This window comes from Anas platyrhynchos, chromosome 1, assembly GCF_047663525.1.
Source record: "Anas platyrhynchos isolate ZD024472 breed Pekin duck chromosome 1, IASCAAS_PekinDuck_T2T, whole genome shotgun sequence".
In the NCBI taxonomy this organism is placed as follows: Eukaryota; Metazoa; Chordata; class Aves; order Anseriformes; family Anatidae; genus Anas; species Anas platyrhynchos.
Window position 1 is genome coordinate 26,774,273 of NC_092587.1, and position 288,358 is coordinate 27,062,630.

The window sequence follows — 288,358 nt, forward strand, 5'->3', positions numbered from 1 at the left end:
CCACTCAGCTGGAAAGCGACTTTGCAGAAAAAGACCTAGGACTCCTGGTTAATGCCAAGTTGAGCATGAGCCAGCAGTGTGCCTTTGCCTCAGAGAAGTCTCATGGTATCTGGGCTGCATTATAAGGTGCATTGCCAGCAGGTTAAGAGAGGTGAGCCTTCCTGTCCTCACCACTGGTGAGGCCACACCTGGAATACTGTGCGTGGTTCTGGGCACGCACAGTATTCCAGTATGAGAAGGACATACTGAAGAGAGTCCAATGAAGGGCCACAACAATGATCAATCAATTTTGAGGAAGGTCTGAGAGAGTTGGGGATCCAGACGGAAGAAGGGAAGGTTCAGGGGGAATTTCATCAATGTTTATAAATGCTTGAAGGGACAGTGTAAGAAGGATGGAGTCAGGTTCTTTTCCATGGTGCCAGTATCAGCACAAGAGACAGTGGGTGCAAACAAACACAGGAGTTTCCATCAGACATTAGGAAACACTTTTTTACTGTGCTGGTGATGAAACACTATCATGAGTTGCCCAAAGAGGTTGTGAAGTTTCCCTACTTGGACATATTCAAAAGTCATCTGGACATGATTCTGGGTAATGTGCTCCAGGTGACCTTTCTTAAGCAAGTGGCCTCCAGAGGCCCCTTCCAGCCTCAACTGTTCTGTGATTCTGTGGTTTGGTTTCTGACAGTGCTTAGAGGTGTTATCTGTCTCATCTAAAGATGAGAAGAAATAGCAGAAAGGAATTATGTTATTATAGTTGATTCTATAGTTTCCTTATTATGATTCCTGATAGATTCTAATATTTCACTTTGATCTGGAACAGCTGTCTAGACACCTGTGTTTTCCGTCTGCAGAGTGATCCAAAATATTGATGTTTGTCTTGAAGTTATGTTGATTCTATCTCCATCAATTCCTTTGACCCTTTACAGTTGTTTAAAATATGTCAAAAATCTCTTTAACATTCAGTAGAAAAACTTGGAAACCAGAATTAGGCAGAATTTTTCTGCCAAACATTTTTTCTCCATAAGAACAGGCCTTTTCTTTTAAATCAAAACTTTCTGCAGGAATAAAACAAATAAAACACTAGGCGTGGAATTTCTGATCATAGTGAGAAAACACAGGAAGAAAATTTCTGTTTTACCTATGACTGAGGTCTTTACATGAGTTACAAAGGACCAATATCTGATCCTGCTCTGTCTGGCTCAGACTAGAAGAATGTAACCATGGTGAATGCTTTGACTGTGGGTGTAGTTAGTTCAGTAAAGGGCAAAGGATGCTTCTGTCATGTTTCTCACTTTTAACATTTTTGGTTTCATTTCAATGCAATGCCAGAAAATTGTTGATCTCCTTCTCTCAAAACAACAACAACAACAAAGGACAGGAAATAATTTCCTGCATAGCTCTACTAACAAAATAATATTATGAGGACTTGTTTGGCTCCTTTCCCTTCACAGAATCACAGAATCTCTAGGTTGGAAGAGACCTCAAGATCATCGAGTCCAACCTCTGACCTAACACTAACAGTCCCCACTAAACCATATCCCTAAGTTCATATCCCTAAGTTCTACATCCTTGCAACAGAACTCCAGCAAATGTTCTGCAGTTCTCAGATTTTCCATTAGTAATAATTTAAATAAAGATTGTATATAATATCTAAAAAGGGATAACATAACTACCAGCTGGATAGAAACATAGTGACTCTTTTAGTATAATGTATATTTAATAATTTCAACAGAGGCTTGCAGAGATGATCTCTAGCACTATTGAAAGCAAGTAGTTATGGTATATGACATCATGCTTTTATGGCTACAAATGCCAAGGAACATTAATAGATAATTGAATTCTTTATGTATCCGTTCATAATTACAGTCTGTTATGATACTTGCCACCCACATCTGAGAGAAGCAAGCCTGTTAAGACTCAGGAAACAGGCACTGTGCATCAGCTTTCCTGCATACCAGGCTCCTTTTATAGACATAGAAAAACCTTCAGGCTTGGCTCTGCAAGCAGAAGTTTTTCTCTTAAGTAGTCGGAGGTTGCCATTAGGGTTGTGTATCGCCAAACTGCCACCTTGATAGATCAGATGTTCTTGCCTTTTCTGACATGGATCAAAATCACTCTTAGATTAACAAAAGAGGTAACCATTTGAGACCTTACCCGTCCAAGATCTTATACAGGAACATACAGCTTGTCAAAGGACTAGTCTCAGTAGAAATGATTTCTTGTTTCTGATGATATGTATGGTGCACAGCAAGAAAAATTAAAGTTAGGACAATAATCTAAAATTACAGGAAGCAGGCTCCCTCCTTTTGGCTTGCTGCTTCTCTCTCTCTTTTTCTCTCTCTTTTCCAGTTCCGGAGAATTGTGTGCAACACTTGAATCCTTTTTCCAACTTGAGTGTTGTCATATGATATGTTCGCTATTGGTCTAGCACTTGCTACCTCTGTTTAAATACAAGCTTAGTCCCCCTAATTGATTTGATGGGAATGCCAGTTAAGATTTATAATTCATCAGTGGAGAGCATTTCCCCATGTAATCCTAGTAACTTCAAATGGTGTATCAGTTTACATGCAGCTAATAGCAGTGTGTTTGGGGGAGAAAAAAAAAATAAATATTTTCATGTGTTTACAAAGAAATTTCAGTAAAGATACATATGTAGCTAAGGAACAATTAGAGAGGAAACTGATCATATCTGACAGCCAATTCTGACTAAAGCAGTAGTTCCATTTCCTACCTCTTCCCCCTCTGCACAGTCTCATGACCTTCCTTGTGCCACCTCTGGTGCTTTGCTGATTCCTTGGGTAGCCAGTTCAAATCACTAAAACAGGATAAATGTATTCAATGGATCAAGCATCTGGTTCTAATGAACAGTGGAGGTACTGCTGTCTCAAAGATATCGGATGGAGCATGATGCTGAAATGCTGAAAAAAGCAGAAGTTGTTGAAATTATATCTCACTTTGTGTTTTCACTTCTTCATTGCCCATATGGTGTATTTCTTCTTTTCTGTATGAAGTGGAGGCATGAAAAATTGCAGCAGAATTTCTGACAGCTGTTTTATATATCAGCTGTATTACTTTACTAGTAAAGAGTAAAGGATTCACAAGACATTAATAAAAAGAAACAGTACAAACAATATGGTTCATCAGATTAGAGCATTTCATATATTTTCATTCTATTTTTTCCATGTCTGTTTTCTCTTACCCTTTGCTGCTATGTGATTAGCTTTGTGTCTTCCTCCCATTCCCTTATATGGAGTGACTGGAGTCTTAGTTTACCTTTCTCATCCATGTTTTGCCTTCCTTTCTCAAAAAAAGGTATTTTAATATTGCTTGATAGCATCTTGTATTTATCTGTTACTAAGGGAATATATACAAAAAGGAACACGGGGGAAGAAAGTCAGCAGTCAGTGTACCCATGTACATGTCTACTTCCCAATGTTTTTCCCTTCCTTTCTTTCTTTGCTCATTTTTCCATGAATGACAAATTATAGTAGCAATAGCCAAGGCTATCCAACACTTTCTGGTGCAGTCTATTTTCAGTTTCTTGTAACTTTGTCAGACATCAACTTTGCCATGTCTGAGATGAAAGCTTCCCTGCCTCACATGTCTTTTACTTGTTTATTGTTGTTTCTTTTTTAATTGATTTGCTTGTGGAGGTGGAACAATAGTAGGGAGAGAGAAGTCGATTTGTTGTTAATGCCAGATAATTCAGGTGTTTCCTAAAACATGAATTGTGGAGAATATTCTGTTGTCTTTTGTTAGTTAAAAACTCTTGTCCCTGCTTCACCGGAAATTTTACTGACAGATAAAGGCCCCTTTTTGGATGCATTTTGAATAAAAGTTAATGACTATATTCAGCAACCAAGTGAAGTGGATGTGCTGATCTCCTCTTGGATAGTCTCATGGTTAGGGCATCCAACTGTGGCAGGATGGGAGATCTTTGTCTAGTATTTTGTCTTTTTATACTGACTCTCCCACAAAACTCCTTAACCTATAAAGTAAGGAATCATTGTCTCACCAAGTATGTACTTAAAATACTCTGAACTGAGCAGAAAAGCTTTGATAAAAAACATGCCTTTATTTAGATATATCCCTTTTTGTGCAAAAATCTCTGCTGTGAAGAACCAGCGCCTGTTTCTGGATAATTATTCATTCCGTTTAAGGTAGGATAGATGCTAGTGTAGCCATATTTAGAGTTCATGGCCTGGGCAATTTCTGTATCCCAGGCGTCTTTATTAAGCAGTTGACAATAATGTTGGGGAAGAAAAACATACACTTCTCTGCTGTTTTTTTTTTTTAATTGTCCCTTCTAAATATGTGTCATATCACCTGTCCACCCTCCCCTTCTTTTCTGGTATTGTATTTAAATTAATAAAACCTATTTTTCAAGTTCAGCCCAACTCCACAAATGCATTCAGGTGAAGTAAAACTGCATTTGTGCTAAGTAAATTATTCTCTCAGAACTGCATCAAACTATGAACTTTATGTTTCTAATCTTTGCCAGAAATATGTGATTTTTTTTCAGAAAGTAAGTCTGGGATGTCTCTTTTCCTATTTTGTAAAGAATAAGTGAAATTGATTATAACTTGGACATATTATAATATAGTAACAAATTGTGTCCACAAAAACTTGTCAGCATTTGGTAGCTCATTTTTTAGCTTTGTCACTACCATTTAACTGAGGAATCACTCACTTTAGGCTCAATAAACTGTAATGGTTTCATGACATTTTGGAGATAAATATTTCAGAGAAAAACAAACAAACAAACAACAAAAAAAAAAAACAACAACAGTTAACATTCCTTAAATCTTACTGATTTTTTATCAAAAACAAAGCAAACAGAAAAAAACCTTGTTGTTTCTGTATGTCACTATTCATGTGTAAAATGAGAAAAATAACTCTTCCTTAAACCCATACAACATTTGGAAAAAAACATCTGAGAATCCAAGAGCTTTGTATGCGGTAAAGTGGTAACTTCATAAGTACCATTTATTTCATATTTTCCCACTTGTTTCATATTTTAATAGATGCATGACTGGAGTAATCAAGTAGATTCAGTTCCAACATTTCACAATTTAATGATGTTAGATAAGTCAAAAAACCTGTATCTATTTATTTCTTCTGAACTAGTTTATCTTTCCTGTTAAGTGGTGCCTTGTTTAAACTAGAGAATTCACTTGAGATTTTGATCCACTCAGATTATTAACAGAAGTATTATTGTTGTCAGCATTCTTTGAATCAGACAGCCAGCTACATCAAATAACAAAAAATTACAGACTTGATTTATCAAGTGCTGCTGTGCTTTTATAGGGCTGCTCAGCACTACAAATAAAGATTCTACCCTTTCTGGCAGAAGAATGCTGCATTTGCCTTTGAATTTAATTTGCAATTCAAATCCTGTCTTCAAAACAGGATTATCAAACATCAAGTCTATGCAGGATTCGTAAAACAGCTTAATGCAAGTTGGCAGTCACTTATCACACATTATTAAACAGTTTTCAAAAATCACAATGTTGTCACTGTAATTAGAAGCCTCTTTATATTGTACTACATAAGTGGCTTGTTAATCTGAAATGAAAGTTATTAATAGCAGGGTCTTAATTACTATAATTATGCTAAAAGTAGTCTTATTGTGAAGTCTGAGAATGCTTTAGTTGCTTTATAGACTTTCACATTTTTGGATTATCATTATAAAATGCCAGAGATTTTGAATGAGCCTTCAGATATAATTATGATGTAAATTGTAAAGCCCATTTTCATATAGTATAGCATGTATCTACTTTCTACTTTGAAATTAAAATATATAAAGCAATGATGAAATTTTACCATGGATGACATCACAAATTTGATATTTTTATTTATTTATTTATTTATTTATTTATTTATTTATTTTTGGGTGGGAGAAATAATCCACGATTTTCTCTTTTGATGGGGAAGTGAATCTGTTGAGAAGCAGATGATCAAACTACAATGAGACCTTAGAATAACACAGATTTTAATCTCATGGTACTTCACAGGTCAGTGAAGGAAAAGTGCTACTTGTCTCAAAAGACTATTTTTTGTAAATATTTTAAATGTTCCTACCAACAAAGAGAAGTCGGAACTGAATTTGAAAAGGCAGATGTGATTTCCAGAGTAGCTCTTGCATGGATGGGAATGGGATCCTCCCCATTCTCCTTTATATCCTCAGTCATTCACAGAGTTACCCATGATGTGTCAATTACATACAACCAGTGGAGGGGAAAAATGTTTCACAGAATTGTTTAGATTGGAAGGGTGGTCATCTACTCCAATCTGCTCAGAGCAAGATCAACACTTAGACTGCGTTGCTGAAGGCTTTGTTCTCTTGCATTGTTAAAACCTGCAAGGATGGAGTTTATGCAGCCACTCTGGGAAGTCTGCTCCAGTGCTCAGTTACAGTGAAGAATGTTCCTTGTATGAAATCAGGACATCCATATTTCAATTTATGGGTGCATTCTCATATTCCCACAGTGCACCTTAGTAAAGGGCCTGGTTCTTTCCTCTTGGTAGTCTCTAAGGTCTGCTGAAACTGACTCTTCTCAACAAGCTGAGCACACTCAACTTCCTCAGCCTCTCTTAACAGGGCAAGTATTCCAGCCCCCAACCAAGCCTGGTAGCTCTTTGCTGAACTCACTCCAGTTGATGAATGCCTTTTCCTGTACTGAGGGGCCTCCAAGTGGATGCAGGACTCCAGAAATGATCTTACGACTGCCAGCTTGAGAGGATTAATCACTTCACTTTATTTAGTAGCTGCAATCCTGTTTTTACAGCCAAATACTCTGCTATCCTGTAGATCCAGACACATTTTAACCCATCTAGCAGTTTACCTACCTATGCCATAACATCCCAGCAAAGATACAAGAGTGTTCTGGGAGATCTTCTCAAAATCTTGCTAAGGCAGGTTAGATAACATCCACTGTCCTCCACACATTCACAGATGTTGTCATTTCATCACAGATGGCATTTGGCACTGGATTTTTTAACCATTGTATACCCTTCACATATCCATGTTGGCTATTCTCAATCACCTTCTTTACCTTCCTGTGCCCAGAAATGGCTTCCAAAGGGAGGCCATTCCATTGCCAAATCCCAGTCTTCCCAGGGACTAAATCGTGGCTGACCAGATTGTTGTTCCTCAAATCACCGAGATTTTGTGATGAATGTGAACTTGTCTTTCTCCAGCTATCAGGACTTCCCCTGATTCTTTTCTTTTGGAGATGGTGTGGAGCAGCCTCACAGTGATGTGGGCAAGCAATCAGATGCATACGATCTGATCTCACAGCTTTGTATGATTCAATATTTCTTGACTCAGTTCCCTTCCACTGCTCATTGTTCCCTTTTTGAATCCTGTCTCTAAGCAGAAAGACCAGAGACCTGGTGGTGAAGACTGAGGCAAAGAAGATACTGACTATCTTGCACTCCTTTCATGGTCTGGACATTGTTTCTGTGTTCTTTTTGTTAGCCTTGTCCTTGCTTCTACCTCCTGTATACTGTATTTTTACACAGGAGCTTAGTTGTGTATTCCCTGTTGAGTCAAACCTAGTCCCTTGATACATCTGTTCATTCTCCTGAATATCAAAATAGACTGGTTTTGCACTTTGGGGAGACTGCCCTTAAGGACCTGCCAGTGTTCTTGAACTCCTTTTCCTTTAAGAACTGCCTTCCACAGGATCTTATCTACAAATTCCTTGAATAAGGCAAAGCTTGCTCTCCTGAAGATGGGGGCTGTATACTTGCCATTCTCCTTCCCCTCAGGATCTTGAATTCCACAGTTTCCTGGTCACAGTTTCCTGACAGCCAAGGCTGCCATTAATTATCTGATTGCCAACAGGTTTTTCTTATCCATGAGTATGGTTGGCACACCTAACATTCATGGTAAGAAGTCCCTGACACTCTCTGGATAGGGTTGTTATCTTGGTTGTTATCTTGCTGTGTTGCCCCTTCAGTGAATGTCATGGAAGATAAAGTCCCCCATAAAAGCTAGAGTCTGTGATCTAGAGACTTCCTCAAGTTGCTTATAAAATGGTTCTTTCCTCGCCCTAATCAGATGGTATGATTGACAAACTTTCAATGTAGTGCAATCTCTCAGAAAAGTCCTCGATCAGGTCCACAGTAAGCTGAAAAACTCCCATGGCAGCAGCTCCATCCCGTACATATGGGAATCTGCAGCCATTATCATCAACCATTTCTTCTTAGTGCTCATTGTGGTGGTTTTACTCAGCTGGGCAGCTGAGCTCCACCACAGCCACTCTCTCATTCCCCCTCATCCAAGGGAAAGGGGGAGAAAATATGATGAAATGGGCTCAAGGGATGAGATAAGGACGGGGAGATCCCTCAACAGTTGTCATCATCAGTTTTTAAAACCCTACCCAAACAAGCTGCCCGACTAACTACCAAACTCTGCTGCATTCACATTTACCAGCTAAATCTGTCTCCACAGTGGATGAACAACAGATTGTTCCCTAATCAGTAGGAAACTAATGAGTAAGGAGGCAGATGATTTTTAATCAAGATACAGCCTAAAAAAGCCTCAATCAGCCAGATGCTATTATCTGCAGATGCCCCTAGAAGCTACAAGAAGCAGCAGTTTGAATTCAGGAAGAATAAGAAAAAAAAAAAAAAAAAAAAAAAAAGAAAAAAAAAAAAAAGAATAAAACCCAAACTGGAATAAACAAATAAAGGATTAAACCCCAGCTACTGAGGAGAAAAGAGCTACTAGCAGAAAACACGTGGTGCAACAGTAGTACCCCCTTTTACCACAGGTCATTGCTCAGTAGAATTCTGTCCAACTGTCATTAGCACTAATGCATAAAAGCAAACTGTAGGATAGCCTGCAACTTCTTGTATTCCCTCTGAAGAGAGATACTATTGTCTCTCATTATTAAGGAAGAGCTTTTCCTCATTGAATTTTAGATGTGTAGGAGTTAAATGTATGAGTCAGAGCTATTCACTCCACGCTCGCATTATAGTCTGTGGAAAGAAATGGATACTACTAGTGGGTGATTCATGTGGCTTACTTAGAATCTTAGGATGACGTGATTCATCGTTTAGAGACAGAAATTTCTTTTTATCTTTAATGTCTAGGTAATCACACCCTTTCTTTTCACATCACCCCTAGCTATGGCGAGCATTTGAAGCCTTGAGGCCAGTGTAGTTCAGCTCACTTTCACAGAATCACAGAATAGCTGATCTTGGAAGACCCTCTGATCAACATGACAGCCAAACAAAGGTGGCAGGAAGACTGCACAGATGAACATTTTAATTGGGAGTAACTATGAAATAAGGTTCCAAGAAATGTTGTTTAGTTTGTCCATCTCAGATATTGTTAGGCATGCAATTTTCTTAATAGCTTTTCATCAAAAGCAAGATTATTTGCAGCAACTCAGAAGAAAGTAACATTAAAAGATCCTCTGAAGGTAGAAACCCAACAAAATAGTTCAAACAAATTACTCATAAGTCCCCAAAATAATCTGAATATGAAGTCAGTAGGATTTTGATTTATCTGGACGTGGGCATAATACAGGTGAGTTCATCCTGCAGGTTTCTTCTTGCACTGATGACTGATTTTTTCACCTCTTGTCCAACTTGGTCTTGCTTAACCCTTTTCCCACAGCAAGTTTTATTCAATGCTTGAGCCAGGTAGTGATGGCAATACTATTATTGTTTTTTGGTTTTGCTTTTGTTTTTAATTTTATTTATTTTTTATTCTTATTTATTTATTTATTTATTTATTTATTTTTCCTTTATATAACACTAAAGGATTGAACTCGCATTTGACTTTTACAAAATAGTGGAGTAATATTAAATTTTATTACTGTTATTTGAAGCAGAAAACCGGACAAATAACATAACGTGCATCAGTTAGTCATTTACAGTTGATCCTTGGTCTCCAAGGCTTCCCAGCTGGTCAGTCGAAGTGTTGAAAGGCAGCAATTTACAGCTCCTCTCACCCCTAGCCTTTTCCTTCCTTTTGAAAGCCACAGACCTGTTTTCAGTGAAGTGCTGCCCTTTGAGCTTCCCCTTCCACTTCAGTCTGGTGTTGGCAGGAGGCTGCCCCATGCCTTCTGGCTCCCACTTGCAGCATTTTACCACCTCTGTCATAAAAGGGAGAGGTATGAGGGAAGTGCTGATAGAAGAAACGGCAGTATGAATGGCCCACGTTTTCCATTGCCCAAGATGGCAATCTTGAGAGCTGTGCTGAGCTCTGAGGGCACCGAATGGCTGTGAAAACTGCAGTCCTTCCAGTGGAGAGGTACACGTACTGAGGGTTACAAGCCAGCTGCACTGACATTAGGGAGCGGTCTGGATTTACAGCTCTCATGCCAGTGCCATATATCTTCTAGACCTAAGCCTGAATAACCCCAGTGGGTTAATTAGGCTGCTTTCAAGGTCTGTTTATCCTAATAACCGTATGACACCAGAGAATTTATTTCTGTCATTTATTCTAATATGTTGTGTAAATGCTGAATGAAGATGTCTTCCCATGCCTTGATTTTATTCACTGTATAAATATTTTTGTATTCACCATGTAAAACATTTCAGAATTAGACCACTGTCTTTTTTATGGTTTCATTAAAACATTCCCCAAATATGCGTGTGTTAGAAAAGGAATGTCTTCCAACTGCCTGAAGAATGTTACACAGAGAAGATATTTTGCTACTTACTTTGCTTTGTCCCAAGAGTTAAAGTTAGTTTAGCTCTTGAACGAAGTCCAAAGAAGAAAGTATGGCGCTAACTAAAGGTCACAATTCTTCCAAGTAAAAGCTCTGCTGATAAATCTCAGCTAAAGCACTCAGTTTGCTGACAAGTTTAGCTCACAGTTGATGTCATATTAATTTAATGAGCAGATGTGAGACTTGTTTTATTCTTTCTCTTTTTCCTTCTCTTGATTTAAAGTAATGTATAGTCATTAATAGTGGTGCATTAATCATAACAAAGTAATATAAGATTTTATGGAATCAGGAGAGCATAAAAACAGATGGCTCACAGTAATACATGAAACAGACAAAATGAATGTTATACTTGAAGGACAGAGGAATATCCTGACACTGGGAATTTATATATCAGCATAGTGCACACTGACCTCTTTTGTCTCAGCTGACAAAATGCAACATTTAGTCATTGTGGAAGCAGAAAGAGGGAAAATAGTGCCTTCTGAACTGTGTAATAACTGAACTAAGAGTGGCCTAGAAATAGGAAACACCTGTGGGAAAGTCAGGAAACAACAAATTCAACCATCCCCACTCCTTCACAGGCAAGGAAAATGTGACATTTGTTAAATAAACGTGTAGCTGTTATTCCTGCAGGGCGTAAGGCAGTGTGATCTAGTTCCAGTGGCTGCCTTCCCATCACAGATCTTCCCAAGTCATTCATTCTCGTAGTTTGATGTTAGGCCCAGGGAAGACTCTGACAGCTCAGAAACGTGCATCTTCCTTCTTGTTATGTTTTACAACCTAAAGAGCTTTTGCTTTGCAAAATTCTGGGCTGAGATTGCCAGTGTAGCAAGCATAAGAATCATCTTTATTTGAATACTGAAGAAACGAGCTGAATCAGCAAGAGCTGCTAAATACAGACTCCAGTAATGTGCTTAGGCTTGTGTATATTATGAACAAAATGAAAATGACTGCAATCTACATTTAACTATGAGTGTTATGTTTGTTTTTGTTATTGTGGTTTATGTACAGTGGGTCCCATAGGCTAGCTTTTCTACACATTCAGCAGCTATGGTATGTCCTGAATTCATAGGATTATTTGTGCAATATAGATACAGTCAATCAAATACTATGCAAAACTATCAGGCTAACTATATGTGTGCCAGAGATTAGGAATACACGTGCAAAGTAGCCTTGTCTGGCATTTCTTCCTGGTCAGTAGGCTAGCCATAACCCTAACTGTGTTTTGCAATCCTTGCAAATGGCACGTATGGTGCCATTTACTCTGCTTGGACATTTTTTGGTGCAGAAAGATTAAATATCAGGGAAAACCTGCGCATGAGGTAACTTGTTTCCAGCATCAAGCAGATTTAAAAAAGAGCACAGGGCTTGTAGATCAGACTGTTACAGATTTATCAGCACCACAGGTAATATATTGCAGTGCTAGAGTTGTAGAAGCAATGAGAATATTTCATACACATTACAGATTTTCCTTTTTTGACTGTGAACCTCTCTAGTCCTCAGGTGGAGAAATTTCTTAGCAATAAACATGACTATGAAAAGTAACTTATTTCTCATGCAGCTTGCAAATATATGCTTTCTAGTGATAGAGTATTAAAATGGTACAGGGCTCAGTAATATCAAAACTTGGAGAAGGAGATTTTATCACATTGAACTGCTGCATAAGCCATGTTGTTAGTTTTGCTTGTCCAATATCCAGAGCAGTGAAATCAGCTGATTTGAAAGAAGTTACCACTCAGTTCACAGCACGACACATTTTCTCCTTTCATTGTGAGAGTTTTAGTTTTTTTTTTTTCTTCTTGAGGATCTAAATGGCATTAGTTTTTTATCAAAGCATCTGATGTTTCTTGTGAAAGCTAATACGTTTTAAATTAGATAAATTCCTGTGGTACTGCTACATAAAAACTTCATGTTAGTTGGATGATGGGGGGAAGGTGCTGAAGCACATGAAAAACATCAAGTTTGTACAATACAGAGGACAGTAAGTTACCAGTTCTCAACGCTTGCTTAAAAAGGAATTTGCTGCCACCTTATGGGTTTATGAAGTATTTTTCTTAACAGAATTTTTCTACGTAACAAGAAACATTACGTGGTATTTGGGACAGCTCTGAGGAAAGATGGACCCAAATGGGGCAAAGATTTTATGTTATACAGAATTTTCTGACCTTAAAAAGTCCTGTGCTGTTGTAAAATAAAACCAGAAACCTTAGAAGTTTTTCAAAGAGATTTTATAATAGTAAATATCTCTCTAGGTAGTATATTCATCTCAAAAGGAAAGGGAAAGTAACCCTGCTTCTATCAGCATGCATAATTGCTTCTGCAAACTGAAACAGCTTCTGAAGAATAGATTGTTTTATCCAAGAGCTTCTTAGACATGTCTCTCAACTGCAATACAAGAAAGCTGGAAAGGAGTGCAGAACTGCTTCTCCTTTATTTCATTTCACACTTTTCCTCTGCCCAGAAATTCCGCGGAAGTTGAAATTGGGAACTTACTGAATTGAAATGCCTTTTTCATTTCTGCAAAAAAAGGATCCTTTAGTGAGACAGCATTTTTGTAAGATTATTTTCACTGGAAAGTTCTCAGATTTACTCGCAAACAGCTTTAAGATACTGACAAACTTTTCTGCAAATCTGAAAGAAAATAGGGAAAAGTGGGTTTCCAATGTTGAACTGCAGATGATCATTAATTTCTAATCTATACGTTTCATTTAAACGTTAATGTTCTACTTTCTCTCTTTCAATGACAATAGCACACATCTCAGAAATTTTATGTTGTTGTTAGTTTTGACAAAAGAATTCTAAAAGGAATATAAGCAGTTAAGTAAAGGCAGACAGTTGATTTTCCTAGGTTAATAATTCCAGCATGTACGTGTTCCCTCTAGTGGCTGAATGTGGGTTAGAGATGGATACTGATGGTGCTTGCTTGGACGAATGCGAACTGCAGCGGTGATGTGTTCTGAAATATCTTCCAGTCCCTAACATGCTGCTGTCTGCAATTTGCTCCCTGCTGACCCCAGAACTCCAAGCTGGATCTTGCTTGCAGTGAGGAGGGAGCTTAGCATTTTTACTATCTTCTTCGTCACGGCAGCTTGTGCCCCTCGAGAACAGCAGTGTTAGGGAGCAGTGGTGGTGGTTGTCACAGGCAAAGTTACCAAATTCTCCCTGAGTCAGGCCTGCATTAAATATATGGAATATACCCTCTGATGTCATGCTAAACAATACTTTGGCCAGTTTGTGACAGCTGTCCTGGGTCTGTCCCATCCCAGCTCTTGTTGCACCCCCAGCCTACCCACTGGCAGCACAGAGTGAGAAGCTGAAAAGTCCTTGGCTTGGTGTAAGCACTGCTCTGCAGCAATTAAAACATCGGCATGTTATCAGCACTCTTCTCATCCTAATCCAAAACATAGCACCCTACCAGCTACTAGGAGGAAAATTAGCTCTATCTTAACTGAAACCAGGACAATTTAGAAATCTGTTATTTCATCTCACACTCTTTCAATGTTTTTCTTACAAGTCTTTACCTGGAAACTCAATTTAATGAATTCAGTGGGTAGATGGTTTATATGCAGCTATACTTCAACTATGTAAATTGCAGGAATCAGTATTTTGGGGGAATTTAAAAATATCTTTATCATACATTAAGCCTGATGAATCCAGTTGCAAGCCAGAATTGGACAACATATATGTCTCTGAATAGCTCTCACTGCAATAGTCTCTCCTTCTTTAAAGGAGTAATTATAGTTCCTGTTCTATCATGAGTTGTAGTTATTTACCACAAAGAAAAAATAACTTTTTGTTTGTGATATAATTTATCCTTTGTCATAAAGGATTTACTGGTTAATACATGACCAAAAATAGAATTGCCTGAGTCAAAATGACTAATTCTTCCCTTATAGTTTGGTTCCTTCTTCTCCTAGGCTTGTATAATTTGTGTATTCAGATAGGAGGCAATCAAGGGAGATCCTGGGGAGTGGTACATAGCCATCCTCTTTGGTAAGAAACACATATGCTACAAAGGTACTTTTACTGGGCCTATACTAATACACTAATGCTAATCTTGGGCCTATACCTATACTAATTTCATTGCTGAAATTACATTCTCATCTTTGAGAGAAAGAATGGGACAACTAGTCTGCATAAGGCAAGCACATAGTGTGGACTGCTAGGTACTACTGGCAATGCCCAGCTCTTGCAGGTTATATCACTGCCTCTCTCTAGCTGGGGAAGCAATAGGATGTGGTGGGTGGGTGCCCCTGCTAGGTTCATCTCTGCACATCTCCTTCCTGAGGACACGGCCTGCGGTAGTACCCAACCTGCAGTAACCGTATTGAGTTTCAGTGTTCTTACTGATATTTTCAGAGATGCAGAGACCGTCAATACCTTGGTCATCTCCTTGCTTTGGTAATTACTTTATTTTATTTTATTTTATTTTATTTTATTTTATTTTATTTTATTTTATTTTATTTTATTTTATTGTATTTTATTGTATTTTTTAATTTTATTATTATTTGGTAATTATTATGCTGTTATTGTCATGCATTTGGTTTAGCTTTGAAAATTAAACTATTCTCTCCCTCTCTAGAGCTCTAATAAAATCAGTGTCAAAAAATATTGCACTGCCTATGATGATTCTCTACATTGAGTACTTGTCAATTGAGACTATATGTATTGAGTTGATTTTTTTTTTTTTTTTTTTTTTTTTAAGAAATGGTATTGTCTAGTGTAAGGACTCTTCGAGGGTGATGCTGACAAGCATACCCACTGAGTGGTGGGCAGGAAGCTCAGGCACTCCATTGGAGAAGGTCTGTGGTAACTTTCCTAAATTCTGTTTTACAGTTGCTATCTGCAAACATGAATCCAAGGCAAAGAACTTTATTATCAGCTTGTGAATTTTCATTTAATTTTGACATAAATCTGTAAACTGAGGAGTCATTTTTGGCATGATCAGATGACACAATGACTCAGCAGTTAAACTCCAACATCTGCCGCAACAGCACCTCCTGGGAGTTTCTAACAAGAACTAGGTTGTTATCAGTTTGTAAATTAGTCATATTGAATAAAGAGGAAGTAACCAGTAAGTAGAGTAGGGAAGCATAGAAATACTTCCTATAACTAAGTAGATAGTAAAATGCCAGTAATATTTCCTTTTTCCTACTTCAGTTTGACTGTTGAGACAAATTGTTCTAGAGTAAGACAAAGTGATCAGAGACTTTGGCTCTTAAAGGATGCTCTACAAACCCCTGTTACAACATGCTATGTAATATTACGGGCCAAAGAGTCGTGTTCATGTCTAAAAATTTAGGAGATTTCGCTTTTGATGCTGAATGAAGGATTGGACACAAAGAACAGTTACTTTCATTACAAAGAGAAGAGATAAAGCACTATTAAAAGTGACATCCTATTCTTCAGCTTCCCATAATATTTTGTGTAGTATGAGGACTTTGGAGTAAGAGGTTCAACTATGGAAAAGAGAGACTTTTTCTGCATGTTTTCCTTTGAGTTCCTTGAGAAGAGACTGCAAGCAGAAGGGCATACCGAGGTGCAGCATTTGTGTGTGTGGGTGGGGAGCCCGGTATCTAGTCCGGGAATTTCAGGTGAGGCAATATAATGAAACCGTGGGAGTACAGAGAAGGGTAGCGTGGGTGGAAATCAACTAAAATGACATCCTGAGGGTTGGTAACTCGCCTTCGATCAGATTTTGTTATGTCTAACGTTAAGATGGGAATGTGGCCTCAGCAGAGGTGGGAGGAACCCAGGTGGTTCACACACACTTGGGGGTACCCAGACTCGTCCTCAACAGCTGGTGACAGGGCTGCAGTTTTGTCCTGACAGCAGTACAGAAACTTTGCAAACTATCAGTGTGCACATTGGCTTGGTGCATGTTACAGGCAAAACTCAGAATTAGCAAACTGGTTATAGGAAAGAATTCAGAAACCAAATGTGAGGAAAGAGTTGTTAATCTTTGTAGTTACGTGCTCGTAGCCCTTGGGTTCACAAGTTGCTAGTAAGGGCATGTCAAAACTTGTTGATCCCTATTTAGGGAAGAGCAGGAGGACCTGAGCAGAGGATTTCATGGGCAGACATGTCATTTCTTGTGAGCATGCAGTAGTGCTCTTCATGACCCAAAAGTCATATTCCTCCTACATTCCTTGAATTCCCTGCAAAAGGCACAAATTAGCCCTGATCAAACTACATATTTGTAGTTGACTGCATCTTAAATAAGTTAAGTGCATCTTAAAATTCTAAACAAAGGCAAAAAAATCCTGAAAATTTTGTCTGGAAAAACATTTCATATGCAAAAGAGATCATGCCCAAGACAGAACCAGATGCATAATAAAGACTGCCTCAAACTCAGAAAAATGTTTTGTAAATCTCTATGAAGTGAACAATACTTTTTCCACTCAGAGATGTGATTTTCACATACAGTAAATGTAATCTTAATGAAGAAATGAGATTTGACATACAGAGTTAATTTCCTTAAAGCTGAATTTGTCAGAATAACACCTAACTCAGTCAATTAATAAAAGAAAATACATTGCAATAGCAAAGTAAATTAAAGTAAAGTTGGATTCAGAGCCATTTTCAGACCAGGGAATATCTTTTGTTTTTGGAGTGTTAACAATGAAAAGCCACATGTTATTGTCTGCATCCAACCATCACAACCCTGATTGAGTATACTCACAATTATACAGAAAAAATCAATAAAATTTTATGGTCTGTAATATATAACAAACTGTGTGCTGATTTACTGGAACACTTAGAATGAATAAGGAGATAAATAATGCACATAAATTAAGATAATATTAAAATGTTTATACATGTTATTTTTTTCCTAAATGTAGTCAGCATTCCAAGGAAATAGTCATCAGTTTTACTTTTTTGTTTGTCTTTTGGTATTGAGTAGTATTGCTATTCATTAGACTAAGTAGGTATTTTATTTTTTACCATATGAAATATTGGACGTTTTGCTATTCTTAAGGGCCTCTTTACTAAAACTGTGTTAGAGGTATAGCAGTTTAGAAACACCTATTGTTTTTATTTATAATTAATATACTGAAATTTCTCTGAGCTGACAGTAGTCAAAATAGTTATGCTTCTACATTAGTCACAGATGAAGATTTCTGTTTAATAAATGGGGAATGAGCTTTCTGTGAAAAAGAGGAAGCGACTTTGGTTTATATAGCATGACCTTGTCTAAAGGGAGACACAGTCACTCATATAGAACTGAAGGAGAACATGCTCTGTGTCTGAAAAGCCAATACAGAAAATATACACAGCAAACCATGTGCCTGCAGCATTACTGAAGGTAACATTTTTTCTGAATATTTCTTCAGGAAATAGAAACAAGAAAGCAGATGCTTTGCTGGTTGTAATGTATTAACCCATTAAAAAAAAAAAAAGAAAAAGAAAAGAAAAAAAAAGAAAAAAAGAAAAGAAAAAAAAGAAAAAAAGAAAAAAAAAAAGAAAAAAAAGGAATAGATAGAAGCCTAACTTCACTGCAGCAAGCTGTAATAACTAAGATATTTTTATTTATGCATTTGTGTTACAGTGATGCCTAGGGATGTTCTGAACAGGTTGGGGATCATTGTTTTGAACAAAGAGGAAAATACGTTTAATTGCCATGAAATACTTTGTATCATAATTTAAAGGTCATTGGGATGAGAAAAGTAGTGTGTTAAGGGGAGAGTAACACTAACAACCAGAGTGTTTGTTTGTTTTATGAAGATGTCATGAAATTTATTATTATGTGTAAAATTTTGCATGCGATAAAACTGCCTTTATTGCGTGGCTATTGCAGTACTTCACAAGATCAGGGTTGAGATGCTTAGACAGAGGTATATATATATATATATATATATATATACATATATATTTGGCTGAATCATATTCTTTGATGTATGCTGCTAAAATTGCTGTTAGAATAGTATGTGCAAGTGCAGCACCCATTCTTTGTTGGTGCTGGCTGATGCCCTGGCATGAGTCAGCTTCTCGTCCATGCTCCAGCTGTGCAGCACTGGAGGTACTGGGAGAGGGCAAAGGGGAGAGTGACAGGGAGGGAGCTGTGGTTTTTCCTGCCCTGCTGTCTGTCCTGCAACTGGATAGCAAGTGGATGATTTGGTTCTGCTCAGGCTCTGGTGCCCTCCGTAGGGCCATGCTTCTCCAGTGAGCTTTTCTGGTGGAAAGATTTTCGGATTTCCAGCCATGTAAAACTCAATGTGTGGCAGTGAAAACAGCTTAATGTTTTTTTTTTTTTTTTTTTTTTTTTTTTTTTTTTTTAATTAAATACAGAGCAGCAAATGTGGTGTGGATTTTTCAGAGATGTAGAATGTGGTATAACCTTAATGATTTCACACTCAAATAGACTCTTGCACACTGACTTTTCACATCTCAGTTGCCAGATGTAGGTATAATGGCATTGAACATAAAGTTACATCACTGCTGCTGACTTTGGTCAGAAGTTTTAGGATGGCACAGTGACAAAACCAGAACTTCAGTTTCTAATTGGAATAGCTGTCCTGGGCACAAGGCAGTATGAAAGCAGTCTGCTCTCTGACAAGCTGTCAGAGGTTTCTCAAGCCAAGACAAAGGGAGCTAGGTGAAAGAGAGAGAAAAAAAAAATGACAGTGTATTCTTTAAAATATCTGACACTGAGGAGGTAACCATGTCCTGATTTTTCCATCCCTTCTTTGGTCAATCTATATTTAAAACTGTAAAAAAAAATAGAAAATAAAGACTGGATGTTTTACTGGCATTCAGATGCTACAGATTTGATGGAGGCAAGGAGCCTATGCATGTCCTACTTCCCCTAAAGTGTCTGTAGAACTGAATGTCATGTAAAAATAGTTGTGTTCTGCAATCTATTACAGAATGCTAAAATTACTCTAATAACTCTAAGATATTTTTTCTTTCCTAATAGCAGTCACTTTCCTAATGTTTTCCAAAGCACTTGAGACATCTTGTTCAATTAATAATCATAATTAATAGAAAAGTCTTAGCTTCTAAATTCATCTGTAGATCATTATCTTTTCGTGACATAACTAACATTTAAAGGAACCATTTTATTATTTTACTTTGCTAAAAATACATCAGTATTTATATTGGTCCATTTATCCTCGAGGGAAAATTTATTCAAAATAAACCCACAAAAATGGAAGGAGGAGTTTATATTTGCTTGCATTATAAAAGAACAATGAAACATTATTTTTTTTTTAAAGTCCAGTATTAGAATATATTTATTCATATTGCATGGTTGCTACCACTGACATAAGAGGACTTACTCAAGAATAAAGCACTATTAAGCATGAGTAAAGTAATCAAAACTGTGCCTCAAATGGATGGAAAATATGCAGTGTCCTGTAAGTGCTCGGTTGCTGGTAATGGCTCTGTGTATATGGAACAATGGGTGTTCAGTTATTTTATCAAAGCTTTTAGCAGCACAGGATGACAATGCTGAAATCTCCCACATCTATATTTGGAATACACTTCCTCCTTTCAAATGTCACTATGTATTTTTAGATATAAAAAAGGGGGATCTATATTCTTTCAACATATTGCACAACATGTGATGCTTAAATGAAGGAGACCACGCATGCCCTTTTTCAGTTGACCTTAAAGTGCGATTATGCTTCTCTGCCAGCTTCTTCTCTGGAAAGGAGTCTGGAACATAGGAGTGAGGACTTTGCCTCTATAAAGGACAAGTCTGTGTTGCGACCCAGGGCTTTTTGGCCTTTCCATGGAGGAGACAGCTCTAAATGTGTGTGCCATGGCTTCAGAGGTGCGATGAGCGCTGAGGAGGTGCCGTGTGTATTTGTTCTTCACGTGTGCACATTGTGTATGATGAGTCCAGTGTCACCCCATCTGCGGCATAGATTGTGTGCCTGGAATTGTGCAAGCAATATATATGTGCACATATACTTATGTATGTAGACACATACATACCCACATATGTATGCAATGCAGGATGCCTAGCTCTCTCTGACTTTGAAAGTAGCCTTGGGTGAGAAGTATCACAAATCCTCATTTTGTCTTCTCTACTTACCCTCAACGATCAGATTTCTCTTCCTGGTCTAAGAAGGAAGGAGGGTTGCATATTTATCTGAAAAAGCTCTCCTCTTGATAGGGGAAGACGTTATAGTAGGACGGGATGCTGGAAAGCTAATTTAAAAATAAAATTTGCCATATCTTTTAGAAGCTCTTGTAATTTAACATATTTAAATTCCTTTTTTTTTTTTTCTCTTCTTTCCTTTACGCTAGACTAATTTCTGATATCTTGGCTGCAAATTTTGTCAGCATCTTTTTCCATAAGATTATCCCTGTGTCATGTCCAAATGACTCACAATAGTGTCAGGATCTTTGTGACCCTTTTTCATCTAACTACCATTGTCTAACACATAAAGTTTCTTGGTTTGCTCTGCTTATCTGATCATATGTAAAAGGATAAGATGTCAGATTCTTAATGACTAAGGCTGTTGGGTGATAAGGTAATAAAAGGACAGGATAGAAAGGTGAAAGACATAATGAGTAGCAATATCTAGAGCAAAAAGTGTTTATTGAATGCAAAGCTGCTGCCTGCCTGCCGTGATATATTAGTAATGCGATAAACTATGTCCATTTACACAAGACAGGTTTATCTGAGGTGAAGCAGACTTTCATGTTGCCATTTTATTTTGGTTTCATTTTATACTCAGTTTGCGTAGATATAGGTATAAATAATTTGCTTATGGAAAGCATTTAACCTGTCTTTTGCATGTCATTCTCTTTTCTGACAGAATACAATTTTATTGTTATTATGTATACTTTTATGTGTTTTGGGATCATTCTCAAAATTCTCAGAGACTATTCACTAGGTCCTGAGCGTTGTGCATCTGCCTCCTCATCACTGGAGATTTTCAAGATACAATCAAACAGGGTGCTAGATAATCTCATCTAGGCTCCCCTTTCCCATGAGAAGGACCTGATGATCTTTTGAGATCCCTTTTAACCTGGGCCCTTCTAAATGATGCTATGATGCGTGATTCAACAAAATGCAGAAATCGGTGGTGATTTTACAGTGCTGTGTATGCTCTAACTCAAATAAAAGAACTATTTACTGGTCAGACACCACTGTCTTTGCCCTTCATAGCAATAGAGAAATCATCCATGACAGTTTTGTTTTAGCACTAGAGTTTAAGAACAATGGCTATATTTGCGCTAACTTGTGGGTTTTTTTCAGTCTATCACTTTCATATCATTCTGCCATCAGTATCTTGTACTTGCCTAAATACTACCATTGGCTTTTTTTTTTTAATCTTGAAAATGCCCTATTATTGTCTCCAGCATCTGAACGTTTTTTTTTTTTTTTTTTCTTCTTGCCATATTTATTTCTGCTGCTACCTTACATATGCAGGTTTTACAATTTTTTTTATTATTTTTTTTACTTTTTTTTTTTTCCTCTGAACAGTCCTATTGAAAATAAGAGAGAACTCAACTACTGACTTTTCAGAAATGACTCATTTTTCTCCCCTCCTAAATACATCTGTTTTACTGCTATGATTCTTTTCTGTCTCTTCAATTTTGTCACCTGTTTTTGACACAGAATCAGAGAGAGATGACAAAGGTGGCTTTTTGTCAGTTTCTCAGTGTCTTGATGCTGGCCTATTCATTGGAATCTATTTGTGTATTTGTAGATACTTACCTGTATCCTTGCCTTTTGGTTTTTGCTTTTCTCATTCCCACTGAGTTATGTGAGGAAAAAGTATAATGACTATAATATCCTAGCTCAAGAGTATGTGAGGAATCCCCCGATGGAAGAAAAATCCCCTGCTGGAATGGCTGAGATAACTTAATGTCTCCTGAAACAAGTCTGAGGATATGATCCCATGTTTGCAAAATTTCATTTTCAGAGTGTTATGTTGACAAAAAGTGAAACCAATGTGAAATCACTGGTCTAAAACATTTGAGCTATAAAGTCTCAGGAGTAAAAAGTTGTGTATATTATTTTTTTTATGCGTGGGCACTTGAACATCATGTGAATGCGAGTGACTCAGATCTGTCTTGAATTTCCTCAATTGAATAAAATGCCATCACATTTACCAGTAAGAGGTGCCATCCCTTTTGGTAAACTTAGCTTATTAATTTCATGTTGTGACATGTGCTATTGAAATTCTTGTTAGACAGCAGGTATAGTTTATACATGAATAGCATTTTTTGGAGGTCTGCAGACCCTGATAATTCAGATAGTTGAAAGAAAAAAAAAAGTCATTGTATTAAAAACACAATATATAGCATTTAAAAACCACTTAACACTTCTAATAGTGAGACATATTTGTCTAAGAAAATTAAATAGCCAGGAGAGTGTTCATGTTATAAAGTTCATAAACACATTTTATAAAAAATATATACAGTATAATACTTATCTCTCTATATATATTTCTGTACAGAAAACAAATATAAATATGCAATAAATATAAACGTGGCCAACAGAAGTGATTTCCGATGTGACAAATAATAATAAACAGGTAACAGTAACATTTGAGTTTATGCTAGGGCTTATACACGCTACCACTGAGAAATGTCAGGTTGTCTGTGAAGGAATCTTACTATATGAACACCTGTCAGGAACAATGGGTGTAGTAGATATGGGGAATGGATGAGGTGATTTCCTGATGACCCTTTCAGTTGTATTTTTCAATGCTTTCCTAGGAGGCTTCAGTGTTTGTGATGTGTGCTCAAGTGTTGGAAAATGGACTGGTCTGAAGAGCTTTAGGAAAAAAAATAAAAATGACTCTGTACATACAAGACAAAGAGCAAAGGTCAGAAGAAAACGTAAGAAAGCAAGATTTAAAGCCTACTTACATGGACTTCAAGAAGATTTTTAAACTGTGAATTTTTCATGTTTATTCCTACTGATCTGTCATCCTACTAGCAGAAAATGTAGCAGTAATCATATGGAAAAAAATTGGCAAAGTAAGAACAGTTGGCACAGAAGGGATGTACTGCATGTGAATTCAACCCCTTCCTGCTGCTTGCTAGGAGGTTTATTCACTCTGATGCTCTGTGTATCATACCCGACTCAGTTCTGCTGCTTTGCTATGAGCATCATTATTCCTGTACATTAGTAACTTATGGGACAAGATGATCACTAAAATGGCTTTAATCCATATGGATTCTGTGGATTTAAATCAGGCGGCACTTATTTTTTGTTTCAATTTGTTTTTCTTTCTTCAGCTTTTTGTGATTCAGGTGTGATGACGTTCCCTAAAATCAGTGGTAACCCATGGCACTAGCAGTTTCCTTTAAGTGGTGTTTGTTGAAGCCATCCATGTCTCAAATTTATTTAGGCAGCTGTGCTTACTCCCAGAAGATTCTTTTTCACAAGCATAGCTTGTTGTAACAGAAGTACTATCTTTCATTCATAAGGACAAATAAGCCTATCTCTTTGCATCAATATTCACACTTTGCATAAACCCCTTAGAAGAAGATTTCCATTTTTAATGGTTTTAATTAGCATTTATGAAAAACTGTGGTTTCACATGATATAAAGTGACAGATTAAATTTGTTAAGTGGATAATAATAAAATGTGAGTTGATTTGTTTCACAGGAGTTTAAAAGGCTTTTGCTCAACGGGGCCTCCATGTTAATTCATTAAGCATGCTTTAGACCTTATGGAGATTTTTTTTTTTTTTTGATTTAATTAACACAGATCAAACTCCCAAGAGATTTCATGTCCTCCACAACTGCGTGTGATAGAGACAGTAATTTAAAATCTATTTATAGGTCTTTGTGTTCATTTACTTGAAAAAGGGATTAGAAAAACTGTGAAATCATTCTAACACAGTGGAGGGTAGAGAAGTTCTTCAGTGTAGGAGCCAAATGCATTTTAAAGATTGAAGGGCTGCGGCTGGGACCAGGCTTCAGAGAGATGTTTTTAACTGGTTGAAACAGTGGCATCTAGTCCCTGCTACCAAAGTCAATTTTACCTTTTGTCCACTGATGTTTTAATCCATGATGTGTAAACGGAAGCTAAGCAAGGTCCCAAGCCCCTGACTTCTAACTCATGGTGGTCGTGGTGGTCAACAGTGGTCAACAGGGTCAAACTTGATCTCTATCCCAGGGACTCCTGGCTGAATTGTGGCCTGGTTTCAAGAGATGGAATGAAAAACTTGTGGTTTGGACAATCTCCTGGGAAGTTGTGGGTTGTAGGTTTCAGCCTCACCAGATTGAGGAGGTCCCCAGGTTTCACAGTTCTTGAAGCACTGTAACCATTTCTTAATATAAGAAATCACTTTTAGATCCTTCTTCAAATTTCTTTCAATGTGACTACAGCCATTTTTTATTGAAGTCAGTGATTCCTAAGCATATTAGATGTAGTCTGAGAATGCTTCACAAACAAGTTCCTTCCTACCTGTTTTTGATAGTGTTGTGACTGGCCTGAGGTATCCAGCTTGAACACATAAGGTCTGTCTCAAGATGCTTCAAATTAGTATCAAAGAGAAAAAAAAATTGCTTACAGCAAATAATGATAAATGGAGAGGTAGAGATATGTGATCACTGAGGTATACAACAGCAAAGAACATGATAAATTCTGCAGAACAATATTCTGTAAACCATATTAGAACTATGGAAAGAGATCTCAAGCAGATGTACAATGTCCTCTTGTCCCGAACCCCATATTTTTCTTTTATCACATTTACTGTTAGACTTCTGCACTAAATAAAACAGGGTCCTGAGATAAAAAATAACAACCTATGATCTCTCAATTAAATAGTATATCCTGTCACATACATGAACGATAGAAGAACTGCAGGCGCATACCCCCTTGGCATACAGAATGTAAGTAGTTCTTCCGAGATGGGGACCAAGCTGAATCTTAGAGGAAATAAGTCTGAGCAGAATGAAACTCTGCCTTTCTCAGAAAGTGCCATAATATCATGCTTTAAAGCCCTCTAGACAAATGGGATGTGAATTGAGATTTGGACACCTACAGAGAGGTGTCCTGTGAGCTAAGTGTCTAAACTCCCTTAAACTCAGTGAAGATCTGGGCAGTACAGTGCCTGGAGAGTAATTCAACTGACTAGCTCCTCCAAAGGGAACTGAATTGTTCTTTGATTGCTGCCTTGATAACCAGTGCCCGTAATGGAAGCCTAAGATACCTAACACAGTGTGGATTTCTACAGGCAGGCACACAAACTGGTATCTCTTAACCTTGAACTGAACCTCAGATAGAAAGAGTCCCCTTGATATAGATGTTTTTTGAACAGTTATTACCTGAAATACTTAAGTAGCAGCAGTGGATTTTCATACACACATTTTGCTGTAAAAGTAGGCGAATATTGCTTTTTTACGTTTTAATTTATGATTGTAATGCTGACCACTTTATACTCTTCAGAGTTCAGTAGATTTTGCATTAGTGAGCAGAATCCTGTGAGTGCTAAAAAGCTAAATGATGAACATTTTACTGTTCCCCTCTCCCAGCAATTATCTGAGAGGTGCTGATGTTATGAGACAGTAGTCAGGCAGATCTGTATTTTGGTACTGAGACATGGGGTTGATGTTATTCAATGTTCATATTCTTTAATAATTAGGCAAGATTGGAGTTCTCACTCCTTTGTTAGTTTAGTCAACAGCCAATAGAAAATGTGTGGGCTTGTGCTGGAGGACTGCTGTTCCCCTAGATAAAAAGTTAGCATCATTCTTCCCCAGTCTGATTTTACACAACTTTCAGGTTAGTTTTCAGTTATTATTCTATTCAATTCTATTGCACTTTACAGGTTTTAGCACTATTCCTATGGGATTTTTTTTTTTTTTTAATGCTGCATTTCTTAAAATGTGCCATTATCATCCCAAAAGATTTGTTTTTACCTGCTCAGTGCTATTCCTTTCAAAAAATATTTATTATTTTCTTTGAGGATTGCTTTTAGGGACTCCCACAGAATTTCTGTCAATTCTTCTTCACTGCTATTAATTCTTGGGAATTTTTTAATCTCTATCAATACAAGAAATGCATAAAATCAGCCTCATTTAAAGATGTGCTCCTAGGATGCAATGATTTGATATGGGTTCTGAGACCTGCCACAGGTATAGTTGAACATCTGAATGGTTGGGCCCCTTTTATGTTAAAAAAGAGAATCCCATTAAGGAAGAACACTTAGCAAGTTAATCAGCAGATTTGTTAAAACTGAACTTTAAAGGCAAGCCTTCATTTTCATTTTATTTTATTTTTTTTAATCTTAAAAACAATTTTAATAATATATTCTATGCAGAAATTAAAATTCAGAATGCTTCAGCTTTCCAAACACTTAAACGTGTACTTAACAGTAGGAATGCAAGTAATACCATAACTTAATCTATTTTGTTCTGGACAACTGATGAAAAATATTCCTGAATCTGGACTTGTTATTACTATGACAGGAACACCGTCTTCTGGAAGAAGTATTACATTTGACATAAGAAAGAGTGTTTTTTCAGAGTCCTCTGCCAGGTTGCATTAACTTTTTTTCCCAAACACTTTACTAAAATACTAGGCACAACAATTTATTTGAATTTCATCTTTCAAGAACATGAGTTACAAAAAATGAAAAGATACGATAAAACTTGAGGATAAAACTTGAGTTCAGAGGGAATATCACCCCATCCCATATGAACTTTGTGTCATAATGCACTTTAATACTTTATAATTTCAGAAAACTATACTATTTCTAACTACAACAACAGTAGTCATTTTAGAACATACTAGACAAATTACTTGTGTAGTTAGCTATACATACGTAAAAGTTAAGAGTATAGTTGAGATTTTCAAAACCTTCTATATAAGTGTTTATACAGAACACAACATGGATTTCTATTACAAAAAAAAAAAGGAACATACAACAAAATATTTATACTCTGCTTTTACATTTTCATATTTTTATGCCAATTATTTATGCTGATAAAGGATGGTAAAATTAAGATCACTAAGGATGGAAGATACAGCAGCCTCTGTAGAAAATAAATAGCCTTCTGGTTGGACAAATTGGGAAGAAAGACCACCTACAACTCTTTCCTGAGGTCTGGATCTAGTAAGATACTCTGAGTCTCCTACAGTAAAGGGCTGGGTTATCTATTATCTACTATAATATCTATATTAAATACTATTATTATTATCAACTAATACCAGTAGCATTCATGCTGATAGTTCCTCACAGAGGATCCTGGAACTATGTATGTATTTATGTGTGTGTTTTACTGTAAACTCTTTACAGTGTTAGATATTTGGCCTGTATATGGAGTCTTTAATTATGATCATTTGGATGTTCTTCTTGAGAGTGCTACTTAGTGTTTTCTTGGTTTTTAAGTCTTAATTTTTGAGCCATGAAATGGGGAGGTAGTGGAGGTTCTTGGGAGTAATATTTTCCCTTTCTCCAAGCATCCCATATTTTGCAGAATCATGCAGCCCTAACCTTTTCCAGGAGAGAGGACTGTACAATGTTTCCAGTACTTTTTTTTTTTTTTCTCAGTGGATCAACTGCTTGGCAAGCTTTATATATCATGATGCATCTCCTTCTTTTTGAGGCTCCTCATGGAGCTTCTGCAATTTCCAAGAATACTAGAGAGTGGAGGAATAGAACAGTTATTTGGGGGAAGCTTTTGATAAGTGGGATTGAAATTGAGCTCATCTAATTTTCATTAAAGAAATGATAACGCTCAGTCTAAAGTTGTTGTTTAGACTTCCCCCAGAGAGAGAGAAAAAGAAGGGAAGAGGTAGAACTCTGAAGGTGAGTAATTTTATCCTCTGAAATTGTAAAACAGAGATGAAATGAATCATTTTCTGTGTCTCCATTAAGGAGCCTAGATGGCGAGCTTAGACCACACATGAACTTTCAGTAAGATGAATATAGTCTGGAAAAAGATGAGAAGGATAAATAAGGCAGAGCTCAACTCTGTGGAAGAGCATAATGAATGAGCTTATGTAGTCCATGAACTTTTCCTGCTTTATGGCATCAGGACACTTGAGGCATGGAGAAAGCACGTTTGTCTAACAGGGACAGTTCAAAGCAGAGAAATCAGGAATACAGAGGAAAATATTTATGAGTGCAACATATGACAAGGAGAAAAGCTGAGGTTTTTACCTTGTCGACCAGAAGAACTCTGTGGGGTATCTAAGGGGAGTTCCACTCCAGAGGAACCTCAGAGGACCTTAGACAGTCTGCAGACAGGAAAGAGTAGAAGAAAACAGATGATCTGATATATTTGGTGATATTTCCCCTGCTTGAAGTCTGCAGAAGGGGAAGCCCCAGAGAGCTTTACTCAGCCCACCACGTGAACTTTGGGGAGGAAATGGTCTCCTTTTACATTGTCAAACACTCCTCATGAGCAAGTTACATTTTGAGCACTCTGAACATTATTTATGCCACAAAAAAGTCAGAGAAATTTTGCTTTGAATCAATTCAGATACTCTATCCTAATTTTGAAAAATTTTGCTCAATCAATCACAGACCTCCACATTTCTGAGTTTTGAAGGTATTAGGATCACTTTTATGAGTTTTAGGGTACTCAGGAGGTAAAATGAACCTCTGCAAGGTGCTCAGAAAACTCTTAGCAGTTTGGTAAATTACCTTACTCTGTGAAAGTGTGTCAGTTATTACACAATATATACAATAAACATGCAGAACACATTAAAAAATGATTAGTTGCTAGAAGCTGACCCCCCTCCACAGAGTTTGGTTGAGTATTATCTCTGCTTTGCAGATGGGGATGCGCAGACAGACAGCTCTTTAGGGACTTGAAGGTGACTCAGGAAGCTAGCAGTAAAACTGTGCTGTCAGCCTGTGTGACTTTTGGCTTAGTGCCCTGCTCACTTATTGCAGTTTGTTTGGCTTAATGTGCTTGAGGCCTAAGTGAAGGAGAACTGAAGCGGTTCAGCTTTACCTGTTTTTGAATCACTTCTCACAAGGTGATGCATCCAGCTGGTTGTATGTACGTTGCATACGGCTCCAGCTGGCTGAGTTGTAAAAGGATTAAACAACAGGAACCAGGGATCTCATCTGATCTTTACTCAACCAGAATGGCTACTTATTTTCAAGATAGTTGTGATACTAACGTTTGAATTATCTAATTAAGCAAGAGATGACTGAGGCTGCATGCTGCTGTCGGTGTGGGAGACTGTCCTCTTTTTGAGACAGGGTGAACAGAGCCAGAAACAACTCTGCTCTCACCATCCTTGCCTGGTTGTGCCACTCTGAGGTCCTCAGCAGCCTCCCTTGGCCACCATTCCAAGTCCCGCTGGGGTGCTGGAGGCTTGCTCACCCCCAGACAGGGGTGCAGAAGAGACCACAGTCCCTAAGTGACCTGACCAGGTCCCCAGCATGGTCACTTCTTTCTGGGCCACCTGCCACCCCTCAGGCAGCTTGTCCCACAGCTGGGCACAGGAAGCAAAGACTGCCCTAGGTTGTACCCCGGGGGAAAGTCTTAGGGAACTTGGGAGTTCGGTCCTTGTAACGCCATTGTCATTGAAGCAGGAGGTAAGGGGGTGGCTCAGCTGGAGCCTCCTCAAGTCCGACACAACTTGGTCACAGAATGGTGGTCCTACATCAGCACCAGGGATGCCATTCTGTGGTCAAGCCCACACAGTGGCCTCCAAACCACTGAAAACATCCCAAAAGGAGGCCTCGGCTCTGCCTGGTGGCCTACATGCAACCCACTGGCAAAGTGGCAGGGCTGTATAAGTGGAAAGCTCTGGAAATGTTTTAAGACTAAGAAAATTCAGGTTGGTTCCTGAGGGAGTAATAACCCACCCCAGGCAAAATCTGCCACAAATGACAGCAATTGAGAACTTCTCATGGGTCAGATGCACAGCTCCTGCTGATGCATATGGGTACAGGAATGCTGCTGCAATGGGGTCAGTGAAGATTTTCCCTGGCACAGGGGAATCCCTTTGTTGCTCAAATGTTAAAGAGAAAGCAAACAACAGAAAGTTTTGAAAGTATTTGACTGTCTTCTCTACAGCTCCACTTTTGATCACCCAGTTTCTGCTTTCCTGAATCCTGTGATGTTGTTTTTTTCACCATTTTTTTTCAGACATCACCGAAGATCTGGCTAGAGGAAAATATTTTTGAGAGGAACAAGCTGAAAATTAGACACTTCATTGTCTTTTAAAAAATAAACCCTGCACAAAACCTCTAAGATATCTCTTAGCTGAAATAGCCTCTCAGCAGCCTTGTTAGCCAGCTCACTTTTAAGACTGGTTTTCCACTGTAAAATTCTTTAGGGCCTTTTACACACACACACGCACACACAAGCAAGTAAGGTCTTTTTCGACTTCTGGAAGCTGAAATACCTAGCCATCTAAGTAGCAAATGTCTGACAACAGGAGCACTAGGCTTTGTTTCACTGTTTCTTACATCTATTCTTTGCTATTATTGGCTGAATTAGGCTTTTTATTGTCACAGTAAGTCCTGGTGGCTCTGCTGATGTGCCGTGAAGTCACTGGAGGTTGTGGACCCCCAATCAGTGTTTACTATTGTTCCAGGGATGTGTGATAGCTATCGAGTAAAAGGTCACTCAGAGTACTTTCTTTTCTCTCTCTCTCTCTCTTTTTTTTTTTTTCTCTGGGATAGCAACTGCTCATCTACACAGCACTAACTTTTTACCTGATGCCCTGCAAGTCAGAAACATGCTGCTCTAGTGTTTCCAGTTGGAGACCTGCTGGCGCCTTTTAGAAATCCTTATTGCATCCCTGAAAGCAACAGACACACAGCCCTCTGCAGTACTGTTCTACTGTGGCAGCACTTACAGCTGAGTACATGAGAAAACCTAAAGCTCCACAAAGCTTACCGCATTTTCAGAAAAAGCTAAAGTATTGCAAGATTAGTTCTAGCTCAGCTTACCTGCTTTAAGAGTCTAATATAAGAACTTTGTTTCCAGCCTCCCATACTTTGTCAAAGAGGCCCTTCTGGGGAGGTGGGTAAGGCTTAATATGATATTTGTGATCATTCCAGATCTTACTCTCATCTTACTTCTAAAGGTCCATTAAAGCTCAAATTAAGCAAGACTCCTGCTGTTAGCCCAGTCAACTGTGAATGGGTCTGTGGAACTGTTACACATCCTTTGAAAGTATAGAATAACAGAGGAAAAAAAAAAAAAAAAAAAAAAAAAGCAACAAAAAACCTGCTAAGGCTTCCCTTTTGATATATAAGGATTTTTACTGCAAGGATTTTTGTTTATTTTAAGGCTTTGATTGCTTAAATATTTTTAGAGAGAAAGCATATATGATTCTTAATTGCTCCCTAAATTGGAAAGCTGCTGTATCTCAAGAAGAGAATTAAATTATTATGCTCTTCTTGAGGACCCGTGTCTTGCTAATCTTCCAAATAAAATGAACTCTGCAGTGAAAGTCATTAATCATGATATCTTAATAACACACACTTCAAACAAAGTATATACCCTTTCATATTAAAGATACTGTGAAAGCAAAGCATAGTGTGACATGCTGAGGACATCTAGTGGAGAAAAAGTAAAATAGTAGTAAAAGTACGCAGCAGGAATGTCGCCTACTCTGCTACAGAAAAATGAAAATCTGAACTCACACGATTTAGCAAGAGTTCTCTCTGTTTTAATCCTAAAGTACGTGTTTCCAGAAAAAAATTAACTATTTTATTTTTTATTTTTTAGACGAGTCAACTATGCCTTTGTACTTGCCTTTAAAAAAATGCATTACAAATTATTTCACTTAATTTTAGATGTGGTATTTTCTTTTTCATTTTTCCATAATTTTGTTATTTGGCAAATAAATTAACTTACATTCATGTCAGAGTCTATGTCTGTAATAAATCAAGGATAATACCTACCAAATAATGCTTGCCAGCTAGTTCAGTAATTTTGAGATCTTTGGGTGGAAAATGTTAAAAGCGGTGTGTATAGGTAGCTTGAATATTCCTTATTTGTCAGAGTTACAGCTGGCATTTGAGATGATTTATATGATTAATATTACCAGTGTTATTACAGTGTTATTATCTTTGATTACATGCAATGTAGGGATGACTTTTATACACGACCTCACAAAGTAACTTGGTTTTGGAGCTGTATAGTCATCCCAGTGAGCAAAATGGTTGCTTTGACTACCCTCACCACATTATCTATCACTAGCTTGAATTCTGAGGCCTTGCAATGAATAATCTGAAATCTCCAGGAAGAGGCATATTAATTTGCAGGAACTCAAATGAGAGTCGTATACTGTCAGGTCAGTCAAGTGAAGGAGCCTGCATGTTTCAGGAACTACCTGGCAGCTGTTACCACAACAAGACTGCCTGAAAAGCTGCTGTATGGTGAGGAAAGAGACAGATCATTTTGTAATAATGCAAAATAACCTCTGTCAACCTAGATAAATGTGGTATTAATAAGTTCAGTATCTGTTCCTCTGTTCCTGGCTTGCTTTGGTGTTGTGTCCACATGCTTGCAGTTGCAGCTTGACCCTGCTGGGCCTGTCACCACTGGCGACAGCTTTGGGCCAAGAAGCTCCCTAGGTCAGGAGTTCACAATATGGAGTGTTTAGGTTCACCCAGAAGGTCACACCAAGAGAGGTGTTTTGACATTAAACACAAAAATTAGGCTGTTTATAAAACACCCATAGAAAATTACATTTGCTTTAAATGTGGCTTCAGTGGGGTCTCTTATTAGGGCTGCTTGATCAATGCTAACAAAGACCTTTATACAGCAAATAGATTATTTAACAGTTACTCAGTTGTCAATACTATATAAAAACAATTACTGATTTGCCGCTTTGATTACAGACAGAACAAAGAATATTTAATACACACAATAACTATTTTCCCCTCTATCTTGCTTCACTTAAATACTCAGTTCACTTTCAAACAAATCCACACAGGTGTGTAATCACATAAAAAAAAAAAAGGAAATAAAAATTAAAAGATACAGGCATGTAAGATTCCAAATCACTGCTAATGGAAGAATATTTAGGGGGTGAGCAGCCTGAGTGTCATACCAGTAGCTAAAGCCACTGAGAACCATATTGTCTTGAGCAAGGCTTCCAAATATAAAGGATGGGAGAGAAGGTATATTAAGATATTATGCGGGACTGTAGCAAAATGAAACAATGCCAAGGGCCTGTGTGGAAATGGGGCACCACTGATACATATGAATTGACAGTTCTACTGGTGAAAGACAGTTAAATTTTTGAGTCAACAGCAGCATAATTTCAGATGGGGACATGGGGCATTGTCTCTGTAAAGAAGCAGAGAAGCACAGCTTGTGTAACAGCCACCTTAAAGAAGAGCTGGGTTACATGGATTTGAAGCCTGAGAAATCCTGTCACCATTGAACATATTCTAGTCAGGATATATTATATTTTTCTCGATGCATCAAGGGATCTTTGGATAAAGGAAATGGTGCCATGGTTTTATTTTAGCACAGAGTGTTTGAGGTAGTTCTTCAGAATTGCAAAGTCTACAATTACTGCTAATGGGAGAAAATCAAAAGAAATATCCATGTGCCCTGAGTCTTCCCCACTGGGAGTTCTTACAAAAGTCAGGAATCGGACAATATAGGAAAGCAGGTAGTTTGGGGAAGAGTTATCCATTTGTAATGGTAGAATTTTCTGTCTTAAAAAGCCCTAAAACATGGGCTTTCCCCTCTCCAGATAAACACCATGATAATCCTCTTTCCCACAAACTGGGTTATACTAGACATGTTCACACCAGTCCTGACTACTGTTCTCCAAAGACTTGTGAAGAAAACATGTTTTCAGGCATGATGGGATTATTGAGTTCTGCTGTAAGATCAGTAAATAAAGAGAGTCAATATATGAATAAAATTTTCAGATATTGGAATCTATGGGACTGTGATAAATTATTTGCTTATGCAATTGTGGTCAGAACCTTTCCCTTTTGCATCTTGAATTTTATAAGGTCTGAGAGGAAAGTAAAAGCCTCTTCTGAGCAAGAATCTGTAGTGAAAGTCTGATAGTTACTTAAGTAAAACTTTTAAGCTTAAAAGAACAGTAAGATTTGCCAAGATTATACAAGGAATTTCCAACACTGCAATTTTGTTTGTCAAACCTGTTCCTAAAAACCTCCAATGAAGTTTTTGAAGCAGCCTGTTCAAACACTTACCTCTCTTCATCCTTAAAAAGTTCTTACTGGTAGCAAACCTTAATCCTTTTACTTTTTGTCAAATCTGCAGAAGGCATCTGCAGAAGAACAGTGGGTGTCATACTACCTATAAAACCCTTTCATGTATTGAAAGAATGTTCCCAAGTTTCCTCTAAATGATTTTTTCTTTCTTTCTTTTTTTCATCCTTTTTTTTTTTTTTTATTAATACAAAATAATTCTTTTAACATTTCCTTGTAGATCGTATTTTCTAAATCTGTTACATTCTTTTTATCACCTGGGCTGTCTTCCAAAGCAGAGGTTATCTTTGTATTATGTTGTAGTGCCCAGAAGTATACACAGCACTCTAGGTGACATCTCTCCTATGCTGAACAACTCTTGTGTCTTGTAGATGATGCTCCTCAAAATACCTCCTGGAATGCCCTTTTGAAATGCTGTCACATTCTTGACTTAAATTAGGTGTCTGATTTGCTGAAAGCCCAGAGACTTTTCTTCAGTATTACTGACTAGTCAGCTATTCTCTTGTTGTATTTATGCATTTGAATTTCCTTTTTTGAGCACTTTACTTAGTATTTATTGAATTCAAACACAGTGATTTCAATCCATGCTTTCATTTATTGACATTATTGAAAAGTTGACTCCTATTAAGCTGAGTGTTTGCAACCTATTGCAGTTTCAATATGACAAGTATACTCTCTTGTCAGTTGTCCAAGGCATTGAAGAACATATTAAATGCAGCCTACAATGAATCTCTGCACTATGTTGATTGACATCTGACAATTGGCCAGATCATTTTTGGTAACTTTCTTGTGAGTGCTTTGTTTTTTTTTTTTTTTTTTTTTTTTTTTTTTTTCCTGGATATTTAAACATTCATCTTATGATGTTTATCTATACCAACTCAGTATTTGTGATTTTGCTAGTGAGAATGGCATTTCAAACAACATTGGTACTAAGTGTATTGTACATCAAGTATCTGATCAAGTCTTACCCTTTGTGAGTGTTGAAACAAAAGTAATACTGCCATTTTAGCCTTTATTGCCTGCTGTTCTCTATTCAACAGACATATTATTTTCCTTGTCATCTTTCCATTTTTAAAATATTTTTCTTGTTGTCCTTTATGTTAGTTGAAACTCACTTTCACTTTTATCTGTTCTGCATCTTATTCCTTTAGAGACAATTACATCTATGCCTGTAGGTACTTGTTCCTGCTCTTGTACTTAAATTTATACTTTTCTGCTTTCTTTTTTCTTTTCCTGGTCCTTAAAGAGCTTTTTGATGGAGCCATATTGGTGTCTTGCTATGCTCTATATGTTTCCTTTGCATCATGACAGTGTGTCATTGTAACTTTAATATAGTCCCTTTCAGTAAGTGTGAACTCTCTTGCAGTCCTTTTTTTCCTTAGAATATCTTCCCAAGAGACTCTACCTTCCAGTTCCCTGAGTTTGATGAAGTCTGCTTTTTTGAACTCTATTGTCCTTATTCTGCTGCTCTCATTCCTCCCTTTCTTTAGATTTGTGAACTCTATGGTTTTGTAATCACTTTCACCAAAATTACCTTCTACCTTTAGCTTCTCAACCAGATCCTCCCCATTAGTCAGAAACAGTTCTAAAACAGCTGTAAGCTACTCAGTAGCTTCTTCTATCTTCTAAAAAGAAGGTTGTTCCCAACATGTTCTGAAAGCTTACTGGACTTTCTACATTCTGACATTATTTCCTAGCATCTATCTGTGTTTAACCCAAGTCTCCTATTATTACAAGTAAGGGAGGCACCCTTTGGATGTGTCTGTTAGTTGCAAAAACAAAACAAAACAAAACAAAAATTAAAACAAACAAACCCCACCACCTCTTCTAAGTTCTTCTGATGAGGTTATTCTAGCAGGTCACTATAACAATATTGCCTTTATTTTTTACTCTGTAATTTCCTTGAGGTGCTCAGTGCATCTTTCACCTCTTCTGGAAGTTCTGACCAAAGACCTACGTTTCTGATGTACAGTGTAGCATCTTCTTCTCTTTCCCCAGGGCCTGTCTTTCATAAACAAAGTTAATTCCTTTATCTCAGTGGTTAGAGGAAACAGTGTGGAAACCTGACCATTGCACAGCAGTCATAGACAGCTGCTTAGTCCAGCTGGGACTGTTTCTGTCTCAAAATCAACTGCTTTAGTTCTAGGGAATTAGAAGACTTCAGAAATGTCATCAATTTTGTCATACCTTTATTTATGATTTTTCATCCAAGTAAAAATTTCAAATAAGAATGAGGCCTAATAAAGTTGGAAAACTAATTTCTTGAGCAAAATGCCTTTCATAATTGGCAACATACACAGTCATGGTGACAATTCCTACCTTAAATCTAGAGCTCATTGTATATAAAATCATGGAATAAAAAGAACTGCAATGTAAACACCATATCTTAGGTTTGGGAGGAAGGGTTATTTTCCAGCAGTTCCAGCAGTTCTATTTCCACACTATTCTTGCTACAGTAGTCTCTTGAGCTGCAAGTAAATTTATATTCAAAGCTACAGAAGTCTTCATAAAGTTGATGTACCTCTCCAAGCTATTTTTTTTGACTTAGATTATGAACAAGGCTTATCAGTCTACTGACATCAGTCTTCCCAACACTAAAATAACTTTTTTTTATGATGGAAAATATGGCCCCTCCATGCTTTGTGTATACTTTAAAACCAAAGAGCAAATAATGCCAGGTACAGGGCTCACCTGGGATTATTCCATAGTTGTGGAAACTAACTCAGAACATATATCATTGTATTAGATGTTGTTCCCATTTTTGTTTCACCTGCACTGAAAAATCACAGAATCACAGAATGGCTGAAGTTCAGAGGGACCACTGGGAGTCATTTAGACCAATCCTCCTGTTCAAAGCAGGGTCAGCAACAGCATGATGCCCACAAACACATGTGGATGGATTTGTATACCTCCAATGATGGAGACTTCACAGCCTCCCCAGGCAACCTGTTCTAGTGTTTGAACAATATTTATTTTCTTGTATGTTTCATTTGGATTAAACATTTGAGTTTGTGCCTAATGACTCTTGGCTTCTCCATTGGCACCACTAAGAAGAGTCTGGCTCCATCTTCTTTATACACCTGTCAGGTATTTATACACATGGAGAAGAGCCTTCTCTTCTCCAGGCTGAACAATTCCATCTCTCTCAGCCTCTCCATGTAGTTCTCTTGATCCAAGAACTTCAGCATCTTCACAGCCGTTTGCTGACTCACTCCAGTACATCCACATCCTCCTCATAGTGCTGAACCCTGGACAGGGCTCAGTCCTCCAGCTGTGGCCTTCTCAGTGCTGAGCAGAGGAGTAGGATAATATCCTTGACCTGCAGGTTATACAATGCTGCTCCTGGTGCAGCCTAGGAGAGGCTGTTGGCCTTCTTTGTTATACAGGTTCATTGTTTACTCATCCACCAAGACCCCCAGGGCATTCTCTGCATGGGTCCTTCCCATCCAGCCATCCCCCAGCCTGCACTAATGCATGTGGTTGTTTCTCTTGAGGGACATTTACCTTTGTTCAACTTCTTGAGATTCTTGTAGGCCCATTTCTATAAGTTGTCAAGGTCCTTCTGAAAGGCAACACAACTACCTGCTGTATTAAACACTCCTCCCAGTTTTGTAAATCCATGCTGACTAATAACAGTCACTTTCCTGAGCTCAACATCTTTGTAAATGGCTTCCAGGACGATTTGCTCCATAGCTTTCTCAGCGATCAAGCTGAGGCTGGTTTGCCTGTATTTCCCTGGATCCTCCTTTTTGACGTTCTTTCCAGGAAAGATAATGAGGAGTGGCCTTGCAATGACATCTCATTAAGTCACAGGCACTTACATATGTTCAGGTTTTTACATGTTCCCTATTCTGATCCTGCTCCACCAAGGGAAAGTCTTGTAGCTCCAGAAAAAATGCCATAACAAGAGTTGCTAGAGTGTGATGAGGTGACCAGTCTAATGGTATGCAGCTCATTTTCCTCTCAGTGGGATAAATGTTCAAAAAACAGCCTCTTTCCTTTTCCTTTTTCTTTTTTTCTTTTTCTTTTTCTCTTTTTCTTTTTCTTTTTCTTTTTCTTTTTCTTTTTCTTTTTCTTTTTCTTTTTCTTTTTCTTTTTCTTTTTCTTTTTCTTTTTCTTTTCCTTTTTCTTTTCCTTTTCCTTTTTCTTTTTCTGTCTTTTTTTTCCTTTTTTCCTTTTTTTTTTTCTTTTTTATTATTATTATTATTCTGTCTAGAGTTCAATTTAATGTAAGCTATATTATTTATTTATTTGTTTCAGCCTTTATTTTAAAAAGTCAAATAGAAAAAACAAACAGACATAAAATCCAAGCCAATGATCTTTCTGTTTCTCATTAAAAATATATGTCGACTCAAAGACAAACACATAAATCATATTCTCTAACAAAGCTTGTTTATTCATGCAAATATAGGAGGAGTCATATTAGAATATGAAATTGTCTCCTGAGAAATATGGTAGAAAAACATTAACTGGACTGGATAATGACTGAATAAATGATTGCTCATCATGTAGAACTACACAACAAGACATATTAGCAAGAGAGGACTTGATGAACATTCACTGATCATACATATACAGAAAATATTTAAAATAATTAGTGACATTTAGGAAGAAGTTCTTTACTCAGAGGGTGGTGAGGCACTGGAACAGGTTGCACAGAGAAGCTGTGGGTGCCCCATCCCTGGAGGTGTTCAAGGCCACTCTGGATGGTGCTTTGGGCAGCCTGGTCTGGTGAGAGGTGTCCCTGCCCATGGCAGGGGGTTTGGAACTGGATGGTCTTTGAGGTTCCTTCCAACCCAAACCATTCTTTCATTCTATGCTTCTATGATACTAAGAATGTTATTCTGCTGGATTATTTGGAGTACAAAATTGTAACTATTATTTACATCTCTGTTACTCTTAGAATGCAAGGTAAAATGTTTTATTATAAATTTAAGATTATCTGTATGTGAAAGATTTAAACCAAAGGCAATACAATATGTGGTTGACAACTGAGAAGTTCTTTGTAGCCCAAGAAATAAGAAGATGCAAAAGGAATCTTCTAGACTGTAAAATCATATGCTAGGTCCAGGAATTTCCTTGCTTTGTAGAATATGCAGTAGCAACCAGGAATGGTTAACTATCCATGGTTTCATTTCCTCCATATAATCATTGAATCACAAAATCAGAATCATCTTGGTTGGAAAAGACCTTCAGGATCATTAAGTCCAACTGTCAATTTACCAAGTCTCATCACTAAACCATGTCCTTTAATGCCATGTGCAGAAGTCTTTTCAATTCCTCCACGGATGTGGACTCCCCTACTTCCCTGGGCAACCTGTTCCAATGTTTGTGTGGAGTAATTCATATCTCTGGAAATTGTTCAGTATAATATTAAAAAAGTGAGTGAAATAATTCCTCACCCTCAGTACTGTTACCTTCTTCTGCAGATTAGTAGGCATCACCGGGGGCTATAGATACAGAGAATGCTGTTTCTGTGGCATTGCAATATTTTTCCTGGAGCTCAAACACCTTGAAGAATTTGGACTCTGGAGTTTTGGAAGCAGAGATAGCCAGGAGGAGATAGGATGATAGGGGTTTTATAGCAGACTTCCCTCAAGAAAGGTGGATGTCTTTTCAGATGCCCATACATAATGCTATAACAGCAGCATGGTCACAGTCGCTACACTGAAGGGGGTTTGCTCAAGTGTAGGGTGGCCCCTGTCAGACATATAAACATAGAAGGCACAAGAGAACAGTGAAGCATTTTGCTAGGTGAGGAATTTCTCATCTTGCTGCTGTCCTTGGGCTCATGAGACAGAACACAGCTTTTCTCCCCTTAAAAGGCAAGATTTAGTACTTCTCTCTGTGAAGTCCCTGTCTGCTCTCTCTTCACTAGACATAACAGAGAGAGGGTAAAAGAATTGCTGAGTTGGTTACTTGGACCAAAATCAGTGGGTGCAGAACCAGGCTCCTTGTGGGTTTAAGTTGGTTAAGATATACAAACGGGTACTTGGTACACAAACAGCAAAACTGATAAAAATGTACTGGTTGAAAGTGAAATACTAGTAATAGCATAATTCGTATTCAGTAGCTGTGTGAAAAAAAACACACTTGGTTGTAATGCAAATAATACCAACCCATATATCCTCCTTTACCAGGCATATGCCTTATGCTTTAAAAGATAATGTCCTTACAGTACCTCCTAACAATTTGCATACACTGAATCCACTATGTAGAGAAAAAAAACAACAACAACAACAACAAAAAAAAACGGACTGCACATACAAAAAAAGAAGGTATGCAAAATAAACACATCAACTAGCTGAATACTAATTACCTATAAGAAAAATCTGATGACACTCAGTATGCAGAACCAATCAGTTATTGCAGTGAACACCTATAACTAATTTCCTCCAGGAAGAAAATTTTCCATTAGCTTTAGTGAATTTATACCCATTATTGAAAGGTTGTAGCTAAATAAATATTATTTTAGTTTAATTGGATTAAAAATTAGAAATGCAAATTTTGATGCACCATGTCTCTAAGTCCTTGTCTCCCTTTTTATGGTAATACCCTTCTAATGGTTTAAGCTTATGAAGAAAAAACACTGAAGATTTTAACTAGCAGCTTTGCAGGGGGGCAGAAAGGAGCAAAGAAGATTTAGTGGTGAAAAGAGCAAATAAATAGGTGCTCCAAGATTAAAAAGAGGGTAGAAGTGCATGCTGAGCTGTTGAAAGACCTCTCTGTGTTTAAAGAAAAATATTGTTTGGTTCTTTCACCAGTGCATGATCAAAATAAGAGGTACAAATTAGTTCATGGCTGCTGAAGCTACAAAACATCATGCAGAGAGCTGTCTTTGGGAACGTTTTAATGAGGAGAAGAGGTCATCAGACTGTGACATTGCTTTTCAGAATTCTTCAAGAACAACACAGACTTCCTGTTCCAAATGTGGTAAAGAATAAAACAACCTTAGTAGTAATCGTACAACTTTTGAACCGTGTTCCTTGGAAATACTGTACCGTGCTCATTTTGTAGCTTTAGTTAGCTATCTCAAAGGAACTCTTCCATATTTTCCATGTGCCCTTATTTCAAAAGTACAGTGAAATGGTAGAGCTTCAACAAGGATTATATTTATAAAATAAAGTTTTATTCAGTCTTCTAAAGAGATTTTAATGTTTTCATTGCTCTAGGTGAAATGGTACACTGTGGCTCTGTTCATTAACATTTAGCATCAGTGCAAAAATCAAGGATTACCACATACAGTTTGAAAGGACATCCAAAATGACTTTGAAATTAAATTCACTACAATCTTAGTTTTGCAGCATTTCAAACGTGATTTTAAAATGTATAAGTTAAGTTAATGGCATTCCAGGTCAAATATCCCCAGCCCAATAACACATAGAATGTCATTATTTAAATTTGTGATATACCATACGTGCTGACTAGGAGTGAAGAAGTCCACTGTAAATATAATAAATAAGCTGTGTAGTACCGTGTAGTTATTTGAAAAAAGCTTCCTTGAGGATATTTAGAGAAGCCGATAGGAAAGAGAAGGCACTGTTAAATCAAATAATTATTCTAAGTTATGGGCATCATTAGCAGAAACCTCACAACTAGAATAGCTTCAGGATTGCTAATAATTATAAAAATGCCAATAACCAGCAGCCGATAGTGGTATTTACTTCTAATAAACAATTGCTCATGTGAAAGAAACAAGGATCAAAATCTTGATTTTTAGACCTCTTATTCAAAGGTTTCCAATGTTAAGAAAGAACACAGATATATGTCAAATAAGGTTCATGAATCAGGTGCTCTAGTTAATAATTTGGCTAAAAAATTGACTTATTTGTCTGTTCATTAAAATAGAAAGACCTGTATTATAAACCATCCTTTCTTCTTTTTTAGAATAGTTGTATTAAAATTTCATTTAGAATAGCTTCAGCAATGATGATACAAAGCTGGTGTAGATGGACTACTGCTTGTACCATAGAAATTCGATTGTAATCACTATGTTAAGAGAAGAAATGGTAATATAAAATATACTGTATGCTACCTGTCTCTTTCTTTTCCACAAATAAAGGGAGAAAATAAGTTTGGTAACTCTCTTGTGTAATCAGAAGGGAAATCTCTGTCAGAGTGGTTTTGCTCAGCTTTTTATTTTTTTTTCAGATGTGAAAAAGTGCTGGCAACTGTCCACCATCTGAAATATGTAATCGTTACCTGAATACTGAAAGTTTACAAAGGAAACATGCATGTATTTATTATTCATTATTCACTTTCATGAGGCATTTTGAAATATTTTAATGTCCCGTTTCACCTCTAAAAATTCCCAAAGCAAATTTTTCCCACAAAGACTAATAAGTTTGTTGGTTTTCAGTTTAAACCTTTAATCCTGTTTGAATGGATTGATGTCTTTTTCCTTGATTTACCAGATTCCTCTGACAGTGATTAGGGCCTAGGAGTTTGGGCTAACCTGAGATTTCTCCTCTTCTTGTATTGTCATTCTAGTGCCCATTATTCTTCTCTCTCTCTCTTTTTTTTTTTTTCCTTTCCAAGAATACCACTGTATTCTATTCAGTGACCATTGCTCACTGAAAGAAGATGTCTTAGATAGCCAATTAGCTGTTATGCATAGAGTTTTTAGCCAGCATGGTAGCAGTATTTGTTACAGGACTGTAAGCAAAGCATTGAAAAGTAAATGTTAAAAAAGAGAGAGGAAGGAAAAGGAGATTCTGAAATTCTGAATTTTGCTTTCAATTATCCCAAACTACATCTACAGCCAGTAATGACAAGTGTAAGTTTTGCGAATCAACATGATAGGAGAAAAGAATCTTTGATTCAGTGTATAAGCTGTGATGTAGAAATCCTGGAGCAGTTTTACTAGTAAGTATGCTTTTATAATTAGAGTATCAATGATTCTCTGTTTAATGCAAAAGTGTTGTAGGCAGAAAACATGGGCAGTTCTTGGAAACTTTTATATAACTGCCATAAAACAAGACACTACACTATGTTCCTGAATTAAATGCCATTAAATTCAATGAATAACTTTACTGACTGCAACAGAATTGTACTCATATAAAGAAAACAAAAACTTGTTCTTTGATAAATAAAAATGTAATTTTTGAAGCAAGCAAACAAACAAACACTATTCTAGACAATCATAAAGTAAACGTATATAAACTAGGAAAAAAAATTATATATTTCTTTGCTGTAATCAGAGTTTAAACTGTCAAAAATAGCTGTCAAAATCTTTTTTTGGATAAAGAAAACAAATAAAACCCATAGCAATATCCAAAAACATTATTGTCATTTTTTTCATCAGGATCAGGTGATGTTCTTCATTCAGTGGCAAAAAGATGTCCTTAAACTAGAATGATACGTAAACTAAAATCTATGTAAGATTATAAATGTCATGGTATGTGCATATAACTAATATTATGTATTATTATTAGTTGAGTATTTGTATCTCTATTAGTAATTTGCTATCAATTTTCATGCAAATATTTTATCTTTTTAATTGAAACTTTCTACAAACTGCAGTCTGTTTTCAGACTTTTTTTTCAAAAATTGATATTCTTTCATTTGGCAAGTGACTTAAGATATGCTTACATAAGCATGTTGCTTAAGATGACTTCTATGAAGATTTTACTCTAAGTGTTTACAGGTACTAAAGAAAATACCTGTTGGTACCAAAGCAACTCTTCCCATGTGTATTAGTATTGCTATTATTAAATCCAGTATACACCACATATTGGATTGCTCCTTAACATTTTAACTTGGTGAAAACAAACCATTCCATTTAAGTACTACTGAGCAGTGCTTGACAAGCAGCCATTTACTTCTATATACACTGCTGTGCATTGTGTAAAATAACATGTTGTGTTATCATGCCATGCATGCTTTAGGACCTTGTCAGGACTAATGAAAGGTATTTTATGAATGTAAGTGAGAGATACAGAAATCTAGGTGCTGTAATCTGGTATGGAAGTGATTTCGCAATGGTAAGTTTGTCATTATGTTAAGAAATTACAGGTGTTACTACAGAGAGCCATGAGACCTTATGTGTTGCTGAGCTATTTTTTTGATGAAACATAAATTTAAGATTGCGTTTCATTGTAATCACCACAGATTGTGTGACAATTTTAGCAGGAGTAGGAATTCTAGGTGCTGTGCCCTAACCAAACTCTAGATGAATTGGTTAGATTTTGCTATTGTAACAAAATATGTGGGGTTTCTCACTTCCTGACCTATTCTACAGTGCTGTGAAATGTTGCTACATATCACAGATTGTCTTGTATTAGCATTGTTAAAAATGACTCCCAAATCCATAAATCATTTGCTTAAGTAATTTATTCATAAAACATACTCTGGCTTTGAGTACACATGTACAAGTCCCTTAGAAGGAATTGCTTTGTTCATAAATGATAGAGACCATTTCTACAACGTATTTCCATAAAGAACCCATTACTGATAGATACCTTGGGGCAGATGAGTGTGGGGAATCTTAAATTACAGCATTCTGTAAAAAAAAAGAGCAGCTGTAAATAACACAGAATAAATCTTAAGACCTCAGTGACTAGAAATTCTTCTGTCGTCACCTTGATGTTTACTTATGGTACAACAGTGTGTGTGTATACAATCACTTAATTAAGTCCAAGGTTTCTCGAGCATCAGGACAGGAGTACTGACCTCCACTTCCCTCAGCAGAGAGCAGCTGGGTGTCATTTGGTCTTTTCTCCAGAGTAATTCTGTTTGTCCTCAGGGTCCCTCCGCACATTGCTTCAATGCAGCCCTGATGGTTCATGCTCAAAGGCTGAAAGGTGAAAGAGGATAAAATCTTTCAGAAATCTGATAGAAGCAACCTAATAGACAGTCAAAGTGCAATGAAGCAAGGGCAGCACAGTGCTTAAAGGGGCCCTGGTATGTGAAGGTAAATGGCCTTCTACTCTGTCATAAGACCAAGTAATTTAGTAGGCCAAACTTCCGTTTTGTGGCAGTTATGGGAAACTAAACTGTATCCCAAAAGGAGAACAAAAGGGAAACTGAGTAGAAAGTATTGGCCTGTTATCCTTGCCAGTCCAGCATGGAAATAATACTATTCAGGGAGAATAAAACGAGAAGAGAGAAACCCAGAGGGAAAGCAAATAATGAAACATGTAAAGAATGTACCGGATCCTCATTACTAACACTATTAGCCTGATGCTACCAATTTCGTACTCAAACTGGTAGATTAAACATAGCAACTATGCATCAGTGGTGGCATTTATTAAAGTCTCATCACTGCAATTTTATGTCCTGGTCTTTGGACTCATTTAAATGGTTTTAGCTGTCTGTAGGCAGCAAGTTTGATCCTCTTCTCTGGAACTTTGAGTCTGTGGCTGATTGTAAGAAAGTTCTGCCTGTTGCCACACATATACCACATCAACATCATCTGATGTGAGGATATAAGTGGCGTTTGTTTGTATACCCTTCCAATCTACTGCAGAAAACTTGTCCAACCTATATTAAAGAAAAAGTTTCAGACATTTTTCTGTTTCTCTTTTTGTCACATTTGCAGACATACATCCAAGTTTTAAAACCAGGATGTGTGCCCTGCATGTAAACCCTTGTTCACCATCTGAGCTCTGAATATGAGTAATGAGTAACTGTGTATAGTAGCCACAATCCCAAAGTCTTTTCAGCTACCTGGGGAGACACTTTTCTCTACATATGCCATGACTCTTCGGAGTTGAGAAGGCAAAAATGAAGCCTGTATAACTAAAGGAAGGTAAAAACATCAGGTTTTTATTCCTCTAAAGTGGTTTGCTGTATTCACAAAATGATATTTATAATTTTGTCTGGGTTAAAGTTTGACACTTTTTGCAGATGTTATAACTTTCTTGTAAGGAAGCAGCAAAATAGCATATATCATTTTTACAACATCATAGATCAGAGTAGAATTATGAGAGATCAAGTATCCTGAGAAGTAAGCTCTGTATGCAGAAGTATATATCAGCATTCACTGCATAATATAACTCAGCACCGAGTTTATCCATGTACCTCCCTATATCAGCACCTACTGTGAGGGAAAAGAGATCTAAGGCCAGCAGAAAGACATCACAAATAAGTAAATTTGTCAGGATAGGGCACACTTAAAGGGTGATGTTATGCTGAGTGCCTAAAGTTGTTAAATTAGAATACAAATTATTGTGAAATATTTAGGTGGAAATATTTGGGCTACACTGAAACTTTTAAAAATATCTATATACTCTGCCAATAAATGTTGTTTAGATTGTCTGAAAATTTTAACTTGTATGATTGTTTCTGAACTAACAACATTTTCTGTCTCATTCCTGAACATGGTAACAAGCTAATTTTTGTATATATGTGAAAATTTCTGTAGAAGTAGCATCATCATTTTTGAGAGCAAGGTTATAGGAAAATATTTAAGTCAGTGTTAAAGCTTTGTATAGCTCTTTACTTGAAAAGTAAGTGTGCTACCATGACGTGGAGGTGGTACTTTACATTTGCCCAGCAGACTATTGGGGATCAGAAAGCTCTTATTATTATTTATTTTAAATTCCAGATTATTAGAATAAATAGTTGTATATTGTGTATAATCTCTTGAGGTTTGTTAAACTGTAATGACAAACCTATTGTATCCCTTTGAACATTGCTCCAGCATATATTTGCAGAGACTAAGGAACAATTTTTGTGCAGCTGATCTTTTGCCTGCTGGAGGTCACAAAAACAAGATCAAAGAGAAGATTCAGCTTCATTTCCAGGGCTCCCCTTGGTACAGAGACAGGGAAATAGAGAAGAACTCAGAAGCAGGAAAGCCAACTATTGAAAAGTTGGAAAATGTCAGGAACTTAAAACTGGCCAGCAGGTATTCACACTGTGTAGTTTAGGCTGACTGCTGGAGGAATTTTTCTGCTCTTCATCTTGTTTAATATGTAGCAACTGTGCTTCTGGTAGCTGGTCTGCTGCACACCTTATTACAGGGTTTTCAGTAAAAAGGTGAGGATGACAGGATTCTGCCTTGCTCTCAGTACCTGTGCTGGGCTGCTGCCAGGCTATCGCATGGTCTAGAGCATGATGACCTGTTATTTTTTCATATACAAAGATCACTTTTAATGTATCAGGGTTCAAGGCCTCTTTAGGGCATAGATATCAGGGCATAGAAATTCATGTAACTGGCAGCCTTTATCAGCCATATTTGCTCTTTTTTTTTTTTTTTGCATTGTTTCCTTGTTTCCTCTTCCCCTTCTCCCCCAACATTTGGCATTGAAAAGTTTAATATTTGGAGTAAAATACGACCATATGTATTCTTTTTATTCTACTAACAAGTGTTGTGACTTGTTGCAAACAATTAAGGTATTTTTTTTTTTTTAATTACATAATACTCTATTCCCTCAAGTTATGTGGATACAGTACAATCTGACTTATTCTCTCTTCCAAAAATATTTAAATATTTTTTTTAATTAAAAAAAAATTAAACTCAAGTCATGCTTTTTTTTTTTTTTTTTTTTTTTTTTTTATGAAATAACATGATTTGTTGTTTTGTAACATTCAAATTGCCGGTGAAATTTGCTTCCTTCAAATAGCCTTGAGGAGCCCTCTCCTGAAGGCAGAACTGCACAGTGGCGTGGGATCATTTTGTCCCCTGGCAGCCATCACACAGGAGAGTTGCCATTGAACTGATAAATACCAGATCTGGTTTTGGCTTCATGAACTTGAAACCTAAACTTCAGCATATAAACAGATCCCTCCCAAGCTGAAAAGAAAATTCAAAATCAAATTCAATGTCAATATGCAGTCTAATCATTTACAACAATTACAAAATGTTTAAAGAGATGCCTATACATCATATTCATATTCCCTAATGTTTTAATTAACAAAAATGACAGTATTAATGATCATTTTCATATACTAATTGGTCATGCACCATCTTCATTTCCACTCTGAGTGGCAATGCTTCTCAGTTATGAGCTGTGTTGCTATTGTATAAGATATCAGGAAGTGATTCATGAAATGATTACAAAAATCCCAAATAGAATTTACAGATACATTTCCATATATGTAGATAGAAAATATAGAAAAGAAAATGTAGGAAGATGTTTCCTATGGGAAGAAATATAAGGAAGAAGAAAATATAGGAAAAGAAAAAGAATGTTGAAAATTTAAAATGAATTTTAGACTAACAGGTAGATGGTCTTTGATTTAAGGGCTCGGTACTGGGGCCGGTCCTCTTTAATATCTTCATTGATGATCTGGACGAGGGCATTGAGTGCACCCTCAGTAAGTTCACAGATGACACCAAGCTATGCGCATGTGTCGATCTGCTCGAGAGTAGGAAGGCTCTGCAGGAGGATCTGGATAGGCTAGACCGATGGACTGAGATCAACTGTATGAAGTTCAACAAGGCCAAGTGCCGGGTCCTGCACCTGGGGCGCAATAACCCCAAGCAGAACTACAGGCTGGGAGATGAGTGGTTGGAGAGCTGCCAGGCAGAGAAGGACCTGGGAGTGATGGTGGACAGTCGGCTGAATATGAGCCAGCAGAGTGCTCAGGTGGCCAAGAAGGCCAACGGCATCCTGGCTTGTATCAGAAACAGCGTGACCAGCAGGTCTAGGGAGGTGATCGTCCCCCTGTACTCGGCTCTGGTGAGGCCGCACCTCGAGTACTGTGTTCAGTTTTGGGCCCCTCGCTACAAGAAGGACATTGAGGTGCTTGAGCGGGTCCAGAGAAGGGCGACGAAGCTGGTGAGGGGCCTAGAGAACAAGTCCTACGAGGAGCGGCTGAGGGAGCTGGGCTTGTTCAGCCTGGAGAAGAGGAGGCTCAGGGGCGACCTTATTGCTCTCTACAGACACCTCAAAGGAGGCTGTAGCGAGGTGGGGGATGGCCTGTTCTCCCAAGTGCCTGGTGACAGGACGAGGGGGAATGGGCTTAAGTTGTGCCAGGGGAGTTTTAGGTTAGATGTTAGGAAGAACTTCTTTACTGAAAGGGTTGTTAGGCACTGGAACAGGCTGCCCAGGGAGGTGGTGAAGTCACCATCCCTGGAAGTCTTTAAAAGACGTTTAGATGTAGAGCTTAGGGATATGGTTTAGTGGGGACTGTTAGTGTTAGGTCACAGGTTGGACTCGATGATCTTGAGGTCTCTTCCAACCTAGAAATTCTGTGATTCTGTGATTTTAAGATAATGGAAAAAAATATATCTGAGTAGTATAGAGAATGGATTAATATGGATTAATATCAAGGACTGAGGGACAAACACTCTGAGGAACTAAAACTCCTGGGAGGTTCTGAACAGCCTCCACCCTGGTAAATACAGTGACAGATGAGGGCATTCAGAGCTGGTGTCCGTTAATTATATTAGTGACAGCTAAAATTTCTGCTGTCCGTTACCCTGATAAAATGTTCCTTCAGATATGTTCTCTGTCCTGTAATCCTGAATCTGCTATTGATTCTGAAGGTAGGAAGAGGCACTGAGGTGGAATTTTCAAAACCTTTTATTGACTGAGGTGCTCATGCCCTACTGAAAAGCAGAGCAGAGTTCTGCTATGGAAACAAGCTATTTGGAATTATACAAGATTATGTCAGCTAATAAATGTAGTTTACATTGTAAACCACTGGTGGCTCTAATGCATTTTAGCTCAGGGGGGAAAGTGTGCAGGTTTTTTCATGAATGTGCATGTACACATTAAAATAACACAACAGAAGTTTAAAAGAACATTGCTATATAAAACCAAAGCAGTGGGGGCTTATTAAGATAATACTTGTGATATGAGAATTTTCTAGTTATACATTGGAAAATAGAAAAAAATAACTCTTGACTTGCAGAAGACTTTGTGACTATCCTTAGAGCGTCTTTCCACGTTCAGCCCAAGCTGCCACATCTTTGTCTCTGCAAAGTTGGGGTTGGCCAGAAAAATGCCCTAGAGGTTACTCTGCAGGTTCACAAATATGCATTAGGAAGAACTAGTACACAACTAGCACACAGCTTTAAGCACTAGCTTAGGGAAAAAAAAAATAAAAATAAAAAAAAGGTTCTGGAAACCTAATATATGCTATAATGTAACAATTTATCTGCTGCTTTGTTGTTTTGTGTTACCTCTTCCTTACATGCTGTTTCCGTGGTGTTATGCTGTTACTGAATACCATTAGCAGTGACATAGAGAACAGGAGAAGATTTCAGTGGAGTTACTAAGTTCTGATGGGGTTGGATCACATTATCCTCAACATAAAAGCCACTCCTACTAAATCTTCCCCCAATATAATTTTGAAAACATTTAAAGACTCCTTCTTGAAATGCAGTCTATTAGTCTTCTGATGTTTGATGATTTCTTTCCAAAAAAGCATTAGTTTTAAGAGGAAATATGAGGCTGAGTCATTTACTACTTTTATAATGACAAAACCAATAATCCTCTGACAAAAAGTACCACAGTTTAGATATCATTGACATGTTTTTCCTTTTGTTCTGATCTTGCCCTGTGATCATTTCACCATGGACATGATGGTTCCATTTTTTAACTAACAAAAAGTACAAAGTGTTTTCTTTTCACCTTGTCTGTGCCATGTAGGTTTTGTACATATCTTTAACATGTCTTCCCTGAGATGTCTTTCCCTCAGGATGGAGGACCTTTCTGTTAACTTGATTCTCATGAAGTCATGGTATATTTTCAACTACCTACATTTATCTTTTTAACACCTTTTCTGTTGCTGCTATGCTGTTTCTACATGGATAGACAAGAATGACAAAATTTGAGGCACACATACACTGTGAATTTAGGCCATGACATTGCCTTGTTTTCTGTGTTGTTTCTAATACTTTGTCTCTTTGATTGCTACTGATCATTGCACTTAGAGTTTTACAGAATTATTTTTTGGCTTCAAAATCCTTTCCTAAATGGTAGCAGATAGTTTTATAAAAGTGTATGCCAATAATGTACCCAATTGGAGATGTGTTCCCCTAAGTACATCACCAAATTTTTGCTGACATCAGATTTCATCTGCCATTTTTAAACTGTTCAGTCAGTGTCACGAGACCCGTCACTTATACCACTTTCAATAACCAGCAAATTGTATTACTTCCCACTCTACAGTTTTGACAGACTGTTTCTGAACATTTGGTGCATCCAGTGATAACCTCTGGGATTTTGCTAATGACATTCATTGAGAAAACTGACCATTTACCACTACTTTTTGCTACCTATTTTTCAATGTGATATTAATACTGCAGCATGACATTAATACACATATCTTTTTGTCCTAATGCTTTAGGCTGGCCACTTCTACACAAGGTCAGCAATTCCACACATTAATGGTAGTGAAGGCAGTAACATTCAGTTTGCCCAGTCACTCATTGTTAGAGTCATAGTCATAGAATCATTTCGGTTGGAAAAGACCATCTAAGATCATCTAGTCCAACCTTTAACCTAACACTAAAGGTTGACACCCAAAGCATTTTAACACCGTGTTGATACAGAGGGGAAGTAGGAAGCCCTAAGTGAAATCTAGGTCTGATGGTCAGACTCTGGGGTCACAACAGACCCAGGCGTTACAGACCTGTATACCAGTAGCTACTATCCTGTTTCATTACCTCCTGCATTCATAACAACAACAAAAAAAGGTTTTTTGATTTCCATCAAGGCACTGAATTTTTCTGAATACCTTCAAATGTTACAGATTTCTTTGGTCTAAGTTATTTCTCAAACATTATTTTCTAACACTGACAATAATTAAGAAAAGATTGGAACTAGCCAGACAGCAGTGAGGCTTTTGGTAGGATCTTTGTTTCTATCTGAAAAACAATCAAGAAAAAAACATGTTTATGCGTGAGATCCTGCTACTGCTGTACATTTGAGACCTGCATTTTCAAGAAGTCAATGGCAGGGGACTGTACATTTCCTTTGGCTGCTACTTCAGCCTGATTCGTCTGCTGTAGTGACCTCTACACTTACTTTGCCTTTCAGTGTCTTAAAATTTAGTTTTCTGTGCAGACATTCATACTGAATGCTGAAAAGAAGATACGTATATATTTATAACAATAAAAGAGAAAGAATTTCTTAACTTATGGGCTTCTGATATTTTATTAGCCAAGCCTACATTCACCCTCACCCTTACAGGTCTCTCTGTGGTAGCTCTGAGCTCTGCGGATCTTGTAGACAAATGAAGGAAGCATCTGACTGCTCTGAAGCATCTTTTAGAATCAAAGAAGTATGAGAGGGAAAAGACCTGCTAGGTCATTTTGTCCATCCCCTGCCAATACAGGTTCATGACCTACTGTACAATAACTTCACTAATATTTTGCCAACTCTCAATTTAAGTGAATCAAATTAGGGGGGTTATACCACTTTCTCTGGGACAGTATATCCTCGATGCTTCATATTGTCTAGAGAGAACTTGTGTGATCTTCTACTTAATATTCTTAATATCACCATACTGACAAGGGTAACTTATTTTTTCTTGTAATAATTTCTCTCCTGGTGTTCGTATTTTTCACATACATGTACATCATGTCAAAGGCCCTATATTTGTCACATAATTCTTTCCAGCTCACTCAGTCCCTTAGTCTCCTACTGAAGTTTGCTGTTCAACTTTATTCTTTTTTTCTGGTATAGGCTGCTCAAAACTATGCATAATACTCATTAGATTATTCTAGGCATGATAGTCAGCTGTTAATATTCTACAGCAAGGCTTTTGCCTGAGTCATAACGTGATGTATCTGGATATGTAATTCCAAATCTCATGGGCATCCCCTTTATAGCTTAATGCAGTTCTTTGGCCAGTTCTCATTTTTGTCTTTTATTGCATCAATATACCTTTTACACACTGCTGAAATTCTGTTTTACTGAATCAACCTTCCAATTCTCAAGTAAGCCTGCTTGTTCATTATCTTCATCATTTCATATTCTAACTCATCCTACTTATTTTCCCATATCCTTTTGTAAAATGTAAAACTTTTTTTTTTCAGGATTTCTGTATCTTATATTTTACCTAAACTAGAAATAATAATAATAATAATAATAATAATAATAATAATAATAATAATAATAATAATAATAATAATAATAATAATAATAATAAATAAACCTGACTTTGAGTTACATAAATGGTATTGAAATTTTTAAAATCAATTTAATCTTTTCTGGAACCACAAAAACTGAACTGCCTTCAACATAAATATACATTTTTTTTCAGTTGTATTGCTACAGATCAGAGTCAAGGTCAAAGTATATACTGACTGGATATTTCAAAACCAATCTATGTTTAGCTTTAATTTAAGCATAATCTTCACACAAAATGCTTATGAGAGGTTTTTACTCTTAAATACACATATTTTTAATTCTAACCCATCAATATATATATGTAAATATATATATATATTGTTTCCATTGGAATTCTATTTGTAAAATATTGTACAAATGATGCAAGTTAAGTTGAATTTTATTTTGAAAGTACTGTTTAACTTGATTTTTACTTTTTTAATTGCAAAAATTGCTGGGATAAATGAAACTTTTATAAAGGGGAATATACTTGAAATGTCTTGATTTCTTTTCTAAATTGGATTTGTGTGTAACTATCCTCCAACCAGCATAATTAAGGGATCATAAGTGTTCATTCCTTTATAAACACAGATTTCTTCACTGTCAAATGTTGCTCTAAGCAAAAATTTGGCAAACAAAGAGTTCAAAAAAGTCAATGATTTGTGAAGAAATATGATCCTCGATGTGTACAAAAATATTATCTATGGTTTTAGATGTCTTTTATGTTTTTATTGCTCAAAAATAGATTTTTTTTTTCTTTTTTTTTATTATTGAACATTTTCAGCCTTCCATTGACTGAAATAGATGACTGCCTTAGGGCATTTTTGAAAGGGATATCTAAAAGAAAAATGGCTAAACTCCTTTGTTCAGAATTGCTGCTCTGCATATCCAGTAAATTTTGTAATACAAAGACATACCAGTCAATGGGGAGTTTTGTTTGTGAAAGGACTATAAGAGTAGGTTCTTTGTATGCAAGTGTGCCAACCAAACAGGCATGATAAGACTGCAGTGGCCAGGAAGGGGTAATCACAGCCATCTTCTCAATTTTCATATTTGAGAACATCTCAGGATTCCACACTTGAGTAGTTTGGATTAAACAGTAGGGAAGGCCAGTGAGGAAAGGAAGAGAAATTGTTCACACTACAGAACAGCTAGGAAGTCCTGCTAGCTAGTCACATGATTTAGGCAGTCTCATGCTCAGACACAAGAATAAGGTGGCCTTCCTCAAACATGGGAAGACTTTGGTTTTTGCCGAGCTTTAATATGAAGCTGACTATTCACTTGCCTACAGAGCAGGTCATTGATGCAGGCACAGTGGATAAAAGGCTCTGAGTCACCCTCACACTACTCTGCTTTTACACAGCGTCCACACTGCCAAGCCACGGCACAGTCTACAAGATGCTGAATGCCCACCTATAAAAGAGCGAGCCATGATAACTGGGCTTTTGTCTGAATTATGGGCTTGGCTTCTAACAGAAACAGAGAAGAATATTGACACAATCTGATGTCCTGCCATCTTTTGCATTGTATAGGGAATGTATTGGAGCAGAATTGATACAGAGTCCTGCTTCTGCTGAAGCTGAAGCTGGAGGGGATTACACCAGGTATAAGTGCAAATGGTACTCCCTAATTCAGTTTTCTTTGACAGAAAAAGAAGAGCACAAGATAAATATGCTCAGGTTGAGAACAACTCTTAATAAAGAGTCCCTCATTATCTTTCCTGCAGGTGTCATTTAAGTACTGGAGCCTTCTCTTCTCGAGGCTAAATACCCTCAATATTCTCAGCCTGTCTTCGTAGGAGAGGTGCTGCAGCCTTTGCTCATCTTCATGGCCCTCCTCTGGACTTCTTCTTAGTACTTCCTTGTCATTCTTGTGCTGGGGGCCCCAGAGCTGCACACAGTGCTCCAGACGGGGTCTCACAGGAGCAGAGCAGAGGGGCAGAATCCCCTGCCTCACCCTGCTGGCCATACTGCTTGTGATGCAGCCCAGGACACGGTTGGCTTTCTGGGCTGCAAGAGCACATTCCTAGCTCATGTTGAACTTTTCATCCACCAGCACCACAAGGGCTGGGCTGTGTACAAAAGACCTAACCATTTACTCTTGGAGGCTAAGAAGTTTCATTAGCAGTTAGGATATATAGGAAGTCTCTGTTCTTTATTCCTGAATCAGCACAGATGACTTAGTTAAACTGTTTATTACCTTTCTTTCTTTGCTTGTATCTACTAGAAGAGACTGCTTTGTGAAGCAGTGATGTAGTCTTTGTGATGTATTTACATCAGTCTCAGCAGATCTGAAAGAATAAAGCCAGATCCTTGTCCTCACATTTATTCTGGACACTCAGACATTGCTCAGTGCAGAATTGCAGAGGTCAACATTGCTGGAATAAATTTTAGAAGTGATGTTTATTAGTGCATATTAGCCAGTAAGAAATGCATTGGCAAAGCCTTGATCAGAAGAAAAGATCTTAAAGACTTTGTTCTTCTCCACTGGTGCTGCAGTTACCACCAAAAACTTTCTATAAATTGCTTTATTTTTTTTGCTGTGTGTTTGGATATGTATTGACATGCTAGATTATAATAGATGCTTAATGGCTATTATGGTTTAACAGGTTTGTTAAATTCACTTAAAAAACAAAACAAAAAACACTAAGCAGGCATTTTCATAATAGGAGAAAAAAAATCTAAGCATCAGAAAGACAATGCAAACAATAATAAAAAAAACCTCTGCTGATATACTCTGAAATATTGGCTAAGTTCGTAAGCTCCATTTTACATTGAATCTGGAGAGGAACATGAACAGCATGAAGAGTTTCTACAGGGAGAAGAACAGGAAAATGCAAAATCATGCTGAACCAACACGATAACCTGATAGTGACATGACAAGCTTGGTGAACAAGAAAACGGTGGATGTTTTTTAGTTTTACATTAATAAGATCTTTGAGCTGCTTCCAGAATATCTGTGTAGACAAACTGAAGTATGGACTATGCATTCAAAACTAACAGAAATGCTGGGCTCAAAAGGCTATGATCAGTGGCACAAAGTCCATCTGGATGCCAGTATCTAATAGTGACCCCTATGAGTCAATACTGGGTCCAGTGTTGCTTAAAATCTCAGTTAATGGCTCAGATGATGGGACAGAATGCAAGCTTGCAGACAACAGAGAACTGGGATGAGTGGTCATTATACCAGGTGGTTGTGCTGACCTTCAGAGTGAGAATCTGGAAAAACAGGTTGACAGATGTATCAAGAAGTTCAACAAAAAGTCAATGGCAACCCTGGGGATGAATAAGTGTATGTGCATTAGTGCAGGCTGGAGGACAACTGGCTGGGAAGGAGCCCTGCAGAAAACGTCCTGGTGGTCCTGGTGGAGGATAGTGGGTGAGCAATGAACCTGTACAGCGCGGCAGGCCAGCAGCCTCTCCTGGGCTGCGCCAGGAACAGCATCGTATCACCTGCAGGTTGAGGGTGTGATCCTACTCCTCTGCTCAGCACTGGGAAGGCCACAGCTGGAGGACTGGGCCCTGTCCAGGGTTCCGCAGTATGAGGAGGATGTGGATGTACTGGAATGAGACAGCAAAGGGCTATGAAAATGCTGAAGGGCTTGGGGCAAGTAAGCTACAGGGAAAAGCTGTGAGCCAGACTCTTCCTGGTGGTGCCTGGGGACAGGCCATGAGTCAATGGGCACAAACTGAAATGGGGGAAATTCTAATCTGACAATTGACCAAGAAAAAGCTATTGTGAGGGTGTCTGAGAAGGCTCTGAGGTCTCAATCCTTAGAAGTCCCTTACAACTTTGTCCATTCTGTGACTCTGCTTTTCAGATAGTTCATTGTAACATATGCTGCAGTCAGTAGAGATTTTTTTTTCCTTCTTTTTCTCCCCTCCGCCCCCCCAAGAAAATCATGTAGCAGTTAATAAACAAAAGGTCAGCTCACATCTTTGTGTACCACTTCCCTCATTTTTCTTTCTGTTTGTCTGAGAGTGCTTTCTCCCAGCATGTGGACCAGGAATGGGAGATCTCCTGTCTCATGTTGTTCATGTTGCATAAATGCTCATACTGCAGTGAATTAGTGATAGTTCTCAAGCCTTATTTTGTTTCCTGAGGGCAAAGGCAGTACACACCAGTTTAAATGTGCTATTATTTTAAATGTTTGGAGGCTGACAAACCCTTTCTAGGATGAGTAATTCCGATATGAAGTTTTCTTTCCCTGAGCTATTCATTTTTTGAAAGGGTTACTCTTTGCAGGAACCAATCATTGTGTTATACGTGAGTGTTTAGAAACTGGACTGTGAAAATATTTCTAAACATAGAATGATAATGGGGATGGTTGTTAGCAATGCAATTCCTCCAGCAAACAGGAATGGTTACTGCATACAGAATCAGTTTTACCTTCATTACTTTTCAAGAGGTTACTTAAATATATTTCGTATCTGCTATAGAACAAGTAGGAAACAGAATGTGGAAGAATGAAGGTTTCTCGTATCAATTGTGGTCTTTTTTTTTTTTTTTTTTTTTTTTTTTTTTTTTTTTTAACTGGCAGTTGTTCCTGTTTTCAAGTGTTTGTTTCTACTTTAATGAGGATACCAACTTTCATCCAGTGAGAAGTGTGGGTCACTTTGTTAGCGCACTTGCACACACCAAGGCAATATACCAGCTGGAAATTTTGACTTTTAGCTGAATTATTTTTCTCCAGCAAATGGCTTTCCTTTTGACATATTTTAATGTACTTGCACACTGAGAGGAAGAGTGGGTGAACAGAAAACAGACTGTTTTATTAACCCAGCAGTCACCTTTGAGATTCATACATGTCCACTTTTTTCTCGCCTTTGTACCTAATCCCAAGAGACTGGTACCTGGCTTCCCTTGGAATAACAAAGTCAGTCACAAACCTCCAAACATGATTGTTAACTGAATGCCAACTGTTTCTTCTCATCTTTTTTTTTTTTTTTTTTTAGTGGTATGCTAGGGATTGTGTCCTTATGTCCTTATGGGTGCCCTATAACCATAACATTAATTTGGTATTATATTTAAGGATTTTTTTTTTTTTCTCTTGCAGTAGTAGAGGTACATTGTGCAAGAAATTAAATTGCTGCTTCTATTTTTTTGTGTGTGTGTTTTATAGTGATTTTTTCAGCTCTGCTAATAGTGGAAAGGGAAGAAATAAAGCAATGCTGCAGGCACTGACTGGACTACAGTTTCAGCTCAGAGGAAAGCTACGGGATCAAGAGTGGACAGACAAATACCCTCAAGAAGAAGTGCATGCACGTTATTCACAGTGCCATATGCCAGTTTCACAGTATCCTGGGTTCAATGGCTTTTTTCCGCTGGGAACACACTTTTCATCAGACAAAGCTCCAGCAATCTCAGAGGTACCTATATTATCAACAGACAGTTACAAAACCTATTTCTGAATGTTGTGTTATCTGCACAAAGCTATACTTACTTGTAACATAATTATCTCATTTTTAAGTGCACCTAAATGAAATCCAGGAGGGAGATGAGGGATAGAACTGTTGGGGTTAACATTTTCTAAAAATTATGTAGGGCAAGCAAATGATGGGGTATTAACTAACTAGGTCTTGTACACTCCTTGAATCATTTAATTTCAGGATCAGCTCTCTAATGATCTAAGGCTGACAACACACTCCATCCTCCCCTTGGATAGTGGAATGGCTCTGGAGGTTTCTTTCAGCATGCCGCAGTGTTTCCAGGCAGCAGCTAGGGAACAGGAATGGGGCTGAGTACTCCCTTGTCCCATGGCAGGGCAGGCAGCTTCTTGTGACATGCAGAGAGAGGGAATGCTGCCTCCTGGTAGAACTATGTCTGGCAGATGTTTTTCGCATCAGCTCTTCAGGAATATACGTTTTCAAGTGCTGCTGTTGACAGCCTGGCACGGTCCAGGGTTGAGGTCTGGAGTTCCACGTCCAAGAAAGACCTGTGGGGAAGTGGCTTGGTACAGTGGTCGTGGTTCTGTACATAGGTGTTAGGGCAGCATCGCATGGGCTGCTCGCTCCTCTGCCTCAGCAGGGCACATGTAGGGTTGCAGAGCAGCAGCTTGTCAACCACACCATCTCTTGCGAGCTGTGCATGTGCACTGCAGAACTGATGTTTAAAAAACATTCCTGAACAGATCAGGTGATGCCACCATACTTCTGTCTGTCAAAATTGGAAGTAACTGTGGTATTTCAGAAACCACATGGTGGCAGCTGTTGATAAAGGCTGGTACTAGTTTGTTTTTAATTTTTCAAACTGAGGAATGCTAAACTGCATCGAGTGGAGCTGCCAAGTAGTCATTTCATAGCTGTTACATCAGGAATGTTCTGATAGCTGGATATCTGATGCATTGACCCTTTCTTTCTCATTTCACACTGGGAAGGAAAATAATAAGTAGAGAGCCAGCTACTATCCAACCTCTGAATCCAACAATGAATATTTTAAGCCTTTGTCTGACTGCTAATAAACTTTCCCTTCAGTTCTTGCCACTCCCTTTCTCTTCTGGGCTCCCTCCACTCTCCTGTTCCTCCAGTATTCCTCAATGTAGCCTGGGGAAAAGAAGTTTAAGAAAAATAATAAAGTTTTTATTTATTCCTTATAGACTTTTTCTGCCCCTGTGGGCATTTGTCTGCCTGTCTGGCTAATGTGCTGTAATGAATCTGCTCTCTGCCATACACACATGTATCGTCCTATCGATCAGTGAGAAGAAATGCTGAGTATGGTGAGTGCTAACAAGCACTCAGAGGGGTCAGTACACCAGTGCACTATACTGGCATGCTACTTTCCCTACAGGCTGCTTTAATTGGGAGAAAATGAATCAGGCAACATGTGTCTGGCACCATGTCTTCTCACTAGCCTGCCCACTTTGGCAAAATGACCCTCCCCTGCTTCAACTTTCAGGGCAGTGCTAACCCTCACCTGGCTCCTGCTGGAAGTCAATTTCCTCCTAGGTCCTTTGGAGTCCTTGCATTGGCTGAGGCAGGTTGTGCTGCTGGAGGAGCCTGCTTGCAGAGGCTAGTGTAGACCAAAGGGTGCTCAAGAACCTGTGGGGATAGCACTTTGCAGGTTGGAAATCACATGGCAAAAAGATGGGAAAAGGTGAAGGAGAAGTAAGGAAGGGATTGTGGGGAAAGGAAAGCAAGGAGGGATGGGAAAGAGAAAATAAGGAGAGGGAAAGGATGAAAGAACCGGGAGAGAGCAACTGGAAGGATTGATGGAATAAACAAATAAGAGGGGAGGGAAAAAGGTGAAGAACTAATAATGAAAAAGATGTGGAAAGTTGTATAGTGCTGGAGAGAAATACCAGAAATAGAAAAAAAAAAAAAAAAAGTAGAAAAAAATAAATATATTCCTGTGCACAAGTCAGGGTAGACAGAAAGCAACAACTCCAAAAGAACTCAAAGAAGATCAGGTCATCAGAGGAATTTTTCAAAGACAGGTTTCAGAATTTAGACAAGGAATTATGCCCTATCCATAATTAAGTAGAAGTATTTAAGTTATATTCCTAAAGACATGCTGACTTCTACACGTGATTTCTTCTCATGCATTTATGGCAAGACAACACGCCATTGTGGAAAGACTGTCATCACTCTGTAGAAGAGTTATGTGTGAGTAAATTTTCTACCAGAGGCTTTACAGCAAAGCCAATCTGTCCTTTGTTGGCTGTCTGGAAGGTGAAACGGGATTTGTTAGGGAGAACAGAAGAATTATAGATCTCTGAGGAGTTATAAAGTCCAAGATAGGAACTCAGGGTTAACAGCATGTAAGAGCAGATCATTATGTCTTTCTGAAAGTCCCCCATTTTCTTTGCATGCACAGAAGTTCTGGTGCTGATAAGTGTAGCATGTTTGCATGGCAATAAAATGATAAAAAATCTTAATGCTGTTTTTCACAGCCCAGAGCCAGCACTAATGAGGAATCCAGATTGGGTGAAGAGTTACCATCAAATACCATTGAGATCATTGACATACATTACTGAGATCAAGGATTCAGAAATATAGTAGGAAAGGGTGACCTCGGTATTTTAGAAAAACAGTGCCAAAGGCCTAAGACAGTTCAGAATTTGATTCATTCTGAGGCCTCTTCTTGTGACACAAAACCAGCATCCTGATTAATTTCTGTTTTGATAAAGGACGGTTACTTATACTATCCAGAAAGGTGAATCAACCTCTAGAAGTGTCAGGGGTAGTTAAAGATGTCAGATTTTCTCCTGCAGTACCTACAAGCCATATAAACAAAGCAACCTTGGCTTTAGCAAACATCTGGTCTAAAGATTGTGTAAGAAAATCCAGAGGAACGTAGGATGGCATTTGTGACTCAAAAAGTGTGATTTCTGCTCTTGAATGAATGACAGATGAGGTGAAGGGCAACATGTGGTGAGAAACGCCATCCTTCAGTCAGTAGGAAAAGGCCAGGTTCCCACTGTTCATGATTACACCCTGCTGCCCTTTTCTGAAGAGTGTTCCAATATCCTAGTCAAAGTTCAGCTTAGATAATGACTAGCAACACCTTTTAAATGAAAAATGATTTTCTTTAGGAATGGCTTTTATCAAATATTAGTTTTGGTGGAAACTTTAGTGTCCTTTCTTCTTGAAGCAATCAGACAAAGCAAGCTAATTTTGTAGTGTCTTCGATCACTTACCTTGCTCCCTCCCACATCCTTTAATGGATACTTTTAAATGGAGATTACATTATATATATATATAATGTATATATGATATATATAATACATATATATTATGTACACAATGCATACATGCATATATGTATTAATGTATATATAACAGTGTATATATACATTATAATGTGTATAGTTTGTGTGTATACATATATATATACATGTATATATATAAACTTTCTCCAGCCTCTTCCTTCTCCATGGCATGCCTCTGTTTAAAGTGATATACTGTGTGGGTGGAGGATTGTGTATGTCCTTTGTAAAGACTACTGGCATCTTTTAGGTAAAGAGAGCAATAATATATATTGTGATTATCATTGTTAAAAACCAGAAGTAATCATTAACATATAAACATTCAATACAGATATTCACTAGTGATAAGATGTTGTGACTGGAAGAACTCTATTGTCATGGTAGTGTTTTATAAGAATTAACAAGTTATTCATCATAAATAGCACAGGAATGGTTGATATGCTTAACAAAGAATGAAAGAAAGGTAAAGTGGCTTATGGAAAATTGATCTCATCAATCTAACTTTTGATCTGGTTTGATCAGATTTCAGGTTTGTTTGATAGAAGTAAGATTGTTAATACAATATAATCAGGGTTTTTCAAGGTGTTTGATTAGTACCTGTGGCAAATAAAATTAGCTTGTCATGAAATAATTGGATTAATAAACTGAATAACTGACAGTTGTGAAAATGGATTTGGAAAGGTGGGATCATTGCTTGTTTGGATATAGTCCTTTGTAATAGCACAAGAATGAGTTGTTGGCCTACTGCTACATAAATACATTATCAACTAAAGAACACAGTTTACATGTGTAAGTGACTTCATTTCTGGAGGACTGGAAAAGAGTGCAGAAAAACGCCACTGCTGTAGAGTAGTATGGGTCTTTACAGACTGCAAGCACAACTAAATAGTGTGTATTTTAATGAGAAGTGAATGGAACTGCACCTCCAGAAAATGTAAATCTCTATTGGTCTATAACAAGGTGGTGAACTTTGTCCTGGGAACCTCTAATTTCATTAAGGACCTCGAAGTCAGGGTCCTTGATCAACTGACAATGAGTTGTTAGCACAGCATTGCAGCCAAAAAAAAATCTTGAGTTATTTAAACTGGTATATAATATATATATATAAATAATTTGAATAGGACCATGGTTACTGTTTTACCTGCTTATTAGATGGTCAGATCATTACTAGATGCTGTGTCAATTCAATTCAGTAGGAAACTGAAAAAGTAGGAAATTCTTTACTGTGAGGGTGATGAGACACTGGCACAGGCTGCCCAGAGAAGCTGTGGATGGCCTATCCCTGGAAGTGTTCGAGACCAGGCTGGGTGAGGCTTTGTGCAACCTGGTCTGGTGGTAGGTGTCCCTGCCCATGGTAGGGGGTTGGAACTGGGTGGTCTTTAAGGTCCTTCCAGCCCACAGCATTCTGTGGTGAGAAAGTAAGATCTAGAAAAAGAATCCAGAAGGTCTTTTACAGCATTATCCTGAAAGGTTTTGGGACCACCATCTGTTTACGTAGTGTAAATTGAAGTTTAAAGTAGACCTGCTGAAAATCTGCCAACACATGCAGAGACACCAAAACATTGAGAACAGACATTCTAGTATACACAGCAAATGTTCATAGTGGTTAGACACAGGGGTTAGAAGCTGAAGCTGGAGTCTCTGGTTAAGAATATTTTCACCTGTTTTCTGACATCTACAAGGTATGTATTGAATAGATATTTTCCTGCAGTTTTCAGTGAGGCCAAACTGATGTTTGCCTGCATATACTGGAAAAAAAATTTGCGTAAGGGTCTGTCTGTTTACCAGTTCAAAGTACCCACCCTATTGTGAACTTCAGTATGGTCTGCTAGAGAGAATAATACTATTTCAGTGACCTGGGAGACTGAGGAGTCTGGGAGGTAAGCTTCTCATGAACAGATCTGTAAATGGGTACATTTCTGTCTGAAATAGTTGTTTTAAAGCTGCTTGGGCTTAATTTTAATACTCTTAGAAATTTTATGTAGGCAAACTTTTGTGTTTAAAAAATCAGGTCTAGTTCAGATACTTCTAGGAGAGAAATCATGGCTTTTTTACAGTATTCTAGGAGTCAAAAATCTCTGTTATACTTAAAAGTCCTGTGCTGCCCATGTTATATAACCTCTGTAGAGAATCTCATTTACCCATTATCTGCTATACTGACAGCTTTCCAGCTCCTCTTCTGAAGTTCTCTGTTGGTTGCAGTGACTCCCCACATTTCACATAAAAATATATACAATTCCTAAAGCTGATTTTTTTTTTTTTTTGGATAGCTACATGGTTTGATAGATTTTTAGTAGATTAGGAGACTGTCTGAAAGGGAGAACAGAATGACGGTATCTTACCACTCCCACACATATAGATAATTTGGAAGCATGAAGATGCTTTGTACATCCAAGAACATCCTTTTCAGATCCAAGTATATATCTCACCTGTCTCTAGGCTTTGTAATATCATGGTAGGTCTTTGCTGTAGGCCACAACTCCCGTTTAAATGAAATATTATCTGCACACAGCAACATAAGGATACTTAAGTTAGTATAGACCACCTGTCCATATACTCCAAAATGCCTTCCTTGGGATCTCTCCTACATCTAATACAAGTGTTGAAATGTGAACTAGATTCCTGAGTAACTTTTTGTGGGCAGTGGGACAAGCAGACCTTTTAAGACCCAATTTATCTACTTTATTTTAGGCATTTACTTTCAAGTAAGATGGATCGCACAATCAAAGTGCTTTTTTGCCCCTGTTGACTGAAAAAAAGTCTAGATAATTAGCTTGGATTTAGGCATCTTCATTTTCTCATACACGTGAAGTCAAATGAATTCCACCTCTATATGTTTTGCTTCAGAGAAAGGATAGAAATCTTGAGCCTTCTTGATTCCACTTTAAAATTAGCTTATGAGCTGATGCTTGAGGGTTAAAATTTAATTTTATGTCAAATTACTGCAAGTAAAGTAATTGAGGTTATTATGCTTTTTAAGTCTTCCTTAACTGTTTGCTGAAACAGTATGTAGCAGCACAGATGCCTCTATTTTCACTAAATGCACATAGATTTTTTCATGGCAGTCATTTGAAAAATATTAGTTTTTAGTTTTATGTACTATAGTTTTATTATTTTTAATTCAATATATTTATTATTGATATTAATAAAACCTTTTGTTTACTATTGATATCATGAGAAAGAGTAAATAGAGATGAGTAAAGGTGGAAATGAGGTGAAGGGGATCAGAAATAAGAGGGAAAATGGAAATGGGAAGGAAAGCAAAACACATTTTGGATGATCTAGTAAGAGGAGTAGAGCAGATAGCAAAAGACACTGGTAAGTGTGAAATAAATATATCTGTGTAGGATCCTCAGGCTCACTCATTATTTTGTAGACTTTTACAGTCTCCCTTCTTTTCTTCTCCTTTTCAAACTTCACAGACTTCATCTTTTTAACCTTACAGTGTGTAAAGTCCACAGTCTCCATTCTTCCTCCCATATACCTCATCATTTTTGTCATTTTTGTAGACCTTTTTATTTTCGCTATGTCTATTCTTGCACACACCTCTTCACATCTGAGCACAGCTGTTGACCTACTTCTGTGTGATAATTCCCATAACATGGAAATCACTGATGTCTCTGCTACTGAGAGAGTAAGTTCAGTGGGTCCATCACCTTCATCAGTCGAAGAAAGCATTAACGCTGGATCACTTTGGCTCAAAATTAGAAACAGAGGTAACAATTCTCTAAGGACTTGAAGCTGTCTACTGTTAGGATGGTTCAGTCTGAAGAGTATTGTGATTCTTTGTATGAAGGAGGACAAGAACTGTGGAAGACAGGTCTAAGAAGCAAAATAGTCATGCTTTAATCACAGGCTCTCTTGATTCCTTCCCATGTATTCTCAGCGCAGAGCCTTGAGCAGCAGTGAGATGTCTGTCCACACTTGTACATTTATGTCCATATGTCCAGGACATTTCAAGGCACTGGTCATCCTCACAGCAACTCTTAGAAGAGTTCTTGGCATAGTTTTGGCCTATGCCAACCTGTGTTTTTCCTCAACAAGGTTTTGAATTTATAAGGTCCTGGGACAGTTCATAATTGACATTTCACAAATAGTTGTGTTTTTGTAGAGGGTAAACTATTTACTGACATACGTACAGGCTCTTCCGTGACTTCTGGGCTCAGTGCCCACAACCATTCCCAGGCATATCAATTTTATGAATAAAGTTATATCTTCCCCAAACAGAGAAAATGAATCAGCTTCACTAGCTTGCAAAGCAAATTAACATCTTATGAAATGCTGGCCCAGGACTAACAGGAATCCCAGCTTGCTGTTTACTTCAGCGGAAAAGTAAGAATCACAACTGGAGTTAGGAGTTCTGTAAGTCTTTTCTTGACAGTTATGCTAGTCCTGAACTGAAAAATGGCAGCCAAGCAAAAAGTAGTCAAACTGAAGGGTTACCAGGAAAAAAAGTGCTTTGAAACAGACATGCTAGTCTCTATGACAAGGGCTATAGTAATTGAATTTTGAAGACCTTACTGTTGAGATAGTAAGTATTATTCACTGCATTAGTAATTATATAATAGATGATATTAATGGTTCTTATGCAAGTGTTTGTTAAACCTGTAATTCAGATTTAATGAATAACCAATGGCTTTTGTTGTAAAGAGACGGAAACCCACACTTCATTTGTGAGATTAATCTTATTTAAAGCAAAAATTCTCTCTGAATAGCTGGTGATACTCAGCCTAAATTAGCATCTGCTGAAGTGAGCAGTTGAGCTTCATCTGACATTTATTAGGACAAATGCATAAAGGCTATGCTGTGGCAATACCATTTAATTGTCAGGGCAATTAGTTGCCACTTTGGATATCAGAATAGCTGCTGAGTTAAAAAGAGGGGGGGAGGGGTGAAGAAACTGTTGGTTGTTATGAAGACCCAGCAGAAATGGTTTCATTTTTAACTGGAAATTGTGTCTGAATTTTATATTGTTCATAAAAGTGAGAATCTGATGGCATAGACTAGACCCAGGCATAACAGAGAAAAAGTAATCACTTTAACAGTGGTTGGTCTTCTTTTTGCGACTTCAAACCAACGCCGACTTTTATAAAAAAAAAAAATGTAAATCACTGAATGCTAGGGGCAGTCCCTCTAGTATTTATGGTTCCCTTAGAAAAATCAGGAGTATTTATTTTCTTTTCTACTGTATTAATATATTAAAAATAAAAAGCCTTGTGTCCTCATGCATTATTCTGTAAGCCTTAGCTCATTTGCTCAGTTTGTGTAGATCTCCTTAAGCAAATCAGATGTGCAAGTTGTCCAACAGTTTGACTCTTATCTCTTACTATACAAGCTTTCTTATTTTGAAAACTACTCTTATGGTTATACTTTTCTAATATACAAATAAACTGACCGTTGCACAAGAGACTCTTCAACTGCCCTCATTTATTGCTCTTTTCCTTCACTAATGGTTTCTGAAGATCTTTGCAATCAAATGTTGTTTATCTGCCATATAGAGTATGGCAGATAGCAGAGCCAGAAAAAATCCTTCATAGAAATGAGAGTCTGTTTAGGTCAAGACTCTGATCACAAGTGCAGTGTCTGGAAGCCTGTACTCTGGCAGCTTGTATAATGGCTGGCCTTTGGATTAATACAGGAATGCAGGACTACAAGTCCTTTAATCTTCATGAAGAGTGACAACTATCTCTAAATGGCTGGAGTCTCTGTGTTGTGTGTTTGTCCCTCTTCTCCCCTCCTCACCAAAGTGGGATTTGTTGGTTCCAAATCTATCCAGATCAACTTCTATAGCCCGACTTTTTCATGTGTTGGTCAATTCTGTATATGGACAAATCTGAGAAGGTGATTAAGTGTTTGTCTGTTTTATAAAGGGGGCATTTAAAATGAAATTCAAGGAAGAAAGTAGTGAGGTTTTATTTTGAATGTGCTGGAGACCTCTGGGCTATGTTGTCATTCAGTTGTGTTGAGGGAGGGGTTTGCTTTCTCAGCTACCATTTACAGTCCCTGGAATGGTGGTAATGCATCTCGCACCTACATTTAAAGCTATTTCTAACTATCCCCAAAAGCTTAGTATGTTTTTACCATGACAGGTGATTCTGTCTACCTAAATGGCCTGTCTACTTTCTGAGCACTGCTAGACAGGGTTAAGTTCATTTAGATCTATATTGTAAGTGAATTAACTTCTGTACATTATATGAATATCTTGACCTTTGGAGGCCAGCACTTCTTGGGAAAAAAATACTGTTTCATAGGTAGGACATTAAAAATATCAGCTATGAAAAAAAAAAAAAGAAAAACATACCAGATCAAATGTATATATTTTTTGCAATTTACAGATCAATTCATTTCAGATTCATTTCCTTTGTTGGAGTGAGGGGAGTGAGGGGCAAAGAGGTTAAGATGAGTGGAATCTCTGGATAGTCTCTACAGGTAGTTGAAAATCAGACTGAAATACAAATGAAATAGCGTCAAATGTCATGGTTTGTCTATGATTACCCCTACCTAGTCCAACAGAACAAGGTACTCTGATGTGCTGCCATGGGTAGCCTATACGAGTTTTCTATCTCTAAGTCCATTACAGTGCTGCAGGTCCTTTTATTTTTATATACTGCCAGCCCTGGTTCTTCTAAACTTTTGCTGGTCTTTGGGATGTTGTGACCTGGATTACACAGTCTTTCCTCTTATTTGGTGTTATTATATCCACCTCCATTTTTTTTTTTTAAATTCAGCAATCTTAATTAAAAACAAGTTATTAATAACCTGGGTAATCAGATTTACTTTTGGAAGTATTATAGCTTTTCTTTTTGGGAGTTCTTATCTGTTATAATATTAGGGCTGGATTTTGGAAATATACAGCCACTTATTTACAAATTTTCTTCCTGGGTCTATACTGTTTCGAAAAGGTGCATTTAGTGATATCCAGGTATTTCCTGAAATGCATTCTTCCAGAAATGAAGAATATCATTGTTGTCTACAAAGACTTATGGCCTGTATTTGGCTTGATATCTCCACTAGCTAGGAGGAAATAAAAATATGTGGGTCACTACAACCTGTCCTGGTTCAGAGCTGGTTCTGGATCTATGTAACTGTACTTCAAAAGTGCTCCTATATAAGTTTCTGATAAGGAAAACAAGATGTAAATGTTTCATAGTTGCCTCTGAGAAAGCATACAGAAAGCAATTTTTGACTTGACAGAAGGAATTTTTAGGACATTTCAATTTTCTCTCAGAAGTCAAATGTACTCCCTATGAACTGAAAATATCTTCAGTTTGGGCAAATGTATCACAAGCTGTAGAGGCCAAAATACAGTGGAAACAAAGTGATTCATTGCCCACAAAAATCAGATACAAAATAAACAACAAACAACATGGCATGGATAATGAATACAAGAATTCTCTAGTGCAAATTCTATCACCTGCTGTTCAAAACTGTAGTCTAGAAACATAGCTTTAGTCTCCATGGCACTTTCCACCTGCAGATAGGTATATCTCCTTTCTCAAGAGACAGATATTCGAATGCAATAATTTGGATCTGTGGGATTTCTGATTTCAAAGAGCTGAGAACCATGAAAAGTCAGTAATGGAGAAAAGTGTAGACAGAAATAGCTTTGGTGCTCTTCAAAGGAGAATACCTGTTGTGAATAGCAGCAACTTTTTCAATTGTCCATAAAACTAAAGGAAGAAAAATTTACTGTTATTCTCCAGCCATGATAGTTTTCAAAGCAATGCAACCAGTAGAGGTTGTCAAGAAAGCAAACAAAACAACAACAACAAACAAAGCAAAACCAAACCAAACCAAACCAAACCAAACCAAACCAAACCAAACCAAACCAAACCAAACCAAACCAAACCAAACCACAATGACCCTCACATCTCTAACATTCCACATCCACTTATTTCACCCAGGACTGCATATTTATTTTGAGATTAATTTGTACATGTAGTGTACATTTGCCAAGCTCTTTTTTTCCTATTTAAATCTTCAGTTCCAAAGCTATGTTTTAATCCTATTACTGCTAATTGAGTGAAGTCTGCAGTCTTTTTGAGTTAGGTGAAGTTCAAGTTGTAATTGGTATCAAAGAAAGGCACAATACAAGAACTGAATATTAATATTTAACTCTTGCCATTTTATTATTTCCACTTGAAAATCACAGCAGTGGTTAAAAGACCTTTTTATGAGTTCATGAGGGTAGTGAATTGGAGAGTATGGGATGAGATTTTCCATTCATGCAGCAAGATTAACAAAAATTGCTTTGTAAGATGTGTAAATGAAATATTTTACTGGTGCCCAGTAGTACTGGTTATGGCTACAGGTCTCTTGGTATTTCCATTATGAAATTTTACGTGTAGGTTAAGTAGCTGCACTGCAAAATTTTGCTCAAGGCTAATACAGCATACAAGATTCTAAGCCAGGAGCTATTTTGTTTTATGTCTTCCATTTAGTCCTTTGCCCCTGGAAAGTGTACCAATTTTGGATAATGTTTTGGACTTGAGTACTTTAAAAATGACTGTAGTTTTAAAGCAGAACATCTGATAAGATATACATGCAATGATGGATTAATTGCTTATGACTGAAAATAAGGACAAAGACCACCCAAGACAAAGACAACCCCTTTGATTTCAGACCCGTAAACAAGTTCATTTGTTTGCTAAAAAGAGTTGCTCAAAGAAATGAATGGTTAATTTATCCAGAGATCATAGAAATTAAAATAAAAATGGCCACTGACTTGGTGGCTTTGGAAATAATTTTTATCCTTAATGAAAAGAATATTTGGAAAACTGGTTAAATAGGAAGCTCTGTAAGTTTTATTTTCTCCATTACTCTGACTTTTTTTAAGAAGTGGGATTCACAGGTTCTTGCTTTTATCATACCCACTATGCATATTTGACATTGTACTCTTTGAATCAATAGCTATGATTTGAAATCAAACTGGATAGACACCACAGCAGAGGATTCATTTCGGCAGCATGGTAGCAGCAACTACAGTTCTTAGAACTATATCTTCCTGAAATGTCACTAATATCAGAAAAAAAAACAGTGATTGAACGAAAGAAAAATGATAAAAAGCAATGCTGGAAGCCAAAGTAAACAAGCAAGAGATCAAAAGAGAAAGGGAGAAAAGAAAAAGAGATGAAAAACTAGGCAGAGAGAAAAAAATTGAAAACAACAGAGGAAAAAGAACACAGCTGGAAATACTACATCTCCATCATCTACTTCACATTAGGTGGGACAAAATGTGATAATTGTTCATTTTTTTCTACTGAAATTGTTGTTCATCATATGAACTCTGCAGACAGTCTAAGCAAATCATTTGGCCAGAATGTGTAACTTGCAATGACAGCAAAGCTGATTGTGGAGTGAGATATTTGATTCTAAACATTCACTCTGTGCCTTGTGATTTTGGATCAATGTACAGATAATTAAAGCTGTTTTATTTTTTATTTTTTTAATTATTATTATTTATATGCTAATTTTTCATTAATATTTTATGTAATTTTCCTGCAGAGTTTGTTGCATTGAAAAACCCTGTGAGGTCAGACCAAAATTCTGGTCCATTCGGATCTGATCAGAACAAATCTCAATGGCTTTCTAAAACAAATTAGAGCTTTTTTGACTTTTGTTTTTTTTCGTCTGAACTCCAAACTTTATTCATTGAATTTTTGCTTTGGTTAACAATGGTATTAGAATAAAAATAATTCAGTTCATACCTTTTGGGATTTGGGCTCACTGTCTCCAGCATCCTTTCCTATCTAGTTAACTTAAGTAATTGTCTGACCCCCACTGACATTCTGACGACATCAGATAAATTTTAAAGTCTCACTCCTCTCTGTCTCACCATAAGGAAGGTGTCACATTTTACAGGTGAAAATTTGAGATAAAGAAACACAGATTCAGTTTCTCAAAGTATAAGGCTTAGCCTCCACTAATACCTGAATGGATCCAGATTTTTAGCATGTAAATATTAGACATCTAATTAAAGTTAGTTGCCCAAATCCCTCTCTGTGATCAATGGCAAGAAATAAATACTTCCAGAGGAAAACCAATAATTTCCTGCCTTTATAAAATGTGTCTCAGGGCGTCAAAAGGTGAATCACACTCTGGAGGTCTTTTCTCTTGCCATTGTCCAAAAGAACTTAGAACTTTACTGAACAAAAGAACTTTTCTGAACTTAGATGATATATCTGTCTCTTAAAGATGAATGTCAGTTACGTTGAATGTTCAAAATTATCCAAGGACCCATGTTTAGGGAGAAAATTGAACAAGACTCTTTGACGTCTTTGTGTAACAGGTAACCATTGAGTTATTCTTGCAACCCAGGTGATCATCCTCCATACAGTCAGTCCTCTTCTCTTATATCCAGGTGAAGCACCAAGTCTCTTCTACCCTTAATGTCAGCAATACTTCATTTTTCACAGTATGCTCAGCACATACTACAACAAATACCACTCCACAAATGACTATGGGATGCTAAAAGTTACACTTTAGGAAAGTAATACAGGCAAATTTGTGATCTGCCTGACAGTAAGCTTATCTTCAGTAAGCTTTCTGCTTCTCTCACTGGTAGAAGTAGGGCACAACTGAAGACAGACATGATTCCTTTCCATATATAATATAAATTATTTCATGTTAGTTGGTTTGTGTTAATTATTTGGAATATTCATGATTTAAAATGTTTTCTACAGTAGTTCAGCAGTAAAACAAATGTAGCTTCCCTGCAGTCTGACTAAGAACTGCCATCCAAAAACTGAAAGACCTAAGACCAGTTCCAAAACCCACTGAAAACAATGTGACTTTGCTGCAGTTTACTTTGGGTCAACAAAAGCAGCATTTTTTTTTTTTTTTGTGTGTGTGTGTGTGTTAAAATAAGAAGAATCATTCTGTGTTCAAAAAGAAAAATAACTCTGAAAATGTTTTGTAAACATCCTATCCAGTGATTCTTCCCAGAGACCTGGTATGATTAACATACTGTGCTGATTTATATTTTGAAAATTATTATTTAAAATAATAAAAAGTGCTATGGAAAATAGTATTTTGGATGATAGATAATAAAGCATCTTTATGAGTATCTTTCTGACTTCTTTAGAATAGAGTATAGAATAGAATAGAATAGAATAGAATAGAATAGAATAGAATAGAATAGAATAGAATAGAATAGAATAGAATAGAATAGAGAATAAAGAATAGAGTATCTTTATGACGTCTTTAAAGCCCCATGTCTCTGTGAATGAAGTGAACACACATAAAAGGAAAAAACTAAACAAATAAAAACGCATACAAAACTTTTCTATGTTTTTATTTGAAATCTTTATACCAAGTCAGGTTTCCATGTGTACAAGGCTATTTTAAGCCTTGTACTTTCTAACAAAAGAGGTGCTGATGACATTTCAGAAGTGATTCCCTCACTGCTGTGCTACGGTTAATTGGCCACTCTTGTGATAACAGCAGTTTTCCTTTAAAAATGTGATGATCCTCCACAGATAGAAACATCTTTCTTTGCATTATGCCTATTGATTAAAAACAAACAAACAAACAAAAACCCACAACAATACTAAAGCACTTCTCCATGGAACATAGACTTGGAAGAAATGAGGTGCAACTAGAATTTATTCTCAAAAATGAAAAAAAGAGAGAAATAAAATAAAATAAAATAAAATAATAAAATAAAATAAAATAGAAACTCTATTAGAAGAGATATCCTAGCCTCTTGCCAGTCATTTTTCTCCTTATTATTCAGTATTACAAAATATATAAAACTACATATCACCCCCTCCACATGAATACATACATTTTTATTTTATTTGTAAATTTGTGGAAATCTACATAGAAGTCAAAAGCTGTGAGGAGTGTCCCATTGCATAAGACATTATAAATGTGCATGTGAGCAGTCAGCTAGGGCATCATCAACATCATCAACAATTTCACTGCAGACATAAAGATTCCCTCACACTTAGTATCTAGCAGTCAGACAAAAGACTAACATGTTTGCTGTTAAGGTGGTTTTGATACAGGATTCACTACATTTGCACTTTCATTTAAGAAAGGGAAAGCTTTTTTTTTTAGAATTGACCTGTTTGTTATTGTTAAAGAAGAGAGACATTCAAAATTATACTCCCAGATCAGGTCCTCGGGCACAGAAACCAAGTTTCTCAGAAGTGTCAGATGACTTAGAAATGCAGTCTCCATGACTTCAGCTAATCAATGAGTCACAAATTATGCAGCAAATTGGTGAATCTCTGTATTTTTTTTTCATTCAGCCATAATACCTAAATCTCTCTGATGTGTCAACAACATTAATGTATTTAACCTGAACTATACTACCAATTATTGTTTTCTGCAGTGATTTCTTTCACAGCTGGAAGATGAAAGTGGATTTTCTTTACAGCTTTATTAAGTTCCTCTGAATATAAGCATATTCTTAGACTGTTACGCAGTGTCCAGTTTCCCTGCTACCATTGCTGTCTGCATGCAACCATTCAGTTCATTGGCTTTTTTTATAGCTCTGAAGTTCATTGTGCATGTTAGTTCTTTCAGAAATACCCATTCACAGAAAAAAAAATTTTCCCAGGTGAAGTTTTAATGGTACTCTTCAAGACTTAAACAAATATAATATACATCTTTCATGAAATATATTTCATTAATGAGGCTCTAAAATTTCTATTGCTTGGTGCTAGTCAGCAATTAGATCACAAAGGACATTTACAGTATGTTTGAACAATTCCTAATACTTCAGAAACTTAATGGTTAATAAGATTTGAACTTGAAAATCTGTTTTAGTTTTAATATCTGATTTTCATTTTTTTTTTCCTCCAGTATTTTTAATATCAGTGTTTTACTGCATCTTCAATAAACACCCCTTGTCTAAAACCTTTTCTAACCTTCCTGACTATTTTCTGCATATTAAAACCACTGAATTTATATTCATAATCATAAGTATTCTTACCTTTCAGTTAATGTTAACATTAGAGAGTCGTTCCACAAGAATTCTGCACATTATGAGAAAAGTCAATGTTTTTTCAGAATGATGAGTTTTGCTTATTACTTCTGTATAGTCTCACCTTCACATCCTTGCAGATATATGCTATTGTAGCTCGTAGCTTTTCCGGGATTCAAAGGACATCATGGTGACTCCTTAACTCTTCTGAAATCAGTTGAGAATTTTGTATTTTTGGTACAGCCCTCAAAATTCTTTAAAATCAAATTAAATAAATATATTTTGTTTTCATTCTTGTAAAGGAGTATACCATGGAACTCCATTTTCTCTGCTGTGATCTCCCAAGGGGAAAAACTCAGTGGAACTTTAGCTTGTGTTGTATTAAATAAATGAGAGCCTATTGAATAAGCTTCATAGTGAAGTAGTGTTCCAGGGGGTTCTGTTTCAATGTGGCATCCATCACTTTTCCAAGGGCAGAAACATCTGATCATCTTTAGTACAGCTTCCTAAAAATCATGTCATTTTATGATGGCAGTTGCCACCTGTTTACTCAACATCAACGTTTCTTTCCTGCCATCTCAATAGCTCTTGAGCCTGCAGGCCAATTTCAACAGAAGTGCCTTCAGGTGTTATGAAAATCCATGAGTGGGTAATGGAAAAAAGCATAAATTGTATCTGGGAGAGGAAAGGCCCTTAATGACTCCACCAGGTATGCAGAGACATGAATGTGGGCAGTCGTCGTGTGTGGGACCATGGGGCTGCCGCTGAGAAGCCCAGGTGTCGCCAGCTCCCTTCCCAGGGAGCAAATGTGCACCTTGGAAAGTGCTATGTGGTGGCTGTGAGAAACAGTCCAAAATGGGGGATCTGGGAAAGAAAGCATTCAAGGGAAGTATAACAGATATCTGCAAGAAGCAGTACTGTATTGTTTTCACTACACATAGAACAGCTTGTTAATATGCAACATTCAAATTATACTGTGTATATATAACTCTGTCATGAGATAAGGGGTGACTGCTATATTTTATTTGTATTTCTTTAGCTCTTGCTTATTTTGAGGCTGATTGTCTGTGTCTATTTCTGTACTGCAGGTTGTTAAGGCAGTGTAACAAATCAATGCTTTTGACTTGTGTGTTGAATTTTGAGCTAGGCTTTGTATTTAGTTGCTATGCTTACAATGTTCCCCACATGAAAATAGACATCCTTTTCCTCTGAAAACTTGAAGTGCCTTATTCAGCTCATCAGAGTGCTGTGCAGTGCAAAAAGTTCATTGAAAGTGTCATTATCTCCTCTAATGCAGAGAAGTAATTAAAAATAATAATAACAATAAATTCCTGTAATTATGGTTCAGGCCAAATTCATAACAAATGGTGATATTTTAAAAGCAGAAGAGTAGGCTTTTGCCACTGTTAAAATCAGATATCCTGGTTATTAGCTAAGAGAATGGATCTGAAAACAAGATGCAATTGCCAGGTAAAAAGCTCAGTTTCTGAATCACTTTACTGAAAAAAGAAAGATGCATCAATGTGACTTGTTTCCGAATCATATAATGTCTTTGCTGTATTCAGCAGACATCTAACTTTGGACTGCAAGATTTCAAATGAATTTATTAAGTTTGTTATAATTCTTACTATATCTCCTTTAATGTATTACTGAATAGATATTTAATTTGTTACCACTTTGGAAAATGAGACAATATTAGCATAATAATGCACAGCTTATACAGGGGTCAGAAACTCAGGCTTAAGTCCAGTAGGGTGCATAATCAATATCTGCAAGAAGTTAGGAATCTAGTTGAACATAACTTGGATTTTTTTTTTTTTTCCAAGCAGTTTTGCTTCTGCTTGTGCTTTGCTTCCATTTCAAAGCAATTGCTCTTGTAGGTATCAACCCTTATTTCTGTTCTTTGCAGTACTGAATATCTAGTGCAAATTCAGCTTATATCATTGCTCTTGGAGGCCCCTTATTAAAGTGTTATGAATTAGGAGTTAAATATTAATCTGTAACCTGCAATAAACCTATTCACATATGAATATCTATTCTTCCATACTGCTTCATTTGTAGAGGAAGGAGTCTAGGAGACTTACAAACTTACCTGCCACACATCGGATGAGATCTCTTAAAGACCTCTGCATTGGTCTGCTCCTATTGAAGTTATCACGAATTGCTATTGACCTCAGCAGCACAGCACTTTCAAAAGCCTCAGCCATGACTGAAAGAAGTTGTTGTCAGAAGTTATTGGCTAATTCTGGTTTCTTCAACCAGATCAGGGCCCCAGCATGCAAAGCAATATACAGATATAAGTGAATCACTTCCTTAAGGGCTGTATAGCTGAAAAGGACTTTACTGACAGAAAGCACATCTTGAACTTTTAAAGACTCAATGTCAAACCCAGAAATACAGAAGAAAAAAAAATATATAACACTGGAGTGGAGAAGATAGCAGTAATTATTCAATACAGATACCTAAGTAGTATGTTTGTTTAATCGTTGTTGGCAATATCTTGCTTCTCAAATTAAGAAAGTAGTTTAATCTACACTCCCTGAAATAAAGAGCTGTTCCCAGCTCTAGGGTTCACTTTAAAGATTATTATCTGCTGTTAGAGTGCAGCTTACTGGGGTTGTATCCAACTCCAAAGGCAGCAGCATGTGAACAAACCTCTCCATTATGCTCACGTGTCAGACTCTTCCATTACTTTTAGGGCTTTTCTGATAAGGCCTACAGCAGGTTGGGCTTAGAAGTGCCTCTTTGCAGGCATACTGGTGGTTCTGGAGAGTCCTGAAATCTCTCTGTAATGATCATGTTTTCCTAGTAAAACCAAACTTAGTGCAAAGTATTTGGGATGGGATCTTTCAGTATAGAAAACTGATATTTAGAGATTCATAAAAACAGATATCAAGAAATCATTTGGTGCAGAGAGCCTGTTTGTTCTCTGCCGTCTTGCCCCAGAAGTAATTTCATCCATGCTTTAAATGCTTTGATGTAGTTCAGAAGTGGAGCATAAACAGGTGTGGTTGGACACCCCTTCAGCTGGGGATTGTGTGATACTGCTTTACTTTAGTAGCAGTGCAGGTACTCATGCCAGCTGCATTCTTCAAGTGAGAGTGGAAAAAACAATGGAAGAAAGCAGCTGCACGCAAATCTGTGGACAGTTTTTTTTTTTAGTGAGCAGCTCTCTGAAGTTAGATCCTAGAAGACCAGAGCTTCTGTTAGCCCCCTCTACGTCATGAAGATGTTCCTCTGCACAGCTGCTGAGGAACAGTATAGGGTGGCTCCCCCTCTTATTTGATATATGCAGCGACATGAAGGGATTAAGAGGCTGTTTTTTTCCAAAATTAGTTTTCTAATTTATGGATTTGACATAAATCTTTATCTCTTTTAAGGAATAATTCTTTGGGAATATTTCAGCCTTTTGAACTTTTATCTCTATAGTATCACAAACCCAAGTCTGCACCACTGTCTCAAAGTGCTTTTCTGATTGAGCATTAGATAACATTCTCTTATTTCTATAATCTGCTTTCATTTTCAGATATTAAAAAATACTGTTCTTTGAAGAAAATACTGTTCTTTGAAGATAAATAATTCAATATCTTGATTGCCTAAATAAGTTATTAATGATGAAGAAACTTTATGTTAGGTCTGTTTCATGAGAAAAAATCTAGTCATGGAGTGTGTAAGATTCATATTTTATGCTTGGACACAAGTATGTAAAACTAAGTTACTTCACAGAACTCTTTGTTATCATTTTAGTTTTGATGCTAATGTAGCTTATGAAACGAAGTTTGAGAGCAAATGCTTAATAAGTATGTATTAGTCCAGTCAACAGGTCAGAGTAAAAAGTGAGGTCAAAGATAGCATTTTGTTTAGAGTAATAAAGATCTTTTGCACAGCTTCCACCTGAAGATGGAGCTTGAGTGGTTCTGAATATACATGCAAAGTATGACTCATTTCACAGAACTGTTATTAATAACTTTCCATTTGGACTTGCTGTATAGGCAAAAAAAAAAAAAAAACACTATCTTAAGCTTATTTAGATTCTTGTGGCAGAAAAATGAAATCTATAAACAAACTTTCTTTAATCTTCTTCAGCTGGCTTATGCTCCTGGGTGTTTTACAGATTCTTATATAAGACTCCTGTAATTATTGAACTGTTCTTTTGACCTGGTTGCTTGAAGGATATTGGATTTCTGTTATCTGCAAATGGAGATTAGCAGTTAGATCACCTGAAGTGCTAAAACACTGCTTATTTTTTTAACCAGATTTATTACAAAATCACTTTTTTTTTTTTTTTTCTAACTTTGACTTTACCATTTCGCATTTAACTCATTGTAATATCTGTTCAGTATAATTCAAGGAAGACATTCCCTGGGTAATATTTTATTAAGCACTCTTATGACTGCAATATGATATTATAAACAATCGAATTTCTCTGAAAAACGATAATTAAATAGCTGGATAATTGCTTAGGTACTTAATACTCTGGTTTAAAATAATCCAAGCATGCTCTCTATTACTGCTGTTTTCTGTTAATCTCATTGAAGACTTTCTTAAAGAACCTCTTGTTCTGTGCATACTGAACCTCAAAGTATGCTCTGAGGACCCAGTTTTGCCACATTTCTTTAGCTTCCTGCTTTTCAGATAGAGTCCTTGATTTTACGGTTTCCAGCCACATGGTAGTCACTGAGGGGCTAAAAATACTGAAATTGCCTGCAGTAGAAATACTTAAAAAGTGGGGTGTACAGAATCACAGAATCATCTAGGTTGCAAGAGACCTCCAAGATCACTGAGTTCAACCTCTGACCTAAACGTCTACATCTAAATGTTTAGATGTAGCGCTTAGTGATATGGTATAGTGGAAGACTTGTAGTGTTAGGTCAGAGGTTGGACTCAGTGATCTTGTTGGTCTCTTCCAACGTAGACAATTCTGTGATTCTGTAAACGTCTTTTAAAGACCTCCAGGGATGGTGACTCAACCACTTCCCTGGGCAGCCCATTCCTATGCCTAACAACCCTTTCAGTAAAGAAGTTTTTCCTAATATCCAGCCTAAACCTCCATGGTGCAACTTTAGCCCATTCCCCCTCATCCTGTCACCAAGCACATGGAAGAACCCCCACCCCAACCCCCAACCCTCACCTCGCTACAGCCTCCTTTAAGGTACCTGTGGAGAGTGACAAGGTTGCCCCTGAGCCTCCTCCAGGCTGAAAAATCCCAGCTCTCTTAGGTGCTCCTCATAAGACTTGTTCTCCAGACCTCTCAGCAGCTTCGTTGCCCTTCTGTGGACTCCCTCAAGCACCTCGATGTCCTTCTTGTAGTGAGGGGCCCAAAACTGAACACAGTACTCGAGGTGCAGCCTCACCAGAGCCGAGTACAGGGGGATGATCAATTCTCTAGTCCTGCTGGCCACAGTAAATGTGCCTAAATGTGAATTGGCTTATGCCTCTTCTGTTTTGTGCCCTCACATTCTTGTCCCAGACTACTACTTTTCTAGGGCTGTAGGAGTAAGAAGTGTGGGTATCTGTGGCAGCAAAATACCAAGTACAGAATTAGTGGCCAAACAAGGAAATGGACATCTTCTTTCCCATTTTGGATGAAAATGAAGAGATTGCTGTTTGTGCATTTTTTGGAATTAGAGGTCCCTGAACTGAGATTGCAGACAGAAGCCTGTGCTTTGACCTCACAGAACAGAAAGTTTTCCATTTTTTGTATTCTCATGATTTCTTTTTTCTTATGAAATTGTGGACATGGAAATATTGCAAGCATTAAAATCAATGAAGGAGTATATTTTTTCTTTTTGTTAACTACAAGACTATTTCTAGAAATTCTCTGTTAAGATATGAAGAGATCTGTACTTCACAGTTTAACAAAGGTCCTTTCTGACAGAGCCAGAATGGGGGTGTGCAGAGAGAAGACGAATGACGTATTCTAAAATAATTCTAATTTCTACATATGCAATAAAAGTCCTAGACACGATGCTTGTAAATAAAGAGACAAGCATGTAGGGAAGGAAAACAGGGTCACTAAGGCCAATGGCCTCCACAGAGAAAGAAGAAGACAATTGTAAAACATTATCTATCCAGTTCTTAAATCTTCTTCAGCCTCTGTTTTGCAAGCCTGAGTGAAAACATTTCAGGCAAAGCTTTAAAAGAACCTGGAAAACTGTACAAAAATGCCAAGAATTGGATTAATTGGCATAATATAAGGTGGCTGGGCACAGTTGGGGAAAGTGTCAGTGTAGGGAGAATCCCCACCAAGTAAGACTGTCTGTGCAATTAGCTATCTGAACTCTAACCCTTCCAGAATAATTAATGAATAACAGAGGGGATCAAGACAAAGACACAAAGTGATTTGGTGGGTGCTAGCAAGTAATACATCAAAGAATGCTGGTAATTGGCCCTGTGGCTTTCATTCTTTGCCCTATTTCTTTCAATTCATTGACTCAAAATAATGGGTTCAGGTTCATTATCAACAGGTTTTAGCTGCAAGAGCACAACACTTCAACAAAGCTATGATTGTAGCAGCACTGGTGGTTAAGTAAAAAGTTGTAGACTGTAGCACACTCCCTTGAAAGGGAAAGAAGCAACATAGTCATAAGCTTTGTCTTACATGAAACAGTTGGCATTCACGAATTTGCTCTGAGTTTTCTAAGACTTGGTTGTCACTGAGGTTACAATGCTGGAGTACAGTTGGTATGGACAGGTATGTATAACTCCACTTTGAACCATATTTATAGCAGCTGCATCTATATTCTGTTCCTTCAGCTGTAAGAAATGAAAGATTTCTTGACATCATGTGTCACATGTACATGACATTATTTGAATACTAATGGAGACAGTTTAGAGGTGTTTTAGAGTGATTTTTTTTTTTTTTTTTCCCCACATGCTATTTTTGGAAGCATTGCAGTAAATGGAAAGTTAATTATTTCTAATCCCTAAAAATATCTTCCCATCTACAAAAAATTGCCGGGGAGGTGGGGGGGGGGGGAGTTGGGGATAGGGGGTGGAGGAAATAGGGGAAGAATGAGGGGAATTGAAGATATTTGGGCCAAAATCAGAAAGAGAATCTCCACTATTATATTTTGTTTCTAATGTAAATGCTGTTGTAAGATGTTGATTTAACTGATGAGGATGTATTTAATTAATTAGAATAAATTTTCATTAAGAATAGAAGAAACTTCAGAATATTTATAGCAGCTTCTTTAGCAGTCATCACCAGTGAATGAATGTTGTGTATTTTTGCTCTGCTGTTTCATTTTGCTGTCATTATTTCTCCCTATTTACAGGCTGTAACATATATTGTTTATTATTTTTGTTACCATCACACTAAATACAATTGCATGTATGCTATGTACATATACCAACGGTTAAAAACTGCCCTTTTAGTTCATTATTTGAGAAACATTAGAAGTGATTTAAGTACTAGAAGCATGATTTTGAGAGCAAATGGATGTAAAAATTATTTTTTCTTTAAGTTAAAAGACACTATTTTGAATGTGGGTTCACAGAAAACATGTAAAATGTCATACATACTTAAATCATCAAATTGTGCCTCATAGTTGTATGGGCACCTATCTAGAATCTTCCCATTACTTCTGATAAGTCAGTTAGAAGGCATCTTCTGGTATAATTATTGCCCGTCCAAGTGTTACAGGTCAGATTTTGATCTCCATCATATCACTGTTTTTTTTGGAAATATCTTGAACAAAATTAATCCAGAATTTCATTTCAGGAGCACCATATGTTGTAGCTGTGAAATCATAAACTAAAATCTTGAATAATAATAAAGTTCCTGATAAAATTTATGGCATTTCATTTTGATTTCAGACATGTTTCTGAGACTAACAATGATATATAAAATATTCAGACCACTGTTTAAAATAATGTCATCACAGATCTGTATGTATTTAATTTTATGCTATTATCTTCTGTCATACAGATCCATTCATTCGAATCTGTAACTATCTATAACTTTGCTCATGCCATGAACAGAAATGTTTTGGTTTTGGAAAATCAAAACTTCATGAACACATCTTCTAAATTGAATAGTTGCTGTTGATGAATTCTAAGTAACATTTCTTCTTTGTAAAGTTTTAATATTTATAGTAAGATACTGCTCAGCACTGATATTACAAGTATAGTGTGAAAAAGAATGCTAGAATGTTTGCTTTTCCCCTTCCCTAATTGCAGCTGATTTTGGTAGAGGTTTCTCGTCTAAACCTCAGCATGGCTTAGCGAGTATAAGAAACACTCCGAGACAATTTTAGGATTCTTGTTTTCTTAAGCTCACATTCTAGCTCTTATGGAGGCTTTTTTTAATGGCAGAGGAAGACTTTTCCATCTGCTCACCTGGGAACATGGGTGCATTAAATATATCTTCACCAAAAAATGTTAAAATGGCCATCAAGCAATTTGTAAACACGTATCTATTTTAGTCTTGCCTCTGTTATATGTTGCTAAAATAAACAATTTTAAAAATATTTCTTTTATGAAGAGTAATACAGTGTCTTCTATCACACATATAATTCAAGATCCTGTGTTGGCAAAATACTGGTTGATCTTGTCCCAGAGGTTCTTACATTTTTTCATAAAGTTTCTCCTTTTGTATAATTTTACCTTCAAGTGAATAACAAGACTTTAGGAGAGAAGGAAAATCGTTATTAAAAATACACACAGACTTGATCAAAATAACTTTGATGGCTAGGATGATGAGAACAGTCATTCTTTTCCTTTGACAGGTATTTTTTGGTCTGAGATTTGAGGGCACTGATATTGATTTAGAAAGCTATGTGGCTCAATTTTAAATGAAATGTAAAACTTTTCCATTTTCTCACCTATCAACCTCCATAAAAGAGCAGCTGCTCTCGCAGGAACAAGCACTATTCTCACTTTGGGTATCATAAAGCACTTATTAGGTGAGGCTTAACTAAACATCACTTATGTGAATAGGAAAGAAGGTCTGTCTGTTTAGTGTAAGAAATCTAATTTTAGCATCTGGATGCAAGTCTGGATCCAAGGCAGGGATTTAGGTTCTGGTCCCATTTGAGGCCATCCTTTCACGTGGGTCCCCACTCTTTTTCTCTTCTCTCATGGAAGTGGCAGAAGGATACTCCTCACTCCTCCTTCCCCCTATCCTGCAAGCAGCTCTACCCTTGGTCCTGACATCTACTCCTCCTCTCCAGAGAAACAGCAGCAAGCTGAATATGCCTGGACAGTTGCTTGGACCCTTGCTATCCCAAAGAAAGTGTTCCAAGAATACACAGGGTGCTCATACTTTCTGCCACTGGTGATCAAAATTGCTCTTACACACTGAAAATGGATTAGGTTTGATGGCAGAACTACCCATATATGGGAAAGGCAGAGGAAGAGGAGCTAGAAAACGATCCTGTCTCTCAAACATGCTTAGTTCCTGTCTTTTAGTGAGAACAAGAACAACTCTAGGCTTTTAAGGACATTTAGAAGATTAGAATTAGAACATAACCCATGTGTTGCTTTCTAAAAAAAAATAAATTCCACAAAGGCTGCAAAAGACTTGGAAGAGAGTCTTGGCTGGTTAAGGCCAGTTCCTGTTTCATATGCTGACCTTCCTGAAAAAGAGGTCTCTATGCCTAGTGTTCCCATAGGAAGGGGCCATGGGCTGGTTCCAGGCTGGCCTGCAGTCAGGGAAGTCCTGAACTTCTGTGAAAGTCCCTATTCCTTGAAAAACAGACATTTCAGCATTCTCTTAGGTGTCTTTGACTAAAAAAGGGATGTCTTCTAGAGTACGGTCTTCATTTGGCTGGTATTTACATGTATGTGCTTGAATATCTCAAAGGTTGTAAAATTAGCAAAATCCAGACACTTCTAGGATGCAATTATATTATCTCTGGTTGATATGGTTTCATTTGGCCCATTTTTCATTGCACAGTGTCTTACCAGGACTGTGAGCAAAACATTGTCTAAATGTTGTTTGCAACAAAACTTTTTTTTTTTTTTTTTTTTTTTTTCCAGAATCTTAGGTACACGTTCTACAATAGATCAGAGAGAGAAAAACATAGAATGGTAGGGAGTGTAATCTATGTTTCTGGGTTTTATCCTAAACTGTGTTATATACCAACGTTATCACCAGATCTCTTAGAGGTGTCCTTCTCCAAGGACAAAGCCTTTTGAGATTGCTAGATGAAAGGTTTTGTGTAGCAGCAAAATATTACAATAATGCCATTTTAAGGAAGGAGATGATCTCTTGTCATTCATCAAAAGAATGAGTCACCTCTGGGCTTCAGCAAAGGTGGTAGCAGGATGCTGGCTGGCACCAAGATGCCAAAGAAGAGTCCTGATTATCCATTTCTTATGGAAATCAGTGAGGTGGAAGCCAAACTCAACACACAATGTGTCAAAGATCATATCAGATATTGTATCCGCTAACAACATGTCAGTGGCCAACCAAGAAGAGACTTATCCATCTCTCCTCTCTCACCTAAGGCCAGACCTTCTATCTCTGTCCCCATTGCCACTGGTTATGTCATCCAGAAATGTATTCTCATGAAAAAAACAAACAACCAAACCAACCAACCAAACAAACCAAAAAACAGTTATGTGAAGGATGTCTGTTTTTAGAGCTTTGAATTCTTCTTAGCTTTTCAAGTGCCCAGAGGGGAGATAGACTGTCCCAGCCCGGATCAGATCTCGAGGGAAGGCAAGAATAGGTCCCATGAATTTTAATCACAGAATCATAGAATCATTAAGGTTGGAAAAGATCTCCAAGATCATCTGGTCCTACCATCCCTCTGCCACCAATGTCAACCACTAAACCATGTCCTCCTCAAACATCACTTGCAACCTTTCCTTAAACACCCCCAGGGATGGTGATGCCACCACCTCTCTGGGCAACCCATCCCAATGTCTGACTGCTCTTTCTGAGAAGAAATGCCTCCTAATTTCCAACCTAAACCTTCCGTAGTGCAACTAGTTGTTTCACTAATTACCTGTGAGAAGAGGCTGACCTCCAGCTCCCTGAAAATTCAGTTCAGGTACCTGTAGAGAGCAATAAGGTCTCTCCTGAGCCTCCTCCTCTTCTCCAGACTAAACAACCCGAGTTCCCTCAGATGTTCCTCACAGGACTTGTGTTCCAGGCCCCTCACCAGCTTCATAGCTCTTCTCTGGACACACTCCAGGGCCTCGATGTACTTCTTGTACTGAGGGGCCCAAAGCTGAACACAGTACTTGAGGTGTGGCCTCACCAGAGCAGAGTACAAGGGGATGATTGCCTCCCTGGTCCTGCTGACTACACTATTCCTGATATGAGCCAGGATGCAGTTGGCCTTCTTGGCCACCTGGGCACACTGCCTCCTCATGTTCAGGCAAGCATCGACCGACACCCTCAGATCCTTTTCCTCTGCACAGTTTTCAAGCCACTCTCCCCCAGGCCTTTAGCAGTGCATGGGGTTGTTGTGACCAAAGTGCAGGATCCGGCACTTAGCCATGTTGAACCTCATCCCATTGGCCTCTGCCCATCAACCCATCCTGTCCAGATCCCTCTGCAGGGCCTTCCTACCCTCTGTCAGATTGACAGTTCCCCTCAACTTGGTGTCATCTGCAAACTTACTGAGGGTGCACTCAATTCCTTCATCCAAATCATCAATAAAGAGGATGGGCCATTAAAGAGCATGGTCCTCAACCCCAACCCCTGGGGAACACCACTGGTGACCAGTTGCCAGCTGGATTTCACCCTGTTCACCACCACTCTCTGGGCCCAGCTATCTAGCCAGTTTTTAACCCAGCAAAGAGTGTACCTGTCCAAGCCATGGGCTGCCAGCTTCTGCAGGATGCTGCGGAAGATCATGGTTTTTGTTTTTATTTTTGAATGGAGGCCTCTTTGTGATGAGATCAGAGGCACTATTAACTTCTTTCAGTATTATTACTATAAATTGTGAGCTGCTGTTTGAACCTGAACTGCATTGCTCGCTTTGTTCAATACACCCTAAACTTGACCATGACTGTAAGAACTTACAGAAAATTTTATCATCTTTCAAGTAAAGATAATTAAAAGAGGAAAATAAGTCACTAGTTGCAGCTTGCTGTCTATCATTTCTTGTGTATCCCAGTTCTCACCTCTCACAAAGGCTTAGTTGAATCCTTTACTTATGTTACATGGGGAGTAATGCAGTGTGAGAAAGAATGGGTGCTTCCCAAAGGTAACTCAGGGATAAGTCCATGTTTGAAAGTATTCCCTCATGGAAATTACAGCAGTTATAAAAACTGTGCTTAAAAAGAGACAAAATTGACTCCCTCAAGGCTTTAGCATATAGGCACAATTAAAAAAATAAAAAAAAAATAAAAAAGGCTCAGGCTATGTGATATGATTTCACATTATTCATAATTTGGAGGAAATTATTGCATTACAAGACCCTATCCTGATTACAGAATTTTTCAATCTCAATCCAAAATAAACATGTCTTCAAAACCACATACACCTGAGTTGCCCTTTTAAATACCCAAAACCTTGATCCATATTCAGGGCTTTTTTTCCTTAAGTCTGCCTGCTGTGATGAAAGAGTCATCTCATCTCATATTAATTTTGTCTTGGTACATGGAATATTATTATGTTATAGCTTTTGGGGCTGGTTTTCAAATATGTTTCTGAGAATTTTAAATCTGTTAAAGTAATAGCTAAACTTTCCAGCTTGCTTCTAAACAAAATGCTTTGTTTGTGAGATGAAGGTGATATTACACAACTTAGCTGTGAGCAATTTCTTTAGCAGTTGTAGAAAGTCAAATATAGAACTGAATTTCTTGTAGTTCCTTAAGAAGCAAAACTTGTCCCCACCCTTCATAGGGAGGGAGGCAGGATCTGTAAAGCCCTGGGTGGTTTCTCCTCTCTGCCTTACTGACCTTCTTCCATCCAGCCACTTCTATCACCCACAGTATGGGTAAGGAACTAGGGTGAGTAAGGAAAGTACCTGGCTTTGGGAATTGTTTTGCTTCTCAGAAGCAGGGAAGACTAGCTGGCAGGGTCTAGCCTGGTTTCAGAAACCACAGGAGCAAGAGCAGGGCATTGCAAAGGTAGTGGCAGCCCTGGGGAGAGTGTGTGCACCCAGCCCCACGTTTGGGCTGAGAGAGCAGCAACTGCACAACAGGGAGTAACTGTATAGACATTAATAATCAATTTTAATGCTCATATTTTAGCTTTCATTGAACTTGTAGGCTTGCATTGTGGTTTATTTATTTATTTATTTATTTATTTATTTTTGACAGGAACTGGTTGGTTAATGTGATATTTTTCAATGCCATCTGTATTTAGACTGCATTACAATCCAACTATTGTACTTCTATAACCGTAGCATTGCACCATAGCTAACTGGGTTTAAGTTGGACCATTGACTTAACATACTGCTTTCTGAAGAGACACTAAGATTCCATTTCCCCATTTTCTAAAATTAAATTTGTTGTAGTGCATGAAACAGTACATGCTCTTTACTGCTTATTTACACAAAGCTTCTGTTGAGTTCATTGGAAGTTTGGCTGACAAGTTTGGAACAAGATCATATTCAAATACAATTTACAGCACACTGCACTTTCCCATTATGTACTACCCACCCCCACTCCTCCTTTTTATGTTTAATTATGAAATAATTGTAGCACCAATTTGATTTTAACAATCATGTATGTACAAATATTACATCCACGTGTATAGATATAAGGACTGCTATATTCATTCTTACTTAAAGTCTATACCGTAAACACTTTCTTCTACATATAGACAATTTGTCCGCAATGGAAAGGAATGTAAAACCCACTGATCTAAGGAAAAATAAATAATAACACTCCTCTCTTCCCAAAACCTATAATTACTACTTGGTATCTAGGATTTTAATTATAGATGGTCTTTTTGACTCCATGATCATGGACAAATGTCTCTAATTCGGGTGTCCAAAATAAAGATGAATTTTCAAAGGCTGAAAGTGATTTAAGAGCATGGTCTATAGTAAGATCAGTGGGGCATTCTTGAATCACTGTTTTGAAGAATATTTCAAATGTATAATTTGTCATCAAAGTAAATATCTGTACTTTTAGAACTATACAGCTATAAATATTCTGGCACTTCTGTGGTAACTGGCAGAATTGAATGCTAACTTAGTTTTCTAATTTTAAATAAAGATAAGTTAAAAAAAAAAAAAGAAAGAAAAAGAAAGAAAAGTTTTATCCCAAGCCATGCCTTAAAAGCTGTTCCTAGTTATCTTATCTGAGCCATTCTAAAAAGTTTGACATTAGGGCTAAGCTTGTGGTGAGTGTGGAGAAAAAAGATCTAAACACAGAACAATCAGCCCATCTGTTTTAGACATAAACTAGGACACAAGTCCAAAGGACATTAAGTCCAAAACTAATATTCTGGAATCTTCATGCATTTTTATAGAAAAATATAGCAAAAAAAATGGTAACAAGGTTGGTCTGAGCCATTCTTTTCTATTCTTATTGACATACTTTGTGCTCCCAAATGTCAAGAATGCTCAGCACCTTTGCTGAGTGGGAGAAGACATCCATGACCATAAGTCTTAGGGAATAACACTTGTGTACTAGAGAAACACTTACGTGCTCTGCTCTCAAGTAACTGCCCATGTTGGGGGAATGCAGACATGATAGTGTGCACAACTGTAAATGCAAATGCATTTAAGAAAATGAGGGTGCTCATTACAAGTGACTAAGCCAGGTCAGTAAAAAGCAAGGCTGTCCTCGAACTGTGTTTTGCCCTTGTGTGTTTTATTATAAATCACCGCTCTAAGTTGCTTCCCCTTTCCAGATTTGCACTGACAAGACACAAGACTGCAAATTTTGCCTCACCATTGTTATCCGTGCACTGAAAAAGAAAGGGAATGTCCATAGGAGAGTTGTGTCACTGGAATGTTGCAGAGCTGCCTTGAAGCAGTATAAGTGGCCAGCAAGTAGGCAGAGGTCCAGGATTATGTTTCATGGTCATTCTGTTAGTTTTGGCAGCTTCTTGTGACTTTATGAATATGTTGCCCATTCACATGGCAAATTATCTGGGTTCAGCAATGTTGTGGTCACATCCACCTGTGACTGGCCTTGATCTGATGGGATAGGTTTTGCTGAGTTGTGACGGCTGGGGAAGCAGCATGTGGCTGCAGGCTGTTTTCAGCAGTAGGCTAGGAACTGAACAATCTCTGTCATACAAGCAATAATTATACCATGTATAAGTAAAGGAGCACTTGCAAAACAAGGCACAGCCATGACAAAAGACCCTTGCTGATCAAGCAGCCAGACACATTGAGATCTATTAGCATTGCATCTTGGCTATGACTATATAGGTCAACCCAACAAGACATGTTGGGTTGCTGTTTCTTCAGGAAATAAAAAAAGTCGTAGGCTAAGGAGCAGCCACCTCTCAAGTCTCAGGTTATACATGCTGTAGGAAGTACTTGTCATTTTCCTAATTTTCACAAGATGTTTCAAAGCCTGACTGCTTCAGAGGGTGTTCAGTCCAGCTGCACCACTGTGCATAAGCGGAATCCCCCTCTTCACTGCCTACATGGCTGCAAAGGCTGCAGGGAATGAGACAAGATGTTGCAGCACAAAATCATTTTCCCCCTTTTGGGTGTTTAATGAATTGTAACTTTGAAATGAATAGCAAATCTGTTCAACTAAAGCAAATTCAAACAAATTCAAATAAAACTTTTCTTAGAGTTCTATTATTTGTTCAAACAGCCTCACTGGCTACTATATTAATGAGACTTCTTCAGCTCTCATGTCCATGTCCAGAAGTCAGAAGTGTTAGCCCGAGTTTCTAATGTCAGGTTGCCTGTATAACAACTGGAGTAGAGGAAAAAACTCAGGAGACCTCTGTGCTATCTCCAGGTAGCTGTCTTTGGCTGGTCAAACAAATCGTCTCCTGGAGATTTCTCTCCAGTAAGATGATCATCTTAGGTGGAAATGCCTAAATTAGAAGTCTCTAAATTTTAGCAAGATGAATCCTATCAGGTTTGCAAGAAACAAGCCTTGCCCTGAAGAATCTACTGTTTATCTAGGAATGACAAACAAAACGCTTGCAGAAGAAGGATGCCACAAAGAGGAGGCAAGAACCACTCCCAGATGACCCAGCAACTCACTCACTGCATGGGAATACACCCTAATCCTGAGACAAAGTTCTTTATCATTTATGTTGAATTCATTTTAATCTAATGACTATTATTCGTTTTGGCATGCTCCTCCAAACTTCCTGGTTCAGCTTATTTTAAGCAATAGCTGAAAGTTTGGGGGTGGGGATGGGGAGAAGGAAGGAGAAGAGATGTCTCACACTTTACAGTATAATCTAAAAAAGGAAGTGCTTGAAGTGTTGCAAGATAATCAGACCCTCAAAAAAAGTACAGCCTGTTTTGCAGCCAGTCTGGCAGCCAGTTTCACGGATGCAGAGAGATAAATGCAGGCACGCTACTAAACAGTTCAGTCACTGCTTTTACTGCAGCTGCTCTCATTTCTACAAATTTGAAAATGGCCACAGGAATACAAGGATATGTATGACAACAAAGATATCTTTATTTTTTCTTCTTATTTAAACTAATGATGACGGAACTGTAAGGGGAAATATACAATCTGTAGCTAATGGGTTGTGGATTGGAATTGTGTAAAGACCTTTCAGATCACTTTGAACTCCTTCTCTTCTCAATTTCTATTGGCTAGATACAATCAGTATGCTTGACAAATATGAAATATTCTTCTACTTTGGTTTGGTTTTCAGAGGTGCACTTTTGAAAAAAAAAATAAAAGGAGAGAAAACAAACAAACTGGAAATAATTCCAAACCCTGGCAACTTACCACCCAACAGAAACATGAATGGCAGACCCAAAACATGATAATTAGGAATGATTTATAGAATGAAATGAAATGAAAAGAAAGATGTTGATAAAATTTAGTAAACATCAGTATTCTGGATCCTCACTTAAACAAAATCTAATCTGTGAATCAAGTAAATTTTGCTTCTCTGTTCTAAAATAATTCTTCTAATTAAAAACTTAATTTTTTCTTATTATTATTATTATTGTGTGCTAACTTTCACCAAAATTCAGTCTCTGGGCTTGGCATCTATTAAAAAATAATCTAAACTTATGATAGCAAAAAATAATGCCTGTGAGCAACAATGGCATGACTGAGACTATTGTTTCTTAGAGTCCAGTATCAACTCAAACAAAGGGTGGCTTCTGTTTGGTTTCACTGGCTAATGTTAGGCTATGTTTCTTGCAGAATTTTAGTAAAGGCAGATGAAATTTTTGTATAAATCATGATGCCATATAATCTTTAATTGAAGGAATCCAGATATTCAGCTACAGTGTCTCAGGACTCAATGAAACAATGAGTTACAGCAAGTCATGATCTCAGCTAATGTGACCAGTGTGCAAAGATGGGTGGTCATTTACCTTGCTTATTTAAGATAATTTCAAGGCCATATAATTGATAGCATCTTTAGCTCATTGGCAGTAATACATTTAATGATGATAAAGCAAGGCCTTTCCACTGCAGTGGGGAAATTTTCAAGCTCTCTCTCTGTAAATGTTGAAGAACCTTTAGGTTCATAATTCCCACTGCCATTCTCCATGTGATTACCCACTCTTGGTATCTGAGTGGGTGGTAGACAGATGTGAAGCCAGTACCATACAAAGAGGAGCTGCTTCCTGGTCCATCAGAGCAACCATGGGCAGCTGGTATTGATTTTGTTAAAAGTGTGCCAAAGCACGTGGGAGAGTTTTCTGATTCTCAAAGTGGATGATGTTGGGCTTCTTCAGAGAACTCATGAGCTGTCTGTCACGTCCAAAGGCTTAAGGTTTGAAGTCACTCTTTCTTAAACGAATCCCTGAGGGACGCCAGAAACTAAATATTGACTATCTCCCCTGAGGAATAAATTGTTCTGGGAGTGCTGGGGTCTCCTAAAGTTAAAGGGACTCTGTGTGTTACCCTAGAGCCTTCAGATGTTTGATTGACTCTGCAGATTCTTGTGCTTTACACGAAAGTACTTGAAAAAAGATGTCCAACCAATTATAAACACCAACAGGAATTTTAGTTTATCTTTATAGTTACTAACATGATAGCAACTTGAAATATTCCTGCTTTCTAACCAAACTGAATTAATCAAATTTATCTTTTACTTTGATGCTCACAACTCATGTTCATTCTGCAAAATGGTCAAAGGGTTAAATTAAAGATGAAATAGCACACAGTTATGTGCAGGAGAGCCTCTGTCTCCTCCAAATCATATTTAAATGATAAAAAGACTTTCTACAGGGTTAGATCCAAACTGTGGAGTTCCTGTTACATTTAATAATGTAACCTCATACATAATGATAAAACTTAATTCTTGTAAATTCAATTTTTAGAATTACCAGAATTATTTATGTCAGAAAATAATTGAAACATTTTATTTTGTTTGTTTGAATATTGTTTAAAAATGACTATTTTTATGCACAAGCATTATTTTTTCCCCTGTGTAGGACTTCAATTTTAAATATCTTTCATGTTAATTCTGTTGGCTTCATTATTTTTCTCCACATTGCTGTTTCTGAATTCATACCATTGCAATTATATTTAATTTTAAATTTTAGCTGAGGAAAATTTGTTACATTTGTATGTTAGAGAACAGTGCTCAGAGCTTGTGACAATGAAGACAATCATGGTTTCATATTTGGAAAACGTCAATAACTTTATTAAATGAAATTAAATAAGATATCTTCAAAGACATACATATTCAGCAGCTACTGAAACTCTGGGAGTACCACTGCTTTTTATCTCCTTTTCATCAAGCAGGTGCAAGGAGAACTGTCAAGAAAATTAAAAATATCATATAAGCTTTGTTATTTAAGATTTGTGAACATAACTATATACACCTATGGAATTCGTCACTGCAGATGGGCAGACTTCGTATGAGTGAGGAATATTCATAAGTGAATGTCATGGAACATTAAAGTAAAACATTTTCAGAGAGCTCCTGTTCAGAGCTTCCTGTTTCACAGTCACTGACTTTCATCTGGGAGTTGCTAGTCACTGACTCTGAGCTCAGTGAATCCCTTCATTTGGATTGGCTGTACAGTTGTTCAAGTGATATATAACTTCCCTTCTTTTTTCTGAATACCTGAAAATGGTCACTGTTTGAGACAAGCATATGCTGGAATACATGTTAGCATATGTTACACGTTAGGCAGCTTAACTGCCTAAATTGAGCCTCATTTCTCAGAAAACCTGTAGGAACTTCAGGTTAATTCAACAAACCAAACTTTGATTAGAGACATATATATTTAATTCATGAGACAGGATTAAGACACAGATCCACAAAGATGCTTAGGGTATATTTAGGAATCTATTTCTACTGGCCAACGTAAAATTTGGGCATCTAAAGATGAGTGATCCAGCCTGGACATGGAATACAGATTTCTTGTTCTGACGATGGGATATGACAAACCATTCTCCAAATTATATAAATGCCTTTAGAAAATACTAATATTATTGACAAAAGTGATACTTCAACTATTCTCACAAAGACCAGGATAACATAATGCTATAAGAACTCCTAACAAACTGCTTAACTATTGCAATCCTCAAACCAAGGGATTGAGAATATGCACAAGACTGTGACAAAGCCAGGTAGATGCTACAGATAGCATCAAAGGAGTTCTAGTCAGTCAGCATCAGTCACACTTCTTTTTAATTATCAACACCTGACTCCTCTTTCTACCAACTCACATTTCGTTTAACTACTTGCATCTGTACAGAACATGATGTTGCAATCAGCAGCCAGGATACAGGAGATCTTAACTTGGGGCACTGATCTTAACTTAGTTTTCCTTTAATAACCTTTGTTTCCCTACTATATACATCAATGTTATATTAAAACAAAACAAAAATGTAAATTTTTAGATTTAAAAATATTAAACAAAGAAAAATAACCTAACGACTTTCATTTAAATGTGTGAAAGTTAGCATGCTAATTAGTATAGTTTTGATTAAGAAATTCCAATCACAAACTCCCCATGTACATGAGTGGATGTCTAGGAAAGCAGAAGCCTGTATTTAATGTTAGCTTCATGTGCTATGTCTACTATGACCTTTAACGTCTGAGCTAAGATTTATTAATTTCCAAACTTCCTCCTCTAAGCTTACATTTAGAAACTAGATAGAAGCGTTCCCAAGAGCTGCCACTTTCTATGGTACTTGGTAGCCTCTGTGCTCATCCATGGTGGTGTCTTTCTGTGCTTACAAGAAGCAGTTCATTTACACTGAAGATCTTAAAGGGAAAAAGGAAGCATACCTCTTTATGGGCATGAGTCTTAATATATTGCTCCACTGCATTTGTGTGAAGTGCACTGATCCACTACTTCAAAAGTGATATCAGGATTGTTATTTCCATGTGTATAACAAATACTGAATACTAACAGTGTGCTTGCTACACAAGAGAGAAGAAAATCTCCTTCCTATTGCGGTCTGTTCAGTCTATTTATTAGGGGTACCAAAATAGCCTATGAAGTTTTTACATTTTATTTTCACTGGGTAAGAATGATGAATTTAAAATGTTCTTCATAGTGCCTGAACCAACTCAAAGTTTCAATTGCACGAGGAGCTGGTGGTTCTGTGCATTCACTTCAGGTATTTGTGTGTGTTTTATTTAGGTATGTCTTATGCTCATTAATGTTGTGTTTTGATGTTCTCTTAGTTGCATTCATGGGCTGATCAGTAGGGCTGGTTCCTCCTGCCCCGCTTTTGTTGTTTACAGAGTTCTTCTGACACAAAAGTGGTAAGAGTGAGCAGGGAACTAAGTTTGTAATTTGACACACACAAAAAAAGCAGACCTTTTTCTTATTTTGAAGGAAAAAAATAGTTTAGAAATGTCAGTAATCATAACAGAACTCACTTTTTAATTTAAGGATGTAAAAATACATGTGGAAACTGATTAATATAAGACTGATTAGTATAATGAGATAAGAAACTCAAGTATACAGAGAGTTTTGAGATAAACTGCCAGCTTTTTTTTTTTTTTTTTCCTGCTCTAAAAGTTATGCATGTGTGTTTGCCCATCTATACAAAGGTATACGTGAGAAAGAAGGCCAATTTCTTACATATGTATTTGTCTATTATATATATATTGCCTATAAGGTACCATCTAAGGTTATCATTTCAGTTACTTAGTCTTTACTCGACAGGAAGATGGGAAGGATATTTTGTCCTTTACAGCTGAGTAAAGGCCTGTCCTATAGCCTCATTATCTCCTGTTAAAGGATGTAAAGGTAGTGCTGGATCTGAAAAGAGGGCCTGTACAGGAATGGTATTTGTGCAAAAAGGTCAGAATAAGAGAAAAAGCCATCAATAATAATAGATACTTTGATTTATACAGAATTATTTATTAGATTTTTGGTATGAAAGATGACTGCATAATTTTGTTGTTGCAGGTTAATTCAGTTTGGTCTGTCATAAGGAGTAATTCTGATCACTGTGTAAGATCCATTGAGAAAATTCTGAATCTCATGAATGCTCTAAATGTCTGTCTGCCCTTGCTTTATGCTCAGGGAAGAGTTCTCATTTGGAAGGCACAAAGGTGTAGCAGATGTCAAGTTAGGCACTGACTCCTCAGCTGCATGATGTCTTAAATTCCTTTATGGACCTGAATTCAGACTTCCCTCATCTGAAAATGAAAAACACCATCATTCATTTTCAGGGCAATTGAGATTGCTAGACAGCCTCCCCCACTCCTTCCTTCCCCCTCCCCCCCCCCCCCCCCAACAGGCAGGAGCTCATGTACTCTGCTTTCTACAGAAGAATAGGAGCCACAGCTTGTTCCTTTCTATGTTTACCATACTTTTTAGAAAATGTATCCCTTTTTATGTATTCATTACAAGAATATGAAACTTTACATGACATTTTGGATCCAAACTAACCTATAAATGGACACAAATATATGTATATTTTTGTCCTAATCTATTTGAATCATAGAATCATTAAGGTTGGAAAAGACCTTTAAGTTCATCTGGTCCAACCATCCCCCTACTACCAATGTCACTCACTAAACCATGACCCTAAGTGCCAGGTCCAACCTTTAAAGAGTGCTATTGTTTCAGAATTCCTACATTGGAAGATGCAGGTCTACAAACCTGCTGTGATTTGGAAAAGCTGTCTGAGTATACTAACTGGTTCTTAGACTCTGCTATTGTGCAAATGCTGCGTAAGGTGGTGTGGACTGTAAAGCCCCACTAATTGAGAAACTGTGATGTTCCAGGTAGAGCCTGAGGTATGATGCAAATGTTGCAGTGTCTGCCTCCCTTCTTCTATCTGTCTCACTTTCATGAGCAGTACAATTCACACACGAATATTTTTTTCTTTTAGAACAGTTGAACAGTTGGTGCCAGCCTACATAATGGCTAGCTATTCTAATGCTTTTTTTTTTTTTTTTTATTAACAAAAGCACTCTGAATATTCATAAAAAGTTGACATTATTTCATTAGCGTTTGCAGGTGTATGTGTAAGCCTACTGAAAAGAGTATCATGCTCTCTGCTGGATATCTGCATGAATGTTTCTAAAACATGACTTCCCACAAGCACAGAGGACCATACAGCAAGGCAATTAATCAGTACTGAATGTGTATTCCCGGTCTCTCGCTTCTGCTCTCTTTCTTGTTAGTTCAGAGCTGTATTTATTATTACTTCTTTCATAAATCTGTGAGATCCTAATCTAGCTCTCCAATAGATAGACAAAAATGGGTGTTTGTCAAATTTCTCAGCCCTTTTGACCTCATTTTTTACAAAGAGGTTTTTATATATTGGATTTTTATCTGTATTACAGAAACAAGACTTTCAGAGTTTATTTCAAAATCAGAGTTGCACTCCAGGAGCTCAAAATTTTCCAGTCATGTTCAAAAAGCAGGAAATCTGACACATTGTATAGCTGGTAATTATAACTATTGGTTGATTGTGCCTCCTGAGCAACTAACGACATGGGGCAGAGACTAAAATTTTGTTCTGAATTTGTGAAATGCATACCATGAGGAATTTGTAGTACATTACAGGCCCCTAGGAGCAACATGGTTACTGAATGTGTGTGCAGTGCAGCTGCATGGATCAAGAGGGTTGCAGGTGCTGGTCTGCCAAGATGGAAGAGAGAAGTGATAGCGATGGGCTGGAACCCAACTTCATTCTTTGCTTGTGCTCTGCCACTGTTGCTATAATGCAATAAATAAATAATAATAAGGTTAATAGACAGCTTTGGCCTGCTGATATTTTGAAGTAGAAGAAATGGACGGAGAGCTTGGAGAGCTTTTTGATGAGAAGGTTAGGATGGACAAAAATCATCTTGTATTGGGCTCACTGAAGAGCTATTAAAAAGAAAGCCATAACTCTATGCTGTAGTGAACATTAATCAGCCTGGGGACCTTATCCAAGCAAATGTCCTGGGTTTCCCATGAGCTCCAAAATTATGCTTTCAAGAATAATAACTATGTGAATTTTGGCCTCCTGCCACAAGATATTCTTCTGCTCTCTGGTGACGTGGGCCAGCTTCTGCCAGCCTCAAACACACCCTTACTCATGTCCCATCCTGACAAGGGGAATGCCCATTTTCAAAAGAAAATAGAAACAATGCAGTGAAGGCAAATTGACAGATTTTCTTCTACATTCAGCACTTTCCAGTAAAACTCTAGCAGCTGAGTTTTGTGATTCTATCTATTATCTTCAGGTCTTATGCTAATTTTTACCCATTGCTTTTCACCTCCAAATGGATTAGCAGCTGCCTATGAACTTTCAGCCTGCAGATCCACATAACATGTTGTAAGAGTTGCAAATCAATGGAAATCATCTGAAATCCATACATCATCTTACACCTCTTACACAGTGACACATCACTGGGAGGTGAAGCAGACCTACAGAGGGAGGAGAGTGATGCTGAACATTTATTTGTTCTCTCTTCCTTGTCCTGACTGCCCAGCGTTTAGTGGCTCCAGCAAATGCAATTGTTGTAATAATGAACCAGAAGGAAAAAATTATAAGAACTAGACCCAGAACATTTTTTTTTTAGCATGTACTCTTCTCATTGACTGTGGTGTTTTTTTCTGTGCTAGGCAGCTAAACACCAAAACCGCTCTCTCACTCCCCCTCCTTAGATGAGGAGGGGAAGAAGTAAAGCAAAGAACAACTCACAGGTTGAGATAAGGATAATTTAATAAAAGGGAAATAATAATAATAATAATTATTATTATTATTAAAGAAAGATTTTTATGAACTAAACAATTTAACTAAAGGGAAAAAAAAGGGAAAGGGGAAAGGGAGGGGAAAAGGAAAAAAAAAGGGAGGAAAACAAACAAAACAAATAAAGACTATGTGGAAGTGTAGAGGAAATAAACTACTCTCTACTTCCCACAAATGAGCAATTCTTGACCACGTCCTTGAAGCAGGGCCTCAATGCATGTAGCCGATGTTCGGGAGGAGGACCGACGTTTTCCTGACGAGAGCCCACCCCTCCCCTCTTCTTCCTGTTTCTACCTTTTATTGCTGAGTGTGACATCACATGGTATGGAATATCCCTTTGGTTGGTTTAGGTCAGCTGCCCTGGTGATGTTTCTCTTCTCACTTTTTGCCCACCCCCTAGGAGAGTTAGAGAGAGGCCCGATGCTGTGCCAGCACTGCTTAGCAGTAGACACAACACCTGGTGTGATACCACTGCGTTCCAGCTACAAGTGCAGAGCACAGCACTGTATGGGCTGCTGCAGGGAAAGTTAACATTCCAGCCAGACCCCGTACATTGACTAAATAGTCAGATCATTTATTATGGAAATTCCATATGCATATTCCCAAGTATTTCTGTATGTTGTCTAGCTGCTACAAGGGGCTGGCTTCCTTCTAAATCTCAGTGTGACAATGTGGCTCAGACTACAATGTGGCTCAGGCTTTTAAAATAGATGTGTGTACAGAACTGGGTTTTAATCCCAACTACACCTGAATTGGCTTTGTATGGACTCTCAGGTACCTTAGCTGTACAACTGGTAAATAGTTGTGACTCCCCAGTGCATGAAGACTTTTTGCATATTAACAACAGTGAGCAGTAGCAAAAAATTAGGAGCAGTTGGTTCTCTAGCAGGGATTAGAAGTCACAGTGTCTAGGTTTGAATTTAGCTGTAACTCGTAGTTGACTACTACTGCAAGAAGTGGGAGAGAGGCTGTCTTCCAGGGGTAATTTCATAATCCATATTTTTTCTTATAGCAGACTGTAAAAGCCATAAATTTAATCAGAACAGGCAGCTGTGTTCCACACAGGGGTTGGGGTTAGGGTTGAGGTGTGACTGGGTATGATTCATTTAGATCTGTAGTTTATCACATGGTGTTGGCTGTGTTACTTCTACAAACAGAGCTTTTAAAATGAAAGCTTTAGGGATAAATATGAAACAACAAATAACAGTTTCCTGATAAGTAAAGCCAAGTTAGAGATTTCTGAAATGTATTTGGGAAGTAGGGTTGACAAAAAGATATTTTGTGGATACACTACACTAGTTCATAATAGACTTGCTCTGAGCTACTAGAGCTAGGGTTATACTTTATTAGTCCAGATTCTGGTGCTCTGTCCCCCAGATCTCAGACAATCATAAAAGTAGAAAGGAATAAAATGACCTGTATATTTTTATTTATATTAAAGATACTGACTTTAAAATTTAGAAAATTCCAACTTAACATCACATGTAAATGGGCTTAGCTGTCTTCGACTCCACAGCGGCTGCATTGATTGACACCTCCTAAAGACCTGTCTATTTTATTTTATTTTATTTTATTTTATTTTATTTTATTTTATTTTATTTTATTTTATTTTATTTTATTTTATTTTATTTTATTTTATTTTATTTTATTTATTTTATTTTATTTTATTTTATTTCATTTTAATTTTATTTTTCTCTTACAGTTTTGAAAGCAAAACCACTGTTGAGTTTTTATTTTAAAACAAAGAATACATGTAAATCATGTCCTCTATGTTCATCAGACATGCTGTTGAGTTTGATAGTCCTATCATTTGTAAGCTATATATATTGTTGCTTTAATGCATTCCCTCACTACTTTGATAAAAGCCTTAAGATGTTGCCACTAGTCCTTTGATGTTTCCTTCTGATGTTACAGTACCTCTTTTTTCTTCTCTTCCAAAAATTCTGTTTTGCATAAACATGAGGAGGCAAGACATTTCTAGTTAAGGATAGAAACATCAAGTTTTATCAATAAAAGGACAAAAAAAAAAAAAAAAAAAAAAAAAAAAAAAGGTAATCCAGACTTTTATATACTCTAGTCAAGTAGTAATAGATGAAAAAAATACCCTGCAAGGGTGTTTACATTACACTTAGAGCAAATATTATTTCACTAGTTCTAAATAAAACAACCAGGCTACTGTGAATTTTCATATGATGCAATCATTTATTTCTTCATAGGTTGTTATGGGAACTCCAGGAAAATGAACCTTATGATTTAAATAAACCTCCTAGTTTACTAGTAAGAAAACACTTTCATGTCAAGTCTTGTCCATAAACTATCATGCTACTAACAGGGATTAACTGATTATCATAGTAGAAAAAAGACTTTTTATTTTTAGCTTCAAAACCATATGTCTTATCTTGAAGCAAAAATGCTTAGTGTTCCCCGCCCCCCCCCCCCACCCCCCGGGAATAGCTAAGGGATTATTATTCCTATTGTTATAGTTATTTATTGTTATTATCTAAAAGTCCATATGAAGAAGAGGTCCCATTATCCCAATGGACTGAAATAATTCCTGTCCCAAAGATTTTCCAAAATAAGAAAAAAATATTAAAATAGTGAAGAATAAATGTTATTATTCCCTTTTTTAACAAGGAAATTCAAGCCAAAGATCAAATGTTCTGCTCAAGGCCATATAGGGAAAATGTAGCAAGGGCAGGGACTGAATACACACAGCTCCTGAGTGCCAGTTCAGTGTAATTTAAATTACTGGCAAATGTTGTGGAAAGTGATTTTCTTATGAATGGCAGGACTGTTTCATTGCATTCAGGAAGAACCCAATGTAGCGGAGCCACAACATGGTCTGGTGATTAAAGAATGTTAACTCAAGCCAAGAAATGCCAGTTTGTAATCTTACTTCTTCCAAGACACATGTCCTTTGGCTAACCAAAATTTTTACTGCTTTCTAGACAAGAAGACAAAATCTCATACTGCATTATAGCTATAACCTGAAAACTGCAAATCTTTTTCAAAGGTTTTTATGATAAATTCTCAATAACATAAATAGGCATAAAATATGGCAGCTTTATCTCACAACTGAAAAGTGGTACATGTCTTAAAGACTTGTTTCACAGCTCACTAATGCACAATGCCCTTGACAATTACTGCTCAAAGCTTCAGTCCTAAGAGCAGTTGTCCATGTGAGTATTTCCCCGAAATCAGTGAAACCACTTGGTAGGAAAAAATGGGAAAAGTGTAGGTAATTGCAGGATCAGAGCCTAGGAAGGTATTAGCAAGGATAAAGACATTCTTTGTAGCAATAAGCAGTGATTTGGCAAAAGCAAATAATCACCCCTCTCTCCATTCCCCCTCCTCAAAACTCTTTCCCTCCCAAGTAAGATGGAAGTGAGTAGAGACAAAGTAATCAGCTACGGTGAAATTTGGGAACTGGAAATAAGAATTAAGCAAAAACTACTTGACCTTGGAATCAAAAACTATGTGACCACAAAAAGTTCTAGAAGAACAGAAAAATTGAAGGAACCAAATGATTGTTGTGAATTAATATCTGCTAAGTGCATTTATTTATTCGCCTTACCTCAAGGTAACTATAGCTTTTGTGTCTACCTTTGGTCTTCCCCGTGTTGTTGCAGCTGCTCAGTTCAGGCACAGTAGGCTGGAGAGATGGACTTCAACTTTTGCTGCTTGCAAGTAGACAAGGGTGACTTTATTTTTATTTTTTTTCTCCCCTAAACTTCAATACTCTATAATTCCTTTTTAATATTTATTGATTTTACTGTCCAGTTGTAAAACAAAATCTGAATTTATGCCATTGACCAGAGAATGATCCCTATAAAGAATGATCTCTATACATGCATAGACTTATATTTCCCATTGCTGTGAAGACCACTTCTTGCTGCAATCATAGAATGGTTTGGGTTAGAAGGGACCTTTAAAAATCATCTAGTCCACCACTCTGCCATGGGAAGCAATGTCTTATACCAGATCAGGTTGCCCAAAGCCCCATATAATCTAACTTTGAACACTTCTAAGGATGGGGCATCCACAATCTCTTTGAGGAACCTGTTCCAGTGCCTAATCACCCTTTTGGTAAAACAAATCACTAAATCTAGTCTATTTAGTGAGATCATTATCCCTTGTCCTGTCACCACAGGTCTTGGTGAAAAGTCTTTCACTGTCTTTTCTATAAGCTCCCTTTCAGTATTGGAAGGTCACAGTAAGGTCTCCTGTAGCTGTCTCTTCTCCAGGCTAAGAAAACCCAACACTCTCAGCCTCTCTTCATAGCAGAGATATCCAGCCCTCAGATAATTTTCCTCTGTTTCAATCTCCTTCTTCCCACCTTTGCTCTCTTGCTTACTCTTCTCACACTTTCTTCAGAATAGGTGTCCATACTTGAAGCCTACAGTAAAAAGACATAAAATTTTACCATACACTGTTACCATGAATCATTTTAAATTGCCTTGCTTCTATGCAAACACTTTATTTTGGTTTCTGTTACAAGATAGTCCCAGAATGATTGATATCAGACCTCCCAGAAGGTGGGCTTTAAAGGTATGTTTATAAAACTACTATCTATGTTCATCGCTCTTATAACATTAGCTTTTTATTGTTGAAGTCTACATCCTAGGACAACTGGACACCAAGTACACTGAAATTGAGATCTGTGTATTTGGCCTGAGGGAAAAGTTGTGTACTACAGAGTTTTATGTGGGTTTTACTGAATCCTCACCCATTAAATATGTCTCTCACTTCCCCGTATTTGAATTGATTAGTCAGTGCTGCTCTTCCATGAAAGATCTTTCCCCTCCCATCCATGGCAGGTTTTGCACACTGACATAAAACTGAAATCAGATAAGTCTCTGCGTATATCCTTGAAACAGTGACGTTGTACTGTTGGCATGGACTTCTTATCTGTGAGGGAGGATGCAACGGAATTTGCTTTAATGAAACAGAGCTTTAAATTATTCATCAACCTATTGACTGTCTGGTCCCAAACTAACCATCTTGAAGGAAATGCTGGCAACAAAACAACCAGACCTAATTTTGATCCATAAGAAAATCAAAAGCTCTGCTGGAAGTTAGTTGTTGTTATGTTTTGTTTTGTTTTGCTTTGTGTTTTTTTTTTTGTTTGTTTTTTTTTTTGTTTGTTTGTTTTGTTTTGTATTGTTTTGCTGGCAATCTTTTGTGTGATCTGCAGCCTATTTTGGCAAAGGACTTTCTAACTGATGCTCTGGCCTATTCATCTACAGGTGAATCAGCGTCAGGACCCTTTTGTTCAGTGCAAACACAGAAAGTGAGCTAACCAGGATTTTCTGCATCCAAGCTTGTTTTTATGTTGAATATTTTGTTTCCTTGTTTTGCTTGAAAGTTAAGCATTGATTATACATAATTACACAGAATATTTTCTTATTGCATACTGGGACATTAGTGCTTTACATTTATTATGGCAGACCTACTTTATGATGCCTGGTACTAGGGCAAGTATTAAACTTGGCACCTAGGTAAGCTGTCCAGTAGAAAAATGGAATAGGGTCCAAATTTCTGTTTCTTATGTTCCAACATTCTCTGTTATTGTTTTGTCTACTTCCTAGTTTGTGTAATTGCAATATCTTGGTTTTCCTTCTATTCTTTTAAGGTTATTTATTATGATGACATAATCATCTTTCTTTTCCATCCCATTTTTATTCTTCCTGTATTCTTGGTGATGGGCTTTATTTTTCAAGTGTTCTGTCTAGGAATACAGGGATATCCAAAATGCCTTCTAAGTAGAAAAATGAACTTTATGTTCCTTCTGTTGTTCAGTATTCTGACAGTTCTTTACCCAGTCCTATTTTTTCATACTTACGTTGTCAGCTTAATTGAGCCAGCTGGTTTAACTTTCCTAATTTTCCTTAGTCATAGTGTTTTCCTCTTTCATAATCATATTAAACCCGGTTCTTGTTTGGCACCTATTGATCCTAAATCAGAATTTCCTGCTCTTGCTACTATGCTGAACACTGCTTCAGAGCTTTCCAGCAAATAGGATAATGCCATCTGCAAACTAAAGGTGACTTGAGTATTCTCCCTCAGTAAAGTTATGTTCTTCTTCTGGGGTTGGTGAGATAGTTCAGCAAGACTTTTTCACTTGCCTTGCCACATGCAAATTTTAACTCAACTGCTCTATAAATGTTTTTGAAGACACAAAATCTACAATAGTGTAAACTGTACCTTTGGAAGGGAAAATTAAACAGCAATCATTGACATGAAAGTATTGCTTCAGAAATCAAAATGTGTCTTAAATTTAGCTGGGCTGGAGATGCACAGATTAATGTGACAACCTAAATTCTTCTGTTGGAGATCCAGCCTTGGAGACCTTGGAGACAGCAGGAAACCTACATCTCAAGTAGTGGGATTTCATAATCTTTAGGGAAGGATAATCTTGCTCATTACAGAGACCACCCTCACTGTTAGCAGTGAGCTGTGCACTAGTACAGCTGTCATCAAAGAAGAGACAAGGCATGTGTACAGCTCAGAGACCAGCACAACTAAAGTCTGAGGCCAAATTTATGTATGCTGTACATTCCATCAGTTTTCAGTGTGAAAGCCTTCCTCACTCTGGCAAGCTTTTATGCATCCTTTGATTTGGTGGGATGGTTCTGAGGGCCAACAACATACCAATAAAATCTGGACTTGACTGAGGGTTTTACCAAAATGCAAGTCTTGCCTGAATGCTTTGCAGAAGAATGCTTTGCATCCAGCAATGTAAAATGTAATGAGCCCAAATAAATCTCAGTAAATTGTACTGTTAAATTACTTTGAAACTGTGCTGAATATACTGAGAGTGTGAACTGGATTGAGAATAATCCTGGTGTTTGAAGTTAAAGCAAAGAAAATTAGCTTATTCTAGATGGTAGTAAGAGATTGTATGAGAGTTCTTCCTCCGTGTTTAGATATTGTGGCTTTTTGAATGCAAGTGGTGATGACAGACTAACAAAATGATCTAAGGAAACTGCTAACATGGCCATACTATTATGTTACTGATTTCTTTCAGCATCTATTCTTCATTTAATACTGCATTTAACACCCACATAGGAAGTTTCTTTCCTTAAAAGTGCTGTATCATTTCTTCTTCCTTAACTGAAATTCCAGACAGAGTTAAGGAAATACCCTCATGAGCCACTTCTCCTTTCTCTCCCTAGAACCAATTGGATACACACAAGCAGTGACATACATTATTCATGGTCAGAATGTACTGGTCTTTTCTTGTTTGCCCTGCTGTGTTTGTGTCCCTGGGCTCTGGGGTGTTGCTATTTTGTAGAGGTGATAGAACTGATAGCAGTCCAGCCTCAGCCGGTAGGTAAAGACACTGGAAAACCAATGCTTCTGCATGTTAACTGTGTGATGAAAATCAGCCTAATTAATTCTTGCTTTATTTTGCATGCATGACAGAAACATAGTTTTAGCTTCCATCTTCCTAAAGCAGGCCAAAAGAAATAAGTTAGCCTTCTTTCCATAATGTAGCCTATTGCTTATGCTGATAACTGCTAATGAACTCACTTGTTAATTAAATAAACTTGCTAATACTAATAAACTCACATATTAATTTTTACTCTTTAACATTCACAGCACACCACTTTTTTTGCAATACAAATAATGTAACATATTTTCCTACTGAAAGTTCTGTGGAAACATGCTGAAGGCTTTAAAATACTGTTATCATTATTAAATAATGAGAAGAAAATAAGAAAATCCATTGGCACTAGCATATGTAAACTTATTTAATATTCTATATTGTTTCTTATTTTAACAATATATAATTTTATAAACATATATATATATAAACTTTTCATGATCTTTTTTTTTTTTCCACCAGTTTCTTTATGAAAAAAAGCAGGATTCTTACTTTTCAACCAAAAAAATATCAATTTTGGTGGCAGAAAGATTTCACATAGATACATAACTACATCAGTCATTTCCTAGGCAACTCTAACTTCACTTATTTTTAACTTGTACATTCCTTCCAGAATTAAGACTATTGTATTTGAATTTCTTGTTCTGTGCTGCTTATAATTAATACTGCTTATAATTAATACTCTTAAAAATGACTTACCAGTAGTAATTTTTAATTCTATATTGACACAGAAATTTCATTTAAACTAAGTAGGAGTTTCTCTTGATTAATCCCAGTAAAATCAATCATCTTTTGTTACTCAACATGTTTTCATTTAGTGAATATAAGCTGTTGAGTAGTTTGAGTTTACCTTAATATCACTCTTTCAGCTCCTACTCTGCAGTGTTAACCATGTATGCATATGTTTGTTGAATCTAAACTGAACTGTAAATGCTATCAAGTATAACCCTAACACTGAAGGACACATACCTGTTTCAAGAGGCCAGGCTTCCTCTTGATTCTATTTATGATGTTTTTACAGTAGTTCTCATTGTAAAGATTTTAAAAGACTAATATCAGAATTCAAGTAATTAGAAAAGGAACTGAATTTTGATCCGTCATACATTAGAAATTGTATTAATTAATTATTTATTATTTTTATTTTTCCTCTGGCTAATTGTGTTACTGCTGAATGGAACATGTGGTGAACTAAGGTTAGGTTAAGCTCATGTCAAAAGGCAAGACTGCTTGCTCAGTTCAGTACTGAAAGCACCAGTTAATGCTATCTTTGTGAGATTTCCAGTCAACTGTAGAATATAGCAAAAACATAAGTATTTGGGAACTTGCACTTTCTAAATGTTCACTGAAGGAATTTTTGGCATCCTTTTTCCTCTTTAGCAACGTTAGGCTGAAAAGTATCTTTTCAGTCTCAAAATGAAAACCTATAGTTCCAAAAAGACTCCCCAAAATGAATTATGCATTTTAAAGTAAAAAGTTAAATCTTATTCTTTATAACATCTGTTTATGCTAGTGTTTTATTTATTTATTTAGTTGTTTATTTATTTGTTTTCCACTAATACCTAGGCTCCTTATTAAACTCTTATTTCCTAAGAATAATGACAAAAATGTGAAATTATTGAAACATTTCAAGGACAACATAATTACTGCACTGTAAACCCAGTTATTGCTCTAAGTAGAAATGTATTGCCAAAAGGATATACTGATTTGTAGGTAGTGTTACAGTAGAATCACAGAATGGTTTGGGTTGGAAGGGACCTTAAATGCCATTTGTTTCTGCCCGACCCTGCCACAGGCAGGGACACCTCCCACCAGACCAGGTTGCTCAAAGCCCCATCCAGCCTGGCCTTGAACACTTTCATTGATGAGGCAACCTGTTCCAGTGCCTCACCATCCTCAGAGTAAATAATTTATTTTTAATATCTGCCCTATTTTAGTTTAAAACTATTATCCTTGTCTTGTCACTAAACCCCCTGACAAAGAGTCCCACCCCAGCTTTCCTGTAGGCCCCCTTAAGGTACCAGAAGGCTGCTCTAAGGTCTCTCCAGAGCCTTCTCTTCTCCAGGTTGAACAACCCCAACTCTCTCAGCCTGTCCTCAAAGGAGAGGTGTTCCAGCTCCTTGACCATATTTGTGATCCTCCTCTAGATTTGTTCTAATACGTCCATGACATTCTTGTGCTCAGGGCCCCAGAGCTGATTGCAGTGCTCCAGGTGGTGTCTCACAAGAACAGAGCAGAGGGGGACAATCACCTCCCTTGCCCTGCTGGCCACACTTCTTGTGATGCAGTCCAGGATATGGTTGGTATTCTGGGCTGCAAGCACATTCTCATCAACCAGCACCCCCAGGTCCTTCTCAGGGCTGCTCTCAATCTATTTTCTGCCAAGCCTGTATTTGTGCCAGAGATTGCCCCAGCCCAGATGCCAGACCTTGCACTTAGCCTTGTTGAACTCCATGAGGTTCACACCTGTCTACCTCTCAAACCTGTCCATGTCCCTCTGGATGTCATCTCTTCCTTCCAGCATGTCGATTGCACCACACAGCTTGATGTCATGAGCAAACTTGCTGAGGGTGCCCTTAATCCCACTGTCCATGTAATTGACATAGATGTTAAACAGACACTGAATTGACAGTAATTTTTGCTATTTCCACGTATAGCAGGACAATAACATGCTAAAGCATGAACATGGTCAGACTCATTGCTGCTTGCAGCCATAAAACATATTTGAATACAAAATGTACCAGCTGATTTTTTATTTTTTTTTAATGTCCATTATGTCCATATCCTTACATACCAGGAAAATACACTTTACAGGTCTAGAATTGTTTTGTTGTCTGTAAATGAACAGGAGGGATGTTACTGCCATCAGTACATCTCAAATGATAGGGCATCTGCTCTCCTTGGAAGACAAAAAAAGTGCAGCAAACACTGAGTAATCTATTACTTCATGTTCTGTCTTCCTATGCATTGAGGTTGACTTCTCTCTGAGTTCTCCAAGTGAGATGCAAATGAGAAGCTCACGGTTGTGGTCACATAAAAATAAGTATAATTTAAAGAAAGAACAAGAGCCTTTTAAAACTAATCAGGAATATACTAAATTAGATGTCACACCAATGATCTTTTTTTCTTTTGTTTCTTGCTATTTGAAGTTCAGACTTTCTCAGATACAGATAAATATAGTATACATATGTGTTGGTTCTCTCCTGTTAGACCTTTCTTTACTTATGGATATCAAAACAGGCTATATATATATATATATATATACCTTAACAGTACAGACATCTTTGGACTTCTCTGTGTTTCTGTCTCAGTTAAAAATGCTGACATTAAAATATAATTTTTATGATTGCAAGCATTATCATTATTCCTGGCATCTGCATCAGCCAGCGTTGTATGAATCCCAACTTTTGGAGCAGATTTGGTTTTGACATATGATATTTTTCAGAAAATTTTGAATATCTGAATTAGATGCCTTGTTCTAGTTATGGATTTCTCACACTACAAGAACTGTGCATTTACAGATCCGTGCTAGCTGTTCCAGTTGACAAATAAAGAACTCTTAATGCTGTTATTTTGTTTCTTCTGTTAGGACTGAACAAACTGCACCGGTGTAAGATCATTAGCACAGGTTTTTCAACTAATAAAAGTTTATACTTTTCATATTGAAAACTGATGTTCCTAGAATATTTGTTTAATACACTCTTCTCCATTTGATAGCATCATATTGACTGACCTAATTAGAATGACTTCTGGAAACAGAGTATTCTGCAAGTAGTTAAGTAAAGGTATCAGGACCCAGCTCTTTAAACATAGCGGCCTTACAAAAAGATTCTTTCCATTCTTCAAATGCAAGAGTCACGTTCACTGTCCTTTAATAAAATCAACAATAAAGAGGAACTGGAACAGTACAGATTTATTATATTCACAGATGTCATGAATCAATGAGAGCATGGACAGGGTCATTGTGCAGAGTCAAAGTAAGGATATTAGCTGGGGTTTTGTAATTTGATTGTGGTCTATTGTTATGCTTGTGTGACCTATTAACTGTAGTGGTTGGTTTTATTCGCAGTTTAGATTTTCAGCTTAAATTCTAACTTAAATCAAAGGGATAGTTTTGTAAAAATACTTCCTGTAGTTTGCTTTGCTTAACTTTATAGGCTGTTTTTATACTGTAATGTTAAAATCTTGAGTCTTTGCCAGTGAAGACCACAAAGTCATCGAGACTCATTGTTATTTTAAAACATGACAAGCTGGCCTTAAGACCTTGGGGGTCCTTTCTTCAGAAGTCAAGCTGGTGATGGATAAGGAGCCATGAGAGCCGTGTGTATCTTAACTGCAGGAGTTCAATTAAGAAGCCAAGAGTGTCTCAGGTATATCAGCGCAAATGGAAGTGCTTGCTTTGATAATGTCTCTGTAGCTGCTCAGTACAGGTAGTTGGCTTCCCCCAACTCATTTCTGATTGCACAAGGAGGTTAGCACAGAGGAATACCTGAAAGGACTGAGCTCCATCAATGCTCAGTGAGTGCTAGAGAATGCCACAATGGTGAAATGCTATCAAAATCACTGCATCTGCACAGGGATTTGTCAGGAAATTGCTAGCTGTATAATCTAGCCCCTAACAGCTACAGCCATCAGAGCTCTGCTGCCTCTCTCGCCATGAGAGACATGTTCTTCTGCTACATGTATTGTACAGAAAGTTTTCTCACTCAACACTGGTTTCTACAAAGTCTCTTTTGCAGCTCTTTTGCCCCCACATTCATCTTGGGTATATTTTTCAACTGTAAATTTGCTGAACTACATAGATTTCCAGCTCTTTTGGCACATATTTGGCCATGTCCCTTCATCTATTTACTCTGGCACACAAGTGGATTTGCTTGAAAATGTAAGGCTGAAGTACATTCAAGAAGGTTCACCACTTTTGCCTATTCCTGTCATTCCTAGCATGCTTCGATGGAAGGCTTTTGATTTTAGGAATCTCTATATTATCCTAATTTCTACCAATGTCTCAGTAGTCTTATCCTGAGAAATCTGTTCCTAGTTTCAGCCAGACTCACTTTTGTTGCTACTTAATGCCATGACACTGACTGTCATGGCATTCACTTCATACTGAAATCTGTTGCTTGGCCACAGTCTTTTAAAGACATGAAGACTTTTATTTGTTTCCTTTCAACCTTCTCTTCTAAAACTAAATACTCCCTCTCCTTTCAATCACTGATCATTTTTGTTGCTTTTCTTTGGACCTACTCATGCACTTCTCATCTTCAAAGTCAGTATTTCCACTGTAAACACTTTGTAAAGAACACATCTTATTTTCAACTTCTGATGTTGTGAGATGCTTGATGTCAGCAAAGCCCTGTGGAAACCTGCTTCATAAAACTTTCTAAAAATCAGCAGAGCCGTGCTTGGAAAGATCATTCACATAGCACATTACAAGAACGCTGTCCAATTTTTGTCTTCTGTTTCCAAATGCCTTGTGTTGTTAAAATATAAAAGACTTACACCCCTTTCTATTTTTCCAACTGGAGTAAAACATTGGACTTTAATATTATTTAGGAAGACAAGTTTATTAAGGCAACTTTTCCAAAGTAGAGAATCTCACTCCGTTTTAAATTAGAATTTTGCCTGGAATTAGAATGCATTTGCTGAAAATACCGTATTTAGAGGGTTGCTTTCTTTATGAAATCCTTTAGAAATAGAACACTGAAAAGCAAGTCTCTAATTCTAGCAAATGTTTTACTGTGTGTTTATATATGACCTTATTCAAGGAAACATTAGGCTTTGTCTTTCAGACTACGCATTAAGTTCCTGTGACTTCAGTGACAGTGAATCACATAATTAATTGTTTTCCTAAATTCACATTTAAATTACAAGGACTCTTTCCTATGCTCCATCTTACAACCAGATACTCTATTTTAGCACTGCATTAGTGCTGATGCTTTCTTTAACTTGAAGTACATATTATGTAGATAGCAATTTTTAAAGTAAAAAAAAAAAAAAAGTAATTTTCTGAAGTATTATAATAATTGAAAATGTACATACAAGTAACTCTGTCTCAGAATAGAACTGTGCAATTAATAAACATTTTTGCAGTTTTTATTCTAGATACAATAGAAAATATATTTGTTTTCATAATGGTTGTCAATGTGATGGGTAATACTCCCGTGCTACCCAACCTTTATAATTATCAGCTGTTTTCGGCCATTGAGATAACAAAATAAAGAAGCAGTAGTCATTGTTGAAGACAAGGCCTTTGTCAAAGAACTTTAAAATGTTTCTTCTTCGGTCTCTTCACCCTTGAAAGAACATTCACAAGTTCCTGATGAATATGATGTCAAAGGTTAAACAAGATGAAAAATAGTGCATTAGAGTCACATGAGATTTTTTTTTTTTTTTTAAACTTGAAAGCTACTGTAAGGCATCAACTAAACACAGCTCTGAATTGCCAGACTGGATGTCTTTTGCTTTGTATTTTCTTCATGCATATTAATGGAGAAGGTCTCATCTAGTCAGATCAAAGTTCCAATAAGAAAAATATATTCACATTTAAAAATTAATTACTGTGTTTAGCTTAAGCAATTAATTGACATAATCACAAATGCTTTTATAAACTAAACATTAAAGTGAATGGCTATGTTATTTGGTGATAGGTTTTAAGATAGAACAGAAGTGTATAATTACTAAGATGAAATTTAATTTTATTATGAAATAATTTCACAAATGTGCTTTTCTCAAAAAGTTTAATAGAAAGAACAGGATAAACAAACAGCTGATGTTCATTTATAATAGAAGTTAGAAAGGAAAAAAGATTATTTCACCACTATTTTTTTTTTCCTAACTCTTAAAATCCAGCTGAAAGTCCTCAGAAATAGAACTGAAACAGTCTGTGTTATGTCTATGTTTCTTATCTTAAAATGGAATTAGATTTTTTGGGTACTTGCAGAGCATTTTAATAATTAAAAAGCTCATAATTAGATGCTTATTTTCTTGCACAGTGACTGAAAAGAACATGAAGCCCCATAACTCAAATAGATTCAGAGAGGTGTTGTGTTCAGGACTAATGATAAATGATGTGATCTCATCAGTGTGAGAAATTTGACTTCAGGAACTTTTAAAAACATTGGAACAGATTAACATCCAGCATAAATGGCAAAGTAATGAAGTCTACTGCTCAGTCCAGCATATTATGACTATATTTATACATATTATATTGTTGCAGCAATTTGAACATTTATTAAATTCAGAGTGAATTTTCACTGAAAAAAAAGTTACTATTATGATAGTGAGTTCTCAGATCCAGAAGTCCATAAAATCTAAACAAAGAAAGGGCTATTAGACCACTCACTCTAATTCCTTTAATATCACTGGCTACTGTACTTTATTCAGTTATTATCCTAGTACTCAGCTTTGAGTCAAGAAAGTGTTTGATAAAAGTTTATCTTGGATTTTGCTAATGCATCTCTTCCAGAAAGTCATCAACCCTCAGTCTGAAGAAAACAGTAGTTAGAGTTCCTGAACTATTCCTTCTGAATATTTCAGTGTCTATTCACAGAATTTCTGATATGAGCTTACCTAGCATCAGCCTATGGGCAGTAGCTCATACTTTCTATGTGTTAGTTTAACACAGACCTTTCACATTTAGCATCCCTCACAAATTTCACAAATTTCAGTTTGACAGCAAGAAAGTAGTGGAGTTTCTTAAAGTGTTCATTGAAACACATTTTTTTTGCACTCTTTATTTGCTTCTGTGGTTCTTTTCTATGTCCTTTCAAATTTTCAACTATGTTTTAAACATGTTTAGAGTCCACTGAGCCATTAATAAGAGCAGAGTAAAGCTAGGTTTTTACCTGCTTCCTTTATACCATTTTCTCTGTCTTACTGTAACATTACCTGGACACCCCTGCCAAATTGCTGGTTTGTTGTTACCCCAGATCATTTATGGACTCTTTGCTTTCAGAGTATTCTTCAATCAGTTTTCTACAGTGTTGCATCCTGTATTTCTTTTCCAGAAGATATGTTATTTGGCTGACTTGGAACACGTTTTGTTTCAAAGGAGTCACTACTTTATAAAAATATTTTCCTTTCGGTAGCTTTTATTTTTCTCTAGTCCCAAATCATTGATAGAAATGTTGAATAGTACAATATTGTGAAGAGCCTTTCTTTCTGATGCCAAACCTTTGCTGATTACTTTCTTATGTATATTCGTTAGCCAACTGTTAATCCAGTTAAAACACACTTTGTTGATATTGTGTAGTGCTATATTTTTAATTAGAATATTGAATGATGCTAAGTCAAAAGGCACACAAAAGTTGAAGTATATTATACCTACATCGTTACCTTTGGCAACCTAACTTAAAATCTCATCAAAGAACAGAAGTGGATTTGTTTGACCAGGCTTATTTTCCACAGAGCTATGTTGACTAGCATTAATTATATTCCTATCTTTTAATAATTTATTAATTGAATCTCTCTTCAGTTTTTCCATTATTTTTCCCAGAACTGATGTTGGGCTAAGCAGCCTGGGAGTTAATGTATCATCTGCTTGCCCATAGTGGAATATCGGTATGATACATGGCAGTGCTACTTACTGGTATATCATTGACATTGATCATGCCTCATTTATGTCGCCTAAATATGCCCTCTTTCTTACTTTTGGTATGCTAGGTATTTTTTACTAGTGGAAAAATCTCATTGGCAAATGTGGAAGTGAAATATTTTGTGTAAATAGATTACTGAAGACCTAGTTATGCCATTGTGCAACATATTAGAAATGAAAGAAAGAATAGTGTGAGTGTGGGAAAAAATGTTACACAACTCTACCACAGTTTTGCAACATGAGGACATGTGCTCAAATTAGAAAGAGCAATTGAAGAAGTTTGACTATGTGTCTGTAATTCTGAAAGGCAGTTATGTTCTTGTTCTCAGAACAGGCCTCTCAGTGAGATATAAAATAGAAGTAGGTACAGTTGGTTACATGTGAATTGAGATTTGCTCTGGATTACAAAATCCATCCCAAAATGTTCGCTTCTGTTCTAGCTTTGTTCGGGTTGAATTATGCAATTTGAGTCTGGGCTAGATTCTTTTGGTCCACACAAGCTTGGTGTTTCTGGTTCTATAGAGTTTTAATTGCACAGGAAAGCCAGATAATAGAAAAAAACAGTGCCTAGGAGGGAGTAGATAATCTCTCCACTGTTAAATTTTATGCTGTCCTTCACTCCTCAAAAAATCTTTCATAATTAGCATTTAAAGTACATGGCCAAGTACATGGCCAGTACATTTAAAGTACATGGCCACTGCAAGAGAATGCCTGGGATTTATCTACCAGCATTTATCTACATAGATTCACTGCCTTGTTACACCTTGCACACAAAATAGTCAAAATAGTCTGTAAAACTTCAGGAGCACTTCGCAGAAACGTTCAGGCCACTGACTTTACTGAGAGCTAAGCAGGTATGTTGGCAGATAGTTCTAAATCTTGGGCTGGGTCTGAGGCTTTTCTCTCCCTGGAGTCTGTATCTGATTCATCGGGTGGTCACTGGGTGACTACTATCGCTAGAGATTCCCAGAAATTAGGCATGTCAAAGAGCAAGGTCATCCATTTCACAAAAATTAGAAAAGCAGAGAGATGTTTAAAAAAAAAATGACCTTCTGAGTGCCAGAAGATAGATTTTTTTCAAATCCCACTGCTCCCACATTTCTGTGCCAGGAATGAGAACCCATGAGAGCCACCACTCCCGTGGATTCTCTAACCTAAAAAATATCCTAGCATCTTTTAGGGTCTTCCTTTAAGGTGTCCAACATTAAACAACCAATTAAATATTCATTGTACTAAGAAAAAAATAATAAAGTAACTCTATATTGAAACTGCTGTGGTTGTAAAGGATGTGTCATCTTCAACAATGCAGGTTCCTGCTCCAAAGAAGTTTCAATGATTTTATATACAGGAGGAATCCTAAACTGGAGAGATTCAGAGATCTTTGCCTTGAAATTTCATATAATCTGTAACAAAATATTATTGCTGACTATGGGAACTCCTTGAATTAAAAGGAATTAGAAAATTAATTTCCCAGTACTGCTGGAGGATATACCTCTGGAATTGTTATATATTTTTTCCCAGTTTTCTGTATCAGGGAAATAATCTGATGGATCTAACGTATTCCCATTATAATTGTCTCAAAGCAGCTTAGTACATGTATGTGTGGGCTGTTTTTCTTGTGGGACTATTTATATGTCGGAGCAATTTTTCTTCTTTTTTTTTTTTTTTTTTTTTTTAATTTATTTAACTGATCCCCTAACCTGAATATTTAAATACCTTTTTTTTTTTTTTTTTTTTTTTTTTTTTTTTTCCCAGACTTAGAAATTATTATCCAGAGTTTCAATATTTAGATTACCATTGCAAATTTCTTTGGCTATTTCTTTATTTATTTTACCTTCTCAGGGGCTCAGGGCCTTCTCCAGCCATGTTTTGAAAATCTCCAAAGATGGAGATTCCACAACCACTCTGGAAAACCTATGCCAGTGCTTAACCACTCTTTAACATCACTAAAATGAAGCTCAAAATCAAAACAAAGTTTATAGTTTATAATTATAGTAATGGTTATTGAAAAGAGCTTATGTTATTACAAAAAAAAAATAATCAGAAAACCTAAGCTAAGCTTAACAGTACTGATATAATAAAAACCACACAGCAAACCAGTAGAGAGTAAACTGATCATACTTGGTAATTGACACTTCACTAACAGACTTCATAAAATTATTAAATTTTGATTTTCCTCTCCTATTTCACACATGTTGCATAGACAGCTTTAACTGTCATTTCTAATTTTCAGAGAGCTTGAGTTTGTATTCTTAGTATTCCTTTAGCATAACATGACTTTTTCTCCCCATTTATTATACACTAGCAATATGATTATAAAATATATTACCAGTTCAGTTCTACTTTATCTTTACGTAGTGGTTTGACTTTCAAAAAGGCTTGACTTCCTATCATTGACATTGACTTCTAAGATTTATTTAGATATATAGGGATAATTAAGTATTGCAACTTCATCTACTTTTGAAAATCAGGGCATAGATCCCTTTTTAACACCAACAGTACTGCTTTACAATGACTGCAATTTGCACAGTAAAGGGAATAGGGAATAGGGAGGTTTGCAAAACCACAGAAACAGATCCCATCAGAGGAGATTTAGTTTTTTACCTCTCTGTGAAAATTGAGGACAGTACAGGCAGGATCTAAGCACTGAAAAAATGTCGTAAAAGAGGAGTGCTCCAATAAGCTTGACTTTTTTACTTGATTTTATTTCCCAGAGCACACAGAAATGGCCTTGTGGCAGTTCACCAGCCAACTGGGCTGGACAGGGATTTCAGTCTACCACCAGCAATCTGAAGGCGAGAGAAAGCAAAAAGCAAGCCACTGACTTTTCAGTGATATTCTTGTGGCAGAACCCACTTCCTGATTAAAATTCTGCCCATATGCAAAATCAAACCAAACCAAACTAACCAATCAACAACAGCAAACTCTTAAACATAGTACACACACGGGACACTGCAAATTTCTTGTTTCCCATTTAATTTGAAGATATTCAACATTCATGTGGATTTTGTGTTTCAGGTAGGCCTGTAGAAGTTCTAAGAAAACACTTCATTACTCATTTAAGAGAATAAAGCAGAATAAAGCAGCTGGGTGAGATGCAGTAATTGGATTTGTAACCCATTGATTTGTAACACTGATCCCACTCCCAGTTGTTCCATCCAAAGAAGCTGTCCATTCAAAGCTGTTGATTGTAGTGTTCTGCACTGCTGGAAAGAGATCTTCATCAATTTAGGCAGTGCAAGATCTAGATACTAGTCACATTCATTGACCCTAGAGTTCAGTACAAACACCAAGTATCTGTGGGTGCTTCTGAAACAGCAACAGAAAACAAGGGTGGACAGCAAATCCCTGCTTTGGCTACATATACAACGGGACATATTTTCTTTCCCTCAGCACATTTCATTTCACCCAACCTGTTACTTTTGTTAAATTGGTATGCAGTAGAATTCATATTTAGATTCTAATTTAGAAAGCTGCATGAGTGTCTAACTTTCAGTATGAGCACAAGCCTTATTGAAGGTGAAGAAGCTATCATCCTTACACAATGATAAATCAGAGCCTAAATTAACATTACATTATACACTTACTAAAACTAACACAAAGTTCTCAGTTAAGATAAATAATATTGTAATTTAAGTAAATCCCAAATACACATTTAGTTCTTAAAATCTTACAAAAGATGCATACCTTCCTAACATAAAACAAGGGAATATCAAAACAATGTACTTAAGATTTGATATCAATATTTTGGTGGAATATTATTTAATAACTTTAAGGCTTACATCAAAATAATTAATATTATATTCATTACTGCATGGCTTAATCTTTTTTATATGACTAGAAAATTAGTTTAAAGAAACATAATTAAAATAATTCTAGACATGCCACTGTAACATGATTAAAAATAAAATAACTACTGCAATGTTGTACAAAAATATAGTTAATTTAAATGCAAACCCCTTTTATGGGCTATTTATCTCTGCTTATGTATGTTAGGGGAATTAAAAAGAAGTTTGTTTAAATGACTGAATTTTTTCAGGGAAAATAAGGGCTGCAGAGCAAGTCTTGCTATTATTTAACAAATATTAATCATGCTTGCACAGAGGCCACTTGAGAAAAATTTATTACGTGAAATTTGTGACCAGTCATGCCATAGCAAAAGGAGAAAGCCACAGGGCTGAAATGACAGTGAGGTTTGTGTATGCAGTGCTCCTCTGGTAGTTAAATTGCAGGAATGTGACATTGATCTGAGATGAGAGCTGTTTGAAGTAGCAATTGTCAATCTTTGTAATCAAAGGATGGCCCAAAGTCTTACTCAATTAGCCATTTTGGCATGACCGCTTGGTTTATAAAGTCCTACTGACTCAAAAAGTGATCTGTCCTCAAGAGGCACTTCACAAAGACTGCATGGTTTGAGGATAGTGAACGGTCATATAGGGCTGTAACTTTGGGTCATTTTTAAAAATTATTTTTATTAGATTTTTATTTTAATTTTTGCAAAAGTGCAACAATGTCTCATTTGACTGACTGTACTTATTACAAGGTGAGCCAAATTTGGGTTTAGATATAAATGAATGTCTGATGCTCTTGAAGTTGGTTGGATTATGTTTTTCTTTATACATTTCTTTGCTGTTTCAAGTACAAAAGTCTAATTACATTGCGATACTAATTTTAATACATATATGCTTATAGATTTGATTATAATTATTAGTGATTCAGTAAAGACCAGTCTTGACTGAGAAAAGAGAAATGTGTAGCACACTTCTGGCCTTTTCTCAGGATCATGTTTATGATCAGGCAGTTGGAATTGATATTTTCAAGTCTCTTTCAACTGAACTATTCTATTCTGTTCTACTCTACTCTACTCTACTCTACTCTACTCTACTCTACTCTACTCTACTCTACTCTACTCTACTCTATTCTTCTTTGATAATTATTCAGAGGGTTTATTCACCTGCGTAGGGGAATATAGTACACAAATAAGAAGTGTGTGTGTAAAATTTTAAAAAGATTTGTGGTTAATAACAATTCTATGCAACAGTATAAAAACTGAATGTATTGTTCTAAAGTTCACTAAGGGAGCATATTGGCAAATGGTGATACGAACAGCTTGAAACTTTAGCAACCATTTCCATTTCTCCCCAGGTACAAACACACTTGGAAAATCAGTCTAGATACCATATCCAGCAAAGCCAGAGGCACCAGGTGAAGCAGTATCTGACCCTTGACACCAAGCTGTCCAGCCAGACCCTCTCCCTGTCCCACTCCCACACAATCCAGCCTGCAGGAGTGACCTCCATTTTAAGAAACGGACACATGCCTCCCGTCAGTGATATTGGCACACCAGAGAGCCCTGTTACCAAGCTGCTGGCCCTTGGAGGAGACCATGAAAATGCGGTAGGGCAGGGCTGGCAAAAAGATTGGGGAATTAGGCATTGCTTACTGCTGTGAAAATGTTGCAAGACGTATCTTGTATACATTGTGGGCAAGAGATGACTTTCTTTACATTCATGGGGCTCATCATGAACGAGCATGGGGCTCATCATGAACGAGCATGTAGCTCGTTCAGCTGCAATGCGTGTGCCCTGAATCCTTTCAGATTATATGAGCATTCCCTTGAATACTGTGTGAACAGTTTATTGCATGATCAGGCTTCTAAATTTCTGCCAGTTTAAATGTACTGTTCTATCTTTTTATCTTTGTGGCATACATTGCTGTACTTTTTTAAAATATGTACTTGGCAATGCAAACTTTTTTTTTCTTTTTTTTTTTTTTTTTCTTTTCTCCAGATAAGAGTTATTTCTGTCTAAAAGTATTATCCTAGCTGCATAACAAACTTATATACTGATTACTTTAAAGAATCACTCATTCATTTTTCCATTAGCTGACATATTTATATATGGATTATATTGGGTAAATTGGCATAGATCTCCTAACTTTCATGCCACCATTGATTTTAATAAAGATACAGCTGTTATACAATGCCAGTGTGAGATGTAGAACATTATGGCCTTTAATACTTCAATAGATTTCAAGAGATAGTGCTTATTGGGTAAAAGGGGAATTCCTACAGAAATAAAAAGTGGAGGTGCCATATCATATCTTGGACACTAACAGAAAAGTCTTACAAATATATTGCAATCTATCTCAGCACACTTGGATGCTACGCAGCTAAGCATGAGGAACTGAAAAAAATAAAACCAAAGCTTGTCTGAGTGCTCATTCGAGGCCCCTCTATTTCTTCTGCATTGACAACTGACATTTTCTGTCAGGTTTATGGATTATTGGAGTCTACTCTGCAAAGATCGTTTAAAATGACCTTTGTGGTGGTCTCTGTGATCACCTCTGTTCTGGCAATTGCAGTGTGCTGGAACCATTCTTAAGTACTTTGCATATCTGACCAAGAACAACCATTTCCTTCACTAGTACAACTTTATCCTCTAGAGCAAGACAGCTGCTCGTAAAACACCTGCTGTGCCTCTTGAAATATGCCTGTTTGTGATTGAGAGGGTGATTGTTGGCACAAGCCCAAATCCCTGTAGGGATCATTCAAGTAATTTGAATAATCCCATCCCAGAGCCACAGGAAGATCTCTGGCACAGTGTGATTTCCTAGTACAGATGCATCCTGTGGTTCAGTGAAAGCTATGGGTATACTGGTAAATAATAGAGTCCCAATGCGCAGGTTGGTGTACTGGGGAGTCATTCATATTGCATAATTGCTGACATTCCCTGGCCTCCTTTGGCCCAAACTACATTTTTCTAGATAAGCCTGTGCATAACTCATGGGACCGCACATGCCTGGCTTTTGGAGGGGGAGAGGAGTGAGCATATCAGCTGTGCTGTGCCATATGGCCTAAAAAATAAATGTACATGTATTTAAAGGTCCCTGGCCTATGAGTTGTGGGTTGTGTTATGTATCGATATTTCCAGTCATCGTGTAACGCTTCCTCTATTTCCTTCAGCTACAGCTCTTGAGACCACTACTGAATGCTGCTTGAAAGCCCTCAGAGCATGAGTGAACTGCTCTGGCACACAGCAAAGTTAACTGTGACAGGTTCATTATGGGCATTCCTACATAGTTACTTTTTAAAGGGAACCAGACCAAAATTATCACTGAAAATTCATACTGTGTCTTGTCCAAATCTGTATATGTCTATATGTCTGCAAAGTATTTATTGTTTTACCTCAAATAGCTAATTAGCTACCTCATCTTCTTAAGCAGTTTTAGATTCAGACTTGAACACATGTGGAACTAGAAAGCTGGCTGGAGAAGTATCCAGCACGCTGCCAATCACAACACAAACCTCTGCCTGCTGAACCCTGAGAGCAGTGTGTGGTACCAAATCTTGAGTGACTCATGCTCTTGCAGAACCACAGGTTCCTTTCAGTCTTCATGCACCAATGGAAAAATACACTGTGGATATGAGACATTTGATGGTGATAGATCGTAGTTATAGCTTAGCAATGTGCTCTGGTCATCTGATCTTGGTGTTGCAATACGGGGTTAAGAAAGTTGAATGGATTGGTGGTTGGGAGGAAAGAAGTAATCGCTAAACCATAAAATTGTTTTCAAGAAGTAAAAATTGTGATGTTGTGTAAAGGTACTTGAATTATTTGAGTTTTAAGATATAAACTTCTGAAATTCAGTTTTATTGAAGCAATAAATATGATTATTTCCTCTGTATTTTCGGAATAATATTGTTTTTACTAATACTAATAATGATTGGTCTTAAAATATTATTTTACTAGATGGAAGAGGTTATTGAAGATATAATCAATATGGAATCGAGTTTTAATGATGAAGGGATAGGTTGCTCTGAAACTCCTCTATTAATGCAAAGAACTGTAAGTATTTTGTGGAATTTGGTCTTGTTATTTATAATAGAGAATTTCACTGAGTGATTATAGATTGCATATTACACTTCATAGACCAAAGCAGTGCTATCAGAGAATTATTCTAATTTCTCTTCAGTTATTTGTCTTTTTATGAAGAAACATTACAGGGAAATGTTCCAGTGTGGTGGGACACAACTGCTTTATATGGTCTGAATAGCTAATTAAATATTTGTGGTTTTTCACCTCCACCAGCTCCAGTGCATAGCCCTTTACTAATACACATGCCGGACTATGGATATGCAGATTCCCTGGACCGTAGAAGGCTTTTAAAGTCCTGCTTTAAGATCCTTCTACTTTGTCTAAAAAAAGTCAAAGCTTGGCTATGTGTTAGTATCTGGAGTAAAGTATTTTCTTTAGCGTCTTGTATTGAACCAAGGTGGGTTCTATTTGTTGGCTTTCATAGAGGCAAGTTGCACTAACGTTGAATAATTTAAGAAAAAAGATGATAAATATCACCTTTCAGATGAAATGCTTTATAGGAATAATCCTAACAAAGTGTTATAATTTTCTTTTTTGTAAAAAAGTGACAGCAGATTGACGATGCCTACTAAAATTTTCATATATGTTACACATTTAAAGAGGAGAGATGGGCCTTTTCTGGACACAAACGCTCATTATTATTGGGGAAGTAACATCTATCAAAAATGTAATGCAATACGCTCTATAGAAGGGATGTCCTTTTCTCTCAATCTAGATTTATCTTGGGAACCTTTTTCCAAGATTTTGTCCTAGAAGGAATACCAGTAAAGACAAACTTCTCCCTGGTGAAAGCAGAAGAATTTTCACAGGCTTTGATAATCTACAAAGTTCATTTCAGAATACCGAGTCAGGTGCTTGCACTTAATCATCCACTGGAGGAACATCTTTTTCTGGCTACAGAGCATCACTGTCTACAGAAAATATGTTAGGAGATGAGATCTCTACATCTTTGTGTTGCCAACTACGCAATCCAATATTAATGGCAATTAATGGTTCCATGAATACCTGGCATTTGTATGGCAGTTACAGAGCTAATACAGGCAGTCAGTCTGATTTATACATATCTCAGTACAGAACATAGCAAAGAAATGCTCCTTGGGGAGTGAATTAATATTTTGGCTGAAATTAACGTGGGACAGGGAAGGATCCTTTCAGGTGTTGTACCATGGGACGATGATGGGAAACATGAATTCTGGGTTTTGTATTGGACTTGCACTCCCTCAACACCTTTTAAAACTGGATATTAATCTATGCTAATTCCAGCCTCATTAGCCTTTATGAAGGACATATGTACATGAAGGACATATCCCCATGAAATATGTTGAATACCCTATTCTTGAAGAACAAGGAAAGATGTAATGACTTTTAGGTCTAAGTAACATTACTTGCAAAGATTTAGACTCTTGCAATGTCTGTGGGTCAGGTAAGGATATTTACATTTCTGTTTGTGCTGAGGAAATCACCAGGCTGCAAGGTAAACTGGAGAATATTGTGTGTTTCCAAATATCTTTCTATAATGATGTGGCAAAATGAAGCCTGCCTTCACCAGTGCATGCAAACTGTGCCAATGTGGGAGGAATCAAGCAATGCATCTGCCTCTTCTGTTTTCTCTTTTGTCAATGTGCACTTTTGCAGTACAACACTATAGTATCTTTAGGATTGCACCTTAGATTTTACCTTCTTTGGCATTGTCTGAGATTAGTGGTGTGAAACAGTCTGTCTAAAATTGTGAAAAAAATCTGACTCCGTTGGTTTTCTGAATACAGTAAGGCTTTTGGCTTTTTTTTTTTTTTCTTTTTCCTTTTCTTTTCAGAAATCTCTTAGCTTGACCCAGAAAAAATCATGAAGCCATTTGTTTTTCTCATTTTTCTCAGTAGACAGTGGTTGAGATGAAACACTTCACAGTGTTACACAGCATGTGTTGCTATGAACTGATGTTTGCTTTAGTTAGATGCACCCATGTACCATTTTAATGGCACATTAAATGAGGACATTGAATTCTATGAGACCACTCATGTGAGTAATTGCTCAGAGACTTGTTGTCTGACCCTGAATTAATGAATTACAGTCATGTATTAGTAGAACCAGAGAAGTGAAAATAAGAACATCCTTCCATCTCTTATTAGAATTATAGCGTCCATAGAGCAGTTTCTTTTGCTTTTATTGTGTTTGGCCCCAAACTCATAATTTCATAAAACTCTCTGTTTTTGCACAGCAACTTAAGAATTTGCTTTTCAAAACAGGGGGTACTCTGGCTGGATTCTCTTTCTCCTAAATTCACCCTACTGCTATAAACTTACCTTTTAAAATTACTTTTAGAAATTGAGTTACAAGACAAGATCAGGTCCTCCCTGTAATGCAAGAGATCTTAATTCTTCCAAAAGTACTTATAAACCCAGTTATATCATTGTCCAGAAAACATAGCTGAAATCAGATTTTAGCTACTCTCATCATCTATTACTTGATAAAAATTGTTCATAATGGGGAGGATAGTTAAAGAGTAATAAAGCTGTATAACATAACAACATTTAGTACAACTTTAAGTGGGAAACAAAATTGTATTTTCTCTGCTGAAAATATCTAGAATTTAATAAAGAATCTCCTATGAAGACAGGCTGAGTGAATTGGGGTTGTTCAGCCTGGAGAACACAAGGTCTGGGGAGATCTTAGAGTGGCATTCCACTGCCTAAAGGAGGCTACAGGAAAGCTGGGAAGGGGTAATGGTTTTAAACTAAAAGAGGGTAGATTTAGATTAGATATAAGAAGGAAAGACTTTACTCAGAGAGTGGTGAGGCACTGGAACAGATTGCCTAGAGAAGCTGTGGATGCCCCATCCCTAGAGGTGTTCGAGGCCAGGCTGGATGGGGCTTTGAGCAACCTGGTCTGGTGGTAGGTGCCCCTGCCCATGGCAGGGGCGTTGGATCTAGATGATCTTTAGGGTTCCTTCCAACCCAATCTGTTCTTTAATTCTACAGTTCTATGAAGAAAACTTGAAAATGAAAGTGAACACAGTCATTTTCTTTGTTAGAATAATTTAGTCTTATGAAATTGTTTACAGCAACATATTTAATTATATTATAAGAAATCCATTCCTGTCCTTAGTATTATATTAGGAATGACAGGTATCTTCCTAACCTCATCGACATCACTGCAAAGTTTCCGTTTGAAATGAAGCAAAGTATATATGAGCGAGTTTTAAAAAGTAAATAATATCATGTATATCTACTGTGGTGACAGACATTTGAAGAGTAAACATTTTTCAATTTTATCAATCTTTCATTTGCATTCAAAATCCTCACAGTATCTTCAACATTCTGTAGTGAATTTAAAGTTTATTAACTTCCAAATACTCAGGACATATGAAATGTATCTACATTTCAGCTGCAGGTCTGTTAATATAAAGCAAATATGACATCATCATTGAAAGTGTAGAGAAAGTTCTAAAAAGCTGTGGTTTACATCCATTTTAATATCTGAAGAAGGGAAGTGTAAGAAACATACTGTATCAAGGGAGATATGGAGAGCATTAGTCACAGTGCAGAGTCAGAAAAAAAAAAAAAGAGTTGAAAAATAGGATCTTTGTACTTTGCAGTGTTCAATTTGACAGTGTGTGACCCAGTGAAACCTTTTCTTGTTACTAAATGCGGTTTTGTTTTGCTAATATGTGTATACAACCCTGGGACTCACCAGAAAACCTGGTAATTCAGCAGGCACAACAGTCATCTCTATGAAAATGTTTGGCATTTCACCAGCAGTTTCTTTCAGAAATAATCGATGTATCCCAGATAATCACTGTACAGCTACTGAGATAATGTCCTCTACTTGACATGGAGTCCAATAAAACTTACATCAAAGACATTGGGAGATTTACTGGTTTGAGATGAGAATAAGATGAGAAGATACTAGTGTTATGAAAGACACAGGCTTCTCCCACACAGCGCTGGGTGGGACAGGATGTAAAATAATTTAATTTTGTGAGCATATCCAAGGATTCTAAGTTGCCTTTTGTTACTCAAGAAAACAAGACCTTTCAGAAGTATTCTTGAAAGGAAAGAGGCTCTGTAGCAATTAGGTGGCTGGTGGTGAGAATGAAGAGAGTGGTGAGTACTGCTTGAGGCAGAACACTACCATAAAACAGGCCTTCAAATAATCCCCAGCAATGACCCAGCTAGTGATCTGCTGAATCAAGTGGGCTCACTGTTGCTGGAGTAGTAGGTTTTGAATAGCTAAACAAAATGGAACAGCTCCTTTCAGATTGCTTGGTAGAAAAAGGAAAACCTTTTTTTTTTTTTTTCCATGTCAGTACTAAATAGAGTTGAGAACGATGCTTCTGTCTTGATTTATTCTTAATATTTAAAAAATGTTTTCTTCTCTAATTATGTCCCCCTGAATGAGTTTACCAACAGAAGTGTTTCCTGAAAGCAGCAGTTCCTAACCAATGAGAAGCACAGAAAATATTTCTATATATGAATATACCACACCGCAAATCACAGGTGTGATTTGAAGAATTATCTCACTCAGAGAATAGAATAGCCTTGGTGGTCTTAGACTAGGCTGAAACAAATAGCTTTAAAGTTACTTTAAAAACATCTGTAAAATATTTTATTTTATTTTATTTTATTTTATTTTATTTTATTTTATTTTATTTTAGTAGGAATACTTAAAGATTTGAAACAGCACTAATTTCTCCAACAAGTCTTGCTCTAACTATGTACTGACTGTACAAACTATGTTATGGTTTCATTGGTGGTTTGAGGTTCACATCACTTCGGAGATTTAAAGCTGTCACAAGCAATGAATCTGTTGCTGGAAACTTTGTCTATCTGTGAATTTAACCAAATTTCTTCAGTTCTCCTTGGAATCTGAGTTGATGTACGTGGTATTTATATAGTGGGAAAAGAATTAAACAAAAAAAATATATTTTTGTTTGTATGATTTTAATGAAATAATATTGTACCTCAGTTGAAACTTGGCTTAATTATTGGATCCTTAGACTATATTACATAATATTATATTGGATTAAAGCTTATTATAATTTGTTATGATTAGAACAGTTAAAGGACGGCAGATGCCACAGATCCCATGGCTAGTTATCTAGTTGGGTAATGTGGGATGAAATAAAGAACTGCACAGATTTGAGGCCTCCGGCTTATCTGGTACTTCTGGTTTTGATTAAGGGCAGAAAGAAAGAATGAACTGCTCATCATGGTTTGTTCATTTGCTGAGCCATCTCTGCACAAATCTGAACCAAAGACAGAGGCTCTGTTTCTCTGTACCCTAAAGTCCTCTGTTTTGCACAACCATAACAGGGGCAGTTACAGTTTGTCTATAACCAGATTCTTCCTGGCTTCCACATCTATTTTACCCCTTTTCCAAGAACTCATGGCAGTCTATAAGATAAAGGGGTCCTCTTGAATAATTAAAAGACTTCTGTGCCGTTCAGAGGAAAGCAGAGAGAAAGTTAAGCTCAGCCTTATGGGATCAGCCATTTCTCAGGGGTACACCTTCCATTCCCAGGCCTGTGCTTGTAAAAAAGTGGCCTTATCGCTGCTTTCCTAACTCACTTTCTGCTTTTGTATTTGTTCACCCATAACTGAGGATTCACTGACTGAGAGGGGAAGCAAAAGCACTTAGGCATTCTGAAAGACATTTTTTTCCCCCTAGTCGTTAGATGGCAGGGCTGAGCCAGCATACTCAGGGAGTGACAACACAGTGGGGAACACAGTGCTGTGCTTGTGAAAGGACATCTCTTGAAAGGTCCTGCAAGATTTTGTGTCTCCATTTGCACTACTTCATTTTGTACATTCACAGTGCACTCTTTCACTAAGACGGAGAGCTGTGGTCTGCTGCCTCTCTGCTTTGGAGTCGTCAGTTGAGGTTGTTCCACTTCTGTTACTCTTGCAGGCAAACAGTTTATGGAGAAAATTCTCAATTGTCTTGTGGCTCACTTGCTTTTTGTCACCTCCTTTGACATTTGAAAAAAAACTTGGATTGTATGGCATGGGCTAGAGATTAGATCAGGACAGAATAGTTTGGATGTTTTCTTTCTCCAATTTTTATGATTTGGTTAACTACAGCCAGTATAAGGTTCTCATTAAATCTGTTCACTCTGCACTTGATTTTATGGAGACACTATTTTTTGATAAAAGTACAATGGAGTCTGTCTGCAAGATCTCACTTTCATTACAAGGTCTTTGAGGTCACAGTTTCTTATCATGGCATTACTAAATTTTATTAATTATTTGTCAAATATGGATGGCTACCATTTGTATGGATTACCCAAACTGTCTGTCCCATTCTCAGAAATCATACAGAAAATAGAAATTCAAACAGGTATCCTCCAAATTATTCAGTAATTGCTGGTATTCTTCAATCATGAAATAAAATCAGTTTTACTTTAGCGGTGTATATAGCATCAATGATTTAGGAAGCCTTATGCTGTACAATCACAAGTATTTCAAGAGTTGGACTCAACGATCCTTGTTGGTCCCTTCCAACACGGGATATTCTATGATTCTATTTTTTAATTTAGGGAACACTGATGCCATTTGACAATTGTTGTAAGTTTATAAAATCTGCTAAAGTTCAAAACCATTTTAGAGAAAGGGCCAGAGTAAACATTAACAACTTCATTTGCTTAGGTTGGGTAACTTGAAAAGCTGCATAACATCAATGAAAATGCTTTGTCAATCACATTCTACACTAGATTAGTCTTAAAGTCCAAGGAAAAATCAAAGTTCACCTTCATATATAAGCTTCTGTCTAGCACTCCTGGTATCGTTTACAAGTTTAAAGAAGAAAAATGAAGGAGAAAGAACAGTCTGTAACTATTGTGGAAATAATAGACTCCTCAAAAATAAAACTGGTGAGCAAATAATTTCTTTGCCTTTCTTCAATTGTATAAAGGTACCAGATAGGGAATTGTGTCTTTCAGCTGCAGAGTTGAGCAATGAAATGCACAAACTGAGAACTCAGAACTGTTTTCTGGAGCTGAAAAAGACTATTTTTTTCCACTTTGTTTTTCTCTTTCATAAATGTAAGTAGGCATAAGGAGAAGTATTATTCTTAAATATTCAATTTATTATATATAAGTTCCTCTTACAATGGTAAACTGAAATATGGTCTTCATATGCTAAACATGTTGAATATGGGTAAGAGAAAGGGATAGATAAAACAGGTTTATATTTCTCCTAATATGCTCATAACATTTATTTTTATTAAGAATATGCCTTGATATCATAACCTGATCTTTCAGTTAAACTGCATTATCTGAAAGTCTTTGCAAACTCTGCCTATTGGAAACAACCCACAAAGTTTAATGCATTGTACTAACTTCTACATCAATATCAGTTTATTAGTTCCTTCATTGAGGGAGCTAGCTGGGCCCAAGGAAACATGCTAGTGATATTTTATCATAGAAATACAAAAACAGAAACAGGATCTGTTACTCTTAAAAACAAACAAACAAAAAAAAAAACAAAAACAGACAAACAAACAAAAAAACCCCACCCACAATTCTTTATCTACATTTGATGAACCTGAACTCAGTATTAACTGGTAGTCCAACAAATAGAGTTGAATTTATTGCACCTAATCTTAGACTACTCATATTTAGCTTCCTAATCTGCAGCATAACTTCAATTTTTATTTATTTATTTATTTATTTTGGTCTGTACCTATTATAAAGAGGAAACTGTAGCCTGTGATTTGCCACACCGATTTTAGGTTTAACATTTAGTATGAAATGAGCTGCACTGAAGAAGTGTCTGTTTCCCTCCTTAAGTATTAGGGGAATCTAAAGAACTAACTCAAATACTCATGTTCATACTGTAGATATCTGTATTGAGTTGTATTCCCAGCCCTTGGGGACAGGAAAAGAAAAGATACATATTAAAACTATGAAAACAGAGATTTATCTCTTCCTCACTGTAGGCAAACCCAATTCCTTCAAGAAATCACAGTGTCTAAGAATTAGCAGTTTGGAGATCCTGAACTGGTGGACAATGGAATGAATTTTGAACATGTATTGTCATCTTGTAGTTTGCTTTTACTGGTGGGTAATATGTTTTTTCTGCTCTTTGAGGCCATCAGGCAAATTCCATCTTCTCCCAAAGCCCTGATGTCAAGCTACTGCTGCATGTCTCAGGAGTTCTTGTCTGTATATAGTAACACAGAAACCGAAGTCCTTATTACATGCCACATAGTCTCTACTTCTCTAAGGCTATGTTAAGCTCCTTTGAGTCTGTAGTGCATTGACTATGGCTGCTTCTCACACTATACTTGATGAATTTCTGTGAATGACATTTATATAGATTGTATAAAAGTCTTGTGGGCTCAGAGACAGCAATAGTGGCTGCTTTGTTCTTGAGGCACAGGCAAGCTTCTTACTGCAAGCTAAAGCTAATTTGTAGAAAACACAGATTTCTTGAAGGGTCTTTTTGAGAAGCAAACTCCTGAAAGATATCGTTGCTTTTCTTAGCACCTCCTTCTCTATCTGTCAAGGTCTTCTTCCATATACTGCTATATATAGTATTTTATAGTAGTAATATAAAGTAGTTGCATAAAGTAGTTTAGTGTGCATTTATATTTACACTATAATTTATTACTTGTGAATGTTTTGAAATCAATCACTACAGGAAGGAATTCCAAGCAAAACAAAAATGCATGTTACATGATCACACATTGAAAACAATAGATCATAAACGTCATTAAATACCTTACTACGCAGTATTCAGATACTTAGATGATATGTGAAATATATATATATATCTTACATACATATATAAGATAAATAAAGAAATATATAGGCGCAAGGTGCTGCACCTGGATCATACAGACTGGGAGAATAACTCACTGAGAGCAGCCCTGCAAAGAAGCGCTTGGGGGTTCTGGTGGACAAAAAGCTCAACATGAGACAACAATGCGTGCCTGCAGCCTAGAAGGCCAACTGCATCCTGGGCTGCATCAACAGAGGAGTGGCCAGCAGGTCGAGGGAGGTGGTTGCCCCCCTCTGCTCTGCCCTTATGAGGCCTCACTTGGAGTGCTGCATCCAGGTCTGGAGTCCCCAGCACAAGAAAGGTATGGGGCTGTTAGAGCAAGTCCAGTGGAGAGCTACAAAGATGATCAAAGGGCTGGAGCACCTCGTCTACTGGGAAAGGCTGAGAGAACAGGGGATGTTCTGTCTGGAGGTTCAGAAGGCTCCTGGATGACCTCATTGTGGCCTTTTTAGGGGCAATTAAAGGGGTCTTATAAAAAAGACAGAGAAGAACTCTTTACTTGGCTAGGTAACGACAGGATAAGGGGGAATGGCCTTAAACTAAAAGAGGATAAATTTAGACTAGACATTAGAAGGAAATTCTTCACTGTAAGGGTAGTGAGGCACTGGAATAGGTTTCCAAGAGAAGCTTTGGATGCCCCATGCCTGGAGGTGTTCAAGGCCAGGTTGTATGGGGCCTTGGCTAACCTGATCTAGTGGGTGATGGCAGGAGGGTTAGAGTTAGATGATCTTTAAGGTCCCTTCCAATCTGAGCCATTCTATGATTCTGTGATATGATTCTATGAAAAGTAAGATATATAAATATAAATACTGGTAATAAAAATTTTAGCTTTTATGTTCAAGAGGAAGTGGCCAGTATTCACATCCCCCAAAAAATCTAGTTTTCACTTGTCCCTCAGCCTCATTTTTTTCTGATGTTTTTGTGCCATTCTTTGTTTCCAGAGCAAGACTTTGAATGATTTGGTATTAGCATTTATAGATGGTAGTCAGAGAAATGGAAGAAGCTGCAAGGTACCAGGAAGTAGGGCATTAGCTGGTGTTACTAGTGAAATAATCTTAGTAAAAAAACTAACAGTGCTATCACTGTCATTTTGGGGTTTCAGGCCCTGGAGATTAGTGAGACAGTACTCCCATAGCATCTTATTTCCAGATGTCAGTTGGCTGATGACATGTCACACCACCACTTCACTTTTGGTCCTTGCCTGTTAATTTAGGTTTGTAACCAGAAAAGACAAGAACAGATAAAAATGTATCATTAAGAGATGATAACTGAAAGAACAGAACTCTACAGTAAAAGGCTGATTCTCCAGTAAATTCTCTTGCTTGGTCATATTTGACCAGACATTTATCTAGACAATGTACTTCTATGTATATGATCAGGGCAGGAAAGTACTGTAACTGGGAAAATGAACAGAGTTCATTTTTCTCCGATGAATAATGAAGCAGCTTGATGATCATTATTTGAAGATAAAAAATGAACCAGTTTTCATACATTATATATAATATGTAATATAATATATCTGAACATTAAGTCTCTGGTTGAGGAGTGTGCAATTATGAACCATGTTAAAGATAAATATAGAAGGAGATACAATTTGTTCTAAAAAAAAAACAAGTCTGAAAAGGGATGAATTTGCTTTTCTGCTGTTCTCTTCAGATAATAAAGGTAGGAACTGAAAAATTTGGATAGTAGTTTTCCCTGAAGACCATCTATTTTCAAATATGTCATAAACATTTTGTATTTCAATTGAAAAAGACCTAAAATATTTAGCTGTAGAGGAATCTTCTTGTTCTAGACTAAATATGTTACAAATTTTTTATAGTTTACAATGTAAACACATCTCTTCAGGAAAAAAAAGAAAAAAAAAGAAAAAAAAGAAAAAAAAAGATATCAGTTTCTGTTCACCTTTCTTCAAGCAACCTAGAAACTGAAAAACAATGCAAGGGGTTGAACTCCAGTATTCTGAGTACAGGTCTTTTATTGAACCACACAATCATTCCTCCTGTCTGTTATGCTTTTGAATTAGAAGAAAAGTCACAATTCACTAAAACACACATTGAAGATAGAAGAATAGCCCCAGTTTTCCCGTCATCGAAAATTAGAAACACTTGTTATAGCAGATACTACTGTTCTGAAAATAGTTGTAATGACTGGGTTATTGTACATTTATTGATCAATTCACTCTTTGACCAAATTCAGTGCACATTGTGAAGTTCATCCGTGGACTTCAAAAATTAACAATATTTGAGTTTGTGTATCATGACTAAACAGGTCAAGACTGACAAGAAATATGTTTTTTTATGTTTTGTATTCCAGTAACATAAATAGTGCACAAACCGAATTTTACTTAGTATGTAAAATGAAATGTGGACACTGTTCCAAATTTAGATTTCTACATTTGGGATGCATATGAAATTAGTATAAAATCTGTGTAAAATCTCTGCTTTGATTTTTTAATTAAAATGAATAAGCAAGGACCACACTGAGATAGATGAATGGGTGCTAACATATTTTTTACATCTAAGAAGAAATAGCTTCATTTTACAAAACTGTTCTTTGAAGTGATGCTATCAATTAGGTTCCAATGATAACATGATTTAAGCAGGATATATTTAGGGGTGGGCAACTATAAAGTATTGTAGTAATATTTCACGTGTGAACACTTAATCTAGATGAAGTCTGAGCAAGTATTATTTTTTATCAAGCACAAAAAGACCTTTTTTTTTCAGATACAATACCCAAGCCCTCAAGTTAGGCAGATACGTAGCTTCTTCTTGTGACAAGTAAGGTGCATGTACATTGCTTCCCTGTTCCTAGAGATTGCCAAGTCTGTACATGCAGTACAGGCAATGTGACCAGGTCTAGTAGGGCCAATGGTTTTCTGAACTATCTGTATTGTATACATCAGCTTCTCTGGATGTATACCCTATTTCTGTTACTGCAGGATATACAGGCATGCAACATGTAGGCACACTCATCATGTTGCATGTCTGCAGTTATTAATCCTAGAAAAAAGGGTAACTTAAGGATGTTTCTGCTATCAAGACAATTCCTGCAGTTTGCTTCCCACTTGTCCTGTTTTCCATGGGCTCTTCTGACATGAGCAGAATGAAAAATCTCAGAGGCAGTCAGGTTTATGACCTCTTTCTTTTCTGGGGTCATCTTTAAGCCCTCTGATCATATACCTGGGCTTTATGACCTTTACATGACCATGGAGAATTGAGAAGACTATAGAAGAAGTGGTACCTAGAAATGAGCTTCCACAAACTGGATAGTCCATCTTGCTATCTGCTCCCAGATCCCTCAAGAGAACTCAGGTTAGCTGATGAATTGATCCAACCTGTCAGGACAGTCCAGATAACGTCAGTGAAAAGCCCTTGCTATCCTAAGAATTAGCCATTTTAGGTAACAAGAACATAAAAGGTATTTGCTCTTTAAAAATGTGCATACCTGCATCACTTCCATGACTAGTGACATCCTTTTGGATGTATCTGTTTGCTACTGGAATTATCCTTTCTAGCTAGCCTTGCATATTCAGGATTTAGTGTTTGTATCCTCCTTTCTATGAATGACTATTAGTAAAATGCAATACAGATTGCAGAGAAAGGAAACTGAGAAGGATTGTATTCAGGTTTAGGGGTAGGCTAGAAAGATGACAAAGATTTTGTTAAAATGTATTAATGAAGCACTCCAACAATCAGTCTGAGCTTCTGTTTATTTAATAATTTTGTTAATGACTCTGGTAGAAAAATATATGGTTTTGCTGATGAAATTCATTGAGGTAGCAAAAATAGAAAGCATTGCCAATACAAAGAAGGGTCAAAATATCGTAGAGGAATAGTTAAATGACTGAGATGACAAAATAGTATAAATGGAAGCGATGTAACAGGACTGTGTGCAAGGTCATTCATTTAAATACTAATAACAGGAATGTCTGCAGTAAGCTGAGAGTTCATTAGCTGGAGATGACAGAGAAAAATCTGATTATATTAGTTGCTTACAGAATGACTATAAACCATCAAAATGATGAGACTGGAAAAAAAAGGGGGGGGGGGAGGGAAGATAAATATGATCTTAGAATACATCAAGAGAGGGACGAGAGAGATTTCCAGAGACACAGAGGAATATCCACTGTGGAATTCAATGGGTAGAAACCTTTTAGAATACTGTAGACAAATATAAGTGTACACCCTTCAGAAAGACTTACTCAAAGCAGAAAGCAGGAAAGGTAGAGAGAGGACTGTTAGGACAAATCATAGCATGGGAAATTTGGCTAAAAATGGCCTGATCAGTTTAACAAAACAAAGGTTTATAGGATCTATGGCTACTCACATTGGGAAGTTAATTAATTACATAAGTTAAACAATTAATTACATAAGTTAAAGGAAAACATAAATGAAATAATGTTTGTCTGGAGATGGAGATAAAGCTTTTTAACAGCAGTCTGTAATCACTCAACTTCTGCAACGCACTCCAAATCAAAATACTGGAGACAGGAAACCTAACTGATTTTAAGACAGAGTGTGGTTGGTTTATGTGATGTTATGATAATTCAACCCAATGTCCTCGGCACTTTCTAGCCCAGGGTCTCTATGTCTAGGCTGAACATTACCAGATTCAGCAGAGTTTTTAAATTAAGAAAAATCTATTTGCCTTTGGAACAGGGTTCACTTATTATTTTCTATCTGTGCGATATTAACTGTGATAGATTCTTACAGATTTGGATGTTACTGTAATACAAACACATCATTCAAAGATTAGCCAAATGAACAAATACTTAAATAGTATATGATGATGTAAGTGAACACTGTTGTGACATGGTACTGTGTTGGGACTACAGGTGAATGGGCACAGGTGACCCTTATAGATATGTTTTATCATATGCTATTTAATTTTATTTCTTCCTTGAAATTAAATGATACTTGCCAATATCTGCCATGCTGCGGGATTTGGAATACCATAGTATTTCTCTGTATTCCTCTTCATGAAGAAACAGTTTTCCTGGATTAGTAATGTTTCCCTCCCTCTCTCGCTACCTCCAAACAAACAAACAAATAGAAAAAGCATATTAAAGATTGCAAATTGTGATCACTGCTGTTCATTGGCAGCCAACCATGCAAGTAGCAAACCCTTAATATTAATATTTAACACACAGTCCTGCCTGCATGGCAGTTTATGTCCAAACATAACAAGCTGCTTTGGATGAGGCCTTTATAGTACTTATCTTAGACATTGCCAGCAACCACAAGGTCTCAGGTTCTTGTGAGGTTCTGCTGAGCTCAAGCCAGGCAGAACCTCAAGCCAGTCACTCAGGTACTTCATCTGAAGTTTGCCTTTATAATTGGTTTAAGCTTCAAAGTTGAGCATCTTTCAGGATTGAGCCCCATGAATGGAAATTCTTACGTTCCAGTCTTTGCACACAGGCATTGAAGATCCCATGACACTTTATACAAAAGGAAGAACGTTAACCCCAATGTCCTTGCCAAATGCTAACTTCGTTAATTACAGTCTGCTTTCTTTAATTCTCCTTGCAGTTTTAATTAGATATAGTATTATTCTCTTCCTGTACCACATTGTCACTGGTTATTCCCACTAAATCATTTGCTGTGTTAAAGGTTATTAATCTTTTGTCCAAAGCTGGCTGCATTTTAGAAGCAGGAAAAGTGAGTAATTATATCCTGCTATTTTTAATATGTCTGTGTTCACCCCTTGCATCTAAATTCTGAGACATACACACACAAATATATGTATGTTCAATGCAAAGGTTGAAAATGATGTGACTTACCAGTACTTCTCAGAACATCACAGCTGTGAACTAGTGTGGCTCTTGGCACCTGCAGGATAAATAGTTTATTTCCTGGGACTTATGCATTTTCATACCTGAATATCTGTGTTTCCACATATCTAAACTGAAACAAGAACAGACCTTTGATGCAGTGTAATGAGGTGCAGCTTTAAAGTGCTTTGGGATTCATCAGATTTGTCAGTGCTCTATAATTATAAGATCACCACTGTATACACATTATATAATTATGCCATTGCAAATGATTTATACTTTAGTACTTTTTTGTACTTTTTTGGCAAAATTATGTCAATGTATATATTTGTCTTGTAGGTTAAAATTGAAAGCTGTTTGAAGGCTCAGTGCTGCAAAAAATAGATAAATCTATTTATACGACATTGTAAGAAATAATTTACATTATGGTATATGGAGCTCCAATGCATAATCAAACAAAAAATCAAAATTGACTAATATCTGTTTTAATTTTTTTTCTTGATATTCTGTAACAGTAGCAAGGATTTTCCAGGGTGAATATCAATTCAGGCCAAACTCAGGCAGAGAGTTGCAACAAAATTCAAAAGTGATATGTTTTTGACTTTGTATTCTTAAAATTCTCCCATAATCATCAATGTGAATATTTGTCAGGAAAGATCCAGTCTGTTTTGCTCTGTTGTTCTCATGTGATTTTGAAAATAAGAGCTTATTTGGAAATTTGAACCTCATCTGGACCCAGTCTAACAGGTCTATGGTTTTCCTAGTTGCATACCCCAGAGGGGCTCCGAGCATAAGATTTCTCTTCGAACAATGTGATGATAACTACATCATCTAATTTACAGGCTGCTTTATACCCACTTTACCCTACTGTAAATGCGAAAATGCTGGTTAACTGAAGATGAAGACAGCGTGTCAAAGGGAGATCACTAGTGGATTTATCCACAAAGACACATAACCATCATAATGGTCATTTCATTGCATTTGAGATTTCTACTAAGTGGCAGTTGATAGTGAGATTGGCACAACTGCTTTTGTACTGAACAGTATCACCTACAGTGAAGGGCGACAAAAAATCTGTGTCCGGATGGGACGTAGTTATGAAGGAAAGAACCTTTTTTCCATGTCTCCTTTCTGTGGTCAGATGAGTAAGCTGTTTATTCTGCTATCCAATTGTTCAGTGCATTGGTTGAGGCAGTAATAGACTTAAGTAGGATTGAACATAACATTCTCTATTCCGCAGGAGTTACTTACCTAGAGGTTATTGAAAATGGTCCTACTTTTCACACCTCTGTATGTTTCAGTCAGAAAGATGGATTCTGCAACACAGATAGCACTTTCAAAGAAGTGAATGAGTGAGTATTTTGTAGGATCTCTGTGGCAGTGCTCTTGAATACATTTATTCTCTGATGTCTAAGTTCTGGATAACAATTTATTAAGGTTAGACAACATTAGATCAAAGTTTCTCTTTAATGGTGTGACACAAAGCTGATTTTGACAATCCTAGTGATTGACATGTGATTAACATATATGAATCATTCTAATTAGTGAGGTCATAGGATTGTTGACATCAGTAGACTTGGGTTTTGGTTTCATTTTTATCATCTCTGCATGAGGTTATGACTTTGTTTTCCTAATGATTGATAAAAATTGCCAAATGATGAGGGGAAAAATGCTGTAGACTGTGTGAAACAAAGTTCATATGGGATATTTTGAGAAATATTACATGCCTTCTTCTGTTTGATGAAAACATTAATGAATGCAGCCAGACATAGACTACAGACAGATATTTGCTTAAAGCCCTGGCACTGTGGGATGACACTGTAGCAGTTCTGCTGATGGAAAGAATCAAATGAATTTATATAACTCCATGCAAAGTAAGCTGAGTTAGATGACATTACCTTCAACTGTGTGATCTAATAGAGCTGAAATGTCTGCCTGTAGTTCTGAGTTTACTCACCCTAATTGTCACCAGAGAGCCTCTTTTGAATCCTTACACACTTTTGAACTTTCAGATGTCTTGGTATTGTTTTTTAATTACCAGCCAGTTGGCTGTTTCTAACCTTTTCTCTTCAATTTGGGCCTTGTCAATTAAATGCATGCAGTTTTGAATAGACCATAGACGTTTAACCATACCTAGATCATACAGATGACTTTGTGAGGGAAAATTAGAAGCACTCATTGATGCATCTCATGTGTTTTGCATCAATCTGTGGTTTACAGTTCTGATTTTTCCACTAATGGTTTTGATAATATTGTAAATTAGAAAATTTACGACCAGTGTCATGCAAAATATTGAACTCATGTACACAACCGTGCGAACTATGTAAAATAAAACACATATATGATACAAATGAATTTCTCATTTGTTAGATTTTATATGAGATTATCTTATTTTCAGTGATTACCAATTCCTAGCATTTCACAACACTAGCCCAACCCCTATAATAGCCTTATTCAAAGTCCAATGAAATCAGTGTAGGAGTCACATTGACACTCATTTTTTTTATATCAGCACTAAACAGGAAATTCTATTTTCATGTTATTTCAATAAGCCAAATTCATTTACATAAGTGTAGGAAGTCTTTAAACGTGTATCTAGAGCTAATATGAGTTTACTTTTGTAATATAGTTATACTATCATTGAAACAAAGAAAATCTAAAGTTAAAGCTGCAGTGAATGCTGTAATACTTGTCAGTTTACCTCTCAGGAATGAAACGAAGGTACTTAACATGGAAATGTGCTTAGCTTTCAAATCCTGCATATTAAACATGGCTTGTTCTTGAGTAATACTCATCTGAATTCCAAACATTCTTTTAAAAAGTGTTTTCATTGAGAGATCAAATATTTAATCAGACTTTCAAAACTGACTTGGTGTTTCGATTTCTAATGGTATTTAAGATTTTTTAGTTCTCTTAAATAATAGACTTCTACAAATTCATTGGAAAGTGAGCATGTTATATATATGTATTTAAAAGGAATCCTGAATGCTTCATTCTATTGTGGGTTATTAGGAGAATTTAACACAAACTAGACTCTCAAATAATTAGAAAAAATATTATATATAAAAAAAAAGGTTTTTTACTTTTTCAGAGTTAATATAAAAATGTAGTAAGAACTGCCATGGGATAATTTCACACTAAAAAAATCATTGGGAAAGTGTCTCCATTCAAAATGTTCCAGGTGGAGGCCAATGACAAATAGCGTCCCTCAGGGGTCTGTCCTGGAACCGATGCTGTTTAATATCTTTATCAGTGACACAGACAGTGGGATCAAGTGCACCCTCAGCAAATCTGAAGATGACACCAAGCTGAGTAGTGCAGTTGATACAACAGAAGAAAGGGATGCCATCCAAAGGGACCTGGACAAGCTTGAGCAGTGGGACCACATGAACCTAATGAAGTTCAAGGCCAAGTGCAAGGTGTTGCACCAGGGTTAGTGCAATCCCAAACATGAGCATAGACTAGGTGAACTCATTGCAAGCAGCCCTGCAAAGAGGGACTTGGGGGTTTTGGTGGAGGAAAGGCTTTGTATGAGCCATCAGTGTGTGCTTGCAGACCAAAAGGCCAGCTGCTTCCTGGGCTGCATCAACAGAGGATTGGCCAGCAAGTCAAGGAATGTGATTGTCCCCCCTCCACTCTGTCCTTGTGAGGCCCTACTTGGAATGTTGCATCCAGGTCTGGGGTCTCCAGTAGAAGAAGGAGAATTTGGACATTTTAGAATATGTCCAGTGGAGGGGCACAAAGATGGTCAAAGGGCTGGAGCACCTCGCTTATTAGGTGGAAAGAGTTTGGGTTGTTCAGTCTGCAGAATAGAAGGCTTTAGAGAAACCTCGCTGAAGTCTTTCAATACTTAGAGAGAACTTATATAAACGATGGAGAGCAAATTTCTCGACACAGGCAGATAGTGATAGGACAGGGGAGAGTGGTTATGAACTAAAAGAGAGATTTAGATTAGATTTTAGGAGGAAATTCTTCACTCAGAGGCTGGTGAAGCACTGAAGCAGGTTGCCCAGAGAAGCTGTGAATGCCCCATCCCTGAAAGCATTCAAGACCAGGTTTTGAACTAGATTTCTGAGTCATTTTGTATTGGCCTCAAAAGAAAACAACAAAACAGTCTGCACAAACTTTATGTGCATCATAGAATGAAAAAGGAAAAAAAAGAGGAAAAAAAAAAGGAAAAAAAAGTTGCTAAGCTGTTTTACATTCTTGGTTGTCTTGGACTTGGACTCTATTTTCACATGAACATACAGCAATATATAAGACAATAATCAATAATGAAAGGATTGTTATATGGTCATAGAAACTGAGTCCAAACTGTTCATTACTAAACTTCAATACATTTAAAAAGTAAAGGTAATATTTGGGTAATAATCTGGAATCCATAGAATCATTATGTAATAGTTCAAAATCAGCAAGGTTACTTTTCCTTTCAACCTAAATTTTGTTTCAAATGCAGTTGTGCTAATCGTGTTATTTGACAATATGGAATAGAATTAATTCAAAAACAGACACCATGGGCCATATCCTTCTGTTACTCTGCAGCTAAAACCTGTAGAAATTTCACTTGGAAATCTGCTTGTGGAACAATGGCACACTTTGATCTTTCACTTTTGAAGTTACTTAATATTACTTAAGGACTAAGTTTCCCTTTAGACATATCTATAGCTGCTTCTAAAGAACATCAGTCTCATATTCAAGAAACATATTTTTCTTTTGTATTTATGGTGTTTTTTTTTTGTTGTTTTTTTTTTTTTTTTTTTTTTTTTTTTAAATCTTCTAAGTCTTTTAACTTATTCTAATTGTTTTTTTTTGTTGTTGTTGTTGTTGTTGTTTTGTTTTCTCTTTTTTCTTCTCCTTTCCTTCCCCTCCCCCTTAAGCTATCTAGCAGCATTTTGGATATATATAACAGTGACCAGGGAATGACACCAGCTAATATGGGTCTCACAAATGCTTCTTGTCCAGCTAATCTACCAGTAAAAAGGGAACTCACAGGTAAAAGAACTCTCAGATTTCAGCATTTTATAATTTAAGAAGTTATGACGTTTCTCTTAAAAGTTGAACAAAAAATACTCATGAAATAAATCTCCATAATAATTAATTTCCTGAGAATTTTGCAATATGTAGTTTCATTTAAGGAAAAGAACAAAGACCATGAAGAAATGTTTTCTTTCTGTTCTCCTCTTTAGCAATTGAGAAACAATGTTTGCCCTGTGATTTTCATGAACATCATGCTTCTTATAATCCTAATTATTTTAGAAAACAGTGTATTCTTCTACATGTTGGCTCCTGATCAATGGTATAAATAAATTATCATCCATTAAATTTGTTCCAGGGTGGAACAAATGGTTCTTTTAAAATCTTACAATAAGGCTATTCAAGGTAAATCTATATTAGTGGATTAACAACTTTAAAAGTTACATTCAGTTAATCCAAAGAATGCTACCAACCATGTACAGTTTATTAGTGTTACTCAGAGGAAACACTGAGTTTGTCCAATATGAATATATTAGAAATCTGATTAACTCTTGCATTATGGGATATAAAAATCCATATTAACATTACTGTGTTGTTTTTTCCTGTTGTAAACTACAGCAAATAGGAGAAAAATACTCCTCCATAACATTTCTATATTCTTAAATAAAAAATGTGCAATAATAAATATCTTAAGTAACCTGTCAGACTTGCTCAAAAATTTAGTACTGGTAGAATGTAGATTTGCTTATGATCTTGTTTAATAATAAAAAGAGTAATAAAGTAAAATGAATAGAAGTCTTTCGAGTGTGTGTGTGTGTGTCTGTGTGAAAAGAAGCTATTTTGAAATGGTGATAGGAAAGCTGAAATCGTAACTTGAGGACTGTTGTAATAAATGTTACTTTCTGTCAGAAGCAGATACAAGAGCAATGGCCAAGGAGAGACAAAAAAAGGATAACCACAATCTCAGTAAGTATATGTTCATCTTCAATCTTGTTAAATGGAATACAGAACTAATATACATTAGCTGCCATGTCTCTGCTCATTTTCTGTGTCTTGGCAGGGTAATCAGATTGAGCTCAGTCTGTAAACACAGCCAACCACATAGCTTTTTCCTCTGAACCAAATTTGTCTTTTACTTTTTTTCTTTTAAAGTACCTTACATGTCTTTAATTTCTTCCCATATCATCTCCTGCTATTATGTTTTGAGTTTACATTTCTATACATGTCTTGCACTATTCCATTTTACTTGATGTCTTTAAGAATTACAGTGCAAAACAGACAGTAAAGGAGTAAAAAATAAAATAAAATAAAATAAAATAAAATAAAATAAAATAAAATAAAATAAAATAAAATAAAATAAAATAAAATAAAATAAAATAAAATAATAAAATAAAATAAAATAAAATAAAATATCAGACAACCAAACAACCAAACAACAGAACAATGATGATCCAGAATCCTCATTTACTTTCTAAAGCATCCAAGCGAGAGACCATATCTCTCTACAGTCAATTGAAAGAAAAAAAAAATAAGGAAAAAAAAAAAAAACAACACTGAAAACATCCCTCCACAACCATTTTCAGACAGTAGTTAAGCACTTAAAGCCATGAAAACTGTACGTCACAGAAGGAGATTGGGGCACAACTGGAAAAGACACAGTGCTCTGACTTCTCTGATACACATACCCTCTGACCACTGTAGGCTGGGGTAGACTTCTGTTTCCTTTGTGGACATCAGTACAGTAGTGCAATGATAGTTTCATTTTAGTTTCAAAGGAAAAGTCTTCTGTACTTGATGCTTAGAACATAGTGAAATTTATAGTTCAGTGTTTAAATCTTAAACACGTAAAAATAAACAACATTTTGGTTTATCTAGAATAAAAACATTTTTTATTGCTGAAAGAAGATTGCCTGTAACATTAGGCAATTTTTCTCTCTGAAGAGTAATTTAAAGCAAAAAACCTGAAGCATTCCCTTTGAAAAGCGTTGAATGAAACAATTGCATTTTCCATCTCTTCTTTTCATTTCTTCTAGCAGAAATAATTTGTGAATGTAAGTCTAAATTCATAATTAGTTAATAACTACTATTTTAAACTTTGTTCTCAGTTTATTCCAGTGATCTTAGGGTTATAAATTTACTTGCATGTACCTGGAAGTATATGTCCACTGGTACAACATACTGGCATCTTTCTGCTACTGATTCCAGAAGGAATCCTTGTTTCTGTTCGTATGTTTTTGTGGATCACAAACAAGCCATGTAGATTTTTGCATTTGCTAGCTCATTTTCTTGGAAGTGTCATAGTAGCTGCTGCCTGCCTTATTTGGGAAGGAATACGGAGTTTTTGCTGGACTAGGAAAGGAGGTGGGTAGGAGTTGTCCCTAGCTGTATGTATGAAGGGGAAGAAGAGGAAAGACAGGCAAGATAGGTGCATGCATACATTAGGGATGCCTCCACTGTTTTGGTTTGGTTTGGTTTTTTGGGGAGGGAGAGGAGGTCTCTGAGATCATCCTTGCTGCACACAGAAATGTCTGTGAAGTGTCCTTCACAACTGGAAAGTATGCCGAAGACTGTATGCCAGGATCATGGCAAGAAGACACATAACATCTTTTCTGGTTTGGCTCCAGGTGTATATTTCAGAGCTCAAAGTCTCTCTGGAGACAGGTCTACCGTGTGATGCCTTAGGCATATTAATGCATTACCCAATATGGTTTTGTTAGTGTTATTTACTATTTAATGGTATTGTGTTTTTTAGAGATGGTCTGAAAAGTCAGGTTTTGGAACCTGATGAGAATTATGCAAACATTCATGTTGCAGGTTGAATTAAAGTCCGTATTTTACAGAAACGTTCTTATATGTCTTACAGAAAAGCTTTCCTTTTGACATGTTAGGTTCTCAATGAAACCCTGAAAAACAATTTAGATCTAAGAAACGGAGCCACTTTTTCTAGTAATACCAAGAGTTTAAACCATTACTATTATTGTTACTATTTAAATGTTTATACTTTCTGTGTCACAATTATATACAAAAAATCCCTCTAAGTGATAAGATGTCCTTTGTGCCACTGATAAATGTGAGATTTCTGCATATACATGTATATGTAGCTGTAGAAAAACTTGTGAGGAAGAAGAGGAGAACTCTCTCTAAATTAGTCAAATGGAGGCAGAAAGGTGACAGGCCCATTGTGCACACACACTCATCTGGATACCCATACAGCACTGAAAAAGTGGACTGAGAACACAGAGATGGGAAACTAATTTTAAGAGGCTTATCTTCTCTTTTTGTCTTTCTAACTAAGCTGCAAATAAAGCAAGATACCATACATAATTTGTCTTGGAAGAATACATTTATTTATTTATTTTAATGACTTTTTCTTCATTTTGTTGAGTGTTTTGAAAGTTATTTTAAGTATGGTTGTGCTGTCCATCATCAAAGAAAACAAATATGCTGGGGATGGAGTGTTTCTGGGACACAATCTTCCTGTTTCAGTGAAGAGATGGTTGCTGCTAAGTCCTATCCATGGTTTACAATGCTGAGAGAAGTAAATAAGAGATAAAAAGCTGTTAACCATGGTCTGTAGAAGGAGTTTTGACAAAATGTGAAATATTGTATGAGTTGTCCTGCCTCCCTGTTGAAGTCCATATGAATGCTGAAACCCCCAATAAAAGCTGAAAACTCTTGTGTGGCAGCACAGTGGATGAAGGGTGCATAAACTTCAGAAGAAATTAAGCGTAACTCACATTTAAAGAATGTGAGACTATTTCACTCTCTGAGAGTCTAGTTTTAAACTGGAGGAAACCTACATACAAGGTAGGATGCAGAGTTGATACTAATCATGGAGTTTGTCATAGGCAGGTAAGAGATCATGTTGGGATTTCTTTTTCAGGAAATTTTATGTACATTGACTGACTTGTTTTTAACTAATTATAACAACGTATGTTGACTTTCTGCAAGAATATTTCACCATAGAAATAATAACCATTTCTTTTTAACAGTTGAGAGAAGAAGAAGGTATAATATTAATTACCGAATCAAGGAGCTTGGCACACTCATCCCCAAGTCTAATGATCCGTGAGTTCAACAATCTTTCCTATAATAATGTTTATAGTTTAAATACAGGAAAAAAAAGATAGTTGCATGTAATGGCCACAGGACTGACTGATAGGATACAGAATCTTCCATGCCAGGCCACTAGCTTGGATCAGGCTGTTAAGTAACAAACTTTTGACAGATTTTTGGTGCCTGTTGGGAAAAGGATAATTAAATGAAAACAATTACAGGGTGTTAAAGGCAGAGATCCACACACACAGGGTGAGTGTGTGGGGAAGAAGATAAACCAAAGACACCACAAGTATGTGTGGTGTCTCTGGAGAAGAAAAGAATATTTTCAGCCCTTGTCATGGGCCCTCTAGTGGGATAAAAAAAAATTGTGTGTCACTGTCTGCATTTTGGTTATCAAAAATAAATAAATAAAATCATGTTAAAAGATTGTAGACTGAGCATTTTTCAGAAGTCCTCCACACACTGCAGGGAAAAAATAAAGTCTTGAAATGCACAGATAAAAATAATAATTGCTATAATTGCTACAATAATTAAATTTCATACTAATGAGTATACTTATATTAACAAACACTGCACATTGCTTATACTATATCTGCCTTCCCTTAGAGCTTGTATTTATCATCAATATGAAAAAAAAAAGCCACCTCAATAGGAAAAAAACTACTGTAGGATTAGCATTAATGATTCAGTGATATATTAGGACCTTAGCCTTAGAGTTTTCATGTTACTCTGGGAAGCCTTAAGACCATGTTTGTATCTTGCATAAAATTGGTTATACAGATGTTGTCTTCATCATTTGCATTTCATTGTAGACCTGCAGGATGCTTCAAATGAAAATGTCTATCAATATTTTAGCTTTATTTTTTTTTCCACAGAATCAAGAAAAAATGTATTATATTTAAAATTTCTGTAACACTAGAAAGCTCTGTGAGACTTAGATATGTATAAGGTTGGCATAATAAGCCACTTGGAGTGAAATCACCAGAGAGAAAGTTAACATGCCACAACCATTTTAGAGTATTCACAAACTCTGCTCCACCTACAGCATCCGTCCAAGCAAGATAAAAGGGCATGTTATTGTTATTTAAATACATTTGGGTACTACTTCTGAGTTAAAGTAAGAAGTGTTTTAAGTGCCTAAATAAAGTTTTGGCTACATGTGATCCCCTACAAACACACACTCATAAAGAGTTTTAATTTTGCTGGCATATCTTTCAGTATTCAAGACCATTTGGGCAAATAATTGAGAGATTTCTCAGAAAAACAGTGGATGGCACTGTTGGTTTGCAGGTATAAAGCAATAATGGAAGCAAGCTATACTGCAATTAGAAATGGGCATGAGGTACAAATTCCAGTTATGATTTTGATTGCCTACAGAGGTGTTTCAGTTACATGTTTTGGTCTGGATTCTGCTTTAGCTTATAAACTTATTCAAATTGTTAATACTTAGATCAATCACCTAAGCTCTGCTTAAAATGAATGCTCTGGACCTGTAATTTTGCTCCAGGAAGTGGATGATGGATTTTAGTCATAGATTTTAATGATGATGCCTTGAAAAAAAATTTCAGGAAAAAATCCTGAAGACATCACGTTTTCTTGTTTTAGTCTCCAAACCCATGATTGAGTTCAACAGTGTGACATCCCCAAAGCAGTACATGTTTACAAAAGCAAAAAGTCCATCCTGAGGTCTGAGAACTGTTGTTTTTAAAAGGCTGGTAATCAGTACTACTTTTGAAAATGTTTCTATATAAAAGCTTTCAGGTTGATCTTCGGAAAAAAAGATAAAAGAGGCATCAAAAGGTGCTGGACATATTGAAAACTTAGGCTATAACATAACTTAATGAATAATAAATTCTTTACTGAGAGGGTGGTGAGGCACTGGCACAGGTTGTCCAGAGAAGCTGGGGATGCCCCATCCCTGGAAGCGCTCTAGGCCAAGCTGGATGGGGTTTGGGGTAAACGTTCCACAGCAGGGGGCGTGGAACTAGATGATCTTTAAGGTCCCTTCCAAGCCAAACCAGTCTACGATTCTATGATTAACTTTGCTGTAGCTTAGCGGCCAGTTAAATTCATCCAAAGAATTGTAAAGAATTTTTTAATATATATTTGCAAGTTGAAATAATTCAACTTGACCACACTGTTCTGTTGGCTGGGCAGATCAAAATTTTTATTTTTCTGATATCATCATGTGTTGCCAAATCATAACTCAGAGTCCTTACCCTCTCTTTCTGTTCTTGCTTTTTCCTTCATAACACCTTACTGTGCCCCCAGTTTGCCCTGTTCTTTCAAAGAAAGAGATGTATCAGCTCTTACAATATTTTATCTGTAGCATTTTATCACACATAGCATTTTCACCTCATATATTGATTTTAAAAGATTCTTCTTATAGTAGGAACTTAGATGTAAAAGGAGAAACCTTACTGATGCTTGGACAGTGAAACAAGTCAGCCTTTGCATTGAAAAGTAAATACTGTTATATCGAAGTCCCTGTGATTAGCATGCCTGTCCCAAATGGCTTGTTTCAAGAAGATTACATTCAGGATTAGAAAATGTCATTGTTAATGCTATTTGGAAACTTTTTATGATTTATGCTTCTTAGAAGTTTGTTTTTATTTATTTATTCTGTTTCACTTTTTTTTTTTTGTTAGATGGTGAGCTTGTTTGGCTCCTGCAGAGGCTCTGCAGAAACTTTCTTTTTAATAGCTTAAGCCCCTACCCTCTTTTTTTTTTTTTTTTTTTTTTTTAAATAATTTAGTGACAAAAATGGGGATTATGTTACTTAAATGAATGGGTATTTATCAATTCACTTCATCAGCATTAGAAAATTGAGGTAAGTTGCAAAAAGCTTTGCCTTTGTTTAATTTTCAGTGCTTAAATAACCAAGTAATAAATGCTTCAGAAATGTAAAACACATAGAATAATTCAAAGAGAGAGTAAAAAAGACCAAAATTTACAGTCATATTTTGCTGCAAAAAAGAATAAAAAAAAAATCAGAATATACATCCTTTAAATGTATATACTTTTCTGTTCTTGGTTCCTTTGTGTTTGGTCTTTCAAAATCCGGTGGTTAACAGGAATTCATATTGTAATAGAGGCTGGGAATGACAACTCAAGAATTGTTTTATGGTAACTAGACTGAAATTATCAGAAATATGAAGAAAATCATCTTACATTTATGAATTCTAGTCATTTTATCAAATTGAAGTGCTAAAAGAACCACTGAGGATTTGGGCAGAGCTAGTGAATTGCTCTCACTCACTCTGCTCTCTGCATCTGTCTTTACTTGATGTTCTGTCTGTTGTCTATGGGCAGACCCTCTAATGGCCAGCATGACAATGTTTCTTGTAAAGGAAAAGATTGTATACACTTACACTATTATAAAATGGCCAGGAGAATACACTTGGTAATTGTACAGGTCATCAAAACAGGTACAAAGTCCTTCAAAGGATTTCTTTGAACAAACAGTCTAAAGCTAATTTCTCAGAAATAGTGAAAAAAAAAATGGCCAGCAAACAGTTTCAACTTCACAAATGCATTTGTTATTATTAACTGCTCTGCAACTGGCAAACTCTGTGACTACTACCTCTTCCCAAACTCTGCTTTCATTAATTAGTTTTAATCTTAGATAATCAGATGCTCATGCCCCTCCTGCAGGAGCCCTACAACTTGTGCAAACTAGTGAAGCTCCTTTGACTTCAACAAAGATACCTTACTGGAAGCAAGCTGGTGTACAGCCTCATGGCTATGTTTCTTTTCTCCTAAATGAAGAACACTCCTAGATGAGAATTTCACTAAATTCCTGGGCTCATGAGATTTGTAGAGAGATTTAGTGGGTAAATTTAGGAGGAACTAGGGTTCACACAATATGTTTTTTACTTATTTGCTAGTTTTCCATGCAAATTATATTAAGAGTAGCAGATCTCTGTTAATTAAGCCAGGTAATATGTGTGTAGCCTGCTTAAAATTTCAAATTATTGTACCACATGTGCCAACACACAAAGACACAATCCTCCTTTGCAGAGGTCATTGCTGATGCCCAGACACACAAAACTTACTGCTCTCAACTGACTTGTTTTACAAGTAGATTTTCCCATCTGTCTCAGTATTTACAGGACAGAGTCTAACATATGTACAATAAAACGGAAGATTAAAAAAAAAAAAAAAAAAAAAGAGGAGTTTAATAACCAGTGTCTCCAAAGACTAGTTGATCTATATCTGTATTGATAGTTATAAATGCCACTGTTTTACCTATTTTTATAAAGCACTTTCCAATTAAATGACTGGAATATACTAGTGACTGCTCACTTTTTACAGGTTCTCAGATGAACTCGTAGGTATTGTCATTATAAACTCTACCTCTGTTAGATACTACGCAGGAACAATGCATGTCCCTAAAAACAATAAACAATCTCATACTACCCCTTTTATCACTTTTCATACACCTTTATCTGCAGCCAACTTTGAATTCAGTATTTTCTGGGAAAAACAAACAAAACAAAACAAAACAACAACCAAACACAGAAAACCAATAACTATTCTGAGAATTTTCCAAATTATTTTTATGTACTTGCCTTTCTTGGATTGAATCTGTTTTTCAAAAAAAATTTTTTTTTTTTTCTTCCCATCATAAATGAATTTGCCTGCCTGCCTGCTAAACAGGGCTAGACACATTACAGTCACTTGCTAGGCAGTTCCCACTGTTTCTGTTCATCCTCTCTAGTTACACTGCTGCTCTTCCAGCCCTATACATCTCCTCTGTAGAGCCTCTGTTTCTCCAAAGTGCAATCTTGTCACTGCTGTATGGCTAGTCTTCCAGGCTAGAAAGGATGGAGAGTGTCTGTGATGCAGAACCAGTATTTCTTTTGCTCCTGGTATAAATAATGAGATACAGAGTGAAATATGAATTGACTTCTAAGGTTGCCAGACAATCCTTTGCTGTGTTGCTTCCAGACATTGGAAGATGTTGCTTGACTATCCCTCAGTTAATAAGATATCAGTGAGTATATGCATAAAGAGAAGTAGGATACATGTGTACACACATGCCCACACACATAAATAACAGATATAACAGATGCATAAATAGTAATCAGGAAGAATTCTGTTCCTGCGTCAGATTTGTTCTTGCATGCTGGCCAGCAGATGTATTGTACATCACAGTTCATTAAGCACAGACCTTCAATGGTTTAATGGAAATGGCTCAAAATCTGTTAAGTGATAACAGCAACCACAGCATTTTCATCTGATATCTCCATGATAGTTTTGCCTCTTAAATTTGTAGATATTTCTACCACAGGTATCTATAAATATATATTTCATCCAAGTTGATCAAATCCATCTCTCTGGCAATTTGAATCCAGGAATTAGCTCTTCAGTTATGACTTCTATTATGTGAAAATTTATAATAACCATATATACATGAAGATTCAAAGTATCAAGGCAACATGAACTAAAAGTAAGCAATTTCACAAATGTTGCCAGTTATGTGCAATATGAATGAATCATAATAAAAACATTTCAAATAAAGTCATAAACATATGGGTTATTCATATGTCAATCAGAAAAATTGACTGAAAAACATTTTTGTCTGAATTTGATTTTGAATCCATAATGCTTTATAATGTGAAATTGTGAGATCACTATTAAATGTTTGTTAAAGGTGTGATATATGTATATTTTTCTGCTGCTGTTAGATGTCTTAAGAATTTCAATATTGTCAGCTATAGCTTAGTAAGTAATTTTATACTACTATGTTTTCATGTTTAGATCATCAGTTCAAAATTGGCTTAGCTTGGTCTTAATTACATACTTGGAGGAATTGATCCCTAGTGCCTAGTCAGATTTTGCTTCTCCAGAGTTTATAATATAAGTTTTTGTACTGTTGCATTTTTCAAAGTTGCTATGAATAGATGACAGTGGAGATTTTCATCTTGAAAAGTTGTTTTCCTCCTATCTTTAGCTCTTCCTATTTATTCAGAAGTTCTTTGGTGTAGAGAGACAGGCACTTTCCAGCCTTTCAAACTACACAAGTCAGGCTTAAATAGAGAGGTATTTAAGAAGTCATCATTTTACCTAACTTTCCAGAGAGGTCTGAAAACAAACAAACAAAAAACCCACCAAGATTTTAATGGGGTGATGGTATTCAAATGTTTGTTCAGAAACATAAGCATCAGATGTACCAAAACCTTCCATAACCTTTGCAGTTTGAACATAGACATCCCACATATGAGGAGAAAGTCCACTCGCAGGAGGAAGGCCACAGGATGCTGTCAGGAAACATGTTCTGCTCTCCCATAGGCATGAAGGACAGCAAGAAGAAGGAGGGCAGAAGGACTGTCAAGGCTCAGCTTTTACAAGGAACACAGGCTCTTCTGTTGGCTCCTGCTCCCACCGCTGCCTAATTTTCCATCCAGAGATAGTCTAAATGAAAATGCATACCCACTTCAGAGAGCAGTCTGTGAGGTTTTGTCTTTGAAGACAGCCTGGAATGAGGCAATAACCATTTTCTCTCTGACTTCCCCAGTTTCTAAAGTTGTGTATTCCTGGCCCACATAGCTGAGAGGAGTTTGCTGGAGGCCCATGGTTTGTCTGCTGCCTGGAGAGAAAGGAGATGTGAATTCCATCCTTCTCTGACCATAAGGCTAGTTCTCCCAAATCCCTAGCAAATGATCTAAATTCTAGGGCATGGTTAAACGCTGTGATGCTCTATCACAAATCATTTTAATTACTTTTCTGAGCATCTTTAAAGCTATGAGCTCCATAAGCATTTATCATTCAACTGGATCCCCAGATCCTGTACCTGCCTAGCATTTGCCCTATACATTCAGGAGAAAGACAACAGTCTTGGTGGAGATCAATGCTGCTTACCTTTGGGATAAGAGTGCAAGGTTCCTTAGGTATTTACTCTAGGAAACTGAATGTAAAACATCAACACTTCTAAAAGAAACAAATCCACTCCAGATCACATGCATGTGAGTAGAGTCAGGGCTCCTTAACTAAAGCAAGCAAGAAATAATGGAAAGTGGTAATAGATGAGAGTATAATATATATCTATTTTTTTACTCTATAAATGCCAGGGTATAAGTATATGCACTTGGGACAGATGCACTTGGGACAGATACTTAACAACAACACACTAATTTGGTTACTTCTCATTCCCAACCTCAGATTCTTACTGGTTTAAACAAGTTTTTCCCTCTTGGGCTTGGTTTATAAGACCAGAATGGCTGTCTGTCTTCTGCTCAGTTTAAGCCATCTTGCAGTGAAGTGGGTAATTTGGATAAACTCTTCTATATGAATATTAATGCAGCACTGCCCACCCCTGTATTACACAATACCAAATTTTATCAGAAATTCAACATTTTCAAGAGAAAATTATTTCTGTTCCAAGGCCTCTAAGACCTTGCATAAAGGAGTATATGGAAAGTTAACAAATGGATGTATGAAAGTCCTTGAACTCATGCTAAGTTTGAACAAGTGTATTGTTAATAAGACTGCTTGTAAGCTGGTAGCTAAACCATGAATTTCTGAATGAGGGAAGGGTTTAATCTTATTTTTGGGGGGCAAGAGTTTTACTTTAAATTCATGTCTCTATGTAGCTGTGGACTTCAACCTGGTTTATATTGTTTCAAGCTTGTTGAATGGGCTTAAGCAAGAATTTTTGTCATACCATTTTGGTTACCAAACCATGATTTGTCTGTCGTCAGTGATGAGTGGCATTCAACGTAGAACATTTTTTCCTCAACAAGCATAAAAGCAACCTCATTAGTAAGTCAGGTAAAAGGAGTAGTATATTTGAAATGATCTTTAAAAATTTAGTCTTAAGTCCTCAGTAATGTATATTTCCTAGTTCATTAATGCAGAACTACTGCACATAGATTTTAATCTTAGAGTTAATAATAAAAGCAATTTTCACTAAAAATATAAAAACTGTAATGGTAGAATCATGATATTGCATTTAGCTCTCCCACAAAAAGTCACTTTATTACTTTCTTTTGACACTTATTTTCATTCTGGGATTAATTTTACTATATAAGGGCTTCTTAACTATTCTATTAAAATTTCCATTCAGAAGCAATAATATCTAAGAGTGAATAATAGTCATGTAAATCATTATTTCATATTAATGTAAAAGATTTTGTAAGTTCTTATGAATTCTGCTGACATGCACAATTGTGAAAAGGTTATCTCTACATTCTGCAGTGATATGCGCTGGAACAAAGGAACTATTTTAAAAGCATCAGTGGAGTACATCAAGTGGCTACAAAAAGAACAACAGAGAGCCAGAGAATTAGAACACAGACAGAAGAAATTAGAGCACGCTAACAGAAGACTTCTGCTTCGAATTCAGGTTTGTATGAGTGTGTTGCCATGAACTACAAAGCTTTCTCAGTACTTATCCCTCATCAAATTCTATTAATCTATATCATTTTTCCCAAATGTCACTACCAAAAATGAATTGTTTTTCCCTGCTTATTGCTGTGTATATTGGGGATGAGGTATTTATTTTTTCAGATTTCTAGGAAATTCCTTTCCTAATTAAACTTTACATAAAGGAATACGGTGAAAATTAATAAAGTATTTGTACCAATGGTTAACTTATGTATATATTATAGCCTGAGAAGGACAAAACAGGAAGGAAAAGGTACATTTCACCTGCCAGAAGTCAATACTGAACACAAAATTTCTTTCTGTGTTTTCATTTCCCTTTGTAACCATTTCAAACTTTGCAGTTCTTTGGGCATAGGGTGCCATACTACGTCTGCTCCTGACACAAAGCAACAGAGTATGAATATTTACACATGCAATGGTGACATAGATAGACAAATATAAAATTAATCATCTTAAATATTGTAATTTACATATATATCAGTAAATTAGCATCATAAAGTATCTTTTGTTTCTCTGGATAGCAATGAATAACAGACCAAAAAGTTGCAACACTTTTCTTTCAACTTTATTAGATCCACAAGGCAATGCTTTCAGTAAAGCTTTCCCAATTCTAATGTTCCCTGCTGCTTCATGACAGCAGTGGAATTAAAAAGAAAACTATCTGTGGAAGTACGTGGCAAATTTTCCTAGATTAACAATTTTGTATTTTAACATAGTCTCACAACTAGACAAGAGGTATAAGTAATATGCATGTATGATCTGCATGCTTGTTGCAATAGTTCTGAAGACATATATCTTCGAAAATCATTATCTAATTTTTATTTTTGTTTTTTAAACATTAGGAACTAGAGATTCAGGCACGTGCTCATGGCCTTCCAGTCATATCTTCACTCAGTGCTGTAGATTTAGCTGCGCAGGTCATCAAGCAACAGTCATATCCAGAGGAGAACTCTGTAGACTACTCTCAACAAATGCCTTTGGCACACGGACAAAATTCTGATGTTTGTGATGGATCTACAGCCTTTTCTGATCCACTTTCACACTTTACCGATTTGTCCTTCAGTGCAGCTTTAAAAGAAGAGCAACGACTAGAGGAAATTTTACTGGATGACACTGTATCACCATTTGGAGCAGACCCACTCTTGTCTTCCACATCCCCAGCTGCATCAAAAGAGAGCAGCAGGAGAAGCAGCTTTAGCACAGACGACGGAGATGATTTATAAAAGCAGAAAGGGCCTCACACTTCCTTAAACCACTTTCTAAAAGACTTAGTTGAGCATAAGCATGGTGTTTGTGCTTGTTTCAAATACAAATATGGAGAACCACTGTGAAGATAACAGGTAAGAGTTTAAATCAGTCCTTACTTCACAGGAAAATGAGAAGGACATGAACTCATATCACTTTGCCCCAAATTCACACCATCTATTCACAGCTGACATTTGCACAAATCTTTCTTCACTGGAAATGTTTTGATAATTGTTCTATGACTTTTTACAGCACTATGAATATGGTTACGACAAAAGGAATATCCTTGTTACACAAATGTATTCAGACTCTCTTCGATCCATACTTACATTTATCTGTTATAAAAACGAATTTGTTATTTTTTTTCATAACTAAAATGAGAATTTTGTATTAAAAATTCTACAAAGCATGAGAAACAATAGGGAAATATTTAAACTGGGAACTGTAGAAATATTACACGTTCTAAAAACTGAAAAAAACATGGTAACGCAAGTGAAGTGAACATGAATATAAAACTGCATAACTTGTTTTTAAAATGAGAAAATCCATTAAGTTTTTCATGCAATCCTGTTTTTTTTATATATATATATATAATTTCATTTGTAGAAAGAGATCATACTTTTAATATATATTTTAATGATACAGATGAAAATCAGAAACTAACGTAATGACAGAAACTCAAAGGAACTCAGAGAAAAAGATATGACATTTCAGCAGAAAGTATTCAGAAAGACTGTATGGACGTACAAGACTGAACAAAGATAATTCATGTTAAAATTAGCACAATTTAAAACAAGCACTGCTGGTAACAGTGCTGTATCAGGTGTTTATTCCAAGAGTATTCAAGCTGCGTCCTTTCTGTGGAAGGGACCAGAGTATTTACACATGCCAGTGTGCTTCTGGACAGTCCTTTCAGTGTCCTTGGACAGCACACTAAGGTTTTGCTAAAGGGACTCTATCTTATCCATACCCAAGCTTTGATCCATTTGGAAATGGAGGAAGATGAACAGAGTCCCAGTAAACATATTGAAACAAGGAGAATTTAATTTCAAATTTGCAGAAAAGACAGGAAGACTTTAAACCAAATGGGATATTCAGAAGTGTTGATGTGATTTCCATAACTTGCATACTAGGAGTGGGCACTCACAACACATGTTTTGATGACTCATTAAATGCATATCATTTCTATACACAGTGAAATTCTGGAGGGTGATGTATGTTCCTGCAGTACATGAAGTGCAATCATTCTTACTGTAACATTAGTATGTGGGAAATAAACTGGCATAAGTTCTTCATAGCTCTTCCTCAACCAAGGCCAAAAGAACACACCTGGGAGTCCTCTAATTCCAAATATATTTCTAATGTATGTATTAAGTACTGGTGTCACTGAGCCCTGCTTCATTCTTCAGAAATGTCACATGATCAGGAACAGAGATGAAAATGGATTTCTATTCGTGTGAATGGTTTAAATGTATTTAAACATTATCCAAGAACAGAGCATTTGTTTCCTCCTATTGCCTACTGGTACCTGGGTCTTCCTAATAGTCCTCATGAGGTCTGTATTCATCCAGGGCCATAGCACATTCCTGACTGACCCTGTAATATCATAATAGTTTTTTTAATTGGAAAGTTAGCAGTGAAATAACAAATTACATCTAGATGTCTATGAAAGATAATGGAATATCCAACCTCATGAGAATATTTATGTTTTTAGGAACCTTGATGATTTCTGTGAGCCTATGCAAACTGCTTGGATATAAGTTGAGGATAGCAGAATTGATATTTTTGTCACATATGTATGAGTTCCCAGATAGCCCAACACAAACCTAACCCTTCTTAGAGGCTCTGATATGCTTCCACTGTATGGTTAAAAATTAATCAAAACAACAAATTCATTTTTATTTATTTTTTTTTAACATGGAGGAAAGGAACGGAAAAACAAATGAACAAAATTAACAAAAGGTAAAAACAAATAAACAAAAGGCAATTGAACATAGAACTGATGAGCGTTTTAATTGGAGTGCTTCTATAAATTCGGCTCAATAGATCTCACTTTGTCATAGTTTTGCCAAAGACTAGCTAATATTGACATTCAAATAAAGAATACGATGAATTGGAAGTAACATTTATTCCCACTTTATGTCTAGTGTAGGATATGTACAGTCCACATCAGCTGATGAAAGGAGGAGATACTTGGTTGACATCAAACACCATTTGTCCTTGTACTGCAGTTTCTACTACATTGGTTTTAAATACACCAGTGTGGATTGCTCATAATGGAGAAAAAGAAATTAAATATGAATGTATAACATGATTTTCCCATTGAACTTTTGCATTGGAGTTAGGCCACTCTTTTGAACTACATGTATATTGACTTTAAATAACATCCTGAGTTTCATCACTTTTATAAGCACTGTTCTAAAAAACATTATAGTGCATCCATTAATTTTTTTTTAAAGTTGATCTTCATTCTTCTGACAATTGCTTCAGTCTAAAGCACCAGATTTTTTTATTTTTTTTTCTCTTCCTGCTTGAGAAATCTAACAGGAGATTGGAAATGCTCCTTTTGCAATATACTGTACTGCATCTATCATTAAGCATATTCAAGCTGTCTTCATTCACACATGACCCCCAGTACCCCTACCCAAAACACTAAATGTATCTGTACCTGTGGGTTTGTATTATGGTGATGTTGTTTCACTACCATTACTTTTTTTTTTTTAGTAAGAAGTCATCATAATTAGTGTTTTCACTAATAACAATAACCTGTATTACACATCACTGTTGAAATTAAATGGTGATACAGGGCACCAGAAATGATAAGCTAGCACACCACATAGGTGGTGCTGAAGGTATTTAGAAGTTTCTGCTGGTATCTGTATCCCAGACTTTTTGGAATAAGTAGTTGGTCTCCCACCTCAGTTTGGTGAGATTGCTGTGAAGCTGGGGGGGCTTTTGGAGCAGAGCAGAGCACAGTGCCTTCTGGCTTGGACAGAGGAAAGGGACTGCATGACTACAGGGACAAATCCTGGCATCCTTCCTCACGCAGAATTTCTTTCCTATGCAGGGGAGTTTTACTCAACTAAAATGTGGTGCATGCAAAACACAATTTGTGCTCTTTCCTATACAGATCTATCTAATGAAATCTCTCAAAAAAAGATGCATAATTTGTCTGTGGTTCTAGGTCTAGAAAAGAATTTAAAGATGTACAGAGTTTGACCTCAATCAGGGCACAGATGAGAAGAACTGGCTATTTTTGTCAAAATATATTAAATGAGGAATTCTTGCTTGTTTTCAGTAGCAGCTGTTCAAAGCTGGTGGACATGTTCTTACAGAATACACAAACCAGCAGACTGATAATTATACAAAAGGAAAGGGAGCTGAAATATTAACATCCTGTTTAATTCATGAAATGGATATAGATACTATACTAAGAACAGAAATATAAATTATTTTACACTGTGCATAGCACAGATAGTGTGAAAAGCTACAGTAAGTGCAAACAGTTTTAACAAACAGAATACAGTTGTTTTATATAGTAAAATAACTAAATATAATTCAGTCATTTAATCTTAATAAGAACACTGCTATTGTAATACCTTTTGACTTTAATAGGGCTGTATATATGAATGGAGGATGTAAAATTATTGTAATTTAAAATTATGTTAAGTCTCTTAGATAAGTAAAGGCATTTACATTACTATTATGAGACTGTAGAATATTTTTATAATAATTGCTATTTTTCATTGTTAACCATATAGTATCTTGTTTTCTAAGTCAATGTATGCAGACAGAATGTACTTTATTACACACTGTATATGCAGTCTTTTTGAAATTACATTTTATACATGCTGGTATTTTACGTTTCTTATATGAATACAATTAAAGGACTGAAATTAAAACACTTCTTTATATGTCTCTTGTGAAACTTCACTATCCAGTCCCACAAAGAATGCCATCACAAGACAATATAATAACATCCGCTAAGAGCATCTGAGATACCTAACAGACAAAACACTTCACAACTGCTAAACATTTAGTCCATTATGATACATCATGATCCAGTAGCCTTCCATTAATAAAAATAATTGATACATTCTTTAATATGGTCTCCTGCCATCTGCTTATTCCTGCTGCTAAGGCTTTGATTTATGGAAAGTGTTTTCAGAATGTTGCAAAATTGCTAGCAGGCATGATGATATCAGTTAAATCACTAAGAAGCTCTACAAAAACCTTTTAATGTACTAGATGTTCCCCAGACAATTTAGGATAAACAGAATATTGTATTTTAAGATGTAAAACATTTTTTTAAAGCTGATAATTAGGTAGCATTTTGTCACTAAAAGATATTCTTGCTTAATAAATTAAGTAAGGATTTGGGTTGCATTTTGAATTCCTAATATAAAAAATGCTGCTTTCTTTAGAATATATTTGGTGCTTTCTGTTCATGACATGATGTAAAAATTGTTAAGTAGTGATATATATTTCAGCTATAGTTTTGTAATAGTTCATTTGTTTCACGTAAAATAGTGCTCATTGTTTGTGTATATCAGATAAACATTTTATTTGTACTAAAGATTCTCTCCAGACTCTTTATTTCATCAAATCATTAAGACATCCCTATCAGTATTAAAAGAGAACAATATTATAAATATTATTTAAAGTTCAGTGATTAGTCATGGAAGGATGCTTTGGTTTTTTACTTATTGTGCACTTAGGATTTGATCATAAAAGGTACTCGGTTCCTTTGTGAGGAACTGAGAGCCCTCGGTTCACTTTGAAGAAAGGCAATGCCCAGCCTGTTGCAGAACCAGGTTCTTAATGAGTAAATAAACAGCATCAGAAAATAAAAGTTATGTCATAGCTTAGAAAAGCACTATATGATACATTGCTTGATTAAAAGTAATGATATTTGCAATTGAGAGGCAAACAGATTTGATGCCAGCATCATTTGTGCTGACAACCAATGTGAGATTAGAGGAAAATGTATGAAGTTGTGATAATTATCAGACCAGAAGTCTAATTATAAAGGAAGCTATGGTAGTGAAGTATGATAAGGCTTATTGGTTAAATCACTGGTACCCATCAAGTTAAATATATATCAGTTTCATTAATTGGCAACCACAAGACAAGTGCTCTATATTCAGGGTGGTGATGATTTTGATATAATCCACCACATTGTGGTTAAGTATATGATTCATGTAATAAGAAAAAGGTGCCTCCAGGCTATTGTTCCTAGCATGGATTAAAATTTACATATTGCTTCTCCTTATGTCAAAACATCTGGTGCCTGCAAATGCTAACATTTCGTTAAAAAGTTTCACAAGATAGGAAAAGTGGATTGGAAATATTGCATGTGAATCATTCAAGCATTATAATGGAATAAGAGGCTGAGTTATGAACAGGCAGATTGAACAATAGTACAGTCAAAGAGATTCATATGCTTATGAGTTTGATAGACAACACTTTGTGTAAGAAGGGGAAATGCCCCAAATTGTAAGAAATAACCTTTATATATATATATATATATATAAAGTCATTGAAATACATCTTCTTGGTTCCTTTCCAAACTGTATTATATATATATATATATTTATTTATTTATTTATTTTAATAAAATTCATGTACCTAAGTGGATGTACTTAGCGCTAAGATGATGGCTAATACATTCATCTCATTCATGCACTTTAGTACGTTGGCATTCATTTTCTTATTTGCCATGTAGTTTCATCAGGAAATTGCATGACTTACTTTTGCTCTTCTATCTATAAATACATATTACAACAGTACATCAGAGTATATATAGCAGGGTACATACATCTAAAAAGATTTGGATGACCAGTTATCCTAATGATAACTCCTTGAAAAACCTACCAATCCTTGCATTAGCACCTAGACTTAAGATCTTTTTCCTATTGATGGGACTTCAGGTGTTAATTTTCACTTAAAAAAAAAAGCTGGTGTTAGGTTATCTGGAAATCCCCATCACAAATTGCTGCAATTAGCAGAGGCATGCTAATTAGAGGAAGTTGGAAACTTCCCTCAGTGTGAAAGAAGGCAATAAATAGAATATTTTCCATGATTTTTTCCAGAATATATTCCCCTGCTGATACCTCAGGAATATCTCAAGAGTGTGTGTCTGTGCAATGCAGATGGTGGTGACAGCAACAGCTCTTTTCTACAACCAGTCCCACTCTGGGCACAGCCATCTCCATTCTTCAAGGAAGACACCTCTCCCCACATTCTTTTTCCACCTGAATTTCCTCCTCTGAGCTGGAACAGCTCTCTTAATCATCCTGCCTCAAATTCAGATGGTGGTCTGAACAAGAGGGAGGCAAAAGTCTGGTGTAGGTCAAGAGCTCTTTCTTCTACAAACCTTGTGAGAACATCAACTTTGTGATGGTGGTGAAAGTTCTTGTTTGCCTGTTTTTCATCATTATACCTAAACATATTTTTGTACATTCTATTTATTTTCAGTGGTTTTACCTTCAGTGACCACATGATTCCAGATTATTTAAGTTTAATATACAGAATGTGGAAAAATCTTGTAGCTAAATATTTCACACTGTGTCCCAGGAACAGACTATGCTAAAGCAGATGTGTCTCTTGAAAACATATGACAATAATATCAAAAATTCTGAATATGATGGCTTTTTATCAGTTAGTTGATCCATGTCATGGGCACCTTTTCTTATTATTAGAGGGATGAACCTCACCAAGAAAAAGTCCTGCATCACCACAGAGCCATTAGGAAAGAAAAGCAAATACCTGGAGTTGTTGCAGAAATATCATTCCATCATTTCCGTTGGAAAACACTTCCTACTATAGGACAGCTAATATACACAACCAGCTTGCTATAAAAACAAACCAACACAAAGCAATTTAGCCTTACTGTGAGATGAAGTAATCATGGTCAAGTGTAAGCATGGAACAAAGAACCAACTTTTGCAATAAACACTCAAGCATTGTCTCTATTTGGGAATTTACATTTCAAATTACACTATATTTGACTTTTTTTTTTTTTTTTTTTTTTTTTTTTTCCTCTCAGTGGGTAAGAACAAGGGGAAAACAAAACCTGAGGCAGCTAAAGGGAAGAAGCATGGTAAACAAAAGAAGGTACATTCTTGATCTCTAGATGTCACAAACAGGAGCTGGTGCACCAAGAGAAGATAGAGCTAGTGCTCAAGGGAAAATTTAAACCTGAGAAGCAGGCAGGGGAGCACCAGGCTGGGCTCTGTCAGAGCCTACCCCTTCCTTCAGAAAAAAAGAAAGATTATTTCTGTCCCTCCTCAGTCTATTCACAGCTTCCATGTAGGAAACTATGGTGAGTGCCTCTCCTCACCTACTTCTCTAAAACTGTTCTTTCTTTTGCCTTACATTTTTAAAGGTTCTGTAGGACAAAACACAATACTCATCCCGACCTTCTTTGCTGTCCTTACTCTTTCAGAGGCTGGTGCCTGTGTGAGGAGCATCGGCAGCTCCTCCTTGTTATCAAAGCCCAACTGCAGCCTCAGCTGAAACTAGCAGATCAGTCAATGTTTAGCAGGTTTATAGCCCGGAAACAATCCCAATGTTCTACTGGTAAGAAATAATCATATGATTATTTAAAAGGCTAAAAATGGTTTTCTAAACATCTTGACCCTCAATATTACCAAATGTATGAGCAAAATAAACATATTTGTCCTTTTAGGCTTGCCAGCTCAGAGGAACTTAGTTAGTTCTGAAGCTCAGTGTATTGGAATTCAGTAGGACACAGATTCCATTACACCCCTGAGATACCAGAATGTTGGTGTTACCCATAGGTGCACATTTCTTACACTTGATAGCCTTGTTAGTGTGGGCAGACTGTTTCCACCAGTAAAGTCTTCTGGCTTTACTGGGCACTTTGTGGTAAATAAAGGTTCTTATGCCTCAGTTCTTGCACCCAAAGCATAAAATTATCTTTTCCATAGTCAATAAAAATATGCTTATTATTGCCTCATATAACAATCTTATGTCCTGTTTTGCTGATCCTCCATGTCCTCAATTTCAGTGGGTTGGTAGGGAAGTAAAGATGTTACTCAGAGAGTGGCACAAGGAACTGGTCTGGTAGAAAGCTCTGCAGTGGCATGGCACTTTCCCAGGCAACCTGTGTTGCTTTCCTCCTTTATAGATCAGGTTCATAAACAGTGGTTTTCTTTTCCATCAGTGAAGCATATCTGCTAGCAAAAGGCTGTGGAAGTCCTATTTCTATTTAGTACAGGGTCCTATGGCATCTTCCTCATCTATAAAATACAAGGATATCTAGGTCTGTATTATAAATAATAATACATGTATGTGGTACGTGATTCTAATGATGTAATTCAGTTTCAGGTTTTTACTGCCATTCATAAACTGCTTCAGCAGACTTCTTGTAATTTATGATATCAATAGAGCCCCTTAAATTACATCCTAGACTCTGCCATGTATTGCCCTATGAAAGAAAACGGCTTTGTATCCAATATCACAGTAAGAGGAGTGCTAAAGGGAGAATGAACCTGAAGTCAAGTGCCCTTTATTGAACACGAATATTGCCTTCCTAGTGTGCAATATGTGAGTACGAAACACTTGAAAACAACCACTGTAATCCCCAACTTAACTGTTTGCTTTGAAACTATGTTGTTTCCTAGCACTGGTTAAAAAAAAAAAACAAAAAACAAAAAACAACAGATTGTCAGGGTCACATCTGTCACTGTGCTCTGCTTTTTGAACTCATAGCTCCTAACTCTAAGAAGGTCAGGGCCAAAACAGCAGCTGCAAAATTCTGGCATCCTCAGTCTGACTCAGGGGCCTTTTCCTCTTGCCTGGGGCTGCCATGCCATGCTGGGGGAGAGCAGAGCTCCCTGGCAGAAAAGATTGCTCCTGAAGCCCAAGTTTCTCAGCGCAGCAATGGCATTTGTACAATGCCAAATACACTTGGCTGGAGCATGAATCTCTATCGGCAGTTTTGAATATTATTTTGAATATTTGAATATAGTCATGACCCAGGTAGAAATTATCTCTTGCTTTTGTTAAGCAAGGGGATAAATCCCTATGCACCCATTAGAAGGTGGATCACAGCATGCTAGACTATTGCCTCCACAGCATTTTTTTTACCTTTATTCGTCCTCCTCCTATAAAAACCTCTAAGGAGGTCAAGAACTGTGGGTGGTGAGGGGGTGGGAAGGGAACTCTTCAAAACTAAGTGGAGACAACTGGCCAATTTAGCACTGAGTTATTTTAATTCAGGTGCTTTCTTCCTCTGCAATGTGTAAACCTTCCTTGAGCAGAGGAGTCCTGGGGGCAGTGGCTGGAGGGGATCCATCACTGCCTTGGCTCCATCAAAGCCCTTAAGGGGAAAGGGAGATGGTGTGGAGGCACTGAACCTTGCTGGGAGACAGCTCCTGTAGTTTCCCATCACATGAATGCTTTTATTCCCACCTACAGAATAATCTGCTTCTGCTAAAAATCATCAGAAAATAAAGTTGTACAGAAGGTGCACTTGCAGAACCAGTCACACTTCCAATTTCACAACAGTAAGCACATTGTTTGTTAGGTTTTAGCAATAAAGCCACTTGTATTAGACATTAAAGCTGGATTCAGAAGAAAAACTGTCACCAGTACACAGCCCAAAATATTTGAAATTTTAATAGGATTTGAATTAGCTTATTTTTATGATTTGCAGATATATGTGATTTTTTGAAGTACTTAAATGGAGTTTGACCTTGACTGTTACCTCTGAGGGAAGATGACTTTAGAGTTGGTCTCTTACAGAGGGTACAAAAAACAACCTTAGCTGGTTTTATATAGGTAGGAAAACTCCTGTAGTTTGTATTTCAAAGCAGTTCAGTTGATAATAGGAGAGCACTATCAGATCTGTTCTGTTTGTTTAAAAGACTCATTCTGAATATCCCACAATTTTAAAAACACTTGGTCTTGCACTTAACTTTGCATGTTAAATATACTGATATCTGCAGAGTGAAGACAAACAAGACTGAGCATATGAAATTTTCTCAGCTTTTTAGATAGTTCCCTAATCTTATTGTAGCTGTACCTAACTATATAGGATAACATACCAACTCATTGGAATATTATCTAAACTGCTTTTAATCACATTTACTATATCTCATGGAAAGATTTTATTTTATTATTATTTTTGGTGCAATTTAATTCTAGTGCTGTGTAATTTCCATCAACAAAAGAAATGAAATGTATACAGTAGAAAATGGATCCTGCTTTAAAATGCTCAGACCTGTCAGGTGTCCATTAATCTATATATATTCCGTGTAGGAAGTAGAAAGCAATATGAATTTTCACATCCTTTGTATTTAATATTTACCTGTGGGCATGTATAAAATAATTCTAATAAATCCACAGCTACTTACAATTTACAGAACAGGACTAATGCTGGTAGTTGATCCTAAACTGACACAAACCAGATATTCTCTTAATGTTACTCCGAGGAATTTTAAACTGACTCTGTTAAAGCCAAGGTTATTTGCCTTGGGGATGCCTAATGGAAGGGTTATTATAACACTGTCCACAAATAGGTGTCTTGAGAGAGCCAGGGCCATAATACTTCATTGACAGCTAATAGATTGTGCTATTGCTGTATCATAGTGATCTTTGAGGCCAAAGGTCATACCTCTTCCTTAATATTTAAATAAAGATACTTGACTAGAGCAGAAAACAGCTTATTGCCAGTGATGGCTGCTGCTCAATTTACAAGAACCTTTACAAAGTCATGCTAATTCCCGGCCTCCTTAGAATGCACGATAACCTTTCATAAATCCATCTTTTCCAGATGTCCTTGGAAATGACAGTTATAAAACTACAAATGATTTGTAATGCAAAATGGGACTGACAGACTTGGAGATTAGTTCTCAATGTACTAAAATGACTAAAGACTATACCTAACAAAAGGCTTAAAATGCATCAATAAGTGTCTGCCAAAACAGCTCATGAGTATCTTAAACATGCTCAGTAACAGCTGGAAAATAAGATATTCATGATTGTAATAACAAGTGACCATTTTCCCTGTAAGGGTCTCAGAGTAAAACTTTTCTTCTGTGGGTCAATCTGGAAGAGAGATTTTGAGTTGCTCATTCTTTGAATGCAACATTTTATTGGTCTGAATAATTCTCTTCGTGAACAGAACTGTTTATGAACCAAACATAACTGTTTATCAGATAAAACTCTACTTCGATGTATTATTTTTATAGTTAAAATGGATTATAAGGTATATTTAAATTTATAAGGTGCTACGAAAAGAAAAAATAATACATACATTCCTTTAAAATTGGCAATACTCTTTTGACATTAAGGGGAAAAAACACTTCTAAAAGATTTTGAAAGTATATATGGTAAATGTTTCAAAGTTTCACTGAAGTTATACATTACATTTTTTATTTACAGATAATTTTGTTTTCTGCTACTCCAAGGGATATCTTATAATTCAGAAAAACAAAAACATTTTTAAAATACACCCATATAAGAGTAATATGAATTGCTTAATATTTCCAAATATCTATAGAAATCAAGAGATAAAAGATGTTGATGGGGATTCTTTGAATTATTACAGTCTTCTAGATAAGGCAAAAAACATTTTCTAATACTACTACTACTACTAATAAATAAATAAATAAAGGAGTCCACACACCATATCTGCACCGCAGCACTCAGAAATCCCTGCAGGGGCTGCCTGGCTGGTGAAGCATTAGAGTGACGGCAACGGCTCACAGAACCTGCAGGACCTGCTGTGGGAGAGCATCCTGCTTTATGGCTTATATTCACTACCTCTCTCTTTTGTAATATTCTCTCCTACTTTCAATGTTCTTGTTCTCACTTTTGTTCTCATATCCTTTGTCTAAAATGCTTTAACCCTGGGAAATGTTATTTTTGGAACTTGGAAGCATTCATTGTGTTAATGAAGTATTTGATGAAATAAATAATAAATGTTATCCATCATGCTAAGGAAGTACATTATTATGAAATGGTCATTTTGTTCATCTTTTCATACTCTTAAAGCTACCTGGGAAAATGATAATATATATTAGAACCAATCACATAACTAAATTGGTCACAAATGTGTTCCTAGCCTTTGTTCATTTGTGAATTATTTCACAGTCCTGGTTTCTGCAGAGATTATTTGCAATTCCCAAGTTTTATATGGATTATCAAACATATTTCAGCCAATTGTCTGTCCACACTCATTTTACCTCACCTGTGCAGCATTTCTTTCATGACAACGATTGTTTGCCAGTATATAATGATTTTAGTTATTAATCATTCACTCCCTGGTTTATTAACAAAAAGCTGCTCATGTAGATATTAAGAAATGACAGCAATAAATAAACCTGTTTGAAATAAATAGCTCTTCAGACTTTGATCTGTTTGTGAGCTGTGATCTTATCTTCCTCCTAGCTCCGTTTTTGTTTACTTTTTTCCTCTTCTTGATGCTTAATAACATTTAACAAATGCAAATTATTACAAAGATTGTCTCATCTCACATTTGTAGCTACAAGACTATTAGACATATAGACCTGAAGACATATAAAGAAGTCTATTTTTGTACTCTGGAGCTCAGACACCAACTCTGTGATGCTATTTGTCATAAGTCAACCAAGTACAGATATAAAGCCATGGTGCTCACTGTACCTGTGCAGTACTAAGTTTGTCAGAACTTTTCCTTTTCTGGGTTACTTTGACCCAAACTGGGAAGTTTTTATCAGCTGTTACTATTTGTTCATTCTCACTGAGTGTCCTTTCACCTCTTTCTCTAGGACCTTTCAGCTTTCCTGCCCACATAATTTATTCCAGACCACAGAGAGCATCTGAAGCAAATTTCTCTCTGCACACCAGAATCACTTGTGTACTGGTGGTCTCTGCCTTCCCAGCAGCCTGGGACACCCTGCATGGCGATATGTGACATGGCATGATGGCTTCCAGCTCAAACTCTCTGTAACAAGACAAGAGGGAATTATGCATCTCAGGAAACCAAGAACCAACAGACCAGCTCCAAAAGAACCTGTCAGAAAAGGGGCAGAACTTCCACTTTTTGTGTCTGCCTAGGAAACACATCTTATTTTGTTACTCTTGCACCCATTAAATTTTCCTTGGCATGAAGCACTAATGATGGATAGATGAAAATTCAGAAAAACTTTTAACCTCCAAGGCCTCCTCAGTAAAGGAGTGGTTCAGGCATTCAGTCGAGGGTAAGAGACCTGGCTTTGAAGTACCTGCTTTACCACAAAATATTGCTTAGAGATTTAAAGAGAAATTTAGGAGCCTGGTCACAGTAATATAAATTCAACAGTTATGGAGATATTCCTTCACATTTACACTAGAATATTTGTGTCTGGTGGTTTGCAATAGTGACAGAAATGACAAAAATATTTCCTTGGTGTTTTTCCTGATAATTTAAGTAACGATGATGTATATGGCTAACTTAATTCCCAACAGAAAAGATACCTCCAAATGTGTTCGTCTCTTGTCAGGGAAATAGGGACAGAGTTTGTTTGCCTGTACAGATGTTTAAGAAAAGTACACTCAAATAGCAGAGAAAAGTCTTCTCTGACATTTTAAGCTTACAAAGTCATATCTGTTTATATTAGCAGAAAATGAAAAATAAAAGGTAAAAAAAAAAAAAAAAAATCACAGTGAGAGAATGCTGTATTTTGGGTTGCCTTGGCTCCAAAACAACAATCTCTAAACTTACCAGATATATTCAGGAGATTAAAAAGAAAGGGAAGGAGTATTGGATGGCTACACATGAAATAGTTTTACTCTGCCAACCTGTCCTAAACTAATAATTCAATTTCAATAAGAAAATTGAAACCATGTGTTTCTCTTTATAGGAATGATTGGTAAATTACGTTTGGTTAACCATTTTCTTCCCACACATTCCTAATATGGTGTACCTTTTTTTCCTTTTTTTTTTTTTTTTTTTTTTTCAGGACTAGAAATGAATCTTTTCATATTTAAAAGATCAGCGCATATTTTATGCACAAGGATCACAATGCCAAATATGTTTCTGAAACAGACCACCTCCAGCAAATCTGAGAGGAGGGTCCTCCTCAGAGTCCACATAGAGGGGAAAAGTAGCCCAGACACCTATATGATCACAGATGATGAGGCAAAGATGATGAAAGTATTCACTGAAGGAGACTCCATATTTCTTTTGCTATCAGCATTATGTTCATGTGACTGATTGATAAGATTTGTTTTCATGCAATAAATGTCTGAAGCATGAAGAGGAAAAATGAGGATGCACCATGTAAGAATAAATGTGATCAAAGCAAAAAAAAGCAGGTGGCTGGCAGATCTACTTTTAACATTTTGTCTTCAAAGAGAGAGAGACAGAGACAGAGAAAGAAATAAAAACAAAAAGAAATACAAATATTTGAAAAGAAAAATAACCAAAAAGAAAGAATCAAGCATTTTCTCCCTTTTTAGTAATGTCATTGCTTGCTTATTCATCTATGTACTTATTCCTTTCCCCAGTTATGTTGTATTGTCATCCAGAAAACAAAGCTATATGGATAAATTTCATGCTACTGAAAAAGATAAATGCTTTCATTGCAAATTCCAAAGTGCTTATTGTCCGATTCCTGGGCTTGATGAAATGTTTATTATACACAAGTAGCAAACAGGTTTCCTTGGCAAATTGCAGATAACTGTTGGTAAAATTCCTGAAAGAACTATGTGATGAATGGGGTCATCAAATCTCGTATTCATATATCTGAGGAAAGCTTAATTAAGTCAAATAAAGAGGACTAAGATAAAAGCTGAAAATAAAAATAGATCTGCAAAATATTAGATCTCCTCTACCCTCAAAAGAGATCAATTAAATCATTACAAGAAAAAAGGCACAGAAAAGGTCTCCTGTGGGGCTAGCAAAAGACTGAAGTGCAATATTTTGGAAATACCATAATTCAAGGAGAATACAATGTGTTATTTTTATATGCTGCAGAACCCCACAACTCCACCTCCGTGTCTTGTTGAAAATGCTACCCAACTAGCTTAATACTCACAACTCTTTGACATAGTGTCCTGGATTTTAACACTTTCTGCCTTTTTTTTTTTTTTAAAATTATTTATTTATTTTATTTCTCATGTCTGCAGCAGTTCCAGGAGTCAGTCACCTCAGTGCTATTATTCTTCATAAATCAGAGGAGTGACTGAGTCCCTTATAAATTATGTGTACTGCTCATGAGACCACCTGGTAAACACTGTGACGGTAAACAGGCCTTATCCTTTTACATATATTTTTGAGAAACCTGCAGAAAGAGTTTAAATTTCTGATGAACTGCTTGTTCTATCTCTAATTAGCATTAACACCAAAAACACTATTCACTATTCATATTTGCTCATCTCCTTATCTTAGATTAACCACTGTTTAATATGTGGTTAAAATTATTCTGCACATCATCAACTGATCTATGTGAAACAGCACAGAGAACAAAAGAAGCTTAATCTTCCATGAAGCTTCAGTCAAGTGAAACTGTACATAATCCAGAGACAGTTTCTTTTTGATAACCTGCACTTAATACACACTGAATGTCTCCCCTCTCTCTGGCCCTATGTATTTTGAAACTGCTTATTGAAGTACAAAATAGCGCCAGTTACTATTATTATTATCATTGTTTATTTATTTATTTTGCTAGATTTCACATTCTTTGGGCCTAATTGTGCAGACTTTGCATTGGGCATGGTTGTTGAGCTGTCCCATGGACATGACTGTGTGCTAACAGCCGTGATACCAATGGGACCACTTGCAGTAATGTTACATCCAGGAAGGAAAAAGAGTTTATGAGATGAGGCTTTGAACAGTGATTGTAGCTGCAAATGACTTGAGACAAATAGTTGTTTGGGCTGCTAAGCTGCTAAATGAGGGAATTGAGAAATTTAAAAATAAAAATTTAAAAAAAGAATCCTTCTCAGAAACAAGGCAAATAATAGTAAATACAATGTTAATACCCCAAAATATTAAGGCATGACAGCAAAAGATAACAGGCTCTTGCTAGTGAGTAAGAATGCAAATTGCTTCACTGACTCCCGTGCTTTTCCAAATGGGACTACTCATCTAAGTAACTCTGAGAGGGCTCAACAAACAAGTCTTAGCAAAACAAAACCAATTTTCTATACCTCGAAATACTGTATATCAAAAAAAAAAAAAAAAAAAATCACCTGGGAGTTGCAGCGACACCTGAAATTTTAACACTGTCTGCCCCAGCTTCCAGCTGCACAGCACGGTGAGTTAAAGGCTGTCACTGCGCTGATGCCCACCGAGCCCAGTACGATGCCTGGGGATCCCCCGAACCCTTCTCGCCCTCCGAGCCGGGGACGGGGCGGCAGAGGCCGGAGGAGCCTGCGGAGGGCGGCGGAGGTGGCGAGGCCACCCGCCGGGGGGCCGCTGCCTCCACTAGAGGTCTCTCTCGTTACAGCTTTCCTCCTCCCGCGCTCGTTAATTATTTTACTCAAAGGAACAATTCTGCCTTTTAGATTGGAATGCCTCACTTTAAGTGGTGTGCTAGAGAAAGATATAATGCCTCCTTAGCTTGTTCTCCTGCTGATGAGTAGATGTTGGGTTGACTGAATGAATCATCCTGGATATTTTAATACACAATGGCTATACTTCAGCAAAGAAGTTTGAGCTCTCACCTTGGCTTCCAAAAGGTGGAAAATTTGACAAGATAAAACAATATGCTGCAGTAAAAGGTGCCTTACAGATGGACAGCGTGCTACTTCAAACTCTCCTGAGGGCACCTAGAACCCTGCTACATATTTTGACCCTGTAACTTCAAATGTGAATCCTTTCATATTTATTTCTATTCCTTTTTGAAAGAAAATAAAGCATATTTTCCCATATGAACTGACAGTAAAGTTCTGATGTTTAACTACTTGCAATTTTTGATGTGCTTTTATTTTAATAATAAAAAATAGGATATTAATTGTGGTAGTCACTATTTATTGTAACATTATTGTGAAAAACAATAAAAAAATAAAAACACCACCACCAACAACAACAACCAAGACACAAGAGAAAACACCAAACTTCTTTGTTTAATTATGATTTTTTTTTTTTTTTAATTCTTGTAGGATGTCATGTCCCCTACACTGGCTACATGTATGAAACAATTCATCCAATTTACATAAAGTTACATTCTTTAGATTAATAAAAGCAAAGGACATGAAGAAAATTGAATGAAATGCAAACATAATCCTATCCCCATAAACAATGCAAAACACGTTTGAAGAAAGTACAGTAAAGCACATTGATATCAGCTAAAAGGCTATATAAATATTCATGGAATAGAAAGAATTTTCTGATTTCCGAGGACAGTGGGGGAAGAAAGGTGGAGAGACAGTGCATCTTCTCAGCACAGGGAGTTGCATGTAGGAAGCAAAGAAGAAGATACTGCAGCAAATCAATGTCAGTATCATGCTAAAGGGAGTCAGAATGAGAGAAGATTCCCCTGTTGAACAGAGAGGTAGGCACTGTGCAACAATGTAGGGAAACAAAGGGATTTGATTCAGTGCAGTGGGGTGATACAACCTGGCCAAAATTAGGAGATGAGAAAAAAAAAGCCAGAAAGTTATGAAAAAAGGCACAATTATAAAAATTACTGTGAATTGAGCAAGAAGGCACTGGAAGGACATATTATTGGGCAATAATCACACCATTCAGGCTGTGCTGAAAGAATTCAAGCTGAAGCTTATTTCCCAGTAACAAACTGTAAAGTAGAGTTACAATGTGAATACATACTCCACACAATATGTTACCAGGATTGTTAAAACTATTGTGTAGGTTGGGATCCTGATTTTGCTTCCACTAATATCACCGCAGTGCAACTGGAAATCTCCATGGAGTTACTGCTTTGCTTATTTACAATCCTGTGGGATCATACTGTACCTTAAAAGGCAAAGCCATTCTCAGTATTCTTTTTATGTTTCCAAAGTACTTGTTCAGTTACAAAAAATGTTTCCCTTAACGATTTTAAAGGTCCCCATTTTTCATTTCCATCAGCCTCAATGTGTAAAAGGCTACTTTCCCAAATCAGCATCTCAGCATTCAGTTTACATAAGCACATGGAGCTGTGCAAGCACTAGGTGACAGAAAACCATGTGGTAATAATTCCTACTAGAGTGATAATCTTTAGATGTTCAGTAGACCAAACTTTGGACCATGGTACTCTTACTACGTTATGTACACAGAGCCAGATGCTCTGACTGCACTAAGGTGGACTTGCCTATCATGAAACTATTGGCCCACTTTAATGAAGCTGCTGGCGCCTGATGAGATACCTTTGTTTTACCTCTGCAGAGGGGAATGACAACTGTGCAGTTGCCAATCTATGGGTTTAAAGTCTGTTGTCCAAGTGAAGAAAGATTTCTGAAGTCAGAGGACAACGCTGAGGGTAAAAACAGTAGCTTGCAGGAGAGACAGATTACTAAAACCATAGCTTTCCTGCAAACAGCAAGCACCTCCTTGATCCCGTGTGAAGAGTCCCTCCTTCCCAGTGTAAACACTGGGAGCCTGAAAAGGCTGCACAGCTCTTGGAGCCCACCAGCTGCAAACGTATTTCCAATTCTGTAGAATTGGAAAAAAAAAATTCTTCATCTTCTTCTGCATTAGGAAGCCATTTTTTGTTTTGAAATCCTGGTAGACACTTGATACAGTTAATTTCTCCATCCTTTACAGTAGTTCCACACAGATCGCTGTAGCCTGAGGGCTGTCATTACTGTTAGGGCTTACAGAAGGGGAAAGAAAGACCAAATTCATTATTCATTTGTACTGAAGGGAGAGGAAATGAATCCAGAGAGACAGTGGTCATAAGCAGAACCTGGTTTTCCCGATTCTCAGTATATCCACCGGGCTATTATGCCTTTGGCATGTGCCAGGGGTAAGAGCTGCATTAAGTACACGTGTCTGACCAATAAGCTGTGCAGCTCTTGCCCATCTCCTGGGGCAGAGCAGCTCCACTACTGCTTTGGAGCAGAGACTGCAAAGCAAGAGCTAAAGCTGGAGCCCTTGACTGCCTGTTTGGGAGAATATCCCAGAGCAGTAAGTGATGGAAAAGGACTGTCATGTCCTTAGCCAGAACTGGATACAGCTGTAATGGTGATACAGAGAGAGCAGCATTTTCTTCAGCTCATGACCCAGAGTGTGTGCTCCTTAGTTTCTCCTGTAAATCCATTGCTGCTAACTGCTGCATTAAATAGACACATGACCCCAGTATTTTTAGTTCATCTTTTCCTGGACTCTTGCTTGACTATTACTATAAATTAGGAAAATGAGAAAGGATTGTATTATCTCTGGAAGTGCCCTTGTTCTGCAGACCTCTCACCTGGTGTTAGTAGCAGCTTCAGCTTTCAATTAGCCTACTCCTGTGATTTGCAGTTTTTTGTTTTGTTTTGTTTTGTTTTGTTTTTCTTAACATTCACTTAGGACAAAAGCATGGTCAGTGTGATAGGTTTATGGGTGATGTACTTTAGCAGCACTGCTAGCCAAATCTTTATCCTATGTTACTTCCTTAGGAAGATGTTTATTTGATCCCACAAAGGCATGGGTAGAGACTTCTGGGGAGCATCACAGTTATCAGAAAATGTCCAAGAATGGCTTCTGTGGAGAAGGTCTCCATGCTCCACTGGAAGATCATTTCACCCAGAGCTGGAGAAAGTACAACTCCCAGGATGCTGTGGAGAATGGATGCACTCTGGAGAGTGGTTTACATCCTGTAAAATAAAGGAGGAGAGAGAAGTCTGAAAATCAAAAAAGCTTGAAAGAGCTTTGGGTATGGGAAAGACATCCTTATATTTTGTTGCAGAGAAATGAGTGCCAGACACTCCAGTTTGCACATGCTGCTCTCCAATAGAGCTTGAAACTTTCTGATCCAAGACATCAGCCTGCACAATGTTGTAGGAACTGGTAGAGTTCCTGGTCTTCCTATTGGTTTGGCAAGATCAAGTCAGGAATTCATCACTGACTTGCTTATTGAAAAATGGGTTAAGCTTCACAATTGCTGGCCTAGAAAAGGTAAAAGCATTGTATAGAAATTCCTTTGCATGGAAAGTACTAGATAAAATAGCTCATGTAACTACCAGAGGTCTAGGATCTGATGCCCATGGAGAGAGTAAGACAGAGAGTGAGTCAGTTTCCATCCCATTTACTGAAAGAATATCACAGTTCTCACTAGGGTAGATTATTTTCAGTGGCATTCATTGTTAATGGGAAGCTACCCCTTCAGCTTCCAGAACATTGGCTTCTATGCCCAGTCACATAATTATAGGTTTTGCAGTAAATTAGAAGGCTTCTGAACTTACTCTGTAGCCATACTTCACCAGGACATAACACCTAACAGTCAGTTTATGTATAACTCATTTTATTTATAGTTCTGCATAGGTAGCAAGAGAATAATATTACAGCTGAGATCTACTCTGTGTCTCAGGAAACAATATTCTCATGATAATGTTCTGACTTAAAGGAAATATTTGGAGATGGATTCTTTCCCTGGATGAATTGTGCTGTGGAGACTCCTTAGCCATCACATTTGCATCGTTTTTCTGTTTGGGATATTACCAGTCTGTTGGGTTGGCATTAAATTTCTGTTTATGAGGAAAGAGAATCAAACAAAAACAACCCCTGAACTGCCATTGAAACACCTCTCTTCAGCTTGATTTCAACCCAAAAAGTATAAATACTGATATTCATATTTGAGTACAGATATATGTCTGTGCATTTGTTGGGACTGAGCTTTTAAAAAAACTCTGTCAGTAGCCATCTGATACATAAATGGCTTTGTTTACAGCAAAATGTTGGCATAAATAAATAGGAATATTGAACCAGAATAATTGCCTTTAGCAGCCAGCGCTGTAAATCATACACAAGCTGTCATCATGAGTTGAAACACGTCTGCATATTTAGTACCATGTTTAGCTTGCCTAATCAGAACAATATGTAAACCGTTAGAGCACATGAGAGCTTGCCAAGCCAAAAATTATTTACAAGTTGCATTTTGTGTTTCTGGAAATTTTCAACAGAGAGAAAAGAAGAAGAGGAGAGGAGAGGAGAGGAGAGGAGAGGAGAGGAGAGGAGAGGAGAGGAGAGGAGAGGAGAGGAGAGGAGAGGAGAGGAGAGGAGAGGAGAGGAGAGGAGAGGAGAGGAGAGGAGAGGAGAGGAGAGGAGAGGAGAGGAGAGGAGAGGAGAGGGGAAGGGGAAGGGGAAGGGGAAGGGGAAGGGGAAGGGGAAGGGGAAGGGGAAGGGGAAGGGGACGGGGAAGGGGACGGGGAAGGGGAAGGGGAAGGGGAAGGGGAAGGGGAAGGAAAACATTTCTATGTTAAGTGAGGAAAAATACAGTTGTCATAGTAATGAAGCAAACATTAAATGTTTTCCTTAATAATACAATAGTGTGGGCCAGATCCCCATTTGATATAAATCACAACAGTCAGTAAGGTTGTACAGATTTATACCAGCTATAATTCTGCCTGTTAAAATTTTACTTTCTGTTAAATTCAGAGGAATATAAACAAATAATTTAGAGCCACATGTATTTTTCAGCTTGATTCCATTTGCCAGACTACAGTGCCTTAATAATATGTATTCTCACCCTAGCAGTCTTTTCAGCCTGTAGGTAGGTATAGACTTTAAAGAGTACGTATGCTGGAGCAAATTCTCCACTGGGTAGATTGGATGCTTGATATGAGTTGTTGCTACTTTGTTATATATTTCCAAGTTACAAGAAACAATAAAGTTGTTTATTATTATTATTATTATTATTATTATTATTATTATTATTATTATTATTATTATTATTGTTGTTGTTGTTGTTGTTATTATTGTTGTTGTTGTTGTTATTATTGTTATTATTGTTATTATTGTTATTATTATTATTATTTAATTGAAGGCAACAAGGAAGCAAAGGTTACCCAAGTTCTCATCAAGTTTTGTGCCTCTCTATATAGCCCTCAGGTGTCCCCTTGAACACCGTCCCTGACAATTTTTTAGGATTGTATAGATTTACATGGATTCTCCTTGCATTGCTGTTGGTGAAAACACTTTCTGTATAGGAAAATTCCTCCAGCACATTGAGATTGCATCCTTAACACTACTGGGGGACAGTGATGAGGAATGAGTCTGCCATGACCAGTAATGCCTGAGGCAAAGTGCTTCTACAGCAGTTTCTGATAAGCCTTCAGATTCTGTCTCAAAGACCTTATTTGCTGCCTGTACCAACAGAAGGATATAGTCATTGGGGCAGTCAAGGTCTATTCTGCCAACAATTGTGGAGCACCACCATCATCAAAGCAGTGCAGAGAAAATGAACAGGAGGAGTCCACAGTGCCTGCTCTGACTATGCACCCACTGCTCATCAGGGAGAGCCAAGATCATCAAATCCAGATTGACAGGGTGAATGACATGCACCAGCTTGGCTTTAGGAGAAGAAGCACCCATTCATCTGTACAGCCATGCAGGCTGATGGGAGGAAAGTGACTTTGGGGGATTCAGGTTGGTTTGCCTACTGTTGAAGCTCAGAGACAAGTGCAAGGGAGTTGAAGCTATCCCTCTGCTCCCTCTGTTCCCTCTGCTATCTGCTGGTATAAGGATCAGACATTCATCACTATAAAAAATAATATAATCAAGAATACAATTTTCACTGCTATGTCACCTAAAGAAAATTTCAACAACCACTCTCAGTTTCATCTGATAAATTTTCATCTATTTTTATAGAGAGCATTGTAGCACAGACTCCTGTGTTAAGTATTTGCTGTTTACAAATCAGATTTCCTTTTGTTTATCAGCATGCTATTCCAGCAGAGGATCCTTGGTAAATACCTAATTGCTTTGTAGGCCACACACTATTTGATCGTGGTGGTCTATGAAGAACAATAAAAGTAGAGTTATAATAGCCTTCTTTAAATCATGCTTGGCACTTGACCATGAACATGCATGTATTCTGAGGTTTCCACTTATTAAAAATCCAGCACTTTTTATTGAGCAAATTAATGGTTCAAAATCACAATGAAATACCACTATTATAGCTGATCTTACCTAGAAAAATATGGCACTAAACCTAATGAGAATGAACTGTTCTCTCTCTCTTTTACATATGCTGCCGACATCCATATGTGGCGTTACAAAAACTGTCTTTGGCCTTTTTAGAAAAATCTTAATGTGTATTTAAATGAAAACATAAGTGGGCTACAATCCTCCAAAGTACTTTATTCAATTAACTCTTTTTTTTTCTTTCCTCAGTAGAAAGATTTGAATTATTTTATATTGTTTTGCTCCCTGAAAGTCTCTAGTGTGATTATGATGATGATGCCATTTGTGCCACTCTGGGTACATTTATGTCGTATTTTTCGTTTATAACTACTTGATTCAGATTTTTATGATGAAACCATTAGGAGTCCAGTCCTGTAAAAAAAGGCTTAGACCCAGATCCTGGAAACACACATATACATGTGCTTAAGTTGACTGCTGAAAGTAGTGCTGATAGTTAAGTTAAGCATGGCTGTAACTCTAGTACTGTGACTTTCTCTGTTTCACTAGTCCTGCAATGGGACAAAGTAGCACAAAAAACTGAGATAAGGCATACTCTGTAGATACAAGGAGAAAGTTTTCTCTTAGATTAAACTATAGGATATTAGGTCAAATTCAGCTGATCTTAAGAAAAATTGGAAGCAAATTGTTTCAGCTGTTATTCTGTCAAATAAAGGAAGGATATAGAAATGGTGTGATATGAGGAGCCTTCTTTAGTTTATGAAAACAAAAAATATTTTTAAATGAAATTTTGCACGTCATTAGTCTTTAAAATGCAGAGAAGTGTTGAGGGCTATTTTGAAAATGCCAGATAACTAATATTTTTTCTAACTGGTCATTTATACACATGTACACCCACAACCTAATTTTAAAAATAATAAATTTCATAACTGTTCACAGATCGCTCTGTATGTGCAGCAGCCAAATAGAAGTGAAATGCTGAAACAGATTTAATGGAGCAGTTGTTATAGTCTATTGGGGTTAAAAATCTCCTGCCTACAAGAATTTAAATATGCATTTAAATAATAGCCCATAATAATTCCTATGCTGTATAGGTGAAATAGAGTAGTTGATAGTAGAAAGTCAGACAAGTTATCATAAAGATGTTTGGAGTACCCCACAGAATGCAGGTTCATAGGATAGAGAATAATGCCATGGACAGCAGTAGCCCTTAGGTACTCAGGCTGTCCATTTGGCTTGATGAGAGGCCAGATTTTGAGGTACTCATTCACATTCCTTTGTTGTTACTCATTCACGCAGTGAGTCCTATTAAAACCTGAGGGACTCCTTGGGTGAATAGCATTTCTTTCCTGTGGGCAATTTGACTCCAAGAAAGTGAGATGTAGTAACATTGCACTGTCCAGCTGTGTTAAAGTCTTTTGGCAAACTGGCATGTACTTTTGGAAAATAAAGCACATTGAAAGGCATCCACTCCAGTGCACCACTTCCAAATTTGCACATGTTTTATCATGTCCGTTTGTCTAAGAGACTATCTTTCTTTAGTGGGACAAATGTACCAAAAAGAGGATATAATACTTGATGACATTTTGGGACAAAGTAAAAACATTGAATATTAGCAGTCCTATTTCTCATATTTTCTCCTCTTTTGTATATTATTTAGTGACATTTATGAACTTCTATCTGTTTTCTATATTCATATGTTCAACTCCTGAGCTTGCTAATGAACACTCGCATAAACATCTCCTTGATTACAAAGACACGAGTCATAACAGCAGTTATTCACGAGCTTAAACTCATGAAGAACCATGCCTGTAGGATTACTGTCTTAATTTCATTTCCTTTTTTTGTTGTTTGTTTAATATTTAAAATTGATTTCAGTAGTTTTTGTCATTATGATTAAATGCAGGTGAGGAGAAACATTTTTGGATACTTATCTTCCTTTCATCTTTATTAAAGTTTTTCTTTTATTGAACTGGAAAAATATTAAACTTTTCACCTTAGACAGCAGGTTGAAGTATGACAGTGTAATCCAGATGGGAAACACAGGAAGACTTGGATAAAAGAAAATGAACTGCAAAGGGGCTCAAGCTGATGAAGTTGACAATGCTGTAATACTACCTTCGATTCAGTCTCAAGCTGTTTGTTTTTGCAATGAACACAAGTTTCCATTATAACATTTGCCTGTATGAAAAACTATGGCAAGACTTTGGTTTCCATGGTGACAATTCTCATTTTCATACATATTTATCATTAAAAAGCAGGAAGCCACCCTTTTCTAACTGAGAATGTTACTTTTAGCACTTAATAATTGAAGCCAAACCTGATTTATTTTTTATGTCAGGGTGTCTTACACACATTCCTCTATCAGTGAAAACTCATGTAGTATTACAATCATTTTCTTGTAAGTAGTTTATTCCATACATACTTCAAGAAAACATTACTATGTTTTAAACCTGGAGAGAAGCCATCCTTTCGTCCCCACATTTTCAGTTGGCACCACAGGGTATCAGGGCTTAGCTTTCAAACTATTCCAGAGCACACACTGCTCTATACACAAAGCTTTCAGCTTCATTAATATGACATGCAGGAGACACAACATTTCTGATTCTTGCCAGTGACCAGAGAATACTTGGAAGAGTAAAGTATTTTATGAAATTACCTTTTTGGAAACAGAAATGTTCTATCTTTACATCGGCCAGCAGTCTTTTGCATCTACACAGCAGCTTTGCTATTTATTCCTTTCCCCCAACAGAACTGAAACTAATAAATAAACTAGGATGACGACTATGTCAGTTTGCCCATTCTTCAAATCCATACTTCAGCTGGCAGTTTGCTAGCATTTCTCAAGTGAAAAAAAATTTAGAAGCTCAAACCTAAACAATTTTTCTATTCTCAGGATCCCAAGCTGATGCCTTTTATTAGCAGAGCTTTGAATTGTGGAGGGAAGATACCCTGGTAAAATGTGTTGTCTAATTAGGTTTGAATTTTAAAGCACCAAAGATATGTGACATAATTAAACATACAAATGCTACTTGAACTTAAACAATTCTGACAGAAGTTTAGGTAACATCTAGATGATGCACCAGGCATCTGGTGATGAGTATGGGATAAAAATGTAAGTATTTTATAACATAATATCTAGGAGTCATTACAGCATTACTTAAAATCCAATCATTATTGCAAGTGCAATGCAATCAGAAATATGTGGATTAAAAAAATCCTTAGAAGGAGTTGTTGCATGTGAAAAATCATGGACATTTCCTTCACTTTTTTCTCTCTAGCTTAAATGCAATCATTGCATCTGGTTGGCAATGTTGAGCTGAGCAATGATTTAGCTGCCACTAGCACAGGATTTGGAATGTGCATTGTAAGGGTTCCCTGCTGTGATGGGAAGGCCACAGCCAGCACAACAGATTCTCCAACCAAAGGCCTGTTTCACCATCTTGCATCAGCTCCTTCAGACCTCTCAGAACTGGAGATATATGTGGAAGAGCAGAAAGTAGCAAAGCAGTGCTGACATGTTTGTTTTGCATAGATGGAACTGTGCTCCCTGTGTGGAAGTGAACAGAGATGAGACATACTTGTCTTTCTCCTCAAACATCTCCTTCAGTCTGTAGAATAGTTTCATTTAATTTTTTTTTTTTGTCTTTGGATTTTTTTGGGGGGGCGCTAATTTGTATACTATAATAAACTTAGCTTAGGAGTAAAGAAAGAAAAGCCATTAGGAAAAAAAAAGAAAAAAAAAGATCAATCATTAGATTTACATTACAATAAACAGGCAGCTAGATAGCTAAATAGATGCACTCATACATGTACTTGCTACCTATACTAGTGGTAATATATTAGTGGGTAATAATGAAGCAGTAAGAATTATTAATAAGCTTATAAATACAGGACAGATAAAACATAAAATTATATATAAATGTATAAAAATGTAGAATTAATATATATATATTTATATGTGGAGTCAGCAGCTGAGGTTTTTGAAAGCCGTATCTAAGTTAAATTTTATAAAACATTTCTGAACTATTCAGTTTTCTTAGTTTAACTGTCTCCTTCCTTTGTTTTCATATAACCTAATAAAGAATTTTTTTTATTTTTCCTTTCTGGTAACTTGGTTGCTCACACCACATGCAGCTAGTTCAGTCTAGGCCTTGGTCTTCTTCTGGATTTATTTATCTTCCATTATAGAACAGAGGTGGTCTTTTGTACATGCACTAATAATGTTTACATTTCTAAAATGGAACACAGACTTTCTCTTGAGGTAAAAGATCACGAGGTCAAGGAAACTCACAGATTAGATCTTCTGCCTAAGCAGACTGCAACGTAGCAAAACTTTGGAGATCTTGATCAGTAACATTAATACTCTGCTTCAGAGCCAGAGGCCAAGGCCTTGTGTGCACTAGCATTTCTGTTAAAATTACCTTCTAAAATTTCTTTAGTTACTCACTCACACTAGTGAAACTCCAACCAAACAAACTATCAGTTGGGAGCATGAGTGTATTTCAGCCCTGTGCTATGCCCTCTGAGTGATCCGGCCCTGGTAGAAGCAGATGTTAGTCCACTTATACTTCCTGCCCACTGCTGTTGGAAGTACACTGGTGGTAATAAAGCAACAAGAAATGTTAATAAACTCACTGTGTATGGGCAGGTTAAATACATGATGGAAATTTTCAGTTGAACAATAGTAGTAGAACCTATCAACAGCTTCTAAATGAAGAAAGTGATAGTCAACATCTAGGAAGTCGGGCTGTTTGGGTAGCAACATCCCTAAACAATTAACTGTAACATGCTGCAGAAAATCTCTAGAGATGGGTTTGTTCATGAGTTTTGAATTAATTGGTGGTTACATTTAATTCACTCAGGTATGGTGAGACTAAAACACTAGAAATACTTCTAATAACATTCAAACAGATTTTCCTACAAAGACCTTTTGTCCTACATAAACATTCAGCATCATCTCCATGACGTGCACATAATTTCCACAACAGTCCAAATATACTTACTGTTTTTTTTTTTTTCTCAGTGCCTCGGGGGGTTGGGGGGCAGAAACTTATGGGTCTTTTTCAGCCACTTTCATATTTTCTGCCTGTACCTAAGTCAAGAAGTTTAACTTTCTGTGTTGTACTGTTGTATCTGTAATAATTTAAGAATTTAAGAGAGGCAAAGTGAGTGTGGAGAGGTAACATCTGTTATTTGACAATTTAAGACAGTTGAAAGATACAGGGAATCAAGAAAAAATCTCTGGTTTTACTTGCTTTCTTTCCAAAATACTACAACATGTAAATCGAAAAAAAAAAAATCAGCAGGAAAAGATTTGCCTAAATTATCAGCCTTTTGACTGAAGTATTTTGACATTTTTGATCTGAAATAAGTGTTTCTAGTTTGTCAGCTGGAAACAAATGTTTGTTTTGGGCAACATCAGTCTGCGTCATATTTTGAGAGCCTCATGGGAATGGTAGTTCTCAGACTTGTACACCTTTCTTGTTCCCTTGGCCATGCTTCACAGTCAGACCACATCTTTCATTATCACCCTTGGATGGTCCCTATTAATGAATTACTACAATGTTCAAGGGAAAGAATACGTAAATTCTCCTACTTGCAAAAAAAATGTGTTTCTGTGCTTTGTGTAGGAATGTTTGTTGCAATGCTGACAAAGGAAAACATTTCCTTTCCTGTGATTAAGTCAGCAAAACTACTTCTCCATTCCCCTCACTCTCTGTAGAAAGATCCCTCTAACTTTGTGCTGCACTGTGTTGTGTGTTGTGTGCAGCCTCTTTATATCTGTACACTGGAACCTAAAAGTACCGTGGTTTTGTTTCTTTGTTTGTTTTTATAGTGAACCAAATATAAGGGATACTATATATGGATGTTCCAGCTCTGTAAATCTATACATATCACAGAGTTGTCACCCAAACTTGCAACCTTTTATTGGCTAAACAGGAGAAAGTGGCTTCTGTAAATTGTGAATGAAAAGGGGATTATCAACCTTCTTGGAGTCAGTGGGTACAGAATGTGCACTGACAGCAAGAGATGATACCTGGACAGATTCACAGGCATAAATTTAGTTGCAACCACTGAGAATGGAACCAAATCAGTCACTGCAAACCCAGACAACTTCAGAATAGAGTTCTGGTTCCAGCCAGTTTCTAAAAATAACATGAAAGCTGTGGTGAAAACTGATAAAAGCTTGGAAATACCAAGCTACAGCTGGTCACCGGGCTTGATTCACTGCTCTTTTAAAACCCCTTTAAACATCTTTGGCAGGCAAAGGGTCTTTAAAGTGTGTGTGAATTATATGGTTAAATATTTGCAGTTGATTTATCATAACTTCTGTTGCTTTATAGAGTTATGGATTTAAATGTTGTCTGCTCCTTTTTTTCTGAGCTGCACAGGTTTAAGGGACTCACATTTGTAGGATAGTGGCAGCTAGAACATGCAGAAAGCGTCAAGGTGTTGGAAGCTCAGGCTTTAAACAAAAGCTCACATGTCTCAGAACAGGTTGCAATGTATCAAAATAAATCAATATTTAAATTATTTTTATTAAATAAAAATTGAAAATGTTAGAAACAGCTCTAGATTGCATTCTGTGTATGTTCATGTAGCTGACTACAGTAGTTGCATGTATATAAGTAAAATTCAATATATCCATTGTGCTGTTCAGAGAGCTCTTTTTTAAAAATGAGGCAGTAAAATCCTAAAGTTCATTCTGTAAATACCACCTAATTAAATGATTTTGCATTAGTTTTAACACCATTATGCAAAATTTATAGGCAGTATTTTTCTCTGGGTCCCACCTAATCCAGCTGAATCTATTTTAAATAGCTATAATTGGTGATTTTCTAGATCAAAGGTCTTACTGAGATCAATGACACTAGCTTGTGTATATTGATTACTAACCATGCCTATGAAAATATCATTTGTTACCTCGGGAATGGTAGTGGAATGAACAAGCTAACTCCAAATTGGAAGGGGATCAATGTGTTGCATGTAGATAAAAAGAAGCATGTTACCTGAGAGAGCATCAATTTTTCATGGACTACGGACAAAACACGAAAGAAAAAGGAATTCACTAGGTCAGACACTTAATTACTAAGGTCCTGTATTATTTTCTTCTAGGAAAAGAATGAGCCAAGATCATTTTTCAGTCACAGGGAAGGAGGAAATTCTCTAAACTAACCAGAAATACATGGGGCATGCCCATTAAAAGTGAAGATGAGTGCTGTGGTGTAACAGTCATACTTAATTGTTTAGAGACACAGGTTACTATAACATAATAAGCACACCCAGGTAGGCATGCTAAGCTACCCTGGGGCAAACAAGTTATGCACATAAACATACCATGTGTTCCGACCTCCAGGAGAAGTTCAGTTCTCCCCTTTTCCTTAGACATCTGAAATTAGAAATAAAGTATATCATACACAAAAAGGACATCAAATTCAGAAAGTATATGATACTGGAATCCTACTCACAGGATTCTTTGTGTCAGAATAATTTTTTCTTTTACCTTAGTTTTGACACCAAAGTGGATTGAAAGATGGTGGCTAACTAGATTTTTAACTGTAACTGTACAATAAAGATTTAGTCTGTAACTGAGCAGTTGTTATTATCATTTCAGGGAGCGCAGGATGTTCTACAGCCGAAAGGGATGTGAAGAACAAAGTACATGCTGTGCAGTGCTACTCTGCTGAAGCACGGAGTAACCCAGAGGCAGAGGAAATGGATTTGCCAAGCTGAGGAGAGGTAGATGTCCTGGAATCATGATGGAGGCTCCTGTAGCTCAACAGACAGGACTGTGCTGCCTTCTACCTCTGGGTGGCCACTGGGAAAGCCCAGTGCTTGCTCTGTAGTGAAGGGGGGGGGGGCGGGGAAAGTGAGAGGATAGACATCCTTTACTTGGGGAAAGATCTGATGGTAACGTTACAAAGGCAAATTTTGCACTTTTCCATTGGGAGGGAGGTACTGTGGCTTTTTGACTATCTGGTTATCCTTTTTTTGTTTATTTGTTTGTTTGTTTGTTTGTTTGTTTTTTGTTATGCAGATGGCAAACATCTATGTCCTAGGCTTTGCTAAAGGACACAGCAGAAGGTCACCCTTTGTGTTGTTTGCTTCCACTGTGTTGTGGGGCAGTGCTTGGTGCAGTGCCAGAGGCCACATGGCCCAAGGTGGCACTAATGTGAGTACCAGTCAACAGTGACTAAGCCCATCCCCTAAAATCACAATTGCCTGATGCACTCCAGGCCTACCTAGTAGGATCTTTGGGAAACTACTTAATAATAAAGTGACACAGTTTTATGTGATGTTTTAATGTTACAGAAAAATAAAACAGATATTGTACTCAGAGGAGAAGAGTGATGAACTTGTTATAAATGAAGTCCCAACTCAATCTGAATGTAGTAATATTTATAAAATAAATATTTATGAAAGGTATAAAAGGCAAGTAAACAGCGCTGGGTGTGCAGGGAGTCTACGCTCCACCAACACGCACACACGACCATCAAATATTCTAAACAGAACATTGCTTTTACATACTAAACCTGAGTATGCCTATACAATCAGAAAAGGTAACAAACAATCCTTTAAGTTCCATGACTTAACAGTCTCCATTTTCCATTCTTTTTCTTAATTACAAACAAGTCTCCATTTTCCATTCCTTTTGAACAATATGTCTTGCTTTAAGTTGTCAAGCAACTTGGTCTTTGGGCCTTATGTATGCCGTTCTTCCTGAATCGAAGAAAAGCATATTCATCTCATTTTCAAGGCCAATAGAGCCTGGGTAAAAAGGCACGTCCAGGTCACCAAGGGGCATAAGAGCAAAAGCCTTCGATGGCTGCAGCAGCAGAGGGGCCCATGGTGTAGCAGTCGGATTAGTAAAGGAGCCTGCAGCTCCCTCACTATCTGGCAAACCGCACATTTGTGATTGTGGCCCTGCATAGGTCTTTAAGGCCTCAGAGATTGCTTGCCAGGTGCTGAGCAATCCCGCCGCAACCTTGTCGTTTTTAGTTGCAGAGTCCTACACCTTGACCTCAATTTGGACCCATATTTCAGGATAATAAACTGTCTGATTGTTAATAAGGAGAATAAGCTGTAAGGTTACCAGGAGAGTCTTTGTTTCTAAGGACGTATGATTCCCCATAATGCCCAGCTGCTTACCAGCGAGAGGCAGTTGTGTGCACAGGTCCGCTTCTCTCAGCTTGAGCTTCTTCCCAGCTCCAGTGCACCTATTTCCAGCGACTTTCTGTATGAGCTTCTTTGAGCGGTTTGCTGCGTTTGGCCGAACCTATCTTCATGAGGCAATCAAAGTGCCTGTTCCCATCCTGGTCTCTGTTCTGCTTTTCATTCCTTCTTTCTGCTCCTTTATTGATGACATAACTTCATCACATTGTATTGCCCTTTTTTTTATCTTGAGGGTAGACTCCCCTCTTATACCCTTCTCCCCACAGCAGTTCTTTTCAAAACAACTTTTCATTGGTCAAATAACTTTGCATATAACAGCAACAGCAAACATCCAGAAACTTCCATGCCTTAACGGCTGGAGAACAAGCAACCTGAGACTGCATGGAGTCTCCTGAATCATCCTTCTTAGTTCCCTCTAAACACTTTTATATTCCTGCTGGACTCCCACATCTCCCCCTTCTTTATTAATATCAACCATTTTCTCGACACGAATTACCACTCCATATATAACAAACTGAAAAAGTCTAAATTTTTAGCTTTTTTTTTTTTTTGGTTACTTTTTTGAAGGGAAGGGAAGGGAAGGGAAGGGAAGGGAAGGGAAGGGAAGGGAAGGGAAGGGAAGGGAAGGGAAGGGAAGGGAAGGGAAGGGAAGGGAAGGGAAGGGAAGGGAAGGGAAGGGAAGGGAAGGGAAGGGAAGGGAAGGGAAGGGAAGGGAAGGGAAGGGAAGGGAAGGGAAATGCTTTCCAGAATGAAAGGAGAAGTATTGACTGTTCTTTGAATCATAAGTGCAAGTAAAAAAATATTTATTTTATAAAAATTCCACATTTTTGGTCATGTGATTTTGTGCCACATTTTTCATTCATTTTAATTCATTTAGGAATTTAGGAATAATCATTAAAATTATAGGTGTTATTGAAATCAGGCAAATTTCCTAGTTTCAGTCATATTGGTTTGAAGGATTTCAACCCTATGAGCTGAGGCAATCCTAACCAGCCTGTACCTCATCTTGGATTTGCTTGCAGCATTGAAAACCCAGAAAACAACTGAATTCTGTGTTTTTTATTTATTATTGAAGACTACCATATAGCCACAGAGTTTGCAGATTATTCATTGCCACTTCAAATAAACATTCTTTCACTGTTTTGTTCCCCTAAAATATTTTGTTAGGATGAAACAAGCCAATTATATTCATCCACTGATAGAAAAGCAAGAGAAGTTGAAAACACAACTGCTACTGTGGTTCAGAGAATTTATAGCTTAAAGTAAACAAGTTAGTTCCAATGCTAATCCTTTATTTGTTTTTAAAAAAATGAAGAAGGTCATAGAAACAACTCACAATGAAGAATTTGGCATATTGGCGTACTGAAGAAGTGAGATCCACACCAGAAAGGAAAGAAGTGTTGATATTAACACTGCTGAACTGGATTCATGCTGTTTTCTGCCTCTGCTGCTGTTGTTTTTTCCTTTGCTTCCAAACATTAGACAAATACTAGCTTTCTGCTTTGTTTCAAGCAAGATGATTAAATGTAGACATTGGCTAGCTTGCAAAAAGGAAACACTGTCTCATAGAATTAGCACCCTCATTATATGGTTCAGATTTTAAATCAGAATTAACAAATAAGACTGTCATGCTATTGTATATGAACCATAGGGCAATTTTTACATGTATAAACACTGATTAGCATTTCACTTCAATTTGTTAATTTAATTAGGTATTTCCAAAAATTTTAAATATTGTTTGAGTAGAACTCCTGTATTTAAAGCTTTTATATGAAGGTCACATGGGTAAATCTTGTTTTGCCAGGTGGACTGTCTACAGTGTACAGAGTCTTGATAAAAACCAGCTGCAATTGCCTGATACTGGTTAAGACTCAAAAATCAGACTGTGCAAACAAATATATCTTGGCCCTAGATACTTGCCACATCTGCCAACAATTAGTTATATATCAAGACTAGAAAGGGGCACAGAATAAACAAGATCTGATTTCAGAATAAGCAAATAAACAAGGAGCTCTGCATCATTATTCATCAAGTGCATGTGGAATTACCTAAGTTGTAGGTTTAGGTTCAGAGCTGTCAATCCTTGAGGTTTAGCTAAAAGTATTAGGTAACAAAAGATCTGATTGACAAATACTTTGCAGATGCTCTGGGAGCACATTATCCCACCTGCTTCCCTGCTCAGGATTGCCACCCAAACACTCAGCTGGACAGCTTCTGGGGGACAGATGCAAGGGATGAACTAGTTGTGGCTGCAGAAGGTGCCATTTCTAAAGGGCTTATCATTATTGTCAGGGTTTCTATGAATAAAGGTGCTATTGCACCAGGGTCCAGTGTCTGTCTGTTCAGAATTAGGCAAGAATCTAAAAAAAAAAATGAAAACAAACATTTTGGACTGAAAGGTAGTTTTTAAACTAAAGTGTTTTATGGGACTTGAAGGAGGGAGGGAAGCTGAGACTTGGTGAAAATACTGAGGTTTCTTGGCTTGTGAAACTAAATTGCTGTGTAAAGAAACCATGAATTCTAACTCTCATCTTGCAGGAAAACTCTTCCAAGTTTTGAAGATTTTCCAAAACATTTTGACCTGTTTCTGGAGAGCATGAAAATGAAAAAATGTTGAGTTTCTGTAACAATGAGGCATTTAATGACAATAAAATTGACAAATAATAGGCCACGTTTACTTTACTATCTAGACAAAGCAAGTCTTTCTGATATCATGTTTCACTTGAAAGATTGTGTTCAATTAAAATCAAAGCAGAAAGGAATTTTATTACCTGCATGTAACGTGGGATATGATATAATGACCTTCATTCAAACTCCCAATCATTAAAACTCTCTAACTGGTGACCAGGGAGGACTTCAAATTCAGGTCCAACAGCTGCAAAATATGAATAAAAGCTATAGCTTAATTGAATCAGTGATTCTAAGCCTTAATACACAAATGGCATGAGAAAATCAAGCATGTGGAAAAAGAAGTTTTCACTGTAATATATTACATTATATTTTGAATAATTCTTCAGCTCAGTTCTGCTGGGGAAAAGATAGTAAGATTCTGCACATGGTCAGTGCTCTCTGATACCCCAATTTTATTCTCTTTAATGAAACCTCTGATGGCTGGCAACAGCAGTAACTTGCCAACAACAAAGAAAGAGTTCCTGGTCTCTTGCTCAATGCAATTTCAATAGTGGACTGGGTCCAGAGATCAATTACACCAGAGCAAATTAAGAATAAATATCCTTCTGAGAGCAGATCTGAATGGCATATGAGAAAAGACATTTTTATGTCTACTGAGTAGAAATTAACGAGGATGTTTTTTATTTATTTTTTTCATTATTAGATTGATAATGGTCGTATAATCACATATTCAGGGACACTGATCACATATTCCACAGAAATCAGCTTTAAGGTTTCCACCAGTTCTGACCAGCTTTCAGTCAGTATTGCAGAAAGCAAACAGACCAAGATGAGTAGGATATAAGTTATTTTTCCTAAGCTTTTGGGAAATCAATTTTATTCAGAGTATCTCTGAATTAGGACACAGGTCTTAAAGGGACCTCAAAAATAATTTCCTGTCCTTTTGTATGGTGTTAGAGTCAACACAGAAGCTCATAATGATCCATTTAGATTCTGTGGGCTAACCAGGATTAAGGGTTGCAATCATTTAATTTTGCATTGTCAGAAAGAACATGTCCTAGTCAATAATACTTCAGACACATCCAAAAGGAAAACTGAATGCTTTCCTCAGAAATACAAGTTTCAGATAGAGGAATATGATGCTTCTCCTCCACAACTCAGCTTGCTCTGGTCAACGTTCAAAGCTCACAAGAAGGTGAAACACAGTTAAAAACTGAATTCATTCAAAAACTGCCTTAGAAACTCACATATATACAATGAAATGTTTTGCTTAAGTTAATTAAAAAGTCCTCTTTTAATATTATTAACTGTATTAAACCAACTCGCTTGAAAGTTGCTTAAAAAATCAGAAAGTGGAAAGGAGTTCATTAAAAAGTGAATTAGCATTTCACTGATTTGAGTTGAATATGATTGCATTTAAAAAGTACAGAAAAATTATTACTTTATTAGAAGTCATTTGTATACTGAACTGCTGTATATAATTCACCTTTGATGTAATAGAATATTATTTATATCAACTGTGAGGTATTATAACGTAATTAGTCCTGCTCTGTTCTGCTTCTAAACAGTGAGTTATTAGATGCATGTGATATAATAAAAGTCTTATGATTTCTGGCCCTAAAACCTCCATGAATCTATTAGGATATGTCTGTGCAGTGACTTACCCTTATTCTAGGGAAAACATTACTTTAGGAAAAGTTACAAATGAAATGTTGTTCTTACAGGACTCCAAACCCTAGCTTTTCTCTTTTTACCCAGTCAGAGAACTTGGATATTGTCTGCAAGAAGCTTTATTATGGAGGGTATTTCTACTAGGAAAGATGTGGTTGAGCAACATTGTGTTCAGAAACCACCTCAATACCTGAATGCAAGGGGAAGTTCACCTCTGACTCCTGTGTCCTAATATAAGGGCACAGTAGGAAAAAGACAAGTATAATCATAAATTTTGTGTATCATGGGGATATGGGATCATATATGCATTCTGACACTTGTAATTATAGAAGAATATTTTTAAACTGCATTTCAGAATGATCAGTTTTCTTATTCTGAAATCAAGTGGTGCTGAAAACAAGGTGCTGCAGATTGATGTAAATGCTCTTTTTAAAATGTGAGTCTCACCATTTTTCATCTCAGACCCACAACATCTTTCTGTACATTCAAAATGAAGAAGGAAGGAAGAAAAGAAGGGAGGGAGGGAGGGAAAAATAAAACATTTCACAATACTCTTGCTCTTTGTCTCAACAACTGCAAAGAGGCTGAACAGATTCCACAAATTATTATGCTGGCTTTTTTTTTTTTTTTTTTTTTTTTTTAATAAAATCCCTAATATAATGAATGACACAAGAAAAACAAAAGAAAACAGAAAGAAAAAAGCCAACATAATTGTTTTGAGATACAGAGATGTATGCTTTTCCTTTTGAACAGTATTTCAGTGGCATAAAGGGATATTCCCCTTCATGTTTACACTTGAGAACCTTGAAAGATGTTTGACAGTAACACAGAATCTCAGGCAAAATTTGAAAAAGAAGAGCATAGTTTCCAAAAACGTGCTTAAATCTTAATTAGCAAGCACTTAAGACACTAGAAGCTAATCTCCATGCCCACACTTCTTGCTTTCCTTAAAAGAAATCTAAACAATGTCAGATTTCATCTGTACTACCTTAATTTTACCTTTCCCTACTTTATGAAGAAAACATGAATGGGAATGGCCATTTCTCACAAGTCACACAAAAAATAAACTTTTAAAAGCTTTCATTCTCCAGTGATGTTAACCTGTTTCAGAAAGACAAATTACTGGGGAAAATCCCAATTGTTTTTCTGAGATAATTTGCATTTCCTTTCTATGACCTGTATTTTTAAAAGCAGCTAGAAGTATGATCAACGGTAACTGTTATGTGTTGCAGTGCAGCAAAGTTTGATGTCGTTTAAAATGGTGCTTTTTTTCCCATTCTCACAAGAAATAGGGAAAGAACCAGGGATAATCTCTAACTAGACTACAAGTCTCCTAGATTCTGTAAAATGTCTATTGGTCTGGCTAAGCCCTTACGACTAATATGTCTTTAAGTATCCCTCTTAGCTATTTAAAAAATGAGGCAAAGGTCCCCACATACTGTTAGTGTCATTTCTCAGTCTTTATACGTTGATAAGTTGTGTGTGTGTCTGTGTGCCTTACTTATTTGTGTAAAATAATGTGTTAACTAAGGAAAGATAAATTTGAAAAATGTACATGTTTTGTTCTAAAAATCTTTATTTCCATGTTCACTGTGAATGAATGCACAGACTTACTCATGATCCCTTAAAAGCTCAGTTTCCAGAACTTGCAAGACTCTGCTTATAGGGTAAGAACTTCATTCCTGAAGGGGAAAGCAGAATCTCTCAGTTAATTATTGCCAAATTCCTGGAGAAATCAGTGGCTATCCAGATGAGCATCTATCATGAAGAATTTTGGCTTAGGATGCAGAGGGCCATCATATAAAATTGTATTCACAGGGAATTGCCTTGTTTAAAGGATGGGTTGCTGACTTCTGCAGCAAGACCACCTTCATGGAGACACTATCATTTTCTGCCTGGCTCTTAGAGTTGTAATGCCTATGGACTTACTGCGTGTCTGGTTCTGTGGCAGGACCTGCTCATAGTAACACATTGTTCAAATTTATGGTGATAATAAGATGGATGTATATATGTGTATTATACTACAAAAATATTCATAGCCATCACTGGTGAGTATTCTGAGGATGAAGACAGACTAAGTCATAGGTATATTCCTTCACTAGTGAGGTATGGTACAGAAGATGTCTTTCTATGAGTCTCTGTCTCTGTAACACTATCAGGCAAAATAAGAAAAAAATCTCTATGTAAAGAATGAAAAGTTTTCTCCCCACTCCTTCTTCACGGTCCAAGCCATTTTTCCTATTTAAATATGGAAAAGCAAAGCTCTGAATACATTATAAAAGAAGGTGTTGAAAGAAGATTAATAAAATGTGTGTCATCTTTTGCATTCATGGTTTCTATTACAGAGAGACCTGGAAAGACTGTAGTGCACACCTCTGTCATCTTTTCCCTAGGCATAAAACAGTAAGGAAGGCATAGATTAGAACTGAACATGCTTTGTTTCTTGTCACTTGCATACAAATGTATGTGGATGACATAGCACTGCTTAGAGTAAATCTGTTACAGAGATAAGTCTCCTGTCTCATAGCAATTTCAGTTCTACTTGTTACTGCTTTAGAGATAATAGATGTGTGTTAAATGAAAATAAGTCAAGGTTGTGATCTCTTCCCTTCCCTTCCCTTCCCTTCCCTTCCCTTCCCTTCCCTTCCCTTCCCTTCCCTTCCCTTCCCTTCCCTTCCCTTCCCTTCCCTTCCCTTCCCTTCCCTTCCCTTCCCTTCCCTTCCCTTCCCTTCCCTGCCCTGCCCTTCCCTGCCCTGCCCTGCCCTGCCCTGCCCTGCCCTGCCCTGCCCTGCCCTGCCCTGCCCTGCCCTGTGATTTCTATGAAAAATCCTTATAGCATTCTAGAAGTATACTCCAGCATGATATTCACAGACTCATAATAGGGAAATTATAGAACCTGTCAAATAGATGTTCAAATATTACTGTGCTTCTGTGGGATAAGTTTTATTCATTTTCTTTCCTGTTTTGTTTTCAAAGGGAAAGACATATTTGTATCAAGTTGAGCTACAGATATTTATTATCACAGTATGTTAAATAAACCAGCCAGGATATATAAAGACTGATGATTGGCTGAATATTTCACAATCAATTTACAGTCAGCATTAGACATTCCTTTTCTTTCTTTCTTTCTTTCTTTCTTTCTTTCTTTCTTTCTTTCTTTCTTTCTTTCTTTCTTTCTTTCTTTCTTTCTTTCTTTCTTTCTTTCTTTCTTTCTTTCTTTCTTTCTTTCTTTCTTTCTTTCTTTTTGTCTTCTTTTCTTCTTTTCTTCTTTTTCTTCTTTTTAACCCTCTCTTTTCAATTCATTGCAAAATAGTTTACAATAAACTTGTTTTTGGAAAAGCATATGTCAACAGTTATCAGTGTGATAATGTACTAGTAATGTAACCAAACTCAAAAACAGACACTTGCTTGGCTCTTTCATTTAGGGGGTTACTTTATTTAGGATGGGACACAACTGTTTCATCTGTACACAATCAAGTCTCTGAAGCTGCTCATTTGTGTTTGGAAGCTGCATTTCAGCTCAACTGAGCTGAAAGTAAAAATCTTTGCTGATTGGTTCTTGGACAGTGAAATACCTGTGGGAGAAGTTAAAGAGGTAATTGGGGATGGGGGATATTTTAGGTTTATTGTTTAAGTTGAATTGCTTTTGATTTTGAATTTGTTTTGCTGATTCTGGACCTGTCGCCTCCTATATGTTGGATTTGAGACTCAGTAAGTTTCATTCTGCTTTTTGCTCTCATTGGCATAAGCATGGAATCATTTGACCAACCTGGAGCTTTATTTTACGGATGTAAGTTATAAAATCATTCTTTTAAATTCCTTTAGTCTTTGATAAGACATTAAAAAGACTTTACATCTGAAAATTATACAAAATTAAAAGGTGTTACAAGCCACAGTGAGGGGAGAAAAATAATATGGGAGTTGTGGAGGATGGTAATACATGTATGCAGTAAAAATAAATTAAAATAGGTGAGAATCAAAGCAGCAAACTAATATTATGAAATACAATTATTTGAAATTGAGATATTAATTGGAAGGATAATACTTAATGATCAGAGGTTTGGAGCACCCCTACTGTGGAGACAGGCTGAAGGATTTTGGGTGTTCAGCCTGGAGAAGAGAAACCTCCTGGGGAAACTTATAGCAGCCTTCCAGTACCTGAAGCGAGCCTACTGGAAGGTTGGGAAAGGACTTCGTCAGAGGGTGTGATGATAGGACAAGGGGCAATGATTTTAAACTTAAAGAGGGTAGATTTAGATTAGATATGAGGAAGAAATTGTTCATGATGAGGGTGGTGAAGCAGTGGAACCGGTCGCCCAGAGAAGCTGTGGGTGTCCCATCCCTGGAATTGTTCAAGGTCAGGCTGGACGAGGCCCTGGGCAAACTGATCTAGTGATCTAGCACAATGGTAAAAATAAAATAACATAAAAATATAAAAATAAAAGTAAAAAATCCAAGTGCAGTTGTTGCAATGAAATTTTTTTTTGATAGAATAAAATCTTTATTTGCCATTTTGAGTCTGCAGAATATCTTGAGGCAAAGTCACTGTCTTTTGTTAAGTATTTTATTCTATCCCAATTAAAACCACAGATTTTCCACAGAAGATGAACTTCTCAGTATTCCACACAAGGAAAGTAATAAAACATATATCATTGCTTTTCCTGCCAGCGTGTATGGCTACTGTTCTTTTTAGACTTTTCGACTGCTTTGTTTGCTTGTGCAATTATGGTCTTATCATGGATAAAAGTGTTAGTTTATTGATTTCTAAAGTATAGTCTGAATCAGCATAAAGCTGATTGTTTTAGACTTATTATCTCAGTATTCTCAATGTAAGGTGCAACACAGAGCTGACCCAGCATGATCCTTCTCTCTAGTCTCTGTATAGTATCCAACAAATTGTAGAGGTGACCTTATAGTATAGATTTTTTCGTTTGATTTCACACTCCCCCCACCTCCCCTTCCCCCCTTTTTTAATCGGAACAGGGAAAATGTTCTTGCCGACTAATTTAGTTTGTCCAATTGTGATCTGACTTACAGCTGCAATCCGATGAGATATTTTCCTAATAGAAGAATAAGTGAATACTTTCCTTCAATGTGATTCATTTGGGCCTACAATGGAGAAACAGAAATTGGGTCAGCAATAAAAAATGTCAAGTTGTTTCAAATACAGGAGTCTATGAAAGTAATGATCAAAATGAGGTCACTGAATTATCTGATTCTGAAAACAATTTTATTTGTCTGCATACACTGAAGCTTGAGGGTCATAGAATTTGAGATGAGAGCAGGAATGAATATGCCTGGAGACCATGATAAGCACTTGAACTTGTAGCTACTGTGATCTTTGATTTTGGAATATTCTCCTTGAAAGCGATACTTCAAGGATTGGCATCAGAACTTCTAACTGAAATGACTGATTGTTTCTTTGACAAAATTCTGTTTATTTCTCCACCCACAGGCATTACTTCTGAGAATGTCTTTATGGGTCTTGTCAAGAATGCACAGTTATCTGTGAAGCATACATGGGTGCTGTGTACTCCATTTTGAGCACTCTCTGAGCAATGCTTTTTCTAGAGTATTAAATAGTCTGAAAAGCACAGTGGAAAAAAAAAATCGGATGTGAATTAAATACTTTAAAAAAAAAAAAAGAATTTTCAGTCTTTTAATTCTCCATCAGTGCAAGTGAAAATGTCTGTCACAGCTGTCATGACTCATGTACTCCATTATTTTTAAAATGGCATGTGACTGCTGACATTGTGGCACTTTTATGTTGCTATGAGTGGGTAGATGAAAGAGAAATTTAACCACCTTTACTGAATTTTAACTGTTAACTTTTGACAAACCACTTTTCTCATGCATCCTTATTGCAGGAACAACATAAAACTCATAGAACTGTCTTCTGAGTTGTCCATATGTCCCATAATGTCACCACATGACATGGTGAAACATGACTGTTTCTTTCTGCACAGGTCCAGTGTGGAAGGATAGTCTTTTTCAGAGCAGAGCAGTGGAAGCTTCTGTGGCAACAAACACAATTTCCCCAGGTATTCCACTTGCTGGAAGACAGGGAAAGATGTGTTATATATGGAGTTGCTGTGTATCTTCTCTGAGTATGTTACCTTTTAAAATACAAAAGTGCTTTCTGTACATTACGGAAAATACCTCGAAGAAACAATGCATGCAGGCTCACTGAACGAGCTCCTCCTGACCACTCACACTTTGGATCCTGCTTGTATTCCTTTGCATGGTGGTGAATGATGCAAATGTTAGAAAATCAGATCTTCAGAAAGTCAGTTGGAGGAAATAATTGTCATACTAACTATGGCAAATATTAAGAAAACAGCTTTGGTTTCAGCAACAGTGAGAATGGTTAAAGCCAATCTCTTTTCTCTTATGTAATAGGGTCAGGCTTTTGGTCAGTTGCAGTGGTCAGCCAATGTGCCATAACTTATTAAGAGCTACGGTAATTTGAACACATATGTAAAAGTTTAAGCTTTGGAAGATGTTCTGCCAATGCAACCAGGATTTCTTACAGTTGACCAGGTCCATTTCAGTAGATTCATTGCCTGACAATAAAACTTAATTTATCTGCCTAGGTGTCTATCTTAAGTTGGGTTCCTACTAGAATTATAAAAGCAAAATATTTGTTCACAATAATTCATCTCATTCCCATATGGCGTGTCTTTGGCAGAAAGCACTATCTTCTCTAAAGCCTCTGTGGAGGTAGTTTAGGATAACAAGATATTGCAGGATATTCCCTCACTACTTCAGTACTTGTTTTTTGTTTGTTTGTTTTTAACCTACAGCAGTGTAAATAAGATGCACATTTTTAGAGGGCTAGCTTTGGGTGGGATAACATCAACCTATCAACCAGAAATTCAGATAAATTAAACATTTTAAAAGAAAATAACAAACAAAATGGCAATAAATAAATAAATAAATAAACTGTTCTTTAAAAACTTTGAGATGAAAATATCTTTGACTTTGATTCTAGCTCCATTTTCATATTGATGGTACTGATACCTAAATACATTAACACAAAAAGGTGGACTAAGGAGAATCTCCAGCCTTTACTGGATGAGGAGGGAAAGTTATTGATGAGAGATGAGGCTGAGGTGCTTAATGCCTTCTTTGCCTCAGTCTTCAGTGGCAAGAACAGTTGTTCTCTAGATACCCATTGCCCTGAGCTGCTGGGAAAGGATGGGGAGCAGGAAGTGGCCCTCACAATCCACAATAAAATGGTTGGTGACCTGCTACAGCACTTAGATGTACACAAGTTGATGGGGCCAGATGGGATCCACCTGAGGGTACTGAGAGAATAGGCGGAGGAGCTGGCCAAGCCACTTTCCATCATTTATCGGCAGTCCTGGCTATCAGGGGAGGTCCCAGTTGACTGGCAGCTAGCAAATGTGACGCCCATCTACAAGAAGGGCTGGAGGGTAGACCTGGGGAACTATAGGCCTGTTAGTTTGACCTCAGTACCAGGGAAGCTCATGGAGCAGATTATCCAGAGTGTCATCATGTGGCACTTGCAGGGCAACCAGGTGATCAGGCCCAGTCAGCATGGGTTTATGAAAGGCAGGTCCTGCTTGATGAACCTGATCTCCTTCTATGATAAAGTGACACGCTGGGTGGATGAGGAAAAGTCTGTGGATGTGGTCTACTTTGACTTCAGCATTCTCTGTGAGAAACTGGCTGCTCTTGGCTTGGACTGGCGTACGCATTGTTAGGTTAAAAACTGGCTGGATAGCTGAGCCCAAAGAGTTGTGGTGGAGGCCGGTCACTAGTGGCGTTCCCCAGGGCTCAGTACTGGGGCCAGTCCTCTTTAATATCTTTACTGATGATCTGGATGAGGGGATCGAGTGCACCCTCAGTAAGTTAGCAGATGACACCAAGTTAGGTGCATGTGTCGATCTGCTCAAGGGTAGGAAGGCTCTGCAGGAGGATCTGGAAAGGCTGAGGTCAACTGTATGAAGTTCAACAAACCAAGTGTCAGGTCCTGCACCTGGGGCACCTGGGGCACAACAGCCTCAAGCAGGCTGGCAGATGTGTGGTTGGAAAGCTGCCTGGCAGAGCAGGACCTGGGAGTATTGGTTGATAGTCAGCTGAATATGAGCCAGCAGTGTGCTCAGGTGGCCAAGAAGGCCAACAGAATCCAGGCTTGCCTAAGAAACAGTGTGGCCAGCAGGGCTAGGGAAGTGATCATCCCCCTGTACTCGGCTCTGTTGAGGCCACACCTCGAGTACTGTGTTCAGTTTTGGGCCCTCACTGCAGGAAGGACATGGAGGTGCTCAAGTGAGTCCAGAGAAGGGCAACGAAGCTGGTGAGGGGTCTGGAGAACAAGTCTTACGAGGAGTGGCTGAGGGAGCTGGGATTGTTCAGCCTGGTGAAAAGGAAGCTCTGGGGCGACCTGATTGCTCTCTACAGGTACATTAAAGGGGCTGTAGCGAGCTGGAGATTGGTCTATTCTCCCATGTGTCTGGTGACAGGACGAAGGGGAATGGGCTAATGTTGCACCAAGGGAGGTTTAGGTTGGATATTAGAAAAAACTTCTTTACTGAAAGGGTTGTTAGGCATTGGAGTGGGCTGCCCAGGGAAGTGGTTCAGTCACTATCCCCGGAGGTCTTTAAAAGACGTTTAGATGTTGAGCTTAGTGATATGGTTTAGTGGAGGACTGGTTAGTGTTAGGTCAGAGGTTGGACTAGGTGATCTTGGAGATCTCTTCCAAACTAGATGATTCTGTGATTCTGTAAACAGTTTGGTTTCAGTTTATGTTCTTTTACACATTGCACATCATCTTTGGGAAGAGAGATTCAGACTGGCTCAGCAGCCTCCATCGACTTTCTTAGAATTGATTTGCATTATCACATACCAAAACATTAAAAAGAAAAATAAATAAATAAATAAATAAAATGGTAAAATGAATGTGTTATTAAGTGAACAAAGCATGAAATTCAAAAGATTTTTGTTCAGCCACTTCCAGATCACCTTTGAGGATAGAAACCAACACTTTAAAAAGGAGAATGTGAATTACAGTGATCATCTTACAACATATAAAGCTTTTTACTACAACTAATTTTTCATTTTTATTTAATTTTCAGTAGAGGTAACCTACTGCTGCCAAAATTATGAAACCACTATGTTTGGTAATGGATATTCAGGTGTTAGCTTAGAAGAATAATTTCCTTCAATATGAAAAACAAAACAAAACAAAAACAAACAAAAAAAAAAAACATTCACCTCATATCTTCATAAAAATCACAATTGGTAGTTTTGTGAGGGAAGATATTTGGTATCCATCTTCTTATGATACTCTTTAAAATTTGTCACCAGTTATGTAATAATGTGAACATATTCATATTAAAATAAACTGCCCAAGCAGTTTAATTTACTTATATATTCATAAACAACAACATAATTCTTCACTGAAAGACAGCTGAGACATAGTTGCTATGGGAAAGCAATGGCCACAAAAAAACAAAAAATAACAACAAAAAAACTTAGAAACCCCTGTCTATTACTCTTTCCATTCTCTCAAACAGAATCATAGAATCATCTAGGTTGGAAAAGACCTCCAAGATTAATAAGTCTTGTACTTAATAAGTCTAGCACTGCCAAGAACTTAGTAAGTCTTAATAAGTCTAGCATTGCCAAGTTTACCACCAGACCATGTCCCTAAGCACCACATCTCCACATGATCCTAGGTGTAAATATATAAACTATTATTATTCTCAGTGTTAAATTAATTAAGTATATGAAACAATGGTTGTTCTGGTGCCTAAATTGAGTTCCTAGCCAAAACAGCCAGAAAAGCCTGTATAGATACTCTGCCCACTGTACAAGCTGTATGAGGGGAAATGAATCATTCTTGTGGATACATTACCCATGTATTTGCTGGATCGCCATTGACTGTAATGGCAGCTACAAAGATCAGATATGATCATCTTCCTTCAAAAACCAAAACTGCAGTATCTTAATCCAGAAGATGAATCCATTAAATCCCATGCTGGGGTTACAATCCAGTTGATTAAAAGTGGTGTCTAACATTATAACAAGTAACATGAAGTTAAGTAGTTTCACTTCAGCAGTTGTTGATCTGATGATCTAGGGAATAACAGATCTTGTGTGATTTTTTATTAGTCTTCAGTGAATGTTTCAGATAATCTGCATCATTTCAAATGCCAGTAGGCATTTGGATGGTTGCAACTGTAATAAGATATCAAATACATGCTTATATCAATGGCAGAGTTATGGAGACTTATGTAGGAAACCACTGCATTCATGTAATTGCATATTCAATTGAAAAACACAAAACCTTTTTAACATGGTCATTCACATATGGTTTCCAGGCCCACTATAGACCCAGGTTTAATTTGACCTGGTGTTCTCATCAGGTGGTAACAGAAAAAATATAATTTTTGTGTCACCTCTCAGATGTACCGTCAAGCCACAAAAATATTGAAAAGGCTTTTTAAATTCAAAAAGTTGTTAGAAACCATTTACTTTACAGGCTGAGAATACGCTACAATACTGCAATCCACTTTCTGTTACTGACACTTCTGCTCATGGCACATATGCTTCACAATAATTCCTCAAAATTAAGGCCAAAACTTTATCAAATGACTTGTGTATATGTCTTATTTTATATGCTTCATAGTATCCTGTGTGAAACCTGCCACATCACTATTGAGCAGATAAGATAAACTTGGTATACATATGTAGTTTTTCTGTTCATATAAGAACCCTGTAGGAATCAAGGGTTTTCCCATTCAAGATCTGTAAAACCTTTAATCTATGGTCTGTGGATATCACCAGGTTCTTCTTTGCCAGGTAGAAGAGTCTGGAAATTCAACTGGCTAGGAATTTATACTCCATTCAAGTAGGAATCCTGAGGGGATCCTTTCTCCTCTAAATATACCTACTAAGTGGTCTCATGGAAAAGGAAAAATCCATTATTTCATTAGAATCATATAATCATTTCTGAGAGAGAGAGAAGAGACAGAGAGAGAGAGAGAGAGAGAGAGCTTCCTGAAGGGGCTAAGTGGCTTTAGGATTCTATGTCACTTTTAGCCTCATGTAGATCCCATAGGAAAAACCGTAGACCAGATACATCCTCTAATTAAAGAGAACCTGAACATGAAATATCAAAACAGAAAAAGGTAAATTATACCTACCTATCCTACAGCAATTCACCCCTCAAATAATACTTAAGTGGACTTTTGCAGAGATTTCAGAGGATATTAATTCAGAATCATTCCTTTAAAAGTTTCCTAATATATTTGTAGGTCTTTCATATAGAATTCTGTGAGAGGGGAAAAAAATATATATTAAAAAACAAACAAACAAACAAACAAACAAACAAAAAAAGCCACCACAATTATTTCAGCAGAAGCATTTATTTGGACTAAAGAACAACAATATTTTAAAATTTATCAAAATCTCTAAAATTAGTTTGCTTTCTAATCTAGATACAGTGGGAAATATGTGTGAATTTATTCTAGTTATCCTTTTTTTTTTTGTGTGTCACTGAGGGTTATTTTTAGACAAATATATTATTCCAAAAAACAAACCCAGATATCAATTTCTGACAAAGTAAATACACACTCTCCACCAATCATTAAATGTGAATACACAAATAATAGTAGCAAAAAATAATAGACTGGTTTTAATTTGGGGATACTTTGTACACCCAACAAAAGATACATGGATTACAATTACTAGATTTTTAGTCCTTGAAAAAGTATTCAGGTGATGCTTTTCAGTTTATACATATCTACTGTATTCAAAATTTGATAAAATTTTAATAATAGGTCTAGATACTCAGGACATAAAATCAAACTTTCATTTAATAATATTTATTGTGATACGGCAATGTTAAAGAAGATGGTAAAAAATGTTAATCTTATATTGATCAAGTAGATTTAGCCAAATGAATATTACAGGTTGTCACAAAGTAAAAGTTTTTGTTTGTTTGTTTTATAATTCCTATCATTTTCATTTGCTATCCTAAGCTTTATCTTTTGAATGTATAATTTCTCACATTTTCTGTTTATGCCTCAATTTTTAAGCTCTAGAATAATTACAATTTTGTTTTTCCCCCAGTGAAGTATAGCCATCCTTTGTACTATGTATTTTGATTGGATTGGCATTCCACCTTTGTCTGAAAGGTTATTGAGGCTGTCAACAAGAAAAGGACTAGAATTACCAGCCAATCAAATTACAGAATACTTAAAAGGTCAAAGTAGTACAGCACACTAACATAATTCACTGAATATATGAGGCATTAAAATCCTAATACCTCATTCTCGTAACAAAGGTTGTAATGAGAGCAAGAAATGGCACAACATGAATTCATTCACGTGACAGTGATTATAACAAGAACCTGAAAAGAGTAAACTTAACCCATTCTTGCTTCTAAATTAATACTATAACTTAGGTTCATTTTAAGCTGCCTTGAAAATGACTTATAAGCAAAATATTAAACAAGATACTAGGAAGTAAGTTGTGTTTGTATATCACCTCAAACTAATTTGTAATTATCATTCTGAATTTGTTGTCTGTGATGCCTTTTGTAAAAACAAAACAAACTCTAAACTATTACTGGATGGTATTTTAAATTTTGTTTGTTTGTTTTTTTGTTCAGCAAGATATTTTTGGATATTACAAGTGATGCAATGTTACATCTGTTTCTATTTTGCTAGCAATAAACTTAAGTTTTGTTGTCTAACCAGATACCCTATACAGTAATAACACAGAAATGACACATACAAATGTAGACCTTGCAGATTTTTTGTAGAGCAAAATTCATATGTTGGAAGGTTTCACAGGAAAGAGACTTGCCTTTATACCAGTCTTTAGTACCCGTGTCATTGCAGTTATTAGAACGTGTAAAATCTTAAAAAGTCTTTTTTTTTCCTGATAGAACATTCAGCTTTAGATCACAAATCTTGTCAAGGTAGAGAAGGCTAACAATGACAAGCAGTCAAACCCTTAACTTTCCAATGCTTTTTTTTTTTTTTTTTTTTTTTTTTTTTTTTTTTTTGGGGGGGTGGGGGGAGCATTATGGTAAAAAACATGCTTTTATTTTAAATTTCCTTTTCTCTGTGAAATGTGTAGCACAATCCATTAAGTAGTACTGTCTACAGAAAGGAAATAAAAACAAATTTAACCTACAGACCTTTGGTTAATTTTTCCTCAACTAAATAGAAAATGTTACCTCTTCTTGCTCAAATTATAAGGGATGAGGGGAAACTCCCCCCATTGCCACACATTCCCTTACTGAGAATCTCTTATATATAAAAAGAAGAGTCTGCATATAAAAGACAATCCAGAGACATCTTTGAAGGTTCTCTTTCAAAGCATCTCTACTTCCCTGAGTGTCTGGGGATTTCTGTTATTAATTGAAGTTAATTTTCTAGGATATCTGTTTGCCATGCACGTGGGAAAGATTGATAGCCTCTTCGATTCTCAAGAGTGTTGAAAATGACACTGTTCCATCACCGGGTGTCTTCACTTTTATCATCACAAATCAAATTATAAACATCGGGGCAACCTTGCTGGAATCTGGCTTCGGGAGATTTCCATAAGATTAATTAGGCGGCCAAAGCAAAGATGGTAAAATCTAAAGGGGGGAGGAGGCTGGGGGAAGGGGGGAGAGAGGCACCATTCATTCCTTGTAGAATGGGAAGTCAATTCAACAATGGGTAATTAGCGTGGGCCATGGATTCTCAAAGGCACTGAGGACACTGGACTCTTTCTCTCACTCTGATGTTTAGTGCGGTATTGTGGACCCCTCATTTAATTAGTGCACTTTGATACCCACAGGAGCTTGAAGCTCCAGGGCATGCTAAACACAGACTGACACCAGCAAGCTTCTACCTCCTTCCACTCTAATTAGAGACACAATGAGCTGCAAAGACAATGTTTTACTCCAAGATTTCTTCTGCAGATACCTCTGGCAGGAAACAATCGTTTATTTTGTGTCTATATTGGTATTCAGATTAAATTGTTAGCATGCAAAAGATGAGCTAAGGGCACATATCTATTAAAAATGCTTAGCAGAGTTCAGAAATGATGGAAGCAATTTGTGAAAAAAAAATATTTTTCCCTTTGGAATTTTTTTTTCCTTTTTGTTCTCTTATCTAATTAGAAGTAAATGGTTTGAGTAAGAAAGCCAAAATAGGCTGGACTCCAAAGCATCTCTTATGAAATTATTTTTCCTCCTTTGCATTAATAATTTCTACTTCTCAGATGAGAATTTTTAACTTAACTGTTTGCAAAAGTGGAGGGGGAGAAGAAATAAACCAACTAGTACTCGTATTTCAACTGTCTGTTGAAATGAACACCCACCTACCTGAACAGGTCATTGTGCAGAGATATTGTAACTCAGATTTAAAGCTCTCTAAAGAAGCAACCCAAAAAAGTTTTCAGTAGTGATTATGTGTGTGTGGTGTGTGGGTATATATATTTATAAAGTTACTTTTGATGGACAGTTCTATGCTGATTGGAAGAATATAAATATCCCAAGGGAAACTGCGTATTGAAAATTAATCTCAGCATACATAAAACACTTGTATGTGCTGCTTAACAATAGGTTGGAGAACCACTACTCCTAAAAATTCAACATCTTCTCTATTTATAATATCATTATTTTCCTCTTTCTCAGGTAATTAAAGAGAAACAGTCTAACATGTATCAATATGTTGACTCTCAGGCTAGAATGGTATTCTGCTGGTTACAGTATGATGATCTGGACAGATCTATACTATAATAAGTGGTTACAAAGGAAGAGGGAATGCAGGTAAAAACATGCAAAAAAAAAAAAAAAAAGAAAACAACAAAAACATTTTTTTTTTTCAAGTTTTAGGGCAAGGTCTGTGTATCTACCCAACTCTGGACAGGCTGGGCTGAGGAAAAGCCAGGCAACCAGGCTTATCGTGTTTCCTAAAATCAGGTATAGGACCCTTGCCAGTCCTTTTATTTGTGCTTACTTTGGTGACATCCTGGAGGCTGCTCCTGTTGCCTGGGATATCACAGGAGGGTTACAGAGATCCTGCTATTTTGCCTGCACTCCTCTGCAAAATGTTTTCTAAAGAAAACATTTCTGGGGATGATTCACCATCATCCCCACAAGGTCTAACCCTTTAGATAACATCCCTCACCTATAAATTTTTGGACAAATTTGGACAGATTTCTGATCGGAATAACAAGAGCTTTAGTGGCACTGAACAGAGATTTTGCCTCACTTTGGACTGTCCCAAACTCAAAAATTATGTTTATACCAGTAAGAAAAACATAAAGAACAGCAGTATTATAAACATTCATTATAAAACAGATGTCAATATGTTTTTAACAGCCTGAACCAATGTATTTGATTAGTAAAAATTGTGACTCTTGCTTCCTCTACGGGTATTTAACTTAAATACCTCAAGCAAGTTTGTGATGACCACACACTACATGCTGAAGAAAGCTGGAAACCACACATTAAACCCAAATACATAGAAATATTTAAAGAAAAAAAAAAGATAAATAAGTTCATTTTCATGATAGTAACTGCTACAGTAGGTACAGGTCAGAGACTTAAACTGTGGCCTGTCATCACCCATGGCATTAACTGTTAGCAGGGTCTGATGTACCCTTTTGTCTTTTGCCACCTAGGACTTTTCCAAATATCTCAGAGACTGTCTTGTGGAAGAGCACAGATCAGGGACCATTCACAGAAGACAGTAGGAACAAGTTTAAAACATTTATCTTCTTCTCCATGGTGCAGTTGTCCAACACAATTCCAACAATTTTTGTACTCTCAAAATCCCCACATGTTCTCATCCATGTAGTAAGTTGCTTTAACAAATCATCAGTTTCAAGCTAAAAATCTATCAGGTAGACACCTATCTAGCAGGTGAACACTCATTATTTCATGGACTTTGAAATGAGTAAAACACTCCTCAGATAATCATCATGTTTTATGGCTATGACATCTGGTGACCCCAGAGGAGATGCAGGAGCAATGTACTGGGAGTGGAGTCAGGAAATACCACTTGACCTGAGAACCCATGGCTGGGCTCTGCTACGTGCTGTTTAATCCTTCTGTCAGACCCTGCAGAGCACTGGACATGAGCTCTCCATTATGAGGGTTGTGAATAATTATTACAGTTACTAGTAGGATTGCTGTCTCTATCACTTGAGATAACTTTTCCAATATGGAAACAATCAGACTAGGATTGTTGTTGGACAGAGTTAAAGTATGTGTTACTTCTCATTTAACAGTTTTGTAACAGACACATTATGCTCAGGACTGTCATTATAGACTCATAGAATGGTTTGAGTTGGAAGGGACCTTAACAATCATCTAATTCCAAACCCCTCTTCCATGGGCAGGGACATCTTCCACTAAACCTGGTTGCTCAAAGCCCCCTCCAACCTGAACTTGCACATTTCCAGGGATGGGGTATCCACAGCTTCTCTGGGCAACCTGTTCCTGTGCCTCACCACCCTCTGAGGGAAGAATATCTTCCTCATATCTAATCTAAATCTAACCTCTTTTAGTTTAAAAAAACATTATTCCTCGTCCTATCACTACACTCCCTGACAAAGAGCCCCTTCCCAGCTTTCCTGTAGGCCCCCTTTAGGTGCTGGAATGCCTCTCTAGTGGCTCCCCTCTCCAGGCTGATCAACTCAACTCCCTCATCCTGTCTTCATAGGAAAGGCGCTCCAACCCTCTGATCATCTTCATAGCCCTCCTCCGGACTTGTTCTAATAGGTTCATGTCCTTCTTGTGCTGGGAGCCCCATATCTGAACACAGTGTTCCAGGTAGGGTCTCACAAGAGCAGAGCAGAGGGGAAGAATCACCTCCCTTGTTCTGCTGGACAAGATTCTTTTGATGCAGCCCAGGATATGGTTTGCAGGCACATATTGCCAGCTCATGTTGAGCTTCTCATCAACCAGAACCTTGAGGTCCTTCTCCTCAGGGCTGCTCTCAATCCATTTTCGTCCCAGCCTGTACTTGTGTTTGGAATTGCCCCATCCCAGATGCAGGACCTCGCAATTGTCTTTGTTGAACCTCATGAGGTTCACACAGTCCCATCTCTCAAGACCGTCAAGGTCCCTCTGGATGACATCCCTTTCCTTGTGTGTTGACTGCACCACACAGCTTGTGTAATTGGCAAACTTGCTGAGGGTGCACTCAATCTCATTGTCCATGTCACCTACCATGATGCCAGTCTGTCTGACCCCTGAGGAACACTGACCCCTGAGGAACACCACTCGTTACTGGTCTCCACTTAGACATTGAGCCCTTGACCACAACCCTTTGAGTGCAACAATCCAGCCAATTCCCCACCCACCAACTATTCCATTCACCAAATCCATATGTCTCCAATTTAGAGACAAAGGACACTCCATTTTGGGATGGGGTTCTCAAAGTATGTCACCAAAGATATAATCATACGTAAGTGTTATTCTTTCTCTTTGATATCATTTCAGTTTTCTTCTTTGGTTGTTCTGTTACACTGTGGTACTTATGGCTTTGCAGGACTTTTAGCAGACAAGGCTCAGGAACTCTGGCACGAGTGATCTGACTGACAAGCTCTGAGGGCCTGAGGAAGTTCAACTGTATTGCTTTCAGCTGTCCATCTCATAGACCAGGGTTTCACTGAAGACCAGAGAAGGTCAACTCACACAAAGACACTGAACTGTGAAACAGGTAGTAAAGGGCAAATTAATTTCCCATTCAGCTACACCCAGCATGACATGAGGCTGGCAGCATTCTGTCCTCCAGAACTCATCTTTCAGAGCCCCAATTGCTGACACAGGACTCTTAGATAAAATCTAGATTTTTTATTTTTTTAAAATGAGAAATAAAGAGAGTTTTACCACTCTGTTTCTGTCTTCGAACAGAGAAAGAAATAACAGTAACTATATGCAGTGGATGTCTTCTAGTAATAATGCTTTACTGTAGCTAGACTTTAAAAGCATGATCTGTTCTCCCCAAGGCTACTTATTCCCTATCTGAAACATTAAAGTAACTGCTGAAAAATTAGCCGTTGATACCTTGGAAATTAATGTTTAAAATGCAGAGGAAAAAAATAGTACATTTTCTTCAGGAAAAAAAAAATCAAGCTTTAAATCAAAAGACACTGTGTAATCCTTTCAAATGTCCCCCAACTTCCAAAGAAAATAAAACAGGGAATATTATTATTATTTACCATATATGCCAAACTTATCTGTATTTTGGTGCATTTTTTAAAGATATGACAATTAATTTGGCAAGGACTAAAATTTCAATGTATTATTGTCCATATACAGGTTTTCAACAAGGTAAGACGTGACTGATACGTAAAAACAAAAATAGGTAGGGGGGAGTGGAAGAGTATGGAGCAACTGAGCAATAATTAGGTTTTAAATATTTACTATGGTTGAGAAATAATTAGGTTTTAAAAAATGGACAGAGGTAGCAGCCAACAACGATACCCAAGAAGCTTTCCCAGGTGCACATGGACTTCTCAGCCATTCATTCCTTTGTAATTAAAGCTGTCATTCTGAATATACCTGTCCGAAAGCTAACTGCTGGAATCTCATCCTCCCAAGTATGCACAGCTTCAGAGCCTTTGCTGTTCCTTATTGGTTTGCACAGCCACAGTAAAATTAAAGCAACATATATAGTCAGAATCTGAAAAAAATAACCTCAAATTTCTGGTGATACTTCTTGGGAATACAGCAAATTATGGTGTGGGGACTGCAGTTAGCAGCTGTGTTTGGAAGCTGGATCATAAATTAGTTTTCTCACTAGAGAAAATGTTCATGTAACTGCATCCTTTGTGTCTATTAGTAAAAGCCAGCTCTGAAAACTTCAGCTCCTAAGCAGGTGGATATCTCAGGAGCAGGTTACTGGGAACTCCAACAACTTGCTTTCACTAGCAGTTGCTGGAGATGTGGGAGGGAAAAGACCTTCTGATCTTTTTTTTTTAACCGTAATGTCTCCTTGGTGACAGGTTCCTACATAGACTGTTGTCCAACATGACAAACTAGGTGGTGTAGTTTAACCCAGCAGGCAGCTCAGCTCCACACAACTCTTTGCTCTCTACTCTGCAGTGGGATGGGGGAGAGAATTAGAAAAAAGTAAAACTCAGGGGTTGAGATAAAGACAGTCTAATTGGCAGAAAAAGAAGGAGTAACAACAACAATAAAAAGAATACTCAAAACAAATGATATGACAAATGACAGCACAATTGGTCACCACCTGACAAACAAAATCCAGCCAGTCATCGAGAAGAGCTAAGCCCAGCTTGGCCAGCTCCCTCGGTTTTATTTTTCAGCATGGCACCATATGGCATGGAATACCCCACTGGCTAATCTGGGTCAGATGTCTTGGTTCTGACCCCTCCCAGCTTCTTGTGCACCCCCAGCCTCCTTGCTGGCAGGGCAGCAGGATAAGCTGAAAAGCTCTTGGCTCTACTCTGCAACAACTAAAACATTGATATGTTATTGACATTATTTTCATGGTGGATCCCAAGCATAGCACCATACCAGACACTATGAAGAACATTAACTCTATCCCAGCCCAAAACATGACACTTGGTTAGGATAATTCATTAGTTCTTTGTCAAGATTTGATCAAAGCTGATCCTGTGACAAAATGCAAGAGACCTTTAATTAGATAAATTTACTATAAAAAAGATGTCAATCGTCATCCAATAAAAACTGTCAGATTTTGTCAAAAACTCTGACCAGTGTTACAGAGTTATTGCATTTTTTTAGGTTATAGTAAATCAATATGCAAAGAGCAGTACAGGCAAGAAGAACCAAAGAAATAAGAGGAAAAGGTTTTTGTGATCTTGCCTGTTCCATATTGTTTCCCCTATTTCCATTTGCTTATTTTCTCTGCCACCCCTCTTTCTGTTCCTTTTGTTTAGAAATTCATCTCATTCCCTCTTGAATTCAATGATGCATCTTGCTTCAGGGCCCTTTATAGTAATTTATTCCATATACCTTCCATGTTTTTATTCCATTATTCCTTCTGTGTAAAATAATTTTGCCTTAGCTCTTCTTTTTGTGTTCCTAATTTTCTAATTTTTAGATGTCTTCTAGCTTCTGTGGTCTTGCAAGTGTAAAGAGCTTGCTTGGATCAATTTTATCAGTCCTTTTCATAATTTTTAAAACTTCAATTGGGTTACATGAAATCTCTTCTTTTCCACTGAGAATATGCTCAACTTTCCCAGTCTTTCCTCATAACTTAAATCATTGATATCTGGTATCATTTATATAATTGCTCTACACTGCTCCCCTGAAGAGCAATTAAACCTTTACAAAGATCTAGTGGCCAGCACTGTATGAATTACTCAAGGTAAGAGTCTAAAAAGTAAAAATTATTCTTAAATAAGAATAATTCACATTCTCTTGAATTAGATGGAAATTCCTCTGACATCACTATTTAAATACCAGTTCTGTTTACTATATTTTTAATTTCAGTTAAATAATGGAATGAAATATGATTAACAATTATTTCCTGTGCATAATAGATAAAATGAGGGAGAAGAAACAGTTTGCTGCTATGAAGATTACAGGGCAAGAAAAAGGAAGAGCCAAATTAGAGAACAAAAAAGATATGGCCTAATTGCACATAGCAGCGTAAGTACTCATACGCCCTCTCTAACCCATCTAAGGGTCACAGTTTCCGTAAAACAGCTCTCAGAGAAAATAAAAATAAAAAAAATAATAAAAAGGCCAAATTCCAAGACCACAGAAAAAGTGCACTTACAGAGCCTGACACTGTCTATACTCCATCTTAGTTATCCAATGCATTTCACCTTAGATGAAGAGACAAAGAGTCGTGCTGGTTGTCAAACCTAACTTTAATCACTGCAGTGATTCAAAGTCTTTTCTCTGAGTAAGCAAGAGCAATAGCTTTTCCAGTAGGCAGATTTTTTTTTTCTCACTCTTTATCTATGAGACTTAGAGTCCCTCACAGCCATCCCTACTTTACTATGCTGAGTATCTCACCTGCAACAGAAAATCTGAGTCTTATAGATATCACAGTGGCACACTTAAATGATTCTTATTTTTGGAATATAAATGTAAGAATCTCACCTTAACTAACCACTCACACTACAATGCTGTCCCAAAATAGGAGTTATATTTTAGAATGTTCATTCATGTTTATTTAACCAGTTAAAAATGTTTAAAGCTTATTAAAACTGCACCATTTTCTAAAATATAAATTAAAACACAAGTTTTTCAAAACCCTGCATTGACACATATTTCTTTAGAACCCTGAAGAGGATGGATGGTCTTAGAGGACTGTACCAAAACCTTTTTATTAATTCATAATCAAATTCTCGTTTTTACTTTAATAGAGATAAGGAATAAGATGATTTTAAAATGTTTTCTGCCCTTCTCAGTTGGCCAGAAAATGTTTCAGTACCAACACTAAGTTACTGACAGTAGCAAAGTAGTACTGTGTATATTGCTATTATCGTAATGGTTCAATAAATTCATTGAAATATTCTTTTAGAAAATGTTCTCAACAAGCAATAGTAAACAACAATATTGGCCTTGATGTCTTATGTCATTGCCCAAAATGGGATTCTTTTTTATTAGCTTCAGGACTGTGTTTCTGTCACCTAAAGGACCAGATGTTATGCTATGGTAAATCAGCTTAGCTCTGGGACCCTGAAAAGGTATTTGTGATATAAAATCATTGAGGATCTTCACCCCTAAATGAACCATATTTTGTCTAGATATAGCTGTACTGAAAATAATCTAGTCAAAGGCATGGGTGTTCTGCCTTGTAGTAGAATCTGGACCAGGATCAGTAGACTCCCTTGTTCAGATCTGTAAAACAAACAAACAAACAAACAAAATAAACAAACAAAGAAAAAACATTATGCTGATCTTACCAGAGAGATAAAAGGCATATAATGGAAGAAGTCCCTAAAGAGCAAAAGGATTTGCAGAACAGTTACCTCTGTAGCCCTCAACATCTCCCAAATCATAGAATCATAGAATGGCTTGGGTTGGAAGAGATCTTAAGGATCACCTAGCTCCAACTCTCCTGCCATGGGCAGGGATGCCACCCACTAAATCCGGCTGCCCAGGGCCTCAGCAATGGAGCATTCATACCCTCTCTGGGCAACCTCTTCCAGTGCCTCACCATCCTCAGAGTGAAGAATTTCCTCCTAACATCTAATCTAAATCCCCCCTCTTTTAGTTTAAAACCATTCCCCCTTGTCCTAGCACTATCTGCCCATGTAATAAGTCACTATCCACCTTTTTTATAACCCCCTTTTAAGTACTGAAATGTTGCTATAAGCTCTCCCCAGAGCCTTATCTTTAGGCTGAATATCCCCAGCTCTCTCAGCCTGTCTTCATAGGAGAGCTGCTCCAGCCCTCTGATCAGTTTCTTTCCCCTCCTCTGGACACTCTCTAACAGGTCTGCATCCTTCTTCTATTGGGGGTCCCAGACGTGGATGCAGCACTGCAAGTGGGACCTCTCAAAGGCAGAGTAGAGGGGGACAATCACCTCCCTTGATCTGCTGGTCACACCTCTGTTGATGCAGCCCAGGATGCAGTTGGTCTTCTGGACTGTAACTGCTCACTGCTGGCTTATGCTGAGCTTTTCATCCAGCTCCTGGGCTGTCATTCCTTACTGCCATCACTGTTGTCTACTCACTGCTCTCACTGAACTGCTGTTAGCCATGGCTTACTACAAGCTATGCAGAGTCTCGCTCATACTGCACATTTCCTGTGCTTGTCCATTCACTTTAACTCTGTCGCTTTATATATCTCACTTATCTCTTCTTCCTCTTCCTCTTCTTCTTCCCTATAGGCTGTTCTCAGCTCAATCCCATTGACCTCCTTGCTCTTCTCATTTCCTGCATTTAAAACTAACCATGTTCCATTGATAAATCTCTTACCCTCATTTATCCTCTTGAGCACCTCTGCTTTTCTTCCCAGCTCCTCCACATTCAACTTAAGATTCTTAATTGTTAAGCATCCATCACATATACAGTCTTCTCTAGGTCCCTCATTGCTCATAGCCAAATGCAAACCACGTCTTCAGCAACTGATGGCAGTACTATGCTCAATTTAGAACTCCCTCTTTTTCATCACAAAGATAAACTGGCAGAGACTTATTACTAGGAAAATAAAATATTTTTAATAGAAAATCATACAAGAAAAATAATGCTGAATGAATCTAGTGGTGATAACAAATTTGGAATGAATAGCACAATATGTGGAAAGGATAATACACTCTCTCTTTGCAGGTGAAGTTATTTGTTGGATGCACAGTCCAGTTTAAGAATGCTCAGGTTAACACTTAGATATAGAAATATCCTTTCTATATGTGCTCCATAATGAAAGAGGAAACAAAGATTTTCAATTTTCTGCACCTATATAAGCAAGTCAAAAACTACTATATACCTTAATGAAGAAATCCTTTTAAGGGGAAACTGTTGGAAATCATGACCAGGTTCAACAGGAGAAAATTCAGCTAATAAATTTGTGAATATGATATTTAATGTACCTACATTTTGTAATGTACAAATTTGGACAAATATGTATATATATATATATTTCTCAACTCCTGGGATGACATAAAACATTATTTCTAGGAATAGCTTTTGTTATATATGACAATGCCAAGATACATTGACATTTATACGTTAGAAGAAATATTTGAACAGTGGTTAAGTCTACTCTAACCTACGAAAATCTCCATCAGACTAGTTACTAAAGCTTTACCGCCCTTTCACAGTAGCTTACAGTGTCAACCTAGGAAGGAATATCTGTTCTTTTGTGAAATTTTCCTCCTAAAACCTAACACTTTTTTCATTGTTCTTAATCTAATATGTCTTTACTATGAGTATTTTCTATTTAGCAATATTAGACCTGACACGGTATTTAAAATAATTTTATGTCATATGTATTTTATTACTGATTTTTATAAGATATCCTAATATTTTCTTACTTTATGTTTTTCACTAGTTGGCTGTACTGTATTTTTATCAAGAAAATCAGGATCTACTCTCACCAAGGACTGGAAGTTCTTTCAGATGGGTAGCGAGTTACAATTACTAATTACCCAGGGTTAATATTACTTATTAACTCTGCATAATGGAATTGTGCTAAGAGGCCTCGATAAGGATGAAGCCAGATGTGATATAGAACTAATGGTAACTGGTAACCCCTGCCCACCAAAAAAGGGATTAGTGGATAAAAGAGAAGAAACAAGGCTTATAGAATACAAAATAAAAGTTTTGCAGTTTAAAAAAGATCATAATGAGGTGGATGAGGAGTTGTCTCAACATTCACCTCCTCTTTACAAATTATTCATAACTGTATTGAACAGTGCTGGTCCTATCTCTGATCTCTGAAGTACTACTAATATATAGGTTCATTCCAATAAGAACTCAACATTTATTCTTACTCTTGCCTTCCCATTGTGAAAGCTCTTTTTAATCCATGAAAGTTCTGTATTTCTAACACTGTGTTTATTGGGTTTCCTTAGCTGACTCTGAAGCACGTATTTTATCCAAAGACTTTTAAGAATCAAATGTCAATTTGTTTTACTTGTTCAAACTTTAAGAGAGTGTTTGGTATTTGTAATGTTTTTATTGCAATTTGGATTGTTTTAATATGTTGCAGGTAAAATTAATTGCTTTGCAGATGGATTTTTTAAAAATTAAGGTGATATAATTGATATTCAATATTGATATTTATTGTGACATATTACATTGAGGAAATGCCCTCTATGCCTTCAGTGCATTTCTCATTCTCTGATATTTGGCTAGGATTAATGAAGCATCAAAAGTAACTGAAATAGTGGTGAGAAGTGATACAAAAATTCAGCCAATGACAATGTCAACTCCTTGGTCTGCCAACACCAAGGAAAAAAAATGCAATATGCTGATAAAAGAGACTAATAAGACAGATATTACTGGGCTATCAGCAGCCTTTGAAACACGGAATATCTGGTGCATGTTGCAAAGCATGACTTCTTATTCAAAGAAGGGAAATTTATATTACCAAAGTTGCTCAAGAACAATGAAGCTGCTGACATGAAGAATAAGAACAAAATCTTGTGGAAAATAACTTGTTTTGTGTACTATTTATTTTTACAGTAATTTATTTCCTATGTGATGTATTAAACAAAAGTGCCTCTGAGTATTTAAAGAAAAATATTGGTCATAAGGACTTTTATACTGTTTTTCTTTTAAATGAATATGTTCTGTCTGTTGATAAATTGTCATAGGATGAAAAAGATCTCAGATCCATACAGTTAAGGTTCCTGGAAGAATGACATATAAATATTATTTCAAGCTGAAATGACTTGTATACACAGTGGTTATCCATTCTTTTTCCCATGAATTAGGATTCCTGACACTATCATTAGATAGATAGACTGGCCCAACTTTTTAACTTCTGTTAAATCTTCCTTCCTTCCTTCCTTCCTTCCTTCCTTCCTTCCTTCCTTCCTTCCTTCCTTCCTTCCTTCCTTCCTTCCTTCCTTCCTTCCTTCCTTCCTTCCTTCCTTCCTTCCTTCCTTCCTTCCTTCCTTCCTTCCTTCCTTCCTTCCTTCCTTCCTCCCTTCCTTCCTCCCTTCCTTCCTCCCTTCCTTCCTTCCTCCCTTCCTTCCTCCCTTCCTTCCTCCCTTCCTTCCTCCCTTCCTTCCTTCCTCCCTTCCTCCCTTCCTCCCTTCCTCCTTTCATCCCTTCCTTCCTTCCTTCCCTTTCCTTCTTTCCCTGCTTCCCTCCCCCATGCCCATGATTGCATGGATCATCCCACTTTTCTTGGAGGACATATTTCACAAGATCCATGTTAAATATAACAAATGCTTTTCTTTCTCACTTAACAATCTTTTATTTTCTGAAGCTTCCCTGAAGACATGATATACTAGACTTAGCTATGTGGTTAGATGGCATTTATGTTAGAATGTAACATTTTCAAGAGGCCAAGTTTTTAATGGTATTTAAATGCCTAAACATTGTAGTAGATCATACAAGAATTTCCAAAATTGTAAAACAGCAATTAAACTTGTCATTATTTAGATGCCTTTGAAAATATTAACCTATAATTTTAATTAAAGTACTAGAACCAACTTAGGCTTTTAAACACCTGCTTGGGTTATTCCTTTCTCACAGGTTTTCATCTTGCTCAGATTAGCATAGTGTAATAACTCTGTTAAGCAAGTTCATATATTCTGAAAGGGTTAATCTGTATCAGATTATGGGGTTTTAAGTATATAAGAATGTACTCTTTTTTAATAATGCACATTTTCAGTGCCATGTCCAACATGACTATGGAAGAGAAGTTTGCCATTTTAAGTGCAACATTTGTACATCTGAATTTTCAGGAAATTTGAATTATTATATATAACTTATCTAAGGGGATTACAAGAACTGAGGGTTGATTTGAGACATCTTTTATTTTTTACATTATATATTATTTATTTCACAGCAGTGCTAGTATTTTTGCTAGGTTATTGTGCATATGAGCCAAAACATCTACATGTATATTCTCATAAGCTTACATTCTAAAACCACAAAACAAGACAGGCTGTAGGAGATGGAAGAGTCATCAACCATATTTCACTAAAATCAATAGGGTTCTTGGACATGTTAAGGTTTGCCAAAGTCAAGTAGAGTTAATGACCTCAGCTCTCTGAGATCATTAGACATCTCTCTAGGCACTGATCTCAGCTCTCTAGTGTTCGTTATTCTTAACATGTCACTAGCCTTTCCCTCATTTCTCCCTGAATTTTGTCAGTGTGAAACCAATCAGCTGCTGGGAAAGCAGAGTAGCAGACCTAACAAGAGTAGCTTTGCACCATTAGGTCCTACATAATGCTGTGCCATAAATACAGCATAACACCAAGGAATCATAAGCAAATTTAACCTTCTGGATCCAAACAACTTCAGTCTCAGAACTGTTTGAGGTCTGTCAGGTCAGTATGCTTCTTTGGAAGGACAAATAACTTTTCCAAGATACAAAGGAAATAACTTTAAGCTTATTTGTGCTCAGAGTCTCTTGGTCAGAAAACTCTGACCACTATTTTATTTTATTTTATTTTATTTTATTTTATTTTATTTTATTTTATTTTATTTTATTTTATTTTATTTTATTTTATTTTATTTTATTTTATTTTATTTTATTTTATTTTATTTTATTTTATTTTATTTTATTTTTTTTTGCCTTTGCTTGATATGTAGTCTCACTTCATACGGATAGAGGACTGAGATGTCCACTAATTTAGTGAAAGCTACTAGCTTAGTAGACAGCCTAAATTTCCACTAGAATGTGTATCTAAGTGTGGGTCCCACCATGGAACAGTTAGGATGATCCTGAGAGGCTACACTGCTGATCTTCACTAACTGCAGAGGGTAAGGCGGCTTCTTACCTCAACAAAAAGAGACATTTAGGCAATTATTCTTTATTTTGTTAAAGGTCTGTCTTTACTATAAACAAATCAAGTAGTTGCAATGCCAGCTTTAATGACTGTTTCTGGATTTGAATGAGACTTATAGTCCTTGAATGGTTCAAATTTCTTCAGAATCAGGGTCCATAAAACTGAGACTTGGAGTGTGAAGTAATCTCCAGTGTTGCAGGGACAGTGGCTTTAGAAAGAGCTAAACAGAGACTTTGCACCTGATAAAAAGACCCAGCTAGAGTTAAATACCCTAATTTAGAGAAAGTAGAGGGCTATCATTAAACGAGATCCAAACTAAGGATTGTGACTTTACTGTTTCTCCTAGGGCCTTAAAAAATGCAGATGCTTTTGTTGGCATATATTGTGGTATAGAATTAAAACAACAGCATTTGATGCATGTTACAGCCAGGATATTCTGGGGCCTGGGACCTAAGACCTAGGTCTTAGGTAATGTTCTGAAATTTCAAAATAGTCTCTGGGAATCTGCATCCCATTTCCAAAAATGAGTGAAGGTACATAGACATTTGGCATAAACTGATTTTTAGGGAAAAGAGAATTGTTCTGAATAAAACAAATTACAAAAGCTTATTCCAATGAGGGGAAAAAATAATCTGTCATCTTAGAACCAGAGCATGTAATAGACAATCTGCTGCAAGCCCTCTGTCATTCTCCTGAATTTAAATTCAAATGGAAAATAGAACATTATTCTTTTTTTATTATTATTTTATTTTTTTCCCTACATAAAGACTTCCTTCTACTCATAACAAAAATAAGAAAAGATGGTTATTATATGTATTACTTCTGTAATTTTAATCCACACTTTCCATTTGTTCTTCCATATCTAGAGGGCTATTGTATGTCCAGTGGCTTCAACGTATATACCACTTAACATATAATGCAAGAAACATACATCATGCCAAAATCATTTAGTTTTTATTACAACTTTTTCCTTACAATTTTCTACTTATAATGAGTGCATAAAAGACCCCTTTTCACCCTATTGTTTTTAGACTAAAAGCCACTTTATTCTTAATAAAAGGAATAATAAGTGCCAGTTGTAAAATACTCTGTCAATCACTTCAGCACTTACAATTGTGTAACACCTTTCTTTAGGACCTCTTAGAGTGCTTTAGAAAAGATAAAAACAAATAAAATAAAATTACAATTACATTTAAATGCAGAATTAAACTAATGAGTTTTAGATCACTTGAATTTTGTTACTAAAGGTTGAAAAGATACAATGTGCTTCTGAACACCCTGCAAGGAGTTGAAAGCTGCAGTGGCCTTGTCCATGCTGATCTTCAAATGAGCTATTCCAGAAGACCCTCATTAAAAGCAGGTTGAATTGCAGCAGAAAATATCTTCTTCTGCCTTGATTTCCCGTATCTGATTTTTGTCAGCTTATATTATACTTTTTTTTTTTTTTTTTTCCTGCTGTATATTGTTTCCTCCATGTGTACTGGTGGTAGTGGAAAAAATATTTCCTGAGATAAAAAGACAAAATTAGGATCTTTCAATGAATCCTATATTCAGGATAAATGGGAGGGATGAGGAGTGAAAACTAAGTGAGACATAATCTAAGCATGTTGTGACTATGCTTTGCTTGTGTGCTATGGATAATTAATTTATTTTTTTTGATGACTATGGTTTGTGGCTTCAGACAAACAAATTAAGCTTCAGAATATATGTTATCCAGTGATTGAAAATGCTGTCTCCATTTACAGTCCGGTTTACAGTTACTTTTACAGACAAACACATTTGAGACACCTAGGTTAAATACCTATAGGAAGCGTTCCCATGCCTTTTTTTCAAAAATGGTCAGTATAGTTGGTTTTCTTGTGGGTCCTCAGAAAGGCATATGTCAATGGTTTGTGACATTCTTACTGTTTTCTGCTGTTGCTTTTGGTAACAGCAGTCTCATTACAAGGAGATTACAATTATGAAACTCTTTGTTAAAGGTAATGAAAAGGTGACTAAACTGTCTTATAGGTGATGAAGCTACTCTGTGTTTATGTAACAGTAAAAGTATTCTATTTTTACTAGCAGACAAATGTAACAGCTTCTTGAGATACATTGCTTTCTTCTCTTAGGGCTCTTCCAGATTACAAAGAAATGAAGATCAACTTAATTTAATGAACCCTGTGAAAGATATTATACCCATTTGCTTTCTCATGCCTTAAAGTTCAGCAAGTCTGAGGGGAGTTTTTCAGTATTCTTTGGATTAAACTCACAAAATACTAAGGAAAGTTATTAAGAGGCATGCACTGCTGGTAAAGAAAGAAGCCATCTAGTCACATCCCATGAGTTAACTCATGCAATGACTGATATGGCTGATTATCTGTATTAAGCATAAATAAATAGGGAGATGTCAATAGGAGATGGCAGTATTTGGAGGAGGAATGATCCCAATATATTAGCAACCAAATGCAAGAGACAAATAGAGTGCAGTCCAGTTGACTCACCTCTTGCTCTGTGCCATCTGAGATGCCCTGGGACATCCCGTCTCAAACGAATTTTTCAAAATAGCACAGGTCTTCAAAATAGCATAATTTGTTCAGAGTATTTGCCAGCCCTGTAAGGACATCTCAAAATATCTCTAAAAGCAGTTGATCTCTGTATTTAGCCAATGGAATATATCTGGAAATTTATGGGAATTTCCACCTGTAGGCATCTACATTAAATTGTTCTGTTTATACATATTGAGGACACCTTAAGGGATTGACTCAGTTTCATAAACAGTTGTCTAGTGCCATTTGAGGGTCCTTGGGGTATCTGAGACATCCACAGAGGGCTGGCATATGTGACATGGTGGATCTATGTCCTTCTGCAGCCAGATGATGGAGGACAGGCAGTTTCAGACAGCACTAGTTGCCTATATTTATCCCACTGAAAATAAAATAATAATAATAATAAATCTACATCTCTGTAGATTATGATGGCAGCCTAGAAACCTAGCTTTCATACTGTAAGCAACTGTATGTTGATTTAGGTGTGTTAATCTCAAAAAGAATAAGACTCCTTGTAGCAAAGACAGCACTATCAGGAAGAGAGGGCACATGGCTGTGCTGGAGGTATAGCCATGCACACCCCTTCTGAGCCATGGGATGTGACCTGTCGGTATCGCTGACAGGACCTTCTTCAACAGCTCCTCCTCTCCTCAGCTGCACAGTCTCATTCCCACATCATAACCTCTGCTGTGCCAATACAGCCAGTTGTGGGGCTCTGAAGTAAATCAGAAAGGGAACTGATCCATTTCTGGTGGGTCATTTTTCACTGGGACCAGGTTCCCAAGACTGTTCACCATGCAGCTGCACAAACAGTGGTGCCAGTACAACAAAGTCAGGGGTGAAGGAAGGAGTGAATGGGAGGTGGACAGCAGGAACCAAGTCTAAGTAGGCTTAAGCAGCCCTGCTGCTGAATGTGTAACCACAGCCTCAGTGGCTCTCTGATCATGCCTCTGCTCTAAATGATTTCCTTTTGAAACTTTCCTTTTGCCTGTTTACCTACTGAGGCAGATCAGTCACTTGGCACTTATATTTGCTTCCTGCATTTCTGCTTCTGTTTTTTCTCATGATCAGTGACTGAAAAGTAACATTACACTGGCAGCAATAAAAAATTGTCACTGGAATTCCTCCAGAAAGAGCCAGTCAGTGCTCTTTATTCAGCATACACTGGGGGATTGCTGTTGTTCTTTGCCATCTTTTGTTTCTTTCAGAAAATTAGTGATTAAGGAAGCTGTTGCACGGGGTGTGCACTCTCTCCCCATTATAAAGTTTGAGCATGGGGATGAAATCAACTTATTTCTTCCATGTAAGTGGGCTCGTCGTGTCATCAGTTCGTTTTCATTGTTTCCTTTGGCTTCTAAAACAGACTAATTTTCCATGGAGACATAGTCAGCCCATAGGAAGATGTGAATTAATTTATGACTCATTGTAATAAAGCACTTGAAAACATATACAGGACTCCCAGCGCAGGAGTCAAAGAGATTTAAACACATGCCTAAAAGTAAGCATCCACTTCATTCCTTTGTAAACAGGACCTTCATGGAAAAAACTAATGCCCACATTTATTCAGCACCAGTGCATCAACATTTTAATTCTTTCAGATATTGTCTATACAAAAATGAGATATCAAAACTTGTCTCAAAACCGAATGACCTACAGCAGATGAGGAAGAAAAATTTCCCACTGAAATATTTTATGTCTTTAAAGTGGGGTAATTAAGTCCTCTAGAATCTCTTTAGCCAGTAAAAAAGTTTTAAAATCCACTGCTTATGAACAGTTTTTTAAGCTTGCAACATTCCTAATAAATTAATGTTTACTATTCCAAAAATACTTTAGAGGTATCAGTGTACACATCTTAAAAGTATTCAGCATGCAAGCTAATCATCTGTTCATGTTTAAATGATACATTTCTCTACTTCATGTACAGCAATCTTCAGGCTGGACTCTTTGTATTAAACAAAGGAGGAAAAAGCTGGTGAGAAAAGTCAGCTAGTGGAGAAGATAAGAAATGACTTGAAAAAGAAATAAAAATATATGTGATACAGCAATGAAAAATCATAATAAGAACATTAAAAAAACCACCCTCAAACTCCAAATCCTGGGATACATATTACAGCAAAGAGACAACATAATACTTTAAAGATATATCTGCACTGTTTTGAGCATAAAGACGTAAACGATTATTTTCTTTTAAAAAATACTATATCAAATTTGTAATTCTATACAACTTCACAGTATTAAGTAAAATTTTTAAAACTTAAAACATGCCATTTTTATTAATGGTCCATTTTAAAACCACCAAACATTTTGATGTCAATTACTAAAACAAGGTTTAACGCTGTCAGAAAGCATTACTGCTAAAAACAGTCATCTTCTCGGTGTTTTTGTCTGCAAAGCATTACAGTTTATAAAACAATTTTAACTTGGAATACGTAAGACTCTATATGAAAGTTTCCATATGTTAAAAATTTTATTTGTGTGTTTGATTTTAAATTGCTTTGAAAAACAGACAGTTGAGGTTTATAGAAAGGAATCTTTCTTTTAGGAAATAAATGTCTCAAAAGTACAGGGCACCAGCAGTAAAAACATTCTTACCACAAATCAGAAACACATTGAGAAGTGTTTGTTGAGTACACCTTCTGAAACCAGAATTTGTTTCTATTTGCTGGAAAATTGAAAAATCTGTTGTATCTTGGCATGCTTGTTTGGCACTGTCCCAGGCTGTTCATGCAGCAGTGGCATTATTGTGCAATAAAGCTTTCAGGACTTGTAAAGCTTTCAAGTTTCTCTTCCATTTAATTTCTAATATGCAATGTATCTGCCAATGGTCTGCACAGAACCAACCAACACCGTTGTTTTATGAAGTGAAAAGCAAAAGTGTATATTCCATGATATTTTATTTTTAATAAAATGTGAGGAATTTTTAAGAAATGAAGACAATTAATCAGTGTCTCAGCTTCTGCATGGCACCTAGCCAGAAGCCACCAAGCAGACAGCTGAAGTTTGGAGATTGTTTTTGCAAGGCTAATTTAAGGTGAACTTAGATGGATTCAAGATTTATAAGCACTACAAAGTCCTGACTGGAGCAAAGTTCAACTAAGTAATCCACAGCTCACTCTGCAGACAAAGTGCTGCAGCTGAAACTTCCCTGTGATTTAGTCTACAGTCAATGAGAATTTTCAAAACAGGCAGAAGGACTGAATTTCACTGTTTCACTTCAAAGGTCTCCTAATAACTGAGAGGATTATACTCTTTTAACCGGTTAAGAAGGTTAGATGATTTTGAGTGAGTGGCTTTACATCCATCAATAATTCTAAGTTGAAAGTTTAAAGATATCGTATGTATGTACATCATTTAACTCTTGAAGGGTTGCAGTGCAACAATACACCTGTTTTGAAACTGCATCCAAATTGTTAAATAAGCGATAGCTGTTTTTAAACTGCTTTACCAAAGTGAAGATATTAGTAAGAAGATTAATTAAAATTCTTCACTGAAACATTTAGTAAAATTAAGATCCTTTAAACTGCTTCTGACTTCCTTCTTTCCCCACTAAATAAATATATAATGCCCATTTAAGATCATTCTAATGTGAGCTGTGCAGACTTTGATGTTAGTACCCTTTACCTCTAGCATGCTAATGCCATATGTATATTTTATCAAATTAGAAAGAAGTTTCAAATGCTCAGTTCCAGTGACAAAGGTACCGCTGAAGTAAAAAAGCTGAGGATTGTCAAACTAAAATGAAAAAGGTACATGCAGGAAATGGCTATAAATTTTGTCTTTTTACAGGGGAAGACAGGAAATTATACATCATAATAGTAAAAGAACTATCCTTTATCATATCAAGTGGCTCTTCTTAAGTTCTTTTTGCTCACGTTTACCATTATTAGTTCAGTCAGAGAGCCCGGTTAATAAAGAATTAGTTCTGCATTACATGATTGTACCTCAAATCTTCTGCAAAGAAGTCAGGGTAACACATGTGCTGTGAATTCTCAAAGAATGGCTGACAATTTATTGTGAGTTTTACATAGCCTATATTAACATTAGCATTAACACTAGCCTATGGAACTGCCCCTAAAATAGTTAAAAACAAAACAAAACAAAAAAAAAACACTCCAAAAAAGACAAGAGGGAATGAAGAAGTGAAGAAAAGGCCATATAGAATTGCATATAATGTATCAAAAATTCCATTAATATTATTATTAACAATAAAAATAACCATCATCATATTAATGTAATGCCTAGGAGTCATAATACTTTTTGAATAAAATATCAGAGACAATCGGGAAAGGTAATTACAATTTTGGTTGATAGAAGGACCACCCATATCTTCTATCTGACCAGCAAGATATAATACAAATTAACTTAATATCTCGAATGGAAAGTGGAAGGGGTGGGAAACGAGTCAAATCTGCTACAATGACTTTTAGAAATGACTGAAATACAGGAAACATTTCCTCTTGGACAGTTTTAGAAAAAACTGCATCCTGCTTCCTTATCAACATAAGCAATTATCTTAATATATTCTAATGTACATTATAAGTGGAAAAACACTTCCGAAAAATGGAAACTATGCTTTTAAAAATGGGAATATTAAAAAATCTTATGGATTTTTTTTATTATTATTATTATTTTCCCTTAATCTTTCATTGCTCTCAAGTTTTCCATAGTTTACCAAAACATTGCTGAAATAAATACAATAAAGACTCTGAGAAACTGTTCTGAAGCCTAACTACAATGGGTAGAGAGTAGCCCTGGATGATTTCCATTGAACTGGCAGAGGATACAGGTCAGTGAGATTATGGAGATTTTTGCCTGATCTGATGCTCTGCACGACTGACACCTTTCCATTTTCCAGTGTTACCTGTTATGCATTGAAGCTTACAGTATGTTACTTGGGGCCTGCCTTTTGGGGGATGCATTTTACAATGCAGAAATTCCTTATGTTTGAAATATTTTGATAATTAGATATGTCTCCTTCCAGAACCTTTAAAGGGAATTTGAGATTTATTTTCCTTAATGATGAGCACAAGAATAAACGTACAAAACTAAATTGCTAGTTGGGTAAATGGGGTAGGGGCAGAGAACAACAAAAACAACAGAAATAAAATTGATTGGGTGGACTAATCTGGAAGTGGTGCCTTAATACGCATACCTTAACGCATCATAAGTGCTACTGGATGCATTTGTTTCATTTCTTTATTATTTTTTACATGGTTATTTATGTATTTTTCAGTTTAACCAGGACAAAAACAGCACTTTATGTATTGAGAAATCAGCTACAAAGGCTGGGTCAGTTGTTGGTCTGTGCTGAAGGATCTCTTCTGCATAGGATGCACAATGTGGTATGACTACTCAAGGGTGCACTTCAATCACTCCTAGAGAGGGGATATTTAGACTGGGTGAATGGGAGTCCCTGTGAGCAGCACTCATACATTTTGCCCATCAGAAGAGTGGATAATGTGGTTTTTCATCTAAGATTTCTTAGGCATTCTAAAATGTTTCTTTTTTATCAGTAGGTGGTTGAGCCTGCTTGATACTGTGGCTGCTTTGTTAACCAGTGCCTGACTGCATCACACAAGTGCCATGGGTTTTGTATTATTAACACAGTCCTGCACAGTGCTAAGCAAGACATCCAGTCTGAATTGGTAATGCTGGGCACTTCACGAGACATGCTCAGCACCTTCCAGTACTGAGCCCTAAATAATGGTCTGGAATTAAAGCAGCATATTAAATTTCACAGTCGTCTTCATAATCAGGTAGGGGGAAAGGTCATGATATATCCACCAATGCCTTGATACTAGCAAAGCTCTATCTATATGTATGAAAAGCAGCAAAATGTAGTTTAAGAAACGTATTTTAAAAAAATGATCTAAGGACTGTAAAAGCACTCAAAAGTCTTTTATTATGCATTCTTTTGAAAAAATGTTTCTATAAAACATAGATAGTTACGAAGAGAATTTATATAAAAATTGATCTATAGCATGTCAATGTGAAATGAGAAAGTTTGTCATATTGTTAATGCAAATTAAAAGGACAATCTTAATCTATGGGAGATGGATATTTCAGTCCTTTCACAAGGAACTGAGATTATACATTGGTAACTAGTCGGTGATACTTCAGTGCTTTAAATACTGTTCTTTCCCATAATAAATATTTTTATATTTATAATGAATAGGTAGGCAAATAATAAATTACAGGCATAAAATATGCATGTTTCTTCGTATTAATGGCATGTTTTAAATTTTCTTCCATAACTGCAGTAGGATTTTTTTAATGTAATTTCTATAATGAGAATCCTGCAGTTCTTATGTAGGCAAAACTCCACTGAAACCAATAACCATGTTCTTAAAGGAAGGTGTGCTCATCTTTTTAAATATAACTATAGCTTAATTCACTTAAAGTACCTCAGTCCTCTTAGAAGATGAGCAATGCTTTGTTATATAGACTTAGTTTGGAGCAAGCAGTCTTCATGTCCAATCCACTTGTTGACTGGGACAGAAATTGACATGGCAGAATTGTTTTCCAGTGTGTGTAATGACAGTACAATCCTGGTCAGCCAGGCACATACTCATTTCAAGTTACTCACTAGTTATGGTTGCTAGAATGAAGTGTAGTATTCTGAGCTCTTAATCTCTTTTCCAAATTTAATGCCAGATATTAGTTCTACTGAAATTAATGGGGAATGGGAAAAAGTATCGTTATCCTTTTTGAAAAACAGATCTCAAATCTTTTTATAATGTTCACTACTTTTTTCACGGTGAACCATAAAAAAAAGGAAAATCTTTAACAAGGGGCTATAAGCTTTTTCCACCCATAAGAAAATTGGTAACTACAATATATTTGAAAACCTTTGAAATATTACGAATGTTTTTCTCTTTAATGCTTCTCTCATTCACCTGTTTCAAGCACTGTGGCTGTATCATATCAGGTGAGACTGAGTGCACCTAGTGGGCTCGCTGACACTTGGGACAGCTGAGTGTTTTGTACCTGTCCTTCTCTACAAACAATCCACAAAAATTTAAAACAGAAAGAAAACCCACTGCTGCCATTCAGCAAGAAGTCTATTACGAATCCCTAGGTGGCATAGAAAGCATTTAGACTCATTTCATTCACATGTCAGGTGAAGACTTTCATTTAGAAGTGAGATGAATGCTGAATAATGGATCGTTTGAATAATGTAATTAAGAATTCATTAAAGCAACCCTTAAAATAAAATCTCCAAAATGCAATGCATGTATATATTCCCCGTCTAATGTACCAGAGAATCAAACGAATGAATGGAACATAATATAATACCAATGTTTACAAAATTCTAACATTTAAATTAAATGAACTCTCAGTATAATACAATATATAATTTTTAATGGCTTCTGAGTAGGAACAATTAGGATTCTTGAAAGAGATTGGTGTCCTTGTTAGGAGTAAAATAAAAGTATCCAAATTAATGATAGTGTCTCTAAGTCTGGCTTTTGCAATACACATTTCTTGAAAATCTTGACTCAACTGAAGTTTACTGAAACTATCACACTTTGTTTCCTTCAACATTTGTATGTCTAGTTTAAGAAAGCATGGATAAAAAAAATAAAAATAAAAGCTGAAAAAAAAAAAAGGTCTTGTTCCCCAGCTTTCCAATCTTGGGCAGAGTGACCACAAAATGGTAGAGTTCTCTATTCTTGCTGAAGTCAGGAGGGGGATAAATAAAACCGCAGTCTTGGACTTCCAGAAGGCTGACTTTGAGCTGTTCAGGACACTGGGTGGTAGAGTCCCTTGGGAGGTGGTTCTGAAGGGCAGACGAGTCCAGGAAGGCTGGGCACTCTTCAAGAAGGAAATCTTAATGGCGCAGGAGCGGTCTGTCCCCACGTGCCCAAACATGAGAAGAAGAAGACTGGCCAGACTGAACAGAGTGTTGTGGCTTGAGCTTAGGAGAAAAAAGACGGTTTATAATCTTTGGAGTAGAGGGCGGGCCACTCGTGAGGACTATAAGGATGTTGCGAGGCTGTGCAGGGACAAAATTAGAAAGGACAAAGCTCTTCTGGAGCTCAAAATGGCTACTGCCATTAAAACTAACAAAAAATGTTTTTACAAATACATCAGTGCTAAACGGAGGGCTAAGGAGAATCTCCAGCCTTTACTGGATGAGGGGGGGGGAACTTAGTTACAAAAGATGAGGAAAAGTCTGAGGTGTTTAATGCCTTCTTTGCCTCAGTCTTCAGCGGCAAGAGCAGTTGTTCTCTAGATACCCATTGCCCTGAGCTGCTGGGAAAGGATGGGGAGCAGGAAGTGGCCCTCACAATCCACAATAAAATGATTGGTGACCAGCTACAACACACGAACCTGATCTCCTTCTATGATAAAGTGACACGCTGGGTGGATGAGGAAAAGTCTGTGGATGTGGTCTACTTTGACTTCAGCATTCTCTGTGAGAAACTGGCTGCTCTTGGCTTGGACTGGCGTACGCATTGTTAGGTTAAAAACTGGCTGGATAGCTGGGCCCAAAGAGTTGTGGTGGAGGCCGGTCACTAGTGGCGTTCCCCAGGGCTCAGTACTGGGGCCAGTCCTCTTTAATATCTTTACTGATGATCTGGATGAGGGGATCGAGTGCACCCTCAGTAAGTTAGCAGATGACACCAAGTTAGGTGCATGTGTCGATCTGCTCAAGGGTAGGAAGGCTCTGCAGGAGGATCTGGAAAGGCTGAGGTCAACTGTATGAAGTTCAACAAACCAAGTGTCAGGTCCTGCACCTGGGGCACCTGGGGCACAACAGCCTCAAGCAGGCTGGCAGATGTGTGGTTGGAAAGCTGCCTGGCAGAGCAGGACCTGGGAGTATTGGTTGATAGTCAGCTGAATATGAGCCAGCAGTGTGCTCAGGTGGCCAAGAAGGCCAACAGAATCCAGGCTTGCCTAAGAAACAGTGTGGCCAGCAGGGCTAGGGAAGTGATCATCCCCCTGTACTCGGCTCTGTTGAGGCCACACCTCGAGGACTGTGTTCAGTTTTGGGCCCTCACTACAGGAAGGACATGGAGGTGCTCAAGTGAGTCCAGAGAAGGGCAACGAAGCTGGTGAGGGGTCTGGAGAACAAGTCTTACGAGGAGTGGCTGAGGGAGCTGGAATTGTTCAGCCTGGTGAAAAGGAAGCTCTGGGGCGACCTGATTGCTCTCTACAGGTACATTAAAGGGGCTGTAGCGAGCTGGAGATTGGTCTATTCTCCCACGTGTCTGGTGACAGGACGAAGGGGAATGGGCTAATGTTGCGCCAAGGGAGGTTTAGGTTGGATATTAGAAAGAACTTCTTTACTGAAAGGGTTGTTAGGCATTGGAGTGGGCTGCCCAGGGAAGTGGTTCAGTCACCATCCCTGGAGGTCTTTAAAAGACGTTTAGATGTTGAGTTTAATGATATTGTTTAGTGGAGGACTGGTTAATGTTAGGTCAGAGGTTGGACTAGGTGATCTTGGAGGTCTCTTCCAACCTAGACAATTCTGTGATTCTGTGATCTCTAGCAAAGCTGCTCTCTCCCGTGAAATGTCTTCCAAGGCTGTCTCTATAAGCCACTTATCCCACCCAGTCACTGAAGACACCTTTATCTTAACGTCACGCCAAACTGGACTGTGCCAGAATGTGTTCTGAATATGTAATTCAAACAAGCACTGAGTTATCCACCCAGCATCTGTCGAGGGACTGCCTAACTAGGAAAAAACAGTGATACAGGTGCTCTGGGAGTGTGTTCTCCACTTCTGTCAGTGAGGAATCTGAGGCAAGAACTGCAAAGTGCAGGACCATCTTTCCTGAAGTTAGACTTCCTGCATCATCCTCCAACTGGTCCATCAGGAAGACAACATTAAGAATCAGGATTTTGAAGTAAAGTCTTAGCTTTTTTTTTCATGCTTAGCTTGAATTTGACGATGAACTTGGACTATTAGAGGGTAAAGACTTGATCCAATTTGTGCAGGTGGATGTGTGCAGAGGGACAGGGCTGGTGGTTTCATGGGTCTTGACCTCTGGCATTCAAGAATAGGAGTGTCAAGGAAAAGATACATTTAATGATGACAGAAGCCCTTGATTATGCATAAGTGACTGAAATCAGACTGAAAGTTAAATGTCTGACTAAGAATCTAAGCACACAAGATATTTATGTGACTGTTGAATGGCTTAGACTACATGCCTAGGTTTTACACAGCCAGAGTTAGTTAAGATGAATTTCATTTAGGTTTTCTTCAAATGAGGGAAAAAAGAAAGAAAGAAAAAAAGGTAATAAGGTAATGAGTGAATTGAAAAAGCTGTTATGTTGACAAGAACAATAGTAAACCTAGAAAAAAATATTAAGAAGGATAAGTGCCTTCACTTCATTTAGGGTTATCTGTTAACTAATGCAAACGCCCTTCCGGTACTCATATAACTTTTTTTTTTTTTTGGTAGAAAATGTAGTTTATAGAAAGCAGGGGTCGGTAAGTCCAGGATGTCTTAATTCTCCTGTTCTCTGTTATAGCTGTTTGGCACAACATTGGAGACCCTCAAGAACTCAAAGAACATTGCCCTGCATTTTTAGAGTGAAGTATTATGACGTATCAGATGTTTTCAGCTGTTCTCAAGCAGGTCACTTTGATCATTTGTCTCTACTGTCCCACAATAAGAACACAATCACGATTCTACAGGCCTCAGACAACAGAGATGGTGGCAATCCCCTTAGCTTATCTCTTTTCTCCTTACAGAAACATATGCAGAGATGCAGGAGCCAAATCCATTCTGCCATCAGTACTTGTAGTGAAGCTGAATGAAAAACCTCCCATTTCAGCAACCTCTGGCAATTTTATCTATCAAGTTTCTCAGAACTGAAAAGCATGGTCTCAATACAGAGGTCACCCAGGAAGCAGGACGGGAAAAAGAACAAAACAGACTTCATTTCAACAGCCCATGGCAGGAAACCTATTAAAGAGCCAAAATTGATAAACAGAGATTTTATCACACTTGTTGCTAGACAGGGCTGAGATGTTTCATGGATACAACTCATTTCCTGTGCCTTCCCTCCAAAAAAAAAAAAAAAAAAAAAAAAAAAAATAATAATAAAATAAAATAAATAAAATAAAATAAAATAAATAAAATAAATCCCCCAAATAAAATTAACTTCAATTGGCATTATTACTGGACAGCTTTAACTTACATGGGAATATCACAGAATCACAGAATCACAGAATTGTCTAGGTTGGAAAAGACCTCCAAGATCATCTAGTCCAACCTCTGACCTAACACTAACCAGTCCTCCACTAAACCATATCACTAAACTCAACATCTAAACGTCTTTTAAAGACCTCCAGGGATGGTGACTGAACCACTTCCCTGGGCAGCCCATTCCAATGCCTAACAACCCTTTCAGTAAAGAAGTTCTTCCTAACATCCAGCCTAAATCTTCCCTTGGCACAACTTGAGCCTGTTCCCCCTCGTCCTGTCACCAAGCACTATATATATATATATATATGTGTGTGTGCGTGTGTGTGTGTGTGTGTGTGTGTGTGTGTACTGGTGCATGAAGCCTCTTGAACTTAACTTTTCTCCAGAACAGTAAGTTATTCTGTGTATCTGCTGACTGTGTTTAGCACTGACCCCCAAATTTAACATAATCTATTTTATCCACTTTGCAGGAGACTAGGAGTGCTCACAGAAATGACAATGACATCTCAGTTGATTAGTGAAAATTTCCAGCAGTCACTTTTAAAGTACTTTAACTCAGTGGCTTGCAATTATCAAACCATATTCAGGTTTTCAGTCTGCACAGCCACTCACTGAACTTCTCTTTACCCCTACTTCTTTACTAATGGAGCAAGTTAGCATACTCTAATGCTAAATTCAGTATATTTCATAAAGCATTTTATGAAGTTATTCTGAGAGAAGTTACTACAGATGCAGTAGAAAGTGTTCTTACTGCAGTGTCTCTTCTGGTGGGCAGAACAATCATTCACTGAGAAATTTGAGGGGAGGATCAGAAGTGTCAGAAGGAAAGTAGACAGCTGCCAACACAACCACTTCCAAATTGCTCTTCTAAGTAAGACAAAGCAGGTCATTTCTTTAAATCATTCCTCTCACAGAGAAGTCTCTGCCATTGCTATATAAGAACCTTAAGGTTATTGCTTTGCTGTTTGGGAACCTACAGAGCCTTAAGCTCAGACCACATGGGCCTAATGGATGATTCTGCCCTGAAGGGGAGAGTCCGTAGTTTCATTAGGAACTAGAAAAAAAGGCTGTATTCAATGGCAGTCCCCTGATGTCACTTGTAGTTAATCAATTGCCATATGTGCCAATCAGGGTAGGTTGAGCTACAGGCAACTCTTTTTATTTATGGCTAAGAGACTGGGAATAGCCTATGCAGCTGGGAAGCCAAGCAGACCTAAGGATTTTCCACAAGCAGGCAGTCAAGGAGGCAATTTATTGAGGGAAAGACCCCAGAGCAAGAAATTAAAAAAAAAAAAAAAGTAAAATAAGGCAGTGATATGTTTTACATTACAGATTTTCTCTTGGTATGGGTATCAGCTTTTGAATATTTCAGTAACGTTACATCTCATCTCTCATCTACATATCCATTGAGAAGTGTTCAGCAGAAATTGCCCTTTGTTCTGCAGCACAGAATTAAACTGACTTGCAACTCACTGCCATACTTGGGTCCTGAAAACTAAATATGCTTTGTGATGATTTTAGAATGGCCTAATCTTTACTCTTGTCAAACTAAACTGCAGAATTATCATATGAAACTTTTTCAAATGTCCAGGTTAATCACACATGACAATCAATCTTTTATTCTAACCAATAGGGACAATCTGTTTTATGCACTTTTGAGGGTAAAAGGGTTATTTAGCAGTTGAATTCTATGATTTGTGACACTTGTTTTGAATTACACATCATCTTGTCCTGGGAAACCACTAAAAATGAGACATGGTGCTGTCTCCTCCAGAGGCATCTACTTTTCCCTTCTTCTCCATGTGCATCTTTGTCTAAATTTATGTTTATATATCATATCCATATAAAGATCATCTTCTTGACAGTTTACTCACCTAGGCACTAGGGAATATACAGCACACTTGACATTGGCTTGATGTAGTGATACAGAATAAGTTAGAGCCAAAAGTTAATATCGAGAAAGAGTCACTACCAGCCATTCATTCTAGCAGTCATAACAAGCAACCTGTCAATTGCAAATACATAGGGTAAATGTTGTTTGCATTTTAAATTGATTTTACTTTAGAAATACATGTAACTGTTCCCAACATTAAATTAACAGAGTTCTTCATAGACACCAAGTTTTCTATATACTAAAAGATGTATCTTTAACTTTTAGGTTATATTCACAGTTACTGTTAAGAAAATGTTAAAATAATGGTGGGAACAGTTCCCCATGTTTCTAAAGTGAGAAGGACTGCTTTAATTCCCCACTAGCCCAGATTCTTCTTCCACAGCTCCATAGCCTACATTACAGGAGAATGCCTGGTTTGGCCAAGTCACAGCTTGAATACTTCTGAAAAGAGACTGAGGGCAGAAGATATATATACATATATATGTAAATATATGCATTACTTGCTGTATACATACGTTTTAAAGAATAATCTGCACATTGTTTGACTGGCTGTTAGATTTCTATTTTTTCTTTATTTACATATATGCTACAAATATATGCTGATATATGCTCAGCAAAGCAATGAAATCCATGCCCATCTTTAAATTGTCTGTCCTGTGCAGGAGGCTTCAACCTTTTTACAGTTTAGAAATAATTGGCATTAGCGGCTCGTCCCATACTAAGGTCTATTTCATCTGCATAAATAGTAGTATATTTAAAGATTCAGACCAACTTTCCACTTAAGTAAGAATGGCTATGTGAACATGTGAATAGTCCCATCATGAGAACAAACGATTTCAACATTCATGTCTCTGCAAGTGCTACCAGTTCACTGAGACAAGGATTCACATATCACAATATCACAACAGAGGTAGCTGAACTTCTACTAGACAATTAACACTTCTATAAAGAATAAAATAAAATCTACATTTAAGGCCATTTTGCTCTCATACAGAGAATATGCTTTTACATTAGGGAGGTTCGTCCATTGCATCAAGATCCTTGAAGAATAAATGAAGAAATACTTGCTGTAATTTACATGGTAAGTATTGCCAAGGAGACAAAATGGTTTTCCTTGTACATTTCAGCCTTGTGTTAGGCTAAAAACCATAAAAGTCTTACAAAATACTGCAATTCCTCCTGTGTTTTTTTTTTTTTTTTTTTTTTTTTTCCTCCCCATAACCTCATTTTCTACCCCTTCTTCATTTCTCACTTGTTGAAAGGAAAGTAAAAAAGAAATGTTCATATAGACAACCAGTAGGATGCCAGAAAGGGCCTTTTTCAGTCAGAAATGGTGTGGTGCCCTCTGGATAATCAATTGTCCCTGTAACACTTTAGGATTTTTCATGCACTGAGATGCAAACTGAGCAATTTCTTCTTATTTTTTTTTTTTTCCCCTATCTAGTTTGTTAATACTGGGTAGGCAATTGGACAGTGGGGCCTCCTCATTCTTGGCACTATTTCAAACACAACTTGAAATGCCCTGACAGCAGTTCTTCTTACAAAGTAACGTTAAGGTTGTGACACAGGCCAACAAAAGGCTGACACACTGTCGTTAGCTTACCCTGTTGTGCTTAGGTAATGGTGGAGCCTCAGATCTGCGTGTGATGTTAGCATTATATGTTCTTCAATAACAAGGCACCAGAGGATGAATTGAATGCAGAATGTCATCTTTAACTTTGAATTTCCAAGTTTAGGCTGGCTTCTTTCTTTAGAATAAGGACTGACTCTGCATTAATTATACAAAACCATTGATAGTAAATATATTAGTTTCTCAGAAGTTGTTATTATTTAAGTGCAATATTTTCAAAATAAAAATGTTTCATAAAATCTCAATACTAAAGTCACTTAAGTGTTCTTTTACATAGTTATCCTGATGTATTAAAAATCCTGGCCATGAGCTGGCATCCACAATCACATTTCCCACCTGTCCAGCAGTGTTCAAAACTGGGATTTTGTTTGAAATACATTTCTGGTTTTAACTACCCAAAACCCCACTATAAATTGTTTCCCTTATAAATTTCATGGGACAGTTAATCCAGATCTGGAATTTTGGGGCTGTGTTTCAACACAGACATGGTAATATAATAAAAATAATTAGATGGAGTACAGCACAAGTAATACCCTCATATTTTTGTAAAATTGGCTAATATCAATCACTGTGTAAACCACTCCTGCCTGTTAATGCTTAGCAGTTTCCAGTGTCTGTAAAAAGAGAACTCATATGTTTCTTTGTAATGCCAAAGAAAAATTGGCTCCTCAGAGATAACATATTCAGTATTTTTAGACTCTCCAGTTACTTTAAATCAAAGTATTAACAGTGCTTCTCTTCTTACATTCACTGTTAGTATGTTGTTTCTTTCCCCCTCCCCCCAAAAAAAGTCTTTAACTCTGTTATTTTTATGCACTTATATAAACATGCTAAAGAAATGCAATTTTGCAAGCTTTTAGCTGAGCTGATTTCTTTGAGACTAGAATCATACATAGACTTAAATTTTCTGGATCGGGTGATGGTAGCTAAACATAGCACACCCACATGTTGTTTTTCAAAAAGGGGAAGAATGCCATTCATTTCACTGCCAGGTCTTAGGTGATTTAATAGTCATTTGAGGTCCTGTGTCTGGGAAGAAAAAGCTCACATCTTTCAGAATCGCTTTCCTGGAACCTTCTTTTCTTCTTGTGTTAACATTACATTATATGAATGAGGTATAAGCTTTAATTCCTGTAGTAGGTACTCATTGTTCAGAAAGTTTGCAGTCAGAACAAGTGAAATTTGCTTTGTGAGCTCCCTGTGGGAACCAAATGACAAGCTCTGTCTTCTCCATGAGAGGAAATATCTGGCATGATATTATCCAGTGCCTGAGACAACAATTTTCATCCTTACCTTTTATCTCTTTACTCCTTCCTCAGAAATCTTGGGCAATCTGTAGCAAACATCTTTCATCTGTGACTCTTGATCCTAAAGCAGTTGAGAATAAATGCTGTTAAAAAGAGTTTAGCAGAGTATCCTGTAGGATTAGGTCCTTTAAGATAGGGTCAGCCTGGAGGAGATGAGGGAATTTTCGTTCTCCCCAAGAGAGAAGAAGTTAGGTTGGAATTTGACAAATGTTGACATCTACATCTGTGCAAGTCCTCTTTGGCTGCCTTTATAGTCAGTGGAGAGAAACTGGCACTACTGGGGTGCAGTTAATGTCATCCTTAGGTAGAAGTCTAATATAAGTCAGATAAATTCTGCCCTTCCATTTCCTGCTGGGACAAGTTCAGATTAATTCAGATCCCACTTGAAGATAGATGGAAAACTTCCACCTTTAAAGTTATATACTCTGCCCTAAAAACACTAGTGTAAATAAGGACTTCTGAATTCATCAGAGATGAAAATTTTGCAAGAATTCTGATTCTGTGTGTAAATAAAATTGAGGTCACAAAAATTACAGTACCAGTATTCATAAATATTGTCTCACATAACTTGCCCCCCTCAGGTAATTGAGACAAAATCAGACATGGAAGCACTGGCTAATCAGAAACACAGGGGTTATTAATGTATATGGAGCATGGCACAGAGGTCTGGGGAAAAAGACTTATTGGGAAAAAGAAAATTAAAGGAAAAAAAAAAAGAAATATGGTCTCCTTTCATCATATCCATAGTTTTTTATAATAATCTCTGTTGTAGCATAGAGTCTGGCTTGTTTGTTTTAGAAATAACCCCTTTTTTGTGCATAAGAAAATATATTAAGTATTCTAAAGCTGTTTCTTTTTCTTCTCCGTGTAGCAGAGAGTCAGGGGTCAAATTCTCAACTGCTGTAATCCCCACTGGAGTTATTCTCATTCATTATTGAAATGGGCTTGATCCTGGGCTCATGTAAACTGGCATAGCAGTATTGAAGCCAGTGGAAATGTGTCAATTTTTTTTAGTAGAAGAAAACCTGGTCCTTGAAATGCAGTAATTTTAACTAAGCTTAATGCTCCAGGCCAAATTATTTTTAGTATTTAGCAATGTCTGGCTTTTCCTTTACTAATCTATTTTATCACCATTCAGTGTACTTAAAAAGAAAAATCCCTGCAGTAGTGTTATATTAGTGAGTGGCAAAAACAAACAAAAACCAAACCAAAAACAAAAGCAAAACAAAAAAAACCACCACCACCACCAAAAAAAACCAGCCTCATTGCTTGGTTTCACTCTTTGCCCAAAATTATTTATATATTACTCTGAGGATGATATTTTGCCATACAAAACATCTCCTTTGTTTAGTAACAGCAGCAGATTCCACAATACCTTTTTTTTTTTTTTTTTTTTTTTTTGTCTTTTTTAACAGTAAAAGACACTATGGCATGCAGAGCATCCCAGTGGAATAATGCACTGGTGCAAAGGAGCACTAAATCAAATGATAAATTGAGTGTAACATCAATTATGTTAGCTATGCATAGAAATATATACATTTGATGGTCATTATGACATGTGAATGTTCAAGACGAAAAGTGAAAAATACATTTCAAGTTCTGCATATGTGAAAAACTGACAATGATCTGTAATTTGCGTCTAGCATTAAATTCTATAAATCTGCTGGTGTTTTCAGCATTGAAAGCCTGATTCTAAATGGAAAGGTCATTATCATTATTAAGTTTTATAAGAAAATCAGTACGTGTACTAGTATCTATTTAATAACTGAGACATCATGAATGTCAGACTTAACACACTTTGCTGGGTGCTAATAACTCTTTAAGTGTACCCTTGACTCGAGTCGAAGGCAGTATTGAAATTTTTATATTATCTGAACGGCCTGGTAACATTTAAAAGTACTTCTATAATAGCCAGGTAAAAATATAGTGACTTTACACAACTTTACCTAATTTTGCTCCTGTTTTAAAGGTTAAGCTAAACTTGCAGCCCCTTTGCATAAGAACTGGATGTGCAGGCAGCTGAGTCACAGTGGACCTGTCCTACTTAACTATTCCCTCAATTTTATTGGAGTATATTGTGCTTCCTGAAAAAAAGTATGTGTCAGTAATGACAACAAAATGAAGCCTTTTGTACCCAAAATAAGTGCCTGGCAAAACAATATTTGCATCAGTGTCAAAATTGCTTTTTGAAATGTCTTAGTGGAATGGTGCTGTCTCAATATAAAATATGCATTTATTCAACATTTTTTAAACTTTTGTAATTCCCACATTATATTATCTCTAATTCAAGTGCAATGATAAATTGATGCAGCTTGTTTCTTTTTTCTATTATATATTTAAATTAAAAATTGGAAGATGTAGTTTCTTTTAATGACTTTTGTAGGGGTCTTTTAGTATTATGTCCCTAAGCAAGTTCCTTACTTGATGCGAAGTCCTCATAAGAGGTGCTTGTGCACTTGATTAATTCATAAATGGTGTTGAGGGATGTATATTTGCACAACTCTTGTTAAATCACAGAAGTTTGCTATTTCTCTGTAGGATGTATTGCAAATTGTCACCCATATTATGCACCAATCTCATACAAAACTACAAGTCCCAGATTTTCCAAGTATTCTTATTTATGCAACTTCCTTTTCCCATGGTAAAGGTTAACCTTGGCTACATTTATATTGATTCTGAAGTAAAATAAGCAGACAAAAATAAGTGGAGTATACAGTTGGCTGAAAAAATAAGATTAACAAAAGTACATGACTAGCCAAAAATATCAGATAGTTTCATACCACTGAAGAGGGCTTTCAGCAACTAATACAAATTCAATACTGACCTACATAAGATATGATACAATTAATGTATCTGTAGAATTTTACCCAAACTTTGGGATGGGAGGCTGGCTAGTTATAGTTGTCTGTGAAGGTTGCAATAGCGTTTCCTAACTGGTAAAATGTAAATCTACTAGAAGAATCAGCAGTGAGTCCAGAAGTTTCTTCCAACTAGTAGGACTGGACTAGTAGAGTTGTTTTAATGAAAACAAGAGCACCAATCTCTTATCAACATCAGTTGTGTATTCACCTACAGTTAAGAAACTGCTTTAACAGTTCCCTTTAGGGAAGGGAACAGAAATGGGTGAAACCACTACCATAATACAGAAAGCCAGACTGCTGTTGTCTACATACTGCAATATGAAACTGGACCTCATGCATTTCTGTGGAAAGAAGATGACAATTGTTAACTGATTGTTTTGCTAAATACGCGCCCATTAGAAAGATGTGACTTGTTCCACTTAATTTGTTAGTATTGATACCACAGCAGGAGCTTTGGTGCCCTCTGTGAGTGCAAAAGCATAAAAACGAATGGATATTTTTTTTCCCTCTAAGTATGTGGGCCTTCAAATGTCATTTAATTCAGAAACCAACAGAAAATATGACTCCGTAACTTTGCACCCAAAGATTTTTACCTCAGATAAGAATATCTGAGGTTCTCACTCCTCATCTGTACAGTAAGTCCACTTTATGTATTTTTTTTTTTTTAATTTATTTTTGATGGTAGTAGTGCGAGCAGGGGAGGAGGGAACGCATAAACGATCCTTAAGGAACAAAAAAGAAAGAGGAGTTTCTAGGATGTTTTTTAGTTTATATTACACATTTTATTTTCTGGCTTTTCACTTCTCTTGATGTTATTACAGGACAGAGAATTCAAGAAAATATGGCAGCACCCCAGTGGTATTTAAGTGAAAGACAGAAGCTTAGCATGGTCAAGACTTCAAGTCCTTATGTACCAATGGCTAAGACTACCTTGGAAGTATATTTCCACATTGCACCATTTTTCTCCCTCTACTTTTGTGCTTAAAATATATGAGTTTGAACTTGCTTTTAATCTGTGCTGATTTTCTTTTTCTGGTCTAATTATGGACAGAAATTTGGTTGTAAATTACACTGAAAAAAAAAAAAGTTCTCACTAAAACAAACAAAACAACAACAAAAAACCAACCCTGCATTAGATACTTTACCTCAAAGATGCAATATATAAGCAAGATGATCAGTTAATTTATTTATTGTTATTAAAAAAAAAAAAAGACAAATTTGATAAATGGAATTGAAATAGTTCCAGCTTTTTGTGTCTTGTGTCAGAAAATGTGAAAGCTGGCTAAATTGTAGAGGCTATATTCAGGTGAAGTCTATAGGATGGGCCTAACTTTGAGCTCATGAACAGCTGCATTCACTCAGGTGAGACTGCTCAATTGCTCAGAGACATGTGTGTGAATAAGGTACTTCACCAAATCAAGGCCATTGTGCAAGAAGAATGCAGTGTCAGTGTATAACAACCGTGCTCCCCAGGAAGGAACTTTTTTTTATGTGAAAAAGAAGTGTTACTACAGAGGCTGCGTATGATAGGGCTGTGCTGTGTTCTTTGTTTCAACCCACTAGGGTGCTGTCTTTTCCTATATTATTATTATTGCATGCTCTGCAGTAATTTAACATCTCAGAAAGCTAATAGTTCTTCTTAAATTGTAGCCTGCATACCATTACTGTTAGTTGCGGTAGAGTGCAAAGTCTATTTGCACACTATACATCCTATAATGTTTTTTTTTCTTTTTCTTTTTCTTTTTTCTTTGCAAATCAGAGAACATCGGTGGAAAATAGTTTATGCCCAATGTCTCAGAAGTACTGGATCAAGTTCAGCCTCTGAGGTATGCAAAAAAATCTCTTTGCAGTTGTTGGGTGATGCTTCTGCTTATATCAGTAATGAGGTATCAGATATAGTCTGTTGCATAAATAGCACCATAGATACTTCAGAAAGGGGAAGAGCACAGTCCCTATTGCATCTGCTTTGTGCTACCTCAATAGTATAAAGAAACTTAAAGCTCCTTTGTGTAAAAGTATATACAATGAAGGTACAACACTGACAGTTTTATACCCCCATCAGAAAATAGAGTTTAATAGGGGAAATGGGCAAAGATACTATTTTACAGCCTTTTTAGTGCTACCGTAGTACAGTTTAGTTGTAAGGGCATGTGTGGAAAGCTATACTATGGACTTCCAAAGGGAGCTTACAGCTAGCTACTTTTACATAGAGTAGCCAGATCACTCAGCCTGTGATTTGAGGGGGCTTCAGTTGTACATGTCCAGACAGTGCAGCAGGGGCTGTGTGCTTTGGTTCCTCTGCTAATACCATCCGACAAGGTGCCCTGGGGGTGCCTGCTGGGATGTTGGATGTTGCTACACTCTTGAATGGTCAAGCTTCAGTTTTACGAGTCACCAGACGGATGGAAAATTAAGCCAAACGCAACAAGACCTGCACTTAGCAAAATTAAAAGGAGCTGACATCCTGTTTAACTGCTTTCACAGAGATCCAACAGAGAAATGAACACAAATTAGGAACTTCTAGGACAAAAACAAAACTGTGGTCCCTATACTGACAGAATCAGGCTGTGATCCTGCTCTAAATTTCCATGAAAACTAGAAAGTGTAGAAGTGTAATACTGAATGATTATTTGCATTACAGGACAGGCCTGACATGAATACCAAGTAATGACTGATGAGCAAGAGAAGGCTTCAATGACTGCTCAGATCAGTTGCCCTGGTGCTTTAATCTGGGATCAGCACATGAAGAGCTGTATTTGAATGTGAGCTATGTTTCTGTAGAGCTCTAGAATTTATTGTGTGGTCTATACTCCACTGGCCGGGGAAAAAAAAAATTCATATCCTGAGTTTCAGTGGTCTTCGACATGGCCACAGCCTATATTCCAGACTACTTTGTCAGCTGTATACTGAACATCTTAACATACTCCTGAGATGTCCTTGAAATAAAAGCTACATCATAACTTTCATGGTGAATTATGCTGCTGTAGCTAAACTTTTTCTAGTACTTGTAGTTAGGGTGTGTTCAGGTTATTAATTTAGTGCGTTGTGAAGCGTAAGTTTGTTATGTAGTGGGGATATTGTTGGTACACCCAGAACAGTTTCCCTCCTAGTGGAATCAAAGCAGAAACAATGCATGGGGGCAGTCCTCTGACATGCCCCATTGTAATGTCCACACAAGATCTTCCAGCATTTAACTCCTTGTATGTGCAATATGTGCCTGGGACAGGCAAACGGCCTGATTGTCATTGCCAGTAAAGGTATTACGTGGTCACAGGGTCCTAGGGCCAGCACCATATGGCAATGTGGGTATGTCCATAAAGCTATTCCAAGTTACTCTGTACTTCAGCTTGCAGTGTGATTGAGTAATGGAATGGACTGGCAGTTACTATCTCTAATCATTGCTGTTATATCACCTCTGCATCCAATAAACAAGTGCTTCCTCTTGGGAGAACATATTCCTTTCAGCTATCCTTTCCTACACTGCCAGGCTAGACAAGCCTCCTGGTGATGAAGGATGACTACCTTTGTTCATTCTCACTGGCTAGTCCCAAATGATTAAGATATGGTGATTTAGTCTCAAATGCCATTAATGTTTTCTATGTGACAGAGCAAGGCAATGTGGCAATGTTAAAATTAGCAAATAGTGTGGAGCAAAAGGAGCAAATCTCCAGAATAAAAACAGCTGGTTCTGAGGACCTAAATTCTTCACCATAGACACCTGTTTATTTTTCACTTCAGATTATCCCTTGTTTGATCTCATAGGTTGAACTCTCATTTGTGGCTGGATAACATTAGGTATGCTTCTGGATATGCCTTGGAGTACTGTGTAAAGTTACATGGTCTTTGAATGTACCTCACAGGCATGGTGGTAACTAGATTTTTTTCTCTATCTAATCACCAATCTCAAAATTTTGCTCTTCTCAGACAATATCTCCAGTTATCTCAGACCATGTGTTTTGATGATGCAAATAACTGGAAAAATAAAACTGAGGGAGTGAATGTTAAGCCAAATATTTAAAGAATAATCTTGCAACTTTCCATGTGCATTTTCCTTTCCCACCAAACATTCCCTATTTTAGCTAGCTTTTGGCAACTCTCAGTTATCAGTACTGGATTACAGAAAATTTAATCCAGTGTGAGTGATCCATCCCAAAATGCACAATTTTTTCCACAAATAGTGGAAATAGGAATGTCTATATATCTCTGTGTCTTGGAGTATAACTGTCCAGTCTATTATAGAATAAGATTAATTAGATAAACTTTGAATTTGTCCAGAAGAGCATTTAATTCTGAGGATGAAGCAAGAGAGACAAAAACGCAAGAAAATTCTTGGCTCTCCTAAAGTCAATGGGAGCTTTCAGAGGAGCCAGGACTTCATCCTGTATGTTTTGTTTTTCTTCAGATGTCAGTTACCTGCATACAACATAAATACGATGTGGTCAGAGAAGTGTACAGTGAATGGCTGAAACAGTTAACAAAATCAATAAATGTGGGGAAAGTAGATGAAAACATAAACCAGACTGAGATATTTTTTCCAGACCAAGATTTTTAAGTCTTCTGTATTTTGTCATTTGTTAAACCACAAATAGTTATAAACAGAGCTGCAGTTCAGAGAGTCTTTGTTTCTAACATAAACAAGGTATAGGGCATAGCTCTGTATGTCGGCCAAACATGACTATAAGTTACAAAAATGATATATATGTATAAAAGAAGTGTCAGACCCTAATTGAAAAATTATATTTGGACATGAATAAATATAAGGAACTCACTTAACTCCAGAAATGCAGTAAGTATTTAACAGAAAATAACCCATATTAACACATGTATTATGTTTTTATTTTTTTCTGTGAAATTAATTTAATTTAATATACTAAAACTCAGAAACTGCGTTTGCATCATTAAAGTATCAATATGCATACTGAAGTTTGTCTGTCCTTGTTGAGAAACCTTATACTTTTAAACATACTGAACACACACAAGTTTTGTAGACCTAGGCGCAGAATAGCATACTATAGGAAATTTGATTAAATATACAGCAAAATTACTTTTTTAGCAGACATGCTTTGCATAGTCATTAATAGTCATGACATTTTTCACTAAAAATGGACACAATTCTTAACAACCAGGTCACATTATAAAACCCGAAATCTGTAAAGAACCCACTTAAATACTGATTTTTTCACTTAATTCACTTCTTCCTAAAGTAACATTTTCTGAACATCATGAATACTGACTTTCAAGTCGTGATTTTAAATTCTTTTACAGTTTTATATTTAGTTCTAAAAAGCAAGCAAGCACTTGGATAGCCACATTGGCCCACAAGTGTGTCTGTGGTGCAAGCTGTTCCGCTGCATAGTGGGTCATGGCAGAGTCACTGCCGTAAACAACGCTGCGAACTTCCAAAGCCTGCAGAGGTCAGTATAGCGACATCAACAAGAAATTATATAGCTTCTCTGAATACATTAGCAGCCACAAATATTTATTTTTAAAATGCAAAAATGATGTATCATTCTGGCCATTACTATAATGGTGGGATTATTATGGCATGTGATGAGTTTTTCCTGCAAATATTATATGCTATTGCATATGCTAAAAGTTTTAAAGATTTATTTTTGCTTTTGTATTTGTTGATTACAAAGGGTTAAATGCTCTCCTTGAGAGCATTTGAGAAAAGTTGTTGGGTGGGCATTATGGAAAACTTCATCTCACTCTTCGGAAGCTGTCTTTTCTGTGTTGCCCTGTCAATGACCTCCACTGTGACATTGAAGGAATACCCTCCATGTGGGTGAGAAGTAATTTGCTTCAATAGCTCTTCTGCCCCAGACATGTATAAAAAAGAGACTGTAAACATATACCCCGCGTTTGCTTTGGCGCTGACTGAGCTGACACCATCAAAGTCATTTAGAGCAGAACTTTTAGACGTTTGTGACAAACTAGACCAGGACGAATGATCCAAACAGTAAATGCAAGACTCTGAACTCAGTGCAATGAAATCTCCGGGAATGAAATGAAATGACAGATAAATAGTGCTAATCAGGCACTTGAACACTACTATATTAATTGTATTTACCCTATTGGCCAGCTTTTCATGACCTGCCTGATCATGGCACTAAAAAGTGGTTGCCTTAGTGTTTCACTGCACATTTTCAACTGTGCATTAAAGAGTAAGTAGATGTTCAGAGATGACCTTGGGGCCCACAGAGAAAGATTTTGAGAGGCACAAATTAGGATTAGACCTGTGTGATTTGCTTCCTTCAAAGCACTCTACTTAGGCAGGCAAAAGTAAGTACACAGTACCCACACCATTAAATTTTGCCCACGCTGTCTCCCTTCTCCCCCCACCCTCCTCCTCCTCTTCCTCTTCCTTCTCTTCTTCCTCCTCCTTCCTCCTCCTCCTTCTCAAAAAAAAAAAAAAAAAAAAAAAAAAAAAAAAAAAGCTGTTTATAAATAAAATAATTTTCTTTCTGAAATCTTAAAAAGTGCAAGGTCAGCTTTTTCCCCCGTCAATAAGCAGTGTGCGTTCCCATCTCAGCTGCCCACCATAACATTACTTTGTAAAGCTGACATTAAGGTGTTGAAATGGTTCTGTATTCAGGCTATAAACAATTTTTCACTCCCCATAGACTTTCATATAATGCAAGTCTTCATGTATTTACACCCTCGCAGTTTCTCAAATGAAAATCTGGATTGCTTAAAACTGATTAGTAAAAACATCTGAAACAGAAAGACTATCCTGAATGTGAGTGATGGATCAGACACTGCTACTTCTATTTATACATCTCTACTTGAACTTAACATTGCACACAGATCTATGGCAGTAGGAGGAGTACATTTGAACTTCCTTGGCCTTAAGAGACCTATTCTTCCCTTCATTTCTGAAATTCACATGCATATATCTATGCAATATATACAATTATATAGAAATTATGTACTGTTGATGTCTGGCATAAGTCCAAGCTGGCAAAATAAAATGATAAATGATGAAACACATCTAACTCCACTTACCGTCTCTGCAAGTCTAAGTTGTTGTACTAGTAAAGAGTCATGAAATTAGTGGTTTTCATATACGTATTAGTTGCCTTCAGGTTTTAGTTATAGCTTTCTGCTACGTGACAATGCTGTAGGTTCAGGTATCCAAAGTGTCAGGAAGATTTAATGCAGCCTCATCAACTCCCAATCAAAAACTAGCCCTGAGAAGCTGATAAGAGCCTGTTGTAAGAAATTTAATGGGTGGGAGGGAGGTCACAGAGAAAAAGTTTAAATGTATATTAAATCCCAACTTCTACTGAAATGGCTTGTTGCCCATAGCAGCACTAGCATGACACTGAATCAAGTACCTGCTTCATGCAGTTCCTGCAAAACCAAATCTACAGTTTTCTTCCTTTGCTATGCTCATAATTATCTTTCTGAGAAAGACAAAGAAATGCAGCTCACAAACTGTCTTATATTGTATTGACATGGAGGGTTTTCCCTATAATCCATATATTTTTTACAGAGTTGTATTTTGCTGCTGAAAAGAAGGGACAAGAATGTGTGAACTATAAGTTAATACTTTTAGACAAAACAAACAAACAAACAAAGATTTTCACATAAGTTAACATATTGAAAGAGTAGAGGGAGCTTAAATAGACCAGTTAATAGAATTTTATTTTCAAAGATCATGTGACTGTGCTGGAGTAAGAAGTATTAACTTTCCTAAAATATTCACAAACTAGCTTTCTCTTTGACATTCCGTTCATGCAGGTGGATCTCAGACCAGCCAAAGCAAAAGCATAGGTAAGGGAATTTTGGTCTGAGCACAGAATAAAGTCCAGTGACTTGAAATTCCCACAATAAGACAGCTAAAGGTGAACAGCTGGTAATATAGATATTATCCTCACAACCTTGCTTCTTATTCACTTATTTCCCCCTGTGCAGTATGGCTGCAGAGTGGAGATGAAGGAGATGATCTGAGCAGAAGTGCTTTGTCCTCACTTTGCACAGACATGCTTGATGGCTTCTGGTTCTAATTAATTAAACTCAGTCCTGTAAAACAAATGAGACTTAAAATATTTCTGATTTTGGAAGGTTTGGAATAAATGTGTAAGAGAACATCAAAACCTCACTTGCCTTTTTGTCATCATCACTGTTTTTTTCATACCATCAGTGGTGTACACCAAACAAGAAAGAACTCATAATTACTGTCAGAACTTGTTGTTTAGGTCCTTTTCAATCCCTAAACATTAACAATAATACTGTAATTTTTAAGTTAATTTTTCAGTTGTCTCTTACCTCTTCTCTGAAGCTCAGGATTATTGGGCAGGGAAAGAATCCTCTAGAAAATCTACAACTCCATGAGTACATCTTTATTTCATTTAGAGCAAAGTATATTTACTGAGCCAACAATGAAATATGGAACTGTTGGTAATCCAAGGCTGGGACAAGTGTGCTAAAATATTTTCAAGAAATATTAGATCCACCATATCAGTGGCTGCCTACTAATTTCAGTAGTGCAAAATACCACATTGAGTCTGTCCTCAGGGATTCTGTAGCAGAAATCCCACTGGCTTCAGAAGAAGCAGGATAAGATCAGAGCACACTTTCTCCAGTTCCCTGGAAAGATCTTTGGCAGAAGGCAAGTAAACCCAGCCTCGGCATACAGTCTTACTTCTTCCTCACACTTGCCAAAATAATTTCTCCTTCACACCACTCCTCACTTTTAAGAGACATGTGAGAATCTACCAACAAAACAATGTAACAAAAACATTGCCTCCACCCAATGGAGGCAATGGGTGGTGTAAATATAATCAATAGTCAAATATATTCAGTATTTCTGTCTCTACCAAAAAAAAAAAAAATAAAAAAAAAAAGTTCAACCCAACAGACATTTGGCTAACTAGAGCTCTTAAAATCAACTACTTTCAACTACTTACGTGGTAGGTACATGCAGCTATATGGGTAGCATCCTGGGCCACACAGCAGAAATCATCATAGTCTAGATATAATAGAAAAGGTATACATTTCCTTCTTGCACTATGCAAAAAGTATCCTCATTATATATAATTAGAAAACTTATTTTCCTCCTGCTGCCCTAATTTGTTTTTTCTCTTCACTTTTAAAATTCTCCATTGGCTTTAATTAGCTTCTCTCTGCAATCACCAACCAGGTGAAATTAGAGCACTTTTTAAGTTTAAAAAATGTAGTTGGATTTTTTCAAACTTTTTTTCTTTTTTTTTTTCCTGAGCTTTATTCCCTGAGGCCAAATCTTCCATGTTCTTACTCATGAGAGTAGTGCTGTGCACTTCAGTGAGGAAGCTTTCCAGAGGAAGGCAGGTTTTGGCCCTAGTGGGATGTACCGAAGCTCTACTAAATATAGATGTAAGATATACGAGACAAATCTTCACTGAAGGAAATCAGCAGTGTTCCCCCTAAGCCAATGAAGCTAATGCATTTACAGCAACTGAAGATTTTTCCATGTGTTTTCAGACTTCACAAGTCTTCACCAAATATTTATCACTTGTGAAATGCTGTACTTTTTGCTAAAACATTTCTATTCTTTCATTTAAATGCTCATCATTATACAATCAATACCAGTGATTCAGCTTCTGCTACTCTGACAGGAGCAAATTTTGCCTAAGAGAAATCATTTGTGTGGTCTATATGACATAACATATTCTTAAATGTCTCATTGTTAATTAAGAAACAAGCTATTTAAGAAATATGATAAAATATATCATTAGCTACAAAATAATACAGCTCTGAGCTTTAAAATGTTCTACTGGAGCTCTGGAGCTAGAGACAGTCATGTCCTTGTGATATTTCAGTGACAATTTCTATTTTAAGTGTCAAAAACAACTCTGCTATCTGGAGCAAGTAGTGTAGTATTCTCTCCTTTTAATATTCTAATCGTGAGGTGTAAAGTGAAATGGTTGCACAGTGTAATGGTGGTAAAGAAGCTGAGTGTCAATGAGACGGGAAAGGTGACAGACACGGAATGAGTCCCCAAGGTGCTCTCCAAGTGCATTGGATAAAGATTCCCCTGGGAAATTTTTCTCATTAGTTCTCAGACACAGTTCAGTAATTCAATAGCACCAGGTTACCATTAGTCACAAGACCAAAATATGTTACTTTCCATGCTTTAGCTCCTTGATTTGTATATGTCATTTTATGAGAAAAAATTATGAGATTGTCTATCATTCAAAGTAAGTTCACGTGTTGTTTACATACCTGAGTATGATCCATGACAAGACTCTGACAATACTATTACCAGACCATACAAATTAAACAGAAACAGACACTTTTTTCATATATGAATTTGCATTAATGAACGATTGCATTGTACATACACAAGAGAAACATTACAGATTGATTTTCTACATTAGCACCTGAAAAATTAATTATAATTTGAGAAGCAAACCTAGAATTATCAACAAGTAAAAAGTCAAAAAAGCTGGATTGTTTCTGTGGATATTGTGAGGTTAAAATAATTTCCCTGTGCTTAAAGATGAAATGTGTATGTATTCAGTTAATATGATGTGGAAAAGTAGCTAAAAACTTTGATGGTTAGCTAATTTTATGTGTAATTACTCTGTGAAAATGTTAAACTGAATAGGTTATTCTCGACATTTTTTTCTATGCCATAAAAATGTACTTCTATGCTATCAAAGTTAACTGCACTCCCACTCAGCACTCGAAGGGATAATGGCTGGAGGTATTGTCTCTCTCATTACCCACCAGGGTGGAAAGAAAGGAGTATCCATCCCCAATGGTCATTTAAATCCTTGTTGTTATATTAAAAAGTAGTCACAATGAAACTGGAAAAAAATTAGACACCCAAGCATAACAAGTTATTATATGTTTTACCACTGCAAACAGAGGATTAGTTTGTCTTTTTATGTACCAGTGCATGTGCTCCAGAATGTTCCAATTTATTTTTCATTCTTGATTAACATATTTAGCACTCATCACTGCACCTTGCACTCATATTTAAGAGACAGAAACTACAGATAATTACTCTGCCTAAAGTAGTAAGTAGTTCATGAAAGTACAGACATTTTACCTTTTTTAAAAAAAAAAAAAATACCTTCCCTGGAAGCTTTTTCATTTTACTTCAATTTGTTTTATGGAGTGTGGTTCTTTTTTTTTTTTTTTTCCTTTTATGAAGAGTGTACAACATTTATAAGAGAAACAAAAAAATGTTTACATAGAATTGTCTGTCTTGAACAAAAAATATTGAAATCTGTCAGTCAATAGGTGCTTCATTTTCGACCCGTCAGACTGGTGAGAGCTTGATCTTTTATTGCAGTCAGATCAAAATCGTGTACCTGAGGTGTCTCATTTAGCTTACAAAATCAACTTATTAGTAGAATTTTTTAACAAGAGGAATTATATCCCCAACAAAATTATATCTTGTGCTGTAAATAGAACTCACTGCTTCATGACTAGATTCCGATACGCTTACCATTGTACTGCAGAAAGGCCATATGTTAAGTGTTGTGGTGTCTGTGCCAAATAAATCATCAACAGCCAATTCCTATTAATCTTACGTATGTTATTGCACTGAAGCTGGATGTTTTACTCCCATGATTAAGATGAGAATAGTTCTTCAGTTTCCTAGAAGTATGAACTCACCTGTATTGTGTATATTATTTTCTTCAAAGTTGTGCACTGCAGTCTCCAAATGAAGCTCTTTAAATTGAAAATGTTTCTATAACTCTTTAACACTGAGCTATTTCCAATCTAATGATCAGACTCCAAATAAATATACCAAATACTTACAGTATTATGTGCTATACACAAGCTCATCATTGACTTATGAATTGTAAATATTTATAAGTGGCTCATATTAAAGTAGTTGTCAACTGCAGCTACAGTACTTCACCTTCTGTCACTCCCAGGTATCAAGGGGGCTGATTCAATCACTCTCTTGTCAGGCTACCTTTCTTCTCCTGAATACCCAAATCCCTAAACACAACAAAATATAAATGAATGAAAAGTGCTAATGATGCATCATTACCAAGAGGTATCAAGTTTTTTAAGGTCCTTTGCTGACTAAATTTTAAATTAGCACAATTATTCAGAGCATTCCCCAAGGCACCATTCATTATGCCTAGCTGCTGAGCTGAGGCACACTGCAAACGAAATATATATTACTGTCCACATGTCTGTCTGCCTTCCTGGAGTAGGAACACATGTAATATATCCTTGAAAAGGCGAAACTCAAGATTCATATATAAAATGGTTTTGTGTTTTTTTTTTTTGTATGGAAAGAAATACAAGTATGCATCACTACCTAAGATGTATTTATTATCCTCAAAGATCCTGCATAACATAAACAGAAACTTAGAGACTATTTTATTTAGACTAGTGTTTAATCTACTCCCTAACACAGCAGTTTTAATCTCAAGTGAAATACAAAGTCTGCTGGAGCTGGGAGATAGAAAGTCTCTGATCCTGCCTAAGCCTTGCTGAAGCTTGGGCTGCACAGTGGATTCATTTCTGCTTTGTCCCTGTGTTCAGCAAACATGTCTGAGTGGGCACTTCCCCAACTAAAAGTATTGGGCAGTCAGGATATCAGATCTTTTACAGTTCCCAGGAGTAATGACCTGTGTTATATCTACCATGTATGTCAAAATTTTGTCAAATTTTCCTTTTTTTTTTTTTTTTTAATGCAGTAAATGAAGAGTCTGAACTCCTTGCTCATATTAGATATATTAATATTTAACAGTTCTCTGAAGGATAAGAAAGGCAACATTGACATGACAGATCCCCGAACTGTCCATAAAGTAGATCAATCTGATTCACCCAGAAGTATAGATAGTTTTATTCAATTTTATTTTTTTTATAAAACACATAGCTGTATATTTTAGAAGAATAACAAAACAACCAGTTATTACACCCACATTACAAGTTATTAAGAAAAGAGGAAAAAGCTGTGAATGCCTACATGCAAGTGATATGGGCTTACCAAACTCTTAAGGTGACAGCTCTTCTGGTAAAACCCAGTGTATATTTACTCTCAAACAGATGGAAATGGGTATATCCGCAAGAGAAAATCATTTCTGTATGTACCTAGCTGTGAAGTCCTGAGCTGCTTTTTTAGCCCAATGACATCACCACACACAAGCCGGGCCCCACCACACAGATGTGCTTTCATGTGCAGTGATATCACTTTCACTAAAACACTAAAGGCATGACTTTCAAGCAGTTTTAAAATTCAGATCAGTTCTGCTCATATTTAATCTAGACATGTTGGTTTAACACCAAGCCAAGCCAGACCTTTTAATGTTCAGTGGCCATGATATAAAATTCTTCACTGTGTTGCACCAATAAATTCAGAAGTGCAGTGTAATTTGCTGGAGTCACTGTGGCTGTTGTGAAATTCAAGCAAGAGTTTAAAGCAACCCATCTTTATGTGTCTTACTGCAGTTTGTATATATATATATATATATATTTTTTTTTTTTTTTTTCTTCTCCCCATGAACAAGTAAGTACAGAGACAGGATAACTCACTCTTGCTTGTTTTTGTCAGGTTAAAATGTAATTAAAGGTAGTCTGCAAAATGGGATTGGACTCTTCCTGAATTAGGAACAGTTTCACTGTGCAGTTATTTAGGAGTTGTTTAAAACAAACAATGAAAAGAAAGTGCCACTTGACACTGACAGCAAGTATCTCTGTTCATTTTGCATTGTCAATAGCTCCAGTGGTAGCACTATTCTTTTGACAGCTAAAAGCAGATGTGTGGGTTAAGTATGGGAGCAATTCAAATGTCCATAGTAAACTGCAGGGGGGCAGAGAGAGCTCAGAGAGCAGCAGCTTTAAAGTAATTGACTAATACAGTAAGGATATTAAAGTCATTTAGTGCCAAAAGGGAACACACTGATCCTTGACCCTGAGCCACTTTGGAGTAATCTAGTATTCAATCCAGCGTGTAATGACTGCCAGGCCTGTCAATCCTCCGGGCTCTCCAGTCAAATGCCTGTGGCTACTATTGGCTTATGGTAAAAGGACAAAAATGCAAGGAAATGCCTCTCAATCAGGCTATGATGTGATAATGTTATTGCTCCAATGTATTCTATATTGTCCCTGCATAGTTTAATCTGTTGAGATCCATGTCAAAAATTGCCCTTGTTCCCCAGAGGTCTTTACTCAACCTTTTAGTAATACAAGTGGATTTGAAAGGAGAGGGGTAACTCACTTGATGAATTGTTTCCAGTTAATATAAAAAATAAGAGGTCAACTGTGGCTTAAAGGCTAACCGTGGAAGGTATAAATTAGAATAAGCATGCTAGTAATCTGATTAGTAAAGCCTTGCTCTTCATTTACCCTAGTGGTTAAAATACTTTACAATAAATAATATTGACACAAAAATTTATTTACATGAGTGACACAATTCCTATTAAGTTTATATGCTGAAAGGACTTTCATCTAGGAAGCAATACAAAGAAAAGGTTCACTTGCTTCTGTCACTTCTTGTCCTTAAAACTTCTGCAACTACTGGGAATCTTGTACTTTAAATTAGGCACCTCACATTTGAAAAATATAATTATTGCTACAGGCTGAGTAGTCCACTTGAGCTTGAGAGAAGGAAATTGCCATTTTTTGTTATTTTGAATTTGCTAATTAAAACAGGGAAAACTGACCCACATAGATTCTCTAAAGTTAAAAAGTCAAAATGGGATAATAATTATGCAAATTTCAATGCATTGCTGTAAAAAGGATCTTTGTATTTCATTACACAATCTCCACTATTTCCCAGCCCCACTTTCCAGGTGCTGTTCATATACTTGGGAAAGAGAGAAGCTTAGGTGTTATTGATGCTCCCATTATTTTTAGAGAAAGGGGAGGTTATGTAACAGACACTTTGCCTAATTTTGTTCTGTGTGATTCCACAAAGCTCTCCACAGGGATGATGCGGTATGAAAAGGAAAGAAAGAAATAACATCTCCTGAGAAATATCTTGCTTATAACTTTGAAATAACTTCAGTGTCAAAAACAAATGACTTTCTCCAAAATTCTGCCTATCCTCTCTCAGTTCAGTGCCCCAAAGTCATTATTCAATGTAAGTCTGTATTTATAAAACCATTTTCCAGCCTGTACATACCCTTTACACTTGAAAAATTATGATTTTGTGGACAGTTTTAGGGGGTGACTTGGAGAGAGAGGAAAATTGTTATTTTGTGCTCACTGAATTCCCCTGCCATGACACTGGAAGCACATGCGACACAAACCGTGATCCCACCAGGAGATGTCTGGTTGTGTTGTGTTCCAGAGGACTTCATCCCAGACAGTTTTATCACCAGATGTTTTTTTCACAGGGAAAAATAAATAAATAAATAAATAAATAAATAAATAAATAAATAAAATGGCTAAATCAAACTAACCAGAAGCATGATAGGACATCGTCTTGTTATTGCCCTGCAATTAGTGAACATCAGTGCTACATTAATGGCTATAACCTACAGTTTGACAAAACAGGAACTCCTCTGAGCCTCCCAGGAATGGGTGTTCAGAGGAACAAATTCCCTCTTTCTTGGGGAGCTCTCTTAATGGCTGTGACAGACCAAAGCACTAGGCTAGGTTCTAAAGTCCTTACCCAGTGTGTACCCATTTTTGAGTGCTCACTCACACCACTTCTCCCAGATGGCACTGTCAGTCTGCCCTTAGGGAGACAGTATCAACACCAATGTGAGCACCTGAGGAGTCCTTCATCTGGGATAAATTCAGCTGGGTGACTAAATTAATCTGGTTGATTTAAATGAACCATACTCTTTAACACCCTCCAAAAGAATGTCTCACATGGATGAGACTGATGAAACCAAATCCTCACATTTAGGTCATTGCCCTTTCTTCTTGGGATGAGCAAGGCTTGTTTTTATCGGGATGAGCAAGTACTTGGTGGTACTCACCATCAGCCCACAGAGTTCATATCCACCTGCCTGATTGGCAGTTATTCAGAGCATTGATGGCCAGTCTGATGACACCAAAGACTTGTTCCAACCTCAGCAGGACAAGCAGCATCCACCAGCTGGTGTCGAAGATGTGCTCACCAATGCTCAGTCCCCATGAGAACAGAGTACACACAGTCACTGTTATCCAAATAGGGCTCAAAGGCCCCGTGCTTTTGAGGTTTGGCCTACTGCTGCTGTGTCAGCAGCAGCTGCAGCACAGAACAGAAGGCACAGGTTAACAGGGAACCAGAGAGACCTGATCGTCTGCTGTCATAAGTGCAGGACAGTCACTTGTGATGTGATACATTCACTGCTTGGAAGCTTCCTCCCTCTCACACTCCTCTTCCCCTCTACCATACCTGTAAGAGCTGGTACTCACCCTTCTCCCATCCTAGACAAGAGGATTCCCTTTTTCCTTTCTTCATCACTGTTTGAGGGAGAGGAAGTGGGAGACACCACAGCTTCTCAGCCTGAGGTGGGCTTGGGAAGATCCGCCTCCTTTGCATTGTTTGATGAGGAAATCAAGGTAGCAATACCCAAGTTTTCAGGATCCCTCCTTTCTTTCACCCTCCAAATGTACCATGTCTGGTTTCAACATGGGAAAATAAATTTAAAAAAGGAGAGGATGGGGAAGGAAACATAAGAAAAAATGCTGAGAACCTTTGCTCAAATGTTTTTAGAGTAAATATTAGTCAGGTATGAAACACCTTTCTTACAGAGAACTATGTTTTAGTGCTTCTTTCAGCCCCCCGCCCCCCACCCCAGCACAAATTCATTAACCATTTCCTTGTCACTTAAGGAGCCTGAAGTGTCTGGAAACTGATCAGAATGATGATCTTCAGAGCTATGACATTTCATGAGGTATGCTTTTAAATTGAAAGGGGAAGAAAAAACTTTTAGAAAATGCAAGAACATACCTGCTGTTTCTTAACCTACTTGAAACCAAAAATGCCTTAGAGCTAATAGGTCAGGCATTGCGGAAACACCCACAAACCATTTCAAAATGCAGGTATCTTGCCTGTAATACATCTCCTCTTGCGTCTGTTCTAGGATGATTGTGTTTTTATTTAAATTCCAGACTTTAAGTGCAAGTCTAAAAGCCACCTGGACCCCTAAGGGTCTGGAGGTTTTTAAAGTGAATCTGTACTCATACCCCCTGCTGTCTCACTCTTATTAAATTAGTGTCGTTTTGCAGCCTATAAGAAGAGAAAGCTTGTCTTTTGCACTCCTCTTTTAAGAGCATTTGAAACTATTAGTACCATTTTGTAAACATATTTTGAGATGACAGTGCAATCTTTTCAAAGTGGGACTTCAAACATGGACATGCACTCACACAAATGCATGCATGCATGCATTCCACTTTATGACTTTGGAATAAAAATGCAAATGAATTTATTAGCTTAAGCATGACACCAAATAGAAATTTATGCACATACATTTAAAAAACAGACCCCTTGAAAATAAAGCAGTTGCAGCCTATTAATTTTCTTCTTTGGCAGTTTTTAAAATTCCCCTAAAAAAATGAAACAGCATGAATACTGTCAATATATCACAACAGCCACATTAGGTTTTGTGATATACATCATAATATAAAGAGCACTATTAGAGCACAACCTGGGAACCATTAAATCATTCTAAATCACTGTTACATTCCATTAGTGTCAATGGTGAAACCACATAATAGGCTTTATTACAAACTTCACCTTGGTAGGCCATTGTCTCTAATAACCACTTCTCTATGATGTGGTATCATACCCAGAAATCCAGGGAGATAATAAAGGCTCCCTTATTTCTTTTTTATTGGATGGGTAAAGTTAAATTTAGCTGTAAGTAAAAAAAAAAAAAAAAAAAAATCCTGAAGCTTTGTTCACTAACTGTGAGTTGCTGCTATTTGGACAAAAAAAAATTAGGAAGACTTTGGAGAACAGTTTGAAATAAATTTGAATCCTGGTAAATGCTTGAGGCCAAGGTAAGATAGGCAGTCCCAGCAATTACGATGTCAATTTTGAAATGCAGCTTAGTGCATTTATGACCTTCTTTACACTTTTGTTCAGATACAAAGCATTGATTATGGAAACACTATAGGAATTAAATCTGTGTTCTCATATCTTCAGTCCCTATATATGAAGTATCCATTAAAAATGAAAGAAAGAAAGAAAGAAAGAAAGAAAGAAAGAAAGAAAGAAAGAAAGAAAGAAAGAGAGAGAGAGAGAGAGAGAGAGAGAAGGAGGGAGGGAGGGAGGGAGAAATAAGGAAAGAAAAAGAAGGAAAGGAAACAGAGAGAGGAAGAGAAACAGAAAGATATATACAGAGAAATCTGAGCATGCCAGATTTTCTTGCTTCTTCCTGATTTTCTGGAAATGCTTCAAGAGTAATTACTGTATGTAATTAAAGATCCATCTTTCCATCTTACAGGGTGAGATTCTGCTTGCCATAAGACTCATGATAGTACAGATCAACTCACAGATTGTAACATGGCCATATGGGATTAACATGCAGAATCTTCCCATTCCAGGCAGCTGGGGGTATGCATCTCTGTGGAGGTGCAGTTCTGTAGGCAGCTGTGGGAGAATCCTGCCCCTTTGAAACTCATCCAACTTTGGTATTGTGTTCACTGGAGCAAGGACTTCCATCTCAAGATTAAAAAAATTAGTTCACACAGGTACACTGTATTTCCTGTATGAGAACTGATGAATTCTGATGAATTAATGTCTCCATCATCACAATATTTAAGCTTAATTGTGTTGCAGAAGCAGACCTGCAACTTCAATTTACACAGCAGTGCAGCCTCATTATTCAGATATTCATGTGTCTGAAAACATTTCTTATGGTGATGCCTAATGTATAGTATCTGTCCTTATAATTCTTTCATGTGAGCTCAGTACAAGAGTTGGAGTAACTGGAAGGTAGATGTGAAGAGACAGGTGAATACACCAGTCTCATACTGTAGCTGAATTAATGAACTGTATCCCCTTGTCCACCTGAATGAGTTCAAGGGGCTGATGGCATTTTATCCTTAAATTTTCCTGTAGGTGCTGATTAAGGTTGGGTGTAAATAAGAACTGGTCATTGCTTCACAAACTGTGAAAGTTTTACAAACTCAAAAGTTCTTGAAGATTGCATCAGTTGTTATCAAAAAGAAAACAAACAAACAAACAAACAAACAAACCAAAAAAAAACCAAAACACTACATTCCCCTCTAATAAAATAACTAGAAATAAAATAACTAGCAATAACTAGCAATATCCTCTGTTAAACACTTAAAACTAAAACATTTTTTCATTATTTCATTGATTCTAGATTTTAACCAGTTTCACTGACTAAATCCTCTTTTGTCCATTCATTCCTTTTTGTGCGTCTTCTTTTTTTTTAAATTATTTTTTCTCATTCCAATGCTCCTGTTTTGAAATGATGATCCAGATTGGTGTTCTCTAATGCATTCTCTATCCGTATGTGGCATTTTTTAACTTATCTTTTCCTTCTAAATGGCAATTTTATGTAGCATCTGATAGAGATTAAACACACACAAGTCCTTAACATGAATTGGGAACAGTTAAGGTTTGTGTTTTGTTTCTACAATGACTCCTGTTAAATATCAGACTACCTTCAACATTTGTTTTAATCTCTACCAGATCGTTCTGACTTTCTTATGAGAAAAATGTTTTACTATGCATTAAATGATGTTTTAGAAGTGTGAATCTGGTTTCTTTGTCTGCACAGCACAAATTTGCCAATTTCAAGCAAACTATACCTAGTGCTGTGGCAATCCCACATCTCCAGCATGTAAGATCTGAAGTGAGAATGTACAACTCTCTCTGAACTTGGAATATCTTCAAAGGTAGGAAAATCATTCTGGAACAAAGGAAAATCTGTGTGATGATGGAGGAAGGAGAAAAAGGTATGTTGAAGGAGATAAAAATGACAATAATTCTGGGTGTCATGGAATGATTAATTAAAGGCTTACTGATAAACCACAGTGACTAGGCTTGCATCCATTTGCATCATTCAGGGAAATATAAAACTAAGGTCAATGTCTTCAGGAGTGGATGAGATTGGATGTGGTTGGAAGAGGAACATAAAGATGGGAAAAGGAAGTGAGAGATGTCAGAGAAGAGAGACAGAAAATATAGTTGGTCTTTTGGATACTTTTATCAAAACCTAAGCTTGTTTGGCATGGCAGACACAAGCCCTGTTCTCAAAGTCAGCATTGTGTACCCTGCTGTTCTTATGGGTCTTTCTATTAGCTTGAGAAACACAAATTGATTGGTTCCATTTACTAAAATGAGCCATAAGAAAGGTTTAACAAGACATGCATGTAAAGTGTAATGAATAAAATTAAGTGTAAGTGTAAGGTCTATGAAGATGCTGAAGGGCTTGGAGCCCTTAGTCTTAGGGCCATAAGTATAGAAGTTATGAGAAACTATTTTGTTTGTATTAAGTTTCCTGGGGGCTTACAAGAGAGAATGCACTAAACTTGCTTTATTTTTTCACACCTGAAGAAATATTTTTACTAAAATGTCACCCTTAACTTTGTTTCCTTGTCTTCTATTTCCAGTGCACATTGTAATTGTAATTGTAATTGTAATTTTTTTTACTGCAAGAGTTTGTAATGCCATTGGTATTGATGAAGATGAGAGCAAATTTCTTATCTTGGTTAAACAAGATGGATGGTGAAAAGTTGAGCTCCAGCTTGAGCTCCTTACTTCATTGTTGCTTCTCTCTCTCTCTCCCTCTCTCAAACTAATACCGTCTAGGCATTTAAATATATGGAAATAATATATTTATTTGGAAATATATATAATATATATATATTTGGAAATAAGATTTGGAGGGGTTGCATCATGTAAACCAAATACAAAGGCAGTAGTGACAGCGTGCTTAACTTTGGCTTTAATTTTCCTATGGTGTTAACTTTGCACCTGAGACAACTTTTCCTTTCTGAGAAGTGTCAAAATATATTATACATTAGTATCAAACTTAAAATAAATTTGTTACTAATTTTAAGAAAGAGCTGACTCAGTGTTTTAGGTGATTAATGCAGAGCACTGACTGTGGCTTCTTACCATGTGCACTACCCAGCTTAAATACCAAATTTATTCAATACCAAATTATGAGAACATCTTTCATTTTCTACCTTTTTTTTTTTTTTCAATGCTCTGATATAAATTCATTTATAAGTTCATTCTTTGGGCAGTTTCTTTCATTCCTGGCATAAAATGGCGAAATAATGGACAGACTTGTTCTCCACAGGTCAGTTTATAGCCCCACTCATTTTTCTCACTCCTCCAAAATGTTGCCACTGGTAAGTGTATGTGACATAGAAATTTTAGTTGCCACTTATTATATGCAATGATAGCAAAGAGTGATGTCAAAACAGCTGTAGGATGTGCATGCTTCTGGGAAGAGGATTATGGACACTGGGTATCTCACGCTATTGCACCAGCAACAAAATACTGTTTTTGTCTTCCTGAAGAACATTCATGAGCATTCTTATTCCTATGCTATCCTGTTTTCTGGTAGTTTACAATGCAAAGGATATATTATATTGAAATATGTTGAAATAGAGTCACTTTTTCTTCTCTTAAGAATTTCTACCTTTACTTCACCCTGTTACAAAGTGTGCCTCAGAGAAAAAACAATAGTCTGTGCATGTCTTTAATACTGGTTAAAATAATTCTCAGACAAATGCCATTTAAGTCAGCAATGTAGGCTGGACGAAAATGGATCCAGGACTAAAGAAGCACACATTAAAACTACCTGTATCCTTTTCCTTGGGCTATGCTAACCATTGAAGCAAGTAGAGGCAAGCAGGGTTGATGATTCTTGCTCCTGTTTCTTATTTGTGGTGACTAAAAAAAATCACCTGTTTTCTGTTCTGTATCTAACATATTGGCATGGCAGAGTAAGAAATTTAAAAAGAAAAAAAAAAAGGAAATGTCTCTTCATAAATTAGAGAATAATACTGTGTCTGTATAATGCAGCTGAGGAAAAGAAGCAGTAAGATTTTAATGAAGTATCTTTTTTTTTTTTTTTACAGAAATATTCAAGAGCTTGGTGTGTTATGAAATATATGCAAGCATTTGGTGCCGCATGGTTTATAATGCCCTGAAGCAAGTTGTAAGTCTTATCAGCATCTGGGAAGATCAGAACTTTCCGTTTGAGTTTTGATTAATCAAATATATTATGAAATCTTTGCTATGTCTGATTTTTGAGAGAGTCTATTTTTGATATTAATATGTCTCTACAGATTAGATATACATCAGTTGTTTCATGAAAATAATTCTCTTATCTTTTTTCCCTTGTACAAAAAATTACGTTTTTTAAAATAAAAACCATCAGATAAATATTTAAATACAGATTTCCTTCATGTGTGTGTCTCTTCTATGCTATTTCACTTATAAGTCTTTGTACAAATGAGGCACTTTGAAATGTAGGATGTTTAAGAGTCTCTAACTTTTGAAACAATCACTAGAGGCCTGAAGACTGCTTCCTAGGAAGAGACAGCCAGTAGTATTTCATTCAGTTTCTTTATGGCTGCATGTTAGAAGCCTGTGTTAAACCACGAATCTCATCCTATTAACCCAGTCATATAACCTTGAGCTATCCAGCCTTCCCGATGACAACACACAGTGCCTCTAACATGTATATCAGCTGTGGTGTTAGCTTTTTATCAGATACAATTAATGTCTGAAAGCACCTACATTAAACAGACAAGTATGCAGTTTGACTCAAAAGCATCTACAGTAAATTTTTCTATGTTAGAATAATAACATCAGTCACTTCTACCACTGTATTAAGGGTCTGTCAGTAATTACATTATAATCCTCATTCATCCCGTTGGATAGGGCTAATGAACTTCTTTTTTAATTTCACTAAACTGGAGAAAACTGATGTTTTAATATTATAAATGTGCATATCAAAAAGGGCTATCAAAATGAGTGGTCTCAAGTATTTTTATGCTCTCTCTCACTGTTCATGGTAGCTCAATAATTTGTTTGTTTTAAAACAAAAAAAAATGCACACAAATGATTTTTTATTTTTTTTTAGATAAGAATGGACATTCAAGATTATTTGATATTTTAACTTGAAGCATAAAGCTTTTCTCTTCAGAAAGCAGATTTACTACGCGAGTACAATCTTTACAAGCAAAATGGCAAAGAGTTTTACCACAAAGGCATGAGGGCATGAGGTCCAATCCTGCCAGATGCTGAGCAGACTGGGGACCAGCTGAAGCTGGCTGGAAAGGGACCCAGCACATTCCAGGACTAAGTCCATAATGCATAAACACACCACCTACTTTGATACCAACAACCTGAAACATTTTGGTCTGTGGTGTCCATGATCCATGAACTAAGACATTTACTGTACACCAGTGACAGGAGCAGTTTAAGGAGAACAAGTAAGGGAGTGGTGTCAGCCTTCACTTTGACTCTCTTGTTCACAAGATATGCCTTAAGCCTTATGTTTACTTATGTACCACAAGTTCTGGGTTTATCTGTTATCTCTTTCATTTCTCTGTGTATAATTTAGCTTTGCAAAAGTTCTTCCCAGCAAGTCATAGCTTTGCTGAACAAACAATCAGTAGTGTAGTAAGTATAATAACTACACCGACAGGTTTACAAAGCCACTATTACACCCATGCTCTGTGAATATGTGTATGGGGTATGTTTTGGACATACACATAGCCTGAGGCTCCTGGATTAGCTGTGTGTGATGTCCCACATTTGTGCATACAGAGGAGATTAGTAACCCAGGGAGTGCATGCAGATGCCCCAGTTCTTGGTCCACAAGTCTGGCATATGGCCTAAAAAAGCATTAGATATACTACTATTGTGTTACATTTTTCTCTTTCATGTCCTGTCTCTTGTAAGTTACCTCTTTTATTTATTAATTTTTACCATTACTCTTCAAACACAGTACATGACAGCCATTTTCATTGCCTTGCTGTGAGCAAAGAGCTGCTCAATGCAGACTGGACTTTTTGTAGCTTTGCTCCAGCCATGTTAGGGTTCCTTTACTTCCTTGGGAATATGGGAGTGCTGGAAGAAGACTTTCATACCTGGTAGTATGTGTTAGTATGCCCACTGCACCAGACTTTCACCAATGGAAGGCTGAAGGCTCCTGTGAGGGTGTTGTGGGGCAACCGCTCAATGCAGAATGCATCTGGCCTCCTCCACATCCCTTTCCCCAGCCTCCCTCTTAGCATTATCCTGCTTTTTTCTCACTCTCTCCCATGCACATACTACCCACATGTGCACAGTGCGCACACACACGTACATACATGTATGCACATAAAAAACCACAGGACCATGTAAATGAATGGATAGCCTGGAGGTAAATAGCTGTGTTAGAGCATTTTATAAGATATTATTAATGATTTCCAGTGTACATATTGGAAGTTCATGTTTGTGCAGGAAACGAATGTACAAATGTACATTCCTTTTCTGTATGCTGAAAGAGAAGCAGATAATTTTGTGATACAGAGTTGACAGACAGATAAACAGCCCCAATTTAAAAATACATATGATGAATAGAGTTTCAGAAATGAGCCATAGCTTATCTTGTTAATTCTTACTATGTCTGAATAGTGATGAAAGGAGCAGTGCCAGAACTCAAGGATATGATGAATAAGAAAGAGCAAAATGACAACCAAAGGCCCTGGTGACCAGAAAACAAGCTACAGTTTGTCCCCCAGAGAGAGACAGTGATGGGTTGAACTTGCCATTAGAGGGAAGATTAAGTGTCCTTGGTTCCTCAGTTAGTTAATTATACACTCAAATCTTCCCAGTATATCACATAAGCCAGGCGTTTTGCTTTTGAATATCTGTATACTGACTACTTGGATTGCTTATTGGTTATTTCTCTTGACAACTCAAACCTGAACATTAAATCCCATTGGCAACAACTATCTGTCAAGAGCAAAAAAAAATAAGATTTGTGTATTTAGTTTTCATTATAGAAGTGCTTGTAGTTGAAAAAATATGTACCTGTCAAGTTTTCGACATCTCGCTGGGGATGCAAGCAATGCTGTTGTGATTTCAAAACCTGGCTGACAAATTCACGTTCCAGTAGTAAAGACAAATCAAGTTTTTTTTTTTTTTTCCTTTTTTTCTCTCTCTCTTTTTTTTTTTTTTCCTTTTTGCTTTTTTCACCGCTTTGACAGTCATACATAACAATTTGAGACCTAAGTGGCACTTTGATGCACTATTCCATTATTAAGTGGTATAGTCACTATAGAATAGATGACGGGCCTGTACTCAAGGCATTGTGAATTAAACAGCTTTCAACAATGGGGGAAATTGAATGGCCTAAAGAATTCTGAAACATAAAAAAATAATGATTAAAATGTGTTTCAGAATCAGCAAGGCATATAATTTAAAATAATGTCAGGTACTGAAATTCAAACTAAAGAAAACAAAGTATATTTTAGAAGAATCTTTGAAGTTATGGTGAAACATTAAATAATTAGCAAATATCACTAAACCTGCAATTATTAATTTTAAATATGACTCTTTGATGAACCTTAGAAAATTTGTATGACATAAAAAATCCTACCTAAAATTTAAGATATGAAGACATAAAGCCTTTTTTTTTTTTTTTTTTTAATGTGACAGTACTTTGACAGTATATTAATTGACTAGTTTTGTAGGCGCATTTCCTTGTGCCTAAAGGTACAGTTTTAAACTAAAGTAACATTGACTTAAAGTACTTAAATTAATTCTTTTGTCAATAACTCTACAGCTAATCAATACACCTGGAATTAAACAACAGTTTTTGGCCAGAAGGCATGTTAATCCCTGGTCCCTTTTTGTTACGATTCATTAATCATTCAGCCACTCCCAATAAAATGATTTAATTGTTTGAATCAGAAATTTTGATACACCAAACAACCCACAGTGGCAAGTAGAAAAGGGAAAACCAAAGAAAGGTTTCCAACATGACTTTTTTTTCCTTTTTTTTTTTTTTTTAATTAAGAAAATAAAAATTCAAAAGCTACATTGATAACAATTCATGCTATATTTTTAGTTAATAAAATGTAAGTAGATATTTTTTCCTATTAAGATAAAAAACAAAAATGTATTACTTGTATTACCCTAGAGCATAATTGGTCATATATTATCTTTTGTTTTTAAGATTATTAAAGGCTAAGAAATTACTTTTCAAACATTGATCCAGCAAGATTACCAGGGAAAAAACTCCACCAAGCAATGAAAATTCTATTAATCCACAAAGTTCTAAAATATTTGCTACAATACTTATCTCTCTGCAGTTCTGACAACTATATCAAACTGATCTCTATCTCTGAATAGGATGTGGATTACAATTTCAGTTCTTAGTACACCAAATCTTTTCTTTTTCTTCATTCTGCACTAGAAAGACAAAATTGAATTATTGCTTTATCCTTTTCAAATGGTAATCCTTCAAAGCATGTAAAGCCACATTAAGAATGTAGTGTACTTTATAAGATGGCATAGGGTATGGCTCATATCTGCAGTCAAAAAATATAAAACAAAACAACCATTCTGATTTGGATATGATATGTTAAAAGATAAAGCTGATTTGAGTGAGTTACTAAAAGAGATTACATCAATATCCCACTTTTTCATTCCAAGGCACTAAGGGAGCAAAAATGAAATGTAATTATGAGAAATAAAATAAGGATTTTCTTAGTTACAATTCCTGGCCCTTCACTGATTGCAGTAAATTATAAATTATGCAGTCAATGTAGGCCAACAAAAGAAGACATCTTCAAATCTCAGTCAAAGGTAATTACTTAAGTCGGCTGAATGTTCCCTTTTCATAGAGTGTGATCTCTCTTTGACAGCTCACACTGACAGATGACCTTCTCAGCGACGTTCTTATCCTTCGGATCATGAGCAGTGTGCCTCTCTCCCTGAATATCTCTATATATTTGTGACACTAAGCTTTCAAATACAGCTATTGACAAATCAGAACATCAGTCTAAGTGCTGGTCTTCCTATCACTCACAATAAAGTAGCTATCACTTGTGGTGTTGTAGAGCAAGCACATCTCTGAAAAATGAGTTCTCACCAAGTGCTAATTTGACACAGCTCGCTTGCCTTCCCATAATTGCTCTGTCATTGTCAGTTGGCAGTTCGGGCTCATTCCTGGAAGCTGTGCCGTACAATTGGATACAATTACTCCCATTTACCACCACTATTATGCCACTGATGTTGCCCAGTCCGCATATTGACATGCCTCATTAAACCTGGATGCAGGCCATTAATGAACATTGTTAGCATTTCTCTTAAACTTTTTGCCTCTAATAAACAGTCAGTGTTCCATGAAGGAGCACTGCCATCCTTGTGATATGATATTTATTATCTTATGGGGGAAGGGGACTCTGCAAATGGAAACTATCCAGATGCTGTGAGAGAGATATATGGTTAGATCAGCAGAGAATAGCCCTGATCAGGAGGACCTTTTCCATCAGGGGCATCCTACCATTAACCAAGTGACCTCTCCTATCCAAAAGAAGACAGGAAGGATAAACATGATAACCTCAGCATGGCCCAGTCACTGCAGGTTTCTCAAGGTTGCCCTGGCTTCCTGCAGCTCCCCCTGGCCCCCTCCTACCCCCAGGTGGTGCTGCAGGACGCGGCAAAGAGCATTTTGCCCTGGGTCCTCAATCCATTATGTCCAGCCGCTCCGACGTGCATTTTTATTCAGAGATAATTATGTGTTGATCAGAGAAGTCAGCGGCTGTCACCCATATGGCAGGCACACCTGCAGTGTGACATAGGTGGTAACGATGGCATGCTCTTGAGCTGTCATGACAGGGACAGGGACTTTATTATGTATATGTCACCATTTCTCTTAGGGAAATTATCCTTTTCCGTACAATGACAATAATGAACCTTACAACACTTTCATAAACCCTGTTGCCAGGCCCTTTCCTTGACCTTCATTAAAACTCTTCCTAGCAAATTCAGTGCTTTATGAACGAAATGCAGACTTTCCAAGCAAATGTAAGTGAGCTTTTGGAGTTTCTTTTTAACTGCTTTACACCATGTGGCCATCTGGATGGTCAACGACCCTGCAGAGCACACCCCACTCTTTCAGCAGACCACATATAGCAGGACTAGGATAGGACCAGTTAGCTTTTAAGTACTAGGAATCTGTCTAGGTTTTAGAGACTTATAGGAGAAATTTTGTATCTCTAAGTGTTAAAGATAACTCTTCTGTCCAGTATAATATAGGGACAATTATTCTCTCTCTCTCTCTTAGCTTTGCTTCATTCTTTACATATTTCCTTCTGCTGTTTGGTTGATGGCACAACAGGAAGTCTCTATGGAACTGAAACCAAAGAAGAACAGACAGGCATCTTGTATCCAGAGAGAAGGAAAAGGAAAGAAAGGGATGTGAGCTTATGCTGTTTCTCTCAGGCATCCATAAAAGCTATGTCTGTATCAAAAGGGGAAACTGAAAAACTCCCATAACAATGTCTATTATTTACGTGGTGTTTTTTTTTTTTTCTTCTTCTTCTTATTTTTTTTTTTTTCTTTTTAAAGTAGGTCATTCTAATTACAGTGTTCTCAATTAAAAATAAATAAATAAAAAGCAAGGCATTAAAAAAATAAAAAGTAAATTAATGTTGTCAGTGCCTTTTGAAACAGACAGATACTCTTTTTTAAAGCCTTAAAACTATGAATATGCAGTTTAAATTGACATTTATTCACCTTTGGGTTATCTTTCATACAGATTTTAATGTGTGAGTGCATGTGAGTAATATGCCTGCTTTCCATGGTTGTGCTTAACATATTTCTCCCGTTTTGATATATACAAATCCACTTTCCACTGCATTATTTCAATAGCAATAGAATAATTCAGAGTAGAAGTAATTTCTTACAAGTGAGTGCTATCTGTCTAGAGAGAATTGAGGGTCCAGGGAATTTAGCTTTAAATTTACATTTTTACTTTAAATGGCTTTAGCAAAAGTTGCTAGCAGAAAAATGGTAAAATTTGGGACAGTTGCAAACTTATGAACTATCTTAGTCTCTTTTATATGTAAATATTGTACTGTTGAAAGTGCTTGTGGGACATGTATATGAATTCTGGAATAACATGCCCTTTGGTTCAGCTGTGGTCTAAATAACTATATAAACTGCAGAAATTAATCAAAAATATCTGAAAACTTTAACTGAATAAGCTCACACTTAGTGGGCTTACTTTTTACACTTAATGGCTTACTAATTTGTTCACATTGATTTGAATAATTTTCTCCACAGTGACCTCAAGTTACTTTGAAAAATATTAAGACTATGAGATGAATTTGAGGTTCTCATCTCTCTTTCTAATGAGTTATGGCTTATTTAATCAATTAAGCACCACAACTACAAATAACAATATCATGCTGCTACATTTAAAAGCCGAGACATACAATGCCTCATTAACCAATAAAGTCCCTAAGCTTCCTTTCAGTATCCTGGTCAATATTTTAAGAGATTGTAGAAGTATTGCACTGCCACTAGAGACAAGCAAAAAAGTGGAGTATCATAGACAATTGAAAAGTCTTTAAAATGTAGGCCATCTCCAAAAATAAGTACGAGAACTGAATCTGTTCAGGATATTGAAGTTAACTGTTTTGGGAAATGAAAAAAAAAAAGAGGACATATTAAACAAGAGTGGTCAAATCTCTATATCCACAAACATTGTATAGCATTACAAATAAACTAGTGCTGTCTACCAGTGGACTAGCCTGTATTATACTGTCCAAGACAAATGAATAAATGCAGGCTCTCTCATCTTCCATTCAAATGTTTATTGAAATCCATTTAATTCATGAGAACTGATTAGATTACAGAATCAAAGAATCACAGAATTGTCTAGGTTGGAAGAGACCTCAAGATCATCGAGTCCAACCTCTGACATAACACTAACAAGTCCTCCACTAAACCATATCACTAAGCTCAACATCTAAACGTCTTTTAAAGACCTCCAGGGATGGTGACTCCACCACTTCCCTGGGCAGCCCATTCCAATGCCTCACAAACCTCTCAGTAAAGTTTTTCCTAATATCCAACCTAAAACACCCCTGGCACAACTTTAGCCCATTCCCCCTCGTCCTGTCACCAGGCATGTGGGAGAATAGACCAACCCCCACCTTGCTACAGCCTCCTTTAATGTACTTATAAATAGCGATAAGGTCGCCCCTGAGCCTCCTTTTCTCCATGCTGAACAAACCTAGCTCCCTCAGCCGCTCCTCGTACAACTTGTTCTCCAGACCCCTCACCAGCTTCATCGCCCTTCTCTGGACTCGCTCGAGAACCTCGATGTCCTTCTTGTAGCGAGGGGCCCAAAACTGAACACAGTACTTGAGGTGCGGCCTCACCAGAGCCGAGTACAGGGAAACGATCACTTCCCTAGACCTGCTGGCCTTCTTATGCAAGCCTGGATTCTGTTGGCCTTCTTGGCCACCTGAGCACACTGCTGGCTCATATTCAGCTGACTATCCACCAATACTCCCAGGTCCTTCTCTGCCTGGCAGCTTTCCAACCACTCATCTCCCAGCCTGTAGCTCTGCTTGGGGTTATTGCGCACCAGGTGCAGGACCCAGCACTTGGCCTTGTTGAACTTCATACAGTTGACCTCAGCCCATTTGTCCAGCTTTTCCAGATCCTCCTGCAGAGCCTTCCTACCCTCGAGCAGATCAACACACGCACCTACCTTGGTGTCATCTGCTAGCTTACTGAGGGTGCACTCGATCCCCTCATCCAGATCATCAGTAAAGATATTAAAGAGGACCGGCCCCAGTACTGAGCCCTGGGGAATGCCACTAGTGACTGGCCTCCAGCTGGATTTGACTTCATTCACCACGACTCTTTGGGCCCAGCTATCCAGCCAGTTTTTAACCTAACAATGCGTACACCAGTCCAAGCCATGAGAAGACAGTTTCCTGAGGAGAATGCTGTGGGAAATGGTGTCAAAAGCCTTACTGAAGTCAAGGTAGACCACATCCATAGCCTTTTCCTCATCCACCAAGTGCGTCACTTTGTCATAGAAGGAGATCAGATTCGCCCAGCAGGACCTGCCTTTCCTAAACCCATGCTGACTGGGCTTGATCACCTGGTTGCCCTGTAAGTGCCATGTGATGACAAAAGATAATCTGCTCTGTGAGTTTCCCTGGCACTGAGGTCAAACTAACAGGCCTATAGTTTCCCAGGTCTGCTCTCCAGCCCTTCTTGTAGATGGGCATCACGTTTGCTAGCCGCCAGTTGACTGGGACTTCCCCCGATAGCCAGGACTGTTGATAAATGATGGTAAGCGGTTTGGCCAGCTCCTCTGCCTGTTCTCTCAGTACCCTCGGGTGGATCCCATCTGGCCCCATCGACTTGTGTACATCCAAGCGCTGTAGCAGGTCACCAACCATTTCCTCATGGATAGTGAGGGCCACATGCTGCTCCCCATCCTCTTCCACCAGCTCAGGGCAATGGGTATCTAGAGAACAACTGCTCTTGCTGCTGAAGACTGAGGCAAAGAAGGCATTAAGCACCTCAGCCTTTTCCTCATCTTTTGTAACTAAGTTCCCCACTCTTCATCCAGTAAAGGCTGGAGATTCTCCTTAGCCCTCCGCTTAACACTGATGTATTTGTAAAAACATTTTTAGTTATTTTTAACGGCAGTAGCCATTTTGAGCTCCAGATGAGCTTTGTCCTTTCTAATTTTGTCCCTGCACAGCCTCGCAACATCCTTATAGTCCTCACGAGTGGCCCGCCCTCTACTCCAAAGATTATAAACCCTCTTTTTTCTCCTAAGCTCATGCCACAATTCTCTTTTCAGCCAGGCTGGTCTTTTTCCCCACTGGCTCATCTTTGGGCATGTGGGGACAGACCGCTCCTGCGCCATGAAGATTTCCTTCTTGAAGAGTGCCCAGCCTTCCTGGACTTGTCTGCCCTTCAGAACCACCTCCCAAGGGACTCTACCAACCAGTGTCCTGAACAGTTCAAAGTCGGCCCTCCGGAAGTCCAATACAGCTGTTTTACTGGTCCTCTTCCTGGCTTCTCCAAGAATGGAGAACTCTACCATTTCATGGTTACTCTTCCCAAGATAGTTTCCAACCACCACATCTCCCACCAGTCCTTCTCTGTTTGTGAAGAGAAGGTCTAGCGGGGCACCTCCCCTGGTAGGCCCACTAACCAGCTGTGTCAGGAAGCTATCTTCCACACTCTCCAGAAACCTCCTAGACTGCTTTCTTTGGGCTGTGTTGTGCTTCCAGGATATATCTGGGAAGTTGAAGTCCCCCACAAGAACAAGCGCTGACGATTTTGTAACTTTTGTCAGCTGCCTGTGGAACTCCTCAGCAGTCTCCTCATCCTGGTTCAGCCGTCTCTCAATGAGCCCCACCAGCTCCTGGCCTAGGATCCATTTTCCCCTTAGAGATAGGGACCCATCTACGGCCATCAGGCCGGTTGCCGAGTAAAGCGCCCCATGGTCAAAAAAAACACAAAATTTCTGTGTTGGCACCAGCCTCTGAGCCACGTGTTTATCAGGTGGGCTTTCCGTGTCCTCTGTGTACCCCTCCCTGCCACCGTAGGGATGGACAAAAACACCACCTGTGCTTCTCACTCCATCCACTAACTGTCCCAGTCTCCTGAAGTCCCGTTTGATGGTCTTCAGGTTTCTCTCTTCAATGTCATCAGTGCCAGCCTGGACTATTAAAAGAGGATAATAGTCAGAGGGGCGAACCAGGTTGGGAAGCTTTCTGGCAATGTCCCTGACCCTGGCCCCAGGGAGGCAGCAGACTTCCCTACGGGTAGGGTCAGGCCAAAAAATAGGGCCCTCTGTTCCCATGAGAAGGGAGTTGCCCACAACAATCACCCTTCTTTCTGTCCTGGTGGAGGCAGTCCTGAGGCGTGGAGTCGACTTCCTCACCCTAAGCATCTTCCTGGGTAGACTTTCTACCTTTTCCTCAGCTACCGGTCTCTCAAGCTCCAGGGCCTCAAAACTGTTGCGTAAGGGCACCTGGGAAGGTGGAGCCAGTGGGGGGGGGCATTGCCTGCGATGTCAAGCAGGGACCTGTTTCCCTTCCTCCTCAATTCCTAGGTCCCCTCCCTCTGCCCAACAGCAGCAGGGCAGGGGGTCCACCCCCATTTGGGGTGTCTCACCCCGGCACCTGTCCTTCAAGCCACGCAGGGAGTTGCTCCACAAGTCTTATCTCCTGCTCACACTCCCTGATATCCCTCAACCTCTCGACCTCCTCCTTGAGTTCTGCCACGAGGCGGACCAGGTCTCCCACCTGCTCACACCTCACACACACAGTCTCTTTGCTCCCCACAGGTGGTAGCAACAGGCTCGGGCACTCCCTGTACCCGGAGACCTGAACTGCCGCAGTTTTGAGCGGGCAGTTAGTCTGGGTGTGTACAGACTTCCTGGAGAGCACACTGTGCCTGGGGTACACCATTGCAGCTGAGGTAGCAGTAGAACGCTGTTAGAGGAGGTGTTCATATGGGCAGGGGGGAGCACTATGCCCTGCCTGCTCACCCTGCCTGCAGGAACTGCCGCGCTAACTGCCTCACCACTCCCTTCTGTGGCGCCACACCCTGTTTGCCCATCCTGGCCGCCACGCTCCTGGTCGCTTGCGCTCCCTAGGGGCAGCTTACGAATGGGGCGCTGCTGGCTCCGCCTACGTCTCCTTCTCGCCTCATTCACCTCCCTCATGAGGGCTGCTGGGTCCTGGCGGCTCTCTCGAGTGGGCTCAGTGCCGGAAAAATTAGCCCTGCCTGTCCAATCCCCCACTCTGCTGCAGAACGCATCTGCCCCAGAGCCGATCACCTTGGCAAGATTGCAGAACAGAAGAATATAGTTGCTGAAAGTATTATTTGCACATCAGGTTGAGGTTGCACAAATTGCTTCCTAAGTATCTCAGATATGGGTGTGATATTAAAATTGATAGAAAAGCAATAATATTCCACTTTTTTTTTTTTTTTTCTTTTGAGAGAGGAAGAAAAGCAGAATGTTTACTATCTGGGAGGTGGAATGGAAGGTGGAGTTTTTTGCCCCATGATGTTATAATTCTGCCTCTTCTGAGTTTGTGAGTCTGGTCACTGTTTTTCAGTCTGTACTACGGGAAAAAGAAAAACATATCTAGGGTAAGGTCAAAAGATAAAAAAATAATGAAATCACATATTTTTCTTCTCTTCCTATCTAACTAGGAATATATGACATGACAAGAACCATATGGGTCACTGGGTCCTATTCAACATATAGCATACCATGGCACAAATAATCTGAGTCCTACTTTCACTTTCCTTTCACAGAATCACAGAATTTCTAAGTTGGAAGAGACCTCAAGATCATCGAGTCCAACCTCTGACATAACACTAACAGTCCCCACTAAACCATATCCCTAAGCTCTACATCTAAATGTCTTTTAAAGCCTTCCAGGGATGGTGACTCCACCACTTCCCTGGGCAGCCTGTTCCAATGTCTAACAACCCTTCGGTAAAGAAGTTCTTCCTAATATCCAACCTAAAACTCCCCTGGCGCAACTTAAGCCCATTCCCCCTTTGAGTCACACCTATCTATCACCTAAACACATGTAAGTTGGTGAGTGTAACACAAATTCCTCAAAACTTCAGAATGCCAAGAAAAAGAAAAGCAACCAAGGAGAACCAAGGAAAACACTCCTACTTTGGATTCCTGCATTACTAAGGAAGTTGTTCTGCAGTCCCATGTAGTAAATCCATGTGAGAAACTGAGGGATATTTGTTTTGATGTACACTCTGTTCAATGGCAGCACCAAAATATCTTCACCTGAATAGCCTATGAAGTTTTACATTCATCAACTTCCATGTATCTATTCATTATGCAGTAGAAAATGCTGGTAAGTAGCCTGAGAAGAGAAAAACAGATGAAAATAAGCATGCAATTCATTTCCAAGGCTTTATATATCTGAGTACGTATTATTGCCACACTTGTTGTTTCTTTGTTTAAATGTAAAATAAAAGAATTATTAACATCGCTGTTGTGTTTGTATCTGATGGCCTTCTACAATGAAGTGACTGCATCAGTTGACAAGGGAAGACTGAGCAATGTTATCAACCTGGACTTCTGTAAGGCCTTTGACACAGTCCCACATGACATCCTGGTCTCCACACTGGAGAGTTCTGGATGTGATGGATGAACCATTCAGTGGATAGGAGTCCATAGTAGATAGGATCCATAGGAGTGGATAAGGAGTTGGCTTGAAGGTTGCACCCAGAAAGTGGTGGTCAATGGTTCTATATCCAAGTCGAGGCTGTACCTTAGGGGTCTGTCCTGAGACTGGTACTGTCTAATATCTTTATCAATGACAGAAATAGTACCCTCAACCAATTTGCAGATGATACCGAGTAGAATTGGGCCCGTGTGACCTGCATGAGGTTTAACAAGTCCAAGTGCGAGGTACTGCACTGGGGTCAGGGCAATCCTGGACTAGGAAAAGAACTCATTGAGAGCAGCCCTGCAAGGAAAGACTTAAGGGTTCTGGTGGATGAAAAGCTCAACATGAGCCAGCAGTGCACACTTGCAGCTCAGAAGACCAACTGCATCTTGGGCTGCATCAACAGAGGAGTGGCCAGCAGGTCAAGGGAGATGATTGTTCTCCTCTACTCTGTCCTTGTGAGGCCTCACTTGGAGCACTGCATCCAGGTCTGGAGCCCCCAGCACAAGAAGGATGTGGAGCTGTTAGAGCAAGTCCAGAGGAGGGCACGGAGATGATTAAGGGGCCGGAGCACCTCTCTTATGAAGACAGGCTGAGAGAGCTGGAGCTGTTCAGCCTAAAGTAGAGAAGGCTCTGGGGTAACCTCATTGCGGCCTTTCAGTACTTAAAGGGATGGAGATCAACTCTTTGCTCAGTCAGATAATGACAGGAGAAGGGGGAATGGTTTAAAACTAGAAGAGGGGAGATTTAGATTAGAGATTAGGAGGAAATTCTTCATTCAGAGGGTGGTGAGGCTCTGGAACAGGTTGCCCAGAGAGGTTGTGGATGCCCCATCCCTGGAGGTGTTCAAGACTAGGTTAGATGAGGCCCTGGGAAACCTGATCCAGTGGCTGGCATCCCTGTCTATGGCAGGGGGGTTGAACTAGATGATTTTTAAGGTCCCTTCCAACCTGAGCCATTCTGTGATTCTATGATTTAGGAAGACTTCCATGCAGACCTTGTATTAAGGGTTTCCTCTCATATTAGTGCAGTTCCAGACAGTCGAAGCTTACAGTCAGGTAACTAGTTAAGTATGAGTACTGGAAATATAGTCTCTAAACTTGTACTGACTGATCTTACAGATAATCAAATCAAGAAAACTACTACAGATATGTCTTCTGGTGCCAGGGAAAATAGAATGTTATTGAGGTATTTCCAACACAAGTAAGCATTAGAAAGAAAAATAACCAGGAAACCCAAAATCACAGGATGATTGAGGTTGGAAGGGACTTCTGGAGGCCATCTGGTCCAATCCCTGCTCAAGCAAGGACAACCAGAGCTGGCTGCCCAGGACCATGTCCAGGTGACATTTTTTTGTGCCATCCCTCCAAGGAGGGAGACTCCCCAATCTCTCTGGGTAGTATGTGCCTGTGGTCAGTCACCCCCACAGAAAAAAGCATTTGCTGATGTTTGGGCAGAACCTCTTGCATTCCAGTCCCTTCCTGTCCTGTAACTGGCATCACTGAAAAGGGCCAGGCTCTGCCTCCTTCACAACCTCTCATGTACCTTCATCCAGATTCCCTCTTTTCTTCTCAGGCCATCTTGTGTTTCTTCTCCAGACAAAGTCTATTCAGGAACATCTGTTTCAGTCTCCCAGACAGTGTGTTACACACTCCATTTGTAACTTCCACATTGGACAGAAGGAAGATATGTGGAAAAACCCACAAGTCAGTTACCACAGAAAAATAACTGTTCTCAGAAGTGTCCTTGAGTATGAAACGCAGTGGCAGCTAAGTTCCTGCACTTTTGTATTGGGTTTACATAGCAAGGTTTAGGTAGCAGGGGGCTGCAGGGGTGGCTTCTGTGAGAAGAATCCAGAAGCTTCCCGATGTTAGATAAGGGCCAGTTTCAGCCAGCTTCAAAGGGCCCCGCCACTACCCAGAGCCAAGCCAGCAAACAATGTTTTTTTGCACCTCTGCGAGAACAGATTTAAGAAAGGGGGAAAAATCAAACAAACAAAACTCCTGTGCCAAGCAGCTGGAGAATAAGGTGTGAGAACCAGCCCTGCAGCCCCCAAGGTCAGTGCAGAAGGAGGGCAGGGAGATTTGTGTGCTTGTGCAATTACCACTACATGTAACCTGCTTTTGTTTCTACTCCTCCAGAACCAGCAGAAATTTATTCCTAAAACAAGAAGAAAGTTTCCCAGAACAATCTTCCCTGGCAAAAGAAATATCTGAATTGTAAGGATCATTTTAGTTCCCCCCAAAGTGATTGAATTCTGTGGTAATGACCCCAGCATAAGTTCAGGATGGCATGGCATGGCATGAGAAGGAAGGAGAGGGGAGGGGAGAGGACAGGATACGACAGGACAGGACAGGATAGGATATTATAGGCCAAAAATAAATGATTTTCAGTGCATGTGTAGAGAGCTTCTAAATGAAAAATGGACTGTATTTGCACTGTAAAAGGAAGGTGTCAGATAAAGGGTGATCGAGAAAGGATATGTATATAGAAATGGGCAAGGCTGAGGGCATCCAGTAAAGCAGATAAAGATTCGGGCTTCAGATAGACTTGACTGGCAACTCTTGGGAGGCAACAGCTCAGAAGAGCCAGCCGTGTGCTGGTGAAAACCATGAATATATGAGGAAAAGAAAATTTGTCTGTGAGCAAGCAAATGTAGACTAAGTAACAGCAACTAGCGAGTAGTACTGTATATAATTTGTGATAGGAAGAGGGGAAAGACAAAGAGATAGTGAATGTAAAGTCAGAAAGAAAGAAAGAACAGAGAAAGTAAAAAGAAAGGTTTTGATCTACTCTCATTGATACTTTGAAGTGAATCATCTTTCTCCATTCTGCAGGGGAGCAGCTGATGGAAGACCATTTCTCCTTTCTTTTCCTGGTTTCAGCTGAAATAAAGTTAATTTTCTTCACAGTGACTGGTATGCTGCTATGCTTGGGATTCAAGATGAAAATAATGTCAATAACACACCAGTGTTTTAGCTGTTGCAGAGCAGTACTTACACTAAGCCAAGGACTTTTCAACTTCTCCTGTTGCCCTGACAGAGAGGAGGCTGGGGATGCACAAGAAGATGGGAGGAAACAGAACCAGGACAGCTGACCCAGACTGGCCAAAGGGGTATTCCATACCATATGGTGCCATGCTGAGCAATTAATATAGGGTGGCTGGCAGGTGCGAGGGGAACTGCTGCTCAGGGATGGGATGGGCATCAGTTGGTGGGTGGTGAGTAACTTTATTGTGCATCACTTGTTTTGTATATTATTATTACTTATTATTATTATTTCCCCTTCCCTTTCTGTTCTATTAAACTGTCTTTATCTCAATCCCAAAGTTTTACCTTTTTCTGATTCTCTCCCACATCCTACTGCAGGGTAGTGAGCGAACAGCTGTGTTGTGCTGAGCTGCCGTCTGGGTTAAACCACATTTCTCCTTCATCATTCCACTCCAGAAAATATATCTGTGTCCACAGATACTATGGTAATAAGCATACTGTAAAAAACTGGAATAGATAGATCAGCAAGCATTGCCAAGATTTTGGCTTTGAAATCTAGGTAGCTCTCAGGAGAACAATGGCCTATTAGGAAATGTTTGCAACCTTACCACTTAGATAAGGCACCATCTGCCATTTTTCACAGATAGGGCTGACTTCAGAATCCCCTTCTGTCTTTACTGAGCATTATTACTGACTGTTTTAAGATACAGTAGGAGGAGATACATGAAGAAAATTTCCTGTACAAATTATTAAATTTGGTAAACATAAGTTGTTTTATTGGTTTAAAATATGCTCGTATGTATAATTAGACACTACAATAAGTTTTTCATTAATCTAGGGCATTTATATGACATAAATATGCTGTAGCAGCCATATAAAGGAATCATTTTAAAAACTGCTCTGATCAAATGACAATGTCAGTAGTAGACAAAGGCCCTAATTTTACAAGCTTTCACCTAGAAGTGTGGGTCATCCTAATGGCACTAGGCTTTTGGGGAGCCCCAGGAGTACGAGCTATAGGCTCTAAGGAATCAGCTCCTTAACCAGTAAAAATTGGCATATCAGTATCCATTTGGACTGACTGATTAGTCAAACCTGGAAGTGAAAAAAACAAACGAGATGATCAAGCTTCCCAGAATAATTCTGTACAGTACTCTTCCTTTGGAGGCATGTCTTCACCATAAAGTGGAACCCCATATAGCAAAGCCAGAGGTATGAGGGATTTAGAAGGAAGGTCCATAGGAAGATGTGCAATGTTGGTCTGATTTCCAGCTTCATGCTACATACAGGTACTCAGGATATATGTGATTGTAATGGTTCTGCAACCAGCCTGAGCTGCATCATATCTAACCAGCACTGAGCATCTCTGCCCCACATTTTCCCAGTCTCCTGGCCCCTCTGTGGTAGGAGATTTAGTGGATTTGTACACCCCATGAAGTTGATGTTCCTCTGTGTATGAACCTTGCTGCAGTTTTAGAGCATGAAGCATGCTGCAGTTTTAGTGCCTCAAGGGTGAAACAAATCTATCTGGACTCCATGGGACTCTTCCTGTTCACTGTGCTTCAGTCTCACTGTTAGTGCCTAGATAGGGATCGCTGTGCAGATTCCACTTATAGTAAAAAAAAAAAACAAACAAAAAAAAAAACAAAAAAAAAAAAAAACAAAAAAAAAAACAGAGTAATTTAGTTTTAATGACACAGCAATCTGATCTCCATGATACTTTACCAACTTGAATCATTTTACCAGATAATTTTCATACATGTAAACATATATGTGTTTGCATGTAGAGTTAGTAGTCTAAGTTATTAATGTATTTTAAGAATTGCACCATTTACAATTTAGCTTATTCATGTATTTACTTTCATATTGAATTCCAAGTAATTTTAACAAGCCTACAGTTGTATTGCGATAATAGATCATTTTGCAATGAATAAATGTAACCACAACCAATACCTATTTAAAACACCACACCTAAATAATGGACTTGTGTATTTGTGTTCCCAAGCAAAATATTTTCCACAAAAGGTAGCAATAATACTGTGATATTTATTGCATGTGTGCTGTCATACTTGAGGATACATATAGTTATCCTATAGGTATATTACAAATGAAATGGACTCAGCTGAAGAAAAAATAAAATAGTAAATATAGAGACAGAGTCTGAACCTATGAGACGTTCATCAGCAGAGTCGGAGTCAAGTTTCCTACTTAAGTTTCAGAAGCATAGTGTCCTCCTAGCTGTACGTATCATGCTGATCTTACACAGAGCCCCTATTCATGACCGAAATAATGGCACAGAGCAGTGGAGTTTCTGTTGTATTTGGATTTCTAGGCAGGAATGCTGCTATCTGATAATAAAAACAACAGAAGTTCCTTGTTTCTGCAGAGACTGCAAATTATGAAAGGCTCCATTACTGATCTGCTCGGTGTTATTGTTTAGAGACCTAAAACATACATTGACTAGTCTTTAATGGCTTCTGTATTTACATTTCCCTACAGAGATTCATTTAGACGGCAATGATGAAGAGGTTGTGCCTGATGTTGCATAATTTTTGTTTTCCTGTAACATACCTCCTTGCTCATTTTTTTTTTGGTGAAACTAGTGCTTGTTGTCTGAGGCCACAAGTCACTTGAACAAAACATTCTCTTTAAAACATCATCACAAAAGGTTTTCACCATACTCAGAAACAGTACATGGCGAAGAATACCAGTTTGAGCATTCTGTCAGCTTAACAGCCCCAAATGATTTTCAATCACCAGAGACCTCAGCCTGTTCTCTCTGGACTCAACGTGAAGAATTTTATCATGTATTACAGAAAATGTAAGTAAACAAAAACGAAGGCCTAGTGATATGATAGTTATTCCTGCAAATGACCTAATGACTCTAATGAAGAGAGTCTCCAGTCTTTGCATGGATGAAATGAGACAACGAGGATAAGATTCTCCATCTAACTTCATCTGTGTGAGTATACTTCCAAGTATAATTATCTACTGCCTGTTTAGATGGCAATTTAAGATTACTGCCTAATCTCTTGAACTCCTTCTGCCTCTGCAGAAAGCTGTAGAACTTGTGCCACACAGGCTAGCTCTAGGCACATATTCCAGATTGAATATGTAGAATATGTAAACTATCTCTACATCTGAGCTAGATACCTAAACAGTAATTCACAAACAGTGGAAAGAAACAAGTACACTTAGGCTATAATCCATTGTCCTGTTATAGATGCCTAATCTAGGGCCACAAAACAGTAGTGTGAGAACCTTACTTTTCCTTTGACTCCATCAAGAGGGATTTGGTTGATTTGTTCTTATGATATTAAAATCTAGATGGATGAGTCCCACACACCATTTCTAACATTATTTTGGAAGGGGTTGTCATTACTGAGAATACTGCCACCACAGACAACACTCCAGTTTCTGAAAATTTTGGTTTCTGCCAGCTCATGCTTCCTTCCAGGTTGCCAAAATGGTGTTGCTAATATTGATAACAAGTGTTACCTCTGTGCTGTTATAATTTAATAACTACTACAGCAGTTTTCCTACAGCAGTTTTCTGAGACAGAATACCACATGTGAATAATTATTTCAATTTTGCTGCAGCATCACTAGTGAGTGCAATGGGATATAGAACATGCCATTGATTTTTGCAAATGTGATACCTGCCAAAGCATCTTTTTTTTTTTTTTTTTTTTTTTTTCATTGGTCTGTAGCAAGTAGAGAAAGAATTTCTTCTGGTCTAGCCCACCAAGTGCTACTACTATATTTTTGTAATAGTAACATTACTGTACACTCTTAAGTAGGCGATGACCAATGGTTTCATTTGACAAACTAGATAACTGAGATGTCACACAAGGTCTCAGAATTTGGAACAGCTCCTAAATTTCCCATATGATAGACTGAAATGTAAACCACTTTTTGCTGCTTTTCAAAAACATCAAACATCTGCCAATTATATGTGTTTGACTAAGCTGTCTTTAAGTAGTTTCAAACTTAGATCAACATTCCCCTTGTGGGGTAGAAATTTCAGCACCTCATTGCTATCTTCTAAACAGCTGCAAATAACAGAACAAATGTACATTGTTTCCTCCTCTAGAGAGCCATCTGACTGATGGATAATGGCTCACGTCTGCTACTTCTCTATATCTGCTGGCCAAAATCTATGCCATGGGCTCGAAGACTGTATCTGCATAACCTATTGACAAGGCAGGCAAGAGAAAGAATATATGTTCACAATTAGACTGTATCATAATTAGTACACATAAAGCGCTGGAAGGAGGCCTTCCTGATAGCTATAATTCTTGTATTCTGATTTTAAATGTTTGGTTTTAATGATGTTTTAATCTAGTTTTGGTAATTGTGTATGTCTGGATGTGATACTTCTACTCAAGACATTGTTTTAATCTGTAGAAGTTACCAAAAAGTTCTGTCCCTACCTCCATGAATCTGTCTCACCCATGTTTCTACTACATACATTTGTTCAATCTTTTGTTAATCATTGAATTATTCAGATTAAGTTTTGTGTTTCTTTCTGTAAGTCTCAAAGCACATAACATATCTAAACATCAATTCAAAACATCAAACGTCAGAAATTCTCTAGTATAAGCAGTATATCACACATGTATTTTCAGGTATTTAAGTACATAACAATGAGCTTGGTTTTCCAAAATATTATGAGCATTAATAACTATGGATGGCACACTCTCATAATGCTTTAATTGTCTTTGGTTCTTCAGTTTGAATTGTTCAGTTCACTTACAGTGACACAGTGTATGCAATGCTGTGTCTCAGGAAAGGAGCTGTGTTGTTTTAATAATATTTGTAAGTATTTTATCATGCAATCATCATAGACCAAAGAGCTTTTGAATGAAGAATTTTCTATGTGCAACTGTTATAGAAATAAAGGTTATTGTAGGTTGAGTTCTTGGATGTTCCTGTAATACAGGCACAGAATATTAATATTAGTAACGGTATTGCCAAACTGAAAGTTAGAGTCACCTTCCTTCTCCTTAAACTGTTTTCATTAAAACACACATTGAACATGTTTTTCACAAATAATCTGCCACTCCAAAAAGGTTTTGGGATTCTAGGTGCCAGGTTCAGTGCACTTCATGCCAGAGGGAGTTTTAAAGTGGAGTCTTATGAAGAATGATTAGTTAACATCTTTTTAATGATGAATTAATGAGCAGTAAAAGCACTGTAGTTCCAATATGTACAGAACCTTGTATCCAAAGGCACAGGTTCAGTGGGAGCTGTTTTGCGACCTTTGTGGTGCCAGTAAAGGTTGGGTTGAGTGCAGGCAATGTCCAATCAGTCTTTCAAGGTTAACTACACATGCCAGGCTAGGAAATGAAACAATTACTAACAAATTTTATAGGTATATTCTGTCAAATTTAAAAGGCAATCAGAAGTCTAAATGAAAATTATGCCTGAGGAAAGCAGAAAGAAAGCAAGCAAGAAAGAAATGAGGAAGCCTCTCCCCTCCCCTCCCCTCCTCTCCCCTCCCCTCCCTTTATCTGTTGAACTTCACTCTGAACAGGGCAATGAAACAGTAGAACCAAAAAAGGCTTGTGTGAGATATCCTTAACTGCTGGAGAGAAAAAAAATACCAACAACAAAAATGGAAAGGGTAAAAGTGTTCATGATGGCATCAGTAATCATTGGGTAACACTGGCACAGTGAGTGTGAATGATTCATTATGCTGTAACTAACTTTTAATTAACTTTACCCTGCTTTCCTTATTCTAGCAAATTAAATAAACTTCATTTTATGGTACTCACTAAACCAATGAGCAGAAACTAGAGTTATGCTCTAGTTAAGCTAGTCAATATGGCAAAACTGTGTGTAAAGCATAATGAAGACGTTTCTTTGCAACTGGAGCTGTTTTGTTTTTTAACACTGATATCTTTTTACAATATTTCTCATTAGCTGCAGTACGATGAGATCCCACAAAATGTTTATTTGTGGTCTTCCATTTTTTTTCAGAAAAACATCAGATTCTTACATAACTAAAATATCCCTAAAGTTTTGATTTCCCCAAATTACAAGAATCATTCATTTTTCATTCCCCTCTTCTCCATGTAATTGTAACACCCTGAAGGAAAGCATAACAGCCAGAATAGGAAGCTTTTAAGAGCAGATCTTAAGTTGATATTTAAAAATTTTGTGTAGGGAGTAAAAAATCTGATGCCGTCATTAGCAAATTATGGAAAGTTATACTTCTGCCTGTTTGTGGGCTGATTCTCTATCAAGGGATTTCATCCAGTAGATCCTTTGAGATGTTTCAAACCTTAATTTTTTCTAACTGCTAACAAACTGAGCTAGATTCCTAGACTGAAATCTTGTCACAATGGACTCAGTGGAATTTTAAGCCATTGACTCTAGGTGAGCAGAGATACAAGCTATTATAACAGATTGAAACATGATCTTTTCCTGCATTAAAAAAAATCTGTTTAATCAAAAATAAATTTTGTTTCACTAAACCTATTCAGTTTTGAAAATGTCACTGAATGACTGCATACAAGATGAGGTTTCGAAGGAGTAGAAACTGAATCAGCCTGTAGTTGAAATCAAGGAGATTAGCACTCAGCTTTGGATTTCATCTACACATTGTTGGCTGGTCTGTCTATGACTTGTGAATGTTTTTAGAAACTCTCTCTCTCTCTTTTTATTGCATAAAAATCTCAAATAAATACAAATAGAAATAAATTTGTAGGAAAAAATAATTTTTTCAAGCCTTGTCAATTGTCAACACTTCTACAGACTATTGTCAGAGTTTACTCTTTGTGTTAAGCAAAGAACTAGCAGATTAGTTCCACATGTGAAAGTGAAAACTTCTCTCTTTTTTTTTTTGCAACTAATGATGGGAGAAAGCCCTTTCCTTTTCATATTGATTTTCCTATTCCACTCCTTGCTGCTCCAGTTGCCTATAACAAATCAGCACTGCAATATACCTGGATTCCTTCTGTGGTCTTCCCTTCCACATGCTATACTGGTCCCCTCTGTGGACATTATTTTAATGAAGTTTTGCCTGTGCAGAGTAGGTATCTTTCCAATCTCAAACCTAACTAAGAGAGAGACAAAACAAACAAACAAAAATTTAGAGAGCAAAAACTATTAAAAACAGGGGAAAGAAGGCAAATGAGTCAAATCAGATTAATTCAGAAGAAGAAAAAGGAGTTCTAAATAGGCCACTGGAACAGGAGGAAAACATGCCTGTTTCTGTGGGTTAGGAGCTGATTACGAATAGGAGAAGAGGCTGTTCTGGCTGTGCAAGTGGCACCAAGAAACAGAAGAGAAAAAGATAAATTCTTTTTGATGGCAAAATCCTTGGTTTTCATTTTATTTACAGGAGGAAAGATGGCAATGATATGTGAAAGGCAGAAGTTGTCAGTGACCTGCTGGTTATTTTTTCAACATCCTCAATTCCTTGCTATCAACTACATGAGGAAGCAAAAATCACACAATTCAAGGAGTGAAATAAAAAAAGTTAAATCTGACAGGTATTATTACTGTTCAGTTACGACATTTTCAATAAAATTATAAAGAAAATGCACGTTAGTAACATGCTTTTTATTTATATGTTTGAAAAAATTAGTGACAACTATGATCCCATTCTACATGATTACCTATACATTAGTTCTTTTCCCTAGAGATGTCAGGCTTGAATTTCTATTCATAATCTCTGCCTTTCTTTCTGTATTACTCTGATGTATAGATTAACCTGTCAGACCTAACCCAAAGGCCTTGATCTCTACTCTCCTTTATGTCCCTCTTCAAGATTTTCTTCAGCAATGGCATCTACACAAGATCAGTGGTGGCGAGTTTGCGGTGCAGTTAGGGAGAGCTAATTTTAATTAATTAATCAATTAATTAATGCTTTGGAACATGTAATGGCTCCCTAAGTAACCTCATTATCTTATTATCATTACTCTCCTCTTTCTTGTCTATTCCCTTCTTTCTTTTTGTGTCAGAATTGCTTGTTGTGTCTTGTTTTAAATTAGATTCTTCAGGGCAGGGGCACTGTCAGACCTGCTTTGTACAGTAGAAGGCATGTTTGGGCCTCATCCTGACTGGAGCTTTTGGGCACAGCTGTAATTAATTATCATTTACAGCTGAGCCATAGTGATGCTAAATGCCTTGTTCAAGGTGTCAAAGCAAGTCAGCAGCACAGCTGTAAATGAAACCCAGATGGTATTTCTTTCTGCTTGTTCTGTGGGACTGCTACAGTGAAATAAATGTTCAAAGATATTACCAGATTTTCCCAAGAATAAAGAAGGTATTTTTGATTTCCCCAAGCTTCTCGGAGAAGTTT

The 288,358-nt window shown here is 37.1% G+C and overlaps 1 protein-coding gene and 2 long non-coding RNA genes across 8 annotated transcripts; 2 read left to right on the forward strand and 1 right to left on the reverse strand.

The window, feature by feature from the left end:
* Positions 1-17,894: 17,894 nt before the first annotated feature.
* TFEC (transcription factor EC) lies at positions 17,895-161,282 on the forward strand. Of its 5 annotated transcripts, none has more exons than XM_072033527.1 (9): positions 17,895-17,997; positions 58,926-59,172; positions 120,756-121,007; positions 123,362-123,457; positions 142,918-143,032; positions 143,924-143,980; positions 147,007-147,082; positions 155,273-155,420; positions 156,304-161,282. In XM_072033527.1, exons 2-9 carry the CDS (start codon positions 58,972-58,974, stop codon positions 156,682-156,684), a joined length of 1,326 nt encoding a protein of 441 aa, XP_071889628.1. In that variant the 5' UTR covers positions 17,895-17,997; positions 58,926-58,971; the 3' UTR covers positions 156,685-161,282. The 5 variants fall into 5 exon arrangements, with proteins under 5 accessions (XP_071889628.1, XP_005011031.1, XP_071889630.1 ...); XM_005010974.6 differs by having other exon boundaries at positions 17,898-17,997; positions 143,927-143,980; XM_072033529.1 differs by lacking the exons at positions 17,895-17,997; positions 58,926-59,172 and adding an exon at positions 88,229-88,350.
* A 51,030-nt stretch (positions 161,283-212,312) lies between these two features.
* On the reverse strand, positions 212,313-251,220 carry LOC110354825 (uncharacterized). 2 transcript variants are annotated; one of them, XR_002407041.4, is made up of 4 exons: positions 250,880-251,220; positions 239,093-239,167; positions 237,773-237,937; positions 212,313-215,010 (listed from the first exon to the last, which is right to left on the reverse strand). It is a non-coding gene; the product is annotated as an uncharacterized lncRNA (long non-coding RNA). The 2 variants fall into 2 exon arrangements; XR_002407039.4 differs by lacking the exon at positions 212,313-215,010 and adding an exon at positions 220,378-231,031.
* Positions 243,394-244,927, forward strand: LOC106014312 (uncharacterized). The gene is made up of 3 exons (XR_001185563.4): positions 243,394-243,531; positions 243,727-243,793; positions 244,609-244,927. It is a non-coding gene; the product is annotated as an uncharacterized lncRNA (long non-coding RNA).
* Positions 251,221-288,358: the final 37,138 nt, after the last annotated feature.

Bases quoted from the DNA above. Each gene is read 5' to 3' on its own strand.
- TFEC (XM_072033527.1), top strand. From the start codon at position 58,972: ATGCTGCAGGCACTGACTGGACTACAGTTTCAGCTCAGAGGAAAGCTA. The intron at 121,008-123,361 runs GTAGGGCAGGGC...TTATTTTACTAG, and splicing joins GAGGAGACCATGAAAATGCG to ATGGAAGAGGTTATTGAAGA. The intron at 143,033-143,923 runs GTAAAAGAACTC...ACTTTCTGTCAG, and splicing joins AGTAAAAAGGGAACTCACAG to AAGCAGATACAAGAGCAATG.